We start from the raw sequence: 288,358 nt of genomic DNA on the forward strand, positions 1-288,358 counted from the left end.
TGTAACATTTCATAAAATAAAGTTTGTCAACACAAGGTTGGTGAGCAATTCATAAGTTTGAGCAACAATAGTATATAGTATGAAAAGCCACAAAACTAGTATACAAAACAATAAATAAGAGCTATAAACCTGGATAAAATAGTTATCGCTAAACAAGTTAGCGACACCTAGCTATTGGCAATTAGTCTAGGATTTTATTGACAATTGCTAATAAGCTTACATTAGCACCACCTAACTACAAGGGGTTGCCAGGTAGTCTAGGATTTTATAGTTATCGTTAATTGCATTACGTTAACGACACCTTGCCATTGCCAAATGGTATAGGATTTATAGTTCCACCATCCAAAAGCTGTAAACACATAGGCAAATAAGCATAGAAAACCAAATCGAGCAATTATTCAAGTCAAGTATACAATCACGTTTGTGGGTTTAAGACTCAAGTAAATAAAGCATTTAGTTTGATAAGTATGAAATGTCATCCCAAAACGAAAGATGGAAAAAGGGGTATGAAAGTACTCACCTTGAAATAATAAAGTTAACGAGAAATTTAAGGATGCGGTTAAGCGAGCTGACTGGTCAGAAAATAAAAAAAAATGAAACTTTGAGGGAATAATATACAAATAAAAACGAGAACGTAGCCGCTGGAAACAGGTCTAACGGATGTCTAGAACTTAAGTTATGAAATAAACAATATTTAAGCGAGCTGGTACTGTTCAGAATCCGAACTACGAGTCTGGAGTCGGGTTCTGACCACTACACTCAAGATATTATGACGAACATAAAAGTCTTCTGGTCCGAAAGCTAGTTCTGACCAGAAGATAGAGTATTCGAATTATTCCAAAATTGACTAAAATGCCCCTTAATGGGCCGGGATCGATTTGACCACCGAAAGCTCCAACTTAACAGATTTTGATTTAAGGCTTACGTTTATCATGTGAAAAATGTACATCTTTTATGTAAACAACTTTACCCAAAAGATGGTGTCGGGTGTTTAAATAAGTTATGTTCGTTATTTATATATTTACGATACATACATACATACATACATATATATATATATAGATTAAATTAGTTTATCGAGTCGAGCCGAGAAAACAGGTTATAACGGTGTTCGGTTTTAATACGAAAAAGTTTAATTTATATTTAATATTAATTTTTATAAGTTTTATAACCTTTAAAATACTTACAAAAAGAAATAGTCGAATAGCTCGAAACCATAACAAACGAACTCTGATTTAGGCAAATAAGATATCCACGCGACCGTCTCATTGAAACCACTATTTGTACATGTTTTCGTCACTGGAAAACACCTTCACCGTCGCCGGAAAACCAAACAGTCAGCAGGAAAACTGACCCGACAGCCGGAATACGAACCCTTTCTTGTTTTGCTCATAACTTGGTCATACGAACTCGAAATCAAGCAAATAATATATCCACGCGACCGCGTCGCTGAGAGTTACCGCCCTGAACCAGCGCTGTAGCCTGCAGCCACCGAAACTGTTGCCGGAAAAACGAGGGAAAGGGAATGAGAGGATGCCGGAGGTGATGGGGTTACCGGAGAAGGAGGGTGGTGGTGTCGGAGGTCGGTGGTGGTGCTTTGGGACTCGCCGGAGCCAATTCCGGTCGCCGGAAAACGGCACCGGAAAATAAGAGAAAGAGATGGGGGCTAGGGTTTGGTTTAGGTTTATATATATATTAGCGAATTTACCTAAAGGACCCTAGACATTTATTAATAGTTTAAAACTTGAATGGAATATATGAACTCTTAACAAAAATGACCATTCCAATCCTTACGGTTTATTAACGATCCTCTAGAAGACAAACTAACGAACTTCACGCTTATCGATCAATACGATATAACTATTTATTAACCAAATGAAATGCTAAAATCGCTTAGTCGGGTTTATAAATACGGATATGGATTCGAATGCAAATACAATTTATTAAAATAAAATGCGAAAAATCGAAATGTTACAGTATCCCCAACTTTTTAGAAATTTCGTCCCGAAATTTAAATAAACTTAAGGAAAAAGTCATTATTGACGAATATTGTCTTTAGCAAGATAATTTCATGAACAAATTTTAAGCAAAAGAATAACGTCAAATCCTAGCATGACTCGAAAAACGCTACAAATGAGAAACACGATAAAAGGCACTTATATATAGGATGTACCAGCGGCGTATCCACCATGCCCTTATCATAACTTGCATTTCTACCATTTTTTTTCGCTATCATCCTCGGACCTGAGTTATCGCACACAAGTGTACTTACTATGGCTTCCATACGGGGATTTCGATAATTACGTGTGCACCCATAATTATTTAGATCGTCGTATGGTCCACAGGGTTCGTCCATTGTGTGGCTTAAGAGGCATATTTATATGAAATATTTAAAATGGCTATGTAAATAAATTTGTTGAATTTTACTAATATTGACAAAACAGTATTAACGGTTGAAAATTTCGGGATTGACTTTTTAATAAGTAGGAAAAAGGGAATACTTAAATGAAACATTTAAAATCTTAAAGTATAACCAAGGTGAAAATAACTATTTTGGTTTAAATAAGTGAAGATGTTCGCATAAATAAAAATTCCGGGTAGACAATTACGAGACGAGAATTGAAGTTAGATGTCCTCAGTGTGAAGGAATAAGTGAATCATTAAAATCCATGGTTTAAAGTCGGGCCACTAAATTAGTATAAGATCTGATGAGTGAAATTTTACTAATAAGAACTCTGATAGATGTAAGTGTGAAATCCAATAAGTGAAATAAGGATCCAAAGAGTGAAAAATGAGAAGACTGAAAGGTGAGTACATGAGGTCGAGGGAAACAATGTTACAATTAGTAATAGCGTACAATGAGTTTCATATGTGGGCAAACTTATAAGTATTTAGGATAGGATTACTTGAAATGTAACAATATGAGAAATGAGGTGAGTTTCTTTGGGGTGACGCATACGTGTAACCATATAAATAAAATAGTATTTAGTTAACAACCAAAACAATCGATGAAATGTGATAAAACGTGAATATGGCCACTATTGTGAAACCATTTATATAATCGTCATTATAATATCGGTTTCTAATAGCGCCAAAACTTGTAGACAGCCACACATAGGCTGTTAATAGATTAGATGAAATGTTATAGATTAGTGTATAGAATCATGTTTACATAAATGCTCAAACATGAACAAGATAGTTATGAAAGTATCATTCAAAAGATAAACGGAAGTATCACACAAATGGGTATTGAATAGTTGAATTTGGTCATGAATAATCAAGACACAAAAATGAAATCTCATGTGCATAATATTGTCATCGAAACATCTCATCAAATGAAAGTAAAATCGCAAAAATTGTGGAACTCGAATTTAATGTCGAAATATGTAAATCGCGTAGAGTATAATAGACTAAAATTGAAAACGAGGTCTTAAGTAAGGCCGTTTTATTGTTTCTAAGAAATGTACAAAATAACAAGGCATCGCAGTAGCGCGTAGCTAGAGAAACATTTAAATCATTACCAAATATGAATCTTGTAAGCCAATTTGTTAAGGGAATGTGCATACATAAAGCGGTTGTGATGAAAAGTATTTATAAAATAATGCTTGCGATAATAAGATGTAATAGTTTGTGTAAATCGTTATTGAACAAAAACTTGTGTAACAATATAAAATATTTATAAGCCCGTCCCAAAAGATTTGCAAAGTCATGGTCATTGAGTTTATGCAAGATGGTGAAAAGTTGTAATTTACTATTGAATAAATCTCGAATTCGACATTCAAAATGAAACCTCATATTTATAAAGTTATTAAGAGATTTATCACTTTAGGTGACAATATTTAAAACCTTGAAAACACGCAATTAGCCGTTTAATATTTTATTTGAAGACAAATCCTCATAATAGAATTTTTGTTGCCATGACAATCTTAGATTTTTGGAAAGATGTTTTATAAGCTTTGGAAAATTTGTAAAATCGTTAGTCTTGAAAGAGCTTATAATCTATATGTGATTATTTGAACACATGAGGTTGTTATAAATACACTAGTTGTTTATACATTAATAATTTTATTTTATTTTATTTTGGAAAATGAAGCCTGCGTGTGTATGGAGAGGTTTCAGGCTTCGAATGATGAATGGTTTGGAAATTTGGTGTAGAGTGAATGTGTTTTCGGTTGGCTTGCGTAGTTGGGTTTTCTTGAGTTGAATCGATGGGGTTTGTTGATTTTAGGTCTTTTGAGTGGGTTAGGTTTAGATGACTCGTGTGGGTAGCGGTTGGGCTATTTAGGTGCGGTTTTGCTGATTTGAGCTCGAGTTAAGTTGATGGGTTTGATAATTTGATCTTGGCTTAGTTTGGGTTGCTATTTTGATATCAAACTCTATGGTTGGATGAAAGCGGTGTGGCGATATGGTTTTGGTGAATTGACATAGCATGGGTCGAAGAATTTGAGTCATAGTGGGGTAAGCTTTGTTGTATAATTCGTGGGTGTGTTTGTCGGTGTCTGCAAAGTATTTGGATAGTGAATGAGATAGGTTCTTATGGCGAAAGAGTGTCGGTATTTAGGGCTTGTTATTGGGTTGATTTTGTACATCTTGGATTTACATGGGGTTTGGGTAGGCGAGGATATAACGTCGAGGTGTTAGGTTTCATTCATATTGAGGAAAGATTTGAGTGATCGGGAAACTTTGAAGTGGAAGGATAGTTTGATTGAAGGCAGTAGTTTGGGGTGGAATACGGGTGTTTGTGAACTTGTGGTTGTGTTTAGGGAGTTTTGACTAATGATAGGTATTAAATTGGAAATATCATAATCTATAACTAAGGTTTAAATATCCATGAAAATTATGTAAATTAAGATTACAAGTTATTATGTATAAGATATAATATTGAGATTTAAGCTCGTGAAACACAACAAGTTTTATTGCTAAAAGTTTTCCACCAAAATGAGGGTTGTTACAATACTTCGGGTCAGCTTAAGTTGTAAAGTAATTTATGAGAAAATTTTGGAAGTAAACCAACCGTGTAACGTAAGTCGTTCTTGAAATGCTTAAAATTTAAGTAGTGGGAGATATCATGGAAAAACTAAGGTGATATGATTTGCATTTTAAGGTTTATTGTAAAAATAAACCGATTGTTATGGGGAGTAAAAATTTTTATAACGATTAAAATACAACTTTTTTTTTTTTGCTTATGAGGAAATTAAAATAGGTAGATTAAATGTCATAATTGACTAGGAGGTACCCGTATGAATGATGAATGGAAATTTTCTTGCTAAGTTCGTTATCAAATACTGTGTAATGAAAATATAATGGTAAGTTAAAATGACCGGCGTTGTAACTCGAGAAAATCCCAAGTAAACGATTTGCAAACTTGAATAACAATTTATTTCAGAAGGTAAAGTTATCAGATACTTATTTTGAAAATGTTTTCATGGCTGTAACCACTTATGCACCCGAACTCGTTTAAAAGATTACTAAAATGCCCCTAAGTGAAAGCCCGTACTTTCAGCCAATTTGCAGCAGCCATAAAATTTTTATAAAAGATCCAAATAATTTAAACCTTACGTCCATGACGAAGTTTGTCGAAAGACGAATTTGTTGATATATAGAACGTCTAAAAACTCATTCGTTTGGACCTCCAAACAGCCATTTTCGTAACAATGCGCAGACCTGCGCAGCTGTAAATATTTACGTTTTTCCCATATTTCGGAGGTCCAAATCAAAAACTTTTCTACACAAAAGTTGATCACAACACACTAATTTAATAAACTGGAGATTTTCGGAATTTTTCAGCAACAAATGATATTTTTAACGATCGCGAACCTATTGGGGCAGATTTGAAAGTTTAACCATATCGAGCCTCAAAGTTTATACAATAGGGGATTTACTTGAAAATTTGAGGTAAAATTTATCGTAAGACCTTTTTAATATGAAATAAGAATTTAGTTTATAAATAATCTAAATAAGATAGATGGCATATTAAAAAATCATTATGAGTAGAGCAAAACATATATATACATGTGTTTTTTTAACTTATATCGAAGAGATCATAATGAACGAAATTTGTAATAAAAATCATTGTGAAATCAAAATGAGAAAATTGGTGTAAAACTTTACCATACAAAATCAAGATATAAAAGAATTGTTCACGATAAAAATAACATATATAAATGAGGTTATGATAAGAACTTATAACAAAATACGGAAAATAGTTTAAATTCTTGAAATGTAATAATAACGTTTTAAGATTTAAAGACGGAAAAATCATGCATGAACCACCATGACTTGATATTCCGACACTAAAAAAAAATCCCTTTTTCAAAAAAAAAAAAAACTATGTTGGAGTCTAAACATGTGTCCGAATCACCGTGACTTTTGCATGTTTTCGACTCAAATAACAATGATAACACAATAAATCGAGATACAACGTCATGTCAAAACGCTAGAACACGAAATCACCGTAATTCTATTGTCTTGACACCGAAAAATTTGGATGGCGATCGGAACGCTCGCATTCGACAACTTAAAGTGGTCATCTCATATGAGACAATCTTTAAGGAGATTTGAAACAACGGGATCCAAGTTAAGCTCGTGATCCATAAAACACAATAAAAACTAATTTTTTCGCGGTAAGATAAGGATATCTTACGTTGTTATGAAAATGCATGTATGTGTAAATGTAAAATCTAAACAAAAACAAGGTAAGGATACCTTAGATTATTATGAAAATACAAGTATATATATATAAAAATTTTATCAAAGGAAGGTAAGGATACCTTAGTATGTTTCGAGTATTTGTGTATATATACAATTTGATGAAATAAATAAGTATATAAATAAACAAGTGCATTGAACAATTAAGTAGGGTAAACATGTATAGGCAAACACATATAAGGACCCTAAAGTAAAGACTATACTAGGTCGTTACGTCTAACCACCTATCTTATAGTCTTGTGGCTCTGATACCAATCTGTCACACCCCGACCAAAGGCGGCGGAACATGCCGGGGTGCAACGTGATTGGACAAATACACAAGACACTATTTAAAGTGACAATATTTATTCAACTCATTTTAGTTCAACAAATTAATAAACAACACATCTCATTCACACAACATATTGTTCGTTTTACTAATATTCTAATGGTCTTGGTAACGTTTTCGTCAAGTCCTCGAGTCAACAATAGTCAAACCTGTACATTTCATAAAATAAAGTTTGTCAACACAAAGGTTGGTGAGCAATTCATAAGTTTGAGCAACAATAGTATATAGTATGAAAAGCCACAAAACTAGTATACAAAACAATAAATAAGAGCTATAAACCTGGATAAAATAGTTATCGCTATACAAGTTAGCGACACCTAGCTATTGGCAATTAGTCTAGGATTTTATTGACAATTGCTAATAAGCTTACATTAGCACCACCTAACTACAAGGGGTTGCCAGGTAGTCTAGGATTTTATAGTTATTGTTAATTGCATTACGTTAACGACACATTGCCATTGCCAAATGGTATAGGATTTATAGTTCCACCATCCAAAAGCTGTAAACACATAGGCATATAAGCATAGAACACCAAATCGAGCAATTATTCAAGTCAAGTATACAATCACGTTTGTGGGTTTAAGACTCAAGTAAATAAAGCATTTAGTTTGATAAGTATGAAATGTCACCCCAAAACGAAAGATGGAAAAAGGGGTATGAAAGTACTCACCTTGAAATAATAAAGTTAACGAGAAATTTAAGGGTCTTGGGTCTCATCAAAACCATATAGCTTTTAAACCGGGTTATAACATCTCATTTGTTCGTGAAACAATTTATCATTAAACCATAAGTATATTATTAACTTTCATACAAAAAAAAAAATTAATTTTATAAATAAAGAAATATTAGAACAAACAATATAAAACACCCCGTAATAAATGAGACAAAAACTAGTTATTGATATTAGTATTTACTTTTATTTGTTTACAATAAAGACCGAACATGTTCTTGTTTTCAAACAAACTAAAATATCATAAACCCCCATCAGTTGACTCCATGTTTATACATACAAATGGAAGAAACTTCAATGAAAACTAACCCCAACTCACCTACTTTCTTGCTATAATATTAATATTAATACCACATTTCATCACTACCCTTGATCAGTTATCACCCATTTGACCCACCCCAAGATTCATCAACATTTCAGGTGTTAATATCACTATGGAACTGTTAACAAAAAGCCTTGAATTCACTCCAAGAAAGAAGAAATTAGTGATTTTACTAACTATTTGTGGGTTATCTAGCTATGGCTTTTATAAGGTTTATAACTTGCCATCTGTTTCAAGAGAAAGAAAGAGATTAATCAAACTGTTAGCAAGCCTAGTCGCGATTACGGAAGCGTTATCCGATTCTTCCAAGATTCTGGGTACAGTTTCTAAAGACTTGAAAGCATTCTTAGCATCAGATCATGACCAAATTCCCAATAGTCTGAAACAGTTGTCCAAATTCACTAGCTCGGATGAGTTTTCCGACTCGTTAACATGTGTTTTCGAGGCTGCGACACTTGGAGTTGTTCATGGTTATCAAGAAGAACATGAGAAAGTTGTGAATTCGAGCTTTTCGGGTTTTAAATATAAAGTGATGGATAAACTGATGACTAAGTCTGGGACCGGATTCGTGTCGGTTGTTGTTGGAAGCTTTGCAAGGAATCTAGTGTTGGGGTTTGTCTCAAATGGAAGTTATGAGTTGGTTGATGTTTTGAGTAATAATAAGGTGAAAGTGGTTATGGGTGATTTGATCAAGTCGTTTGTGAGCTCCGCGGTTGCTGTGTATCTTGATAGACAGACGGGTACGAATGTTTACGATGGCGTGGTTTCTGGGATGATTGATCCTAAACATGAAAAACATGTTAAGGATATTGTGGTGTATGTTTGTAGTGGAGCTGTTGAAACTTTGGTTAAAACTTCACATCAGGTTTTAACATCATGATTATTATATTGTTATTTGTTAGATGTTAGATTTTGAATGTTGATTCATGTGTTCATATTGTGATCCAATTAGTTATGGTTCGTGTTAGTTAGATTTTGATCCATAGTTCATACTAGGAATAAACATAGGATAGATCTAGACAGCTATTGGAAGTTGGAACCAAGTCAAAGTCTACACATAGACAAGTTTTATAATAGGTTCATAATAGAATAATTCAAGTGGGGGTGGATCAACGTTTAACAATTATACTACTTGTTTTGTTCTTGGGGTTTCGGGTGTATTTTATTTATTTCTTTGCGAGACTGTTGCGTTAATGATTTGGATTCCGTTGTTTATTCGTTCTAGTTTTGTATTCCTTCATTCTTGTAATGTGCTTGAGTAAAACAATTGTGGTTTGGGATTATGGATTCTATGTTATTGATGATGTCTATCGTTTTCGGATGGTTTGGTTCAGTTTTAGCAGGTTTTAGCGGAGAGATTTACCACCTACGATTTGACTTGGCACCAGTTTCGGTTATTGTCAAACCGGTTTCTAATCGATTCCGGCTCGGATTTAGAAACCTATTCCGGTTCCAAATCGGTTCTAGTTATGGACTCCGGTTCCCAAACCGGTTCTTTTTACACGTGTAGTCATGACTCTAAGAAAGGTCAAAGTAAATAAACTACGAAATATTAATTTTGGGTTTGGTGGGGCTGAAAGCCCAAAATATAGAGATGGTGAATAAGGATTTGATTTGAGCATAGTATGTAGAGGTGTATAAAACCAGTTTTTTTTCCTAAACCGAACCGGTTTATAAACCGACCAGTTTGGTCAAAGCCTGACAAAACCAGTTTGACCCAAACCGAATCGGTTTAGAATTAGGTTTAGGAGCAAGAGATGTCGACCTGGTCCAGCTTGGTTCAGATCGGTTTAGAACCGGTGTTAACCGGGTTTTTTCTCAAACCGGTTTGGTAGATCATAATGGGAACCGGTCTCAGAACAGGCGGTTTAGTCGGTTTAAGAACCGGTTTGTGTGAAACTGGTTTTATTGTCAAAATGGTTCGGTTCGCTTTGCATAGAACTGGTCCCAAACCGGTTTTTTGTACACCTCTAATAGTATTTATTTAAATTAATATGTTCCAAGGAGTCTAATCTTGTTGATAACGTAACAAATTTCAAATTAAAATGACAATAGTTATAGGCGCCGTTAAGAATAAATTTGTATTAACTTAATAGGATGGTTAGATCATGGTCAGATCGTTTATGTTTTATATATCGTTATAGTATTTTTAGATAACATCCTAGCCTTGCAAAATGTCAACTCGTCACTTTGAAAGTGGCTCTCATTGAGTCATTGTAAAATAGTATAATCCAAAAGGGGGTCTATTTGATTTTTACTAAACTGCTAATTATAATTCCGTCAAATGTATATAAACTACGAAATATAAATTTGGTTTGGGCCAACAGCCCAACATGAAAAGCTAGTGATAATTCCAAACGCAGACCAATTTCATTTTCGTTTTTGCAGAATAATCCTGGATCTCCTATTGTGCAAATCAACTAATCAAGTTTTTACGCCAAAAATACTTTCTAGTTTCAAACAATTTAACAATGATACCGTTAAACGCACACGATGAGTTTGGATTGAATAACTCTCGACATATAACGAGAACAATATAGCTCTAAACTTATTACAAACTCATAATCCATAATCACAATTTTGTTTAGGTTACGTAGACAATGATTGGTACAACTAGAGATAGACTCGAACTCGTATATAGACAATAAATAAATCATGTTTGTTTATCTACTAATCTAATTAGCTATCATCCATTGAATACAACTTTTTTAATTTATCCATAATTACGTAACTCGTAGCCGACCCACTCGACCAAACCCAATGCCGTCTTGTGTTCAAAAGGGATTTACCTCCAACAAAAGGTATCCTCGTATTGGGTTAACTCAATGAAACATGTTCAACCCAACTTGGCCTAATTTCAACAATACCAAGGTGGAATCTTTAGGGTTAAGACCTAACACCTTACTAAATTTTAAACCAAAAGTATAGGACTTTGGGTGGATTATATGAAACTGTAACTATTTTAAAACAAATTAAAAAACATGTGAGTTAATTTTGATGTTGTAATAACCTATTTAATATTGTTTAAACTTGTACTATGCGTTTCTTTACTTGTAAATCTCTTAATCCAAAGGTCTTAATTTACCTTCAAGTGTTGTATTATATTATCTATATATAGTATAGATATATATCAAATTATTTTACATAATCATATGTATTGTTTAAATCCCATTGGCATTTAGGGAACTTTAATCACATTTAGATTTGCAGAGGGGGATAGCCAGGGCACCACTATAACACTCACATGGATGCCCTATTCTAGTACAACAAGACCAACCTTTTTTACCACAAGCAGTGCCTTCATAACATGGCCATTGTTCATCTGGTTTTGTTATCTCATTAACTTCATTTGTGAAACCTGCATATCATATTAAAATAAAATTTACTGTCAATTACATATATTCCTATATATAGTTTTGGTTTAAAAGTGTAAAATCACTATTCGTTATCCATCTATAAAAACTTAATGTTGCGTTATGGACATCTATAACTATAAAATATGCAAAATGTGATAATAGCGGTTAAAAAGCTAAAAAATGATCAAGGTGTTAGATAATATTTGGCTAGTATATAACCTTAAATCTACCATTACTACGTACGCATGTAGATTCTACATTGTGTGTCAAAACCTTGGTTATAAAATGTACCACTCGTGCCTTAGAGAGCCTAAACCTCAGACCATCGCTTCTAACTACGAGGTGCGCTTTCTATAACCAAGGTCAAAGAACACATGCATTTACACGTGTGCATCGATAATAATTTCTCTCACAATGACCCCAGCATCGCACACAAAGAATGAAAGAAAGGACAAAGAAATATATAACTAAAAACCTGTAGCCACAAGGATCAAAGTAGTAACAAGAAAAAGAGTATGCATAATTAGCTTGTTCTTCATGATAATTTCTTTGAAGCATGAATTTAATGCTCAATTATACAAAGAAACTACTACAATTCATAACAGATTTCGAAGACCAAAAGTGAAATTATAAGCTACATTGCGTGCAAAAAATTAATACATGCAGGTTGTGTGATCAAATAAAAACATTATTATTATTATTATTATTATTATTATTATTATTATTATCATTATTATTATTATTCTGATAATTATAAAGAATTATGTAGCAGCGCATTTTCATCCAAACTTCGCCACTAAACAATGACACATAGGGACCGTAGTTCCTGACACAGATAGTTAATATTTTGATTTTAGAGATAAAGAAGTGTTAAATTTTAAAGTTTAATATTTAAATTTTTAATTTTTCATAAATCTATTAAGTTTTAAAAGTAAAACTAATTTCTTTTTAAACTACATTTACCAATTATTCATTTTCAACTGTAAGAATAAATATATAATAAAGACCGGATTCGTGTCGGTTGTTGTTGGAAGCTTTGCAAGGAATCTAGTGTTGGGGTTCGGCACAAATGGAAGTTATGAGTTGGTTGATGTTTTAAGTAATAATAAGGTGAAAGTGGTTATGGGTGATTTGATCAATTCGTTTGTGAGCACCTTGGTTTTCTGTGTATCTTAATAGACAGACAGGTATGAATGTTTATGATGGCGCGTTCTCTGGGATGATTGATCCTAAATTTGAATAACATGATAAAGGATATTGTGGTGTACGTTTGTAGTGGAGCTGTTGAAACTTTGGTTAAAACTTCTCATCAAGTTTTAACATCATAATTGTTGTATCGTTATGTGTATTAGATGTTGATTCATGTATTCATATTGTGATTCAAGTAGTTATGGTACATGTTAGTCAGATTTTGATCCGTAGTTCATACTAGCAATAAACATAGGATAAATCTAAACAGCTTATGTAACCAAGTCAAAGTCTACACATAAACAAGTTTTATAATCTGGTCATTATAAAATAATCCATGCGTGTATAGATCAATGTTGAACAGTTATACACGAAGACATACCTAGATATTATATGCATTAAAGATTAAATTAGTCAGTTTTTTGGTGGTAATAAAGTCATATCTATATAAAAAATACAAGTTCGCTTTCATCTTCACTCTCAACCATTATAACCCATTTTGAATCTTATAGGTACCGTTTGTTAAAAATGTGCGGGTTATACACGAGTTGTTTTGTTATTTGGATCCCGTTATCCCTTCATTTGTAATTTCTATCTTTTAGCAATTTGAGCATGTACGTGTTTTAACGATTTTAGTTTGAGTTGTATATATGTTTTGATTATGTTTCCAACATTGCGATTATAGTGATATAGGGTTTTCCGTTCTATTTATTTATAGATGTACGTATGTTTTACACTCAATATACAGAGTTTGTTTATTTGTGTGCCGAATTGATTAGCTTCAATCCTGCTCAAAACACTACTGATTTTGAATACTGTTTTGGTCATACTTTTGCAAACAAATGGCCCTTAAATTTTATCTACGATTGATGCACGGTGACAACTATCAATTGGCAAGTACTTATTTTCAATTATCATCATATTTTATTGTTACTAAACAATACATTATTTTTCGATTTTAGAAAAGCCGAGATTTGTTTCAAAAGAATTCACAAGTTAACTGGCTTTGATACCTATGATACGGTTAGAAAGATTGAAGAAGAAGAAACCAAAATAGAGGAGGAAATATTATCTCAAAACATTCTAAACTTAATTCCAAATCAAACGCAACTAAATAGTAAATAGACTTTCAATTACAAAAGACACGCCCAACTAAACAAAAATAACATACCAATCCTTAACTTGAAAATGATAATAAAACATAAATATAAATATATAAATTACAAAACATTGACAGCTTATGATAAAGTATGAGGATGAGTAATACTTTGGTCTAGGATGGTTGATCTAGCCAGCCAAGAATCTTCGACTTAGTTGTTAGTCGGTCTGTCCTTGTGTTTGAAGAAGTTGCTAATCTACGTTGAATATAAAATGTTATGATCACGATGAAAGCCTTTACATAATACGAGCGGTCTGGTGAAGCTAGAGCAACTTTCCTGCTCTTCGGTCGGGTGGAGCTAGAGCAATTCAAAAGTGTGAAAACAAAAAAATATTCAAGGCTCGACTAAACGAGCTCTATTTGTAACTCGGGCTAAACTTTGATGCTTTCGAGCCTTTTGTTAATCCGATCTAAAATAGCTCGCAAGTGGCTTGCTGGTCCCTCGAATCAATTTTTGCGTTTGCTTTGATATTCTCGATACTCAACATATAAACTATAATTACCCAATATACACCCGACGGGTATTTGACTGATTATGAGATAAGTTTTACAACCAAGTTGTCTAATAGTACATGACGGCCACCGTTAACCCAACACCCTATGGGTAACTAAATGATATATACCCGATGCGTATCTAAGCTGGTATGGGGCAAACTAATTTTTTCTTTTTGAACAGCCAACAAAAACTTTATTTTATAAACAAAACCAACACATAGCAAGAAGCTAGCTAGCAACACCTAAAACAAACATATAAAACAATATAAAAAATACAACTAGCTGAAGCTACCAACCACCCAATTACATTATAAAACTAAAAGAACACCAACTCTCCCACGAATAAGTCCATATTGTTTGACATATTCTTTACCTATAAGAAGCTCAACGCTTTTATCTCGCTTATGATATAACCGGGATCTTTACCATCAAACACCAAAGAACACCATATGAAAAACCTTAGCCAAGAGAATTTGTACACTTACAACAAGTCACGAGTAGAGAACGCATAAATATCTGGTCATGCTCTCTATGCTTCTTACCAAATCAATCAAACAAACAAATTAACCAGTGATTGTTATTAGCTAGGTTGAAGATATATATACATACACACTCTTACTTACTGTTGGATGATGATGATGAAGAATAGCTTCACAAAGTCTTCTGCTGCTCTCAGAGGTAACATTATCATTATATCCAAAGCCTCCTTTCACTCAAATCGATTTATAATTGATAAAGTTAGGAACTTGAATGATGCACTGAACCTGTTCGATGAAATGTCTCAAAGACGTCCGCTGCCCTCGGTTGTTAGCTTTACTCAGTTGTTGAATGCTGTTACCAAAATGAAACATTTTGCTACTTGTCTTGATCTTTTTAACCAAATGTGTTCCATTGGTGTCCCTGTTAATCAATACACCATCAGCATTGCAATTAAGTGTTGCTGTCAGTTGCATCGCACCAAAGACGGTTTTGCAATCCTAGGATCTTGCTTTAGGCGATCTATTGCTCCGGATGTGGTCATATTCAACGCACTCTTAGACGGACTCGTCGTTGAAGATAAGATTCTTCAAGCAGAAATGTTTTTTAAGAAGCTCATTAAACAAAAGCTTTGTGAACCTGATGTTGTTACTTACAACACAATCATTAAAGGGCGGGCTTGGAAGAATCAGCGGGGAAAGAAGACCCTGTTGAGCTTGACTCTAGTCCGACTTTGTGAAATGACTTGAGAGGTGTAGTATAAGTGGGAGCCCTCGGGCGAAAGTGAAATACCACTACTTTGCAAGTTCGGTAATAACGTTACCGCACTTGCTCTGCTCAGGCTAATGGAACAGGAAAACTGCAAGCCTGATATCGTTACATATAGCACCATAATTGATAGTCTTTGCAAGGATAAAATGATATATGATGCTTTTAAGCTCTTTAAAGCAATGGTTTTTGAAAAACGAATTATGCCAAATGTCATCACATATAATTGTATGATAAATGGGCTTTGTAAGTTAGGTCGTTGGGATGAGGCCTCAAAGATGCTAAAAGAAATGGAGGACGAAAAGATTTCTCCAAATGTGCTAACCTTTACTGCATTAGTTGATGCGTATTGCAAGGAAGGTAAAGTAGATGAAGCCGAGGCTGTTATAAACATCATGATCGAGAGGGGTACGGTTCCAAACATTGTGACATACAGTTCACTTATAGATGGTTACTGTTTGCGAGGTGAAATGACCAAAGCAAGGCAAATATTTGATTCAATGACGCTTAGAGGTCTCGTTCCTAACGTTTTCACTTACAATAGCTTATTAAACGGGTATTGCAAGAATCGGAATATAGAAAAAGCCATGCAAATGTTTAGAGAGATGGCCGGAAAAGGTTTAAAACCCAATGTGATCACTTACAGCACCATGTTAAAAGGATTGTTTCAGGTTGGGCGTTGTGTAGAGGCACGCAAACTCTTTGATGAGATGCATGCGCAAGGCCAAATTCAAAACGAGTGCACTTATGGAATAGTTTTAGAGGGTCTTTGCAACAACAATCTAGTAGAAGATGCGCTCTCTTTGTTCCGGTTGATGGGTGATAGCAAGCCAAATTCTAATATTGTTGTTTACACTATCCTCATTGACGGGGCAGGAAAAGGTGGGAAATTTCGCATTGCAAGGAATCTTTTCTGTGACCTAATTGATAAAGGTTTGCAACCTGATGTTAGGACATATAATGTGATGATTAGTGGCTTTTGTCGGGAAGGTCTATTGCAAGATGCAAAAGACTTGTTTCTTAGAATGGAAGAGAGTGGGTGCCCGCCAAATAATGTTACTTATTGTGTTCTTCTCCAAGGATACATAAGGAACAAACATTATGATGTGGAGATGCTTTTACAAGAGATGGATGGAAGAGGCTACTCTCTTGATGCTACCACTTTGTCGTTGTTAATTGATGGAATTGCAGCTGGTTCATTAAGTAGAAACATGCTTAAGTTATTAGGTAAGCTTGTGCCAAAAGAATTATTGGATGACCCTAGCTTGTGCACCAGAGAAGAAAACTGAAATAGTAATTGTGGGATGTGAAATGAAGATTTTAAGTTACATATTGTAGTGTTTGGTTTCATTAGACATTTTCCGTAATAGTAATTGTAGTTCAATGATGTTTGCTAGTCTCATAAATGTTAGTTGTAACATCTTCTATGTGTTTTACATTTTTGCTTCTTAAGACTATGATGTTTCACATTTTATTGGCTTCATATGGTAGTTCCATTTTAATATTAACAATATGTATATCATAGCTTGAGCATATATAGTAGCTTGCAAATATTAAGTTATCAGGTTAGGTTCACTGTAAGTTATCTGGTAAGGTTGACTATAAGATATCATACCAGATTTCTGCATTGTGAATTTTATGAGCAATCTGGTTCTTTATGTAGCTTGCAAATATCAAGTTATCAGGTAAGGTTGACTTTTGACCTGTTTTTGGGTTATTATATATTTTAATCTTAAAGTCTTAAACAGTTAAATTAACTTCTTGATTTTCAAGACCATTGGATTTATTTGGTACAATAGCTTAAACAGGAATTTGTTACGGCGTGCGGAGTTGGTTACGGGGTGGATATAGAGCGTCGAGTCAGTAGAATTTATAAAAGAGATGACAAAATTATAGCATCTTTTCAATTATTAATTTAAGAATTAAATTACACAGATGGTCCTTGCGGTATGTCCGTTTTATGGTCCTGGTCTAGTCTAACTGATTGCTCGCATGTAACACATTTGGTTGTTGACACGACCGGTGTTGTTTTTTTCACTTAATATTATTGTAAAATTACTATTATACCCTTTTCTTCTTCATGCCCCATGAAAGTTTTCCGTCTTCAACGAACAACTTTCTGAGATGTCCGATGTACATCCGATGAAGCTGCCTGCGATCGCTTTCCGCAGCTCGTTACGATACCGACAAGGTCAACATTCACATATTCATTGATCACTTCAAGGGTTTGGACCAAAAGGATCAAAAGGAGCAAGATAATGAGTATTTGAATAGGAACCTGAACGGGTCGCGTCGGATTCTTGATTTTGTTGATGGGTTTGAGTGGAGGTTTGGGGAGAAGGTCGTGCACTGCCGGACTGGGAATGTGGGTCTGCAGGCGCAGTGGTTGGAAGCGTGGTAGCCCGGGTCGGATAATGAGTTTGTGTTTGTGGTGGAAGATGATTTTGAAGTGTCGCCATTGTTTTATAGGTATATTAAGGGGTTGCGTCGAATTGTAGTCCGTCGGTATATGGTGCGTCGTTGCAGCAACCGAGGTTTGTACCAGGTATAATCTTTTTTCCATGTTATGTATTTGACTGAGTTTAGGGCGAGCTCGGGCTCGGATTTGAAACCGGGCTAAAATTTGATCTTGAGCTCAACTCGGTTTTAAAAAGAAGTTTAATAAACACCTTTCGAGTTCAGTAGTTTAAGTTATCGTTCAGTAGTTCAAAAAACATATGCAAAATAAGTTCAACTGAGCCAGCTAATGAGCGAGCCAAACCGAGCTGAGTTTAGGGCGAGGTCAGGCTTGGATTTGATACCGGGCTGAAAGTTTGATCTTGAGCTCAGCTCGGTTTTAAAAAAGAAAATAATAAACACCATTTTCAATAGTTTAAGTTATCGTTCGATAGTTCAAAAAACATATGCAATAGTATTGTGATATATTTACAAGCAGCTGAGCTAATGAGCATTCCACCCTTAGCTCATGCTCGGCTCGGTTTCAAACTGAGCCAATTCGAGTGAGCTTTTTCCGAGCCTGAAAAAGGTTAGAACTAATAAACTTAAATGTATATGCTTGATTTAGAACTTGAAGAAAACATATGAACTAATACAGCAATTTTGCTAAAAATTTGATCTTGGGCTCAGCTTGGGTTTAAAAAGGATATTTAATAAACAGTTTTGAAGTTTAATAATTTAAGTTACTGTTCAATAGTTCAAAGAACATATGCAAAAAAGTTCAATGTAATGCATAAACAAGTCCAAAGTAAGTTCAACCGAACAGCTAACGAGCGAGCCACCCTTGGCTGAGGCTCGGCTTGGTTTCAAACCGAGCCAATTCAAGTGAGCTTTTTCCGAGCCCGAAAAAAGTTAAAAAACTAATATACTTAAATGTGTATGTTTGATACAGAACTTGAAGAAAACGTATGAATTCTTTATTGTTGTAGCTTATCAGTTTAATCAGCTTATGATTAAACTGGGGTCAGCTTTTGTTTCCAAAACCGTGGAAGGAGTTTCGTATATGGTACGACACGCGTAAAACAAAAGGCATGAAACCGATTCTTGATGGCATGGTAAGTTGTAACCTAGTTTGCATACACACTCGTTTATTTATAAAGTTTGTCACTTTTTAAAATATTTGTTTTAATAAATTGATGCATAGGTGACAACGGATTGGTATAAAAAGATGGGAGATAGGATATGGACGCCTTGGTTTATTAAGTTTATTCACGAGCGTGGCTATTTTAACATTTACACGAATTTCTTAAACGAGTCAGCGCTTAGTGTGTCGCATAGAGACACGGGGGTTAACTATGGGAAAACCGCGGGGCCCAATTCAAATCTGATTCAGGAGAGTTCTCGTGAGAACGGCCTTTTCAAATTAGAGCCGTTGAGGAATCTTAAATGGTATGATTTCTGTTTTAGAGAAGTTGTTCCTGATAGGATTGTGACAAGTGTCGTTGAACTCGGGCCTGTTTTGAAATCGGTCCAGAAAAGGAATGGGTTAGTGGTTGTGAGCGTAGATCAAAAGTCAAAGGTGTTGACCCGAAACTTGTTGTGTCATTTTGAGAGGCTTGGTGTTTGGAACTATGTATTTGTGGGTCCGGTTTCTGATTTCGTGCTTGATCTTGCAAGGCGTGGGCATGCGGTGGTTAATGCGGATGCGTTTTTTGACACGTTGAAGGAATACAAATCGAGTGAATTAAGAAAGGAGGTTATCGTGAAGGCGTTGGTGGTTAAAACAGCGTTGGAAATGAAGTATGATACATGGGTGATGGATCACAACATGGTTCCGGTCAAAGCTGAGTTTTTTGTTGACTTGGTCAAACTCGATTCCACCGTTGACTTTTATGTCGGGAAGAGACTTGGACTCTTGTTTTCCAGGAGTTCGGGATCCAGGATCTGGAACGATCGATTTGTGAACGAGATTGCACAGAAGGGGGCGGTTTTGGGTTTATGGCGGGAAAGTTGTTGGAGAGGAAAGGTGTTAAGTTACAAAGATTTGACGAGGGTTTAGGGTTTAGTGTTAAAATTGATGTGGGTAACGGATAATGATAATGGGGTCTTTTTAAAGAATGACACAAAGGTCGTGTTTTGGTCTTTTGATACGAGTTCGGGTTTAGTACAAAATAAGCTTGAAAGATTAGGTCTCCAAACATATTATTTTTTGAGTTGTCATTTGTAAAATGTGAAATGGATACTAATTTAAGCAATTTTGTTGGGGTTTATTGGGTATAGTCGTTGATACAGTGTCGTTTAATACAAAACCAATTTTAAATAGGAACTGTTAGAACCACATCAACACCTATAACTATTGGTTTAAGTGTAATACATTATGCCACCATTAATCCCCATTCTCTTATATTATATCTAAACAACACTATAATATACAACTATAATATACAAGTTTATTATACGGTTTTCTTATTGAATAATAACAAATTTTCAGATAGTAACATCAAAATCAATATATATGTTTGTCAGCTTGCTGAACACAACTAAAACCAGGATTCTTTTGAACTCCATTCAACTTCATTAACTCTCTAATCTTATCAGCTTCATACCACTTTCCGGCTTCGGCATACATATTCAAAAGCAACATGTAGTAACCCGAATGACCCGGTTTCAACTTAAATATATGATCCGCAGCCCACTGACCCAACTCAATATTCCCATGAATTCTACAAGCTCCAAGTAAAGACCCCCAAACATTCGCTTCGGCCTCCATTCCTAACCCGTTAATCATCTCTACAGCCTCATTTATTAGCCCGACCCGACCCAAAAGATCCACCATACACGCGTAATGCATTTGTGTCGGTTCAATCTCATGTTCCTTCATCTGCTCAAAATACTTCCTTCCAAAATCAACTAACCCTCCATGACTACAGACAGATAAACCGCTATATAAGCAATCGAATCACATCTCACTTTATCACGATTATCGCCTTTCATGGCTTCAAACAGACTAATTGCAGGATCGATCTCACCACGTATTCCATACCCCATAATAAGCGTGTTCCACGAAGCCACGTCTCGTTTAGGCATCTAATCAAACACAATCTGAGCAAGATCAATGCGTCCGCATTTGGTGTAAAGATCCAAGACCGAGTTGATGATCATAAAAACGGGTTCTCAGACAAACCGCTTGTATCTCCTTACCGGTCTTGACCTCTGGCATATTCGCACAAGCCGAAAGTGCACGAGAAAACGAAATAGCATCGGGCTCTAGTCCTTTTAAAAACAATTCACGAAATAAACTTAATGATTCGAAGGACGTGTTTGTATGAGAATAGGCTGATATGAGTGTGTTATACGAAACCCGATCTTTACACGATACGTTAAAAACTTTTCGTGCAAGATTCAAATCACCACAGTTTGCATACATGTCTATAAGTGCATTGGAAACAAATAACTGAATATCAGAACCACCACGAATCGACCTCACGTGCACCTGTTTTCCATGTGAAATAGCCCCGATTCGTGCACAGGCGGGAAGCACGTTTGTTAATGTTACAACATTTGGGACTTGATCATGCGTTTGCATTAAGGGTGGCAAACCCAACCCAAATGGGTTGTTTTGGGTCAAGATGGATAAACTTTAAAAGGAAAATGGGTTAGGATGGATCATAAAAATTCTACAAGTGGGTCAGGATGGGTTGGAAATATACAAGTGAGTTTCATTTATAGGTTAAAATGGGTTAAAACAAAATATCCAAGTTATCCAAAATTTATCTATTTCAAAATACCCAAACTATCATGTGCGAAACAAAACTCATCCGAAACCCAAAAAACGATCAAAACGAAACAAAAACCCGGACTGACTAAAACGAAACAAAACCGAAACTGAACCGAAATAGAAAAACGACCAAAACGGAAAAAAAAAACGAAACGAAACCGAAAAGCTGAACAAATCGAAACAAAAAAAGCGAAATGCAACCGAAAATCTAACCAAAACTAAACAAAAACACCGAATCGACCAAACCGAAACAAAACTGAATCGAAATAGAAAACCGACCAAAACGAAACAAAAAAACCGATATGAAACCGAAAATTTGACCAAAACGAAACAAAAAAAAAAGCGAAATGCAACTGAAAAGCGGACCAAAACAAAACAAAAACACTGAATCGACCGAAACAAAACAAAAAAAACCAAAACAAAACTGAACCGAAATAGAAAAATGACCAAAACGAAACAAAAAAAAAAAACGAAATGCAACTGAAACCTGACCAAAACAAAACAAAAACACTGAACCGACCAAAGCGAAACAAACAAACCGAAACGAAACTGAACCGAAATAGAAAAACGACCGAAACGAAACAAAAAAACCGAATTGAAACTGAAAAACTGACCAAAAGGAAACATAAAAAAACTAAATGCAATTTAAAAACCGGACCAAAACGAATCAAAAACACCGAACCGACAAACGAAACATTAAAACTGAAAAGAAACTAAACCGAAATAGAAAAACGACCAAAACGATACAAAAAACCCGATATGAAACCGAAAAACTGACCAAAACGAAACAAAAAAAAGCGAAATGCAATCAAAAAGCCTATCAAAACGAAACAAAAAAACTGAAATGTAGCCGACCAAAATAAAACAAATGAATCGAAACGAAACAAAAAAAACGAAATGAAACCTAAAAAACTGACTAAAACAAAACAACACTGAAACCGATAAAACCGAGAAATCGAAACCGAAATCATTGAACCGAGCAGATACCGAAACCGACTGAAATGAAAAAAAAAAACAAAACCGAACCGAAAAGAAACCCCGAAAAACTCGAAATTGAACTGGAACAAAAAGTGTGTGTGTTTTTTTTTTTGAACGAGAAGGATGGGGGAAACATTTTAGTTATTTTACATTTTGCGTTTTTTATTTATATTTTGAGTTATTATTTTTTTAATAGTTTTTTTGAATATTTTTTGAGGGGTTTTTAAAACCCTTTGTATGTCAACCTTCACTTGGGTTAAGATGGGTTAGTTTTATCCATTTTGACCCATATCCATCCTAATCCTCTATTTTAATAATCCATCCTGACCCCATATTCATCCTGACCCATACCCATCCTGACCCATCACCCAAATCCAACCCAACCCACTCCTATTGCCACCTCTAGTTTGCATCCTTGTTACTGCATCTAAAGCTAACGATTCAAACCCGTTTTGAGCATAGTTAGCCACCATGGCGTTCCATGTAACAATATTTTTCGGATCAATATCATTAAACACATTGGATGCTTTGACTGGACACTTGAACTTAGCATACATATCAAGTAAAGAATTAGCTACAAATATATCAGATTTCATACCCCTTCGAATACTAAACCCGTGAAGCTCGATTCCCCATCAAACGTATTCAAGTTCAACCAAAACAGGAAGAAATACTAGAAACCGCAACAGGGTTTGGCACAACACCTTCTTCGATCATCGATTTAAAAAAATCTATCGCATCTTGTTGACGACCCACGCAAGCCAAACTCGTGATGACAGCATTCCACGAAACCTCATTCCTCTCAGGCATTTCATCAAACACCTGGCGACAAGCTCTCAAATCGCCACACTTCCCATACGCGTCAATGAAAGCATTGTTCACCGTAACATAACACCCGAACCCTGCCTTCACAACATAACAATGTACCTCACTTGTCATCAAGCGGTCTTTAATCGCAGCACACACAGGCAAAACACTCACAACACTAACCAAATTCGGCCTAACCGAACCCATCATGTCCCTAAACACATTACCACCCGCGTTACCATAACCCACCGCAATAATAAGCGTGTTCCACGACACGAGGTCTCGTTGAGGCATTTCATCGAACACCTTCAACGCGTTACTTAAACTCGGGCAACACGCTCCGTAAAACCACAAGAGCGTGTTGCGAGCCGAAGCCGAGCTAAAGAACCATCCCGCGCACCTCTTGGCCTTTGGTTGCCTCATAATAATCCGAGCACATTTTTAAACCGGTTTAAAACTCAAAATTGGTTTTGGTAGAAATCGGTTCGGTTTGGTCAACAAGACTCAAAACCAGTTTATGATCGTTTTCGGTTTGAGTTGAAACCGGTTTCCTGACCAGATTATGATCAGTTTTGAGCGGTTTTTGCCCGATTTTGGTGGAGAAAATTACAAACCGGTTTCGAACTTGTAGTTTCAATCGGTTTCAAACTGGATTCTACATAATCGGTTTCAAACCGGTTCGGTTTCAGTTTGATTTTCAAGTCGGTTCAGTTAACCGGTTTATTTGCCCATTGAAACATAACTTAAAACCGAAGCGTTAATCAAAATTAGCAATAACTAACAAAATTGACGATAATGGTTAAGTGAATAAGCTTAACCAATTATAACTGAAATCAAATCGAATTGAACTTTGTGTAATTATGTTTCTTCAAACTTTTATACCTCAATTATTATCTTATATGTGTTTCTTTAAAGGTTTGAAACATGTTGCAACTGTCTATAACATAGCTTAGAACCAAAGCGACTTCGCACACCGCTATTTTAAAGTAAGGGGTGTAAACGATTCGAGCCGATCCTAACCTTGACTAGGTTCGAGCTCGATTGGTTTTTTTTCAAGCTCAAGTTTGGCTCGTTTTTTATTTACTAATTTATATGTATTTTCTTTTATTAAATTTTATATAGTTTGTGAAAAATCTTCAATGAGCTTACTCGTCTCGAGTTCATGTTGGAGTGATATTGTGGAGAAAGAGTGGGTGGTTTGTGATGGTTTTGGGTTGCTGGAAAGCATGGAGGTTCGCCGGAGAATGGTAGTGTTGTAAGGACGGTAGGCCATAGAGAGAGTTCTTAAAGTTGCTAAGATGTGCGAGAGTACAAGTGTGTCCTATATCTGATCAATAATCTTGTTTATAAACAAATTAACAACTAACAACTATTCCTATAATCACGCCACTCTTCCCACTAGCCGTTCCATCTCTTTGACCACGTGCAGGAGTAGTCCAGTAGCAATTAAATAGGATGACCCAGTCCTGGATCTGTTATATCTATCAAACACAACACCACATAGATACAATTATTAGTAAACAGATAATACCGAGGATCCCTGATCCTTCATAACCTGTAACATATCTCAAGGATAATTGATCCAGTTAAGAATAATGGATCCTCAACATAATATCCATGCCCTAACAATGTTCACTTAGAAATGAGAGACTATTCTATCATATATTATTAGGGCAAATTTATCACATGTTCACTTAATAATCATCACAAGAAGAATGGAGTGGACTCTTGATCTTAGATGGTAATCTTCATATAATTGATTTACTCATTTAGAATTTCTCTTCTTGTCACATACGTATATAAGTATTTCTATTTAAAAAAAAATTTTAAAATCAACCTCAAAATGATTAAAACTCTCCGATTGAACTAAAACAAAGATTCATTATTAGAAACATTTGTGTCCACGGATCGATACTTTGTTCTTACCAATACTCTTCTGCATATACAATAGGTACACTTGCTTATTTTGTGTATATTTAGTCTTAGTAGAAATCACTTTTATAAATTTGAAACAAGATCTTGTGCGAAAGCTAAATCTCCAATCTCTTATATTTTAAGCACACGCGCGCAAACATCACCCCTTTTTCTCGCCCATTATACACGGCCTAATGGAATGAACCTTCCATATAAAATGAAATTCCTTCCAAATATAGGATTCTAACTTTTTGTTTAATAGGTGTTAAGGAATCAACAACAACAACAATAATAATAATAATTTTATTAGGAATATTGAATTTTAATAATCACAACTAAATGTGATTGACCGATAATAATCTCAACTGAGTTTATTGTCACTAGTAGTCCCAAATTTAAAAAAGTTTGCACTCAGTGGTCTCCCGTTAAAAAAGACTTAAAGACGTTATATTTGTTTTCCAAATTTTAAATTAACGTTTTAGGGCTTTTGATCGAAAGGGAGATACAGGTCAATTAATGTAAAACTTAGTTTGAAACGGTGATCCAAACGGCTTAATTTTTGTTAATTGGAAAATCATGTCACAACACTCGACTTTTAGGAACATAAACTTGGTTCTAACATTATAACCTAAGTTGTTAGCCAATGAACCGAAAAAGGATAAATAGCAGCATTTAATCAAAGTTTGTGACAATATGAAGGGAAGAACGACCATAAACCCATAAACATCTTAACCCCTTGTAAAGTAAACAACCTCAATGATCTTGAGGGATTGTATTGATAAAAATATATACTGAAGTTTACACAAATCACTCCTAAGATCAAGGAGGATCAATCAAATACAAGGAAATACAATCCTACCATAACTAACAGAATATTAACTAATTATACGTTTATACCCCCTTCAATCGAAAAGGTGGTGGACCAAGACGTAGCTTAGCACGGAATGCTTCGAACGGAGCACGCGGAAGACTTTTCGTAAAAATGTCAGTCACCTGGAGATTGGTAGGAACAAAATGCGTATATAGCTTTCCTGAAGCAACTAGCTCCCGAACAAAGTGATAGTCCAGATCAATATTTTTAGCCCGCTTATGAGAGACTGGATTCTGTGACATAAATAGAGCACTTCGGTTATCACATAAAAGAGTCGGCCGATCGGATGGAAGAGCATTTAGTTCCTTTAAAAGGTGAGTGATCCAAACTATTTCGGCAACAGTGTTAGCCATGGCCCGATATTCCGATTCACAACTCGACCTAGAAACAGTTGGTTGTTTCTTTGCAATCTAGGATACAAGATTTCCCCCCAAAAAAATAGAATAACCATAAGTCGACCAACGCGTTTCAATACATCGGGCCCAGTCAGCATCAGAATAGCCAACTAAAGAGGATTTTAACGGTTTGCTAAAGATCAGACCAAAGGAGAGAGTTCCCTTGACATACCGAAGAATCCTTTTGACAGCTTGAAAGTGGTCAACGGTTGGTGCATGCAAAAACTGAGAAATCTGATTAACCGCATAAGAAATGTCCGGTCTCGTGATTGTCAAATATTGTAAGGCACCAACAAGAGACCGGAAGTAAGTGGGATCCGGGAATGGATCACCATCAGAATGAAAACTCTCATGTTGGGCAAGAGGAGTGGCTAATGGTTTCGAATGTAGAAGCTCGGCTCGTTTCAAGATATCAGTAGCATATTTAGACTGAGTGAGAAATAGCCCCAAATCAGTGTAGGCCACCTCAAGACCAAGAAAATAACCAAGATCACGCAAGTCTTTTGTTGCAAACTCATCATTGAGTCGAGAAGCAAAGGACACAATATAAGATTCATTGTTTCTAGTGAGAATGAGATCATCGACGTACACCAGAAGATACATGATGCAACCATTATATTGATAAATAAACAGGGAGGTATCGGCACGACTACAAGTAAACCCGTAGGAAACCAGAAACAAACTTAACCTTTGAAACCATGCTCGGGGAGCCTGCTTGAGGCCATAAAGAGCTTTAGATAGTTTGCAAACATGATTCGGGAATTTAGAATCAATGAATTCCGGCGGTTGCTCCATGAAGACAACTTCGTTTAAGCTTCCATTTAAGAAAGCGTTTTTGACATCAAGTTGGTGTAACTTCCAACCATTTAAAACAGCAAGAGACAAGATAATACGAACAGTGGAGGCTTTGACAACAAGGGTAAAGGTGTGAGAGAAATCGAGCCCCGGTACCTGAGTGAAACCCTGAGCGACAAGGCGCGCTTTGTAACGTTCAACGGAGCCATCTGCACGATATTTAACACGATACACCCATTTTGAACGAACCATATTAATGGATTTTGGTCGCGGAACAAGTGTACAGGTTTGATTACGATGCAATGTAAGAAGTTCCTCATTCATGGCGTGTAGCAATTGCGGGTCTTTGGCCACTGTTTTGACACCACGAGGTTCGGATATGGCAGCCAAAGTAATGTGTAGTGGGTGATTGAAGAGTGATACAAAATCCGCAAAATGTTTTGGTTTAAAAATTCTTGATTTGGAGCGAGTATTCATAGGGTAGTTAAGGGCACGAGTTTGGAGCTGATCAGATGGTGCCGAGGGATTGGGGTCTGTGGGTTCATGAGTGGAAGTAGGATTGGGCTGAGGTGAGGCAACAGGGTTTGGTTGGGCTGGGGTTATAGTAGGAGGTGGTATTGGGCTTGGAGTAGACATTGGGCTTGGAGTAATGGGCTGAGGGGATTGAGGGTGGACTTGTGGGTCATTTTGGTTGCAATTTGAGGGAGGATGTTCACATAGGCTACATGGCCCAGTATGGGTGATAGCTTCTGGCCCAATAGAGTTAGTAGGTGTGTTGGAGTTGGCAGGGGAGTTTGGTGAAGCGTTGGCTTCAGTTGAGGGAGTTGTATGTGAGACAATAATTGGGAAGTCGTCGAGGAACGTGGTAATGTCATTTTTGGATATGGCGTTTGCATCAATCACACCCGTAAATGGAAAAACGGTTTCATTGAAACGTGCGTGCCTTGTAATAGAAATACGAGATGATGAAGGGTCGAGACACCGATAACCTTTATACTGCGAGCTATAACCAATGAAAATACACAGTAAACTTCTCGGAGCAAACTTGTGTTTTGAGTAGTCTCGTAAGTATGGAAACACTTGACACCCAAAAACCCGAAAATTTGCATATTGCGGCGTATGATCAAATAAAATCTGAAACGGCGATTTGCTTTCCAATAAGGGGGTGGGAAGCCGATTTATAATGTAAGTGGCCGATTGAAAAGCTTCCACCCAAAATTGAGCTGGAACATGAGCATTGAAAAGCATAACAAGCGTAACACCGCATCTTCTACCCTCTTTAATATAAGCCTAAATGTACTAAATTAGAAAGTTCAGGGACTAAAAATGAAAATTCTGGAAAACTCCTCCCGTCGCGGTACACGACGGCATAACAATCAAACCCATCGCGTAGCGCTATGGGGTTGCTGAGTCATCGGACACGTGTCCAACACCGTGTCAACACGTGGCGCAATGTGACAGGCCACGTGTCACCACCGCATAAGGCGGCGCAATATTGCGGCGTCGCGGTATGCGACCAGTCCCAAAGGACCGGGAGCGGTACGCGACTGGGCACAAAAATGGCTATAAAAGGGGGGTGACGGGTATGAGCCTCATTCATTCCAAACACACATCTCTTTACACACACATAGCATTGGAAAGCGTGCCCCGTTGCCGTAACGAGCCGACGTGCCGTTTTCTCGTAATTCGTGCAAGAAACGAAGTTATAATCAAGTAGCAATCACTTAAGCAAGTATATCAAGATCCTACCTTTTTCTTATTATCAATCTAAGCATCCGAATTAAGGTAGGAGTTATGTTTAAGTTATTTGAATTATAGCTTAGACTATCAATCGAGGCTATGTCCTTTAACCTTGATCGTATTTTACAAACATTCATTCACAATCAAGTTTTTATAAAATATTACTTTATGATTAAGTAATGTTAAACAAAAGATATATTTTGACGGGCATGTAGTAACTGGAAGGGGGATATCACTAGTAGTAAGTTTCTTGCCTAAGGAAAAGTAATTCGCATAAATCCCAATCAACCGAGGGGCCTGTTTACTTACCTGGAGAAATTTACCAACGTGATAGAACCTATTAGGCCAAAGCATGCTATATCAAACGTCACATAAAACAAGTATTTTTCATTCACAATCAAAGATAAACGATTTCAAGGTTAAGCTTACAATCATAGCTTAACATCATTCAAAACATTCATACAAACCTATTTATGTATAGGTTAAGTATCATTCACAATCAATCAATCAGTCAAGGTTTCCAACACCGACGATACAGGTGAATACGTTCAAACCTTTTATAACGTGCATACGTTAACCTTTTCAATCAATATTTATACTCAATAAGACGAACGGGTGTTTGTCTTAACGAGTCAATCAATGTCTACATGAGATAATGAAATCTCTAAAACGTTATAATACAAAGTAGAGAATAATATCAACTCAGACCGAATACGTATGTGTCTGGATCCAAACATAACTGTTAAAGCTCAATCAATCAATCAAAGGCAATGAAGCCGTGAGCTTAAACGGTCATGACCAGTTCTCAGTTTAGGGTCGTTTGGCTCGGGGAATACCGTTGTGTGTGTAGGGCAGTGGTACATATACCGGAAGTAGAAATGCTTCCGCTGAGATCGTCAAGAAAACTACATTTGTATTGTAATCGTCATTCAAAATGTTTTATTGAGTCATACGTGTTCACCAGCATATAGTTGATGTATTTTTCCAACCCATTACAGGTAATTAATCATAAGTAGCATTAACAAGGGTCGGAGTCTTATTGAAGATAGAAGCGCGTACAAGATGACTCCGTTTTTGATATAAATCCTTGTAATATGAAAACATATCTTTTGTAAACTAATACTCGGGTATTTAATTCCCGAGTAAATTTTCAATGTAAATTAATATTATATTCAACCTAAAGTCTTCCGCTAAATTAAACCCATAAACTCTGATATATTTACAAAACAGGTACCTACTTGTGGTCACACGCCTAGGCCCTAAGTTGGGGTGTGACAGGTTGGTATCAAAGCCATCGGTTTCAGCGAATTAGGTATTAAACATTAGTACCAAGGCTTTAACCATTATTATTACTATTCGCAGGGATAAGATAAGATTGGTAAACCTCATATCCCTAACCTAACTAAAGTGCAGATGTCTTATATTAACTACTTTGGCCGTAGACACCGAGTAGCCATACGATCAGTACCAACAATCATTCATGAACCATCCGATATGGAAAGTAGCAATAGTTACTACACTAGCTTTTTCAATCGTGATCAGCCAATCAATCCGGTGTTACCTTACGGGAGCCAACCTGTGTATCTCCCCGGCAGTCAACAATGTCCAATCGAAATCTCTGATAATATCGAGGACAACGTTCCCCAGTGTTACCCCTCCGACATTCCAACATACCATCCTTCCGAGGAACAGGAGGTGTAGAGTAAAATCAAACAAGAAACTGTATCGGAGTCATTAAGCTGGATGAATTGTCACTCGGATCAAAGAAGATGGCAATTCGGATCACCACCATTGGGTTATCAATACCAGATCCCACCGACCACTGCTGAACCAAGTCGGAAACCAAAAATGAGGGTTACAATGCCCCATGAAAATATAACATTTTCAAGCACCAATCAAGAATCCTTATGAATTCGAGGAAGATCCCGAGGAAGAGGAGGATTCCAAGGAAGAAGATGAGGAGAATCAATATCCTTATTTTCCATCTTATAAGGGATCAATACCATCGATCTCCCAGCAAGCCAAAGAGATTCGGGATGAGGCAAATCTCATCGAGGAGTTTTACACCAACAACATCCCTGATGAAGAAATGCATGCATACGTTGCTAACCCGCATCTATATCCACAAGAGAACGCTTATCTCTTTCCTGTCGCATCCGCACCAACGGGATATCCGAACCCGCCAAATTCGATGATGGAGGAGCTGAGAAACGAGAAAGTGGATAAAAAGAGAATAGGGAGAAAGATTGCCAAGAAATGTGACAAGATGAAAAATCTTGTTACAAAATGGATTAAGGATTAGAAATCATAGCTATATACTGTTGTAGTTGTTGTGATCTTTTTCTTGTAAGATAAATAAATGTAATATAAAGTGTGTCTTTTCTGAAATTTTGTTTTATTTATGTAACAACATGTCTAAAGCAAATAGTAATCAAGAAACTCAAGTAAACAATAAAGGAAAGGCAATCGAAGAAATCATGCAAGAAAAAGCAATTGCGGAAAATATACAAGCCATGCCACAAAATTATGTGCTTGGTGTCCATGATCTGATAAAAGAGGCCGTGAATCCAATCTATGAAATATTGAAACATGACCAAAGTTGTACTGCCTCGCATTCTAACAAAAGAACAAGTCGAAGTAAGAGCGAATCTGCTACTTCGAAAAGAGAATCAAAGAAAGAATCTAAAAAGGAATCGAAAAAGAAGGAAAGTAAGAAAGAGAAAGAACCGAAAAAGAAAGAAGCGAGTGATGAAAGCTCGACTGCTGAAAACGATCTCCGTGAAAAGACGAAAAAATTAAAAATACATGAAGGTTGTGATTTCAAGGTGTTCAAAGTTTATAATCCCAAAGAGTTCCATGGGGATAAAGGAGTGATACATACCCTCCGATGGTTGGAGGAAATGGAATCGATTGTACTAATAAGCAAGTGTACGGAAAGCGAGAAGGTGCAATATACCTCCCAGATGTTCAAGGGGGAGGCATTAGAGTGGTGGAATACCCTGATTGGAATCAAGGGTAGAGAAAACTTATACAATCTAGACTGGGCAACATTAAAAGCTATGGTAATGAAGAAGTTCTGTCCAATTAACGAAATGGATCAGATTCAAACCAAGCTGTGGAACCACAAGGTTGTGGGAACCAATCTCAAGGAATATAACACCAAGTTCCTTGAGTATTGTAGAATCGTACCTCACTTGGTCACTCCTGAAATCAATAAAGTGACGTGCTATATTTACGGATTGCCAATTGAGATCCGTGACTTAGTTCGATCACATATGCCGACCATGACGGAATCTGCCATGGAATTGGCCAGATATTTGATGGACGGGATGTTGAGGAACCGAGATGAGAGGAAGAAGGATGATGGAAAAACAAGTGTGGGTGAAAAGGTGAAAAAGACGGAGAAGAAAAGAGATGGAGGATTTGTGTATAGTCGCCCCATTTGCAAGTCGTGCGGAAGGATACATTACGGTAGATGTCTTCGACCAACTAACACAGTGGTATGTGGATTCTGCAAGAAACCGGGACACTCGGAAGCAGATTGCCGGAAAAAGACAGAAGTATGCTTTGAGTGTGGTGAGAATGGACACTATAGTACTGAGTGTCCAAAGAAGAAGACAACGGTAGTGACAGTTGGTGCAAGTGGCAGCGGTACGAAGACCGATGCCAAGAAAGAAAACGCTCGTGTCTTTATGTTAGACACTCAAAAAGCAGCCGACATACCGGACGTGATCACCGGTACGTTTCCTATAAATAATGTTTATGCTAGAGTTCTATTTGACTCGGGTGCAAACCAAAGCTTTATAGATTATAAATTTTGTAGTCTATTAAATGAGCCCTTAGTTAAATTAGATAAACATTATGAAGTCGAGACTGCTGATGGTAACATAAGTAGAATAACCGAGGCTTTAGATAATGCCACAATTTCTTTAGCCAATCACGTCATACCTGTCCGATTGTTACCCATGACATTAGCAGGTTTTGATGTAGTTTTAGGTATGGACTGGTTATCGTTTAATCAAGCCCGTATCCTATGTAACGATAAATCCATCGCCATTCGAACACCCAATAATAAAACCATTCGTATAACCGGAGATAAAGAAGGAGGAAAGGTAGGAATCATTTCTAAGATCAAAGCAAATCATTGCATAGGTAAAGGATGCCTCGCATTCATAGCCTATGTAATCAAAGAATCCGAACCAAAGAAGATGGAGGAAGTGCCAATTGTGTCCGAATTTCAAGATGTATTTCCTAATGAGCTACCAGGAGCCCCGCCTGATCGAGAAGTAGAATTTAAGATAGACCTCGTGCCAGGAACATCACCAATTGCCAAATCACCTTATCGTCTAGCACCAACGGAAATGAAGGAGCTGAAGAAACAATTAGATGAATTATTAGAGAAAGGATTTATACGACCGAGTTCGTCACCGTGGGGAGCCCCGATTTTGTTCGTAAAGAAGAAAGACGGATCGATGAGGATGTGTATAGATTACCGAGAACTGAACAAGGTTACGATCAAGAACAAGTATCCATTACCAAGAATTGATGACATGTTCGATCAGCTTCAAGGAGCAAGTTGTTTTTCCAAGATTGACCTGAGATCGGGTTACCATCAATTGAAGGTGCAAGAAGAAGATATACCAAAGACAGCCTTTAGAACTCGATATGGACATTATGAGTTCACTGTGATGTCTTTCGGACTCACTAATGCTCCAGCAGCTTTTATGAACATGATGAATCGGATTTGTAAGCCATATTTGGACAAGTTTGTTATTGTTTTCATCGATGACATCCTTGTTTATTCAAAATCCAAAGACGATCATCAAGTTCATCTTAGAATCATACTTGAAACCCTAAGGAACGAGAAATTATACACCAAATTCTCGAAATGTGAATTTTGGTTGTCCGAAGTACAATTTCTTGGTCATGTTATAAACGAGAAGGGTATTCAAGTAGACCCAGCAAATATTGAGGCTATAACCAAATGGGAGAAACCCAAGACACCGACTCAAGTCCGAAGTTTCTAGGTTTAGCCGGATACTATAGAAGATTCATTCAAGACTTCTCTCGAATAGCTGTTCCATTAACTTTACTCACAAGGAAAGCAATTAAGTTTGAATGGGGACCGAAGCAAGAGGAAGCATTCGAAACACTAAAACAAAAGTTAACTAATGCACCGATTCTGGCTTTGCCGGAAGGGCTAGAAAACTTTATCATCTACTGTGATGCTTCGCACACGGGAATGGGAAGTGTTTTGATCCAAGGAAAGAAAGTGATTGCTTATGCTTCGAGACAATTGAAAGCTCATGAAAAGAATTACACCACACATGATCTTGAATTGGGTGCTATAATCTTCGCGTTGAAATTATGGCGACATTACTTGTATGGTGTAAGATTCACAGTATACACTGATCACAAAAGTTTGAAGCATATATTTGATCAAAAAGAGTTGAACATGAGACAAAGGCGTTTGATGGAAACGCTTAATGATTATGACTGTGAGATCATATATCATGAAGGAAAGGCGAATATTGTGGCTGACGCTTTAAGTAGAAAAGAACATGAAAAGCCCAAGAGAGTTCGAGCTCTTAGACTAGAACTTAAAGTTGATTTAGCTAGTCAGATCAAAGAAGCTCAGAAGTTGGCACTAGAAGAAGGAAATATTAAAGCCGAAAAAGAGAATGGTACAATCGATCAACTAGTCAAAGGAAGTGATGAAATATTTAGACTCGGTACAAGGATTTGGGTACCGATGATCGGAAGTCTATGAGATAAGATTTTAGAAGAAGCACACAAGTCAAAGTATATGATGTATCCGGGAAGTGACAAGATGTATCACAATTTAAAAGATGATTATTGGTGGATCGGGATGAAGAAAGACATTGCTTTGTATGTAGCTAAGTGCTTGACATGTTCTAAAGTGAAAGCTGAACATCAAAAGCCGTTAGGATTACTACAACAACCGAAAATCTCGATATGGAAATGGGATATGATAACTATGGATTTCATCATGAAGTTACCTAAGACTTCTCGTCAAAATGATGCGATCTGGGTTATTGTTGATAGACTTACCAAGTATGCCCATTTTATTCCAATTCAAGAGACGTTTAGTATGGATAAGCTAGCACATTTATATGTCGAAAACATAGTATCCTTACATGGTGTGCCGCTATCCATCATTTCTGATAGAGATAGTCGTTTCACTTCAAATTTTTGGTCCAGCTTTCAAAAAGCTATGGGGACTCGATTAAACTTAAGTACCACATATCATCCCCAAACTGATGGCCAAAGTGAACGTATAATTCAAACCTTGGAAGATATGCTTCGTGCATGTGTTATCGACTTAGGAGGAAGTTGGGACACTCATCTTGCACTGATGGAATTCTCGTACAATAATAGTTATCATACGAGTATCTAAGCAGCACCATTCGAAGCATTATATGGGCGTAAGTGTATAACACCTGTATGTTGGTCAGAAACAGGTGATAGTCAGTTGTCAGGACCTGAAATTGTTCAAAGAACCACTGATCAAGTTATACAAATCCGAGAATGATTAAAGGCAGCAAGAGATAGACAAAAGAGCTATGCGGATGTTCGTCGCAAGCCTTTAGAGTTTAAAGAAGGCGATAGAGTTTTATTGAAAGTGTCGCCTTGGAAAGGTGTCGTCCGATTCGGGAAGAAAGGAAAACTAAGTCCAAGATTCGTTGGACCATTCAAGATACTTGAAAGAATTGGACTAGTTGCTTATCGTTTAGAGTTACCGAAGAAATGAAGGGAATTCACGACGTATTTCACGTATCCAATCTACGCAAGTGTTTAGCCGACGAAACCCTTGTTATGCCATTGAAATATGTCAAGATCAACGAGAAGCTTAAATTTGTAGAACGACCGATTCAAATAGAAGATAGTATGATTAAGTTTCTTAAACACAAACGACTCAAGCTTGTGAAAGTCAAATGGGATTCAAGACGAGGACCCGAGTATACGTGGGAGCTCGAGTCAGAAATGAAGAAGAAATATCCCAATTTATTCCAATAAATCTCGAGGACGAGATTATTCAAAAGGTGGGGAGGATGTAACACCGCGTCTTCTACCCTCTTTAATATAAGCCTAAATGTACTAACTTAGAAAGTTCACGGACTAAAAATGAAAATTCTGGAAATCTCCTTCCGTCGCGGTACGTGACGGGATAACAATCAAACCCATCGCGTAGCACTATGGGGTTGCTGAGTCATCGGACGCGTGTCCAACACCGTGTCAACACGTGGCGCAATGTGACAGGCCACGTGTCACCACCGCATAAGGCGGCGCAATATTGCGGCGTCACGGTACGCGACCAGTCCCAAAGGACCGGGCGCGGTACGCGACAGGGCCCAAAAATGGCTATAAAAGGGGGGTGACGGGTATGAGCCTCATTCATCCCAAACACACCTCTCTTTACACACACATAGAATTGGAAAGCTTGCCTCGTTGCCGTAACGAGCCGACGTGCTGTTTTCTCGTAATTCGTGCAAGAAACAAAGTTATAATCAAGTAGCAATCACTTAAGCAAGTAGATCAAGATCCTACCTTTTTCTTATTATCAATTTAAGCATCCGAATTAAGGTAGGAGTTATGTTTAAGTTATTTGAATTATAGCTTAGACTATCAATCGAGGTTATGTCCTTTAACCTTGATCGTATTTTACAAACATTCATTCACAATCAAGTTTTCATAAAATATTACTTTATGATTAAGTAATGTTAAACAAAAGATATATTTTGACGGGCATGTAGTAACTGGAAGGGGGATATCACTAGTAGTAAGTTTCTTGCCTAAGGAAAAGTAATTCGCATAAATCCCAATCAACTGAGGGACCCGTTTACTTACCTGGAGAAATTTACCAACGTGATAGAACCTATTAGGCCAAAGCATGCTATATCAAACGTCACATAAAACAAGTATTTTTCATTCACAATCAAAGATAAACGAGTTCAAGGTTAAGCTTACAATCATAGCTTAACATCATTCAAAACATTCATACAAACCTATTTATGTATAGGTTAAGTATCATTCACAATCAATCAATCAGTCAAGGTTTCCAACACCGACGATACAGGTGAATACGTTCAAACCTTTTATAACGTGAATACGTTCAAACCTTTTATAACGTGAATACGTTAACCTTTTCAATCAGTCAAATCATATTTATACTCAATAAGACGAACGGGTGTTTGTCTTAACGAGTCAATCAATGTCTACATGAGATAATGAAATCTCTAAAACGTTATAATACAAAGTAGATAATAATATCAACTCAGACCGAATACGCATGTGTCTGGATCCAAACATAACTGTTAAAGCTCAATCAATCAATCAAAGGCAATGAAACCGCGAGCTTAAACGGTCATGACCAGTTCTCAGTTTAGGGCCATTTGGCTCGGGGAATACCGTTGTGTGTGTAGGGCAGTGGTACATATACCGGAAGTAGAAATGCTTCCGCTGAGATTGTCAAGAAAACTACATTTGTATTGTAATCGTCATTCAAAATGTTTTATTGAGTCATACGTGTTCACCAGCATATAGTTGATGTATTTTTCCAACCCATTGCAGGTAATTAAGCATAAGTAGCATTAACAAGGATTGGAGTCTTATTGAAGATAGAAGCGCGTACAAGATGGCTCCGTTTTTTATATAAATCCTTGTAATATGAAAACATATCTTTTGTAAACTAATACTCGGGTAATTAATTCCCGAGTGAATTTTCAATGTAAATTAATATTATATTCAACCTAAAGTCTTCCGCTAAAATAAACCCATAAACTCTTATATATTTACAAAACAGGTACCTACTTGTGGTCACACGCCTAGGCCCTAAGTTGGGGTGTGACAGCAAGGCCCGTTTCCACAATATGCCGATGTTTCCTTTCCGCACGCCCATTTTCTTGAGGCGTGTAAGGACACGAAAACCGGTGAAGAGTGCCATTATCTTCAAAGATTTGACGAACCGTGTGATTAGTAAATTCGGTGCCACCATCACTTTGGAAAACTTTTATTTTTCGCCCGCATTGTGTTTGAACAAGATTGATGAAGGTTGTGAGAACTGCATAAAAACCCGTTTTTGCCTTTAGCGGATAGAACCATGTGAACCTGGAAAAATCGTCAATGAAGACAACATAATATAAATAGCCATCTCTTGACCCAACAGGAGACGGACCCCACAAATCACAATGAATAAGATCCAACGGATGCAATGATCGTTTTAAATTAACGTCAAATGAAAGTCTTTGGCTTTTAGCCAATTGACAAGAAACACAAATATTAGGTTTGGGCAAAACAGAAGTAACAGATAACACCCCCAATTTATGCAAAATTGAAATAGAATCAAAACAAACGTGACCCAAGCGGGCATGCCAAAGTTCAAAAGAAGCACGATTTGCAATTGTAGTGACCAAGGCTTGAGGCGTCTCTTTCAACACATACAAGCCATTCTCACACACCCCTTTAGCCAGAATTCTTTTTGTCACCCGATCCTAAATATGAAAGAAAGGTTGAGACAACAGTACATCAACCGGATAATCGGAAGTTAATTTGCTGAACGATAATAATTTCTTTGTCAAATTTGGAATGACCAAAACATCCTGTAGTTTAATATTATTTAAAAGAATTGAAGTACCCATGTGGGTAATAAGAAGAGACATACCATTCTCGAATGTAACTCCGTGATTACCATGGTAGGGGGCGGAATGGTGTAGAGAGTCAAAATCTGGAGACATATGGGTTGTTCCTCCAGAATCGACATCAGTCCGGGGAGTTATTGGTTACGTGACACTGGGCATGAAAAGCCTTTGCCAAATCTTCATCAGGAGGCGAGTGACGTTTAGCATATTTGTATAAATCGGGGCAGGCGGTGGCATAGTGACCCTGGGTCAACAAATTTGGCATTTAGGGGGGCTCTTGTCAAACGAGCGACCATGGTTATTTGAGGAGTTTCCCCTGGGTCATTAGTAGAGCTCTGAGTCTGATTGTTACGATTATATCGACCCCGAGAGCTTCCACCTCGGAACTGTTGTGCAGCAAAGGCCACTGGGGCACTGTTGTTGCTGCTGCCGTGAATGGTTTGCCAAAAAAGTTCATGACTTTCCGCTTGGGTAACTAGATCTCGGAACATAGGTGCAGGTTTTATTGCTAGGATAAAAACTGAGAAGTTTTCAAAAGAGGGACCGAGCCCACAAAGATACCAGTGCAGTTTGTCCCTCTCTAGCACCGGTTCACCGATAGCCGCAAGCTGATCACAAGTACCTTTAAATTTGTGACTGTATTCAGAAACAGAGGAAGTACCTTTGGTTAGTTGTCGAAGGGTATCCCTGAGAGAGTACATGCGCTCAACCGATAAATTGCAAAAAGTAGATTCTAATGCGATTGCGGGCACCCGAAATACCAAGCACTTCATATGCGACTTCTTCACTCAACGAAGCATTAAGAATAATAACCGCCTTTCAATCCTGAGTCATCCAGGTAGCTACCTCTGGATTTGGAACAATTTTATTTTCAACAGTGATTGTTGATGTGGGCTGAGGAACGGACCCGTCAATGTGATGAAGAAGGTTTTGAAAGGCGAAAATAGGAAGCATGTGATTCTTCCAAACTAGGTAATTGCTTGGAGTGAGTTTTAGAGTAACAAGATGGAGAAGAGTACTCATGGAGAGTGACTCTGAGCTGGCAGAGGAGGAAGATTGATCGGTCATGGATAGAAGGTGAAGGGAGGACGGTAGAGAAGGGTAGCGAGAGAGGGCCGATGTTAGGCTGATACCATATAAAGTAAACAACCTTAATGATCTTGAGGGATTGTATTGATAAAAATATATACTGAAGTTTACACAAATCACTCCTAAGATCAAGGAGGATCAATCAAATACAAGGAAATACAATCCTACCATAACTAACAGAATATTAACTAATTATACGTTTATACCCCTAATCACACGCTATCATCCTCTATGCATCTATCTGAACATATTATAACCAAAGAATTAACTGTATTTGAAAGTAATAAAGTTCTTGTATTTCCTATAATGTAAATGAGAACAAACAGTTTATTAGTACCAAAGACCTGCCAAGGGGCGCCCCTTGGAACCCAATGATATTGAAATCATAATATATAGAGGTTTATTAGTATCAAAGTCACAACATGATTGGACATATGTTTATTCCACACCTCCTAATGTATACCAATGTAAATCGTGAATTCTCATTTGGTAAAAATCTGGTTACCCAAATTGTATGATGACACTAAAATCACTAATTAACAATGGTTACGGACTATTGTAACTTTTCGTGGAGTTGTAGCTAGTGTATTTCTATTTACTTTGTTATTAGAAATAATTTTGTGGTTTCAAATATCTTAAAATTTAGAGGAAAAGTAGCAATTGGTTTAGTGGGCCCAATAGATTTTTCTTACGCAAGGTCGTAAATTGGAGTCTCGTCTAGAGGATTTTGTTTCGGGTTGAGTCAAGGGATTTTTCTATTTGTGCTTTTCTCCTAGGTGAACGGGCCAAACCACCACAGTTTGTTCTTCAAATGAAAAGGTGATCAATTCGTTAGGATGATTCCGGATGTCCAGATCTTTCCATCCTTCTAACAAAACAAGTAGCAATAAGTACCGCCCATTATTAATAGTAAAACGAGAATAAAAATATGGTTGAATAATGAAATATGGGATTGGTGTTTATTGATTAGTTGATCCCACTTATTTATTACTAAATCAGTTACATTCTTGTAAATATATGTGGTTTTAAATTAATTAAAAACATATATCCATATTATTTCAAGACAAAATCGTCACTAATTACTTGTTTCCAAATTTACCTCCTCTACTGTAAGTTTTCTCTTGCCAGCTGCATCAGCTTACATAATTACCTAATTGACAAATTAATTAAGCTTTATATATAATCTTCATCATTATCACTAATTAAAGTTTATTATTTTAAAAAACCATTTGATCACCAAACCACTTATTAAAACATGTCAAGCTTTTAGTTCTTTATATCCTCTCACTCTTTGAAATACAATTCTCTCTCTTTCTTAGTGTTTTACAAACATGGCAGCTACAACCACAACCACCTTCTTCCACACGGGACCTAACCATGTAGAGCCTAGTGTTCGACCTCCATCGAGCCACGGGTGTGCAAAGCTAGATGGAGTGGCTATGTGGCTAGTAAATGGTGTTGCTAATGCATTTTTTGCATCACTTCAAAGATGTTCATGTATTCGTATCGCCACGGTTGATGATCATGAAGAAAACGACTTGCCGTTGATCTCTAACGATGGGAATATGCGGCATGATGGCGGTGATACGGTGGCTACAGGTTGTGGTGGCACCCGGAGGAAAAGAAACAAAGGAAAGAAAATGGGATGATGAGTTTTAGCTTTAATTCAAGTGTAATAATAATATTATTATTATTGTTCTTGGTGAGTTGGATCATAGGGATATTATGATGTTTTTATTTTCTTAATTTCTATCTTTTTGGAAATACCGATGAACATATATTGGCAAAAGGTCAAAATAAATGTGAGTTGTGTTTTAACTTTTAACAGGTTTATGATCAGCATGTTCATCTATATGTAATATATTTAAATATTCATTTTTTTTTCTCATTTCAACTATATATTTTGATTCTATGATGAAAGATTGAAAGTTACATCTTACTTTGATGTTTCTTATGTTGTCACAAACGTTAAGGATCAGAATATTTAAAACTATCGTATCGCGATCATCGATGATTTCCTTCCTTCTGTCTAACAAAATAAGTGTTTGTTATGTCGACGATAATCGATTAAGTGTGTCAAATTAAACACTCGAACGGGACTTGAAACGTATTATTGGACTAAATATGTTGGCGTGTCGTGTTTATATGAAGATATATGTATGTTTTAACGGTTGTTTTATGTAGATTTTTGTTGATCATATAACATGAACAACGTTCACTTTGTAAAAGTGAAGAGTATAAAGGAGATAGTAGGGTAGGAGGGATTAAACGGGCATGTACTGTTTTCTTTATGAAATTAAAGTAAGCAACTTCTTGCATGATTGTGTATGATGTTGTCTTGAGGGCTATCATGTTGTCTTTTTTAATTTTATTCCTTCCTTTTATTCCCCCTTTAAATATCATTAATAATTATGATAAGATCTAAAGAAAGATTTACAAAAAAGATGCTTCTAATTTCACACATATTATTAACTATATATATTACACGGGAAGGTTCCGGTACAAAACGGATTTCGTATAAAATTTTAGGAAACAATGAAATATTTTTGTTTAAAAAGTGTAGAAAACAATAAGGAGACTACACTTGTACGTGGGTGGATTTTGCGGGCATGTGTCTTTGCATCCGTTAAGGCGTTTAGGTTTCTAGCATACATAACCACATCATGTAAAATGAGATAACCACAGTATGATATGTCAGACTTTACACACATCCGTAATACTTCGTATATACATTAATAGACACGTATCAGCACCGTATAAAATAAGATAACAACACCATGTAAATAATAGTAGTATCACATAGTATGTCACACCTTTTATAGATGTCCTTTTCTTTATTAAAAAAAGATATAAAAATATTATACCATATTTAACAGAATAAAGTTAATATTCAATTTGTGGTATAATTTAAATTAATATATATACATATATATATATACATGCAAAAAAGTGGTGTCGTAATTATTAACTACAAAATTTTAACTACGAATTTTCACAGTCTAAATTTTAACTATAAAAGTGATATGATAAGGTCCTAGATAGCTTCTCACGACTCACGTTACAAACACTGTGTATTTCGCTATATACGCGTGTAACGTATGTATAATCATATATGTTGAATTGGTTTGATGTGAGCCCAATATGTTGCAACGCTACATGATTGGCAAATAGGAAATCAAGGATATCCTAATGGCAATCAAAATATCTAGCTATTGGTATATATTGTATAATATGAACTTCTTTTGGACCAACATAATAATAGTGATAGCATATTTGCAATTTAGCATGCATGTGTGTTCATAATAATTTCTTTAAAGGACAGAATTATGTTACTCAAGATTAAACATACAACTATACAACCTTCACATACCTTAAAAAAAAGGGTGAAAATTTGTACATACCCAATCATATATGCACAAGAAACAAGTACCCACAAATACATATATAGAAGTACACTGTACATAACAGTATACACAGCTTATCTTGTCCCTCTTTCCTTCCAGCCAAGTCAAGCTGCCACATGAATTCCAGCACATATTATTGCTAAAAGACAAAAATCATTGGCCACTCTATCTAATCATAGGTAACATATAGGTTAACATAAAGTATATCTAAAACTTGGAGCAATACTAACGAAGGACTTAATGGTTAATACGAAAATTATAAGGGTGGTATGGAAGATCTCAATGAACGGCCTAGTGGGGTTCCAAAGTTCAGGGACCAAATTGAATAATTTGGTGTCAAAGTTATCTCTCATTTATTATTAAATAAATTAGAAGTCTAGTTTGATTATGTTTCCTAGTTTGAGTATGATTAGAGTTGTGGGTGTTATATAAACACATCAAAAGGTTTTGTTTTTAGAGTAGAAAGATTTTTTTTCTTGTTTTTTATTAATAAAAAGAGCCGCATAAACGTTTTATGGAATATCATGTTTGATGTTCTTGATTCACTTGTCTAAAGTTTAACAGTATACAGTTTTTGTGTATTATTATACCTTCGTAACTGAGATGGTAGGAAGTTAATTAAATATTGATGATCACTACAATAGTCTATAAGCAGGGGCAGATCCAATGTGGGTTCACCAGAACCCACCGAGTTTTGGATTTTTAGTAGAACGTTCATGTAAAAAGACTGGGTGAACCCATATATATAATACAGAGTGAACTCATACACAAATTAAACAAATGCTCTAGTTATATATTATATGGCCAAAGAAGAGGGAACTGCAATTCTAGCCGTAGAAAACCATGAAATTAAATCTGTACCGTCTAACATCCCTCAATCGGCAGTTTCCATGGAGGTTAACAGTAGTTACCATCTCTTCTCACCCTATGTTACATTTGTATTAGTTTCATACTAGAATTACCAATAGTCAAATAGATCAGGGACTAGTTTGTATTAGTTGTTAAAAGACAGGGACTAGTTTGTAAACTGTTAGTTAGTTGTAAACTGTTAGTTAGAGAGATCTATTCGTTAACCGACTATATTACCAGCTCTAACTAATAAGATCGGTAGCTTGTTTGACGAATATTCCTTTCTCTCCCCAAAGATTCTTTGTTCTAATCTCAAGCTATCATTGGTATCAAAGCTTTTCCGATCCTCATCGGAGCTTTTGAAGAAGACGGCGGAAACAGTCAGTTCACGGCGGCAACAATCAGTTCACGGCTGCGACGATCAGTTCCACGGCGGTGTCGATCAATTTCACGACAGCAACAAATCAAGTAATTGAAGATAATTCAATGGTGAACACTCGTACTCAAGAATTAGAGCGAGCAATTAAGGAACACGAAGCTTCCCTCAGTCGATTAGAGACATCAACAGATCAAAACCTAACAGAATTGATCGGAATCAAGGCATCGACGGAAAAACAAACTTCTGAAATGGAAACGATGAAATCTCAAATGGAGTCAATCTTGAAGAAACTGGATCAATTGGGTAACCCTAACAACACAGTTAGACATAACGAAACGATTAACAACAATCAGCGGGAAGAATTTGATGAAACTAGATGCAGCCGAAGTAATAACCGATTTTCAAAGGTCGAATTCCCCAAATTCGATGGATCGGATGTTGAAGGGTGGCTATATCGATGTGAACATTTTTTCTCAATTGATGAAACACCTGAAAGATTTAAAGTTCGTTATGCGGCGGCTCATGTGGAAGGGCGTGCATTGCAATGGCATCAGTCACATATTAATTCCCAAGGTGGAAGACTATTATCACAGATACCCTGGGCTGATTATGCAGGATCCATCACTGCTAGATTTGCTACAACCATAATTGATGATGCTATGGGAGCTATCAAAGCTTTAACACAGACAGGGGAATTGGAGGACTAATGTGATCAATTTGATTTCCTTCTAAACAAGGTAACCCTACCAGAAGAGTATACTCGCAGTTTATTCATTGAGGGCCTAAAACCTGAAATCAAATGTCATATTAGACTTCTTGATCCTAAATCTCTTAAAGAAACCTATAAACTAGCTAGATTACAAAATCAAGCTAATCTCACAATGTCTCAAACCAAGAACACTTTCAATACCTATTCTGCCAAAACAACCACCAATTCCTTTCAATCCAAACCTACCTATGGCTCCAATGCTACGAAAATGCCTTTATTACCTACACCAATTAATGCAGCTCCTGTTACTTCTTATAAACCAAATCACAATCGCAGACTTACTAGCAAAGAATTGGAAGACAAAAGGGCAAAGGTGGAATGTTTTTTCTGTAATGACCGTTATACCCATGGCCACAATTGTAGAGGCAAGAAACAACTGTTTTTGTTTGAAATAATGGAAGAAGATGAGCCTCAACAGGAAAATACAGAACCACAATTTTTTAATGAAGTTACTCAAGATCCACATATCTCATTTCATGCATTAACTGGTATATCTTCTTTTTCCACTATGAAAATTATAGGATCTATTGGTACAAGGCATCTGCAAATTCTTATCGACAGTGGTTCAACTCATAACTTTGTTAATGAACAATTAGTAGATAAACTACATTGTCCCATAGAATCTGTCGGGAACATGCCAGTCACTATAGCAGATGGTACCAAACTACCCTGCATGAAAATCTGTAAGGATTTTCAATGGGTTATGCAAGGGAGTTGGTTTAAGGCTGACATGATGGTCATTCCACTCAGTAACTATGACATTGTACTGGGTATTCAGTGGTTACAAACCTTGAATGATATTATATGGAATTTCAAATCATTGATTATGAAATTCATCATTAATGGTCATACCTTTGAACTAAAAGGATCCACTTCTAATGGGGTCAGTTTATGTTCTATGGAGAGGCTAAATGTTTGGTTTCAAGATCCAAACAAAATTGTTAGTGGCCAATTGTTCAGTTTAAAAACAGAAGGCACTGAACAACTCCAACATTAGCCTCACATATCTGATGTTGGAACTCATAAAACCATTGATGACCTTCTAAATCAGTACCAAGATATCTTTGAAGTGCCTACAGGATTACCTCCTTCTAGAAGCTGTGATCATATAATCAAACTTAAGGATGAAAATGTCACATTAAACCTTAAGCCATATAGGTATCCTAGCACTCAAAAGACTGTCATTGAACAAACGACACAGGAATTATTGGATACTGGAGTTATCCACAACAGTACCAGTTCTTTTGCAGCCCCGGTAGTTTTGGTTAAAAAAAAGGACAGGTCTTGGAGAATGTGCATAGACTATAGAAGATTAAATGATGCAACCGTTAAGGATGGATTTCCCATTCCTTTAATTGAAGAACTCTTAGATGAATTAGGAGGTTCAACAATTTTCTCCAAACTAGATCTAAGATCGGGATATCACCAAATAAGAATGTATGAAGATGATATCTACAAGACTGCCTTTAAGACACATCAAGGCCACTATGAATTTCTAGTTTTACCATTTGGGCTGACAAATGCCCCTGCAACATTTCAGTCGTTGATGAATGAAACTTTTAAACCTGTTTTGAGGAAATGTACTTTAGTCTTTTTTGATGATATCTTGGTCTATAGCCAAACAATGGACCAGCATGTTATAGACTTGGAAAGGGTACTACAACTTATGAGACAAAATTCCTTAAAAGCCAAAAGATCCAAATGTTTTTTTGGAGGATCTAAGGTGGAATACTTAGGACATATAATCACAGGAGATGGTGTTGCTACTGATCCTACCAAAATTAAAGCAATTCAGGATTGGCCACCACCTGCTACCCTTAAACAACTAAGGGGTTTCCTGGGTTTAACAGGGTATTATAGAAGATTTATTAGGGGCTTTGGGACTATTGCCAAACCCTTAACCGAACTTCTGAAAAAAGACGCCTTCCATTGGAACCCTGTAGCTCAAAGTGCTTTCGATGAACTAAAAAAGGCTCTAAGTACTCCGCCTATGCTTGTCTTACCTGACATGTCTAAAATGTTTGTCATAGAGACAGATGCTTCTGCAAAAGGGTTGGGAGCAGTCCTTATGCAGGATAAACATCCTATTGCTTTCATTAGTAAGGCTCTCTCTGCTAGACAACAGGCTCTATCTGTTTATGAAAAAGAGCTCTTAGCTATTCTGTTGGCAGTAAAAAGTTGGCATCATAACCTGATCTCGAAACACTTCATTATTAGGACTGATCAACAAAGTCTCAAACATCTACTCGACCAGAAAATTATTACTCCACTACAACAGACTTGGCTATCCAAACTTATGGGGTATGATTATGAAATAGTGTACAAAAAGGGTTCTGATAACAGTGTGGCTGATGCCCTTTCTAGAGTTCAAGGTATGGGATTGTTATCTCTTACATTGAGTACTATTCAACCACTTTTATTAGATAAACTGAAACAAGGGTGGGAATCTAATAAGAGTTTACAACATATTATAAATCAAATTCTGCAAGGAAAACCTATAAAGAATTTGACTTGGGATGGTGCTATTTTAAGAAGAAAAAACAAGATATTGGTACCCAATAATTCTATACTCAGAAATTACATTATCAAGTGGTGTCATGATTCACCATCTGGAGGCCATTCCGAGTTCATTCCTACCCTATCCAAGGTTTAAAGAAATGTTCTTTTGGAAGGGATGCAGTAAAGAAGTTCATAGATTTGTCAAAGAATGTACCATTTGTCAAAGGGCTAAATATGAGACATTGGCATCTCCAGGGTTACTCCAGCCACTACCTTTACCATTGACCATTTTCAGTGATGTGTCAATGGACTTCATTTCTGGTCTTCCTAAAGTGCAGGGTAAAGACACAATTTTGGTAGTGGTAGACCGGCTAACTAAATATGGACACTTCATTCCTTTATCTCATCCTTATACTGTAGCTATGGTAGCTCAGGTATTTTTGGATAACATTTTCAAACTTCATGGGTGTCCTAATTTGATTGTATCTGATAGAGATCCTGTCTTTATCAGTCAGTTTTGGAGAGATTTTATGAAATTGCAGGCTATTACTTTAGCTTACTCAAGTGCCTATCATCCCAAATCTGATGGGCAAACAGAAGTGTTGAATAGGTGTCTAGAATCTTACCTAAGATGTATGTGCATGGACACTCCATTGCAATGGTTGAAGTGGTTGCCATTAGCTCAATGGTGGTATAATACATCATGGCATTCTGCCATATGCATGTCTCCGTATCAAGCTTTATATGGGTTCAAACCCTCAATCCATATTCCTTATATACCAGGGGACACACAAATTGCAGCTGTGGAAGAACTCCACAGAGACAGAGAACACATGATTACTCAATTAAAGCAGAATTTAGAACGGGCCCGCAATCGTATGAAACAGTTATGTGATAAGAAAAGAACTGATCGGGAGTTTAATGTTGGGGACTTGGTTTACCTCGAATTGCGACCTTATGTTCAATCTTCACTTAAACTGCATCATAATAAGAAGTTGAGTCCTCGTTACTATGGACCCTTCTTAGTATTGGAACGTATTGGTGCAGTGGCTTATCGTCTGGATCTACCAAGATATTCTCTTATACACCCCACATTTCATGTCTCACTTCTTAAGTCAGCTCATGGAAGTCATCAACCAAGTTATCCTCTACCTTCAGGACCTCGGTTCCACTTTCAACCACGAGCGATTTTAGATAATAAAGTGGTGCGTCGAGGAAATAAAGCTGTTGCAAAAGTTTTAGTCCACTGGATGAATTTACCAATCTCTGAAGCCGCATGGGAATTTGCGGATGAACTTAGAATTCGTTTTCCCTCTTTTGTTTTTTTGAGGTCAATGGGAAGGGGGTATTGTTACATTTGTATTAGTTTCATACTAGAATTACCAATAGTCAAATAGATCAGGGACTAGTAACTAATAAGATCGAATATTTCTTTCTCTCCCTAAAGATTCTTTGTTCTAATCTCAAGCTATAATAATACGTTCTATTTCCCCTCCTTAATCGGAGGAGTTAACAATATATATTGCGTTGTCTCAATTGACCCAATCGCCTGAAATTAACCACAAATTTATTATTGCAAAGGTAAATCAACGGCAGCAATTAAAAGGTTGAGAGTGCCGATGACATCGATTTGTGAGGTATTAAGCTGTAGTAATCTGATGTGGTTTGTTGTTTAAAGTTTTAACCTAATTTTGAGTTGAATCGTGCAGTTTTTATGGTATCTGTTTAGAGGCTCACTTGCCTTTGATTCGATGTGTTGTGGCTAATGACAAGGATTTGGCGAAATTAAAGGAGATACACCACCACCACCACCACCACCACCGTCTTTTGGTATATTATTCCCAATTTCCCATACTTGCTTACTCTTACTTTTCCATGTGTCATAATTCACACGTAGATGATATAATAAACCATAAGAACTAAAAATTTAAGTATTTGTAAACTTTATTAAAGTTAGCAAGGTTCATTTGACTAATATATTTTGACTTTTGCAGGTGCTGAGAATTTTCAGCTCTAAATTTTTTGAAGTGATAGTGATTTTATGAAAAGCTTTGTTCGTGATGCTCATGGTGGAAATGAGGTATAAAACTGAAGTTTTTTAGTTTTAAATGGTCCAACTGAATGGGTCAATTTGTATGAGTAAATGGTTTGGTCAATGTTCGTTATTTAATGTATTTTAGGGTTTTTTTTTTTGGCTTAGGAGGTGGCAATGGTAGCACTTTTGGATGTAGAGGTGTGCCATGAGGAGGCAAACAGAGATCCCGGTTCGACTCTCGCTACTCTTCTTCGGCTGGGTTTCTGGTTTTCCTTTAGTTTTTTTTCTCCTTTTTATATGTAGTTTCATTGCTTTTTTAATCTTCAAGAGTGTTTGAAAATAACCCTGTGATAAAAAAAATTGAATATCACAAACTGATGTGATGCTTCTATTATTCAAATATGATATATATATATATATATAAATAAAATAAACATAAATTTTATTACAGATTTTTAAAATATAGCAGACTTCATATATAACTTATAATCGTGTTCAGTACTTTTTGAATCTAACATCTGAAATCACCACCAGGATTATTCTTTGGATAAATAACCACTAGAGCATCTTCAATCTGGGTCTAATGTTTAATCATTAAATGAAAGTAAATTGCTTATGTTCAATTTGGAGTTAATTGACTTTTCTTCGTATTTTAACAAGAATGATACCAAGCACAAGAGTTGAAAAGTTGATCACTTAGTTTCAACAATTTATGAGGGTGTGCTTTGTGTGAAACAAACCCAAAACCTATAAATTGGTGAATTATTATTTTGAGTTTTTTTGCATGCATGAAGCCGCGCTTGCTGCACCTATGAGCTAGCTAGCCTCTTCCCGATGATGCTTTTGAATAGGTAAAGGCCACCTTTTTTAGTATACGGGTCAACGTTACCATTTTTTGTTGACGGTAAAATTTATTACATTGTAAACGGGTCAAGATTACCATTTATTGTTTCGTATCAAATTATCATTTTTTGTAACCGGGTCCAATACCATTTTTAGTAAAAAAAAAGGAAAACAAAAAGAAAGACACGTTCAATGTAACCATTATTAGTTTGTATGATTTTGGTTGTGTTTGATGAATACAAATTATGCTGTTTAAACAAACATGTGAGCTTATGAGGGGTGAAATAGGAAAATACTTGACACTACATTATCCATTTTTGCAGCCTGCTTTTATTTTGTTTAGCATGTCATGTTTTGGAGGACGAAGTCAACGGTGTGTGTGCATGGTTGCTTGACAAGCTTATGAGGAGATTAGTGCTCAAGTTGTACAAGAAGGATGGCCTATGAAATAACGGTACAAATTTCTACCCATTGTTTTCGTGTTACACTTTTATTTTATCTTGAAAAGGCATGGAACTCGCTGATTGTTAAACAAGTTGTGTTCACGGTTTGGCGGCTGGCGGGTCCAGCTTGACATGAACCCGAAAATTTGACATGAGTCCGAATATGAATGAAACCGTAAATAGCATCGTACGTGCGAACCCGAACACGACATTCATATTAGTGGATTGAGTACCCGAACACGATTTGTTTACACCATAATTTTTTTTTTATCATATAATGCAAACTGAATATGTGCTAAGAAAAAGTGTTGGCTCATCTAATTATCAAATGAGTGAAAATGGTACTGAGTGAGTTTATTTTGTCTAAGTTTAGGTTACCTGTCAACTATTATCTTATTTAATAGGGGATCTTTCCGTTATAGAAGAAGCAGACACAAAAGAATGGGAACACACTTCTATTGAATATCGATAAATATACATTTTCTGTGGTTGTCGACTTATATTTGAAGCATACCTTGAGATGTGTTTGTTAATTTGGTTAGGTTTTAATTTTATTAATTTGGAAACCCGGGTTGAGTCGGGTAACGGGTTTAAAAAAATCGGTTCAGGTAATGATTTAAACAGGTACGGTTAGGTGATAGGTTAAACGACTAGGTAATGGTAAAAATGGGTCGGGTTGGACCAGCTTACATCATGGCCACTGCATATCTATTAAATCATGAAAGTTCTTTAATATCTAGTAGATATTATCTACATAACATTACTTGGTTTACTCGATGCAGCATTTTTTAAATAAAATGTTAACCTACCTTCTTGCAGGTTTGGTTAATGTACATGAAGATCCAATCCACTATTGTCATATGATTAGTAGGTGATTTTTATAATGTTTGTTCTCATACAAATTTATAACCTTCTTTCAATTATATAATTTGATGAATAATATGATGAATATGCAGATTTTCACAAATACAGGACAGGACAAAGGTGGAAATGTCACACCATCTGCCTCACTTAAATAAAATGTAACACCATCTGCCTCACTTAAATATTCTTTCTATGAGCTGAGCTGCGCAACATTGACCAAACTCAAACTGAAATGCTTGTGACTTAATATAAATGTTTGACAAATCTGAATTTGTTTTAGCTTGAGATGCAACTAGCATTGCATAGACATTACATAGGCACTTAATATTTGGTTGTAATTTGTGTTGTTTAGATCAAGTATGTTTATTGTTATTAGCCTATGACTCTATGTAACCATTTTAAGTTTGGTATAACAAGTTTTTTATAAATATCTATGATAGTTGTTTTCATATCTGTATTATATATTATGGTTTGAACATGATACGAGTGATGCGTTATACGGGTCTTTTTATCGACTTATATTGGTCTAGATATGGATTTTCGGGTTATTTCGAGTCAAATTTGTGACCCCGTTTAAACAAATGTTTTTTTTCCTTTAAAGTGCAAGGAAAGTTTGCTATAACATGTTTTACTCCCAAACACATGTTGACAAATGTCAACAAGTTGGTGCGCATGTTGCAACACATAAATATATAAATATGATATGAAGCAATGCAGTTCTATTTGTTATTCCCGTGAACCCGTGCGTACCTCCCAGCATGTATTAGAATGTAACCAAACCGTCGCATTTGTTACTAAATTAATGTAGTCATCACATTCCAAAGTTGATATTCCCGTCCACCGGACGGGTCAACTGCTAGTGGTTAAGGCTTAACTTTATAACTAAAGTTACCTGGTTCAATTATCTCTTTATACATGTTTTCTAATATTTTTTATTCAAAGTAATTGTGCTAATGCCTTGTTTTTTAAATAATTTTAGGACTAATTGGTTTAATAATTTATTTGCTTATGTATATGTTTCATATATATCAAGATATGGGAAAAAAGATGAATATGTGGCCGAATTAAACAAATAAGACTATAGCATTTCTAGTTATGTTTATGAAACTTTATCATTGACTTGTGAAATTAAGATGAAATTTAAGCGTAGTTTTAACTCTAGGAAAAAGGCATGCATATTATCCGTTATTTTTAATGGAGACGTTTTTTTATAAATTACGTATCGTATTTTGTTATGCGATTAACCTTAACCCACCCAAACTGTTGAATCGACTACTTTTTATGCCCAATCCTATGAATTCAGAGCACCTAAAAATAGTAAATCCACTGGGAAAAAATCCTAGATCCGCCATTGTCTATAAGAATTCAACTTCAGCACTTGAGTAGTCCGAGATAATAGTCAGGCACTTCAAATATATATCAAGATAATTGTCCTCATTACAATGCAATTATTCCAAAAGTTAATTTGCCACATCTCCTAAATGCACCCATTGGAGATGTGGTCTTACTATTGAGTACTAGAATTCCCTTTTCTACTTTCTTGATGGATGATGGTCGGTTAATTTGTATGTGTTTTAGTTCGTTTATTATTTAGTTTTAATTGTTTATTCTAGGACTTTCGATACTTCATACGTGTGTTATTGGATTTCAGGTCACAGGTGTTAAAGTACTCAATATGGACCTGTTGTGACACGGAATGAAGACCCGGGATGTCCAGCACGCGAAACGATGATTATTATTGAAGATTGCTGGTAACAAGACCGCGATGGGCTTGCTGAGGACCCATCGCGTACCGCGATGGGTGATTAAGTGATGTTGACTTTCTGGTTAATCGCGGTACGCGATTGACCATTGATCGCATATCGCGATGGGGGTGCAGACGGGAAAATTAGGCTATATCATATTATTCACCAACAAAGAACCCTAACTCCGTTTTGACGACCAAGAGGCGATTTCAGCATTCCAATAAGGCGATTTTCACCACCATAGCTTGTGTCAAGATTCTATACATGATACACATCATCCGTATCGAAGATTCAATGATGTCAATGCTCGGCTAATCTCCTAGAATCGCACCCGGGATGTATAGTTTGTAATCTTTATAGTTTTTCTCATGTGACTAAGAATATAATTGTATTATTATTGATGATTGATATATGATTATTGATGTTTGGTATTTCTGGGTGTTCGGTCAGTTTAGGTTTACGTTAGTCTGAATGATCTGTTACCAATTGCTAGATAATTGATCATATGACTGTTTGGTTAGATTGAATACAATAAAACATACAATTACCCTTAACTGAGTCACATTGGCAAGGACTGTTTGATAACCAGTGCCGTGTGTAAAGTGGTTATTGATGTCTAAGGTTTTGTCTGATTAATCAGTCTTTAGTTAATTGTTTATAATTAATCTGATAGGTTGCATGAGATAACTATTGGTTGCCTACTTGAATTCCCGGGTGTGATTTGCTTTGTTAACTGCTAAAAACTCGTTTACTTGCTTGTTGCTTAGTTCTCTAAATTCATTTCAATTGCTTGTGTGATCAGCACTAAACACAAGTTACTTCATAATATTAAATGTGTACACGACTTACATTGACCACATACTCCTTGTGATACGATACCCTACTTGCTCTAACTATTTAGTTTAAATTGGGTTTTTGATTGACTTGAACGACGGTCATCAATGGACCATAACCATTTCATGCCAACAGCAAAAGCATAGGCGTCAGTCAGCCTTAGTGACAAGAGATCATGCAAGGCCGAGGACGAAGTGAATTGGATGATATACGTGGGGGGGACATACTAGGAACAATATAGGAGTCACACATGGGAATAATGCAAATCTTGAGGGTCATTACTGCACGGAAGGAATCTCGCAAGGTAGAAGCTAAAAGCAAGATGGTTGCAGGATTTTGGAAGGTACACAACTACACACTAAGGGACTTCAATTTATGGGCATGTAGGTAAACGGAATACCCACAAGAGTTATAGTCCAATGATGAGAGCAAACGTTGACTTCATCTCTGGGAATAAAGCTAAGAAATTGGGACTTGCTATGGGGAATGAGAATGTAGATGGATCAAAGCCACATGTGGCGATCAGATGCCACGAGACATGAAGGCTGCGGCCGAAAAACAAGAATGCAAGTTAGACTTATGAGCAGTGCACACTTCTCTTTCATACATGGGATGGATTTCTTCTATAAGTTGCAACTTATACGCACTTTTGATAATTTTAACCAATATTTTATACATCTTAGATGAGTCGAGACAAAGACGGCAGAGCAAACTTGAGGCCGATTTAAAAAAGTGAACCAGACTCGAACAAATGATCACGCCCATGCTAAGATGTCTTGTTAGACCAAAGTGAACCACACAAAACCAAACGACTCAACTAAGTTTCTGTAGAATATAACAATCTAGAGAAACAAGCTTCTGTAGGTTCTGAAATATATTCCTTTGATAAGAAAAGTAATAAACACAAGTTCATGACAACTAGCTACATAAAGGATCACTGCCTTTATTTACTTCAATTTCAATCATGTCAAAACTGATGTGAAATCCCATTGAAAAAAAATAGAATCATTGCAAAGGGGTGCCATTTATCTTCATGACTTGCTGATTGTACAAACACTCCAATTAAACATACACTACATGTCTATAATTTCATGAAAAATACAAGTCTATGTCTTACCAGCAAAATGATATCCTATTGAATCTCACCATCTTCACCAACCTCCCCATCTTCAAGCTCCTCGTGAGCGCCATTTTTACTACGCGAATCCCTCTTATGTTTCTTATGTTTGCTATCAGTATCAGATTCAGGTGAATATGCATGCTACACATTAAAATGCAAAACAATAAAAAAGTTATTATAAAGGCTTTATTCATGTCAACCAATAATTTAGATGTTACTTAAAGCACCTTTCTTGACTTTTTGCGGTCGCTGCCATGGCGGCGAGACCGCTTCGATTCATCTCTTTCATCCTTGTCAGACCCCGCGTCATCTTGATAGCGCTTACGATGTTTTCTGTCTCGTTTTTTGTCCTCTTTGTGTTCTGTAATAGTATCTAGATTCTCACTATCTGAGTCGTCTTTCTTGGATCGGTCTTTACCTTTGTCTTTTTCTCTCTCTCTCTCCTCTCGGTCTTTCTCTTTCTCTTTTCGTTCTTTCTCCTTTCTCCTCTCTTTTTCCTCCTTTCTAGCCTGTAATTTACCCATGAACCATAAAACATTGTATAAATATATATAGGGAAAAGTTCATTACAAAACACTAAATTATTGCCATAACAAACCTAAAACCTTTTTATTATGTTTAACAATGATTCATATTTAAAAAAAAAACTGACATACAAATCTCTATGTTATGTACACAAAAAACCATTATATTAATTTGTTCATATGTTTTATTTTTAATTTTAATCGTTTACCTACACATGTATAGGTTGTGTAGGTTCTATAAATAAACAGAATTGCTTAGAACACTAATAATTAGTTACCTTCTCTTCTTCCCGTTTGCGTTCTTTCTCTTTTGCCTTCTCCACTAAACGAGCAATATATTCATCAAAGGCTTCACGAGCAACGGTCTCGTCACCAATAGCTCTATTCACAAAATTATATTCACTTAAAATACAATTTGTAAACATATAAATAACAAATAATTTTGGACATATAATGGTACGGGTCAGCCCAACCCATTTGACCTGTTATCCAACCACCCTGACTCGCCCGCCACCTGTCAAATACCATACCTGAACTCAGAGCTTTCCTCAAAGAGTTGCAGGGAGTCATCCCATGAAGAAGACACAGTTATTTCCTGAGTACAAATTCAAGCAACCTGAGAATCTCTCTTGGACAATAATTGTTATATCATTAACAAACTTTGCATACCTTGATCTCATACAGTAAATCGGTGAAATCTTTCACAAGAGACTGGCGTTTTTTAGCTTCCTTTTCCTCTTTCTCCTTTGCCCTCTCAACTAAGTCTTCAAACACAAGCTGTATAAATAAAACATTTAGACCACTCGCAACCTGGTTTGACCAACGCCACTTAGGATGAGATGAGGTCAACCTCGATAGCGTTTAAAAGAGAATTATACCTGCAGATTAATATCTGATAAAGATGAGATGATGTCATCATCGATAACAGCCTTGAAATCTTCAAATGTCCATGTTGATAAAACAGCAACCTATAAGAACAAATAAAGGGAATCAGACAAAAGCATTATATTACGTTTAAGATAAAGTACATAACTACATATAAACAGATTATACCTTCTTCAATTTCAGTGAATCTTTCACCCTAGTTTTATCGTCATGGTACTGTCAAGAGACCAAATATGAAACAGTTAGCCATAAAGTCATAAAGCAAAACCTTTGCAAGAAACTGTTAATGAACACCTTTTTCTCCAACTCCTCAACTGCATCCTCAAACAAATCTCTTGGAGTTGAGCCAGAGGTATTTGAAGCAACTGCCTGATAAGCTACTGACTCCTTCACCTGTGAAGTATATATAAAATCAGAACTAGTAAAAACTCTATATTTAAGATATATACATATATGTAAGGTGAGGTCCATTACAACACGCTAAATTATTGTGAAAACAAAAGAAACGAACCTAAACCATTTAAGTTGTTATCAATGATTCTGTTTTTAAAATTAGGTATATTATGTACATAAAAAACCATCAGACTAATTTTTTAATATGTTTTTTTTTAAGTTTTAATCGTTCACCTACACGTGTAGGTGATATAACCTACACATGACTTACAGATGTGTAGGTCCTAGTTGTAAACGAAATTTGTCATATCTTATTTTAACTTTAGGAGAGATGAATAAACATTGCAGTTTAGCCATTTATATTTTGAATTTTTTTTAAAAACATATATATACGTATATACCGGGGAGTGTTCAAATCAGAACCACAAAATATGTTGAGAACAGCGAGAACCACATAATACACTCACTTGTATGTGCTTTCTCTCTCCCACCACCTTGATTATCTCAAATGTACAACTGCATTATGCGGTTCTCGCAGTTTTGAAGCAGGGAACTGCATAAACACATGCACCTATTGTTTTACCAGTGACATGTAACTACGTAAGGTGGTTCTCGCAGTTCTCTAAAGTCTGGTTATTTATTGAACGCACCACTGTATATATACACACACAAGTGAGTATGCACTCAATACTACCTTTTGACAATAGTCACGCCATTGAGTTTTAGCTGTAATTGTACCGGAAAGAACATCTTCATCTAGCACCTTACGAAACTCGTCACGGTTTTTACGCTCCACCCTTTTAATATGATCCTTAGAAATAAAACCAAATTTAATAGAGAGTTATAGCAAAAATGCACCTTCAACTATAAGATGTTATAAAAGATCACCTTTTTAATTTTCCTTTGTTCGTCTTCTTCCTTCTCCAAATCACGTATATACTCCTGGAAAATCTCCAAGCGGTCGATTTTTTCAAGACGTGAACATCTTTCATCATCTTCCAAACGATCCTGAACTTTCCGCCACTGTGTATCCACCTGAACACACATAAAAAAATTATTAATATATAAAATTTAACTACAATAATTAAAACATAAATCGTTATGTTGCATCACCTTAATCAAGCCACAAGTTTCCAAAAACTGTCTGTACTCTGATCTGTATTGTCTTTGCTCTTCTTGAGCCTTTGCTCTCTCCTGAATTAAAAATTAAATATGAGCATTAAAAGCCATACAACAACTACTACCCTACAGTGGGTCAAGCTAACCTTCTTTTGTAGGTCAACGAGATAGTTTTGAAAAAGATCTTCACGGTCAGAAGGTCGGTCAACAGCCTTATAACGTTCATCATCTTCAAATAGAACCATTGCTTTGCTGGATTACAAACATACATATGATCTTAACATGTGTAAATCAAAAGCATGTACCTTAATATTATCAACATCATACATGGTTCAGTTCATTGGTTCTATAGACTTACCTCCACCTCATGGATGATGTCAGTTCCTTGGACTCCTGAAAGCAATTTAGAATGGTTATTAAATTATTTATTTAATCATTGTAACATAAAAGATAACTAGAACTTACTTCCAGCATCTTTGTGAACTCTTCTTTTGCTTTTCTCTGCTTCAAACGCCTTTCCTCAGCCTCTAACTTCTTTCTTTGCATCAAATACTATGATAAAACAAAGGCGAAAACGAATGTAAATAACTAAGACATCTTTTACATACATTATATACACAACTGCTATTAATCAAAGAGTTAACCTCATTGAACGCCTGTTTCCGTTCGCCGTGTGCTTTTAATGCACCGTATCTTTTGTCATTTATGATCACTCTCATTGCCTGACATGTCATATCGGTCATCAATAAGCAATCAAAAAGTGGAAGTCAGAGTCAAAAAGTGAAGACCTTAAAAAAATACCTGCTCCCAGTTCCAATCAGCCTTTACATTTGCCTCCTCAAGTAAAGCTTTAAATGCCATTTTTGCCTCCTAAAACACAAATAAATATATAATAGCATGAACAGGATTGCAAAAAACTAAATATATAATAGCAATTTACCTGCTTACTAGCATATAAAAATTGTTCATCATCCACAGTTTTCTCTTCTACCGGTGTTGTGTTGACTTTTCCAGCAACTGCCATGCCCTTCTTCGCTTCCTGCTACATCATCAGATCAAATTTTTGTAAAATTAAAATTTGAAGTCAAAAGGTCAAAGCTGAGATTCAGCTAATAAGCATACCTCTGTGTCCTGTACTGAAACACCATCTGAAGCCTTTGGAACTCCATGAGAAGATGAATTCTCTACCTTACCCCTAAATATAAAAATTTAAAGATTATAAAACTACATAACCTTAACTGTTACTTTATGAGGGATAAAAAAGAATTACATTGGAGACGAAGCCGTAGAAGCACCAGCTGCTGGAATAAGAGGGACTGTAATAGATGTTGACTCAGAGCCCAAATTAGAGGGAGCATGGCCAGCAGGGACGACAGATGTAACTGCTAGAGGACTTGATGACACCTCATTAACTGAGCTGGCTGAAGCTGAAGCCTGATCAAGTGCAGAAGGTGTTAAAGTGGCTGGAGACTGAATCCCTCTAGAAGCTTCTTTCTCAGCCAGTTCACGTGCCAGCTAAGCATACAGAAACAAAAGTTTAGACCTGGTAACACTAATAATAGCAGGGTAATAAGTTTTGGTTTAAACCTTTAATTCCTCTGGTATTGTCCATTTAGATTGTTTCGTATCCTTGTTGTAATAATATCTGCATCAAGTATCAAATGAAAAAACAGTTGTAATTATATTAATGTTAAGACCATGGTTAGTCATACTTTTTGCCCTCTGCAGTTGTGAACTCTTTCCAAACAGTAGATGCATCAGCTCTCTGTCACATCAAAAATATAAGCATTCATAAAAATATCAAATCATTGCTAATGTTCACATATATCAATAAGATGATGACTAAAACTTGATTGGTTCATTGGCATGTTTTGCAAGTAAACAGTAAGCTAAGCTTTTAATAAACTACCAAACAGCAAAATTGTTGATGACATGGCATACCTCCAAAGGTGTCATCAACTCTAAAGGTTTTTCCCATGAAGACTGTTTGGTCCTCTTGTTGTAATAATATCTGCAAACATATGCAAAACAAAGAATTATATCTGAAAGAACAATAATAGTTGCACATACTATAAATACATTGATAAAAGATTTACCTTCTTCCATCAGCAGCAGGATATTCTTGCCAATCAGATGATGACTCTTGACTTGCATCAACAACACTTGACGCCTGTACAAGAACAAACAAAAGTATTTTATCTTCAGCTTTATCTAATGAGTAAGTAACACTTAGCAAACAAATTATAACTTATCATAATATACATTAAAATATGTTAACTTCAGTTCTATCTAATGCCTAGTTTAATGAAAAATGTTAAAAATTAACTTACAACAATAAAATACTAAACAAACTTGTTCAAGAAACTATAAGATTACAATTTTTTTTTAAAGGTGACTTTATACAATAGAACCAAGTGTTTCACTAAAATCACTCAAAAGTTTATGTCCGTATAAACCACTCAACTTTCATTAGGCGTTTTAATCGTATATGACTTTTTATAAATGTTTAATTTTCTAAACTAAATGAGGGATATAATCTTGGTTACTATTAAGTGATTAATTTTCTCAAAATTGGCTTAAATTTAACAATTATGAAACTTGGTTATTATTTAGTGAACTTTCTTTATTCACTATTACCTCCTACTTCAAGTTATAGTTTATTAGCAACCAAGATTCGTATATTAGTCATTTGCCTCACTTAATTTTGAAAAAGACTAAACATTTATATAAAATTATACGGGATTGGAACACCTAATGAAAGTTGAGTGACTTTAAAGGAACGGACATATAAACTTTGAGCAGAACACTTGGGAAACTTCGTTACTATTGGGTGAAGTTTTCCCTAGAAAAATACATTTTTTTAGTTTTTAGATTAAAAATAATACCTAAAAATTAAGTGCTATATTAAAGTTTCATGTAATTTCACAGTATCCACAGATAATCACATTACATAAGCAGCCAAAAATGCATACCTGATTTGTGGGAGTGACTGTTAAAGGCTGCTGTCCAGTTTGTGGCACAGTTACCGGACCTTGATTTCCAGAAGCCATCCAAGGTTGCCCGCCACTAGAGACAACAGGTGTGTGCATCTGTGAGACAGCATGAAACTGAGAAGACACATTTGTTGGTTGCCCGAATGACGGTGCATTGAACTGAGATAATTAAACAATTACATACATCCCAAAGGAAAACTACTTAAAACACATTTTCACAATCAAAACATAGGGCCTTACAGTATACGGAGAAGAATGAGGTACACCAGCATTCTGGCTCGGGAACTGTGGCGGCTGCTGCTGCATATACGGCATCGGCATCGGTTGTGATGATGGAGACGGGAGGCCAGGCTGACCCGGCCTCGCCTGCAACAGTTGAGAGAACCCTGGCAGCTGAGTTTGACCAACGGCACGATATTGCCGAGCGGCTGAACCTGGCTGCATGAATGGTTGACCTTGTTGTGGTGTAACCGCCGCCTGGAACTACAACAACATATAACAAATTTACGATTCAACACTATACCTAATTACCTATCAAAATATATATAGATAATAATGACTAAAACAAGAAGATGAAACATACTTGCATTGAATAGTTTGTTCCAAAACTTTGAGAGCCAATGGATCCAATCGCTGGTGGCCGAAGAGACTAAGAGTAAAAAAGTTGTTTTAGACTTTAGTACACAACAATATTCTTCCACTGACACTTCACCGTTACATACACGCGTACGCATTAAATACATGAATTAAAGACCTATTTATTCATTCTTAACGAAATCAACTACCTTCTACCTTGATGAACCTAATTATAATCAAACCTAATAATAATCAAATCATGAACAGTTAATCACTGCAGCCAGTGTAGCTTATTACCTAACCGAATTCAACTACCTTGAGAGTACTCATAACTTTCAAAGTTGAATAAATGATTATAAATTTTGTATTAATAAAACCCTAAAAGAGGTGTTATGCGTGTGATTGCGTTACATTACACCTCCAACGATTAATATAATAACAATCCAAAGCTAAACAGAACAGAAATATACGTATGAAGAATACGAAATGAGGAATTAGGGTTTAATGAAATAAGAAGATAGAAATTTAATTACCTGTGAAGCGGGATTCTGAGGATTATTACTAATATTATTATTATTATCCATTGAGGCACATAAGGAAGAAGTGGATCTAATAAACCCTAGCTGAAGGTACAATTAGCCGTTGGTTGATGGGTGCAGGTCAGCGGTGGTGCGACGGATATTGGGTTGTGGTATACGAGCGCCTCTTTGCTACGTTTTGGTGTCGATTTTGTTTCGTTTGTTTGGTGATGTAATTTGATACGAAATTTTCTCTAGGATGATAACTAGAATCCTGTTTTGATGGGACGCATTAATAATTTGATAGGTATTGATTAAGTTTGTTATTAAACTAGGGATTTGTTGAATTTGTTATTGAATCGGTATCAAGTTTTTAGTTTTTAGTATTGGTATGCTGCCAGTGTCAAATACTTTAAATTTTTTTAATCGAAATTTTTTATGATCGGTACCAGTAATTCCATATATCAAATAAAGTTTGTAATATGATAAAAAGAATATGTACACATGTTCGCTTGGTTGCGACTGCAACTCGGCTCTTTACATCAAAACGTAGGAATTAAAAAGTTGTGTAGGCATTTAAAAGAATCGTGATGTAAAATTGTGCAATATGTTTATAGTTACAATTTATGTTACTTTTGTAATAAAATAGAAATTATCTTCATATAAAAAATATATAGAAAAATCAAGAAATAAAAGCAAAAAATAATGAAAACACAGGCGTGAAAGGGAATGGAATCGGAGTGATGGGGGGAGGGTCGCGGTCAAGGAGAATCGAACTCATGTATCACATTCAAAGACTGTGCAACTTATGAAGACCATTAAAATAGTTAAATGGTTATTTGTGTATCTTATAAAAGATGATAAATATTGTAAACACATAAGTTAATCAAGTTTTTATAATACATGTCTTATTTCAAAAGATAGATAAGTTGTACTCGTTAAGATCACCGACTTTAAAAAAAGGCCTTTTTTTACAAAATGGAGTCAACCTTGAAACAGAAAAATGTGTTTTAAGGGAAACAAAATAAGATGGATGGTAGTAATAGTAATGGTAGTGCTTAATATAAGTAAGTAGTGAAAAGGCTATAAGATTGACAAACGGAATAGTCGGTAGAAAAAAAAACAAAAATAATAGTATGTACATTCTTAAAAGTTTTTGCAAGCACCGTTAAAAATATGTACGTCAAGGCAAACGTAAGCATATGGCAAAGGGAAGTAAAATAAAAAAAGGTTCAGTATACAAAATAAGAAGTACAGTTTTGGATAAATCTACAAAAAAGTCTACATGTCTCTCTAAAATTTCAGAATCTTTATCCTACGTCTCTAATAACTCTCAAGTCCCTGGAGAGATGGAGTTCTAACAAATCATGCATGATCTGATCATCAAATGTCGATTTAGGTATTCATTTACCCCTCTTCCCCTCCACCGTAAAGGCCTCCACAATTAATGAAATTGTCATATGCCTCCTTAGCATATGTTTAAACCATCTAAACATCCCTTCCTTATCGTATCCGAGATACATGTCACCCCAACATCTACCAGGAGACTCCATATCTTATATGGTTTTACCTTGTGTGTCCACGCATCAATATCATCATCATCCTCATTTTTGCTACCTTCATCTTTCGTGTTTGTGTATTCTTGATGGCACACCAACCGGTTCCGTATAACATAGGCAATCGAAGTATAACCCTATATAATGTCCTTATTTGTATTGTTAGGACCTTCTGTCGCACAATACATACATATGCTTAAATTTGGTAGACATATTTGGTTCTTGCCTGAATGATGATGAAAATTTGAAAATAGTGGTTTGTAAAGTAGAAGTTAGGAAACAAGCATACATACAGTTAGGCGAAAATACTGGTTAATAAAAATAAATCGCAAAAGATTGTCTATTTACTGAACACTTCTGGTTTGTTTTGATTTAGCCTTAAGCCTAATCGAGACGTGGACGTTAGAGAATGAATTAAAATTAAGGGTAAGATTAAGATAGTATCAAATTATATTACTCAATTTTGATTTTGATTGTAAGGTTGAAAAGTTTATTGCCACAATCTGATTTGCATACTTTTTCTTTCCTCTTGTTATATTTTTATTTCCCATTTTTTCCAGTAATTATATAAGTTCTGAAATTTAAACTGCTCCCACTTTAAAAACGCAAGTCATACATTCATTATGACTAAAATCAACCAAACGATTTGACACTACTAAAACGAGTTGACATCTAGGACTTTGTTTTCGGTTGCAAATGACTTTTTGCAATAAACTTACGGTCGGAAAAACGTTGTGTACATCCATATTTACATAAATAATCTTTACTTTTTAGGGGACTCGGGACACTTACAGTAGTTACATGTAGGGGGCTTTGGGTTGGGCAGGAACAACGTCGTCGTTGGTGGTGAGTTGTTGGCTGATGACTGGATTTCTGGTGGGTGCCGGTCTGACCACCCTTATAAAGCCTTAAATGATATCCTTTACACCCTTATTTTGATAAACTTTACCTCATGTATTATTACGTAACCAACCAACTTTTTAAATAGATATTGTCGTATTATCTTATTACTCACATCTTTTTTTAAACGGTTATTCTTTTAAACAAAACTTATCATAGTTAGTAACGATTGACTCAGTTACGTGACGTATATAATTCTATTAATAATTATCTAATACTTTTATGCAATGTTATAACAACAGTTGAAATATTCTATATTTAAATACAAGTAATTAGACTTGTTGTGTCTTACACGAATGAAGAAACTAGTTGATATAGCATGGCATTATATTATAATACATACAAAGAATAGACTCAAATGATCTTGGTCACACCTACTTTTAAGCATAGAGAGCGGTTAAGACTGGGAATCAAACCCAACCTAAAGCCGGTTAACTTGGTATTGAACCCACTACGTATCGTTAAGACCAACATGATCTTAATCGTCGCTAAACAGTTGCCCCTCATCTTCTTTTAATTTAACACAATAATTGTAGTTTAGCAAGAACATCAAATTTCTACGCCTTTTATGGTAACCATGAGAAACGTTACCAGAAAACTCACGAGACCCATCAATATTCAGCTAACCAACGAGATCAGGTAAATTATAAGTTGTGCTCAGCATGTGGTTTTTGAGAGGTTTGATGATCAATCCAACGGATTCTTTTTTCGGTCGTGGTTTGACACAGGAGTCTGAGACACCCTCACGATATTATCATCCCTCACACTACAAGAATACTTACAAGATCCAAAAATAGAGGTTTTTTTCATCAAGCTACCTTTTTTATTGCTTTTGGTACACTCTTTATAAGCCATGAGAAAAGGGTCATAATCTTTGTTGCTTCTTCTTGAACTACTTCTCAAGTGAGGTTGAAAAACACATGGAGGAAGAGGGAGTGCTAGATCATGACATGTAGCTTTGTTTAGGTTCTCACAAGGTGGCGGTGGCAGCCGCCCTTCTTTGGTGGAGGAGTTGTTGCGAACCACCACCTTTGTCTCTTTCTCGGTGGAGGAGTTGTCATGAACCGCCTCCATCCACCCGTCTTCAACTAGGTTATCATGACGATTGTCTTTTCGAACCCTGGGCCGGTTTTCCCATGAGAAGGGAATATTTCCATGTGTGTTCATGTTTGGAAACTAATGTGTAGAGTTTGTTTTTGATGATGAATATATAGAAAATTGGAAAAGGGGTTAGTTGGGAATGAAGGGAATAAAGTTGAAGATATATATAGAATATTGAAGTGAAAGTTGAGTTAACGTTAGAAAAGTATGCAGAGAAGTTAAAGAACTAACAAACAAGCTTGACTTGGTACACGGGTTTTGTTTCTCTTGTGAAATATTGTTTTCAGTTTTATAGAAAAACATTAATATATGTTTTTCCCACACATTTTTATTTTTTAATACCTTGCGAAGCTTTCATAAATAGCTAAAACTAAGTTTTCTAAAATGGTCACGAATTGTGATTAATCATGTTTAATAAAGAATCAATTTGGTTCGATTACAAAAGATTCGGTTTGGATAAGTTGGCTTTAGAGACGAAAAAAGTAATCAAATGACTTCATCAGCTACAACAAGGACCCGCTCTGAACGGCTGACGTGCCAACCGGCTATGAAAACGGTAGCAACAGTAGTAGTGGCAACGAAAATCTTTTTAATTTAAATGATTTTAAACTTTAAGACTTCCATTAATAAAACAATACTTAAACTTAATAGTTAATGTTTCTTTAATTTCGTCATATACTTGGCTCTTTCATTTTCCTTTTTAAATATGGATTTAGTTTCATAATAATTATTAACCATTTGTTTGCTTTATGATGTTAGGTGCGAACTAGACACGTATCAAAATAAAATACTGTTGGTCCCGTGTAAAGCTGAAAATAAAGTGTGATAGAATTGCATTTTTTAAAAAAATCACATGTGGTATAAAAAACAAAAGGGGCATGTATATTAGCATCCATAATACAATTACAATTATTATTTGTTGTAACCACCGAGAAATATAGTAAGATAAGCAGATAATAGTATATTAATAGACATGATAAACCTATTTTATATGTTGAGTGTGGGACGAGGTTCACGTGTGATGCTAAAGGGACCCAAAACAAACAAACGGATTCTACTTGCAACATGTTCGTTTGAATTCTGACCTGTTAAAGGGAGATATGTAATCTCTCTCTTACACACACATGTATATATGTAGAAATAATTTGAAACTAAATTAACGTCATTATTATTGAGCACACCAAAGGATTTCATCATTCATTCATTCATTGAATGGATAAATACATGATAAAAAGCATCTTAATCATTCATTCAAATATGATCTAAAGAAAGGGTTCATTTCTTTTCTTAATATTTATGGTATTCATTTGAGCATGTGTGTGTATATAAGTATACATGTGGTCAACTAAAAACACTTAATGTTTTATTTCTACTACTAATAAATGCACATATACATAAAGTCATAAACACATGAGGTGTGTAGTTTGATTTCACCAAAGAGTGTTTGATTTATATCGCTTTAAAGAGGGTGTTTGGTTTGAAGAAATCCTAAAGCATAAACATGACGGGGTTGTTGGAGTTGCGGTTTCGTAAGGTTGGGTGATGGATATGATTTTTGTTTTTTTCTTATTTTTTTTTAACGGCACAACAAATTTATTTAAGAAATAACACAACGCTAGCAAGATGGTAGACTTTATATGGGAGCAAAACTATAAGCAATATTGAAAGTACACCGATCATTCCAATCTAGATAGCTAAATCTCGTCCTCTTTTTAATACAAATAAAAGAATCAGCTTTGATTTCCTCAAAAGTCTTTTTTGCATTCTTCTTGAAATTGTTAGAAAATCGTTTTGTGCTCTCCATATGAATCAAAAGATAACCAAAATGATATTTGCCTCAGATTATTTATTTGCCTTCGTTATATGGGTGCCTTCTTTGCATTCTAATATGCTCTAGAATCAATCTCAGATTTCTACATCCATATTGTACCATGCTTTCACATTTTATCTTGTCTTCTTATCATGTGATGATTGAGAGAGCAGTTGGATCAAATTCGTAACTTTTCATTCTTTAGGAACAAAACTGAAATTTTAATATACCGTAGGAAAACTAGCATACTTTACTCTAAGGTAGTTTTGGTATTCATTACTAGTGAAAGAAAAAAGAATGTTTGGTTGGTTAATTGAATTGAATCATTTATTACACAAACGATCTTATTATATCAAAACCATTCCATCCTCACCATGTGCTTTTTTTTTCATTCCATCACACCTTCATCCTACTTTCCCGACACCATAACCTAATCACCACCACCGCATGGCCATCGCCGCCATCTGACCACCGCTATCACTGCCACCACCACGACCATCATTGTTGACACCACTTTCGCCACCACCACCACCCCCGCTGTTACCATTTTATTATTATTTTTTTGGTAAATTTTCTTTCTTAACTACCATTCAATAAAATATATTGATTTATTTCATTATCATATCTATAATATATATAAACGAAAACCTAAAAATCATATGTGTCGCGATGTGGTCGCTCCCCCTTTTTTTGGAGTCACCAGATTTGCTTGATTTTTAAATAGAGGCTTCTCATGCATTTGACCCGAATTCACGGGTATGGGTCTTACCAAACCCAAATATTCCTTAAATGGGTTATAACATCTCATTAAATTAAAAATTATTCTCACCAAGTTATTTATGTAAAAATCCTATAAAATAGGATATAATAAAAAATAATATCTTATTTATTTTAAAAAAGATATATATATTATTTAAATTAAAAATCCAATTTGATAGTAAAATAAATAAACGGGTCTTGGGTTATCAAACCATAAGTATATTATTAACTTTCATAAATATTATTTATAGTTAAAAAACCAATTTCATAGTAAAAAAAATAAACGGGTTTTGGGTCTCATCAAAACCATATAGCTTTTAAACCGGGTTATAACATCTCATTTATTTGTAAAACAATTTATCATTAAATCATAAGTATATTATTAACTTTCATACAATAAAAAAATATAAATTAAAAAAATAAATAAATATTAGAATAAACAATATAAAACAACCCCCGTAAACAAAACAAAATAGTAATTATATATTTTATTCCCTTGCTAATTATATTTCCTTTTCATTTCATTCTATCTTCATTCAGTTACCCTATACCAAGGGGGTGTTTGGGATTCCATATTTTACTTCTTAAGTTAATAAAGTTAATAAGTTACAAAAGTGTAACTTATAAAATTTTTCCTCTTACAATATAAGCAATCTCGAACACCTTATTACTTCTTAAAAAATTTATAAATTATAAGTTGGTGAAAATAAGCAAATCCCAAACACCCCATAAACATGCCTTAAGTGGGATAAGAGAAACAACGTGAAAGAAAATGATCAAATTTTAAAAAGATAACCGGTTTGAGGTTTCAATCTATTTATGCATGTCTAAACGCGATAAACAAAATCAAAGGTTCTATTATTTATGTTTTGACAATTACAATAAACTATGTGAGTGTTTATATGTTAACTTTTGACTCACGTTTTTTTTTATTCAATCGTATTAAATATATGGTTCATACAAAAGTTTTCGATTAAAATGTATCACATCAAAAGTTATTTATTAAGTTTTGTAAAAACATTTTACATGATAAACATATTGAAAAAGGCAAGAACGACATCTTTAAAGAACAGTAGTACAATACAATATATTTTAGTCTACGGCTAGACTTTATAGGATTCATGTATCGTGTGAAATATGAGAAATTAATTAAATCAGGCCACCTGGTAATATAGGACACGGCCGCTAAAGTTGGACTAGTTTTAATTTTGTCTGCAGAAGTGTTTATGTCAAATTGGAAAAAAAATATAATAGATAATAATCAAGTTTTATATAGGGATGTGATCCTTATACATCACCCTCACATGTCTATACGGCTCGTATAGACCTATACGGTCGTATAGGGTACGCAGGCTTGACAAGGGGAAAAAAACAGTTTTTTCCAGCCTATACGACCGTATAGGCCTATACGAGTCATATAGGCATTAAATGACTCGTATTGCCTTCTGACAAAACCATAAAACCTATACCGTCGTATAGGGCTATACGACCGTATAGAAAACATTTGCAAAAACATTCAGACTGCCTTAATCGCTCCCGGAAAACGACTATACGGGCCTATACGAGCCGTATAGTGCTATACGACCCGTATAGACAGATTTTCAGTTTTCTAAGCTTAAAACATGAAAGATTTTTATGATGGTTGATTAGACTAGGCTTAAAGTAATTTGACTAAATGCAATATCAGGATCAAAGCTTAAAAAGTGAAAGATTTGTTTGATGTTTTATAAGATTCTTCCAAAAGTTGTTTAACTTCATGCAGTATTAGGATTTATGAATCTAACCAAAATAATATAAGTATATTTGCTCTTGTTAGTTAATTTTTATCATTCTTGTTCTCTCTTTTTTTGGTTCTCTTATTACATAGAACCGGAGGAGTTGGATGACCAACTCGATACACATACTTTTCTCCAGTTTGCTCCCCAAACAGAAGCTCATGACCGACTTGCTAAGTTTCTCGACATGCCTTTTATTGAGCCGCGCACTATTGATTGTTCTTTCTTGGAGAAAACGGGTCAGAAAGACCGTGTCGAGGATATCATCGAGGTAGACACTCCTTGGAGGCGCATGGTTGATGCCGGTAACAAAGTGGGGTATCGAGAGATTACACTTGAGTTGTTATCCACTTTTAATTTCAATCAAGTGCCGATCGAGTCTATTCAAACCGTTCCTGATGTGTCATTTCGATTGTGTGGTAGGGCGTACAACCTTACTCTACCACGATTTTCAATTGCACTTGGATTATACACCCACGAGGAGACGTTGACTGATCTTTTCTTGGACACTCACACAAACATGGGTCTACATGAGTTGTCAGTGTGGTGGTCGCAGATTGGCATCGGTAGTTATGGAACAAAGGCGAAGGCTACTTCTTTGAGAGATCTGGTTCACCGATACCTACACAATATTATCGGGTATACGATTGCCAGGAAGGGGTGGCCAATAGTGGGTCACACAAACCGACCTTTTCTTTATGTATTCCCTACTTGCACCTATTAGGTGCAACTTGGCACATTGTATGGCCGCTTACTTTGCTAGCAGATACCAGTTGAAGGAGGGGTCATCTATTGCCTGTGGTTCCTACGTTACCACTCTTGATTTGGGGCTTGATTGTTTTCAGGATCGCATTCGGCGATCCATGACGGTAAAATACAAACCGAATCTGATCGGCCAAGAGACATGTTTGCTCATGAAGATAGTTAAGAAGGTTGGGAAGCAGTGTCATTTTGTTGCGGTGCGCGAGCCAGAGCCACAACAGGAGCTAGAGCCAGAGCCAGGGCCAGAGCCACATCATGATCACCCAGCAGCGCACCGCCATGTTATTAGACCAGGTCGGGATCCCAACACATGTGGACGACATGTTAAATGAGCTTGTTGATACCAGTCGTCGTACTGAGGCTAGGACTCGCCGTACACATGGGCGGATCTACGGTTGAAACGGGTGGTTCTGAGTTTCGAAATAATAGTGTAATTATATATAGAAAATAATATAGGAACCACCCTATAAATTAAAAAGGAACCACCTTATAAATATATAGAGTCCTTGTCCAGCTGCTAAGTAGTTCGTTTTGTAACCCGGAGGTCGCGAGTTCGATTCTCGTTTTTCTATTTTTTTTTACTAATTTACCCTAACTGATGTTAGGGTTTTTTTTACAAACACAAGCACACCAACACAGGCACACAACGCCTTGACTCTCTTCACCCTTACCACTAGTTCAGCCCCTCACCAACATCCACCACCAGCGCCGGACAGCCGCTGCCCCGCACAGCCGCACTCCGTCAGCCACTCCGTCTCCGTTAGCCACTCAACCCCTGACCAACGTTCACCACCAACGCCATCCCCGTCCTCTATCAGCCACTCAGCAGCCCGTCTTTGATCTCCCATCCCCGTCCTCTGGCCACTGCCTACTCTTACTCGAAGTCTAGAATCCTCCCACTTTGAAGGTAATAATTGATTGTTAAATGTTAATTGTTCTTAATTGCTAAGTGTTAACTACTTAATTGTTAAGTTATTTGTTAAATTCAGTATTAGTTTGTTAGATTATTGGTTTTAATTTGTAAGTTTGTTAGTTTCTTAGTTTTAAATTTGTTAGTCTGTAATTGTTGATTTGTAGGTATTTTGAATATGAAGAGATATTATCAAAGTGAACCATCAAACCTTGGATCATCATCTTCAAGTAGTAAACCGTCAAAAATAAATTTGGATGATCTACCATGGGATCCTTTCGAAAGGCAACCAATTTCATCTTATCACCCAAGTCAAAAAGATGAAATTTGACGGGCATATATACTTAGAGATCCATGCCAACCAACCGAGCATGATTGTCCTCTAACAAATTTTAGTGGTAAATTAAGACACTTTAATGAGGAATGGTACACTAGTGAATTTGGAAATTGGTTGGAATATAGTGTCAAAGCGGATAAAGTGTATTGTTTGCATTGTTACTTGTTTAAGGAAAGTGGACAAAATGATGCATATCTAAGTGAAGGATTGCGATGTTAGAATAGGTGTCGGGAGAAATTTAGCAATCATGTTGGTAAATGCAATAGTTTTCACAACAAAGCACGTCAAAAGGGGAAAGACTTACTTAACCAAGCTCAGTCTGTACATGTGGCCATTGATAAAGGAACAGATTTACATAAACAACAATATAGAGTCCGATGACATGCTTCGGCTAGACTTACCAAAGCATTGTTGAATGGTTCGTTAGCTTTTTGTGGTCATGATGAGTCTGAATAATCTCTTTACATGGGAAATTTTATTGAGTTCTTAAAAGTGTTTGGAGAACTAAGTGAAGAAATTGGTAAGGCCATATTAGGTAATGCTCCCAAGAATAATCAAATGACGTCTCCATCAATCCAGAAAGAACTTTGTAATTGTTTTGCAGAAGAAGTAATAAAGAAGATATTTGAAGAACTTGATGGTGATGTCTTTTCCATATTAGTTGATGAATCGAGAGATATTTCTAAAAAGAACAAATAGCCGTGGTTTTAAGATTTGTTAATAAATTAGGATTTGTGAAAGAGCGATTTATTGGCCTTGTTCATGTTATGGAAACAACCGCGTTATCTCTTAAAGCTGCAATTGATGAATTATTTGCTCGCCACAATTTGAGTATTGGTAGGGTAAGAGGCCAAGGATATGACGGTGCAAGCAACATGTCCGGTGAGTTTAATGGTTTGAAAGCTTTAATTTTGAAAGAAAATTCTTTAGCATATTATGTTCATTGTTTTGGTCACCACCTTCAACTTGTTGTTGTGGGCCTTGCAACCAAACATTATGAGATTTACAGACTTTATAAAGAATTATCAAATTTAGTAAATGTTGTTGGTGGATCTTGTAAAAGAATAGATTTGTTAAGAGAAAGTCAAAGAGAAAGTTTGGGATTGAATTCGGAAGTTCAAACCGGAAGTGGAAAGAATCAAGAATTGTCACTTGCAAGAGCTGGGGATACACGTTGGAGTTCTCACGAAAAAACAATTCTCCGTTTACTTACTTTATATCCTAGTGTTATTGACGTGCTTGAATATATAGAAAAATCGGGAGAGTTTTCAAATCACCAAAATGAATCACGTGGGCTTCAAGAATTCATGAAAACTTTTAATTTTGTATTTTATTTACATTTGATGAAATACATCTTGGGTGTTACTAACACATTATGTCAAGCACTTCAAAGAAAGGATCAAGATATGTTGAATGCAGTTACGCTAGTTAAGTTAACTGATGAAGGCCTAAAAAGATATCGACTTGAAGGTTTTGACTCACTTTTGGAAGATGTCACATCCTTTTGTGAAAAATATGAAATTGAAGTGGTTGATATGGAAGCCGAGTATGTTGACCCGAGATTTAAAAGAAAGAAGACCGGTATCACCAATCGTCATCATTATGTGGTTAATAATTTCAACACGGTTCTCGATATGCAAATTCAAGAGCTTGGAAGCTGCTTTAATGAGGTAACCACTAACTTGCTTACTAATATGAGTTCTTTGAGCCCGTCTTGTAATTTTAGTGCCTTTAGTAAAGTAAACTTGTTAAACTTGGCCGAGATGTATCCATGTGATTTTGATTTTGATGAAAAGGAGAAGCTTGTATATGAACTTGGCCACTACATTACTAACGTGAAAGAAGATAAGCGGTTTGCCAACTTGAGTGGCTTAGGTGATCTTGCTAAAATGATGGTGAAAACAAGATTACACATCGATTATCCGTTAGTGTATCGTTTAATAAAGTTATCATTAGTTTTTCCGGTTGCAACGGCAAGTGTTGAAAGATGTTTTTCTTCAATGAAGAATGTGAAAACGGATTTGCGTAATAGGATGGTGATGAATACATGAACGATTCTTGCATTTGTTACATTGAAAGGGAATTCCTCCAACAAGTTTCGGTTGAAGAAGTAATGCAACGATTTCAAAAGATGAAGACTCGTAGGGAACAACTATAAGCATTTTTTTTAATTCGTAAAGACTATTGTATTGATATTATGTGTTTTTTAATTTCTAATGACAGTGTCTCTTTTATTATTTTATTGTATTTTATTATGTAATGAACTTTTCCCGAACCATCGAACTGACCCGAACCTCAAACCGACCCGGAATTTTATATACCTGACTCGGTGAAATTGAAACATATAAAAGTTGTGCACCACCCAAAAAAGATTTCTGGATCCGCCACTGGCCGTACATAGGCTAGGGTCACGTGGATGATGGATTGGATGATTCGCAAGGCGACAGAGGAGTGCATTCCAGTTCCCAATGTGCCGGATATACCTGGTTCACCACCGGCATCGGAGCCACAGGCACAGGGGCCACCACCACAGTAGTTCTTATTTTATTTTCATTATGTGTTGATGTGCACTTTTATGAACTTTATGTATGTGGACCACGTTTAAAAGTAAATGTATTTTGGGTGAACTGGTTACTTTTATGTATGTGGACTATGTGTTCGAAACATGATGTATTTTGGGGTGCACTTTTATTTTAATGTATGTGAACTAGATGTTAAAAAAAACCTCAAATTTTTATTATATGTAAGCAACAAGTATGTCTATAATATTAAAAGACCTCAATTTTTTTAGAAAGTTTAATAATAAACAAGCTGGGTCAATCAGCCCCAAACAGTCTTGAGCTTTTGACGAGCTAAGCTTGAGCTCAACATGTAAGCCCGTTAAGATAAACGAGCCAAATACGACCATTATAAATCACATATATTGTGTATATGGTCATCATAGTTTTTTTAAAAAAATGTCTATACGGCCGTATAGGTCTATACGACCCGTAGAGGCCTATATGAGGCACTATAAACGATGGCCGACAACCTCAGACACAATCTTACACGATTCAGGTCCTATACGACCGTATAGCCCTATACGACCGTATAGGATAAAAAATGGTGTATGAGGATCCAGGGTGGTGTGGGAGGATCCCTTGCCTTTATATATCTTCCATTTACATCACTTAATTTTATAATTCTTTAACGTTTATAAGGAAATTTCAAAATATCGAAACTTAAACGATATTTGTTATATAAAAAAAATACAAATGACTGTAACTATATTGAAACTTGATTAACATTTTATAATTCTATTTCAAGTTTGAATTAACATGTTCCTAAAAGCTCATCTACGAGTTGGTCACTTTGTCAATATGCCCCTCTTTAACGACCAAAAGAAGAAAATTAGGCTTAATATTTATTTGAAACACCCCTACTTAGGGCCTAGGCGTGTGACCACAAGTTGGTACCTGTTTTGTAAATATATCAGAGTTTATGGGTTAATTTTAGCGGAAGACTTTAGGTTGAATATAATATTAATTTACATTGAAAATTTACTCGGGAATTAAATATCCGAGTATTGGTTTACAAAAGATATGTTTTCATATTACAAGGATTTTTATATAAAAAACGGAGCCATCATGTACGCGCTTCTATCTTCAATAAGACTCCAATCCTTGTTAACGCTACTTATGCTTAATTACCTGCAATGGGTTGGAAAAATACGTCAGCTATATGCTGGTGAACACGTATGACTCAATAAAACATTTGAATGACAATATAATACAAATATAGTTTTCTCTACAAACTCAGCAGAAGCATTTCTACTTCTGGTCTATGTACCACTGCGCTACACACACAATTGTTCCCGAGCCACGTAGCCCTTTCCGGGAGACTAGTTATGACCATTAGCCTGCGGCCACGTAGCCTTAGAATGATTAGGCTGAACGGTTATGTTTGGATCCAGACACATGTGTATTCGGTCTGAGTTGACTTTATTTTCTACTTTGTATTATAAAGTTTTAGAGATTGCATGATCTCATGTAGACATTGATTGACTCCCTAAGACAAACACCCGTTCGTCTCATTGAGTATAATATGTTTTGACTGATTAAAAAGGTTAACGTATTCACCTGTATCGTCGGTGTTGGAAACCTTGACTGATTGATTGATTGTGAATGATACTTCACCTATACATAAATAGGTTCGTATGAATGTTTTGAATGATGTTAAGCTATGATTGTAAGCTTAACCTTGAAATCTTTTATCCTTGATTGTGAATGAAAACACTTAGTTTTATGTGACGTTTGATATAGCATGCTTTGGCCTAATAGGTTCTATCACGTTTATAAGTTTCTCCAGGTAAGTAAACGGGTCCCTCGGTTGATTGGGATTTATGCGAATTATTTTTCCTTAGGCAAGAAACTTACTGCTAGTGATATCTCCCTTCCAGTTACTACATGCCCGTCAAAAAAATATATCTTTCGTTTAACATTACTTCGTCATGAAGTAACATTTATGAAAACTTGATTGTGAATGAATGTTTGTAAAATACGATCAAGGTTATAGGCCATAGCCTCGATTGATAGTCTAAGCTATAATGTAAATAACTTAAACATAACTCCTACCTTAAACGAGAACTTAGATTGATAACAAGAAAAAGGCAGGATCTTGATCTACTTGATTATATGCTGATTACTTGATTATGACTTCGTTCCTTGCACGAATCACGAAAAAATGACACGTCAGCTTGTCACGGCTATCGGGCACGCCTTTCGATGCTAACTATGTGAATATGGATGTGTGATAGGATGAGAAGAGCTCAATACCCGTCACCCCTTTTTATAGGCTGATTCGGTACCCTATCGCGATACGCGATGGGTTCCTTGTGACCTATCGCGTATCGCGATGCCGCAAAAAGACGCCGCCTTATATGCGGGTGACACGTGGCCTGTCATAGCGTGCCACGTGTTGACACGTGGTTGGACACGTGTCCAGGTTGCTTAACTTGGTCATCGCGCTACGTGATGCTCTCCTAGATTGAGCTATCGCGTATCACCAGACCGCCAATTTCTGGGTTTATGTGCAAGGTCATCGCGCTACGCGATGGGTAAATCCTTACCCCGTCGCGTATCGCGATAAGTCCAAAATTTCAAAACGTTTATTTTTTGTCCTTATACTTTCTAAGTTAGTATTTTAGGCCTAAATTAAAGAGGGTAGAGACGTGGTGTTACATTATTATTATTCATAAAATAATGAATTTATTTTAATCAGCCGGTGTCCCGATGATTGAGTGTTATGTGTCTTATGTCCAAGGCTTGATTCAAAACTACTATCGAGCCGGGGGTCTCACCGGAAGCAGCTATGGGATAGAGGTAAGGCTGTCTACATCTTACCCTCCTCAGACCCTACCATAGCATTGCTATTAGTGGGATATACTGAGTACGATAAAATAATGAATTTCGTTTGATCCATATACATACAATGACCACCAACTTAAATACTACAAAAAGGATTGTGAAGTTAACCTTAGACGGCTTTGTTGACAGACGACAGTGACTGTTTGATAAATTATTTTATTTTTTCATTTCCATTTAATAAATTATGTTTTAATCAAGAGCCGTATCAATAAGAGAATGCGGAAGTTGTCATTTGTCACACTATTCTTTCCATAAGAAAGACTTGATCAAATCAAATACTAAAGACAAACATTATAACTTGGCATTAAGTTGACCATGGCCCATGGGTGTAAATGAATAGAATTTAAGGCCCCGTTTGTTTTTGCCTCTTTTCTTTGAATAGAGAAAAACGTCTGATTCGGTCAGATGTAATCAGACGTGGGGCTGTTTGTTTTTTTTCTGGCATTAAGAGGTTCAGCGTCTTAATAGCATCTGAACCAGTAAGAGCTTTTAGTGGGTCTGAAAACCTCTGAACCCAAAAAAAACATACGTTTGTCTCCGGCCTCCATTAACTTCTAACCCGGAGACTAGGCTCCATCTCCGACGACTAGAGGTTCGTCTCTAGCCTCCACCTCTTAATGATTCAGATTTCAGACATTTGAACCACCTCTTAATATTCAGATGTGGTATTCAGATTCAGACTTAAATCTCTAAAAAAACAAACAGGGCCTAAATCACCTGATCTTTTTTACGAACAAAAAAAATGTGTACCGTTCATTTGTACAAACATGGAAGATCATAGTGATAAATAGATCGCCTAGCTAGTCGTTACAAGAATAAAACATTTATTGGTGGACATACTACTAGTGCAAAAACTGAATTGGGCCTCGAACCATTTACTGGTGGACTTTGAAAGACTTTTTCTTATAAAATAGGCTTTTAAATTAGTTTTTAACAGGAAAGAATAAAGGACTTTTGTAGCCAATGAATAAAACTCAAGAGGGATCTTTAATATTAGATTTATTTTTGCAAGAACTATACTTAGAAACTTAGAGGTTAAGTGGGGGCTAGCACCCCCTGACAATAAGTCAATCTTACTAATCTATTAAATCAATACAATTCCTCCACATGTCCTTCTACTAGGTTGTCCATCTAGGCCTCTAACTCACCATGTTTCCATTCTCATAGTGTCTATTATGCTGCCACATGTCATTCACCACACACCAAAAAAACTTATTTAAACCTTAAGATTTTTTCACCATAATCATTTAATCTCTCTCTCTCTCTCTCTCTCTGCTTACTAACTCCACCATTTTCTATATTCCGGTAATGTAGATCGAGATTAATCGTTTTTCGGTAAGGTTATATATTATACTCTACTGGCCAACAATGTTATATGATTTTCCGGCAAGGTTATATCTTTTTCCGGCTACATCATATTTTCTTCCGGTTATTGTAGATCTAACCTTTTTATCTTTATTTTCATTGTTAACTGGTTTTTTAAATCAGTTTAGGTTCTAAATCAAAAACGACGATAAAGCTAATATTTCTACTTATTTACGTTTTTCCGGTAAGCATTGCCGGTAAGTTTTTCCAGTTATGCGTTATACCTATAACAATGATTGTTTTATATTTGTTTGAAGTTTTATATTTTCGTGTTTTAATTTGTTTTACATGTTATTCTAGGTTCTAGATGAAAATTCGGTTCATCCATCGACGATATCATTATTTCGTTTTTCCGGTAAGCTACATTTAAATTATGCGGTTATAAATTATAATTATAATCTTCCATAATATCAATGTTCTAACAAAACTTTCTTATTTCAGGTTATTTACCCGATTGATTTACTGAAGATTTCATTTTACTTTGATAATCAAAATCGGAGATACCATGGTTATTATCATTATTTGTTATTTTCCGGTAAGACATTCAAATTTTCTGGTTAGAAATTAAATATCAAATGCTCAATAATATCAACATTAATATTTTACTTTATAATTTCAGGTCAACGTCCAGACTGATACAAGATCATTTCTCTTTAAATTCTACAAAAAAATCCAATATACCATGGTCATTCTCACAATTTCGTTTTTCCGGTAACACCTTTAAAATTTTCCGGTTATTATTTATAATTCAAAAATCCATAATATCAATATTAATTTTTGATTTTATTATTTCAGGTTATTGTCCGACTCATATAATATAATTTCACGGATCGAGCATGACTTTATAAGATGTATTATATATATATTGATGTATATTTACTTTTTTGAATATTCATGTATATTCAATTTCATAAATTTTAGTTAATTGTAAATATTCATGTATATCGGAGATACCTTAATGTATATTTTTTTTCCGGCGCGTTAATAAATGACTCAATTAAGTATCCCATTAATACAATTTAGTTAGTTTGACTTTCCTAATTTGTTTAAATAACCTAATTAACATGAATATTGTCACTTATTTGATTGATTGATTTGTTAGATGAGATTGAGATTTATAGGTGGTCAAATTCAAATTCAAATAAGTTATGATGGTCAAACTCATATTTATATTACTTTGTTACTGCCATTTATAATACAATTATTGTATTTCAAGTCAAATTTCACCAAAGTCAAATTTAATATGAGTTTACCGTAATTATATATGGTTTTTTATATCATAACAACTTAATTTGAAATAATTAGTCATAATTTACATAATAATAAGTTTTCTAAAATTAATGGTTCATAATCGATACATAATAATAAGTTGACTAATTTATATTTTACATAAATAAGTAAACGAAGATCTCGAATTTGTCTATGGTATTTCTCTACATTTTTGGTATATTATTTAAATTTGAATTTCTTATTAATGTCTATAATAATTGTTTGACTAACATTTATATGGAATATATATCAACAGGTTTCCTATTTAAACCGTATTTTTATTTGATGAAGTTGTCCTGTTTATACATAAATCGTATTTTTATTTGGAATATATATGTTTGACTAACATATTAATGTCCTGTTTATACTTTCCGACATTTTTGTATATCCAACTGTTTTTCCAATATTATATTTATGTGAACAAAAAATTCTAATTCAGATTATGTTAAATTTACAAATTATTAAAATTATAGTTTACAAGTATGCTATTATTTATATTTTTGTTATAAAATTACAACTTAGCGTTCATACTATTACAAATTCAAATTTCGTTCTAAATATTTTAAAAGTACTACTTCCTAAAATAAATTCACGAAACAGAATAAGATTTCAACATCTATTATGTAATGTAAATCAAATTTTGCATATAATTTAACCTTTAATTTATAAGTAATGATTCATAATAATGATTTGACTAACATTTAAATAGAATATATATTCTCTTTACAATAATAACTTATATACATTTAAATTTTGATTATAGTGTTAAGGATGGTATTTGACTAACTTTATTAATGTTCAAATGTTACTCATTATTAAATATGTTATTATGGTATATTTAATTTGTATACTATTGTTTTATTATATTTTCAGGTGGTGAAGTAAAATGAGTTTCTTTTGATAGAATGTTTGAATAAGTTGATGGTGGTTTAATATGAAAGAACATGTTTATGTCTTTTGTTGATGTTTTTTGGTTGTTCGATGTACATTAACTTATTGTAACTTTTAACTTTTAATATCTAGACAATGTAAATGGTTAACGTTTTGGTCCGAATGTTTAAAGAATTTTTGTGTCGCTTGAATTTGTTGTTTAAATTTATTATGTTTATTGATATGTTTTTTCACCCGTGTGTAACACGGGCTATACCCTAGTCCGCCACTGAAGCAATAGCGTGTTAAAATCTGGTTTTTAATAATTTAATTAAGTTTGTTTATTCTTTTTCATTAACAACAAATATTGATTTGTTTGTGTGAAGAACAATAAACAGGAAAGAGCAACTAAACATACAAGATTAACCTATAAATTGACGATGAAATGAAGGAAGAGTGTTTGAATTCGTTGTTCGCCAAGGACACCAAGGTAAATCCCCCCTTTAACCTCTTATTCTTGAAGTCGGCTTTCATAACTTAGCTTTGAGTTTTTGTTCGTATGAATTAGTAAACAAGTTGACTTAATTTTGGTATTAACTAATTGTGTATTTGCTGGGGGCAGATTTAGGAAAAGGAAAGCATACGTTTAGACTTCGTAAAAATTTTGCAAAAGCTATACGATTTGTAAAGAATCAACCAAAACTCAAACTGAGACGGACTTTTATTAAAACAATAAAAGTGCATACTTAATTCATGATATCAAATTCAAATATAAAAGAACCGATCAAAACAAGGGTTTAAGGTTAAATGAATCTTAATAAAAAAAAAGACAGTAGAATAATTGAATGAAATTGATATTGGAAGAATTTTATAGGCAAATTGGTGTTTGAGATGTTAACAATATATAATCACAGCATTAGTGCTTTAGATGATTAATTCAAATACTTATCATGAAATTTGTTTTTAACGATAAACGACTAATGTCTGGTCATCCAGTGTAACCCAATGACAAAATGCAAATTCATACGTCCACGATCACAGACAGCGCCTGGTAGCCCAAACCTTCTAGAAAAACCCACCACCTAAAGGCTAATGCGATAAATTCCAGTTAGGATCAGATTCAAAATTAAGCCATTGTAATAAATCTTCACTTCCTCTTAAAAGTTAAAACTCATTGGTTGTTAAGAAATAACATGGCCAATGGAGCTGAAAACCCTTTGCAAATATATTTTACAATAAAGCCCCTCAACAAAAACCATTATTCATTTATACCCCCAAATATACTTCTTCATCACATCGTATCAAATTAGGGTTTCGGAACGGCGCCTCTTATCATCCACCTTATACATACATACATACATACTCATTCATCACCACCACCAAAACACACCAACAGCCGTCTTTTCTTTTTTCTTCAATTCAAGTATTCATACCTTCAATTTCTGTTCATAAATCCGATCCGTTTTACAGTTTTTCAATTATAATTTTGATGGCGGTTTGCAGTGATTATAAAATGAAAGATTTGTATCAGAAAGTCATGATCGACTTTTCTACACCCATAGAATATGAGCAACTTACTTCAAATGCTAATTGATTTTATTTTTAATAGAATTGATAGTTATTTTGTTAAAAAGGAGTTTGCCTAAATATTAATATGCAGTGATTTGTATTGCTGTATAAATTGCATCTCCCAATATTTAATTTCTAATTGGTGGTGTTTAAAGCCCTAATTTGATTATAGATTAGGGTTACGCACGCCTCCATATTTGATTATTTCTAGCCTATACAAACTTCAGTTTTTATATGGCATGTATTTTTATACATACGTCTTTTTAAATGTGTAACCCTAAAATATTTATAGTCTACTGTAGCAATATAGAACTTGTTCAACCAAACCAGTAACTGAGAATTCATCATAGCAAAATATGCAATGACGATTCGTAGTGACGGCAATGTGGTCAAGTAGAAACTGTGGACTATTGTTCAGATGTAGCTGTTTTGGGCTTCCGTTTGTTAGATGGGCTAATAGATATGCTAAAGGATAATAGAGGTGCGCAATTTGGGTTTTTTAATGCCTGGTTTCGGGTATGTAATCGGGTTTGGTTTTTTTTGGGAATGACTAGGTATTGGAAATATTTCGGTTTTGGGCATTGTCACTAAAAACCATACTCTATGTATCAGGTTTGTTTCGGGTATTATAGTACAGGGTATATGAATACCCTATCTCTATCTTTGAGTATTGAACAAACCCTATTTTTAGGTTTTTTTCCAGGAATTTTTTGTGAAGGATTGGACATGCTATAGGGTATCATTTTTAGAGGTATTTTCAGCTATTTTTGGGTATTTATCTGGTATTTTAAAAACCTGGTTTATGGTATCTGAAAAACTGATTCTAGCTATGGAATCAGTTTCGGTTTAGGGTATTTCTGTGTACAGATCGGGTCGCGTTTGGGTATGGGTTTTGATACCGAATTCCATTCTCTATCAATACTCCACTCGTAAGGACGGATATGAGTTACGGTGTTAAATAGTCGGGTAAAAAGACCGGTTCCAGGTTTTTTTAATGTATGCTTCCGGGTTTGTGTTTTACGTTGGTTTTTAATACCCGAACTTGTTCATGACTTTACTTGTGGAGTAGAGAGAGTGTATGCATTTTGGTACTAAAACTTGAACCTGAATTGTACCTGATTTGTATCCGGTAATATTTGAAAACCCAAACCGGTTTCATACCCGGAACCAGGTATATCAAATACCTGATAAGTATTTTAAATATGGTTGAAATTACCTCTACAAATTGCTATCTCTTAAAAATTTTAAATCTATATTCGAAAAATTTTAAATCTATATTCATATCCGGAACCATGTCCGTGTATTCTTTTCCACCTCTTAATTGTCACATGTTTCCCCTTTTATATACCTAAACAATCTTAATCTTCTTAACCTTATCTTATTCGTGTCAACAACGAATCTTAAACTTTTCCACAAAACTTCATTTCTTATGCGGTTCATCTGTGTTTATTCACACGTTCACCTTAGCATCCTTATATTACTACCTCTAGCTTTCACACTCGTGTCTTGTTGATTGCGCAACAATCATTTGTGTGATATAATCGGTTGAATTCCCACTACCGCTGCTTGAACAAAGTGTGTTACATCAGTATCTAAATCCACGTCACTCAAAACAAACGTTCTTAAATACTCGAACTCATTTGTCTGAGCTCTGAGGTACTACCAAACGTTATATGTCGAAACAACTAACAATATTCTTATAAAACAGAAGTCGCTGGGTGTGTATGTGGAGATATGTATAATTCCCTTTTGAATTCAGTCCTATTAGTACAAGGGTTCAGAAACAGCTTAGTAAGATTATTTAGTGAAGGCAGATCCCATTTTAATTTGTATAGAGTGGTGGTTTGCTGTTCAGGTATCAATTTATATAGAGGTTGACCATTTCTATTTTGGTACGTAGGTTTGAGCTATAACTCCAAGTAGCACCAACAATATCAAAATATTTTATTTTCATTTTCTTATGATTAAAATATTATATGATCTGTATATCTATTATATAAAAAACATGAAAGAATTTAAAAAAATACAAAACTTGTTGCTTTAGATTCAATTATGAGATTTTAGGGGCAACATAGTCTTTTAAGTTACCGCGTGTAAAAATGGCACAACTTTTAGTTCGTCCACTCATCTCACTTTGGTCTGTCCACTTATCTCACTTTTTGTTAACTTAAATCCTTAACTCAAAAACAACTACCTCATGACCTTTTAATGGTTATAACATTTACATTGTGGGAACGAGTTTTGAGCCAGAACGAGTTGATTTAAATAATTTATTTGAAATTATTGATTTATTTGTATCGGGACCTAAGAAAACCTTAAATTAAGATTCCTCTCGTCAAGAAACCCAAAATTCATATATTATATTGGTCCTGTAACTCATTTTTAGCACATGATATGCCCGTTTTACTTTTTGGTCGCGTTTTGAAAACCCATCTTGTTCTGTTTTAACATTGGCTTATGACATTCATACTCTTTCCAAATCCTTGTAACACTTCCCAGGACTTCAAATCATGCTCTGGTCTTCCTGAGATATCATTTCATGCCCGTACAAATCTTCAATTTAGCAACTTTAACGATCAATTACCTTAAATACACAAAGCACATATGAAATATCAAAGTTATAACAAAATACTCAAGCTGAAGTTTTCTAGAAAGTGTAGGAAGCCACCACAAATTGACATGTGGCATAGAACAAATAACACACCTATGAGCATTTTGGTCTATTAAATTTTAACTAACTATGATAATTTTTAGTGATAACTGATTTCCTATTTTTATGGATCTATATTTAATGAATTCTTCCATATTGTAAATCTAAAAAACTACACCAATTTTCCTATTAATTTAATTTTATAATCAAGATTATCGTTATACCACTCCTTGATATATTATTTTCATTTTTAGTTTTAGTAATTATTTTCAATTTATCAATCCAACATTTGCCACCATCTCCACCACAATTCACGAGCCTTCATCCCTCCTCTTTCATTCAATCCAACATTCCTCCACTTCTTCGGAAACCCCGCCTCCGTGCCTCCATGGAACGATCAACATCAGTCGAGTTTGGCCGGATTTATGTCGGTGCTGAACATGTTGACGGAGCTGGTATGGTATACGATGAAGCGAGATATGTCACGAGTTGTTAGTAATTTGAAGTTACTTGTGTTTCCGAATATGTATCGTGAGGATCCAGTGAAACGTTGTTAGATCGGGATCTTTGAGGCTGTTATTGTTTGTTGTGTTTATGGGACTTGAATAACTGATAGAAATGGTGACATATTATTTTAAAGTTTACGAAGGTGGTTTTCAGATATGCATATAGTTCTATGACATCGTCGCCGCCACCGGTTACATCCATAAGTTGAATACAACAAAAGTTGTATACTATAGTATTTTGATTATTAAGTGACGTTATAGTGTTTTATGTTATAAAGTTTTAATCAATTCAATAATGTTATGGTGGTGGTGTTCATAAACGATGTGTTATTGTTCTTCGATTGTGTTATTTTTTGTTTGATGATGTATGTTTTATTGTGCTTCATCTTCATACATGGCGTGTTATTGTTTTAGTGTGTTTTAGTTTCTCATATTCAACCAATTGTGTTTTGGTGCATGATGTTGTTCATGGAAGTTGTTGGTGTTGTGGATTTTGGTTATTTGTAAACGTGTAAATGTGTTTTTGTTTAAAAATATTGGTTACTTGTAACTGGTTTGAATCAAGTACAAATTGTTTTTGTGCATTAATGTTGGTTATGATGTTCAAGTCAGTGTGTTTTAGTTCTTGCTGTAGTGTTTTAAATATGGATAAAAATTTGGTGTTCTTTTTAAATTTTAATTTGAAACACACTGTTAGTGATGTTCTTGGTGTTGTGTTTAAACTTTGGATTAAAAAATGATAATAATAGATAAATAATGCTTCCATATATAATATAACACACCACACGATTATGTCCCTGGAGTGGTATAAAACAAGTATAAATATAAAACACAGTGAGTTTGGATGAACGATCGAGAAAAATGATGAAATTTTGAACGAACCTACATTAAAAATAGAATAATAGTGTGGTTTCGGGTAATTAAGCTGGTGTGTTTATGTTAATGAAAGTGTGTTTTTGTTCTTGGTGTTCTTGGTATTATGTTTTAAATTTGGATTAAAATTTGATGTTGTTTTAATTTTGATTATTATTTTATTTAAAACACATTGTAATATATTTTGTGAGTTGTGATGTTCTTGATATTATTTTTTAAATTCGGATTAAAAAATGATAATTACATTGTGTTTCCATATAAAGCAGGAGCTTCCTAGTTTAAGTTGACATTCTAAATGTTACCAAAACTTATATGAAAAAAGCGCCCTTTAACACACCAATCTAAGCCTTAAAAATAAAACACTCCTCTAATTACTCAATCTTTCTATCCTAGCCATTGATAACCAAGATCCAACCATCCAGATTTCTTCCTACACTTTTTAGAAACACTCATCTTTTTACGATATCCCATATATATATATATTCAAAATACCCAAAGAAATTATTGACTAAGGTGAATGAAATCTAGTTTTACAAATAAACAAATTAAATACAAACAAACTGCTATTTACAAACTGAACATAAATTGATAACTTATTTTTGTTTTTTTTTGTTTTTTTCTTTTTTTTTCTTTTTCTTTTTTTTTGATAAACGATACAATGAAACAAATATATTCAAGTTTGACATTACATATTTACAACTCTACCAAGACATACATACACTGTGTACAATGCTTTACAACTATATACAACTCGATAACGAACTGAATTTCATCACACATGGTTAAACTAAAATAAAAGCCAAAGTCAAAATGGTGTGTAATGTGGGTTTAGCAAATTAAAAATGAATAAGGTCCAAATGGGCTCCTAGGGGAATAATGTCGAGTAATGAATTTTCTTTAAGGGAAAAATGATGTACGTGGTTTTCTAAAGTCCTAATCTCCATATATGTGGTTGTATTAAGATCTCGATAAGCACATGACAAGCAATATTTAATTCTGTGAAACATACCGGTTACCCTTAATAAATGATAAGACATGATTTATATTTATTATAAAATATGTGTATTAAGTATAAGGCTGTCTCACAATATGTCTGGAAATATAGGTTGCCGATATGAAACATGTATACCAGTTCCCTTGACTCGTTATCCCCGCCTAAACGACCCCATTTTCAACTTCTCTTTTTGAAATCTATTGTGAGGAAAACTAGCGAGAAGCTGAAAAACCAACCAAGACCAGAAACCTATAACTTTGCATTAATGACACAATTAACAACTTTGGTTTCCTAACACTTTTCGAGTTACTATCGAGCTAAAAATTTCAATTTCCCCCCATCCCTGCACTTGAGGTTGACATTGTCCTCAATGTTAAAAATATGAAACATTTAAAGAACATTTGGAGGACGAGGTTGAAATTGATTGTTTAACAATTTTAAAACTCGGGGCTATAATTTGATATACAATTATACTTCTGTAACATCGTGAAAATATCGGATCAAAAATAAAAAATTCCAAAAGTCCAAGGATCAAAAGTGAAAAAAATTCTGGTTTCCTTTCTGGTCGCGATACGCGACGTCACAGAAGGCAAACCCAAGAAATGGGCCTTGAGCGATACGCGATAGCTCAAACTCCAACGTCATCGTGTTACACGATGACTTGGTCTGACAAGCCGGACACGTGTCCCGCCACGTGTCCACACGTGGCACAACGTTCGCCACGTGGCACCACGTCTGCCACGTGGCTAAGCTATGTATGACTCACCAGACCTACGTCGCGATATGCAACGGGTCAATCAAGGGACCATCGCGTATCGCGATGGGTCCCCTGAAATGCCTATATATAGCAAGCTCGACCATCTCATTCTTCACACCAAAATTTCACACATTACTCTCTCTCTCTAAACATCTCTTTTAGCCTCGTAAAGCGTGCCCTCGACCACCTCGATTTTCGTACCTGATTCCTCGTATTTCGTGCCACTAAACCATCAATACCTAAGTACCGACGACGTCATCTCAAAGTTTGAGCCATCACAAGACGACCCGACGATCCTCTCGAAGTACGTGCCATGAAGATTGGAGTGACTCGATAAACGTGTCAAAAAAGGGTAGATTAAAGAAGTTCAAGAAAACAAAGCGGCGTCGAAAGTGCTGCTCGATTGTGTGCTTAGGTAGGCATAATGCCCAAATAAAATAATAATAAATTAATAAAGGCTTAAAACCCTAAGTTGAGGATATACTCGATACCTCGATAAATAACAAAAGAAAACATAAACAAAGAATATAAAAGAAAAGAAATGTGAATATGATGTTATTCTTTGTTTTAAAGTTATTTAAGTTTAATAACACTATTCTTAAATAATAAGTAAAAAAAGTATACGTTTCTTAAAGAAGAAGAAACGTAGTGTTTTAAGAAAAATAAAACAAGTAAAACTAAAGGTTTATCTTGTAAAAGAAAAGTAAAGTAAATAAGTTAAAAGAAAGAGTTTTAACTTATAAAAGAAAAGAAAGAAAATATACTTTTAAACTAAAGGTTTAAGATAAAGAAAAGATGTTTTGAACAAAAGTTTCATAAAGAAAATATAATCGAGGTAAAGATTATAAAAAGAGACTAAAGGTCTTAAGCCGGATTTAAGATCCGACTAACAAAATGTTACACTCGTACTATAGGTGCGAGATAGCAAACAAAGGGAAAGACCCGAACCGGTCAGTGCATTGAAGTTGATCCTTTGAAAAGGTGAATACGCCCAACTTTATAAACTTGTTTAATCGAGTCAAATAAAGGAAATGAATTGCATGAGATTTCGTATCTCTAAAACATTATAAACAAAAGTAATCGCTAGCCCTCATGATATCGTGTACGTTTGTTTGGATCCTTACATATGTGGTAAAAAGTCGGTGGACACACCGCACCGCACCACACCTGGTCATGACTCCGCCACGATGGGTCGGGCGTAAGTTACGTCTGAGTGAGATTGACCATGTGTATACGTATGGTACCTAAGTAATGTCAAACGCTGCGGTGTTTGCTGGGGTGTCTTGTGTGTGACTTAAGTTTATAATTGTGTTTTGTTTTAAAGCTTGATTATTCCTATGCCACGATGGGCTGGACCTAAGTTATGTATCGAGGGGTAATCAAGTAAAAGAAAATATTTTATGCGTTAGCTTATTCACCAGCATGTGTTGCTGACGTATTTTCTATAAATTTTGCAGGTAATCAAGAATAGGAGCTTGGAACGCTCAAAGTGCTTAGATATCCGATGGCTCGGATTCTTTTGTTAAACATTAAACATGAAATGGTGGTTTTATAAGAACAAGTAATATTTTGTAAACAATAAACGGGTATTTTATAATCCCGTCTTTTATAATATAATATTTTAATCCACGTAAATATAACCTCTGATTTAATCACGTAACTCTGATGTATTTACAAATGTGGTACCAACATTCGTGTCGCACGCCTAGGCCGTGGTTTGGGGTGTGATAAATTCTAACACTTAAAACAAAAATAACAAAATAGATTATGAAACCGAAAACACCTGATATGAATAATAATGCAATGCGAAAATGTGGCTCGTAACTCTCGTAAAAAATCGTCTCAACCAAGTACCGACCGAACAACAAAATCTGCAAAGTCTCGAGACGTGTAGAAGCAAGCTTCTCACAGAGTAAGACATAGGTCTTTTAGGAGTAATGTAAAACTGATTTTTCTATTAATATTATCAAAACAATTACCGAGCCGAATTAATTAATTTCATAATAAATTTTGTTAAACTAATTAAAAATGTTAAAAGACCTAACTCACATTCGTAGGAATCACGATTGCATTAGCGTATGCAACAAGCCCTTAAAACCCCCGGTAGCCCAGGTGGACGAGTGAGGTCTCGTGAGTATTATAGTGAACTACACCCACAAAGTTCCAAATACAACAAAATATACACGTACCTGGATTAAACACAACAAAAAGAACACGAAAGCACTCTGGGTAGACTAATGGAAACCTCATAGTCAATAACTTTACCGAACATATCAAAATCCCAAGTTTTCCAGTGCAGTATCCCCACACTTAGCTTTGCTATGATGGTACATTTGAAATATGATTAGTACAATACATACTAAAACAAAATGCAAACTAAAAATACACAAAATGTATAATTACCACCCTTTTGAAACTTTTATGGCATTCAAGTGGGTGTCTGGCCCTCTCCCGTGCAACCTTCTCATTATAAGCAAGCTTTTCTTCAGTCGATTGCTGCAAGTCTTCCGATAGATCAGGATCTGACCCGAACATCCTCAATCTCCACTCTTGATCATTTTGGTTGGGTGGATATCTCACCTTATTCTTCCTTGGTCAGCTACCTTTCTGTGCCACCTTCTCACTCTGTTGTTTCTCAAATCCCTTCTTCTAAACTGACCTACCAATCACAAAACATTCCAGTTTTGTGTGATCCATGTCCAAGGATACACACTTGTCAGCAAGAGGGTTAGTAGCATTTGCAAACAATGATAACTGTTTGTCACGGTCTCCACACTTGATTCCCAAAACCCCCTTAGCACAATCAATTACTGCATGTGCTGTGGCAATGAATGGCGTACCCAATATGACTTGTGGTTGTGTATTATTCACACGTTTAGCATAGTCAAGTACAAGAAAGTCAACTACGTAGAAAAAGTCCTCCACCTGAACCATTACATTACTCACCATGCCATAAGGGAGTGTATGAGTTTGATCCGCCAACACCACGGTGGTGCCTTTCTATTGGGCCAAATTCATACTGATCATATAAACTACCGGGCATGATACTAACACGTGCTTCAAGATCTAGAAGTGCCCGATCAGTTTTTAATTCCCTGATATACATTTATTTATACATCTCTAATCCCTTGTAAAGTTATGTTTATTTAATGTTTTGAGTTCGGCTTAGTTCGTGTTTCGTTTATCTTTTATTAATTTAGGTCTTGAGTCAAGTTTATTTATGTTTATCATGTTTTTAATCTTTTGGTATCTTGCATGTTAAGCTTTAATTCTTTCTGTCATTTCATTTGAAGTTTAAGTTCGTTTTTGCTCATCATTGGTTACATGATTGGTACACTTAGAGTTTTGATTTGTTTTCATGTAGATGGTGGCTTGAGAGTCAAGGAAAAGAAGGCCTAAAAGGTTCCTATTCGTTACTTGGAGTTCAAGGAAGAGATTTGATATGATTTAATAATAAATAAAAAGTAAAAAAAATGAACTCCCTCCTGATGTGTGCCGCGCCGCGCGACCGGGGAGGCCAAGCCCGTCGCGCGGCGCCTAGGGCTTCTGGGCAGTTATCTTTTGCAAATTAAAGGCCGAGCTTGTTATATATATATATGGTTATTAACCTAGACGAATGGAGAGGGGTTGGCAGCCGATTTTCCAAGGGTTTGAAGGTTTTTTGGAGGCTAGGAAGAGAGAAGATCATAGAGCTTTCATACAAGTGTTCAAGGGTCAATTACGATGGGTTATCTCGTTCTTTTTCACTGTTCTTGTTCATTATGTTTCATGATTTGTCTCTTTGTTCCTTGTTTTAGTCATTTGTCTTTAATTATGACTATGCTAGGCTAGACTTCATGTCTACCTAGGTTTAATGAACATGTTTGATGCTTAATTCTTGCTTTGGATAATGATTTGATTATGGTTTTGTTGATTTAATAGTAAAGACTTGATTTTGCTTTCATGATGCATATGAATGTTTGTTATCTTGATTGATTGTTAACTGTTGCTTCACATAGATCTTAAATCTTTTGATTGTGTTCTTTAGAATTAGGGTTTATGTTTAATCATTACTCGGTGTTTTGATTATTGTGATTGAATAGACCTATTAGATCATAGAAGCTTGTTGATAGTTGGTTAGGGTTTTAAATGCTCTGCTAAATTCCAATAGATGTAAGGTGAGGAGTTGTTCATGTATCTTGGTCAATTGCATTCTAGGTTAGATTGGTGACAGTATTCTTGCTTGGTTATTATGTTGATCCTTGTTCATGATGTCATGATAAGTTTATCAAGTTATCTAGAGTTTAGTGTTTCGTGAGTTGCTTGCTTTAGATACTATTAATCAACCCTATTTGATAACTGTGAGAAAATCAATATAACTGATTGCTTAATAATCTAATATTCATTCTTTAGGATTTTACTTGATGCGATTGAGGGTCCTCTAGGGTTTGTTAGATGAATATATGTAGAAAATCAGTTTCATATCATGCTATTTGTCCATTGTTTGTTGATTGTTGATACATGGGATTCTTACCTAGGTAGATTCCTTCTCTTATTGGTTTCGATCTTGTGATTTATTTATTGTTTCTAGTTTACTTGTTTATTTATTTTTTAATTAACATTAATAATAAATAGTCGTGTCGTAAGTTGAGTTTAATTAGTTAATTAACGTAATTTATAGAGTCTTGTGGGTTCCCTATTCCGGACTTACTTGCCGGTGTTTTGTGTAGTTGAGTCTAAAGGCTAGTTTTTATTACTTGTTTAATTTAGTTAATATTTAATTGACTGTTTTCACCACATCATTTCCCAATTGAATTGATAAAAGTGGCACTCCCGGGTCTTGGAGCTTATTTGAGGTGGTGTTATTCTCCACCTTATCAACTCTTATGTGGCCAATTTACCCATTAAACATTTATCACATGAACAATTTTCACAAAAAGATGTTTCATTTGATTTTAATTCTGAATTATTTTGAAAAATTGTTTCATTTTGACCAACACAAATACTCATCACTAACATCTTCCACCACTCCCTCAACAACTTGTGGTGGTGAATCAACTTCAACACTAGAAATTTCAAAATTAGGTAAAAGACTTACCGCATTGATGTGCACATTGTTTCTGTCACACCCCCATCTCGGGCCTAGGCGTGTGACTATCAGTTGGTACCGTTTTTGTAAATTAATCAGAGTTACGAATTTAAAGCGGAAAATATATTTGTTTGAATTATATTATTATTTACATTAACAAAACACGGGATATAAAAGTTCCAGGTTAATGTATACAAAAGATTACTTGTCTTTGTACAAACCACCATTTAAACATAACATTTAACAAAAATTATCTGAGTCATCAGATCGCCTAGATGTCAACTTCGATTCTTCAAGCGGCTAATCTTCATTACCTGAAAAACAGTTTGAAAATACATCAGCAACACATGCTGGTGAATAAGCTGACGCCTAAAAATATTTTATTTACTTAAATACCCCTCAAGACATAAATTATGTTTTGGCCCATCGTGGCTTAGGAATAATCAAGTTAAAACTTAAAACACAATTACAAACTTAAGCTCTATTCGAAACCGCTCAGCAAACTCCGCAGCGTTCAAGATTACTTAGCCGCCATCAATATACACATGATTACCCTCTCTCGGACGTAACTTAGGCCCGACCCATCGTGATGGAGGAATATAACCAGGTGTGGCGCGGTGTGCGCACCGTCTAACCACATATGTAAGGATCCAAACAAACGTACACGACAGCCTGAGGCCAGCGATTATTTTTGGTTATAATGTTTTAGAGATACGTAATCTCATGTAATTCATTTATTTGACTCGATAATACAATTTATAAAAGTTGGACGTATTCACCTTTAAAGGATCAGCTTCACTTCACTGATCGGTCTTTCTTGAGCTATCTCATACATATAGTACGAATATAACCTTTTGTTATTACCAGATCTTTAATCTGGCTTAAGACCTTTAGTCTCTTTTGTATAATCTTTACCTCAATTATATTTTCTTTATGAACCTTTAGTTCAAAATTCATTTCTTTTTTAACTAGTTTAAACTATTAGTTTTACTTGTTTATTTTTCTTAAACACTACGTTTCTTCTTCAAGAAGAAACGTATAATTTATTTCTTAACTTATTATTTAAGAAGCTCAAATAATGATCATATCAATAACAAAGATATATTTTACATCACATATTTCTTATTTATACTTTTCTTTGTTATACTTTCTTTTTGTTTATTTTCGAGATATCGAGTATACCCTCGACTAGGGTTTAAGCCTTTTAATAGTATATTAATATTTTATTCGGGCATTATCCCTACCTTGTTTTTCTTATATTATTCTAGACTCTCGGGCAGCACCTCAACGCTTGCACACTTCGAGAATCTTGATCAACACTTTCTTTCACGCAAAACGAGGTTCACCGGTCTTCAAAACTCATCGGCACGTATTTCGAGGAGGGACGTTGGGTCTTCTCGGGATGGCACGCACTTCAATGCAACATCATCGGTTTATGGCACATGATTCGAGTAAATATCGGTTTTGGGCACGGATTACTAGGTATTACCGTGGCAGGCTTATTGAGGTAGAGAGAGAAAGATATAAAAACTGAGTTGTGGGTTGAAGGAATGGGTTGATGGTACATATTTATAGCCTGACTCGGGAAGCCATCGCGATACGCGATGGTCCAGGAGAAAAGCCGTCGCGTATCGTGACTAGCCTTGATGAGTCACCACGTAGCTTTGCCACGTGGGGACACGTGGCGGGGCACGTGTCTTGTTGTCAGACCACGTCATCGCGATACGCGATGACGTTGGTCTTAGGGGATCGCGTATCGCGATCGGACTGAATAACAGATTCTTATTTTTAGTCCTTAGACTTAGAAAACTTGGCATTTTTTATCCGAAAATTTCACGATGTTATAGTTTCTCTTCTTAGAGCTTGAACAAAAGTGTTGTGGGTTTAATTCAAATCGAATGAGAGTGACCTTAAATTGCATTTATTATCTTATATAGTTGCTTTGACATTAGCTCTTCACATGTTAAAACTTAAAACTAAGTTCATGAGTAATCTTTTATGCATATTTTGTAACTAATGTGTACTACCTAATTGTTTATATTGTTCATTGTTATGATTTTAGTAAAATTCTTAACAATGGTCAACAAAAATTTAGTACGTGCTAAATGTTTTTGTGTAGCGGTTAATTCTCAGTTAATTAACCGAACCACATTAACCGCTAATAACCGATTAACCGAAACTGAATTAACCGAAACCGAACGGTTATTGTTTTTAATAACCGAAGTGTTCAGTTACGGCTTCGGTAATTGCCATTAATCGAACCAAACCGTGCACAACACACCCCTACTTAGTTTAGCCATAATAGCCTACTCGTTTAGTAACATTTTGAGAAGGAAAAACACTATGTTCTTAACAAACCAAACATAGATCGGATCTTTCCATGATTCTAAAATCAAGATGATGGTCGTTTTTACATCATGGTCACAGTCAAAAGACTAATGGTACCTCTTGATCTTAAGAAATCTAGAAACAACAATTTTTCAACTTGATTGAACCTCTCTTTGTATAGCTATATATCTATAATGAGATAAAGAACTTAGTATGATTTCAGATAAAACTCTGTAATATCAAGAACATACTATGATTTCGTGAGCAAATATGAACCTGAAGTAAACAAGCAAAGAAACACACATGCAATGTTTATCTCATCAACAGCCAAGGGTTGCCGCCTCTTGGACCCTAATAGGTACTAACCGGAGGCACTACCCCGGGACCCCTGTTTGAAAGGAGCTTCGCCCCTAACATAGTAGCAAACCATAATAAGTGTGCACTCCGCCCATCCCTAACTTGCTTAATGTTTATTATGATTGCATTAGTCGACCAATTAATCCAATTACACTAAAATATCTAACTGTTGTTGCTAGATCTTAATAAATCATATTATGTTTATAGTATTACTACTATATTAACAAGATGTAATTTCATTGACCTCATTTCTATCTTCAGAGTTCCAATTTCTTTTACCATACCTTAAGAAACAAGTAATCAAACATTAAAGTAATGTGATAGTTGCCTCTACTTACATTAATATATTTAGTTTTAGACTTAACTTGCTCTAGTTTGCCTTAATGATTACTGATTAGTAAGCCACTAATTAAATGGCATATTTAGGACACAAAGTTCTAATATTGTAATATAGAAACCGGAAAACAATGTAAGTTGTTTCATATATTACATTGTACAGTCAGAAGAAGAAGATGACAACGGTGGTCGGTAAAGAAGACAACACTAATCTCCTCATTTTCATTACCATATTACATATCAACAATCAACAGTGGTAAATTGTCGATCGAGAGGTATCGATGAGACTCCAAACAAACTTGATGTGTCGAGAAAAGCCCATCGCTTCATAAACAAATGCCAACAACCAGGGATGATGAATCGACAAACCCTAATTTCTAAATTTCTTTGAAGCGTCTCTTGGGGTGGGACCTTCAAGCGACTATTTAATCCTTAACAAGATAAAGTTTTTTTAGGCCTCCGGACCATCAAACTAACTAACTAAAGCAAGCCGTGGTCCTTCAAAACAACAATCATACTTCACAACTTAACAATTTAATGCGCGTGTTGACGAATGTGATAACGAAATCGCAATTCAACATTCATAACCATTAAACTGATCATCAAAGAAAGTATCATGGCACCTTAATGACATATATTTTGAGTAGGGCTTTTTAGAAAGAGTGTTTTGCAGATAAAAGAAGTGGACATGGGCCTCACTCATATATCCCCACACAATTACACCCACCCAACAACAAACCTGCTTCCCACCAACCAAATATTGCATTCATAATTCCAACTCCCCTTTTATTCTCACACCCCACTTGATGATACCACCTTAAATTTGGTACCAACAACATTTGAATTTCATTAAATTTGGTCACAAGTATTGTATTACCCCAAACATAAAAATACAAACAAAACATAAACAAATCAACTTAACATACATATAATAAATTAAATTTTCAAACACATGTCATGACGGTTAAACGTTTACAACAAAGGTAACGAAGAAGCGACTAGCGTCGATGCAGGCAGACTATTATCTGTTCTCGGGCTGCTCCCCGCACTGCTACTTGAAAAACAACCAAAACCGGTCTTTTGCAACACGCCCGTAGGAGACAGTGCCATATGCTGGCGACTGTCCCAACCATCCGTCATCAGATTTAAAGCCGACGGACCGTTGTTTGTACTATGATTCAAAACCTCACCTAACGGCCCACCCGATGAGTTTTCCCACGACACCGGGATCAGTTTCCTGGTTTAGACATTTCATCAAACACGTGGTGGGCAGTGGCGTTTTCCGACTCCTAAGCTCATTCTTAGAGGCGATAAATTGTGTCTTTCGTTAACCAGGGATGAGTTCGATGATATGAAGTGGGGTTTGTCTGAATTCGGCCAATCGTCCATGAATTGGTGAAGAGAATTTGGGGTTTTTTGACCTAAATTGTCGGTTTTGTGTAATGGGTTGAGTAAGGAGTCTGAGCATACGAATCCGAACTCTGAAGGTACTGAAATTGCTTCTTGTTTTAGACCAATTGATGATGGTGATAACATGGAATGGACTGTTGAATCTTGTATTTTGTCAGACGTCATATTTTCATTTTTTATAAAACTTCTGCACAAGAGTTCATAGATTTCACAATTAGATTAGTAAAAAAGGAGTAAAAGAATAATAATTTATAATGGTCAATTTAACTTTATAAATGAAATTTTCTTTTTGAACGACAAATAAAATTTGGTTATTGAGGTAACCTAATGTCAAAATGTGACTTCATACGCTCCGATGGTAGACAACACTAGTTAACTTAAGCCAAATGTCTATCATCTCCTGTTTCAAAAAAAATATGTTGGATTTAAACTTAAAATTATGCCCTTGCGGTCTCCGGCCTAAATGTTAAATTCCCCTTTAATACAAGTTCAAATTAAAGACCGTCAAATCCAAATGTATTATTACGTAGGATCGTTTGTATTGGTGTAACACAGGCACGTGACGGTTTTTAAGTGGTTTTTAATATTGTTGGAGCGTACGTATATACCGTTAAATTTACTCGTATTATATGAGAAGACATTTTTGGAAAAATATTAGTAGATTAAACTTTATATTTTATATTTTTTATATAATAGATATTTTTGGTTATTTTCCTTTAAAAAAACCCAAAAACAAATATTAGCAAAATTAAAATATGATAAATTTTACCTATTATTCTGGTGTGGAGTTTGCTGGTTTAACCGGCTAATAACAGTGGAGGCGGCTGTGGTCACCGGAGTAGATACCACGGCGGCGGCGGCGGTGGTGGTGGTGTTAATGGTTCGTCCGTTGTTGACGGAATGGCCAGTGTGGCCTTCCACAGGCTTTCTTGAACGATGTCTACCTCTGTTCATATGCCGTTCACAATACTTCTGGTCTGCCACGGTGTCCCGTGAGCACCGCCACTTCTTCCCGTCGGTTCTCCGGCACCGACCCGGCTCCGGATCCGAATTGTTTGAAAAACCCATGTGGAAACCACCCCATCCATCTGAATTCAAACACAAACATATTATTAAAATTTAATTTACTTCTTTAAAATTTATTTAAAAAAAACAATTACAGGCGGCGTGCCGGAGATTGGTTCCCGGAAAAGAGCAAAACGCCGCCGTTTCAAGGGCTTTTCTTATCGGAATAAGTAGATTAGATGGAATCGGTGCGTTGACGGTAATGTATTTGTAGATCAACGCTTGGTGTTCTAGTTCCATCCATTGTGTTGGCGTAAACGGCCCTCGCAACCCGTAACCTGAAAACAATCAGATAAAAAATAAGTTTTCGCTATTTTATAATATAGTTGTCGTTCTAAAAAAAAAAAAGTTAAGAGTTGATTTAGGATACTTTTCATTAATAAACAACCAAACGATTTACAATGCAGGTAAACGGGCAATCAGGCTGCAACCTCTTTTTGTATTATAAGTTTATAACCAAAAATAGTATACAAAAATAGAGGGAAAAAACAAAAGAACATACCCGAAATGTTTCGGGTGTAACAATGTAATGCTGGAGACCACGGGGTGTTTGGTGTGGAAAAGCTAAGCATGTTTTGTGAATCAGAAAGACCAGTGTTGTTGTTGTTGTTGTTGTTGGATCTTAACAACATTGTTTTTAACAAATCATCAGGGTGTGCAGAGGTGGAAAGAGACAACTGTTGATGTTTGAGTTTGAAATCAAAGGCAGAGTTATTATTGTTGTTATTATTATTATGGTTGTCTGAAGAGAGCAGAGGCAGAGCATCTAAACCACCGGCAAAATCCATAGAAGGGGTTGGAGTCTTTTTTTATGTAAGAAATGAGATAGTCATCAGAAAAAGATGGAGGAGCATTGGAGTTATTTGAGCAAGCATATGATATTATGATGATATGGGAAGTGTATGTGAACAAAGCAGGAACATTTTAATGGTGTTGTTTGTGCGTGCGTGTTTTTGTTAAGGATTTTTCTTTTTTTTTTTGTTTTTTTTGTTTTTTGTTGCATATGGAAGGATCACATTTATGGAAGGAGGTGAGAGAAAGACAAGTTATAAAAAAATCATGAAAATTTCGACCATTAAGATTTATTTATTTTTCAAAAATCTAATTTTTTTATTTTTGTATGTTAGGCCGTATTTTCCACTACTGTCATTTATTTATTCAGGTTAATTAAATCGAAACTGATAAGCTTGTTAATGTAAAATATATATTTTTTATTTTGTAGGAATAAATTTTTACACACTACAAGATTAAAATCATAACTATCTATTTCACATCCTAGTCACCTTAAAAATCAAACCTTGTCACCTTAAAATATAAGTAATTTTACATTAAGTTTGTAAGTTTAGTTAAATAGTGTTAAAACATATTGTACAATATTCTAGATCATATAATAATTATCTTTTGTTTAAGGTTTAAAAATTATTTACTGCTTCTTTGTCTCATAACAACGATGAAATTAATAAAGTGAAGGGATCACCTTATATTCTATAAAAGGGAAAGGGAAAGCTTAAGCAATTATTAATTAATTGTTTAACTTACATTGTTGGTCGTTAGGATAAGTGAGTTTTATATTTAGCTCTTTGGCAAGAATAAGTTATGCAATTTGTCATGTGATTATAATAGGTTTAAACTCGAACCTAACTGAATCGAGCAAGCCAATTTTATTTTTAGTCGGGCGTGCCTCGAGTTTAAGATTTAAACTCGATTTTAGTTTTGTGCCGACCGGAATAAGCACAGTATGAAGTATGAGACAAGCTTGACCTAGCCTTGGCTGGGCTAAGCTCAACTAACCTCGTTTACAACTTTTAGGGTTGTTTCCTGTCGCTGCACGCAGGCACCCCACTAGCTTGTTAAAAGCAAGTTTGAAATCAACAACTTTTTTTTTATATTCTAAGACTATATTAAATGTTGTTTTTATAGCTTATGTGGATGAGCGAGGGATGAGGTGTCGTTAATGTGAAATAAGAGTAGGATACACGATTTTGTTCACGAACGGCTTAGTGATAATATGAGGAGATAGACGGTTTTTGAAGCGATTGCATATTAGTGAGGAAAACCCAAACAAGGGTATAGCAAGGGTGGCATGGATATGTGTTCAATACGCAATCAATTGAGAAGCTATAATAATTGTTTTCTTAATTAGGTGACTGTTGAAGCGATTGTTTTATCGATTCATTGATCCAGCTGATTTCTAATATCGTAAACACATTTTAAAGTTTTATCGATTTGTAAGGTTAACAAGACATGAATTTGTAATAAACAAAAAATATGTTGGTTCAACTTGTTGAAGTCATAACCAACCAATTCAAATGATGACGGTTTAAGGGTACATTATTGTACCCAGTCATGTAGGCGCTTTATGATCATACCAGTCTGGTTATAAAAAAACGATTGTAACAAAAAAATATTTCGCTATAATTGGTTTCATAATTAATCATAAGAACAATAAAACTCTTTATTTAGCTAAACCGTCACACTTTTGGTATTAAACTACCAAAAATCACCTGCACTTTATTAAGTTTCTTATATTTTTCAATTTTAATGTTTTATCTCATCATCCCATATAGAAACATTTGATGATATGCAAATAGTTAGAAATATTTGCTGCTTAATAAAATAATTTATAGAATTGATATAATTTAATAATTTTGATGAACAACCTAAAAAGGCGTATCTAGAATTAAGGTTAGGTTATTACTTTCCAAGATTCATATTATATTATTAATTTTGTATGATATAACCTTGACAAAATTTATTATTGTTTCTGTTAAAAGATATTTTTATAGTTAGATCTATATGTAGCAAAGAAAATGCGATGTATGATAAATCTTTATTAAAAAAAATGAATGCAACATTTTGAATTTAACAGAAAAGAAAAAGAAAAGGTATTGATATTTACTATAAAAATATGGTCATTAATTTACCTCATCATTTAAAACGCATGCATGTTAGTTAATTGAGATGTGACACATCAGAAGAACCATTATTGCTCTAGAACTTTCCCATTCACCACTTCATCTTTATCATGTTCTACAGTTATAGTCCTTCTTCTCTTCAAACCTCCTAATACAACCATATTAGTCTTGATGTAGATATTTTCAACTTCTCAACTTCTTTTTTTTTTTTTTTGTGTATTATACATTTTAATTTTAGACCAATGCTACCGTCCACCAATAATCGTTAAGAGTTTTTTTTTTTTTTTTTTAATACCATTAGTGATTTACGAGATTCCATTTTATCTTGAGTAAAAAATTTTAAGATTCTTAATTTTGATTAGGATATTCAAAAGCTTCAAAACCCTAAAACAAATATGTGATATATATCAAAACTTACAAAACCTATTTTTTTTTCATGTTGATCGGTAATCTAGAAGTATATACGTATTAGCATTAGGGCTAAAAACGAACAAAACATTTGCCGAATTGTTTGTAAAGTGTTCGACGGGAACTTTGTTTATGTCCGTTCTTTAATAAATTAACCAAAATGAACAAGACTTCCATTCTATTAGCTAAATGAACGTTCGATAAGATGTTCATTAACATCCGTTTACGTTCGAATTGTTTGTTTGTTTATGTTTATTCATTAAAGTTTTTTTTAATGATTTTTTCAATCTTATCACATAGATCTAAGCAAGTTATCAACTACAAAAACAAAATTATATATGTGTATTATGTGATTAATGTATATGTAAATTAACATATGACGAACTTGGTAAACAAAAACGCCATCACGAACTTGGTAAGCAAGTAAATTAACATATGTTAGAATAAAAACACCATCACGGACTTGGTAAACAAAACAAACCTTGATCATTATCGGTTAGAAAAATTAAATAAAAATAGTCTATGTTTATTTGTTTGTGTTTGTTTGTTTTGTGAACCGTTCACGAACACGTACATTTTCTTAATAAATGAACATGAACAAGAAATTCCATCCGATTAGGTATTCCTGAACCGTTTGATTGTCCAATAAAAGCTTAATAATCAAACATGAACAAGGATTTATGTACTTTGGTTCGATTCGTTTACAACCCTAATTAACGTTGATACTAGCAATTGCAGCAATATGAGTTTGGGAGGGGTATTAGTACTCTTGATTCCATACATAGCTGTAGAAAATCATCTATCATACTAAACTAGAGGTGTTCATCGAATAACGGGTTATTCGATTTGAATGATTAGTGATTCAAATTTTTAAGGCATTGTCTACTACCTGATCCGATCCGAATTAGAGATGTTCTTATCCAATCCGAATCCATCTGAATAAATTCTATCGAATTCGGATAAAATCTAGATAACAAAATTTCCTAATTTTTTATTCCTTGACATCCAAAAGGTTAGAATGGTATACGAACAAAAGTCTAATGAAATTAATCACTAAAATTATTATTATATTTATATATAAAAAAAGAATTTTTTTTGCCGCAAGTGTTTGATTGGGTGACTTGGCGGCACCTTAGTAGTCGACACTTTGTTTTTTTGTTGTTTTAGTTCCAGTACCGTAACGAATGTGATAGAAACCGACTGAATTCACGTAGATTCACCTTATTTTGTTTTAGTTCGGGTACCTTAACGAACGTAACAAAAACCAATTAAATGCCAATTTTTTTTGTTTAGTTCTGATACCGACCGAATCTACGTATACTCACCGCCTCAATAGCCGGGATTGACAACGTTCAGGTTTTACCGATGTCCGAGTTTTACTCTCGATACCATAACGCACGTAACCGAGATCAACTGAATTCGTGTCAGCTTACCGCCTCAATATCCGGGGACCGACAACTCTTGGGCTTTACTACTAACTACCACCCGATATTACCGAAATGTCCGGCACAACGCCCCAGGTTTAACATTAGTTAATATATAAAAGATATTGTGATATGGAGTAAGTGTAAACGCAATCAAAAAAGAAAAAAAAAACATCAATATATCATTATACTCTAGTACATGAGTATCAAATTAATAACCAAGCACAAATGGAATATACTCAAAATCTCTAACAACACGCCGAGTTTGAAACACAAATGGAGCAGCGACGACGGATGTCGGACAACAATCGACGGAACAATGATAGTGGCTAATCTTGGGTATGTTAGAGAGTATAACAACGAAGTGTTATGTCATTTTTGCATTTGGAGTCAAAGATGAAAGTTAGGGTTATTGTAAATGTTAATGGGCTGGGCTATATAAAACTATTAGAAACACATTAATTATTCGGATTAAATGGATATCCAAATAATCTGAACTATCCAAGAATTTTAAAATCCATATTCGAATCTGTCCGGAATCAAAATTTGTTATTCGAATATTCGGATTGGTTTATTCGGGTTTTGATTTCGGTTTAGATTTTTTTGAATTTATGTTTTACAAAACACCCCTATACACATAAGTAACTTAACCATATTGTTATATATTTATTGGGTAATTACCCATATAGTATCAAGTATACATGTCAATTTGTTAAAAATTACTTTCAAATACATTTCTTAACATTTTTTCTAATTTATTATCCAATAAAACTATAATTATTAAAATTTAAAATTAGTTAACTAGTAGAATACTCTACTACGTTTGGATAAAAAAATAATAAAATGTAATAACCTGTTTTCGAGTACGGTTTGGGTATACAAATATGCATGTTTTACGTAATGAAGTCAAGTATCATTCAATATCATACCCGTCTTATAAATTTTTAAAATTTAATCTTTATACCTATTTTACCATACGTCCCAAGTGTTTTAGGTTTGGGTTTGTTTTTTGGGTTCAAGTATGTTTGTAATATCTAGCTCAATACATGTTCTCCTATTTCCTATTTGAATTGACTGATGTGCCAACTCTTGATCATCATCTAGAAAGAAGCTTGGAGCACCAAGTTTTAGAGTCAACTACATTAAAGTGTAATCAAAAGATTCTTAGGACCTTTTCTTTTAAACCATCTTTTTAGTGAGTGGCATTGAAGCCCCTTCACAGTGACACATCAGCGTCACGTAAATATCGGGAAACATCGAAGCCTCAACCAATAATGCTCCGCCGCGGTTTAAAGCTCATTGGCGCATATCTATATCTATATATATATATATATATGCGCCAATGAGCTTTATATATATAGTAAGGATCATAAGAGAACTCTTTGAAAATTGAAAACTTTGAGAAACATTTTGAGCCACATAAAAAACCTTTGAAAAAAATATTTGAAAAATTTTAAAAGAAAAAGAAACAAAAATTTTTAAAAATTAAAAAACCAAAATTCTTATATTTCATTCCGGTTTCCTAAAAACATAAACAAATAAAAAACTTAGTATTATACACATGTGTATAATTTCATTTAATCTCTAGTTACGTAATATACACATATGTACACTATCATTTACCTTAAATTGTACATATGTGTATAAAAACACGTATGTACATATGTACATACTATACATATTTGTATAATTTAACTAAACCGAGACGCTATTTTTTATGAAATTGGGATTATAAATAAGAATGTTGATTTTTTTTACTTTTTTCATTTTTGCGTTTTTTATGTTCTATGATTTTTTTTTTGAGTTTTTTATGGTCTAAAATGGTTCTTAAAGTTCTCAATTTCACAATAGTTCTCGCATGATCATATATATTCACACACACACACAAATATATGTATGTGTGTGTGAAGATCCTCACATGATCCCACTGCGCCCCACCTTCCGCTCCCCACTCCCGGCAGTGTTTCGCGCTCTCCGCCCCCAAGGTCGCCCATCACTGCGCCCATAGCGGATGGTCTTAAAACGGTTAATCTCTAGTATGTGTAAAGAAATAGCCAAACCTATTGTCATTCGTCATATTCGGGTCTCGATTGTATTTGTTTTTGTATTCTTTTGTCGTGTAAACCGACCCGTTTTGTAAACCGAAACTTATGATATAATCAAAATTATGGTTTTTATGTTACAATATTGTTTTACACTTGTTGGGGCTTGAAAACATCCTTTTCGGGCCTTAAAACGCGTTAAAATCACTTAAAACGAACTTCGGGGGCCATTCGGTTATTTTTGAAAGTTATAAAAATAATTCTAGCTCAACTTGTCTCCTTGTTTGGTTTATCATCAATTAAACCCAAGTTCTAACCACCAAATCACTTGTCTAACCAAATTAAACTCTTCCTATAAATACCCAACCCTTTCCCACATAAATCCTTGCTCATAAACTCTTTCCTCATTCAAATTCAAGAATCATTCAAGTTTGTTTTTCATGTTTATGTCAAGTTTGACTTCCAAAGTCAAACTAAGTTAGTTCTTCATTTTTTTATTAGTTTAATAACTCTTAATTTATACTTGAAGCATATGGCACAACATATATATAATACAACCCTTGTTACCTTTGGTAGTTACTTATCCGGCCTCGGTTGGTTAAGTTTCAGGCCTCGAAAGGCAAGGCTACATGGAGGACTTTCGTGTCTTTATTATATATTTTCCGCACCTAACAATCTAACTTTATTATTGCTTACTAACCATGCTAACTTATACTTATCTTTCTTATTTATCAATTTCCATGGTTATGGGTTTGAAGAGTCTATGCCTCGGTTTAACCGTAAATAGCTCCAAACCGTAAACCGAACTTTGTTACTAATTTAGTTAAATAATTGTTTAAACATGCTTTATGTTGGATTTAAGTTTCTAAAATCATTATTATAAGTTTTATGGTTATGGGTTTGAAGATTCTAACCTCGGTCTTAACCCGAAACTAGATCCGAATCGAAAACCGAACTTTCGTTTAAAGACCTTATTATTAACTTTTTGGTTGTAAAACTTAAGTTTCATCATTTATAAGTTATTATACAAGTTCTTTGATATTTGGGCATGTGGAAACCATCTATGAACTTATTGTGAGATGGAAACCGAACCAAACCAAACTAAACCGATTTTCACTCGCTTAAGACACACAAGTGAGTTTTTAGCTATCAAGACTTGTATATTTATTTAAAAATACTTTACAAACTGATTTTAAATATTTTATTAAAGTACTTGGAATGTTGAATCCAACTTGATCTTATAACAAGTTTGGACCGACAAAACCGAACACTCGATTAACGTGCGTTTTTAGTTCTAAAACAATAGAACTACATACTTGGTTAAGTGTTAATATATTTTTATGAATTATCTCATAACATTTAATATTCCGAAAAGTTAACTTTGGGTTTGACCAATTATCAAGTCCCGAACCAACAACCCGAACACTCGTTAAAACCCGTTTTAGTATCTATATTCCAAAGGGACTTGCATTCTTGCTTTTTTACCCACCTTATTACTTAACATAGGTTGAGTAAATATCAAGGTTAGATACTTCAACCCGATTCGAGCAAACTTACATTTTTAAAGGGTTATTATTACAATTTCTTAAATAGTTACTTTTAAACCTTAAACTTTAAATGCTTACATTTTTTATCTTTTATTTTAAAGTATTCCTAAAACAACATTTCTAATTCAAGGCTTTTATTTTTATTTTAAGCCTTGCTCGCTAGACCAGTCTTTCCATTTTCCTAACTTTTTCCGAACCAAGTTTAATACTTAAATGTGAGTATTTCATACCCCGTTTTCCACCTTTCGTTTTGGGGGTGACATTTCATACTTATTCAAATTAAATGCTTTATACTTGAATCTTAAAACCACAACCGTTATTGCATACTTTACTTAAATAAATGATCGATTTGATGTTTTATTCTTATATGTTTATATGCTTATGTGTTTTATCGCTTTTGGAGGGTTGATTCATAAATCCGTGAACTATTTGGTATTCTCTTATAGCACGGTGCCGTTAATGTATTCTTATTAACGACCTCATGAAATCCGAATCTATTTGGTATTCTCTTATAGACGGTGCTGCTAATGTATTCTTATTAGCGACCTCATGTTATCCAAATTATTGTTATTTATTTGTTGTTTCGTATACAAGATTGTGGCTTTTCTTATTATATACATATATGCTCAAAACAATGAATTGCTCACCAACCTTTGTGTTGATAAACATTATTTTATGAAATGTTACAGGTTTGCATTTAGGTTGATATTGGGAGCTTGAAGAAAACATCACAAATACCTTTAGGTTATTAGCAAAATGAACAATATATTTATTTGCTATATTTTGTGATGATCATTGTATGAACAAGTATGTTATGTGACGATTATGATTTTGTGAAATTAAATGAGTTGTTAAATATTGGCGCTTTAAATAGTGTCATGCGCTTATGGGCAATCCGTCGCATCCCGGCATGTTCCGCCGTCTTTGGTCGGGGTGTGACAGATTGGTATCAGAGCCATGACAATAGGATAGGTGGTTAGACGTAACGACCTAGTATTGTTATGCTTTGGGGTCCTATACGTGCACTTATACATGTTTACTCTATTTTGATTGTTCATTTCGCATGTTTATTTATAAACTTGTTTAAAATTCACCAATATCATAAATATTCACATACACACACTTTCATATATTTCCAAGGTACCCTTACCTTAAAACGCAAAAAGTATATTTTCATTGTATTTTATGGATTACAAGCTTAACTTGGATCCCGTTGTTTCAAATCCCTTAATATGTTGCATTTATATCGGGTTTGTAGCCATCATAGTAAACGAGACATTATAAAACGACCATTTGACAAAAAGATTCCAAGAATCAAAGGTGATTTACTTACCTGGGATGGTTGAATTATAGTGCTCGTTTTCTAGGCCAACGAACCGTGTTATATTTGTTAATACTTTAAGTAGTCGAATGCGAGCGTTCCGGTCGCTATCCAATTTTTTGTGTTGAAACATAAAAGCCACGGTGGTTCGTGGACTAGTGTTTTAACATCTTGTTGTATCTCCATTTTAATGTGTTATTATCGTTATTTGAGTCGAAAACAAGAAAAAGACGCGGTGGTTCGTGCACATGTTTAGACTCCAACGTGGTGTTTTATAAAAATATTTTTAGTGTCGGAATATCAAATCATGGTGGTTCATGTACGATTTTCCGACATTATAAATCTCGAAATCTCAAATTTTCAAACTCTAACCTCTCAAAATCATTTACGTTTTGTTTATGAATTGTTATTTATATACAAAGTTTTATATTTTTTTAACACTAACATCTTCTCCTCACTAACTCTAGGATTCACAAATCAAACTTAGCCTTTTATTTTATTTTTATACACCCTCCTATTCATTTCTTGTTACCTCAAACTTATTCCATTTCTTTATAATTTTTAGCATGCCTCCGGTAAGCCGCAATCCGCGCAAGAACTCCAACCGACGTATGGCTACTTTCATCGTCAAGCAAATGGCTGCTGTGATCCCGAACTTGTAACCCAAATCCAAGCTACCCAACCTCCACCCGTTGTTGCACCCGTTGAACCCAAACCCGCATCTTACTTGTTTAAGCAATTTACAAGTGCTAACCCTACTGTGTTCTTTGGAATCAACTGTGCAACCACTTTGTTGCAATGGTTCGAATCGATCGAGAGTGTGGTCCGACACAGCGAGTGCCCCGAAGAGAAAAGGACAAATTTCGCTTCGAGCATGTTTAGAAAAACGGCTCTTACATGGTGGGGTAGTGTTATGCACCTCCAAGGATCGGAAACGGCTATGGCTCTTCCTTGGTCCAATCTAAAGGCACTCATGATTAAGAAATTATGACCTAAACATTAGCTCCAAAAGCTCGAGGAATAATTTTGGAACTTAAAGCAAGAAAGTGGTGACAATGCCGCCTACTAGCTCCGTTTCCACGAACTAAGCATCCTCGTCCCTCACTTGTTACCCCTACCGAACGTGAACTTGAAAAATACATTGGGGGCCTACCATTGCAAATCCGGGACTCAATAATGAGTAGCATACCCGTGAACCTTGAGGACGCTATCACTCTAGCTGGTGCGCTATCGGAAAACCATGTGAAAGCGGGTACACTAACCCTCAAGAAGTCAAGTGAGAAAGCTAAGCCTGAACCCGCACCACAAGCCAAAGTTGGCCCACCACCTCAAGCCATTAACTACTCAAACTCTTCCAGCCAAAACAACAACCACAACAAAAAGAAACCTAAAACCAATCACCAAAACTTTGTCGTTACCCAACCACAACCTCAACAACAAACCCAAGCTCCGCCACAAATCCGAAGACCCTATACCAGTACCTTTCCATTGTGCAACAATTGCCAACGTCATCACCCATCACACTTGCCATGTCGCCAATGCACCATTTGTAACCGTTTCGGTCATCTCAACACCACATTCCGATCCGCACAACAAACCCAATCTAACCAACCAAGAACCACTCCCCCAAATTCCCAAAACCGATATGCTCCATACCCATAAAACCAACCCCAACAACCCCGAGCTTGCTTCAATTGTGGCGATCCTAACCACTTCCACAAAAATTGCCCTCGCTTAGCCTTCACTAACCAAGCCCAAACCATGACCGTGCCCTATTACCAAACCCAAGCCTACCAAGTCTAAACCTACCAACCTCAACTTCTTAAACTTAATGCACCACTCATCCAATCTATGCAAGCCATTCAAGCACCACATCCCCCCCCCCCCCACCTCAAGTAACCCAAGGAAACCATGACAATCAAGGGCGAGCTTTCATGATGAATGCTAATCAAGCTCAAGTGACGAACGATGTTGTGAACGGTTTGTTTTTGGTGAACCATCATTTGGCTTCTATTTTATTTGATATTGGTGCCGATAGAAGTTTTATTTCTTTGAAATTTGAGTCTAAACTTGCTATGCCTCGAACCAAGCTTTCCCGACCGTTTTCTGTTGAAGTCACCAATGACAATTGTATCACCATCAATTCCGTCGTCCGCGATTGTACTCTCATCCTTGCTAATCATAAATTCTCCATCGATCCCATCCCGATGCAAATGGGAAGTTTCGATATCATAGTAGGCATGGATTAGTTATCTTTGCACCGTGCCGAAGTCGTTTGCTTCGATAAATTTATTCGCATTACGCTCGTCAACGGTAAAATTCTTAAAGTCTTCGGCAAAGCAACTTCTAGAAGGCTTAACCTCGTGTCGTGCTCTCAATCTCAAAAATACTTACGCCAAAAGTATGTTCCGTTCCTAACTCTCGCGGTGGTAAAAGACAAAAAGGAAAAGAAAATCCAAGATATTTCTATTGTTCGTGATTTTCTCGCCGTCTTTCCCGATGATGTCTCCGGTCTTCCACCCGTTCGTCCGATTGAATTTCGAATCGATCTTGTGCCCGGCGCAATGCCCGTGGCCAAGGCTCCTTACCGTTTAGCCCCGTCGGAAATGCAAGAATTATCAAACCAGGTCGAAGAACTTTCTGATAAAGGTTTCATTCGTTCTATCTCTTCTCCTTGGGGCGCTCCCATTCTCTTCATGAAAAAGAAGGATGGTTTGTTTCGTATGTGCATCTATTATCGAGAGCTTAACAAACTCACAATTAAAACTCGATATCCCTTTCCACGAATCAATGATCTTTTCGACCAACTTCAAGGTGCAACTTGATTCTCAAAAATCGATCTTCGATCGGGTTATCATCAATTGCATGTTTGCAAAGAAAACGTTCTGAAAACCGCTTTCCGTACTCGATATGGAAATTTTGAATTTTTGGTTATGCCTTTTGGGTTAACTAACGCACCCGCGGTATTTATGGATCTCATGAACCGCGTTTTCAAACCATTCCTTAATAAATTCGTTATTGTCTTTATTGATGACATCCTTATCTTCTACAAGACCAAAGCCGAACATGTGCATCATTTGCGTTTCATTCTCGATCTCCTTAAAAACGAACGACTCTATGCCAAATTCTCCAAATGTGAATTTTGGCTAGAGGAAGTTCAATTTTTGGGACATATCGTAAACGACAAAGGTATTCATGTTGATTCCGCTAAAATTGAGGCCGTTAAGGATTGGAAAACTCCAACGACACCCACGGAAATTCAATCATTACTCGGTTTGGCCAGGTATTATCGGTGTTTCATTCGAAACTTTTCCAAAATCTCTTTGCCCATCACCCCCCTCACTCATAAAGGAAAACCATTCGATTGGGGTTCCAAGAAAGAGGAAGCCTTTCATACTCTCAAGGAAATGCTTTGCAATGCTTCCATTCTAACCCTTCCCGATGGAAACGACGATTTTGTTGTATTTTGTGACGCTTCTCATCAAGGCCTTGGTTGTGTTCTCATGCAACGAGGTCAAGTCATCGCTTATGCGTCAAGGCAATTTAAGGTCAACGAGAAGAACTATACGACTCATGATCTCGAACTTGGTGCCGTCATTTTCGCTCTCAAAATCTGGAGACATTACCTTTATAGTACAAAATGTATGGTTTTTACCGATCATAAAAGCCTTCAACATATTTTTGACTAAAAAGATTTCAACATGGGACAACGACGATGGGCCGAATTACGTAGTGATTATGATTGCGAGATTCACTACCATCTCGGTAAAGCGAATGTTGTCTCCGAACCCCTAATTCGAAATGTTAATGTTAAATATGTTATGCTTTTAAGCGTTGTTGTTCAAACCGATCTTCAAATTCGTATCTTTCAAGCTCAGCGTACCTCCGTTGAAGAAGGTGACATGTACGACGAAATGTCATGTGGAGCCGAACTTCAATTCGAAACCAAACCCGATGGTCTTTTGTACTTTCTTAATCGTTTGTGGGTTCCCGATCGCGGTGACCTTCGTACTTGTATACTCGACGAAGCTCACAATTCGCCGTATTCTGTTCATCCCGGTGCGGATAAGATGTCTTTCGATCTTCGTGCTACCTTTTGGTGGTCGGGTATGAAAAAGGACGTAGCATTGTATGTATCTAAAGACCTTTTGGTCTACTCGATCAACCACCGATTCCCGTTTGGAAATGGGAAGAAATTGCTATGGACTTTATCGCTAAACTACCCAACACCCAAAAAAGCAACGATAGTATTTGGGTGATTATTGATCGTTTAACCAAGTCTGCTCATTTCATTCCGATTCGTGAGAAGTATTATGTGGAGCAGCTTGCTCAAGTCTATGTTCGGGAAATTGCGTGTCGACACGGTTTGCCATTGTCTATCATCTCTGATCGCGATGCTCGTTTTACTTATCATTTTTGGCGTTCGCTTCAAGAAACTTTGGGAACACGTCTCGACCTTAGCACCGCTTATCATCCCCAAACGGACGGTCAATCCGAACGTACGATTCAAACACTCGAGGATATGCTACGAGCGTGTGTTCTTGATTTCGGTGGGAATTAGGATTCTCACATTCCTTTCATCGAGTTCTCGTATAACAACAGTTATCATTCTAGCATCGAGATGGCTCCTTTTGAAGCTCTTTACGATCGTAAATGTCGTTCCCCGATTAATTGGTACGAAATCAGTGAAGCTCAAATAACGGGACCTGAAATGGTTCAAGAAGCCACCGACGTCATTGATCAAATCCGTAAGAACCTCCTAGCAGCTAGAAGTCGTCAAAAGAATTACGCCGACAAACGGCGAAAACCGATCGAATTTAATGTTGACGATCTTGTCCTTCTAAAAGTATCTCCTTGGAAGGGAGTAGTCCGTTTTGGAAAGAAGTGTAAGCTAGCTCCTCGTTTCGTTGGTCCTTTTAAAATTCTTGAACGTGTTGGGAATGTGGCTTATCGACTTGAACTACCGCAAGAACTTGGGGTGTTCATCCGACTTTTCATGTTTCAAATCATAAAAAGTGCTTAGCCAAGGGTAATCTCCATATACCTCTTGACGAAGTACATGTCGATGAGTCGATGATTATGGTTGAACGACTCGTTGAGATCATGGATCGTAGTCAGAAGAAAACCAAGCGTAGTCGTATTCGGTTAGTCGAAGTTCGTTGGGAATCACGGCGTGACGCAGAATTTTCTTGGGAACGAGAAGACAAAATTAAAGAGAAGTATCCACACTTGTTTGCATCATCATCTTCATCTTAATTTCGGGATGAAATTTTCTTAAAATAGGGGATACTGTGACATTCGTCAGATTCAGGTCTCGATTGTATTTGTTTTTGTATTCGTTTGTCGTGTAAACCGACCCGTTTTGTAAACCGAAACTTATGATATAATCAAAATGATTTTTTTATGTTACAATACTGTTTTACACTTGTTGGGGCTTGAAAACATCATTTTCGGGCCTTGAAACGCGTTAAAATCACTTAAAACGAACTTCGGGGGTCATTCGGTTATTTTTGAAAGTTATAAAAATAATTCTAGACCAACTTGTCTCCTTGTTTGGTTTATCATCCATTAAACCCCAAGTTCTTATCACCAAATCACTTGTTTAACCAAATTAAACTCTTTCTATAAATACCCAACCCTTTCCCACATAAATCTTTGCTCATAAACTCTTTCCTCACTCAAATTTAAGAATCATTCAAGGTTGTTTTTCATGTTTATGTCAAGTTTTCAAACTAAGTTAGTTCTTCATCTTTTTATTAGTTTACTAACTCTTAATTTATACTTGAAGCATATGGAACAACATATATATAATACAACCCTTGTTACCTTTGGTAGTTACTTATCCGGCCTTGGTTGGTTAAGTTTCAGACCTCGTAAGGCAAGGCTACATGGAGGACTTTCGTGGTCTTTGTTGAAAATTGTAAGAAAAAAACTCTAATATGTTTTCATTTTATGAAACAATTTTTTTAATCATTTAACCTTAAATATATATAAACGAAACTTTTACAAACTTTCTGGTTGCTCTTTACATTTTCTCAAGCCATCAGATTCCTTTATTTGTAAGTTGAGGTTTCTCATGTATTTGACCCGAATTCACGGGTATAGGTCTCACCAACCCCAAATATCCTTTAAACGGGTAATAACATTTAATTTAATTAAAAATTAGCATCACCAAATATTTGGTGAAATCCTATAAAATAATGATATATTAAAAATTAATATCTGATTTTTTAAAAGGAGATATTAACTATAATTAAGAAACGACTTTATAGTAAAAAAACGAAGCGGTTCATAGGTCTCACCAAACCATATATCTTTTAACCCGAGCTATAACATCTCGTTTATTTATGAACCTTTTAACAATCAAATATTAAGCATATTATTAACTTTTCCTTACAATAAACAAAATTAGAATCCAAAAGAATATATAAATATTAAAAACAAATAATATAATTCCGTAATACGGGAGATAAAAACTAATATATATATATATATATATATATATTAATTTTTAATGTAATTATATAAACATGGTGAAGAGACACAGATCTACTCCCCTTAATAGGTCTTAGATCCAATGTGTCAACAGGGTAGGATACGGTTAACTGCTAATACGATATGAACACAATCCCTAAAGTCTAATGACGTGAACCTGCAAAACAGACACCATGAGCTCGCTACGGGAAGGACAAGAGGGGGGGTCTTCCCGTAACCACCCTCCGGCGTGAGAATAAGTACAATTCCGACGAAGATAAAGTACTTAAGTAAATTGAGAGAGTACAGTTCGAGTGAATAATATGAATACCTCATGATGGTTGGGGAAGTATTTATAGCCGGAGGGTGTGGGAAGATGATTGGGCTAGCTGTCCCTTTGGAAGATGCTCTTGTAACCGCCTGGACACGTGTCCTCATATCATAGGTTTAGTTTATGCGTTGCATGTGCATGTATAACAACCTGGACACGTGTCTTCATATGATAGGATCATAAACAACCCTGGCCATGTGCATGGTTATAACGACCTGGCCAGGTGTTCTCCATTAATTGGCTGATACATCACGTATTGCTCAAGGAGGCGTCTTGGTAGATCTTCTAGAATGTTATTAATTAATGACAGCAGTCCCGGGGCATTACCTCATAATTATTTACGCGGACTAATATTCCGTCTCGCGGATAACTTTTGAGGGTGCCAGGATGCTTCCGCATGTCTTGTGAGGGTGCTTCTTCCTTAGGTGATTATGCGGGTGACCTATATGCCCCGCGGGTGCCTTATGAGGGACTTCTGATTGACCCGCGGGTACTATTTAAGGGTATTTGGGTCTTTTCAGTACCCTACCTCTATAAGTCCCCCAGTCCAGTGTTTCTTCCGCGTGAAGTACTTCATGCGGGTGAAATTTTGGACTTAATGCGTATTTGGGGATTTTTATTCTGCAAGCTGGTGAGAAATATCTTTTGTTGCTATGGATAATCATGAAAAAAGGACAAATTGAACACTCGCGGGCGAGTGTGTCAAAAGATGTGACGTTTATGCCGGCTATCACTGTACCCGACTGTTCGCCTTTTTCTCTTTTTCGAATTTCCCGCGTGACGTGACGTTTGCCTATTGGGTGATCTTTCTTCTCTCCACTGTTCATATCCCATCACATTAATTGCTATGGGTATAAATAGTGGAGTTTAACTTCTCGTTAAAGTTTTATCACTTCTGAATTCTGAATATTTTCTTACTTTCTTTATTTGAAACCTTCAATTTTCTTGAAACTACTTCGATTATCATTATAATGGCAAGTGCACAATCTGAAATTGACGAAACAGAGGTTCAATGGGACCTGTCTGAATACCAAAAACTCCTTGAGACCTACGATATTCCACCAGAACGGGGACCGGAATTCCCTGCTGTCGGTTCTATAGCTAGCTTTCCACCCCCAGGGAAAATGGAAATCTATTCAGACTTCTTTGTCTATGGGAACTTCGGTTTTCCTGTGACAAAGTTTTTGATGAGGTTACTGGGTGCTTTTAGGATACATTTATCACAGTTGCATCCTCGTGCTGTCAGGGGAATTCGTCACTATGAATTCGTGTGTATGGCTCATGAGATGGTGCCTCGTATTGACTGGTTCGTTGGTTTTTACCGAATGATCAACCGAAATGGGTGGTTTACCTGTCAAGCGATAACTGACAGGAGGATCGGTCGAGAAGTTGAGGTAGGTTCAAAATATTGAAAGAACAAATTTTTCTGGATTTCTGAGGGTGTGGTACCGGAGACTATTGTATGCTGTCCGGTTAATGAGGCACTTCCAAACATCACCCCTGCTGCCCATGAGGGGCAAGAATGGTTCCGTTTTTTGGTTTCCAATCCAACTCCGATGCGGGCGTTACCGAAGGAAGCCCTCGTATGGGCAGGAATGAGCCGTATATGGACTTCTCGGTTTTTGGAGCCCGCGTTTTGTGGCTTAGACGAGCGTAAGTTATTTTCCTTTTATTACTATATGAAGATTGTATGACTGATCTTGGTGTTTCTCTTTCCAGGTTCGGGACCTATGATAAACGCTCTATTTGATGACAGAGGTCACGTAATGAAGAGTATTCGCGACGCGAAGGATATGCCTATCCTCGAGAAGACCGCGAAATACTTCCTCTTTCCGGTGAAGGAGGAAGTATCCGAGAGACTGCCCACTCCGCCCCCAATCATTGAGAAACAACCTTTTCCTCCTCCGGAGTAGGAGGTGGGGGACAAGCCTGCTACCCCTCTTACGGACTCAAATGTCCAGCCTGGTAATAACGATTCTTTTGACTATCTTTTCCAGGCTGGGGGACCCACTGGTTACGCAGGTAATGACCCAGCTGTTGATGAAGCTGGGTTCAGGATTTATAAATCTCCCTCCCGACCTGCTCCTCCATTTTTCTCTGCCTCTTCACCGTTAGCTACTGGTGCAGGAGGAGATTTTCAATTTGGACCATCTGTCCATGAAGTTGGAGGGGGTTCAACACAAAGTGCCCCTCAACATTCCTCCTTAATCCCCATTCGTCTTGATACTTCGAGCTCCCAATATTTCGGGGATGCAATTTTGGGAGGGGACTACGACTTGTTCGTCCCTCCTTGGGATATTGTTAATGGGTCCCGGTTTTCTGACCCCGGGACCTGTGTTAGTTTCGTCAAGCATTGGGTGCCTCCTGCAGAGATGGAGCATCTTCGTGGCAGTTCTCGCGAAGATCTTCATGTTGATCTTTCTGTTTCCTTGGCTAACAGTATAGCTTGTAGCCAGGAAATCTTACGCGAGTGGCGTACGATGGGGGGAAAGAGGTGAGGCCTCTCGGGCCATAAATGCTGCGAAGCAGGATGCCGAGGAGCATCGTAAAGGAGCGAGTGCAGCCAGGTGGAAACAAACTGATGCCGAGGCTGCCCTTAAACAAGAAAATGATCGAAGCGCTGCTGCTGCCCAACGCTGGAAAGAAGCTTGCGAGAAGCAAAACTCTCTTCTAGAGTCTTCCCTTGCTGAAACCCAGAATAAGAAGGATGAACTGGCTCGCGCTCAAGAATCAAATTCAGTTCTAGAAAGCCCGGTGACCATTCAGAGTAATCGGATTCAAGAACTTGAGGCCGAATTGAAGATGCACAACGAGAAAGCTGAACTTAAAGACAAGACTGCCACTGAAATGCAGTCTACTTACGATTCCTTGCTGCAATCTCGTTCTGAAGCAGAGGCCCGTGCCTCTGAAGCAAATAATGAACTACAGGCGCTTCGGATTAGGGCGGAGCGTGCTGAGCAAGATCGACATTGGTTCCTTAACCAAGGACTTGACTCTGTAAGTTTCCCTCATTAATTATTTATTCTTATATTTTGTATAGATGCTAACATGTTTCGTTGTCAGGTCATCTGGCACATTAAGGGAAGCACCGAGTTGACTGATTGTTTTGTAAAACCTGATGACTGCTTCCGAGGGAGTTGGCCGGATGAAAGGTTTCAATGAAGGGATGGCGTTTTCTTAATCCGGCCAGTCTGTTGAAAGTCATCCGTTACATGGCCTCGACACGAAACAGGAATATGATATGCGGGTTAAGGAGTATGATACTCTAGTATTCCCGCTGCAGAACATGCTTCCGGAATTTGCGTCCGCTGAAGATGGCGTGAAGCAGCTGCGGGTGTACACAGATGATGAATTTAAGGACGAAAAGTCTGAGGATACTCCTCCCAATGCCCTAGAAGACACATCAGCCCCTAACCCGTAGACTTAGTTTGTATGGCTTGTAGCTGTTCTTTGTATTTTTGTAATCACCATTTTGACTATTAATGAAAAGAACTTTTACGCCTTGATAACTGTGTTCTTGTTTACAAGATAATTTCTTTGCAAGATATTTTGGATTTTTGAATTTTGCAAATTGGATGATATTAACGACGTGGCGGGGAAAGAAATTTTAAGCGACGGCTGATGGGACGCCTCTTTACAGCCTGTACACTCTTTTTCGAATTTCCCGCCTGACGTGTCAGTCATCCAACGGCCCGTACTTTCTCTCTCTTCTATTAATCCATCAGACGCATTTATTGCGATGAGTATAAATAAACCGCTTATGATCTCGAATTCATTTTTATCACTTTCAAACTTTCTCTTTCAATAGCCAACAGATTTGAAATCTTCTCAACTTTAGCTTTCTATTCCGTCATTCATATTACAATGGCGGTTGACAAGAAGAATCCTCCTGCCATCCACGAGGTTGGATGTAATATCAAAGAAAAAGACTTTGATGACGTGAAAAACGTATATGGACTAGCACCGGAATGGGAAGCCGAACGTCCGGCAGAAGGTGCAATTGCCACGGCGCCGCCGGCGAAGAAGATGGCCGTATACCTGGACCATTTTACCACGGGTAACTTCCGGCTACCCGTGATGATCGTTCGATCCGTTCTGAAAGCCTATGGGCTCCATTTATCCCAAATTCACCCATTTGGATTGTTGAGAATTCGACACTTCGAATTCTGTTGCCAATCTCACAACTACGATCCATCCGTCAACATGTTTGCCATTTTTTACAAGATGACGTATCATGACAGATGGTATGGTTTTGCTACTACCGGAAAGGGTCCAATCGGCTTTGAATGGATCCAGAGTTTTCATGGATGGAAATCCAAGTTCTTTTGGATCCGGGAAGATGTTATTCCATTCACAATGGCCCGACGTAAACCGGAAGACGCAGCTCCCGAGATCCCCGCCATTGAATACGAGGGTTATAAATGGTTCAACACTTTGACCCAAACGCCAACACCCATGCACCCTATTCACGAAGGGGCGATGGTTCATGCGAAGATGAGCCGCTTATGGCCGTTCCCTCAACTAGAACCGTATTACGAGGACTCAGATAAACGTAAGTATGTTGCTAACTTGAATCTTTCCTTGTTCTTAACTTCATTATTTTCTTGCATAGACGAGGGTTTCGTGTTCATCACTCTTCTAGATCGCGAGGGAGGTATGATGGTACGTCGCACCATCGATCGGAGGGACGTACCTTTCTTGGAGCGTACCCGTAACAATTTTTTATTTTCCACTACTCTTAGCCCGGAGCCTGTGGTTTCCGAGGCGATGTTCGCTCAAGGTGAGGAGTTTGTCTTGAAAGGTGAGAGGATTCCACAACCTCGACCCGTTACTGCTGCTACTTCCAGCGGAGTGGTAGTACTTCTTTCGTCCAGTGAGGAGTTATCACTCTACGAGGAAGGATTTACAGTTGATGCTAATAACCCATCGCGTTCAACTGTAGGTCTAACCCGCAAGTTGGATTCAAAAGCCGCCACTAACCCGTCGACGGGTGGCGAGGGTGTTCGTCAAGCGACTGATGACACTAACGCTCGAGATGAGGTGCAAGTTGCTGGTGCAGATGGATCGAAGGCAGCCGGCAAGTGCAAAGCTCAACCTAACAAGGCTACTCCATCCAAGAAAAAGAAAAAGAAGGTGCAAGATATCAGCTTGGAGTCACGCCTTTATCACCGTGACACCGTGGATACCTCTTTAGGTAATTTTATTGTATCTTATATTTGCCATCTTTTTAAATAGTAATGTATATGATGTATGATTATCATTATGTCAGTAGGTTTGAAAGATTTTTCGGAAGACGTCTCTGGTTTAAAGAGCTCAAGTGCTCCCAAGCTTCCAACTCCACCATCTTCACCACCAAACACTCTTCAGGATCCGATCATTTTGACGGATACTTATCCTTTGAAGGAGAAGGAGATTGGTGAGCCTGACGCCCTTCATATGTCTCCAAAATTTAATGTTCATCAATTTAGAGACCAAGGGGGTGTCAGTGCATTCTGTCATGGGGGTCAGACCTCCCCGCCTCCCGCGGAAGAGGACACTGCCCCTCATAATCCACACTGGTCGCTACGTAGAAATTCGACATTGAATGACGTGGACACGTGTTTTGAATATCTGCGGGAAAGTCTTCCTCCCACAGAAAGGGAGCGACAACGTCGCCGTATTCGCCAGGAATTGCTGAACTAAAATTCCTATCATCTAGAGAATACTATTTCTACCAATCAAGAGATCACCCGGGATTGGTTGGTGATGAATGAAGAGTGGGACGAGTTAGAGCTTAAACTGCTTGAGTCCAAGAAAGAAGCTCCCAGTGCTCTAACTGAGGCTTAAGAGAATTTTAAAGCCTGCGAAGCCGAGAGAGCCAATCGCCTTGTTGCTGAGGAGACCAAGGTTGCTCTTCAGAAGCAATTGGAGGAGCAAGCTGAGCTGATAAAAACTCTTTGAGTTGACTCAGCAGCCAAGGAAAAACGGTTGTCCGACCTTAACGCCAAAAGCCGGGAACAATCATTGGAATGTGCCGGACACAAAATGAGTTTATTACAGGCGCAGGCGGACAAAAAGTGGGTTTTGGCCAAAGGCATTCCGGAGGTATATACAATTTTGTTTCGCCGTAAGCAGTTATCTCTGTTGCAATTGCTCGGGTCCATAAAAGCGACGACCTTGGTGACTGCGTTGCCGTGCTTTTGAGTGCCTCTAAGTAGGCTAGTCGTCAAATGGGATTCCAAGAAGGTTATAGTTTTGCCTCAGAAGGCCGGGTTCCGGAAGAATTCATTCTACATGGCAAAGATACTGCTTCGATTCTTATTGATAAGACGAAAACTTATGACAATCTGAAGTTTTCAAATTCAGAAGATATATCCGAACTTGCTAACAAGGAAGATGCCATTGATCAGCTAAAAGATCTTCTTAGTGTAGATGAAGAAGATTAAGATGATGCTGAAGCTGAAAATAAAGAGGATGAAGGTGTAAGAGTCGACGACGTGACTTCTTAGATATAAATTTATTTTCTGTCTACATGTATTTCTTTTTTGTAATCTCTTTTGATAATAAATAAGAAGTTCTGCTCTCTCCGATACACTTTGTCTTATACGTTATAATATAAGTGTTTTGCCGGATCTTCGATTTTGTCAATACAAGATTACAACACATCGTAAGACTTAACATAAATTTTCCATATAACGGGCGTAAGCCAAAATACAAATTGAAAATAAAAAACCTTAGCTAGTCTATTCGGGGGCGCATGCCAAAGTAAAAACAAACAAAACTGCTAAATGTAACACTTTTTTAGTTGTGTCCCATTCCAAGTTTGTGGGACCTCTGTCCCATCTAACATTTCTAACTTGTAAGCGCCCTTAGACAAAACTTGTTTAATCTTGTAAGGGCCTTCCCAAGTTGGGCCAATTTTCCCGGGGGTTCCTGGCCGGAAGCCTCATTATTACGGAAGACAAAGTCTGCCGCATCAAATTCACATTTTTGGACCAGCGAGTTATAATACTTCTGAAGCTGTCGCTTATAATTGTGCTCGCAGATCAATGTCAGTTCTCTTCTTTCTTCTAGTAGATCAAGATTCATCCGGAGTTCGTAATCATTATCATCAATTAACAAAACCCTTGCGGATGGAATCCCGATTTCGGCTGGGATCATGGCCTTAGTGCCATAGGTTAAACTAAACGGCGTCTCGGAGTTGTTGGAATTCCTTTGGGTGCGAAAGGCCCAAAGTACATGGGGCAATTCATCCACCCAGCCTGACCGTTTAGTTCCTAACCTTGCCTTAATCCCTTCTTTGATAGTTCGGTTGGTTCTTTCGACCTGACCATTTGCTTGCGGGTGAGCTACAGACGTAAAATTTTGAACAACTTGAAGTTCTTTCAGCCATTCCTATAGTCCGCTATCAGCAAATTGGGTCCCATTGTCACTTACCAATTCCCGCGAAAGACCAAACCGGCAAATGATAAATTCCCAAAGGAATTTTTTAACGCTTGATGCCGTTATTGATGCTACCGGTTTAGCTTTCACCAATTTCTCGTATTAGATAATTCGCATCTTCCGTGTCTACACAATGCAACAGTGGTCCTAGAAATGATCACCGATATAACACGCCATCATTTAATTGGTAATTCAAAGCCTTGTGCTTAATCTTCCAGCTTCAGCTTTTTCTGCTGGGAGAACTCCGGATGATAAGTAAGCCTTAATCGGTGTCATCCACGATTCGACGCTCGTTGAATTACTAGAACTTGATTTTGAGGAATGGACAGGTGGTCCAAGACTTCGAAACGGATATCTTTAGCAAAGTGTTCGAAATTTGTCGAAGCTAACTTCCTAAGAGCATCCACAGATTTATTCTCGCTCCTCCTGATATGGGAATTATTTAAGGAGGAGAATTGTCGGATTAAGTCTTTTGCTTGCGAGAGATAAGAAGCCATAATGTCGTTTTTTGCTTCGTATGTTCCGTTTATCTGTCCCGCAATTAGCATGGAATCCACTCGTGCTTCCAAACACTTCACCCCAAGCTTTTTTGCTATCCGCAGTCCCGCTAGGAAGGCTTCATATTCTGCCTAATTATTGGTGCTTTTGAAGTCTAATTTTATGGCATATATGAATTAATGGCCTTCAGGGTTAACTAGCCTGAGGCCTGCACCAGATCCTTCACTGCTAGAAGCTCCGTCCATGAACAATGACCAAACTTTTCCTTGTTCCGGGGGTGCTTGGGGTTGCTGTTCAATCAAGCATTCTACCTCTTTGTGCTGCGGGACTTCGGTAATGAAGTCCGCGAGTACCTGTCCCTTGATCGCTGATCTAGGCTTATATTCGATTGCATGTTCACCCAACTCAATGCCCCATTTTGCCAACCGTCCAGACAATTCCGGTTTACTCAATACGTTCTTGAGTTTGTAACCAGTCAGAACGTTTATGGGATGTCCCTGAAAATATCTGCGGAGCCGTCGGGCTGCATAGACCAGTGCTAAGACAAGTTTTTCTAACATCGAATATCTGGTCTCCGGATCTGACAATGTTCTACTGATATAGTAAATTGGTGTTTGGACATTTTCCCTATCCATCAGCAATACGGCCCTTATGGCAATATCCAAGGCAGATAAATACAGTGTTAGAGGTTCACCCGCATATGGTGTTGTTAAAGTAGGCAACTCCATTAAGCATTTCTTAACCTCTAAGAATGCTTTTTCAGCTTCCGCGGTCCACTTGAAATATGCCTTCTTGAGGCAATTTGTAAGTGTTGACACGAATGGATAAGACTTGGCCGCATGATTTGCTAAGAATCAGTTTAGCGCTACAAGTCTTCCATTGAGTGTTTGAACCTCTTTGAGGGAAGAGGGAGAGGGCATGCGGGCTATAGCCTAAACTTTATCGGGATTAGCTTTGAAGCTCGCACCTGTTACTATGACTCCAAGGAATTTTCCCTCTTCCATCCCAAATGAACACTTAGCCAGGTTCAACTTCATGTTGATGCTTCGTAATGTTTCAAAGGTCTCTTCAATATCTCTTAACATCTGATCCTCTTCAATGCTTTTGATTACTAAATCATCCATGTAAACCTCCAGGTTTCGGCTTATCTGACCTTGGAAAGCTTGATCCATCAATCGCTGATATGTGGCGCCCGCGTCCTTTAATCCGAAAGGCATCATTTTATAGCAAAAAGTGTCTTGATCGGTTCGGAATGCTGTTTTATCCTCATCATTCGCCGCCATACGAATTTGGTGGTAGCCTTTGTAGGCATCAAAGAAGCATTTGAAATTGAACGGGGCTACAGCGTCTACCTTGAGGTCAATCTCAGGTAATGGATAACAATTTTTGGGGCAAGCTTTGTTTAAGTCTTTAAAATCAATAGCATCCGCCATGTCCCGTTGCTTTTTGGGACAATGACTGGATTAGCTACCCATGTCTGATATTTTCTTTCCCGGATGATTCTGGCGTGAAGAAGATCTTGTACTTGCTCATTCATGGCTTTCATTTGTTCCGGACCCATCTTCCATTTTTTCTGGACAATTGGGTAAACATAGGGTTTACCCTTAATTTATGCTCAGCGATGCTCCGCGGGACACCAGTCATGTCCGCGGGCTGCCAGGCGAAGATGTCAATGTTTTTGGTTAATAGTTGTTTCAGAAAGGTCCTCACTATTTCTGAAATAGCACGTCCAATAGTAATTGTTTGGTCGGGAAATTTCTTGTTCAAAACCCATTTCTCTGGTTCGGTCCTTTGAGCTTGTCTTGGGACCTTGCTAGGTCTCGAACTTTCAGTTGCAAAACAATGTTGGTTGACATAAATTATTGCCACACCGGTGCTAGTTGGGACTCCTACTGCACTGTGGGCCGTGGATGGGTGGGCGTTAAAATCGCCAATCGCCTCTCGTCCCAGAATAATGTCATGTTTAGAAGTTGCTGGTAGAACCAAAAATTCAACTTCTTCTGTCCTTGAAAGAACTCCGTCGCTGAGTGTTACAGGAAATGATATCACCCCTCGCGGATGCATTATCTCGCCTTCAAAACCCGAAACGGGAGCATGAATTGGTTTCAATCTTTATTTGTCTTCCTCATCTAATTGTTCGAAACATTGTTCGTACATGATGTCAGACGTACTGCCGGTGTTAAAGAACACATATTGTGATCGGTAGTGACCGAATTGAGCAGTAATTATCAACGGGTTTTTGTTACACAGGCCTCCTCTGATCCGAGGAAAGATCACGGGCTTGTTTTTCCACTCCTCTTCTAAATACTCCCTCCTTTTTCCTTTACCCAAATGTCCACCCTGAATCATGTGGACGTTCAAGTCTTTAATTTGCCTTTTGGCTGGGCCCTGGCTGTCCCTTGCGGGAAGCTTACCAGTCCCTGTTCATGTGCCTTTGACCAAATGTTCGAGTCTGCCATTTTTGACGGCTGCTTCAATTTCATTTATGAGGGCCACACACTCGTTCGTGCTGTGTCCAATATCATTGTGATATGAGCAGTGCTTCTTGTTATTGAGGAATGACTTTCTCGGTAACGGTTGAGGTTTTCTGAAAGTCAGATTCTCAGTGGTGAGGATTTCTGAGGGATTTTTCGATAACGGGGTCCAACTGTTGGGGGACCGGGCTGAAAAATTATGCTTGCCCTTATTTCCGATCAAGGACCTTGCATCAAATTTCTTTGGTTGTTCCGAAGTTGGCTGTAGTCTTGACCAGATTGTCCCCTTGGCCTGTCTATTTGGCCTCGGAGTTTGGAACTCGACCCTTGGTAATTGCTTTTGACTACTAGACCCTAGAGTTTTCTCAGTTCTCGCGAACAACTTTGCTGCCTTCATGATTTCGTCCCATGATTCGGGCATTCCGTTTCTTCCTGTGAGAGTGCGAATCAAAGCATCACTATGAACATTCTTTCGAAATGCTCCCCTCAGCATATCTTCACTGACCCCTCCAATGTTAAGGCTCTCGTTATTAAAACGAGTAATGAAGTCTTCGCTAGACTCATTATTTCGCCTTGTAACATCCAGTATTTCAGAAAGATCACGGGTATGTTTCTTTTGTTGTCTAAAATGTTGGGAAAATTTTGCTACAAAATCGTTCCAACTTTTGATTTATCCGCCGGTAACTTTTCAAACCATTCCCGATCAGCTCCCGTGAATGTCAGTGCAAACATGTTACACCAATACGGAAGAGTCCACCCACTGACTCCTCCGACTGCAACAAATCTCAGCAAATGATCGTTGGGGTCTGTCATTCCGTTATACGTTCCAACAGATGTTGGAATCTTTGCATTTATTGGGAATGGAGATGTCGCGATGCTTGAAATGAATTTTGACTTTTCCACAAAAGATTTCGGGCGATAGGGCTTAGAAAAATCATGTTCAGCATTACTGTAGTATTCCGCCTGACGAATGGCTGGTTGCGGGTAACTAGCCCCTCCATATGAAGGGAGACGGCTATCCCCGCTGTAATAACTGCCTTCCGGACGATAGGTTGAATCATATCCATCCAGTTCGTCCTCATAAGATGGTACCCGCATATCTATGCGAGGACGAGGACGTAACCTCCGGATCTCACCTTTATTCTGCTCTGGCGGTTGACTGTACTGAATGTGACTTCCTTTTATCGGATGAGAGATAGATCTCCTGGGATGTTCGTCATACGTCAGGGTACGGCCGTGAAAACGCTCATTCTGCACCATACGTTCATATTCTACTTTCAGACTGTCTTGTTGTATACGAAGCCACTCGTCTGGAGATAAACGTCCTTTCGATTTGGAACTATGACGGTGAGCTCGTCTTGGGTTAGAGTCGCCGGAATCTTCTTCCAAACCTAACTCCGAGTGAGTTCTGTGGGCTTCTCTCATAATTCGCTCTAGATCTCCCAGATTAGAACCTCCTAGGGATGTAACATGCCCTAGGTCAGTAGTTGGTGTAACGACATTTCCAGTGTCTACCGGAGTATTATCTGCTAATGGAGTGAAATGTCCCCGAGCCGTTGAACCGCCTAAGGTAAAACCTCCAGGGTTCACGGCATCAGTTCGTGGAACAGGATTCGTGATTCTAGCAAAAATGGACGTTGCTCCTTCACGTGTTTCAATATTGAGATCACGTGGAGACTACAGTTGATTCTCCATCGGCCCTTTAGGTAACTGATTCATATCGTAAAGAGAACAGAAAAAAAATTCTTGTTGTTCTAACAAAAGCACGGATGGCGCAAATGAAGAGACACAGATCTACTCCCCTTAATGGGTCTTAGATCTAATGTGTCCACAGGGTAGGATACGGTTAACTGCCAATACGATATGAATACAATCCCTAAAGTCCAATGACGTGAACCTGCAAAATAGACACCGTGAGCTCGCTACGGAAGGACAAGAAGGGGGGGTCTTCCCGTAACCACCCTCCGGCGTGAGAATAAGTACAATTCCGACGAAGATAAAGTACTTAAGTAAATTGAGAGAGTACAGTTCGAGTGAATAATATGGATACCTCATGATGGTTGGGGAAGTATTTATAGCCGGAGGGTGTGGGAAGATGATTGGGTCAGCTGTCCCTTTGGAAGATGCTCTTGTAACTGCTTGGACACGTGTCCTCATATTACAGGTTTAGTTTATACGTTGCATGTGCATGTATAACAACCTGGACACGTGTCTTCATATGATAGGATCATAAACAACCCTGGCCATGTGCATGGTTATAACGACCTGGCAAGGTGTTCTCCATTAATTGGCTGATACATCACGTATTGCTCAAGGAGGCGTGTTGGTAGATCTTCTAGAATGTTATTAGTTAATGACAACTGTCTCGGGGCATTACCTCATAATTATTTACGCCGACTAATATTCCGTCTCGCATATAACTTTTGAGGGTGCCAGGATGCTTCCGCATGTCCTGTAAGGATGTTTCTTCCTTAGGTGATTATGCGGGTGACCTATATGCCCCGCGGGTGCCTTATGAGGGACTTCTGATTGACCCGCGGGTACTATTTAAGGATATTTAAGTATTTTCAGTACCTTACCTCTATACATGGTCATTTGGATATGGAATTATTTGTGAATTCTCTTCTAACCATATTGAATAATTATAAAAAAAGATTTTAAAGTAACAAAGTTGGCTAAACTTCACACTTTCTCCATATATTAAAAATTCTTATAAATTTATTGAAAAATTTAATACACACACTAAAATGTTAACAAAGTCAAAACATTAAGGGTGCAAGGTGGCATACAACCATAGATTAAGGTTCGTGAGTGAAACTCTTATTAAGTCAAAATGTTTGCAAGGCGCGTGAGACAGAAGAGATCACGCAAACCGAAAGCAAACCCAATATCTCTTACCAAAATAAGAGTCTATACATTCAGTTCAAATTTTAATAATAATAATAATAATAATAATAATAATAATAAGAATTTATATAATTTTTACAGTGTTTGTCCCTTAAAAAATGAAATGAAATGACAAGTTTAAACTTTTGCAAATACTACTTTATATAAAAAAAATTGGTAAAAACACTATATGTAATTTTCTACATTTTAACCGTCAAAAAGAGATTTTTTAGGGGACTCCAAGAGCTGCTACATGGGCAGTTAACACTTTTACAGGGTTCACTCCGATGTACCAATCAAACATTTTTTTTATTTTTTCTTTTAGTTATTTATTTTATTTAATTTCTATTTGCTCCACAACGCATTACTTAAATAGTTGGTTAGTTAATGACCTCATGCATACGTGACATTGACATAACACTCTAAGTGAAGATCTCTAGTTAATACACGTAACACAACTTATTTTCCTATCCTTTTTGAATGCTAAGTAACCATAAGAAATTACAACTTTTCATATCTCATTGGTATAAACTAAAAAACATTTTATTGCATAAAATAATTGTATAGGGCACAAATTAATACCTCCTTGGATAGTTGGATTTAAAATTGTAGCCAATTAAGTGTAAGATAAAAGGTCAGGATTAAAATCATTAAAAGTGCATTTAGTTGTTAGAAAAATTTATAGCTAGATGTTTTTAAAGAAAAGAAAACCAAAACCTTTTCTTTTCTGAAAAAGACAAAATTATATGTGTTGGGTTTGTGGAAACATATACGTACATTGAGATACGTGTACGTCCATAACAAGTCTTCTTCTCTATTAAAGGACTCCACACACAAACTCAACAACTTAACGTACAAATAATACACAGAGTAATTAAAATAGCTTTCGTCATTTTCAGGATATGAATATGTATGTAGTTGTAGTTATGTAAGAAAACAATATGCCATAAAATCATCATTCATCACACAACAACTTCCTTATCCTTAGAGCATCCATAACAACAAACATCAAAAAACCGCCACATTAACGTCACATCAGATTTCAAACTTTTCTCAAAAACTCACACTTACTTCCACAACAACAAACCTTCACAAATCAGCACATCATCACTTACCAATTTATATTTAATCAAATAAAAATACTTTTACAATATATTATCTTTTTATATTAAATCAAATAAAAATACTTTTACATTATACTATCTTTTTATATTAAATCAAAATAACTTTAATACATTAACTTTAGATTGAATCACATACAAAACAAGCCAACCGTCACCACTTCTTTCCCTTCTTTATCTTTTTATTTTCATGTTAGATCTGAAAACCCCTATCGGCGTCTCGTCGGATATTTCGAATCCAAATTTATTGATTCAAACCTATATTCTAAATAGATTGATTCAAACCGTTGCCAGCAAACATAAATCGATCCACCCATATATTAAATCACAGTGAAGAAGATGAAATGGCTTTGATTGTATTTCTTCAAAGGAATGGAAATCGGAGAGGATGAAGATGTTATGGCCCACCAAGCGCCTGCATGAGAGAGAAGGAGGGACCCATGCTTCAAGTCCGTTGCAGGTTTGCGGCACCGGACCTGCAACAATCTTCAATGCTCCACAACGGTAGAGTCTGACTCCCTCCACGTCCGTCAGTTGCCAGATAGGATCGGACCTCGGGGTATGCATCCCGTTGTAGATGCTCTTAGACCATTCCTAGCGGCTATCCCTGTTTATATTTCTCCAATTATTACACTATAATTTTGCTTTAATTGTCAATTAAATAATATTTTTCCTATATTTTTATGATTACTTTTCTCTCTTCTCGACTCACAAACACTTTGAAAAAATATTAAAAAATTATTAAGGATAAACAATAAGTTTCAATTTCCTCCACTCATAACTACTCTATATAATATAAAGACTTCACTCATAATAATATTGAGGACGGTTGGAAATGCTCTAAGGGGGTGTTTGGTAGAGGGATTTGATTGGGGAGAAATGAAATTAGAAATATTTCTTTTGTTTGTTTTCCACTTTTTATTTCTATTTCTCTTTCTATTTCTCTAAAACTAGAGAATTCCATTTCTCTTTAAAACAAAGAGAAATCCATTTCTCAGCAGCCTCCTCATAGCATGTCACCACCTCGTCTCCGGCCACCACCCCGTCTCCGGCCGCCACCTCGTCTCCAAGTCTGCAACCGCCACCTCGTCTCCAAGTCTGCAACCACCACCCCGTCTCCGCCGTTCGTAGTGGTGAACACAGAGATGGTAACCGGTTGTAGGTTGCAGGTGGTACGGGTGAACGGAGATTAGGGTTTCAAGTGGTGGTTCGTGGTAGGTTAGGGTTTTCAGATGGTCGGGTGATTGTGGTCGCAGGTGGGTGACAGTGGTGGTGGAAATCGGCGGTGGTCGCAGGTGGCTTCTGATTATTATCATCATCATCGCCACCACAACCACCACCACAAAATCTCCAAAGAGGCAGTGATGACAGATCTGAGCCTCCTTTTTCTATATCTTATGTTCCAAAAATTTGAATCTTTTTAATTTCTTGTGTACTGTACTTGAAGAAGGGGATTTGGTGGCGGCAGCCGGTGGTGGTGGGCTGTGGTTGAAGAAAGGGCTGTGGTGGTGGTGCTGGTGGTGTGGGGCTGTGGTGGTGGTGCTGTGGTGGTGGTGCTGGTGGTGGTGGGGCTGTGGTGGTGGGGCTGCGGTGGTGAGTGGTGTCAGGTTGGGTGGAGGTGGGGTTGGGTATGGTAGAGTTCTCTGTTTATTTTCTCGTGTACCAAACAAGAGAAATGATTCTCATTCTCCAAACCAATTCTCTTTCTCTACAATTCCATTTCCATTTCTATTTTCTCTCCTTTTCCATTCTCTGTACCAAACACCCCCTAAGAGCATTCACATTCAATTCACTATCATCAAAAATAAAAATTATATTAAAACACATTACATTTTCTCTTTCATTCTTTTTTTAATACTCTCTTCGTCTCATTATAAGTGTCCATGTTTGAAAAACACAAAGTTTAAGGTGGATTGAATGATTACATTTTTTATTACCAAATGACAATAATGTCCTTGAAAAGTGGATCCATCAATATTGTTTATTAATGTTAGATGTGTGTGTTTAAGGGTAAACTTGGAAATTGGTTAATAAATTCTGAAAGTTGACACTTGTAATGAGACAAATAAAAAAGGAAATGTGGACACTTATAACGGGACAGGGGGAGTAATACTTTTATAATTACATTTTATCTCTCATTCACTCACAACCACTTTCAAAATATATTAAAAAATTTATAGGGTGCTATAAGAACTTTTAAAATATACAGAAAAATCACAACATTATCTCTCTCATTCACTCACAACATCCTAAACTACTCCATAAATTATAAAAATTCTTCTCACATAATTTGATAGATTGATTGAGAGTGCTCTAAGAGAATTCCCAGTTCATCCACATATTATGTGCGTGAGGTTTTTATAATACAAATGGTGGTTAAGGATGTTGTGAGAAAATGAGAGGGAAATTATTGTGATTTTTCTGTATATCTAGTATATCTGAAAAGTTCATGTAACACCCTATAGTTTTTTTAATATTTTCTGAAAATGATTGTAAGTAGAGGATATAGAAAAGATAATGATAAAAGTATAAAATGTATTATTTAATTGAACATTAAAAAGAAAATATACAATGATTTTTAATGTATCGAACTTATTGGTATTCTTTACGGTGCTTTATGGTATCAGTACTATACATATACCAATACAGAAGATACCAATGCCAAATATATGGAAAAGTGAGGACTGAATATCGTACCAAATTTACCGGTACGGTATCGATACTCGTTAACAAATACGCGTCCCTTATTCATTCCCATATCCGTCCGTATTTCAATTAAATATAATTTTTATTCTTTTTCAGGTTTTCATTATTTTTTCTCTTTTTTCACACACAACCATCTAAAAGATTTGGGTTTAATGAATGGTTAAACATGTTTTACCATTGCTCATAATTTTTAGGTACGGAGATTAGAGATGGGGAATGTTATATAGAAGACGATTAGTATGAAATTTGTGTTATCCCTTAAATTATAAGTACGTGGATAGTAATGGAACCTATTATGAATGGTCTAATGTTGGTTATCACTCTAGCTAATATGTCATACGTTATTTTGATCAATTCAGCCAAAAACTCATGTCTTGTGTGAGACATCACATAGTCACATTTCACTTGTGTGTCATCATTAAACGTATGGTTACCTCGCAAAACTCAACAGGATCATGACACGGACTCTACTTAATATCCATTTTCATCGTGTACTTGATGTGGAAACGGCAAAACTTTGAGTTTGTATTTAATGCATAAATCTTATATAACCATCATCGCTATCAACTCATATGTATCTATGTATGTATAGAGATGGATCATGTAACATCCCCAAAATTTTGGTCCAAATTTAACGACTTAGTAAAGTTAAAGGATCAAAATTATACTTTAAAATAAATAATGAAGAAAATTTTAAATAAAGAAAATAAGATCATTCTATAAGGAAATAAAATTATCTCATATTAAGGATATGAAATAAGGAAATTTCATACCACACTGAAAGATATAAGAAAGTGGAAGCATTCCACATGGGTATAAATAAAGAAGTTAAAATTCATCCCACATGGAAAGTGGTAAAAATTTGGAAACTCTTTATAAAGAGATAAAATTCCATAGTAATATTCTTTTATGCCTAGCATGCACCCAGTGCTCCTAGCGGAGGGTGTGAAGCACCCGACGCGCACGCGCATGGTCTCGGGCCAAGGGCGTTGGGCGCAATGTGACGCTTTGTGTAACATCAAAAAAATATCAGGTTAAAAATAACAAGTTCCAATAGTGCAAGGACGTAAAATAAAATATAAAAAAAATTTGGTTTCCTGTCTGGTCGCGATACGCGACGTCACAAAAGGCAAGCCCATCGCGTATCGCGATGAGTATGTTTTCAAAACCCAAGAAATGGGAAGACGGCGATACGCGATGAACCAAAAACCCGTCATCACGATACGCAATGACGGGGTTTGACAACGTGACACGTGTCCCCCCATGTGTCACATGGTGGCACCATGTTCCTACCACGTGTCACCACGTAGCATAAAGGCATAACACGGTGACACGTGTCCTGCCACGTGTCACCACGTGGCATAAAGCCATGATAAGGTGACACGTGTCACGTGGTGGCATTATGTGTGCGCCACGTGTCACCACGTGACATTGTGTCCGCCACGTGGAAGCCCTAGTGGGTGACTCATCATGCATGCATCGCGATACGCGATGACATGATCAAGGGTCCATCGCGTATCACGATGGGTCCCGAGAAAAGTCTATAAATAGCCACTTTGGTCATTCATTTTTCACACACTCTTTCTCTCTCTAACATCTCTCTAAAAATACCTCGATAAACGTGTACCGACCACCTCGTTTTCCGTGACCATAAAACCCTGACATCTTATCTCGTAATTCGTTCCATTAAACCGACAATACCCCGAAATACCGACGACAATATCTCGAAGTACGTGCCGACCCGAGATGATCCGGCCTTCCGCCTCGAAGTACGTGCCGACCCGAGACGACCCGACATTTCACCTCGAAGTACGCGCCGACCCAAGACGGCCCGACGACCCGCCTCGAAGTGTGTGCCGACGAGACTTGAAGACCGACGTGCCACGATTTGCGTGCCAAGGAGGTGTTGATCAAGATTATCGATATACGTGCCAACGTCGAAGTGCTGCCAGTGAGTTTAGAAAATAATAAGCAAAACAAGGTAGGCATAATGCCCAAATAAAATATTAATAAAATAATAAAGGCTTAGACCATAATCAAGGATATGATCAATACCTATAAAATAAACAAAAGAAATGTAAAGAAATTATATAAAGAGAAAAATATAAATATAACTATTGGTTATAGATAAAGCGAAATTATTATTTAAATGATTTTAAATAATAATAAAAGAAAAGAAAAATAAATAAAATAATCTTTATTAATAAATAAAGATAGAAACATTATTTAAAAGTATTTTAAATAATAAGTAAAAGAATATATATATTGTTTATATGAATTAATATATATATATACAAACGATATGGAAACGTAGATTTTAGAAAGAAAAACATATCGAATTAAAAGTTCGAATATAAAAAATAAAAGGCGCATGATTTGGACTATAGGTTTAAACATGAATAAAAAAAGAAATATAAAATAAATATAGATGTGTTATGATAATATTATTTAAGTTTTATTATTCTTAAGTAATAGAAAAGAAAATGATACGTATTTAATGAAGAAAAAACGTAGAGTTAAAGAAAAAGAAAAACAGGTTAAACTAGATGTTTATCTTGTAAAAGAAAAGAAAAGTAAAGAAATTAAAAGAAAGAGTCTTAACTTGAAAAAGAAAAGAAATAAATATTATTTTAAACTAAAGTTTAAAATAAAGAAAAGATGTTTTGAACTAAAAGTTTATAAAAAAAATAAAAATCGAGGTAAAAATTTTACAAATGAAACTAGAGGTCTTGAGCCGGATTGTATATCCGACTAACAAAAAGTTACACTCGTACTATATGTGCGAGATAACAAAGAAGAGGGAAAGACCATCGGACAGTGTATTGAAGCTGATCAAAAAGAAAAAGGTTATACTCGTACTATAGATGCGAGATAGCAACGTGAAAGACCCTCGGACGATGTATTGAAGCCGATCCAAATAAAAAAGGTGAATATGCCCCAACTTTACAAACTTGTTTTCAAACGAGTCAAACGTGTTAAATGAAAAACTTTACATGAGACTAAGCTTCTCTAAAACATTTATAAGCAAGGGTATAAACACTGGCCTCAGGCTATCGTGTACGTTTGTCTGGATCCTTACATATGTGATGGGTACATTACACCTGGTCACAATTACGCTATCCTACGGGGAGTATGACCTTGTGCATTCGTATAGACACTCAACTAGTCGAACGCTGCGGTGTTTGCTGGGGGAACTGAGTGTAGAGGCTTGAGTTTATAAATTGTGTTGTTTTAACTTGATTATTCCTAAGCCACGATGGGCCGACACCTACGTAGTCTCGAGGGGTGATCAAGTAAAAGAAAATATTTTCGCGTCAGCGTATTCACCAGCATATCGCTAACGTTTTTTTTTTACATTTCATGAAATTAAAGTATCAAGAATTGGAGTCATTCATGAAGTGAATGTTTGCAAGGTAGAGATGACTCATTGTTTTAAATTATTGAAAGAATGTAAACAATATGCTTTGTAAAAATCAAACGAGGTTTATAAATAAAACACTCGGGAATTATTATCCAATACGCTTTCTAAATAAACTAAATAATCTTATTTTTAAATAAAGGTTTACAATTAAATTGTCATTTTAAAAATATATTAATATTTATTATAAATTAAAAAGACTTCCCCGAGAAGCTTTTTCAAACAAAAGAAATTATTTTTTTATTAAATAATGGTTTTCAAAAGTATTACAAGTCTTCCGCTAAAACAAAAAAAAAAAAAAGAACTCTGATATATTTACAAAACCGGTACCAACTATTGGTCACAGGCCGTAAGTCGGGGTGTGACACTTTGATGACGCACTTTGCACTTCGGACGCTCGCATCTCCGCGAGCCGCTTGAGAGCTGCCTTAGTATTTTTAGACAATGGGTGTTAGACCCAGAAGTGACAAGCTACCAAAAGTAAAAAAATTGAATCCAAGAAGCCATCGCGATACGCGATGAGCACAACACAAAGGTCATCGCGTATCGCGATGGACCTTGATGAGTCAGCAGACACGTGTCAGCATGTAGGATGGCGGCGGAGAAAATGCGGCGTCGCGATACGCAACGGGATTATAAAGACCCATAGCGTATCGCGATGGGTTGCGAAATCAACCTAAAAATAGGAGGCTCACGGCTCATTCAAATCTCACACCAAACTTTCTCTCTCTAGATTTCACTCTCTCTACCTCGTTTTGCTCGTCGAGCATCGTTTAATGCGCCAAACCTCGTAATCCGTGCCACCAAAAATAACCCAGCATTCTATCTCGAAGTACGTGCACGTCACGACGGCTACCATATGTCGCCTCATTTTGCGTGCCAACCTCGAAGTTCGTGCTAAGACCTGAAGTTCTGACAATTTAAGCAACAGTGCGCGACATAGAGTAGAAGTGCTGCTCGATCAATCTTAGTTTGCAAACTCCAAATATCCGTGTAAGGTATGGGTTCTGCCTAAGTCATTATTTTATTATTATATTACATGGCTTAGACCATAGTCAGGGATATAGCCAAACTTGATCATAATTATGTTTACATAAGCTTTAAACATATAAAAGAGTATAGTTATGTTTCTTTACAATTAAGAAACGCATAATTTAACATTCATATGGATATATAGTTTCTTTGCGTACATTTTATATACAAGGAATATAGTTAATATATTGTTTCTTCATGATTAAGAAACATGATATTTTACATACAAAGGTAGCAATCAATGGATGTTTCTTCTTGAAGAAGAAACAGGTTATAGATGTTCATTCATGAAAAAGAAACTCAGTATATGATTAGTCAATAAACAGAAAGACTACAGGTCTAAATATTTTATTCAAACAATGATCAGTTAAGGTTTAAAGCTATCAAAACCAGATAAAGGTCTAAAGCTGGATCAAGAGACGATCCAAATATTTATATACCTATTTTATTATAGATTAGTCAATCAATCAATCAGTCAGTCAATCAATCAATCAATCACAGTTAAGGTTTCAAACGCACACCGACGGTACAGGTGAATACGTTAACCTTTTCAATCACTCAAAACATATTTATACTCGATAAGACGAACGGGTGTTTGTCTTAAAGAGTCAGTCAAGGTTTACATGAGATTATGTGATCTCTAAAAACATTATAATACAAGATAGAAAATAAAAGCAACTCAGACCGAGTACACATGTGTCTGGATCCAAACATAACTGTTCAGCCTAATCAGTCAAAGGCCAGGTGGTCGCGGGCTAACGGTCATAACTAGTTCTCCTTGCAGGGGCTACCATGGCTCGGGGGAACACTTGTGTGTGTGTAAGGTAGTGATACAAAGCTCAAAAGTAGAAATACTTATGTTGAGTGTACAGAAAACTACAATTATATTGTAATGTCATTCAAATGTTTATAGAGTCATACGTGTTCACCATCATATAGCTGACGTATTTTTCCCCACATTTCAGGGAAACAGGTTAACACTAGTAGCAAGACATTATAGGCATTCATGGAGTTAGATACTCGCAAGGTAATGATGGCTCACTTTTAAGTTATTAAAATACTGCAAACAGTATTTAAACAAGATTTATAAATCAAACACCGGGTATTTATTATCCGAGAAGTTTTTCAAATAAATTAATATTTTATTCAACCAAAGTCTTCCGCTAAAATAAACCGCAACTCTAATGTATTTACAAAACAGGTACCAACTTGTGGTCACACGCCTAAGCCCTAAACCGGAGTGTGACAGATCATTATGTAATAATGGTTATTTTATAAACGACGATGATCCAACATATTATAGATATTTAGTTTATCATAATTGGCTATATCTGTGTTTGGTTTATTGTTTGTTGCTTTGTTTGGTCCAAATTAACTACTGAAGAAGTGTGACTATTTGTATCGGATCACATCTTAGTCGTCTAATCAGTCGAATATGTAAAGAAAACTCCCAAATTAAACATTTTATCCATTTTTATCTATCAACAGATGATATAATGGTCAGAAAATAACATAACGGGTCACAAAAGATATTTTAATAACTTTCATGATAACACTAAAATAGTATAAAATAAAAATAAAAACAAAAAATGTACATACCATATCAATGTTAAAAATGTAATAGATGTTAGACCTGTGAAATATATATATATATATATATATATATATATATATATATATATGCTACGGTTTTGTATATACACCCTTATCATAAAATAGATGGTGTGTTTTTTTAAAGGCTCAATATTATAAATAAAAAAGGGGAACAACTTGCAAGTTGCAAGAGGTCTAAAACATATAATGAAATGAAAATGGCAAAAAAATTTTACAGTCGCTTTAGAAAAATTAATGAAATTAAATAGTCTTTCTTTATTCCTACTTCTCACACTCACACTTTGGGAGTGTGAGAAGACATAGCAACTGAATCATGAACAAATGCATTTCTAGCAAGCCAAATCTCCTAGCAACCAGAGAAGATAAAACTACCCCCATTTTAGATTTGATAGAACTGCCTTGCAAACAGGTCTTAGTGAAAGCAGACAGACTATCTTGAACAAAACTAGCATGTTGAACACCTTTCAAATAAGACCAAACCTGAGAGGCAGTTTCACCTTCACAAAACAAATGAAGTAAAGAATCCTGTTGACTTCTAATGCAGAAATGAAATTGATAAGGCATTTGAAAGCCCATGTATCTGAGCCTGTAATCCATAGGAAGAGCATTCCTGAGGAATCTCCAGAAGAAGAGAATCAACCGAGGAAGCCACTGGTTCCATAATAGAGACCACCAAGGACTTTTCTGGCCATGAATTCTGGGAAAATGCCAATAGGAAGCAGAGGAGAAAAGACCTGAAGGGGAATGATGTCAAACTAGTCTATCTGGGATGTCAGAATCTAGAGAGATATCTTACAAAATAGATTGAGCCTCTGTGGATAAGCTAGTCAGAACTAAGGTAGAAAAATCAGCAGATTGAATAACTTCTCTAAAAGGAGGATTAAGATCCACATTCTGCACAGAAAAAGCACCAGCACCCCGGTTAGCCATGCTCAAGCTGATGTTACCAGCACCTACCACCCAATGAGAGTTGCCCAGAATGGTACTAACATGAGGGAAAACATTCTTCCAAACATGAGAGCTTAAATCAGAAAGAAATAGGCTTAAACACCACATCCAATGGATGACCCTATTTAGATCTCATAAACTTTCCCCAGATAAACTGACCAACAACATAAGCCCCCGCAAGTTTGGCATGCAAATTTCCTGTCTAATTACCAACCCACCCTCCTTCATGGATTGATAAATGTTGTCCCAAGCAATCCAGTGGTGCCTGTGCTCACCATTGGAATCCCATAATCAATTAGCCATAACACTTTTCATCTTAGAAATCCCGGTCTTAGGGGGAGACCACACTGCCAAGGTATGTATAGGAATATGGGAAATGACTGATTTTAAGAGAGTGAGCTTAACACCAAAAGAGAGAAACCATGCCTTCCATCCGTCATTTTTCGGATATCCATTTCTAAATCATTCAAATATGATGTTTTTCTTCTGCCTTTGAAGATAGGGGCATCAACACAATAGGGGACTCTTGAACTGAAAACCAGTCCAATGATGAATTGAAGCGATATTTGTGTTTTTTGAAGAGCAGAGAAAGCGAACTTCTTTTGAATCAAATCAAAGCATATAAGAAGTTGGAGAACACCTTTTTTGATTTTTTAGAATTTGAAAGGCAACTAGTGCTCTTTGAGGAGAAGGGCTAGGGCTTGTTGTCGGGGTTTTCCTTCTTAGTAACGGTCTTACTCTATAAAACTTTTTGAATAAGCTATTAAGGTTAGGAATCGACGAAGAGATTCTGAAAGTGAATCAAATCTGGGCTGTTCGGGGGAGTTGTGCAAGAGGGAGCTGCTGCCCAAGTCGAAAGTTGAAGCAGTTAGCAAGGAGTTCTTTCCCAAAGAAGCATTTAACCATTCTCCGATCTATGTCATATTAACCAATTCACCGACATTAGCCTCCGAAGACATGATCCGTAGTAAAGAAGTAGACATGGTACGAATGGGATTGAGAAGGAGTTCTTCCCTTTTTGGGGTGCATTATACCACAGTCCGTGACTACGTTTTTGCGTTGGTTGATGCTGCTGCACACTTGTTATATTTGTTTATATAGTGTTAGTTCTATAACGAATGAATTTCAAGCGGCTATGAATTAGTTCCAAGAAAGCGGCCGTTCACGTCAGGAATCAAGGTTGTTGATGTAGTTGCTATTCTTTCTTTTTTCGTCTCGATTGGAAAGAGTTTGGTGTTCAGTGTACCGCTCCGTGGGTACAAGATCGAAAAGAATGCATTGGATGGATGCCCGAGCAAAATTGATAGAACCTAAAATGGATGATAGAGTCTTACAGGACTGGTATTAGCGTTGATACCCGTGCCTACTTCACCGTGGGAATAAAGAAAGCCCTTTCTCCAGAAGAGAAGCTCCGCCCCCCTTACTCAACGTTTATATCCGAACAACCGCAGGGGCTTCCAGCAGTGATAGCTGAACTAACCAGATGGGCCGCCCAAAACTTGGAGCTGACAATGAAATCGGAAAAAAACGTCGGACCCCGTCTATCTGAAGAAGGCAGACTGAAGCGGAGGAGCAGAAAATGCAACACAACAAGGGGCGAACCAAAGGCTTGCGCGAAGGAAGAAACGAATCAATCAGAATGGAGACAAGGAGGAGAGGTAAAAGATAGATTTTTGAGCCTAAACATATAAGCAGCCTTCTATCTGGCCTCGGTACCAGTAGTGGAGTGGCTTGCTATTTTCAATCAGAAAAGGAAGATTGAGCAATGCAAAGGAGAAAGAAGTTGTCCCCTCTTCTCTGGTAACCCGCCGCCGCATATGTCGAAAAAGAGGGAGCGGGGAAGGAAGAACAACCGTTTTACTTTGGCACATGAGGTGGCGGGTTTGGATAGGTAACATAATGGAAATGTATCGGACTGCAAATCCTGGAATGACGGTTCGACCCCGTCCTTGGCCTCGAGGAGTGGTGAGCAGCGCGGAACTTGAATCAATCTTTTGGCATATAATATAGGGGGCTGGAAATCCACAGACAACATTCTGGAACTTCCAAACCAAAGAAATGCAACAGGAAATGAAATGTTACGCTTCAATAGAATGAATTCGGTAGTATTCTACCCTGTGGTAGATCGAAGGTCCTGTGCCACTTGAACTCAAATCTATCTTACCTTCAATCCATCGTTGTCCAGTCAAGCCAGCCCATAAAAAAATGTTAGACCGGCTGACACAACCAAATTGGTTGAGGAAAAGGAAAGCCCAGCGATCAAGCACTCCCGCCCCCAAAAGCGGAGACCGAAGAATCGCCAGGTTGTCGAGACACATCTGAAGAGGAGCGCCGCAACGACTAGGACTCGTGTCGGAGGACTTTTGAGCGTGAGCTACCACTCATGCAGCGGCAAGGACCCGCAACTCTCGAAAGGGCCACCAACCACCCGAATCACTGTAGCAAACCCTCCCTTTACTTTACTCAATGGATGGAGGTAGAGCCCTCCAACTCAAGCACGAAATCAATGTTGAGTCAACAATAATCCAGAGGGGCACCGCCAAGCGGGATCAAGACCAGCCAATTGTATATAGGGTTCCAAACCTGCGCTTCTTCAAATATCCTCCCAGTAGGGGCTTCAAAGCTTGACTAAGAGAAAGTGCAAAGAAAATGGGCGCGCTAGCTGATATATATATATATATATATATATATATATATATATATATATATATATATATATATATATATATATATATATATATATATATATATATATATATATATATATATATATATAGGGGAGGGATATTTTGAGAAGAGAAAATTATCAAAACAGCCATTTTAATGAGAGAGAAAACACCAAATAGCCCATGAGATTTGAATTTCCCAAAATAGCCCTTCAAATCTCACGTCCACATTAGTTTGTGATATTCCCCGTGAGTTTTCGTGGTCGAATCAAATTCTGCCATGTGTTTTCCATTCCCACCTACCACGCTATTTTCATTCCAAATCTGTAGGAAACGTAACTTTTGACATCAAATATAACCTGAAAAAAACCAACTGTAACGTGATGTTTCAAGTTGTTTTATCGGCAACGTAAGTTTTCAAATTTATGGTTTTTAAAGGTATTTTGAAATTCATCTCCTTAGATGAATTTCAAATGAATTTTAACTTCAGAGACGATTTTCAATTAATGTTTATTATCTTCTTCTATTGTAAACCTCTTTGAAACCTTTTGTATGTTTTTCATATCCTCATAACCATGTTCTTCTTCTCCCACTCCCGTATGAAGCTGTTCGGGTTGGGTTGTTCACTTACGTCTAGGTCGTGAATTCGGTGGCCTTCTCAACCTTGCTAAATCTGAATCTGATTTGATAATTAAAAATTAGTTTGTTATTATTTTCAATTAGTTGTGAATGAGTTACATACTTTCAATGTTGTGTTTATTTCTTGATATTTGTTTTTAGATGGTTGGGTTAGTATCTCATGCATAATCGATTGGAAGGTTTTAATAGTTTTACATTGGTCTATCCTTTTTCCATGATTTACAGAAGCACGTGACCCCATAGATCCAAATCTTGTTAACGGCGAGGATCTGCGATTTCCTACGTTGTGGATGGTAGATGTGGTAAGTTTAATTATTTTTTTTATTTTTGCGGTTTACAATAATTTTGTTAGTACTTAGTTGTTTTTTAATAAATTTCAGGTTTATCTTCCAATAAGTGTTGAACTAAAGTCTATTAACTTCCGACGTCATACGGCGAATGAAATTTATTTTTGGGAAACTTTAACATACAACATATAATCCGGATACATTTTAACGTTTAACATATTTATGGGTCATCTTTTAACGTATAACATTAATTTGGTTCTTATTTTATCGGGCCCACCAATAATTGACATGGAACATATTTTTGGGAAACTTTAACGTACAACATATAATCCGGATACATTTTAACGTTGAACATATTTATGGGCCATCTTTTAACGTATAACATTAATTTGGTTCTTATTTTATTGGGCCCACCAATAATTGACATGGAACATATTTTTGGGAAACTTTAACGTACAACATATAATCCGAATACATTTTAACGTTGAACATATTTATGGGCCATCTTTAACATATAACATTAATTTGGTTATTATTTTATCGGGCCCACCAATAATTGATATGGAACATATTTTTGGGAAACTAAAATCGTCTCCGAGGTTGAAATTCATATGAAATTCATCTAAGGAGATGATTCAAAATAACTCAAAATCTATCTTATTTGAAAACTCACGTAGCCGATAAAAATAGCTTGAAACATCACGTTACAGTTGGTTTTTTTCAGGTTATATTTGATGTCAAAAGTTACGCTTTCGACAGATTTGGGATGAAAAATAGGGTGGTAGGTGGGAATGGAAAACACATGGCGGAATTTGATTCGACCACGAAAACTCACGGGGAATATCACAAACTAACGTGGACGTGAGATTTGAAGGGCTATTTTGGGAAATTCAAATCTCACGGGCTATTTGGTGTTTTTTCTCTCTCATTAAAAGGGCTGTTTTGGTAATTTTCTCTTTTGAGAACCTTGTTGAGTTTTAAAAACTTTAAGAACTCAATATGGATCACACATTTAATTAAATGGGTATGGAATATGTGGTTGAGAATAAATTTGATTAAAAAATTAATCAGGAGAGTGAATAAGTATTTTTGATGATTACACAAGTTTAAATGTTAGTTACACATGTGTAATAAGTCGATTCGGTGTGTAAAAAATTACGGTAATTGTTTTTACATTACTTACACTTACGTATTACACATGTGTAAAAAAAATTCAAAAAAAAAGTTGTTACGTTGAGTTCTTTCGAGTTCTAAAACTAAAAAACGGTTCTCAAAAGAAATCAATCCTGTGTGTGTGTGTGTGTATATATATAGGTTTTTGTGTGAGTGAGATGAGTGAATTTGGGGTATATATATATATATATAGAGAGAGAGAGAGAGAAAGTGAGTTCCATCACTCAAACCCACTAAACGCGTGATGACCATCACGCAACCATACCTCATCACGCTTGACAAAGAACCGGCGGCGGTGTTGGGAGGCATATCACGCGTGATGAGAGACATATCACGCAATGCCCCGCCCCCTCTCAGGTCCTTGGCCATAAACTCCTCAACCGAACCATCTAAATCTTTCCATATCCATTTATAGGGGTCGAAAGTCACTACTGCTGACGAAATCAAGTCCAAACAGTTTTGACTAATTATTTATTGTTTTCACACCATGGTAAAAAACTCAAAAATTCACAATACCTCATATTGTTGTTAGATACGGAGTAATAAATTATAAAATCAACATCAACTTTAAGAAAGAGTCTATTTAACAAATCGAATTCAAATCCTTTGGATCTTGATATATCATTTTCAACTTTGATGGATTAAATCTTTTCCATTTATTTATTATAATTTATTGGGCCACATATTTATATTGACGTGAGGACAAATAAATATGTTAGACAAAATAGAAACCAGAAAATTAAAGTTGCGTTGAACAAAGCATATAAGTAAATAACGCATATTATTATTATTATTATTATTATTATTATTATTATTATTATTATTATTGTAAACTTTGCTGATCTTGTCCTTGTAAATGTTTTGGGTAATGAAATTTTGTTTGGCTAGTAAAAGAAATAACACTCTTTTTTATTCATCAAATTTAGTAATTTACAATGTTGTTAATTTACTTACATATTAACTTTTATTTATTACATGTATATATTATTTATTTTACTTTGTATTAATTCACATTTCAGCTCTCATTTCTAACACTATAATTTTAACTATAATAATAATTATTATAATAACAATGAATTATTGTTGTAATGAGAATATAACAACAGCTGTCTTGTGGGGGATGTTTGACTGTTTTAAGACCCCCACAACAAAGCCCTTCTTTCCATTTGGTAGACTTCTACTACTTTCTCAAAACAAGCAACAACTACCCTACCAAACTTATACCAGTCTGAGGCACACATTAAAAGAATATACAAAACTTGTGCCATAATTTTAGGGTCATGCTATGCATACACCAGCCCCTGGTGTGGGAATAAGGCTATACGGCTCGTATAGGGCCTATACGAGTCGTATAGCCCTAAGTTATTGACCTGCGTATGAACGTGTCAGTGTGTCAGCTTTTTGCAATCTATACGAGCCATATAGACCCTATACGAGCCGTATAGATTATCCAGCTCGTATAGCCTACGTAACTCGTCTAACCTATACGACCCTGATAGGGTCTATACGACTCGTATAGACAGCATGTACTTTGACCAGAGATTTTTAATTACTTTTCTGGTCTATACGACTCATATAGGTGGTATACGACCCGTATAGACCAGGTATCAGATTTTCTTTCTCAGACCATGTAAGATTTGTGTGTTGCTTTGTAAGATAATACCAAAAGTTGTATGTCTTATTGTAGCATTTGGGTATAAGCCTAAAATATGATAGATTTGTCTGATGATTTTTTATTTTCTATAGAAAGTTGTTTGACTAATTGTAATATTGGGATTTAATAATCTAGTGAATATAATATAAAGAGGTGTTTTAAGTTTTTCAATTTTTATCATTCTTGTTCTTTCTTAGTCTCTTTTCTCATATTATCTATATCATGTTTTAGTTTTTGTAAGTTTTAAACGAATGGAGTTTTTCACATCGATGTTTGACAATAATTATGAAGAAAGTAATTTTAGTGGAAATTATGGAGTTGCCGGTGATGAAAATTGTGAAGCTACCGGTGGTGGAAATTATGGAGTTGCCGGTGATGAAAATTGTGAAGCTACCGATGGTGAAAATTATGAAGTTACCGGTGGTGAAAATTCGAGCAACATGTCCATTTTTTTCAACCGATAAGGTAAAATCATAAAGTGATATGTTTCACTTTAATTATTAATTGCATTATATGCCTAAAATTATAATGTTTCGTTTATTTGCAGAATATGCCACCCCGAAGAGAGCGTTCACCCACTCCAGACCCGGAGGATCAACCTGAGTTTCTGGATAGTTATGTATTTCTCCAGTTTCCCAATGACACCGAAGAACGTGATAAACTTTTTAGGTTTCTTCGTATGTCTTTTGTTGATCCCCGCACTATTGAGTGGCCTTTCTTGGAGGAAGTGGCTCAAAAAAGCCATGTTGAGGATATTATCGGGGTAAACACTCCTTGGAGGCGCATGTTTGATGCCGGTAACGCAATCGGGTATCGAGAAATAACACTAGAGTTCTTATCCACTTTCAATTTTAATCCAGTGCCAATCGAGTCGATTCATACCGATGTTGTTGTATCCTTTCGGTTATGCGGTAGGGTGTTTGACCTTACTCTACCGCGGTTTGCGGTTGCACTTGGGTTCTACACTGAAGAGGAGACAATGACTGATTTATTCTTGGATGCTCGTACAGAGGCTACCCTAGATGAGTTGTCTGGTTGGTGGCCTCAGATTGGCGATATGGAATATGGTTCAAAGGCTAGGGCTAGTGCTTTGAGAGACCCGGTGCACCGATATCTCCATAAGGTTATTTCGTATATGATTGCCGGGCCGGGGGGGGGGGGGGGGTGGCCAAGAGTGGGTCACGCAGACTTATCTGTTCTTCTTGCATTCTCTTTTTGCACCTGCTAGGTGCAACCTAGCGCATTGCATTGCCTCATACTTTGCTACTAGATACCAGTTTATGGAGGAGTCCTCGATTGCGTGCAGCGCCTATGTCACGACCCTTGCTATGGGGCTCAATTGTTTTCAGAATCGAATCAAGCGTTCTATGACAGAAAAATACGAGCAGAATCCAATCGGTAAACAGACATGTGGGCTGATGAAGACCACTAAAAAGGTTGGGAGGCAGACTCGTGTCATTGCGGTGCAAGAGCCACAGTCAGAGCCAGAGCCAGATGTAGATGCAGATGCAGAGGCAGAGCCAGAGCTAGAGCCAGAGCTCGAGCACCCGGCGCTACGCCATCATGTGATTAGACCAGTGCCGCCGATCCCAGTACATGTGGATGATACGTTACGTGAGCTTGTTGCTACCACTCGCCGTATAGACGCTAGGGGTCGCATGGATGATGGATTGGATGATTACGCAGGCGAGGGAGGAGGGTTGTACGGTTCCAGCACAGTCGGGCATACTTGGTTCACCGCCGCCAGAGGCACATGAGGCCCCGCCACAGTAGTCGTTATTTTATCATCAGGTGTTTAGATGTTGATGTATTTTGAACTTGTAGTCGTTATTTTATCATCGGGTGTTTAGATGTTGATGTATTTTGAACTTTATGTTTTGGACCTTATGTTTGGGACCTTTTGTTTTGGATCCTTATGATTACATGTTTGTTTGGTTGCTTAGTTAATTATCGCGTATGGATTATTATAATTTTACTTATTTATGTTTAAAAAGTTTTTTTTTACAAGCGCAATCAATTAGAGTAAAAAAATGATGATAAAGTATTTAAATACGTTAAATAATGCGTCACCCGACAACTTCTATTTCATTTGTCATGTGTCTATAAGGCATTAAAGTATAATATTATAAATTATAAAGACTATATTTCAAAGCTGAGTTAACACGAGCCAAAACATCTACACTAACAAATAAAACTAAATAGTCGTTACCCTGAAACGCTCATATTGTACGTAGGTTGTTATATATATTTTTATTTTGTAACCAACTCGGGTGTATTGTTAATATTTTGTAATTTTAAAATTGAATAAAAAAAAAAGTTATACGAGTCAAATAGACCCTATACGAATCATATAGCCCTATACGAGCCGTATAGGGCCTATACGATACAAAAGAATAAAACCTGACATTTCTGCTTGAAAAGGACTTGACTATGCACCTATACGAGCCGTATAGAGCCTACCCTGGTGTATGAATAACCAACATGGTGTATGAATAACCCAAGCCTAATTTTATAAGTTATATGTATTATGTTTTCACTTTTCATAAATGTTGCTGAAGTAACTTTAGAGATGACAAATGTCTAGCGTTTGCGACCGGTTTCTATTTCATTTTCCTACACTTATAAAATTGTATTATGTAACAGGTCTTACGCCCGCTAAACATCTAATTACTAATTGCTCATTGGATATGCGCCTATGCGGGTTTTCACATATGTATCAAAGGTCGCCATTACCTTAGGTGGCTAAGCAATCCGTTGAGATCGACGTCTTAAAGCAATAGCCACCTCAAGGTGATGAGATACCTCTAAGGAGAGAGGTGAAGGCATGCACGTCGCACATACATATACACTAGAACCAACCAACTAAGACATAACACGATAATATAAGTAATGCCTACAATTTAACGATAAAAACATTAACTTTAGAAGTGCATGTAACACTATAAAAACCATGACCTACCTCTCGTAAGCTTTATAGTTTGTACACAAGCATAAAGACCAAACCTACTTTTCTTGTCCATATAAGTTTAAACCCCTTTTCAAACCAAGTATTTTTTTTTGTTTTTGTTTTTGTTTTCATAGCCTGATCATATACGTACCTTTTTTCATTATTCTTTATGTGATCAAGGTGAAAGATTTTTTTAATATTGAACTCACCACCTCATATTTGAAGGGCAACTCAGACCGGCAACCGGTAAATCTTAAGTGCATTAAATAATAATAAGAGCAAAGCTAGTTACGCAACTACACGCATTCTCTCATTTTTTAACTTGTACTCGTCAACCCCAATGCGATGGTCCCCTGTCTCCTTCCATTCCCCATAGCTTTTGTAACTCTCCATGCAACTTACAAACAAACAAACCAAATTATTTCTTCTACGTATTTAATATTTTTGGTGAACTTATAGTAATATAGTTAATAAACTATTATTATGTTCACATTCTATATCATGTAATATGTTTTTATTAGTATAATCAATTATTAACATTAGTAAAAATATTAATACATCAAAAGTAATAAGAAGGAATGTCAAGCAGTGCAAGTGATAACTGCCGTAACATATTGGATGATTTAGAAATCAGGAAACGTGAAGATTTTCAACAATAAACCCCTTTCGGTGACGGATGTTATAAACGAAATTCAAATTACATCTTTCTTATGGGTGTCGTCGACTCGGAGTAAAAGATCGACGTTGAAGTGAGAGAAATTGTGTGAATTTAATTATTTTACTTCCCGTTGTAAGTTGAATACATGCTTTGTTTTTTCTTTCTTTCTTTGTATGTTCGGATTACTTGCTAATTGTGAGTTTGCCCATTTTCTTAGTTTTTAATAAATCAGTCATTCAAGAAAAGTAAAACGGTATTGTTATATTTAACATTTTTATAGAGTTTCCATTTTGTTTATTGCTTAAATAAATAAGTTACAAAGATTTGAAGTAAGAAACTAAGAACTACTAGTATTTATATAACAAAGCTTTAATTAAATAGAATTTGGAATAAAAAATATAAGAGGGGATGGCATGCCACATGGCACGTGACGACCACGTAGGAGGTGAAGTTCCCAAAGGAGCCTGGACCAAATGTCATCAGAATCCAAATTCCTAGAAAAAGTAATGTTTAACGTTAGTTTAATTAGTTGTAAAACATTTATTTATTTATTTAATTGATTTAAAATGAGCATTATTTTTTTATTGTTTGATATTGAAAGGGTATGACCAAGAAAAAAGTTGATAAAAACTTAATTAAAAAAAGTTATTAAAAACTTTTTAGCACGCATCATTAATAAACTTAAAACTCGTACTTTAAAAGACAATAAAACACCCACATAATTACTTTACTAGTTTTTTATTTATTTGCGTTGGGTGAAAACATAATAAAATATGATACGGACATAAGTCTACCCCTAGTCCCCTACTCATCAAGTAGTGTTATTGTAAATTATAATACTATTATTTATTAATATAAATATTAATATTATGTTCTTTGGTTTTAAAGAATATATCACGTACGTTAAAAAAAGAAAATTGAATGAAGAAGTTTTATAAACAATTCAAATAAAGGAGGATAAATTATTTAAGGTTTTACAGAAAAAAAAAATATATCTATACAGTATGCCATTTTTTTAATCTTCTTCACATATATATTCATTCTAATTCAACTTATAAAAATGTAATATATCATATTTCTTTCACCAGCATAAGTCCATTATTCATGATCATTGTCTCTTAAAAAAAATCAGATATGGTTTCTAAAAAATTAAATGGTGGTTTTCATTAACGTTAGTTAAAATAACAAATTTAATCAATAATTTAAAAATGGCTATTTCGGTCATTGATTTTTCGTTTTTGTAGCAATCAATTTAAAGCGTTTAACCTTGTTAAATAACAGGACATTTATTTTTAATTTTTTTGTCCTCTATTTCATTAGTGCTCTCAATTCCCATGCTAGGTTCAAATTTCGCGATGAAGGATGGGTCAATGAATATAATGTGGGTTTCAAAACCATGAGATTTTATCATATTTTTACATCAAATCGTGAATAAGCAGTGCCGGCTCTACCATATAATCAGGTGAAGCTAGGGCTTGAGGACTCCAATTTGTGAAGGCCTCCATATTTTAAAAGCTTGTATAACCTGGGTTTGTTGTTGAGAGGTTGAGAGATTGATCGGAGTAGAAGAAGGTCGGAGAGCTGGTTAACAAGCATCCTCAAGGTTTAGGTGAAGTGTACAAATAGTGAAAACAGAAGAACATATTGTTAAATGGGAAAGGTGTATGTGAGTCACTAGTTTTCTTTCTTTATAGTTAATTTATTTGTTTGATATACATATCCATTTAATTATGTTCTTTCTAGTTATATATTAATCTAGTTTCTTTTTTCTTTTTTTTTCTTTTTTTTGAATGTAACTTTCTATAAACGAGCCGGAAAACCAAACCGGGCAAAAACACAACACCCCTCCCCACAAGCCGAGGAGGAGACACACCACACAAACTTACAAAAAGTTGAAATTACACCACTTAGTCCAAACAATGGACTTAAATTTGGATCTATACTTAAACCACAAAAACCCAAAAGATTTAATATCACCAATAATGTCTTCGATCTCGACCTCTTCTCCTTGAATCTAGTTGTGTCTGTTGTACATATTCATTAACTATGTTGTTTATAATTAGATATGTTTATCAATGTTTAACCTTTCATATTATTATGAATATTTACTTCAGATTTGTATAGTAGGTGTGTAATAATTAGGGTTGAATATTACGACTTTTACACTCGTATTACACATAAATCATACTATTAAAGTTTATTATTATCGATATCTAATAGAATAAAAAAGCATGTTGATAACAATAAAACTTGAAAAAAGGCCTCAGTTTTTCAAGTTGCTTTAGGCCTCTAAAAAGGTTTGGTCGGCCCTGTGAATAAGAATTGGGTTTTAATGTTAAACTAGACTTTTGACAGGGTTCGAGTAATTTATATGAGAGATATGAGGGATGACCCTGGCTTGCCATGGTTCGAGTCTTGATCTCACCCAGTTTTACCGGCTCCTCGTTGTAGTGCCGTTTGACGGGCGCGGGGGTCAGGTTTTATCCGGGGAATCCCTCAATAGTGGACCGCTAGGGGCTCCGTCCGTCCGGACTCGTGGCCGACTCGGGCTACCTTTAGCCAATGGGGGCCACGTACGGAGTACCCGGTGTTACTTAGTTGGTCGTTCAAAAAAAACTAGACTTTTGACGAAGATACTGCAGGCCCTTTTGAGTGATTTGAAAAAAATGATGAAATCGGCTATAGTACTTGTACTGAAATTATCATTACTGAAGCACATGGAAGAAGCTTAGATAACAAAATACGTATCGCCTTTTTTAATTCACCCCCCCCCCCCCCTTGTTGAAAGCTCAACCAACAATAAAAAAGTTTTTGGCTGAAGACAAAAGTTGACCCACTTTATTCGTTGGTCGAATCATTCTCGCTTCACGGGAACAACGAAAAAGCAGGTTATGAAGCTCTTTCTTTCAAATACCCAATTATCTTGGTACCAATAGCAAATTAACTGAATCGATATGGGTAGTCGGGTACTGGTACGAGACAAGTACCAACTTGGCTAAATTGGTAAGGATATTGGTACGTTATCGGCATTCAATAAACTATAATACCAAAACGGTAATACCACGACCAAATCATAATACAAAAACCAAAATTAAATCAATTAACCATAGGACAGGTCGCTATGGGTGCCATTGGGGATTCGATGCCCCTGCACACCGTAGAGGGGCGCCTTTGATTGGGATGGGGGGGGGGGGCTCACAACAATGGGCGCGCTTGGGTAATTTTGGCGGGCCCCCTCTTTCTCTCTCCATCTCTCTCTCACTCTCTCTCTCTCTCACACAAACACATATATAGTGGGACGCCTAATGAATTTATACCATAGCGGGACATCATAGGTTGGAGCTTCGATCCCCCCGGTGCTCACGTGACGTTGACGTGACACTATGGAGGGGCTTCGATGCCCCCCCCCCCCCACCCCTACCATGGAGAACAATATAATTACAAAGTATATCGTTATATCAAATCCATTTGTAATCATATTAAATACTTCCACATTCAAAATGTCTCAATTCCCAATAAAACCTCCACATAATCCAACGGGTACAAGATACCGAAATACGTAACTGATACCCATACGAGTGCCCGTTAGTACCAAATAGGCAAATACCGAAAACATAAAATACCGGTACCATAGCCGGATTTGAAAAGGGGGGGGTGTCGACCATCCCCGCCCTAATCACCCTGTTAGGCCCATTTTTTAAATTTTGATATATATGTCATGTTCAAACATAATTACTCAATTTATTTAAGTCCAATTTTACAAAAGAAATTTGCACAACCGAAGGTCCCAAGTCAAACCAATAAGCTCACTTAAACATTTAATTGTTTAAGCCCAAGTTTTGTCTCATTTTCGGCCTAAAAACTTTTAAAATTCTTTGGAACGGCCCTGATTGGTACGGATACCACCGCACCAAATAACATACTTAATTTTTTAAACAACGTTTAACATATTGTAGGAAAAAAAAAACAATATGATAGACTGATAGTTGCTCTTCTTCATATGTTTACATGTCTAAAATTATCTCCGCATATGCATAACGGATACCTCTAGTCTTTAACCCAAATGGAGGGTGCCCACATGTCACATTGTCACCCTACATCCGTATCTAAAATTTCTTAGTAAGACACATTTGACTATTTTAAGTAATAAAATTTGCTTTGCTTAAAGCAATTAACGCATGTTAGTAATATTTGAAGAAAGATATAATTCACGGGATTGTTATTATTGTTTGTTGGAGGAATTGGAAAGCAATGAATGAAAAAGTCTTCTCCAATAAAGTGGTTAGGAACTTAGGATTGAAGAAATAATAGAAGACATTAAATCTTTTAGCTTTCTTTGGTATTGTAATAGGCCGAGATTTAAACCGATCCTTCGGGAGGACTGGTGCTCGTTTAAGTTGATGTAATCCTGCTTGTTTCTTGCCCCGTCGGGCTGTTTATATAAAATAAAGTTAACTTAAAAAAAAGTAATATTTGAAGAATAAACATTCCTTACGGCGAAACATATCTATGACTCTGTTATTTGCCTAAGCATAAAGTGTCAACACTAATAGCAAACTATTAGTGTTGGGTTTTTATGACTTAGAATTGTTATACGTACAAGTTCTTAGCATTCTCAATGAATGCCATTATATATAAATATAATTGGTTAAAGTAGTCTATAAACCAGTTACAAAATTTATCCTATCCACAAAAGAAGACTACTTATGATACGTATGTATATATGTATTTATTCATGTATGTAAGCATGCAAGTAGGTATGAATAGTAAATAGGTTTTGGAGTTGGGTTGAGTGTTAGAAAGCATATGTCACATGAAAATGAAGTAAAATTAATATATTCAATCCCATTGGGACAATATACAATTGTGGAATATTCGCACACATTGTATTAAGGTTAGACCGGTCTGGTCTTGATTTGTATTCGCACACATTGTATTAAGGTTAGACCGGTCTGGTCTTGATTTGCTTTATTACGGAGATACTAAACCATGTGATAGTATCTTGGGATTGACACTTTTTGCACACACCATACTTCCCTTTGTTTTCCTTCTAAGATCCCATCTATTCATTACAATATTTATTAACATGTTGTTAAATAATATACTAATTGCTTCAACATGGAATGTAAGCTGGTTTCTCTTCTTAACCTTAGTTATAATATCTTATACGGAGTATTATTTTTATTTGACTTGTAATTCCAATAGATTTTGATAAATACTCAATATTTTAAAAACTAGAAGTGATAATATTTTTTCAAACTTGTATATAAGTAATTTTCCTGTTTTATATATGTGTGTGTATGTAGTTGATCGATAGTTTACAAGGTGTTTAACTCCTGGATTATTTTGTATAGTGTAGTAGTATATGAAATGAATTATCACGAAATATCAGTTTGATTGATACATTTGAGAAGTTTTGATTGTCTTATGACATTTTATCGATTTTAGATTTCGAAATCCAAACAAGGATCTTGGCTTTTTATAATTACCACCCTAATGGTCATTGTCTTCATCGGATTCATGATAATAATTAACAAGCCTAAGTCGTCATCTCTCAAAGAAGCTCTCCGTTGTCGTACGTTCAAGCAAAAGCCTAAACATCACTGTTATCCATTTTGTTCCTCTATCTTCCTTCAATACACGATTTTCTTCTGCTTGTGTAACATCTCCGATTTACTTTGTATGCATACGGTTATAATTAACCGATTCGTAGGTTAAGGTTTTATCTCTACCATGTGAACTCGTATTTCCCAGTCATAGATCACTTGCCTTAACATTATATATTTAAGTCTTCATTAGTTTTTTGCACATCGTTATACTATCTATCCGAGTAGAAAATTCTTCGGTACTGTTCATATTGTAACTAAACACATAAGATGATGATCTTAAAGCATTGAATCCTAGGACTACAAATCTACGAATCAAATAGCTAAGTTTTTTTTTTTCATTTATTTGTTTGTTATTACCAAAATATAACTGTGTATCGATATCAAATATAGTGTTACTTCTGTATAGTCCAATAGACCACGCAGACTTCTTCAAAACAAATGGGCCTTCTTTCAAAATATTTGTCAGGCCTTTGGGCATATGGTAATGACCTATTTAACATTTTAACCTAGGAACAATACAGCGCAACTCCTCAAATCTCAATCCACATAACTGATAACATTTCAATGAATGGGCTGGGTTGTCTTTTGTGGGTGGCCCGCTTATCAGTGTAGCTGACTAGTTATCATGGGCCCATGGTACGTATCAGTTATTTGCAATTGCATGCTATCAGTCTATCAGCTAGGGCTGTTCATGAGCCGAGCGAAGGGTTGCTCGTTGCTTGGCTCGTTTACAACTGAACCGAACCGAGCGAAAACCGAAATGAGCCAAAATCGAATCGAGCATTTTTCAATCGAACATCGAGCGATTTCGAGCATTATTTATTTACTTTTCACTTTAAAAAAATTCAATAAGAAACAAATTTAAATGTTGTAAATAATATATTTTACTAGTATAAAACCCGCGCGATGCTGCGATGGTGACAATTTACAATGTCGTATTCATTTATGTTAGTTTAGCCTTAAAGTCAAATCATGTGAAATTAACATCCTATTTGGAATAAAGATTCTACAAAGCTTGGGTCAATTAACGATTAGAAGTCCTATGTTTGAGGTGCATTACTAAGCATTGGCCAGCCTGAAAATGAATGGTTAATCTAATAACTTTCGATAAAATGAGTCATCTAACTAACTAAACATGTTTAAAGAAAAATATATTAAGATATTCATTAATGCGGCTTGTAATTCACTGCGATCAGTTTCCATGAAATAAAATACACTTTATTCCATAACTATAAACTTTACCGGAGTTTTGTCAATAAAAATGTAAGTTACAGCTTCATAAAGTTTGCAGACAATACAACCTTCTTCTCCAGTTGGATGATGTATGAGGGGAGTATTCTCCTCGAAACCGAGGGCTCAAAGGACCCTTCTCAAACGGATAATTAATCTGCATCACAACAATCAATTCATATGATATTAGATTACAACATAATTACCAAAAGATAAGAGTAAAAAAGGGATAATGTATGTTAAGCCATTTAAGTATTTAACTTTTTCGTGAAAACTATTGTACAGACCACCTAAATATGTGTATGGTTTGGTTTATACAAATTCCAGAAAAAAAATGTTGGTTGACAAAATGCCCTTGGTTCTTTGTCAAATCAACAAAGTTTGGGCGTTCCACACACAAAAAGACTGAGTTTTTAGTTCGGTTTTGGTTTTGCATGTACCAAGAAAACCATACAAAACCCATAAAAACGAAAAATCAACTTTTGTTATTGAATTTATGGATTTTAATGTTTATTTTTTAATATTAAATGATTCAATAAAAAGTTAACAAATGGCCAAACCTAAAAATTTACTATTTTGGGTGTTTTTCATGGCTAAAAATTTTCAAGCTTAAACAGCAAAACCAGAAAACAAAAACTGAGACTACACACATTTCAACAAAGCCAAGAGCTTTAACCATCTAAACATAATTGTTAGTGCCCAAATTTTATAGTCGGATCTATGCTCAGGATCCCGAATATGATTAGGATCCCGAAAATGTTCAGGATTCTCGAATAAGTTTAGTATCCTGAGTATTAATGCTAATAAATAGATATTTCTCTCTTTGTGTTGATTTATAATTGCAGATATTAATTGTTGATTTACTCCATGCGAATTACACGGTTGGTGGTTACATAAAACGTGTGGAATGAGTTATAACCGCTAGGATTAAGGGCCAAGTAAAAGTTAATGGTCAAATATTGACTATTATGCTGAAATCTCGCACTTATAATTAATATTAGCACGTGGGAGAACTCTATTATTGTCAAGAATCATTTCTATGTATAAGGATCCCGGATTTACTAACAGATGGGATTATGTTTGACAAGTGACTCCTTAAAGAATCAGTCAAAGACGTGAGGAGTAACGGCTAAGAGACATAACTTCGCATTTAAAGCCATTAAACCACGTAATCAAAGCATTGAAGACAAGGGTGGATTTCCCGGGATAACAGTTGTAATCTTTTATTATATATATATGAGCTGATAATATCATTAGAACGCACACTTTCACGATCTAGCTTACTAGCAATCACTGTAACACTTAGCTTTCGATATTCTATCAGCTCCAAGCTCTGTAATCACCCGTTTTTGATATTAATAAACTTGACGGTGATAGTTTTCACCGTCCGGGGTTTTTTTTTGCCGGAGATTATAATAATCATACATAATTCGACCAAAAGTTAAGCTCATAATCTTTAACCGAAGGTATTCGACTAAAGATTAGTAAACTCTTGACCGAAACGAAGACTATTATATTCAAGGGTTTTTTCTCTCGTAATCATATCCTCGTGTTCAATCTTTTTACCATTTAGCACCTAGCCTCACACACTAATTTGATCAAAAGTTAGTTTGCTAATTTTTGACTGAAACAATTTGGCGCCCACCGTGGGGCAAACGGTGCTTTGATTATTATTCACTCTTAAACGAAACCCTACGCTCAATATCCATAACATGTCTTCACAACCCAAGATTGTTTCATCTTCTGCCGCAGCCTCAGAATCCTCAGCGCGGCCACCTGTGCCTCTCCCTCCAGCTGGTGGTATCCCGAAGAAGCCTGATAATGCTCAGAAGAAACCTGCTACTCCCGTCTTCTCAGGTTCGAGCCCGTCTCCCCAGGATCCCTCGTGGTGTCCAACAACGACCTTCTGTCTCTTTACAGACGGCTACAAGAACAGATGGATCGCCAGAACAAGACCAACCAGATGCTCGTGAGGGAATTGGAAGATTTCAAGAAAGCCAAGAAGACGACGGAGGAATTCACACCACTAATCCCGAGATCTCTGGATTTCAGTCTTCCAGGATCCTCAGGATTGGTGCATCCAGAGCCAACCACGGCGTACAACTCTGGACCCCCATTTTTCCAGCATTTGGGGTCTGCAGGGTTGCACTTACCTGGATCCCAAGGATACCCCGTCATCTGCTGGGTCTTTCCAACAGTTTGGATCCTCAGGATTGTTCCAACAGTCTGGATCCTCAGGATTTTTCCAACCGTCTGGATCCTCAGGATTGTTTCAACAGTCTGGATCCTCAGGACTGTTCCAACAGTCTGGATCCTCAGGATTGTTCCATCAGGCTGGTCCTTATCAACAGACGGTATCTTCAGGATTAGCTCAAGCTCAGCAGCCCTCAGGATCTTCCGATGTGCACCAGGGAGACTTTATCCCGATGCAGGCTAACACTCCAACTGCTCTGTTTACCAACCCAGGAAATACTATGTTTGGGAATACGAGCTACATCGCCCAGACCGCTCCTCAGAATGTTAATCAGGGTAACTCTTTCAATACGATTCCATTTAATGCTAATCAAGGATTTTTGCAGGATGCAGGCGTAAGTCTGGGCTTAGCCCGAGAATTGCAGAAGCTAAAGGGCATGATATCGAATGTCCCTGGCATAATCCGTCCCATAGCTGAAGTCCCCACCGATAGTCATAGAATATCCCAGTTTGTGCCATCAATTAGCAACGTACAGATCCCAAAACGGTTTCAAACTCCAAATATGAAACTATATGATGGCTCAACGGATCCTGAGGAACATGTCGCACAATACAGAGAATGTATGGAGATCAATCCAATCCCTATGGAAATCAAGGAAGCATGTCTTTGCAAAGGGTTTGGGTCTACCTTAACCGGAGCAACCATGAAATGGCTACTAAGTATTCTTCCTAATACTATCAATTCTTTTTCTCATTTAGTTAACATGTTTAATAACCAGTTTTCTTGCAGTAGAACTTTTGAGAAAATAATAGGTGATCTTTATAGGGTTACCCAGAATCCTGGGGAATCCTTGAGAGATTTTATTACTGTTGGTGCATAATGTCAGTAGTTCATAGTCTAGTGTCTGTAATCGAGTCTGTAATGTTAATTATGTTTTATATATGTCTTAAGCAAAGTTGTTAACAAGTTCGCCTAGGCGAACTTGTTAGTCAAGCGAAGTTATGGACAACTTCGCCTGAACATGCCAGGCGAAGTTGTCGTGTATAAATAGTCCTAGGTTACGGCTAATTGTTGAAGAATTAATTGTTTTAGTGTTCGTTGTTCATCAAGTTCATTGTAACGTGAGGACGAGAGTCTGTAACAGTGATATTACATCACGTGTTTGAGTTATAATACATAACGTGTGTTCGTTTATTCGTGTGTTTGTTTGATTCGTTTTCTACGCTCGTAACGATCTACGCAGGGATTCCGCACCTGAGTAGATCGAGATATCTCGTGCGATCCATCCGGGGAACCTACAATTGGTATCAGAGCATTTGCTCGATTGTGTGGTTCGGGATATTCACGCGGGTGTAGAAATCGTCCCGTTTCGACTATTCGCGGGACGTGTTTTCTGTGTTTTTGAGTCAATCTTACCTCCTACCATCGTATTCTAGCCTTTGCGCCGTCAAAAACCTCGTAAAATCCAGATTTCAGATCTGCAAAAACGTCCGTGTTCATCAGGCGAAGTTGCCGTCAGGATACGTAGGGTTTCGGCGAAGATATAAGGTTAAGCGAAGTTATCCACAACTTCGCCTACCTTCTCAAGTTCGCCTAACTCAGCGAAGTTCTCTACAACTCCGCCTACCTCCTAAGTTCGCTTACCTTAAGCGAAGTTAATCATTTGCGAAGTTCTTCAGCGAAGTTAATCAGCGGCGAAGTTAAGGCTTAAGCGAAGTTATCCGTAACTTCGCCTACAGTACTTTTCAGAAAATTTTTTGATTTTTTGATTTTTTTCGGGTTTCTTTGTTTTCGAGAAAGATGTCGTCAATTAACATCTCTGAGTTAGTAAAGATGGAAGTAGAAGCAGGGTCAGCTACTAAGGCCCCAAGGTTGCTGAAGGGAACCGATTTCGTTGCATGGAAGGATCGGTTCATACAATATGTCAAATACCAGGATGCGAAGATGTGGGTATGCATCCAGGATGGTTATATTCCACCAGTTATGGAGTATGAAGGTCGTGATCAAATCAAAAAGTATAGCAAAATGGAAGAAGAAGAGAAAAAGATGTATGAGGCCGAGAGCAAGGCTCATGCTGCTATTACTATGGCTCTTCCACAAGAGATCCTTCATACGTTTAGAAAGTATACGTCAGCAAGAGAGCTTTGGGAAGCTCTTGAGAACAGATTTGAAGGGAATGTAGGAATCCGTGCTTCAAAGATAAAATTGCTCAAAACCCAGTTCTCAGTCTTCAAGTATTTGAAGAATGAATCTTTAGATGATATTATCACTCGATATTACCATCTGATGACTGAATTGAGCAACTATTCAATTTCCTACCGAGAAGAAGAAATAGTTGAGAAGCTTCTAGATGCTCTCCCACCAAAATGGGAGATGTACACTGTGCTGATGAGGGAAGACAAAGACTTTCCCACATATGATCTAGAAACGGCAGTCAACAAGCTCAGAACCTTTGAGCTTAACATGGTCAGAAAAGAGACACCTATGGATCAGGTTCAAGATCCAGGTATGTATGGAGCTAAAGTCAACACTAGCTCAGGATCGAAGACTGAATCTGCTGCCTACTACTCGAAGGGAGAGTCGGGCGCAAATTCATCACATGAGGGGCATGTGTCAGTCAACACAAATGGTGATGTTTGCTATGTAGCAGGTGGATCGAGTGGTTCTCAACCCCAGGTAAGCAAGAGTAGTTGCTCTCCAAGTATTCCCAGCAACAACAACTCCAAGATGCCTATGAGTGTCAAGTCTGCTGAAGAGCAGTTTGGTCTCTATGCTTCTTTTATTGCTTCCTATGAGAACTACATTCAGGGGAAGATTGTTGATCCAGCTATGTTGGATGAAGATTATGACCAGATTGATGCTGATGATCTGGAAGAAATGGATCTACAATGGCAGATGGCCATGATCGTGAGAAGAGTGAAGCGGTTTATGAGAAAGACCGGAAGGAAGTTTGTCGGTGGAAGGCCAGGGTTTGACAAGACGAAGGTAAGATGCTACAATTGTCAGCAAAACGGTCACTTTGCAAAGGAATGCAGGAATGAGCGTGTGGAACGAAGTCAGGGCAGGTCTACACAGCAAAGTGGGGGTTCTAAAGATTATAGTGCAATGATTTTCAGAGGAGATGGTGAATACAACTGGAACTTGCATTCTGAAGAAACTTTCGAACATGCCAATTTGGCGAAGGTTGAAACTGAAGGAAATGAGAAGGTTACCGGAGAAGAAAAAGCTTTTATGGCAGATGTTAAAGACCAGCTCTCCGAGGTATGTTCTAAACCTACTTGTTCTAAATGCGAAAACTTGTCTGAGCAATTAGCTACTATAACTGATCAGTATGTTAGTTTGGATGCTGAGTTTAAAACTTTAAAAGAAGATCATCACTATACTAAAACAAGAGAAAATAGTTATAAAGTAAAGATAAAAGCTTGTGAAAAAGATATTAAAAGTCTAAAAGCAAAACTTGCTGAAAAAATTGAAGTGATTGATCTAAGCTATGAAGTTTTGGAAGAAAAAACCAAACTAATCGCTGATAGAGAAAAACAGATTGCTGATCACCAGGTGAAAGTGGTGGAATTGAATAGAAAACTTGAGCAGTTCAGAAATTCCTCTACTATTCTTGATCACCTTGTTAGTGATCAAGGTTCTTCTGCTAAGAGAGGAGGAATCGGTTATCATGAGGTTCCACCACCTTATAATCACAATTACACTTTTAACCCTAGTGTTCAGAAATCTGTTGACTTTGAGGTTGCTCAGACAGTACCAGTTAAAGTAACTTGTAAAGAACCAAAAGTTAGTGGAGGCGAAACAAGTTCGCCTGTTTCAAGTGTTCAAATTTCTGATCCAAGTCCAGTCTCATCGGATTCGGATAAGTCATCCGAGTCTGGTAAGGCAAAAGAGGAGGTGGTATTACCCAATGGTGGAGAGAAAGATAAGACGAATAAAAAGAGTACTCCACTAAACCCGTACGTCCCACCTTATGTGAGACGAACGGGCGGTAATAAAGCCTCGACATCTAAAACACCGGTTGATAAAAAAGTTGAGCATAGGTGTTGTTTTAGGTGTAATCAATTAGGACATCTTGTTGCACATTGCCCTCTGAAGCAGCGATTCAGAGGTGTGAGGCCTACTAAAACTGAGAATAAGCCTAATAGTAATACTGCTAAAAATGAAAACCATTCAAAATTCAAAAATGTGACTAATTCAGGTTTTCATAGAAACAAATCTCAGTTTTACACTGCTAATAACCAAACCACAAGCTATAATTCTTTCAATTCACAAAGGTTTGGAAGGCCTCACAATCAATCTACAAGGAGGTATCCTAATAGGACTTACAGGAATTATCCAGATACTAACTTTGGAAAGCCAAAGTTTGGGATGTATAGATCCAAGACCAATTGGTCTTGGGTCCCTAGATTCTAATCTTTTGCTTTATCGTGCAGGAACAGTTGAATAGGGCTGCCAATGATCTTTGGGTTGTGGATAGCGGCTGTTCCCGGCACATGACGGGTAACAAAAACTTGTTACACGATTTGAAACCTGTTCAAGGAGGGAGAGTGAGTTTTGCTGGTGAGAGTGGAGGAAAAATTACAGGAATGGGAACGGTGTCTAACGGGAAGATGACATTAGAAAAAGTAAACTTTGTCGAAGAATTGAAGCACAATCTGCTGAGTGTGTCGCAGATTTGTGATAAGGAGTACACCGTACACTTCACAAAGAATGAAGCAATTGTGTTACATCCTGGTTTTCAGTTACCAGAAGAGTGGATTGTGATGAAGGCTCCACGTGAGAGGAATACGTACATTATGGATATGAGGTCGACTGAAATGGCCACGGAAGAATCATGCCTTATGACAAAAGCGAGCGAATCGGAGTCCGAATTGTGGCATAGGAGAATGGGGCACATTCATCTTCGGAAGATGAACCACATTGTCAAGAATGGACTTGTGCTGGGCGTTCCCTTGAAAAGTTTCAATTTTGAAGACAAATGTCTACCGTGCAAGAAGGGAAAGCAGCACAAGAAATCCCATCTCACCAAGAAAGTCAATTCAATTGCCAGTACCCTAGAATTGCTTCACATGGATCTCTTCGGTCCCGTGAATGCAAAAAGTCTGGGAGGTACTTCTTATTGCTTGGTGATCACTGATGATTACTCACGATACTCGTGGGTATATTTCCTGAAATCAAAAGATGAAACGGCTCAGATGGTGAAGAATTTGATTACCAAAGTTGAGAACGTTATGGATAAAAGGGTTAAGTTCATCAGGAGTGACAATGGAACGGAGTTCAAGAATTTTGAGATGGAGATCTTCTGCCTTCAGAAAGGGATCGAACACCAATACAGCGCTCCGTATACACCGCAACAGAATGGAGTGGCTGAAAGGAAGAATAGAACATTAATTGAAGGAGCCAGAACTATGCTGGCTGATTCAAAGCTTCCTGTGGTGTTCTGGGCTGAAGCTGTTGCTACAGCCTGCTATATCCTCAATAGAGTCTTGACGGTTAAACGACTTAATAAAACGTGTTATGAGCTTATGCATGGGAGGAAGCCCAACTTGAGTGGTCTTGAACCATTCGGGTCCCCTTGTTCGATTTTAAAGACAAATTCTAAATTTGGTGAAGTAGCCGATGAAGGAATCTTAGTCGGTTATGTTGTTGGGACACCCAACAGACGTGTCTTTAATACATCGACCAGCAAGGTTGAGGTGGTGTGTAACACCGATATCACAAGTTACCAACCGCCAAAACAAGCTACGGACCTGCTGAGTTTTTCGACTATGTTAAACTTTTTAAGTCTTTTAACATACCGTATTTGGATATTGCTGAAGAAGAAGAGAGAGTTGCTACGAAGATGGTCCTTGATGAGGAAGAAAATCTATTGCAAAGACAGCTGATCGATAAATGTCAACCTTCCTCATCAAATGCTATCGATACCCCTGCTGCCTCGACTGAAGAAGAATTTTTCAATCCGTTTCACTCTCAGCAAGAAACAATCATTGACGAGCTCTCTTCTAACTTGGAAGACAATCTGCATGTCGGTTCTGTTCCGACCACGAGAATTCATAAAGATCACCCTTTGGAGAATGTGATTGGTGATGTGTCCTCCGGTGTACAAACAAGACGTAGCTTGAATGAGCACACCTGTGTTTACACAAGCATTAAGGAGACAGGCATAATCAACGAATGCTTGTACACCTGCTTTATCAGCCAGATTGAACCGAAGAATTATCAAATGGCTCTCAAGGACAGCTCGTGGGTCGAAGCCATGCAAGAAGAGTTGGCTCAGTTCAAGAAAATGGAAGTTTGGACTTTGGTTGAAAAACCAAAGAATGTGCATGCGATAGGCACAAAATGGGTGTTTAAGTGCAAGAGAGATGAGAAAGGGATTATTATAAGAAACAAGGCGAGGCTAGTCGTTAAAGGTTTTAATCAACAAGAGGGGATTGATTATAATGAAGTGTTCACTCCTGTGGCAAGATTGGAAGCCATTAGATTGTTTTTGGCATTTGCTGCTTATAAAAAGATGAAGGTTTTTCAGTTGGACGTAAAGAGTGCATTCCTAAATGGGAAAGTTGATGAGGTTGTGTATGTTGAGCAACCTCCGGGTTTTCCTGACCCAGACTTTCCAGACCATGTGTACAAATTAAGCAAGGCGTTGTATGGACTACATCAGGCACCTCGTGCCTGGTACTCAACTTTATCAGATTACTTGCTTGAAAATGGGTTTGAAAGAGGTCAGATTGATAGCACACTGTTTATGAAGAGACAAGGAAGCGACTTCCTGCTAGTGCAAGTCTACGTGGATGGCATTATTTTTGCTGCATCAAAAGTCTCCATGTGTCAAGATTTTGAGGTCGTCATGAAGAAAAGGTTTGAAATGAGTGCTATGGGTGAACTAACTTTCTTTTTAGGATTGCAGGTTGATCAGAAGAAGGATGGGATGTTCATTCATCAGACCAAGTATGTCCATGATGTGCTCAAACGCTTCAAGATGGAGGACAGCACTCCATTTGATACTCCAATCTGCGTCAACCATAAATTGGGTGCTGATTCTGACAATGACGCAGATGTGGACCCAACTCGGTATCGGGCTATTATAGGTTCTTTAATGTACTTAACTGCTTCTAGGCCTGATATTATGTTTGCAGTTTGTCTTTGTGCTCGTTTTCAGGCAAACCCAAAGGAATCTCACATGAAGGGTGTGAAGAGGATCTTGCGGTATCTCAAAGGCAAACCGAAGCTGGGGTTGTGGTACGCAAAAGGAGGAGACTTGGAGTTGGTCGCTTACACAGATTCTGATTATGGAGGGTGCAATCAGAGTCGGAAGTCAACAACTGGTGGATGTCAGTTTCTTGGTGGCAGATTGGTGTCGTGGCAATGCAAGAAGCAGACTTCAGTCGCAATTTCAACCTGTGAAGCAGAATACATGGCAGCATCCAACTGCTGCTCCCAGGTTCTTTGGATTCAACAACAGTTGCGCGACTATGGTCTGAATTTCTTACTTACTCCTATTTGCATTGATAACACATCTGCTATCTCAGTAACTAACAATCCCGTGAAGCACAGTAAAACTAAACATATTGACATACGTCATCATTTTATACGGAATTGTGCTGAGAAGAAACTGATTGTGCTTGAAAAGGTGGATACGCTTGATAATTTCGCTGATTTATATACTAAAGCGTTTGACAAATCAAGATTTCAAAACCTTATTGAGTTGAATGGGATGATCAATCCCGAGTAACCATGCTTTTTATGTTTATTAAAAAAAAAAAACGTCACTATCGCTTAGAATTATGTCGGTTGCCTCAGTTTGAAGGACATGTCTTAGGACATGTTTGGTCCTCATTTCTACTTGTAGAATATGAGGATAGCCATTAACCAGATGACTGAAAGTGACCGGGGCGGTTTATGATGAGTGTTCATTCTTTCGCTTAAAAATAGTCGATCATACTTTGTTAGAAGGACACATACTACTATGTGGTCGGTCCAGCTGATCCATTGGATCTTCGGGATAGCCATTTACCTGAAGACTTTGTTTTGGTCGGGGCGATTGATGTTAAAATTTTTCTTTTAGGGAAATGAAATTATTTTTCAAGTCTACTACTTCGTAAGAAGTTACTTTACTATGTTTAATAGAAAATTGATCCAACCTTGGAAAATGATAGATATACTGCTTTTGTGTGCTTAACTAGTGAAGTTATTAGGCTTAAAAGGCTTTAGAACAGTCATTGTATGTCATGGTAACTTTTTTGGTGCGTAAAAGTAGATGTGATACAAACTAAATCTACTCGATTTTACGTGGAAACTCCTTAAGAGTTTTGCATGTCTTCATATATATCTTTCCGAATGATAGGCAGAAAAGCGATTACCCAGTCATACACGAGCCCGTAAGTGTTCTGATTCCCGCAAAGATAGTGTGTGAAGAAACTGCAGTGATACAGATTCGGGACTTGCAGTTATTTACTACTCTGAAGTCTATGTAAATGTTTTTCATAAAAAAAAAAAATTAATTAGGAGTTATTGAAACATTCTATAGCTGAAAATGTCAAGACTTCTCAATCATGGAGTAAGAAAGAGAACGGGAAGCAGATGAAGAGTACTTACAAACTTAATCAGACACTATCGGTCGAGGTCAATTCGGGGTGACTTGGGGAAAGCCAAATACGCTTTGAGAATAGATAGGAGGCATCATAATCTCTGAGTTGTTGCCCACTTAAATTTTGAGGCATAATTGAACCTAACTCGTATCACAGAAACGATGAAAACCATCTTAAGTTATTTACCTGCTTACAACCTGTTTCTTTATGTCATAATACAGCTAAACACGGATCTATGTGACAGTCACGTAATTAGTATGATTCCTGTTCGGATCTTTTCTAAAACGTAGTAGTCCCTATCGAGACTGAAATTTGATCCCTTGTACTTTAATTTTTAAAAGTTTTTTTGTACTTAGGTAGTTTTATGATTTTGTATCTGGTTACTTGGACTTGATCGTGTCATTTAATTCTTAAAGGGAAGTTTTAAAACTTAAATGCAAAATGTTCGAATTATAAGGTTTGATTTTGTAAATATAGACGAAGTTGTTAAACAGGCGAACTTGTGAATAACTTCGCCTAGGCGAAGTTAACCGTAACTTCGCCTGTATAACATCGTCCCTATATAAGGATTTTCAAAGGTCAAACTGTTCATATTTTTCAAAATCAGCGAACTTGTCTCCTAAAACCCTAAGCGAACTTCTCGATAACTTTCGCGAAGTTATCTGTCGATTCATCTTTGTTATCTTTCTTCGATTTCAATCAGTATTCAAGGTGTGTTTGGGTTCTTATATCTGATAATCGATGTTCATGTTGTTAATCCTAGGTTGTTTCGACAACCGGTTAATGACCTCGGACGATCGATCCTTAAACCCGATTTCAAAACTTGTCTTCACGTGGTCATGTACAACCTGGTCGTCTAGTTATCCTTAAAATCTTGTGTTTAAGAGTCCTAAATCTTCACATTAACCAGAAACATCAAGTTTTCGGAAGTTTGAAACGACCTTACTGTCGCCGATTCAGATTCAGGCGAACTTAGGGTTTGGGCGAAGTTATTCGTAACTTCGCCTGAGGCTTAACTTCGCCTGAGGCGATGTTGTGGTGAGGCGAAATTATCATTAACTTCGCCTGGACCTTTTTACTTATTAGTTATTAGACGAACTTAAAGATGAAGCGAAGTTGTTCCCAACTTCGCCCCACCTTTAACTTCGCCTATACAGATTTTATCACAACTTCGCTCATGGTAACAAGCGAACTTGTGTTATGCCTTAACGTTTATCTAACTTGGTTCGTTTGTTGCAGATATGGCTGCTGTTGCTGGTGCTGGAGGTGCTGGTGGCGATGACGGGGGAGATAACCAGAGACAATTCTTCCCTGGACACAACATGTATATTACCTTAGACCCAGATGCGAGTGGTGTGGAGGATTACCGCGAGATTATTACATTCCTCCTTCGCTCGCGGATATTCCACGCGATCACAACTACTCTGCCGATATCCTTACCCAATATTGAGGATTTTTGGCAGACGGTGGAATACGATTGCCGCGTTGAGCCCCCGGTTATGCGAGCAACCGTCAACAATCAAGAAGTTCAGTTCTCGTCTGAACAAATTCGGGTGGCTTTACGTTTTGGAGAGGAGACTAGGGATGACCCTACAGAGTTTGTTGCTCCGTTCCGCGATGGAGCATTTCTACGAATGGGCTATTCTGGTCCATTGGGCGATACACAACGGAGGAAGGGTTTCCTACTTGATCAGTGGCGCTTCCTCATGCACGTAATGATTGTCTGCATGTCTGGGAGGAAGGCGGGCACTGATGGAATGGGTGCGACCATGCAGTCAGCAATGACTGCTCTGACTTATAACAAACGTTATAGCTTTAGTCAGATGGTCTTTTATGAGATCGATAGACAGAGGAGAGCGATGGCTCGTGAAAGGTTCATCATGTATCCAAGATTCATTCAGATGATCTTGAATCATGTTGCTCCCACGTTGCCTCAACGACGTCCAATAAGATACGTGGAGAGTGTGAGCAAACGTATCTTCGCTCAATGCCGAACATCCAGCGCGAGGAGCAAGCCTGAACTGCGTCCAAGGCATACTCCACTCTTTGGGTACTTAATAAACCCGGGGTATGTGCCAGCTCGTGGGGATGAGTTCAGAGACTCGGCACCACAACAGGCAGGAGCATCTCAAGCTATACGTGCTGCTCCTGTTGTGTCACCGGAGGAGGAAGTGGACCTTGATGCAGAATTCGGAGGTCAAGGATTCTTCGATATGGATCGGGTGGATCCAGAGGAGAACGTTCAGATCCCAGTTGACCGTGTCTCGACTGTGCGTGTTACTAGAGCAGCTACGACGGTGGCTGACTCAGATCTTGATGATGTTATGGATGAGGCGAGAAGGATGTTGGTGACTCAAGAGAGGACGTTTGGGAAGAGAAAGAGGACAGATGATGATAGTGAGTCAGAAGAAGAAGAGGATATTCACAAGTTGATTAGACGTTCAAGACGGGAAAGGACAGGTGCAGGTATGGGAGCTGGAGAGACTTCAAGAGTTGTACGTTTCGCTCCGCCCGCACTGTCAGGTATGTCGATTGTTCCTACATCACTACAGGTCACAAGTTTAAGCGCCACCGATGTACCCGTGGTGGCTACAACATCATCTGTTGGCCTCCCGTCTATCACACTCTAGCTGACGACTCCAGATATCGTATCGTTGCCGCCTCCAACGCTTACTCCGTCGGAGGTTGTTGCACAATTTGTTGAGTCGACAGTCGTTGCAACTGCAGGGTTGTCGGTCACGATACCACCTGCGGTTACGTCCACAGCTGCTTCTGATGTCCGGTTTCATTCGAAATCCCTGCTGAGTATACTCAAGACACATCTCACATGAGGTTTGATTTCGATGCAACCCTCTCAGACTCGGAGAGAATACTGCACTAGAGCGGGTCGTGGCAGAGCAAACAAAGATAAATCTTGTCCAGACCCAGGCTATTCAGCGCCTTGTAGCAGAGAATCAACTACAGTCGTCCCTCCTGGTTGAACATGGGAGAATTATAGATGCTATGAAGGAGTTCTTGGCATCTCAGGGGGAGACAAGCTGTAAAGGCGACGAGTTAAGGACAAAGAAGAGAAATGATAGAGACGATGATCCCAATGCATCGAAAGGTGCAGGTGGTGAGTTGCCAAGAACTACTCAAGCTCTTGGGACTTCCACAGCTCAGGGGAAGTCTGCAGGTGCGGCTGGCAGTTCTGGTGGTGATGAGGTGGTGATGGTTGATGATGAAGAAATGGGAGATGATGTGATTGATGCTTTGAAAGAATTAGATGATGATATGTTTAGTGATGATGTGTTGTTTGATGATGATGTGCTGCCAATTGAGGAGATTGAGAAAATTGGCGCACAGATTGTGATTGAAGAAGATGTTGAAGAAGGTGAAATAGTAGAAGAGAATGTGGAGCATGACATTCCAGGTGTGGAGAAAGCAGATATGGGTAATGAGACAGTAATCGATGAGACTGAATGGGAAGAGCAGCCTAGGTGGAAGGAAGGCTATGCTCAGTGGTTCGTCAAAACGAAGAAACCGGCGGTCCCTACAATGTTTAAGAAGAGTTACAATATTAAAGGCTATGCTGAAGCGAAGAAAGGGATTATTTGCTGGATCTATGATGAGCAGTTGAAGCTCTTTGTGATTAAACGGTATGACGGCGTTCAGTATTTTAAAAGAATGTTAAGGTCGTTGAATACACTGCCGGAATGTGAAGTGAAAGACTTAACCAGATTGGTGTTAATCAATCGAAATGACGATAATATGGCTAGAGTCATTGGGAAGATTGTATGGAAAGAGAGTATAAAAGAGAAGAAGTTTGAGCTGTTGAAACCGCAGAAGGGAAAACTTGTTGAAGATAAAGAAAGGGGAATGAGAGCAGATGGCAAGCCATGGATGGTGATGAAATACAAACCGATCCGATGCATTAAGGAGGTTCCAATGAAAATTATACCTCAAGATGTGTTGAAGAATCTTAAATGGTGGTATGTTGATTGCCAGACTGCTGAAGCCGTGATGGAAGACGAAGACGAACAAGAAGTGCTAAGAGTGTATGATCCGATGCATCTTGTTAATTTATCGAAAGCTGATCTGCATGTGTTAAATGAAAAGAAGATATTTTATATTCCTGCTTGGAAAGACGAAGCGAGGAAATATCAGCGAGTAGTCACGGTATGTGTGAGAGAAGGAGTACATGCATGAAGACAAAGAGATTGAAGGTTACAAGACACGTGCTTGAAGATCAAGACATGAAGCTACTGCCAAGGGGGAGTCTGTTGGTGCATAATGTCAGTAGTTCATAGTCTAGTGTCTGTAATCGAGTCTGTAATGTTAATTATGTTTTATATATGTCTTAAGCGAAGTTGTTAACAAGTTCGCCTAGGCGAACTTGTTAGTTAAGCGAAGTTATGGACAACTTCGCCTGAACATGCCAGGCGAAGTTGTCGTGTATAAATAGTCCTAGGTTACGGCTAATTGTTGAAGAATTAATTGTTTTAGTGTTCGTTGTTCATCAAGTTCATTGTAACGTGAGGACGAGAGTCTGTAACAGTGATATTACATCACGTGTTTGAGTTATAATACATAACGTGTGTTCGTTTATTCGTGTGTTTGTTTGATTCGTTTTCTACGCTCGTAACGATCTACGCAGGGATTCCGCACCTGAGTAGATCGAGATATCTCGTGCGATCCATCCGGGGAACCTACAATTACCAGGTTTAGTAATGAGTCGCTGGAAATTCCGAATCTGAACCCAGCTTCAGCAGTGGAAGCTCTCAAGTTGGGGTTCGAAAAAGACTCATCTTTCTATGATGATCTTGTTATGACTCCATGCAGGTCATTAGACGAAGCAAAAAGCAGAGCTCTGAGGTTTATCAGGCTAGAGGATGCCAAGAAAAACTCTAAAGTTGATATCCCGAAGTATGACCAGACGAACAGGAAATTCGAATCCCCAGGAAAATCATATCGAGCAAAGCCTTACCATAAGCCTGATAACCCCAGGATTAATGTAGTAGATGAGGAAAATGATGAAGAATATCCTAAGATCTCTGAATATTGTTTTCCTGTTGATATCGATGGATTAATGTGTGCTATGCATGATTTAGGTGAGAAAGCCATGTGGCCAAGAAAAAAGGAGAGACCAGGAGCCTGGAAGGACAAATCAAAATGGTGTGCCTTCCACGAAGACTTTGGGCACTTGACTGATGATTGCATTGCACTCAGAAGGGAGATCAGCTATCTTCTCAGTAAGGGCCACCTGAAAGAGCTACTTGTCAAGAAGAAGGGAAGAGAGCAGGATCTCGAGAAAATTCCTGAAAAGCCGAATCCTCCACCAACAGATGCAAGAACAATCATGTTCATATCCGGAGGATCCGACATCTGTGGAACCTCTTATTCTGCTGCAAAGAGAAATGCTGACCAAAGAAAGTTAGAAGTGGCTGACAGGCCAACAAAGACATCTATTCTCACTAAAGAGAGGATTATATCCTTCGATGAAAGTGATAGAGTCGATATTCAGGATCCTCATCATGATAGTTTGGTAATAACTTTATATGTGGCTAACCATTATGTTCGCAGGATCCTCATAGATGGCGGAAGCTCTGTCAACATTATTCAATTAGACGTGCTGAAAAGATGAATATTCCTGAGGATGAGATCGTCTCCAGTTCCTCAGTATTGGTTGGATTCAGTGGAGAAACTAAGAACACTATTGGGGAGATTAAGCTCCCAATATATGTCGAAGGGGTAAATAAAATGCAAAAATTTTGTGTTATTGACTGTTTATCTTGTTGCAATATTATATTAGGCAGGCCTTGGATACACGAGATGAAAGCAGTCCCATCTAGCTATCATCAATGTGTGAAACTCCTAAGTCCGTAGGGAGTTATCAAGATCATCAGTGACCAACAAGACGCCAAAAATTGCTACACCTCTTCCATGAAGTGTACTGCCAAACCCCCAACAGGCGTAGCAATTACAGAAGCCAACACGAGGCTTAATGGAGGCCAGGGAAAAAGAAATTAAAGAAGTACCTCTTTATCCCGAGGATCCTGAAGCCAAAGTGCTGATAGGAACTAGCATTCCTGAGGATATTGAGTCAAAATTGCTCGATTTCCTCAAGTCAAGGCTGTCAACATTTGCATGGAAACATGAAGATATGACAGGTATTTCCAATGAAATTATAACACATAAACTTGGAATTGATAACTCTTTCAGGCCAATCCATCAAAAGAGAAGAAAATTTAAACCTGAAAGAAACATAATCATTCAAGAGGAAGTAGAAAGACTCTTGAAGGCAAATATGGTTAGGGAAGTTCAATATCCCCGATGGTTAGCAAATATGGTGGTTGTACAGAAAAAGAATGGCAAATGGAGGGTTTGTGTAGATTTCACAGACTTGAATAAAGCTTGTCCTAAAGATCCATTCCCTCTACCACACATCGATTCAATGGTGGATGCTACAGCTGGTCACGAGATGCTGACATTTATGGACGCATCCTCAGGATTTCAGCAAATCCAAATGGAGCCCTCAGATCAAGAAGATACGGCCTTCATGACTCCCACAGGTATTTATTGTTATATTGCTATGCCCTTTGGACTTAGAAATGCAGGTGAAACCTATCAGAGGTTAGTTAACACGATGTTCAAAGAGCAACTGGGGGACACAATGGAGGTCTATATTGATGATATGGTGGTGAAGTCCAAGAAAGCTGAAGATCATTTTCAAGATCTCAAGACAGCATTTGATATCCTCGACAAATACAACATGAAGCTGAATCCTTCAAAATGCCATTTCGGAGTAAAGGCTGGCAAATTCTTGGGATACATGGTCAGCAAAAGGGGGATAGAGGCGAGTCCAGAACAGATACAAGCTATCCTAAATATGAAATTCCCAGAATCAGTCAAGGATGTTCAAAGGCTAACCGGCAGGATAGCAGCACTCAACAGATTCATATCCAAATCCTCATAAAAATGTAAAGAATTTTATGATATCCTGAGGAAAAAAAAGGTTCGAATGGACCAGTAAGCATGAGGAGGCTTTAGCATCCTTAAAGGCTTATCTTTCTTCTGCTCCTCTGCTGGTAAAACCCGAAGAAGGTGAGTCCCTATCTCTATATCTTCCTGTATCAAATAATGCTATTAGTGCAGTCTTGGCGAAGGATCTCGAAGGTCAACAACATCCAATATATTATGTAAGTAAAAGTCTCTTGGACGCTGAAACCAGGTATTCTTATCTTGAGAAATTAATTTTAGCACTTATCATGGCATCTACTAAACTAAGACATTATTTTGAAACTCACCCTATATGTGTTAAAACTAACTATCCTATTAAGTCTGTTTTGAGAAAACCAGAAATGTCAGGTAGAATGGCAAAATGGGCAGTAAAGCTAAGTGCATATGATATAACATATGAACCTAGGACTGCTATCAAATCCCAGGCATTAGCAGATTTTGTGGCTGATTTCACCAGTGAACTTAAAGAAAAGGCAGACTTGGAAATCCAACAACTTGAAGAAACAAAAGATAAGTGGACTCTATACACTGATGGTGCTTTAAATGTTAGAGGAACAGGTCTCGGGATTCTGCTGAAATCGCCACAGGGGGACATTATACCTCAATCCATATCCTGCGGATTTCAAGCCACAAATAATGAGGCAGAATTTGAAGCTTTGATAGCAGGATTACAACTAGCAATCGACATGAAAATCAGGTTTATTCAAGTACATGTTGATTCATTATTATTAACTAATCATTTTAATGTTTCATATACTGTTAGAGGAGAAAGACTAATGAAATATCTAGAGCTAGTAAAAAAACTAGCAAAGTGTTTCGAAATGTTTGATATTTCGCAGGTACCTAGCGAAGAGAATGTTGAAGCAGACGCCCTAGCATATTTAGCTTCATCCTTCAGGATACCAGAAGGTGTCAAGATACCTATCGTACATATCCTGTGCCCAGCAATAGAAGAGCAAGGTGTCAATGAAATATCAAAAGATGATGAAGATGTGGGAGCCAAGAATCCCTCACTTAGAGTTGACTGTTTTGTAGATATGAGAGAATGAAGTTAACTTGTGCCTTCGTCGCCAGTATCTAAAGGCCTCGTCGCCAGCTTATCCCTAAGGTATAAGGGGTTTTCACCTCTTCTAAGGTTTGAGGGATTTTCATCTCTTCTTAAGTCGCCTGTAGAGCACGTTTATTCAGCCTTAGTTTGAGAGGCGGGCCCAATACATGAAATATAGTGACTTGTTACCTCGTTATCCTCGGCTATTGGTTTGGATCTTGAGGTTTAAAGGATCTTCATCTCTTCTTAAGACGCCTGTAGCGCATGATTTATTCGGCCTTAGTTTGAGAGGCGGGGCCAGCACATGAAATATAGTGACTTGTTACCTCGTTATCCTCGGCTATTGGTTTGAATCACAAGTTTATGGTAGACGTACCATAATCTAAGGTTAAAGAGATTGACATCTCTTCTAAAGGGCCTCGTCGCCAGTTCATACTTAAGGTTAAGAGATTTTTCATCTCTTCTAAAGGGCCTTGTCGCCAGTTTATTTAGGCCTTGTCGCCAGAATTTCTAAAAACATTTTCAGGATAATGCTAATATTACAATTATATTGCTATATCCCCAGGATTAGAAGAATGATCTTATTGCAAGGATAAGACGGTCTGGACAATTTCCAGGTTAATTGATATACGGTTCTGGTATGGTTTACTATTTGTGAATATTCTATATTTCGTATTACTTATCCTATTTACAAGGTGAAGTTTATGATTTGGTATTGGTTTATTGACTAAAACTTAAGCTATTGCTAAGAAATTTTTCTTTTTAACAAACTTAAATTTTTTTTTTCAATAATAAACAAGGATTTCGAAGGACTGATCTATTCTCGTAATAATGTCAACTTTAGTCGGTGCTAAAACATAAAATTTTGGTGCTACATGGATAGCAGTTTATGATTAGAAAATTTCACAGCTGAAATTGGTAAAAACAGCTGTCAAATTTTGGGGACAATTGTTAGTGCCCAAATTTTATAGTCGGATCTATGCTCAGGATCCCGAATATGCTCAGGATTCTCGAATAAGTTTAGTATCCTGAGTATTAATGCTAATAAATAGATATTTCTCTCTTTATGTTGATTTATAATTGCAGATATTAATTGTTGATTTACTCCATGCGAATTACACGGTTGGTGGTTACATAAAACCTGTGGAATGAGTTATAACCGCTAGGATTAAGGGCCAAGTAATGGTTAATGGTCAAATATTAACTATTATGCTGAAATCTCGCACTTATAATTAATATTAGCACGTGGGAGAACTCTATTATTGTCAAGAATCATTTCTATGTATAAGGATCCCGGATTAACTAACAGATGGGATTATGTTTGACAAGTGGCTCCTTAAAGAATCAGTCAAAGACGTGAGGAGTAACGGCTAAGAGACGTAACTACGCATTTAAAGCCATTAAACCACGTAATCAAAGCATTGAAGACAAGGGCGGATTTCCCGGGATAACAGTTGTAATCTTTTATTATATATATGAGCTGATAATATCATTAGAATGCACACTTTCACGATCTAGCTTACTAGCAATCACTGTAACACTTAGCTTTCGATATTCTATCAGCTCCAAGCTCTGTAATCACCCGTTTTTATATTAATAAACTTGACGGTGATAGTTTTCACCGTCCGGGGGTTTTTTGTGCCGGAGATTATAATAATCATACGTAATTCGACCAAAAGTTAAGCTCATAATCTTTAACCGAAGGTATTCGACTAAAGATTAGGTTGTAAACTCTTGTCCGAAACGAGGATATGATTACGAGAGAAAAAACCCTTGAATATAATAGTCTTCATTTCGGTCAAGAGTTTACTAACCTTTAGTCGAATACCTTCGGTTAAAGATTATGAGCTTAACTTTTGGTCGAATTATGTATGATTATTATAATCTCCGGCACAAAAAACCCCCGGACGGTGAAAACTATCACCGTCAAGTTTATTAATATAAAAACGGGTGATTACAGAGCTTGGAGCTGATAGAATATCGAAAGCTAAGTGTTACAGTGATTGCTAGTAAGCTAGATCGTGAAAGTGTGCATTCTAATGATATTATCAGCTCATATATATATAATAAAAGATTACAACTGTTATCCCGGGAAATCCGCCCTTGTCTTCAATGCTTTGATTACGTGGTTTAATGGCTTTAAATGCGTAGTTACGTCTCTTAGCCGTTACTCCTCACGTCTTTGACTGATTCTTTAAGGAGCCACTTGTCAAACATAATCCCATCTGTTAGTTAATCCGGGATCCTTATACATAGAAATGATTCTTGACAATAATAGAGTTCTCCCACGTGCTAATATTAATTATAAGTGCGAGATTTCAGCATAATAGTTAATATTTGACCATTAACCATTACTTGGCCCTTAATCCTAGCGGTTATAACTCATTCCACAGGTTTTATGTAACCACCAACCGTGTAATTCGCATGGAGTAAATCAACAATTAATATCTGCAATTATAAATCAACATAAAGAGAGAAATATCTATTTATTAGCATTAATACTCAGGATACTAAACTTATTCGAGAATCCTGAGCATATTCGGGATCCTGAGCATAGATCCGACTATAAAATTTGGGCACTAACAATTGTCCCCAAAATTTGACAGCTGTTTTTACCAATTTCAGCTGTGAAATTTTCTAATCATAAACTGCTATCCATGTAGCACCAAAATTTTATGTTTTAGCACCGACTAAAGTTGACATTATTACGAGAATAGATCAGTCCTTCGAAATCCTTGTTTATTATTGAAAAAAAAAATTTAAGTTTGTTAAAAAGAAAAATTTCTTAGCAATAGCTTAAGTTTTAGTCAATAAACCAATACCAAATCATAAACTTCACCTTGTAAATAGGATAAGTAATACGAAATATAGAATATTCACAAATAGTAAACCATACCAGAACCGTATATCAATTAACCTTGAAATTGTCCAGACCGTCTTATCCTTGCAATAAGATCATTCTTCTAACCCTGGGGATTTAGCAATAGAATTGTAATATTAGCATTATCCTGAAAATGTTTTTAGAAATTCTGGCGACAAGGCCTAAATAAACTGGCGACAAGGCCCTTTAGAAGAGATGAAAAATCTCTTAAACCTTAAGTATGAACTGGCGACGAGGCCCTTTAGAAGAGATGTCAATCTCTTTAACCTTAGATTATGGTACGTCTACCATAAACGTGTGATTCAAACCAATAGCCGAGGATAACGAGGTAACAAGTCACTATATTTCATGTGCTGGCCCCGCCTCTCAAACTAAGGCCGAATAAATCATGCGCTATAGGCGTCTTAAGAAGAGATGAAGATCCCTTAAACCTCAAGATTCAAACCAATAGCCGAGGATAACGAGGTAACAAGTCACTATATTTCATGTGCTGGCCCCGTCTCTCAAACTATGGCCGAATAAACGTGCGCTACAGGCGATTGTAAGAAGAGATGAAAATCCCTTTAACCTTAGAAGAGGTGAAAACCTCTCATACCTTAGGAATAAGCTGGCGACAGGGCCCTTAGAAACTGGCGACGAAGGCCTTGTTAACTTTATTCCATATGAGAATCCCTCATATCTACAAAACAGTCAACTCTAAGTGAGGGGTGGGTGTTAGCCTTGCTAACACCCCTCCGATGCTTAAGTCAGTACTTTGTTTGAAGAATAATAATATTAAAAAACGAATAAAAGTATAGGTTGGAGTACATACCTTGACTGTTTAGTATAAAAGTTATCCTCGGGATAGAAATCTTACATGAAATATTTTTTGAGATGTATAGCATTCCAAGCCCTTGGTAGTAAGTCACCATCCAAAGTAGATAACTTGTATGCCCCCTTTCCTGCTTCCGAATCGATCAGGTAAGGACCTTCCCACTTTGGTGCGAGCTTCCCATCCGTAGGATTGGTAGTATTTTGAAAAGCTTTTCGGAGAACCAAATCCCCTTCTTGAAACCTTCGAACTCTGATATTTTTGTTGTAGGATTTTGCTATCTTCTGTTGATAAGAATCCATTCTGATCTTTGCCAAATCCCGGAGTTCTTCTACCGCCTCTAAATCTTCAAGTAGGCTACGAGTGCTATCTTCAGGATTTTGATGAGTGACTCTGGCCGTCGGGATAACCATCTCTGTAGGGATAACTGCTTCAGCTCCAAACACTAATGAGAAAGGAGTTTGATCAGTAGCATTCTTAGAAGTGGTTTTATCTGCCCAAAGAACAAAAGGTAGTTCCTCGGCCCACTTTCCTTTCTTAGACCCCAACTTTTTCTTCAGGTTATTGATAATGATTTTGTTGCTTGATTCGGCCTGTCCATTAGCCTGAGGGTGGACAGGTGTTGATGTGATCATCTTGATTCCCCAACTGGCACAGAAGTTAGTTGTTCTCTTACCGATGAATTGCGAACCATTGTCACATACTATCTCTATCGGGATCCCAAATCTGGTCAGGATATTGCGCTTGATGAATGAGATAACTTCTTTTTCTCTGACTTGAACAAAGGCTTCTGCCTCGATCCACTTCGAGAAATAATCTGTCATAGCCAACATAAAAACTTTTCCTCCTGGAGCTCTTGGTAATTTCCCCACGATATCCATTCCACACTTCATAAAAGGCCAAGGGGATATAATAGGATATAATGGTTCTGCTGGCTGGTGCAAAATGTTGCTATGTCTCTGGCATGCATCACATTTCTGAGATTATTTCATAGCGTCCCTCTTCATCGTTAGCCAGAAATACCCCGTCCTCAGGATTTTGGAGAATAGTGCTCTGCCCCCAGTGTGATTCCCACAATCTCCATCATGGATATCTTGAAGAACATCTTGAGCTTCTGCCTTCTCCAAGCACCTAAGATATGGTCCTGCAAGAGATTTTCTGTATAATATATCATTCATTATAGTATATGGGATTACCTTTGTGCGAAAAGCTCTTGGGTTTTCACCCTTGGGGATAACCCCATCCTGAATATATTCTTTGATTGGGATAATCCAAGAATTTTCACTATTCTCAGGATTCTTGGCTCCCATATCTTCGCCATCTTTTGATATTTCATTGACACCTTGCTCTTCTATTGCTGGGCTCAGGATATGTACGATAAGGATCTTGACACCTTCTGGTATCCTGAAGGATGAAGCTAAATATGCTAGGGCGTCTGCTTCAACATTCTCTTCCCTAGGTACCTGCGAAATATCAAACATTTCGAAACACTTTGCTAGGTTTTTGACTAGCTCTAGATATTTCATTAGTATTTCTCCTCTAACAGTATATGAACCATTAAAATGATTAGTTAATAATAATGAATCAACATATACTTGAATAAACCTGATTTTCATGTCGATTGCTAGTTGTAATCCTGCTATCAAAGCTTTATATTCTGCCTCATTATTTGTGGCTTGAAATCCGCAGGATATGGATTGAGGTATAATATCCCCCTGTGGCGATTTCAGCAGAATCTAGAGACCTATTCCTCTAACATTTGAAGCACCGTCAGTGTATAGAGTTCACTTATCTTTTGTTTCTTCAAGTTGTTGGACTTCCAAGTCTGCCTTTTCTTTAAGCTCACTGGTGAAATCAGCCACAAAATCTGCTAATGCCTGGGATTTGATAGCAGTCCTAGGTTCATATGTTATATCATATGCACTTAGCTTTACTGCCCATTTTGCCATTCTACCTGACATTTCTGGTTTTCACAAAACAGACTCAATTGGATAGTTAGTTTTAACACATATAGGGTGAGTTTCAAAATAATGTCTAAGTTTAGTAGATGCCATAATAAGAGCTAAAATTAATTTCTCAAGATAAGAATACCTGGTTTCAGCATCCAAAAGACTTTTACTTACATAATATATGGGATGTTGCTGACCTTCGAGATCCTTAGCCAAAACTGCACTTATAGCATTATTTGATTCAGCTTCATGTTTTATTTGTCGAGGATATCAAATGCTGTCTTGAGATCTTGAAGGTGATCTTCAGCTTTCTTGGACTTCACCACCATGTCATCAATATAGACCTCCATTGTGTCCCCCAGTTGCTCTTTGAACTTCATGTTAACTAACCTCAGATAGGTTGCACCTGCATTTCTAAGTCCAAAGGGCATAACAATATAACAATAAATACCTGAGGGAGTCATGAAGGTCGTATCCTCTTGATCTGAGGGCTCCATCTGGATTTGCTGAAATCCTGAGGATGCGTCCATAAATGTCAGCATCTCATGACCAGCTGTAGCACCCACCATTGAATCAATGTGTGGTAGAGGGAGTGGATCTTTAGGACAAGCCTTATTAAAGTCTGTGAAATCTACGCAAACTCTCCATTTGCCATTCTTTTTCTGTACAACCACCACCTTTGCTAACCATCGGGGATATTGAACTTCCCTAATCATTTTTGCCTTCAAGAGTCTTTCTACTTCCTCTTGAATGATTATGTTTCTTTCAGGTGCAAACTTTCTTCTCTTTTGATGGATTGGCCTGAAAGAATTATCAATTCAAAGTTTATGTGTTATAATATCTTTGGAAATACTTGTCATATCTTCATGTTTCCATGCTAATGTTGATCGCCTTGACTTGAGGAAATCGAGCAATTTTGACTCAATATCCTCGGGAATGCTAGTTCCTATCAGCACTTTGGCTTCTGGATCCTCGAGATAAAGTGGTACTTCTTTAATTTCTTTTTCCCTGGCCTCCATTATGCCTCGTGCTGGCTTCTGTAATTGCTACGCCTGCTGGGGTTTGGCAGTACACTTCATTGAAGAGGTGTAGCAATTCTTGGCGTCTTGTTGGTCACTCACGATTTTGATAACTCCCCACGGACTTGGGAGTTTTACACATTGGTGATAAGTGGAGGAAACTGCTTTCATATCATGTATCCAGGGCCTGCCTAATATAATATTGCAACAAGATAAACAGTCAATAACACAAAATTTTTGCATTTTATTTACCCCTTCGACATATATTGGGAGCTTAATCTCCCCAATAGTGTTTTTAGTTTCTCCACTGAAACCAACCAATACTGAGGAACCAGGGACGATCTCATCCTCAGGAATATTCATCTTTTTCAGCACATCTAATTGAATAATGTTGACAGAGCTTCCGCCATCTATGAGGATCCTGCGTACATAATGGTTAGCCACATATAAAGTTATTACCAAACTATCATGATGAGGATCCTGAACATCGGCTCTATCACTTTCATCGAAGGACACAATCCTCTCTTGAGTGAGAATAGATGTCTTTGTTGGCCTGTCAGCCACTTCTAACTTTCTTTGGTCAGCATTTCTCTTTGCAGCAGAATAAGAGGTTCCACAGATGTCGGATCCTCCGGATATAAACATGATTGTTCTTGCATCCATTGGTGGAGGAGTTGGCTTTTCAGGAATTTTCTCGGGATCTTTCTCTCTTCCCTTCTTCTTGCCAAGTAGTTCTTTCAGGTGGCCCTTGATGAGAAGATAGCTGATCTCCCTTCTGAGTGCAATGCAATCATCAGCCAAGTGCCCAAAGTCTTCGTGGAAGGCACACCATTTTGATTTATCTTTCCATGCTCCTGGTTTCTCCATCTTCCTTGGCCACCTGGCTTTTTCACCTAAATCCTGCATGGCACACATTAATCCACCAATATCAACAGAAAAACAATATTAAGAGATTTTAGGATATTCTTCGTCATCTTCTTCATCTACTGCATTAATCATGGGGTTATCAGGCTTGTGGTAAGGCTTTGCTCGAAAAGACTTTCCTGGGGATTCGAATTTCCTGTTCGTCTGATCATACTTCGGGATATCGACCTTAGAATTTTTCTTGTCGTCTTCTAGCCTGATAAACCTCAGAGCTCTGCTTCTTGCTTCATATAATGACCTGCATGGAGTCATAACGAGATCATCATAGAAAGAGGAGCCCTTCTCTAACCCCAACTTGAGAGCTTCCACTGCTGAAGCTGGGTTTAGATTCGGGATTTCCAGCGACTTCTTACTAAACCTGGTATTAAAATCTCTCAAGGATTCCCCAGGATTCTGGGTAACCCTATAAAGATCACCTGTCATTTTCTCAAAAGTTCTACTGCAAGAAAACTGGTTATTAAACATGTTAACTAAATGAGAAAAAGAATTGATAGTGTTAGGGGGAATACTCAGTAGCCATTTCATGGCTGCTCCGGTTAAGGTAGACCCAAACCCTTTGCAAAGACATGCTTCCTTGATTTCCATAGGGATTGGATTGATCTCCATACGTTCTCTGTATTGTGCGACGTGTTCCTCAGGATCCGTCGAGCCATCATACAGTTTCATATTTGGGGTTTGAAACCGTTTTGGGATCTGCACGTCGCTAATCGATGGCTCGAACCGGGATATCTTGTGGCTATCAGTAGGAACTTCAGCTATGGGACGGATTACACCAGGAACATTTGATATCATGTCCTTGAGCTTCTGTAGCTCTCGGGCTAAACTTGAACTTATGCTTGTATCCTGCAAAAATCCCTGATTAGCATTAAAAGGAATTGTATTGAAAGTGTTACCCTGATTGATATTCTGAGGAACGGTTTGAGTGTTGTAGCTGGAATTCCCGAACATAGTATTTCCTGGAGTGACAAATGGAGTGTTCGAGGTGTTAGCCTGCATCAGGATGAAGTCTCCCTGGTGCACCTCGGAGGACCCTGCAAATTGCTGAGTCTGAGTATATGGCTGCTGAGGATTGAAGAATCCTGATGGAGGTACTCCTAAGAATCCTGCCCGCTGTGGAAATCCTGAGGATACCACCTGTTGATAAGGACCTGAGGATCCTCCCTGCTGCGCCAATCCTGAGGATAACGCCTGTTGATAAGGACCTGAGGATCCTCCTGCTGCGCCAATCCTGAGGATAACGCCTGTTGATAAGGACCTGAGGATCCTCCCTGCTGCGCCAATTCTGAGGATCCTGCATGTTGAAACGACCCAGCAATGGATGCATGCAAGTATCCTTGGGATCCAGATGAGTACAATCCCGTGGACCCTGAGTGATGGAAAAGCGAGGATTCAGGGTTGTACGCCGTGGTTGACTCCGGACGCACCAATCCTGAGGATCCTGGAGGAGTGAAATCCAGAGATCTCGGGATTAATGGTGTGAATTCTTCTGCCGGCTTCTTGGCTTTCTTGATATCTTCTATTTCCTTCACCAGCATCTGGTTGGTCTTGTTTTGGCGATCCATCTGTTCCTGTAATCGCTTATAAATAAACAAAAGTTCATTATTAGATACCATAACGGGATCCTGGGGGATGATCTCGATCCCGAAAATACTGGAGTATCAGCTTTCTTCTGAATAGTGTCAGGTTTCTTTGGGATAACAGCAACAGAAGGAGGAGGAGGCATGGAAGGTTTCGCTGAGGATTCTGAGGCTGCGGAAGAAGATGAAACAATCTTGGGTTGTGAAGACATGTTGTGTATATTGAGAGTAGGGTTTCGTTTGAGAATGAATAATGATCAAAGCACCATTTGCCCCACGGTGGACGCCAAATTGTTTCGGTCAAAAATTAGCAAACTAACTTTTGATCAAATTAGTGCATGAGACTAGGTGCTAAATAGTAAAAAGATTGAACACGAGAATATGATCACGAGGGAAAAAATCCTTGAATATAATAGTCTTCGTTTCGGTCAAGAGTTTACAACCTAATCTTTAGTCCAATACCTTCGGTTAAAGATTACGAGCTTAACTTTTGGTCGAATTACGCGTGAATATTATAATCTCCCGGACGGTGAAAACTATCACCGTCAAGTTTATTAATATAAAAAACGGGTGATTACAGAGGTTGGAGCTGATAAGTGATCGAATGCTAAGTGTTACAGAGATTGCTAGTAAGCTAGATCGTGAAAAAAGTGTGTGTGACCTATGATATTATCAGCTCAATATATAATAAGAGATTACAACTGTTATCCCGAAAAATCCGGAAACCCTAGACTATTTCTTCAACAAGCCGTTAGCTTCCACATTTGTCGGTTGACGAAGTTCAAGTTATATTCCGTTGCAATCCACGTTCTCATAAACATATTTAACACGTGCTCTTATCTGCAAAACAGTTAGATAATATAGGACAATTGAATTAGTCAACGTACCTTCCTCAGAATAACCGCTTGAGTCAATATCCTTAAGTTAAGCTCAATTCCGAGGAAAAAAATCCACACCCAACACAAATCATTTCAACTTCCGTGTGACAGTAATTCTCCACCTTGAGTTCTTTCCTCTTTTAACCTTTTTTACAACTACTAATATTTCTTCTACCAAACGCCCTTTATTAACTTACCGAACTCACCTCGCTAGAGAAAGTATCATTACCGAAATTATTGGTTGCAACTTGTAGTTCATGGAGCGAAAACCTCGTAAGTTACCCTAAATGAACTTCAAGATCTTCTTTGTCTGCAAATACATAATAATTAGTAAAAAATCATGGACAGGTCGTCGGTCAAGTTCATAAGTCATAAAAGGCCATTTTAAAAAAAATATCAATTTGGTTTGGATCAAAACGGGTCACCATCAACTAAATTGATACTTTTCTTTAAAAAAATCCTACTTTGACCTGTTTAAATATTGCAGGTGAGATGTTAGGAGATAACAAAAAGTGTAACCTCTGTTGTGTAGGAATTAAGGGTTTTGATTGCACATGATCATTCGGTAATAACATTAACTGTTTGGATCATTAGATATGTTTTTGCTTTTTACAAAATATTTAAGAGCTTTTTGTCAACCAACATGTTTTTTTTGGCAAGGATTGGTATAAATAAAACTGGATAGGAACTTTAGTAGCCTATAAAGTAGTTTTGATGATAACAGTTTAAACTTAGTATGATGAAAAAAACCAACACTAATTAGGTGGCTTCCACATACATTATCCCTAAAAAGTGAGTTAAAAAGCTTACAGTAACTTTTGGGTCAAAGAAGGTGTTGAGTGTTAGTGACATGCTTTGAACCAGTTCAGTTAGAATAATGTATTAATGCTCCGCTCAAAGACTGCACATAGTTAATGAGCATAATCAAGAATTGCATGATCATTAAAAGATACAAATATATCAAACCAATCCCATGTGAAAAGTACCAGAACCAAAGTATTTTGAGATCTCTTTTGCAAGCCTTTCTCTTTTCTCATCATCTGCACTATAGAGTTTAGTTATGTACATATTATCATAAAGATACATAACAAGATGGAAGCTAACCTAGTTATTCAAACTATAAGTAGTAAACGATCAGAATTGCAACCATTAAATATTATCGATGCAAAACAATGACAAGCTCCTTACTCTACCATTTACATTATTACACATTCAATACATTGCTGTAGAAGATAACCTCGTTACCAATTATTAACACATTCCGTGTCATAGTATTTGTGTTCGCAATGTCACAACATAAATATTTTCATATACATCGCCTATTGATATCATTAAACTTGTAGAGCAACAATATGACCGACGACAACAGATTCTACCACTTTTATCAGTTAAAAAAGAGTGTCTGGTTGCAAACGAGTGTGCACCAGAAATTGTCTCGTTGTTATGGCCCTGCAACACTTGTACCGCCAAAACCTTGTATCAAATGAAGATATAACATATCATCCAAAACCACTTATAGTATTTTTTTTAATGAACAGAGAAGATCATACATTTAGATTTAAAACAATAAAAAACGGTAAATGTGCTCACACACTTTGAGTTAGGAAATTTAACCAAGAATTATGAAAAGCTCACAATGCAATTATCTAACATTCTAAAGTATTTGATTTCAATTCAACTGGAAGATCGATTGCAATGAAAGGAACATAAGTTTATGATTAAAAAACACAAGCACGATAACATAGAAGAACATATACAAAACAAACAACCTTAATACAAAAAAGTTGACTGCTGAATCTCTCCGTCTTCGCCATCAACCACCCTAGCTTCCTGTCAGCGACGAACATACGTGAGACAACCACTACAGAGTACAAATCTTGTCTTTTCTTCACATCTGTCGATGGTGATGGTGTGGATCTTGGCGCTGTGACATTAAGAAAAACCGAAATCAAGGTGACAGAATCATTGAACCATGACGAATAATCATGAATTTTGGTTATGCACATTGAGTTTAGACAAGTTTCTGTCTAAGAGAATCATTGAACCATCACCATGTGTGCTATAGCAATTCAATTGGTCAAATATAATGTTGTAAATGTACCTGAAGGTGAGCATGAGATTTAAGCTCCTTAGATGCCATCATATCAACCGCCTATTGGAAGAAAAAAATTTAAAACGAAAGCAACATACTATTATAAAACCCTAAAACTGGGAAGACAAATTATGAAAGAAAGCATATCTAATATCTTCATATTAGCCTGTCGACTTTGATTTATCACGAGAGGGAGTAGAGTTAGGTCTAATATTTGAAAACTGGCTTTTTTTTTCATAAGAAAACTGTGCCATTTGAACATGTTAAAGCTAATCCTCTTGCAGCATGTTAGTTAGACTTGTACATTGATGCATCAATGAGTTGTACATTACAATCCGCATTCATTAAAAGTTATATCAAAACGTCGAAAAAATAAACACAACGCAACGGTACATTCGGAATATGTGAAAACATGAAATTTTAAAAGATACGAGAAGATAATAAAAAATAAATAAAGTGTTATGAGTGTAGGTTAAAGATAAGGGGTTAAAGTTGTTAATATATACAAAATTTTCAACATTTGAGTAAAGGTTAGGTACCAAAATTGTAATTGTATCCTTTTCAACCGTATATGGATTTGTCTAAAAGACTTATATGCCCCTTAAAAGTGTTAACCTTATGCAATGCAACTTGTACAATGAGCAACACAATTTGTATTACTTAAAATTTAAGATGCCCACAACTCCTACATTATATATAATAGAGATAAATAAATTAATAGTTTTTAGACAAACATGTAATATATCGTAATTTTTTATTATAAATAAGTTTAGAATGAGATATAATGATCATGTAAACAAACATTTAGTTTTCTAAAAACTTGAATTGAACAAACAAAACTATAAAATTAACGGAATATGAAAAATTTTAAGGGATAAAAATAATTGTAAGCTTATATTTATGTTTTTTGTCTATATATTTATATATTTGTTCATATATAATTATATATAAAATAAATTAAAAATATTCGATTCAAGCCGAACCAAGCATACCCTTGCTCGTTGCTTGGCTCGTTTACAAACCGAACCGAGCAAAGCGGCTCGTTTTCAATCGAGCGAGCGTTTTCCGAGCAATTTTCGAGCGAGCAGCGAGCAAGTTCGAGCGTCGAGTGATTTGTACGGCCCTACTATCAGCCTTCAACCAATGTCGCATAGCATATCATTCAATAAACAAACAGTAAAGCTCATTAACACTATTCCGATTAGTGGCGAATGAGTGTGCAATATGGGTCGGGTTAAAACGGATCGGTAAAAAGCAACAAATGATGATAAAATAAATTAGATCGTTAATATAATTATTAAAAAAAACGTATTTTATCAACTATGATAGAAGAAATAAAATAAACAAACGAAACAAGACAAACTATTAGATCGGTGAGTTAAATTAAAAGTCATGTAAACACTAAATAAACTTGCACCTTTCAGCTGTACGTGAAAAGGTCAAATAAAACGAACGAGCAAGCGATGGCTACTAGCCGAGTGGTAAAAATGGAATATAAGTTTAAAAAAAGAGAAAAAATTTTAGGTAACAAAAGGTAACTTTTATTTATTGAAGAAGTGAGGTGGGCCGCTAGCCCTTTAGCCGCAGCTTACATAAGCAGATTAGATCAACCATGGGCCTAGCCATATTTATGCAGTTTGAATATGAAGTTTTGAGTATGGATTAGCATTTGGTAGCAAATAGCGATACCCCAGATACCCCAGTAATAGATTCAGTGCGGTATTTGGTATCCACATTTTCAGACATTCGATATCGGTATTTTTGGTACAAGTACCAATACCATACATAGACAAGCATTTTGTAGAATTGTAGGCTTGTAGCTAGTACAATACTTTACAGATAAATTTGGTATGGTATTTGATACACACTTTTCCATAAATTTGGTATTATTATTTTCGGTACCGGTCCTAATATTGTAAATTTGATGAACATTTTGTAATGAGTAACATAACCTTGCTGACGATAGATTCTGTACGGCATTTGGTACCACATTTCCAGAAATTCAGTATCGGTCTTTTCGGTACCAGTACCAATACCGATAACGTAAACACATACCCACTTTTGGTCTTTTCTAGAAGTTTGGTACCCGCACTTTCGGTACCAGTACCGCTCATCCGTAGGTTGGAGTACCATATGGTATTTCTTCTATACTTTCTTCAACTTGTTATTCATTATTGTTAAATATAATGGCTTCACTCCGTGATCAAATTACCAGACATGTGATGATACGGACCATCTATCGCAAACCAGATACACGATTGGGAATAAATGTAACGAAAAAGATAAAAAAAAACATAAGTGTAATATGATTTGTTCACTTGTGGTTTACAAAGGCTTATCATTTGCAACCATCGTTTAAATATTTTGGTTTGTTTTCTATAATTAGTAAGTTTTATCACCCACAATAATATATAGAAATATTGGTAAACGAGGAAGCTGGCGTGCGTGGGGCACGGTCGCGTGGGTCCTTTGTATGATTGATAGTTAATACATGTAGTCATGCAATACCAGATCTAACATCATATGATATACTTCAATCTTTATTTTAATATATTTTTACGCCCTTAATCATAAGCCTTTGCTTTTAAGGTTTGTATGTTCAATAACCCATAAACGGAACATAAAAGATTAACGGATTTTGTAACATGTGCCCTAAGGCTATGTGTAGTGGAGGAGCTATAATTAGGGGCGAATTGTGACACGCGGCGCCCAGTCAGCATGAAGTAGAAATTTGTTTTTGGGGTGTAATGGTGTAGGGGCTACAAGTTGGGCCCACAGTGTGTTTTTTTATTATTTTCTTTTTATAATTAAACTAATTAAATAAAAACCAATTTATTTAAATAATTAAATAAAAATGCATTAAAATTAAAAAAAAATACAAAAAAAAAACATAAATAAAAAAAATACATAACTAAAAATATTAAAAAACATAACTAAAGAAAAAAATTTTAAAAAAACATAACTAAAAAAGAAATTAATATCCGTAATATTCGCGCATTTTTTCACATCGGCGTTACATCAATAATGCGGCATCCTCGTGAAACCCCTCCGCTTTGAGGGATTCGTAGTCGTCTTTTATTTATTTTAATTCGAACGTCTGGTTCAGCTTTTCTTGTTGTTTGTTGGATGCTCGAAGGTCGGCAACAATTACGGTGGCATTTGTTTCCAAACGACCGACCAACTCGTTTATTTCAACGGGCTCCGTATTGAATCGTGTTGACGACGAACATTCCCCCTTATTTTTCCTCGATCTCCCGCGTGGTCGAGGCAACTCTTCTACCTCTTCGTCGTCGGGGGTATCAACATCGTCGGCTAAATTGACCGTGTCGTCGAGGAAGAAGCTACGAGCATCGGAGGGTGTGTTTGGTGTGCTAGGATTTGTCGACGACGATGTCTTCGACCTTTTTGAAGGCCGGGATAAGCCGGCTCGTCGGGCGGCCGGAACAGTTGGTACCACATTCCATTTCGAGCAACGACGTAGCTTTTCCCAACAACTCAAATACTTGAACGGTTTCCCGGGCCGCCTAACAATGTGACCCTGAGCTCGAAAGTCGTTCAAGGCTTGACTTATAATGTCGACGTCGTTACGCCAGCCGGACCCCTGCAACCGGTTAATTATCCCGGCAAATTATTGACAATCGGCGTTAAGCCCATTCCAGTGGGCTTGAACCGCTTCTTTTCCCCGGTAGTCTTCGGGTTTTTTGGTTATATCGAGCCAAGCTTCAAATACTTTATTTCAAAACACCCCGGTGGCTTGAAAGTTAGCTACAAATTAAAATTATTTTTCACAATTAGTATACATTTTAATAAACACTAAATACATTTTTAATAAATACTTAATATTAAAAAACTTACCGACGTCGGGATCCTCCGAAATGACGATCCAAGCCCTTGCAAGGGTCACCTCCTCCTCCTCGCTCCAATGCTTGTATGGATCACGTTGCGCCATCGACTCCCCTGGTTGATTTTTTTGTGTTTACGGGTCGGCTTTTTGCTTGAACCGGAGGCCCATGACGTTTGCGTATCCGGTACCGTCACCGGCTCCGACTCCGGTGGTGTAGAACCGAACGCCGGCATTGTGTTTTGGGGGCTGAGAAAGTTGGCGTAAATGTTTAGGTTCGAGTCGGAAAGTTGATACGGATAGCCCTCGGGTTCCATTGTAAGTTCGGTTGGTTCGGTTGGCTCGATTGTGAACCATACGTTTGACCAAAACCAGGGAATTGGTAGTTCGGTTGGTTCGGTTGGATCGATTGCGAACCATACGCTTGATCGAAAGCAGGGAGTTGGTAGTTCGGTTGGTTCAGGTTGTTTCTAGGATTCATTTTGTTTATTTTTTGTAAGAAATTGGGTATGATTTGTGTATAAAATGGATATAAAATGGAGAAGAAGGGTGTATGTTTATATATATATATATATATATTGTTTAAATTTATTTTTTTTTAAATTTGACCGTTTCACAACGGTCATTTAAATATAATATTATTATTCTTCTTCTCCATCGGCGAAAAGTTAATCCCACCCCCGCCCCTTTTTGCCCAATTATCGCTGGGGAGGGGGGGGGGGGGGTGTTCTTCCCAATTGTCGCCCCAATTCGCCCCAAATTAGTGCCCATTACACACAGCCTAAGGGCACATGTAAAAAACATTAATTAAGGAAATATTTTATTGAAACTATAATTTTATATTAATTATATTCATCTTTTAATAACTACTATATTTAACATTATATTTTTTCTTTCTAAATTTTCCCACCATTGATGACTACTAAATAAAAATTTATAATTCCCTCTAAAATTACTATTTCATTTCCCACAATTTTTACATTTATATATATATATATATATATATATATATATGTAAATAATATTCAAATATGAAAGTGACTTTTTTATACACTCAAACTAACATTGAATTTTAATATTAAAATATAAATGAATAAAAACCTAAGGAAGAAGTAATTTCATTATCATATGTTAACAGAAGAAGATGCATTTTTAACATTTATAATGAAAACTTGATATGCACGGGGTTGCAATCTACTTTATCGTGCATATCAAGTTTTCATTATAAATGTTAAAAATGCATCTTATTTTGTTATCATATAATAATGAAATTACTTCTTATTTTGTTTTTTAAACTTTTATATATTAATATTAAAAAGTCAATGTTAGTTTGAGTGTACAAAAAAATCACTTTCATATTTAAATATTCTTTACATATAAATGAATATAAAAATGATGGAAGATGAAATAATAATTTTAAAGAGAATTTGAAATATTTTATTTAGTGATCATCAACGGAGTTAATCAATGGAGTTAAGATTTAAAAGAAAAAATACAATTTTAAATATGGTAGTTATTAAAAGATAAACATAGTTAATATAAAATATTTCCTTAATTAATGTTTAGGGGCACATGTTAGAAAATCCCAAAGATAAAACCTAACATAATTTGGTAGTTAAAGTTTAGTTAGCCATTAATATCCATATGCAAAACACACTGGTTTTGTATATGTTTTGATTTGATATATTAAGGATTATAGTAGTTTTCACTTATCAACTCTCAATTAAATCTAGAGAAAATTACCAAAATATCCTTTTTGAAGAGAAAGAAATTACCAAATAGTCCGTGAGATTCATTTCCCAAAATAGCCCTCCAAAATCAACTTCCACGTTACATTGGGAATTTCCCTGTGATATTTCATGGACCAATCAAAAACTGTCATTTGTCAAGCCTTCCCACCTACCACGCGAGTTTTCATCTCACATCTGTATTAAATTTTACTTTTCAAATCAAATCTAACCTAATAAAAACCAACTTTAACGTGATGTTTTAACTTGTTTACGTCTCCAACGTGAGTTTTCAAAATTATGGGTTTTTAAGTTTTTTTGAAATTCATCTCCAAAGATGAATTTCAAATGAATTTCTTCTTTTTAAAATAATCATATTCATCATCATCTTCATCGGTAGGACGACCACCACCACCACCATAAGTGCCTTGATTCTGTTGACCGCCACCATAACCGCCTTGGTTCTGTTGACCACCACCGTATCCACCAGTTGACCCACCATGATCACCGACATAACCACCAGCACCTCCTCCATAGGAAGGTGGATATTAAGTCGGTCTACCATTGTAGCTTGCAGGAGGTGGAACAACATCAGTTCCATAACGAGTATTACCCACATAAGAGCTCGGTGGTTGAGGGTAACTGCTATCGGGTCCGCCATATCCAGCTGCAGCACCCTGACCACAACCGTCGTTGTTGTCTCTACCCTGGTTGCCGCCATAAGAACCGCCACCACTTCCTCTGTCACACCCCGGCTTAGGGCCTAGGAGTATGACCAATAGTTGGTACATGTTTTGTAATACATCAGAGTTGCGTTTGATTTTAGCGGAAGACTTTGGTTATAATAAAATATTAATTTATTTGAAAACTTCCGGATAATAAATACCCGAGTGTTTGATTTATGAATCATGTTTAAATCTTGTTTATAATATTTTAATAATTTAAAACTGAGCCATCATTACCTTGCGAGCGTTTAACTCCATGAATGTCTACAATTCCTTACTACCTGCACTAATCTGTTTTCCTGAAATGTGGGGAAAATACGTCAGTTATATGCTGGTGAACACGTATGACTCTATAAAACATTTGAATGACATTACAATACAATTATAGTTTTCTGTACACTCAGCAGAAGTATTACTACTTCTGGGCTTTGTACCACTACCCTACACAAACACAAGTGTTCCCCCGAGCCATGGTGGCCCCTGAAAGGAGAACTAGTTGTGACCGTTAACCCACGTCACCTGGCCTTTGATTGATTAGGCTGAACAATTATGTTTGGATCCATACACTTGTGTACTCGGTCTGAGTTGCTTTTATTTTCTATATTGTATTATAACATTTTTAGAGATCACATAATCTCATGTAAACGTTGACTGACTCGCTAAGACAAACACCCGTTCATCTTATCGAGTATAAATATGTTTTGATTGATTGAAAAGGTTAACGTATTCACCTGTACCGTCGGTGTGCGTTTGAAACCTTGACTGTGAATGATTGATTGATTGACTGATTGATTGACCTATAATAAAATAGGTATATATAAATATCCGGATCGTCTCTTGATCCGGCTATAGACCTTTAGTCTGGTTTTGATAGCTTTAAACCTTGATTGATCATTTGTTCGAATGAAATATTTAGACCTATAGTCTATCTGTTTATTTACAAATCATATGCTGATTTTCTTCTTCATGAAGAAACATCTATAATCTGTTTCTTTTTCAAGAAGAAACATTCATTGACTGCTAGCTTTGAATGTAAAATCTTATGTTTCTTAATTATGAAGAAACAATGTTTTAGCTATATTCCTTGTATATGAAATGCTACGTTTCTTAATCGTGAAGAAACTATATTCTGACTATATTCTTATGAATGAAAAATTATGTGTTTTTTAATTGTAAAGAAACATTACTAAAATCCTTTGTATGTTTAAAGCTATGTAAACATAATTATGATCAAGGTTTGGGTTATATCCCTGACTATGGTCTAAGCCATATAATAAATAATAATAACTTAGGCAGAACTCCTACCTTACGCGGGTATCCGAAATTTATATGTATAATCTTGTACAAGCAGCACTTTCACTCTATGTCGCGTATTAGAGCTTAAATTGACGAAACTTTGGAGCTTGACACGCATTACGAGGTTCGGCATGCATTACGAGGCAACGTTGATCGTCACATCATGCACGTACTTCGAGGCAGAATGTCGGGTGGCACGAACTTTGAGGTTGGCATGCAAAACGAGGTAGAAAGAGAAAGTATTCTAGAGAAAGAAGAATTTTTTTTTGGTGTTCGGGATGCTAAAAAATGAAGAACCATGCTCACTATTTATAGCCATCCCCGGTCGGACCGTCACTCACCACATTGTGACATGTGTCATTTTTTTATGATGAGTCATGCAATAAGGTGTTGACATGTGGCATTCATATTGATTAGTCACTAGCCACATGTCACTTTGTGAGGGTAAGAATTGTTATGTGATGACATGTGTCCTTTTGTGTTGCCACCATTTGACATGTGTATTCTTATAATGATGAGTCAAAGGACAAGTGTCACTTCCATATATCTTTAGCCAAATGACTAACTAGTCCCTCAACTTCCTAAATTGAAAAAATTGATATGGATTTTTTCAGGATGTTACATCCTCCCCACCTTGGAATGAATCTCGTCCTCGAGATTCGTCATCTTGGTTGTGAATATTTCACGTGTATAATTTTAAAGTTCTAGTTCTTAACCCTACATCTTTGAATGATGTTGTTAGTCAATAGTTTAGAATATCATAAGTAATTGTAAATTGCTAAGCACAGTTGCCAGTTGTGTTTAACTATTTACATTATCTTTTGTCTTCTAAACATTTACTGGTGTTAACTAGATTGCTTCTTGGATTCACTCTATCGAATCCTTTTAATTTACTCATACTGAAAATTTTCAAGATATCTATACTTGAGTCTTGTAATCCTTTGCTTCATGATCTTGAAAAATTCTTTTCCGTTTGTTTCCATCAGTTATACCTTTGAACTTTCAAAGTTCGGATAATTGATCTTCTTTAAGAATATATGTTCTGATGTCTAGTTTAATTCATCATTCTCTTTAATTCATCTTTCTATAGATGATGAAGTATATTTAATAATATAGTTTCTTGTATTTCAAAAATTTGCAAAATTAACTATCTCTTTTCTTTTTATAAGCATTCTTGTGTAAAGACACGATCTGTATGTTAATATCTTTCTTTATATACGTTAGGGATTTAACTACCCTTTTCTTGTTACAGAACTTCCTGTTTAAAACGAGTTTACAAGCAGTTAACAAGAGTTAACTAAACTAATAGTTATTTCTAATGCCTTTGGATCTTGAACATTCATTTGGCATACTCTTGTATACTTCTATTCTTGATTGTCGGATGCATCTTGGATGTTTAACATATTTATCTTAGCATTTCCTTTCTTAGCACCGCTTCCACTTGTGTTGCTTTTTTTCCGGAAATTTTGAACTGAAGTGTCTGCTTTCTCCACAACTAAAGCATACAACTGTTTTCCACCTGCAATCATCTTCTGAATGACCGAGCTTCTTGCAGAAGGTGCATGTTACCTATGGAATATTTTTTAGTGGTCTTAAACTATGCCACAGCTTTGGCGTATTAGTCTTGTAATATAAAAGACCCTTCCTCCTTTTCTTTGCTTTTCTTTGTTTTCTTTTCCTTGGTTTCTTCTTTCTTTCCTTTTCCATTCTTATCTTCTTCTTGGTTTCTGAGAAGACCATTCATAAGACAACCGGCTAATTACATGGCTGAATCAGCGGTTTGAGGCAAATGAGATCTTACCATTTCTCTAATTTCCTGAGGTAAACCTCCAATGTAGCGAGTTACTTTGTTGAATTCCGGTGTTACTAAGTGTGGTACCAATATACAATAATCATGAAACTTAGTATTGTATTTCTTGAGATTAGTGCCTTCCACCTTGTGGTTCAAAAACCTTGTTTGAATAAGATGAGTTTCATGCATGGGACAGAACTTTTGTTGCTCAAGTTCTTTGAATGCTTCCCACTTCAACTGATACATACTTTCTCTACCCTTTAACATGATTAGGGTATTCCACCATTCCAAAGCTTCGCTTTTAAAGTGTTGAGAGGAATGCTGAATCTTTTGAATCTCAGTACATTGGCTGATGATAACAGTTGACTCGATTTCTTCAAGCCATCGTAAAGCTGATATGGAGCCTTTATTTCCATAAAATTCCTTTGGTCCATAGGCTTTAAAGTTCTTGAAACTACAGCCTTGGATTACTAATTATTTCTTGAAATCACGATTGAATTTGTTATCAGCATTGGAGCTATGAACACTCTTACTATGATGAGAGGGATTTCGGTATTGGTGGGTTCTAACGGTTTTGTTTAAATGTTGAGATTTACTTTTATGTGTTTCTCCTTTCATTGAATTGATGAGAAGAGTCATTTCGTTATGAATCATCTCTTGCATTTTAACCAGATACTGCTCCGGAATCTCCTGTGCAGGTTCTGATATATTCACGTTGCTTTTCTGAATTGAACCTTTGTCATTATTTTCTTGATTGTGTGGGTTCGACATTCTGTAAACAGAATATGATTTAGTATGAAACGAATTTCGACTAATGTAATAACAATGATAGTATATTCGTAACAAGTGCGTGATACTAAAATAAACGATATTAATACAAGGGATATAATTGTCTATAAGACGTTTAATAAGTCAGTCATATTTCAAGAAGAACTTCTTTTTGTCTTGGCTTCTTCCTTTTTACTCAACCTCAACTAACTTTTTCTTGAGGTTATTTGTCTCGTACAGGGCACAATTCAGTTGTTTATTCCTTTTTTGAGAAATAATGTCGGGATAATTGAAAGAAACGATAACTTCACTATATCATTTTCCAAATATCTTAATGATGATAGTTGATGAGGTTCTTAAGAGGCATCAATACTTTCTTGTTGCATATTCTTGAAATGGCTAGTACATACCTTGTGTACAGGTAGACCATGAGAATTCCTCTGATTCTCTCTCTCTCTCTCTCTCGGTCTATTTCTATTATGAATATGTTGAAAAATCATCTTTTAGATTTTTATCCACCTAGACTTATCCTAATCTCATTACTGATTTTCTCTCATTTCCAGATTTACTAGAAGAATTACTCTGAGAGTTTGTGCTATCCTCTCTTGACATACACCTTAAAGATAAGTTTGATATTTCAAGGAAAATCAAACATATATTTTATTTATGCCGTATTTGCAAAAGCACATAACATTACTACAGCTATACTATTTAAAACTGTTTACTGTCTACTTTTTCTGACAAATAATCAATTTCTTGATCTTGTTGTCCTTCTTGGTGTTTTCGCCTGTCTCTTTTTATTTTTTTTCTCTTCGGTTTCCAATTTTTTTTAAGCATTACATCTTCTATCATGGTAACATTAATTCCATAATAAGTTGAATCATCTTCAATGTTGTACATTCTTCTGAGGAATTATAGGCCATGCTCAAGCGTTTACTTTAAGTGTGAGCAAAGTAAGGATCTTGGATTGGTGGAAAATATTCTTGTCCCTGAGGATATTCTTCTGGATTTATTGGTTTCTTGGATCTACTTAATCATATTCCATGTATATTCTGGTTTGTACTTATCGGAACCAATGGGGTGTTAGTATCGAATGAAACTGAATTGCCTTCCATTGTTTTTTGGTATGAGTCTTCATCACTGGACATAGAAATTGGAAGTAGAGATGTTCCAATGCATCCCTTTTCCTTTACCGGATCGAGGTAGACTGGTATAACTATTGTGATCGGACATCTGCGTGAGGTTTGTTAAAAAATAGGAATGTGTTCCTATCTTATCCATACAGTTTACCTTATTCATAATATTTGAATATTCTATGATTAAAGTTTAGATATTTTTCGATCAAATATCTAACTTATTATAACTCATGGTTTACGTAATAAGATTGCTCTTCTTATCGGTATTTAAGGTTTGCCATGAAGATACTTTAGTTGACCTCCATATGGCAAATTAGGAACTATCGATTGTTCTTTACTGATAAAGCTTGTATAATAGATGTTATTACTAGCCATGTCTGGTGGATCAGATTTAAGTGCAGTGATTGAATGTCTAGCAACTTGGCGTATATGCTTAAAGTAGTCTGTATAAGACATTGGTACAGATTATGTTTAGTGATATGTAAACTTTCAATCTTTGCTTATCCCTACTTATTCAACAAGTAGTTAAATCTTAGGTACTAATACATTAATACGTAATTAGTTATAACCGATGGCTCTTATTTATAAGATTGATATCTATCTCTGATCAAAGCCTAGGTATAATTAAATACCTAATTCGCTAAGATCGATGACTCTGATACCAACCTGTCACACCCCGGCTTAGGGCCTAGGCGTATGGCCAATGGTACCTGTTTTGTAAATATATCAGAGTTGCGGTTGATTTTAGCGGAAGACTTTGGTTATAATAAAATATTAATTTATTCGAAAACTTCCGGATAATAAATACCTTAGTGTTTGGTTTATGAATCATGTTTAAATCTTGTTTATAATATTTTAATAATTTAAAACTGAGCCATCATTACCTTGCGAGCGTTTAATTCCATGAATGTCATTCCTTGCTACCTGTACTAATCTGTTTTCCTGAAATGTGGGGAAAATACGTCAGCTATATGCTGGTGAACACGTATGACTCTATAAACATTTGAATGACATTACAATACAATTATAGTTTTCTGTACACTCAGCAGAAGTATTACTACTTCTGGGCTTTGTACCACTACCCTACACACACACAAATGTTCCCCCGAGCCATGGTGGCCCCTAAAAGGAGAACTAGTTATGACTGTTAGCCCGCGGCCACCTGGCCTTTGATTGATTAGGCTGAACAGTTATGTTTGGATCCAGACACATGCGTACTCGGGCTGAGTTGCTTTTATTTTCTATATTGTATTGTAACATTTTTAGAGATCACATAATCTCATGTAAACGTTGACTGACTCGTTAAGACAAACACCTGTTCATCTTATCAAGTATAAATATGTTTTGATTGATTGAAAAGGTTAACGTATTCACCTGTACCGTCGGTGTGCGTTTAAAACCTTGACTGTGAATGATTGATTGATTGACTGACTAATTGATTGATTGACCTATAATAAAATAGGTATATATAAATATCCGGATCGTCTCTTGATCCGGCTATAGACCTTTAGTCTGGTTTTGATAGCTTTAAACCTTGATTGATCATTTGTTCGAATGAAATATTTAGACCTATAGTCTATCTGTTTATTTACAAATCATATGCTGATTTTCTTCTTCATGAAGAAACATCTATAATCTGTTTCTTTTTCAAGAAGAAACATTCATTGACTGCTAGCTTTGAATGTAAAATCTTATGTTTCTTAATTATGAAGAAACAATGTTTTAGCTATATTTCTTGTATATGAAATGCTACGTTTCTTAATCGTGAAGAAACTATATTCTGACTATATTCTTATGAATGAAAAATTATGTGTTTCTTAATTGTAAAGAAACATTACTAAAATCCTTTGTATGTTTAAAGCTATGTAAACATAATTATGATCAAGGTTTGGGTTATATCCCTGACTATGGTCTAAGCCATATAATAAATAATAATAACTTAGGCAGAACTCCTACCTTACGCGGGTATCCGAAATTTATATGTATAATCTTGTACAAGCAGCACTTTCACTCTATGTCGCGTATTAGAGCATAAATGACGAAACTTTGGAGCTTGACACGCATTACGATGTTCGACATGCATTACGAGGAAACGTTGATCGTCACATCATGCACGTACTTCGAGGCAGAATTTCAGGTGGCACGAACTTTGAGGTTGGCATGCAAAACGAGGTAGAAAGAGAAAGTATTCTATAGAAAGAAGAATTTTTTTTTGGTGTTCGGGATGCCAAAAAATGAAGAACCATGCTCACTATTTATAGCCATCCCCGGTCGGACCGTCACTCACCACATTGTGACATGTGTCATTTTTTTATGATGAGTCATGCAATAAGGTGTTGACATGTGGCATTCATATTGATTAGTCACTAGCCACATGTCACTTTGTGAGGTTATGAATTGTTATGTGATGACATGTGTCCTTTTGTGTTGCCACCATGTGACATGTGTCTTCTTATAATGATGAGTCATAGGACATGTGTCACTTCCATATATCTTTAGCCAGATGACTAACTAGTCCCTCAACTTCCTAAATTGAAAAAATTGGTATGGATATTTTCAGGATGTTACATCATCTGCTTCCTCCGCCACTTCCACCATCATAGTTACCCCTTGATCCTCTATCACCACCATATCCCCCTCCACCACCACCTCCCCCTCCACTACCGCCCTATTATAACCACCTTCGTCACTGCGTCCACCACCACCTCTACGATCACCACCAGCACCGCTCGTGCAAATACAATATAAAGAGAAATTTTAAAAGTTATAATAATTGATAAAGTAAGTTTTTTTTTGACACCTAGATTTGTAATGAGCATAAAAGTATAAAACTTGAAATAAAACAAGGAGATGAAGAAGATGAGGGTTTGGTTTGAAAGTGTAGATATGGTGGTGGTGGGTGGTTGTGGTGGTGGTGTCCGGCAGCATTAGGTGGCGGAGGAAATGGTGGGAATTTGATGAAGAAGATGATTAATATGATTTTTTTTTTAAAAAGACGAAATTCATTTGAAATTCATCTTTGGAGATGAATTTCAAAAAAACACTCAAAAATCAACTTTTTTGAAAACTCACGTTGGGGACGTAAATAGGTTGAAACATCACATTAAAGTTGGTTTTTATCAGGTTAGATTTGATGTGAAAAGTAACGTGTAAGACAGATTTGAGATCAAAACTCGCGCGGTAGGTGGGAAGGCTTGACAAATGGCAGCTTTTGATTGGTCCACAAAATATCACGGGGAAATTCATAATGTAACGTGGAAGTTGGATTTGAAGGGCTATTTTGGGAAAATGAAATCTCACGGGCTATTTGATAGTTTCTCTCTTTTCAAAATGGCTATTTAGGTAATTTTCTCTTAAATCTATGTTATACAGAAAATTATCTTTTTTATAAAGATAAATAGTCATGAAGGTCACATACTACTAGAAGTTTTTTTTATATCTGAGAATATATAATATTCAAATAGAGTAATATGTTAATCATATAAAAATAAGGCTTGTAAATTTCGGTTTGAGTCCCCAGATTTTACTAGGTTTACTAGTTAAATATCAAACCCAAAATCAAGACATTCTTAGGTTTAGGGTTTCCAAGTTTCTTCAATCTGAGTCTTTTTTGCCTATAACTCCGTCAATACGTGTAAGTGTAGTAGGGGCGACAAGATTAAGGATTTGGGCAAGGGGCTACAACACCGTCTACAAAAGGGCGATAAGTTTGTGTGTGTGTGTGTTGGGGGGTGTATTTGTTGCCGGATGTGTTTTGGGTTTAATAACTCCTCCATCACGTGATGTTACTTGGACCGAAAACGTTTCTCTCCCTTCCTCTATACCCTTTTCTTCCCCAACACCTCTATGCAGTGTTTTGCGCTATGTGATGTCACGTCACGATAAGGGTTTTTTTTTTTTTTTTTTTTTTTTTTGCTAAAAAAGGTGTAATTGATGAAGCTAGTTCCAATCTTTACCTAATTATTTTTATTTTTTTTAATAAAAATAAAACAAATTTAATTCCATTGAATAAAATAAACTATATGACTAGTATTAAGGTTAAGTGTTCTTTAATAATATTATCACGTTTTATTTCGTCTAGCATTCGGACATGTCTGGTAGGGTGGTCGATCGGTTTCTGCAGAAAATCGAGATGTATGTTCATTTGCCTTTCATTCAATATCTCGGAGAACACCTTGTTGGATTTTGATTTTTGTTGCATCATCCGAAAACGTTGATTCCCAAGGTGGTGTGAATCAGCGAGTCGGCGGTTCATTTCATCGAATTCTTCTCTCATTTCCATACTCGCACCAGCCGCAGACGACCCCACCGGTTTCCCCTTTCCAAGACTTCTTCTACCGCCCGGTAGAGGCAACTCCGCAAACTCATCCTTGTTATCACCGACTTCGTCATCGTTCAAGTCGATGTTTCGAGCATCAGATTCATCGTTTCTGGATCAACCGATGACGGGGTTTTAGACCTTTTTCGCCGTCGCCTACTTCCGGACCTGACGGGAAACACGACATCCCATTTAGGGTGATTACGAAGATGATTCCAACAATTCATGTAGATAAAGGTCACCCGAGTACTTTGGTACTCAGCTAGCGCCGCCACAATGATCTCTGCATCACCAGCACCACTACCCGCGAATTAGAAAGCCAACCTTGAAAGAGTTGGCATTTTGCGTTTATATCGGAACACTTTTCCGATATAGAATCGGACTTTCGGTATTTTTCCCCTTTGGCGATTATCATGAAAAAAAGTTCCCGAACTTTGTACCAAAATATGTCTAATATTTGAGTATTGGCAATAAAAAAAATTAGAAAACATATTAGTAACCATTAGTATTTTGTTTAAGGAAAAATTTGTACATAAATAAAAAAAATATTAAACACTTACAACATTCGGGATCTTCCGAGACCGCGGTCCATGACCGTGCTCTGTTCAGATACTTCTCAGTGGTCCATGGCATAGATGTTTTTTTAGTTTGAGGCTCGCTCATGCCTTTCTTTTTGTGTGATCGCACTCGCCCGACTTTGCTTGAACCAACTTTATAAGATTTGCTCGAACCGAGTTTGTTTTCTCCATCACGTCTTGAAACACCAGAACGGGTTGCGTCTTCGGTATCGTCTCGTCTTGTGTCATTAGGAAGTTTGGTTGAGTTGGTGGGTTAAATACACTGGTTTGTAAATTGGTGGGCATCCCAAAATATTGCATGTACGACAACATGCGAGGGTCGAAATTAAAATCGGCTGGAAAGTTGGGGGTTGATGGGCTATAGCTTGGGAGGTGTTCATGCGTTGGTTGGTTGCAAATTGTCGAAAACCAAACATGGAATGGTTGAATGAATTCATTGTGGGTAGAGAATGAAAGATTTTTGTTGTGTTTTTAGTAGAACATGAAACAATGAGTTGTGTTATTAAAAATTGATAGGTTTGGTTTTATAGAGTATGGAGTTTAATAAATAAAATGTTTTTTTTTAAACTAGCCATTGTAGCGTCTGATCTGACAAAACTCGACCTTCACCCGACGCTATGTGGGAAGTACTCCCCATCCAAAAAAACAACCCAAAGCGCCCATGGGCGGTGCTTTTAGGCGTTTTGGGGATTTTTGGGTGAGCAACCCAAAAAACAACCCAAACCCGACCTTCACCCGACGCTATGTGGGAAGTACTACACACGGGCTTAAAACTATCATTTATTAACCAATCAATCAAATTGTCATTGTGATAGTTTCAATGATGGCTCTAAGCCTCTAACAATGACAAATACGGTTTTATTGAAACATGCCAAGGTGAAGGATGAAAACTAATTATTTTGTTAATGAATACTAAAGTAATTTAGATTGCTCGGTATGGGCATTAATTTATTGCACACCAGTGATGATGTGGTTGTCTCGAGGGCCAAGTTATAGTGAAGAAGACTATGATTTTTGATAGGGATAACAATGGGTTGGGTTTTGGCCAGGTTTAGGTATTCCCAAATCCATACCGATTATTAAATCACACCCTAACACTGTCTAGTATTAACCATGTAATCAATCGCCGGGTGTCGGGTTTTCCCACTTGGTTTTCAGAAATCTAAAATCTTTAACACACCATTCAAAGATTATGGACACATAAATATGTACCATAAGAAATCTAACATCACATCTTAACTAAACCATGAGTAGTATGAGCCATCAAACAAAAAAGCTTAAATCGAAAGATATACACACTAATCCATCAAACAAATATTTAGGGTGGCAATTAAGCCGAGATGAATCAAAAATGAGAATATGTTATCGGCTTCAACAAATGATGATATATTAATGATGTGTTAAAAGTAGTTGAATAATTATTAACTAAATTAATCTAAACTAGATACTAAGTAATACTCTAGACTCTTTAAAACTCGACTAAACTACTGACCGACAAGTGAACCGATCGACTCTAGTAAAGCTAAGTAAGTCCGGATATCGAACCCACGAGATTTTTTGAATTACGTAAATTAACTAATTAGACTCGACAAACTGACACGACTATTTATTTCATAATTAATACAGAGGGTTTTAAATCACTAAACATTAAACTTATAAAATAACTAATTTAGAAAATATAAGTAATAAAACACAAGACAATTTAATTCAACTGATTCGGATGCTGATAAAAAACCACCTAGGCTGGAATCCCCAAAGTTTCAGTTATCAGATAATTGGAAAACACTTGTTATGGAACTGGGATCATAAAATAGACACTTAAAAAAACCCGAACATGACCCCTGAACTTTCTCAAGAAGACACATATGGGTTTCTACTAAGTTTTAAGACACGCCAGTTTTATAGATTAAACTCCCTTACGGTTACAGCGCGAAAATCAAACTTAGTTTAATAACTCATGACTCGATAGACAATGTTAACCAATCAAACCTAGACAACTCCTTACGAAGAACTAAATCTAGAAATTTTAATCAACAAAGATATAACAAATAACCTATCACCTTAAAGTTTTTTAGGTTAGTAGCACACTTTTATTCGTTTGACTAATAATATTATTCATATGATCTTGTTGCAAAATCAATCATAAACTAGTCAAACACACTCAGTAGATGAGCTAACAAAATCCTATTGTATGAAACAATCATCAAGGAAATTGTGGAATAATAAAACTCATCAATCAAAACCAAGCACACATATGAATCAATTAAATAATCAAACAATTTACTGATTCATACAACCATATTGAAAAGCATAATCCAAATAAACCATAACGATAAAAACCCGTAGTCTTCGATCTTGATCAAGTAGCACTTCACCGGATGATTCTTTTCCTTCAAAACCGCCAAACAACTCAATTCTAAGCTCCAAGAAACTCCAAATTTGGCTAGCATTCGTAGGGTATTTTTCAGTTTAAGGTTAAGGGTGTTTCCATAATGAAATCGGGCCTTAAACCTGACAAAACAATGAACTTTCTGGAATCTAATGCTCTCGGCGCTACACGGTCAAGTAACGGAAAGCTGGCTGGGCAGCGTGGCTTGCTCCAAAAGGGCCGGCCCGACATGATGGTTCTTTCGGTTTAGTTCTGATTCGTCCCGGTTTCTCGTTGTAGCTCATTTTAACTTGTTTTTCGCCCTTTTCAACCACGCTCAACTCCCGAAACCTACAAAATACAAATATGTTAGTAGTATACAGATCTTAACTAAAAATGAACCAAAAAAAGTAATAAAATAATACAGTAAATATACAAGGGTAATATATAGTTAAATATTAGTATATCAGTTAACTAAATATTTAATTTATACATCGAATATACTTAGAATTGATTGATAACCTTTTAATGTACTAATTTTTCAATGTATAATATATATATATATATATATATATATATATATATATTAAAAATATATGTCGGGTATATATTCGGATAAATGGGTCAATGTTATCGGGTAATCGGGTCGGGGAGTCGGGTATATTAGAAATCACAAACTCGTCCCAAACATGCAATAAGTTTCAACACTAATCCCAAACCTTAATGGGACGTGTATTACCCGTCCCAATTGTGTCAGGTTTTAGGTAAACCAATCGGGTTTAGGTTTCATTGTCATCCCTAATTTGTGTGAAGATGTCCAAGCAACGGCAAGGCGACTGAGAGGAGGACGAGAGCATGTGGTTAAGTGTGTGGAAAAAAGAGACAACAATGATGAGCGACAATCATACTGTGCTATGGTGAGGGTCTCGTCACAATGCCGGTGAGTGTTGCCTATACCGCATAGACTTAAAGCCTATACTTATCTTTTAACATTTTCTTATTTCTTTCACAAATTTACCAACCAAACAACTAACAGATTTTCATTAAATCCAGTTCCAATTCTTTAAATTCTAATCCAACATTCAAATTCCTCTCAAACATTACCACAACTAAAGGGATAGGCCCCAAAGACACCCTTAAATCTAAGTAGACAACAGAATAATAGCGAGTCACATTACCAGACTTAGCCATGTCAACTTACTAACAACCCTAAATCCGTTTGTGGGACCAAATAAATTGATAAAGATCTTAAGTATCATCCGCGGATCAACCCACATTAGCACGTAATCAATACGCAGGCTAGCGGAAGGACGGTTTCTTCCGCGGGACAAAGATCGTTTGGCTGATGCATACATATCAACTTATAGAAGCCCCGTGGGTAAAGGACTTGCCACTTACTTTTTTTTAGAACTGCAAATTTCAATAAAAAAACTAGCAAGAAGCTAGAAACCGAACAAAAGAAAACAATGTCACAATATAAAATTACACCAATCTTTCCATATCAAGTTTTTGAAATGTAAGGCCCCGTTACCGGTAGCCCTACTTTTGTGTTAGATTTACTCATAAACGCAATTCTAAATATCAGAGTTAATTAAAACATTCGTGGAACATTAAAAACTTTCATAAAACATTTCGTAACAATCCAAAACTTGTCTTAAACAAACAACTTGTCTTTCAAAAACAAAGTAATTAAAACATATCACGTCTTGAGCCTTCTGATGCCAGCCTCTTAGTCAATGCCACGTGTCTCCTCAAGCGAGCTGCCTCATCCTACTCACTTGCGTGCATACTAAAAGTCAGCTACGCTGAGTGAGTTCTAGTTAATCATACATTATACAATACACATAAACTTATATTCTTTCAATCATACTTTCTTTTGTACTAACTTGCTTTCATATCTTACGTTATAAAGAGCATTACGCCCTACATTCCTCGAGTATTATTAGGGCTTGGTACCCTCTTTCCACGAGTATTATTAGGGCTCGGTACCCTCTTTCCTCGAATATTAGTAGGGTTTGGTTCCCTAGTTCTCGAATATTAGTAGGGTTCGATTCCCTCTTCGTTACCATACAACCATACATCATACCTCGAGTATTATTAGGGCTCGGTACCCTTTTCGTAACCATACAACCATACAACCATCCTTTCCTTCTTTTATTAATTTTATCACGTTGATACACATAAGCATACATATCATACTTACCTTATATATAGCGTTACAACCTGACAGTACGTGCAATATCCGAAGATCGTTCACGTACCATCAAGCAATCATTCATACATTTTACATTATTCACATAAGGCATACACTTATCTCTTAGGATAAGCGTATTAACAAACATATTGAGTATGCACACGGCCCCGAAAACATAACACATAAATGGGGCTAGAAACTCACCTGGATCTTGTTACACTCTCCGTTAATCGTTATTCCCTTCTTGAGCTGTGCATGGCTAACTGTATAATATTTACATGTATCAATTAACTATCACTACTCATATCATCTTTCTAGTCTTAGCTACTACCCACAACGAACGGGGGTCCGGGGGCAGCGCCCCTGGCAGCGGGGTCTAGGGGCGGCAACCCCTAGCAGGGTCCAAGGGGCAGAGCCCCTGGCTGGGGTCGATTAACTGTCTTAACACATTTTCCATTAGCATTTTGAATCATTGAATAATATGTTACTTAAAAGTTCAAGGGCTTATTTGTAATTAAATCATTCTTTTCTAAGTCCAGGGACCATTCTGTCATTATGTTAAACTTCTAATTCGTCCCGGTCCTTTAACGAATGGGGTTCATAATGAATGAACCCATTCGTTACCTTATAACGAATCAGACCTTATTCGTTTGATCTGGTTAGCGAATTGAACCCTATGACGAATTGAACTCTTAGCGAATCAGTCCACATAACGAATTAGTCCATATAACGAATTAGTCCATCTAATTCGTTCTCTCTTCAAACGAACTGGCTATAACAAATCAAGGGTGATTCGTCATCCCTTTCCCTTAACGAAATAAACACGAACTGTAATCGGTTCGCTATGTTCCCATGGACGAACTAGCTAGCGAATCACCTTTAATTCGCTATATTCCTGTAGCGAACTAGGGTTAGGTCAGGAATGTCAGAACATTCCCTGACATTCCCCCCCTTAACCTCGTACCACTTTCCGGCGCCGTCATTGCCGGAAAGCCGCCGGAAAAACGCGATTTCGCCGGAAAAACGGGTTTTAGCTCGTTTTTCACTGTTTTTCGTCCCGTTCGATCCAGATCTGAGCTAGGGTGACCCCTAAGCTCATCATAGGTTCGGTTTATACCCAATTCCATCCGGATCTCGTGACTTAAACGGTTTAACGGTGTCGGCTCGTCGTTTCGTGACTATATCTAACGGGTTTAAGCTTATAAAACATCATACTAGTATTACCTCGGGTCGGTGCTCGGTTTCCTTCTTGGTTTCCATTAACTGTCTTAACACATTTTCCATTAGCATTTTGAATCATTGAATAATATGTTACTTAAAAGTTCAAGGGCTTATTTGTAATTAAATAATTCTTTTCTAAGTCCAGGGACCATTCTGTCATTATGTTATACTTCTAATTCGTCCCAGTCCTTTAACGAATGGGGTTCATAACGAATGAACCCATTCGTTACCTTATAACGAATCAGACCTTATTCGTTTGATCTGGTTAGCGAATTGAACCCTATGACGAATTGAACTCTTAGCGAATCAGTCCACATAACGAATTAGTCCATCTAATTCGTTCTCTCTTCTAACGAACTGGCTATAACGAATCAAGGGTGATTCGTCATCCCTTTCACTTAACGAAATGAACACGAACTGTAATCGGTTCGCTATGTTCCCATGGACGAACTAGCTAGCGAATCACCTTTAATTCGCTATATTCCTGTAGCGAACTAGGGTTAGGTCAGGAATGTCAGAACATTCCCTGACATTCCCCCCCTTAACCTCGTACCACTTTCCGGCGCCGTCATTGCCGGAAAGCCGCCGGAAAAACGCGATTTCGCCGGAAAAAACGGGTTTTAGCTCGTTTTTCACCGTTTTTTGTCCCGTTCGATCCAGATCTGAGCTAGGGTGACCCCTAAGCTCATCATAGGTTCGGTTTATACCCGATTCCATCCGGATCTCGTGACTTAAACGGTTTGACGGTGTCGGCTCGTCGTTTTGTGACTATATCTAACGGGTTTAAGCTAATAAAACATCATACTAGTATTACCTCGGGTCGGTGCTCGGTTTCCTTCTTGGTTTCGGTGTAGATAGGGAAGAACTAGAGAGAAATCTTAAGTGTGTGTTTTGGGTGGTGTATGGAATGTGTGAGAATGAATTAAATGAGGGATTAATGGTTTATATAATTATGGATCATGGGCTTAAGCCCATGGTCCATTCCTCTTTCTTTCATAATCCAAGTCCATAATCCATATCCATTTAACCCAACACTAGCCCAACTCGTATTCTATTTCTCTAAACCGATAACGACCCACTATAAAATAGACGATATTTATTCTATTAATAAAACCGAAATTAGGATGTTACATGAAAGATGAACGATTTTTTATCCAAAGAAATCTCAACGATTTAATATCTTTCACCGTTTTGGTGAAGCAAGCCGTCTTGTTTGAGAAGATGACTTCATTTATGGTCTTCTAAATGCACCAACAAGCTGTGAGAATGATTCCCTATAAAACCTTGTTTTTTTGAGTCCCCAAATTGCTAGTTTCATAATAGTGGAGTAAGTCACGCATCGAAAAAGCATAGATGGGACGGATGCGACACCAGTTGCTAACAAATTGCCAAACTAATGTGGCAAAATAACAAGAAGTGAGGAGATGATCATGCGTTTCTTCATATTTTCCACATAATCTGCAAGTCACCGAACCCACCTCAATGTTTCTTTTGGAAAAAGCAACGAGGGTCGATAGTCTATCCATTTCCGCCTTCCAAGCATGAATGTTTACTTTTTTAGGCACCCAGTTATTCCACTTAAAAATAAACGCAACGACCAAATTTGAGTTAGTGGACAATATCTTTTTCATTGAGGATACCGAGAAAATTCCGGAAGGTTCGCTATGCCAAAACCAACGGTCCGGGTTTTTGCTTAATGAGATTTGTTGCATCAAATTTAAACAGCTCTAGAGTTCACTCGATTCACATTGGTTCAAATTCTTTCTTTTCCACCGCCATTTCCAAACCGTGTTGTTGACGGTTCTCTCATAACACGAGATCACCAAACACGCCTTAACTTTTTCATTCAAAAAAAGATTAGGAAAAATAACTCTTAATGGATGTTGAGTTATCCAAGGATCAATCCAGAACCTAGTTTTATCTCCAACACCCATATGCCCTTTGATAAGACACCCCAAATTAAGATTGGAAAAGGCAAGTTGGTTTTCCAATTTGGCTATGGAATTCCACGTACCGGGCTGATTTTTTGAGTGAGGGAGAATAGGCCACGACCTGTTAGAAGAATGTAAAGCTAAAATGACCTTTCGCCAAAGAGCATTCGGTTCGTTCTTGAATCTCCACCACCACTTAGTGAGGAGGGCTATGTTAGCATCCCTAAAAAGGGTGAGACCCAAACCACCCGCCTCTTTGGGAGTCGTAACTCGGCTCCAACACACCCAACATATTTTCTTTTTATCATCATTACCCCCCTCCCTCCAAAAAAAAGTTTCTCCTTTTCGTCTCTAATTGATCAATAATGTTACTCGGCTCTTTGAAGAGGGAGAAAAATATGTGGAGAGAGTTTCCATAACCGACTTGATCAAAGTTAATCTACCTCCAACCGATAACGTGGACGCCTTCCAAAGAGAAAGTCTCTTATCAAAGGTTTCCAGCACTGAATTCCAATTGCAAATCCGATTCATATTAGCCCCTATAAGAATGCCCAAATACGAGGTAAAACGCCCGGATTACATCCCATCAGAGACAAACAACATAGGACGGTTAACCCTTAGGCCAATCACAATACAAGATTCTTTAAAAGACCATGACTGCACAATCGGTCAATCACAAAGCGCCAACACTGTACCTTTAGGTGACAACCATCATTATTCACTACCAGTCACGTCTAATCAGAAACCTTATACGTGCTCACCCACAAGAATAAAATGTTCCATTGATAGTGACAACTCGACTAATCATTCTCTACCTCTCCAGCTATAAATACTACACTTGGACCAACGGACTAAGAAACTTAGACTCTCTCACTCTTACAATTAGTCTCTCTATACTTATACTGACTGACACGCCAAATGATGGTTACAAAAAGACCCCCTATTCCATTTCACGTAACGAGCTCACGATGCTCTATTTTATAGGTTCGATCGATACAAGATCAGATTACACTTGACCCCCAACTAAGATATTGGGTCAACCCTCCTAGGGTCAAACTAGTGTATCTTTAACAACCAAACAAGTAAACAACCTAAAACTTAATACAGGGAGATGTAATTACATAAAACTATATCATTTGTAACGTTGTTATTCTATGAAGTTTTCCCTTAAAACAACATTAAGGTTTAACCATCAATTTTATAACAATAATAATGAAGATAATAATTTCCCTTAACAAACACACTTCTCTCTCTAGCTCTCTAGCTTGCTTATTAGCTTACCCTATCTTTTGTCTTTAATCTGGAAAAGTTGGAATTGGATGCTTCTTTAACTCTTTTATTATTTCTGCATATCCCCCATTCTTTTCTTTCTTTCTACCTTGTCATTGCTTGCACCAACCTAGCATTTGATGCTGTTTTTCTCTTACCCATTTCTTCCAACACCCATTATTATTCATCTTTTACCCATTATAGTTTCAATCCGAATTTGATACCCTTTGTACCTAAATTCTTGTCTTTGATTATGGGCATTTAGTCTTTAAGGCTGTTCTGCATAACATGAACTCAAACATTCAAGAAGCCCATTAATCTTGATTGTTTGTTTGTTTTTAGGGCAGTGAGGGAATCTTGATTATTATTATATTAATATTAGATAAAAAAATAAAAGAAAGGAATCTACTTTCTTTTTAGGTAATCACAGCAGCAAGCAGCTGTAGCTTAGCAACAACTACTGTCTATTCACTCTACTTTACTTTACTACTTTATGCTCTGAAAGGTTTACACTTTCTTGTCTTACAATTTCACTTTTCATCTTTGATCATCATGGCATTTTGAAGGGTGGGTGGATTGGTGGTGTATGTCAAGATTTTATGCCCTGCTACACTGGATTTCATTTCCTCTCTTTCTTTTGCATCCATGGCCTGTAAAGCTGCCATTTTGTTCCTTGGTTAGTCTTGCAAGATATCATGACTAACCCTAAGAACCTATTTTTGGTCAAACCCTTAAAATCTTTTTTCAACTTTACTTACCCCTATATTGTTTGTTTAGCTAGTTAGTTCTTGATTGGGGGGTTTCCTTAGCTTGATAGGTATTACTTAGATCCTCATATATTACTTACTTTTTTCCCCTTTTACTTTTCTTGTTCTTGTTCTTCATAACAACACATGGCTTCTTCGGAGGATGAGAACAATAATAATAATAATAATAATGATAGTGAAATGGGCTTTCAATATAGAGGTGAAATGAGCTCAGGATCCATGTTTAACAACAAGTCTTCAAGTGGGTCTGGTAATCTATTTGGATCAGGTTGGGATCCACTTGAGAGTTTTGGTGGGTCATCAGCTTACCCATCTGGGATTGAGACTCATCAGGGTCTTCTTCACCATTATCAATCTGGTACTGGTTCTGGCTCTGGTTCTGGTTCAGCCATTGGTGATTTGGTCCCAAAGCTTGGGTCTTTTGGAAGTGGGAGTTTCTCTGAAATGGTCAATCCTTTTGCTAATCTTAATCCTGAATGTGGGCCCTCTTCTTCACCTAATAACAGAGACAAGAGAAGATTTAACCCCATTTTGGTACCAGTTTCTTGCATTCTTTTTTTATAAAAATTGAATCTTGATCTTGTTAAATGTGTTTTCTTGTTTTCTTGATCTTGTTAACCCTTTTTGGTACCATTTTACTTAAATTTTTTTATAAAAGTTGAATCTTGATCTTACTATGTGTTTTCTTTCAGTTTACCACATTCTGGTACCATTTTAGTTGAAGTTTTATTAAAAAAATTGATCCTGTTATTGTGTGTAGAATGGTGAAAGAGAGCAAAGAAATGATCTGTCTGGTGATACTACTTCAGAGAAAGATGAAAAGAAACAGAGAGTTGATTCAAGAGGCAAACAAATGGGATCACAAGTTAAAGATAATTCTGATAGTGGAGGTGCACCTAAAGACAACTACATTCATGTGAGGGCTAAAAGGGGACAAGCTACAAACAGCCACAGTCTTGCAGAAAGGGTAAAGATTGTGTCTTTCTTATCTTGAAACTTTTGTGTCTTTTTATCAAAGATTATTGATGATAGCAGTTGGGTCATTCAGGTTAGGAGAGAAAGGATTAGTGAGAGGATGAAATTGCTTCAAGAACTTGTTCCTGGCTGCAACAAGGTAATTTAAACTCACTAGGTTTCATATTGTGTTGTTTATTTGTGGTTTTTAAGGTTTTGATGTGTTAAATGTTTGTTAATTTGGGTGAAGATTACTGGAAAAGCTGTAATGCTTGATGAGATTATCAACTATGTTCAATCACTCCAGCAACAGGTGGAGGTATGTGATCTTTTTCTACTCATAAATGGCATAAATCAAATGAATAGTACATGTTTTCATGTTTATATCAGATCCAAATTAGGTACAATTGTATTGAAGTCTATATATATTTAATGCCCCTTTTGTTGTAGGGTACCCTTTCATTTTTATTATTTTTCTCAACATTGTACTCTGTATATTGTGGTACTATTTGGTTGAATCTTTGTGTCATATAGCTCTGCAAAACAACTAACAGATTCTGGTGAAATATTGAATTTCTACAATCTTTATCTTTTACATTATCCAAATTACAGTTATTTTTATGGGAATTTAGTTTGGTCATCAAATCTTTATTGTTTTATAACTATTAAAGTCAACTACTTTGTTTTGAATTTGATCAATCTCTCCACTTGTGATTTTCTTGATCAAAGACATGATCTTGCAAGTCATTGTCCTTTTAAAATATCAATAAAAAGAGGTAAATGTTTGGATTTTAACGTTGGGTTTGTATAATAACTTCTCTTTTTCTGCAGTTCTTATCAATGAAACTAGCCACGGTGAACCCTGAAGTCAACGTTGATATTGACCGCCTTGTGTTTAAAGATGTAAGTTCATTAATATCACAAAATGTAACAAATGAGTAGTACCATAATGGATTTTTGGTTAAAACTTTATTTCATGTGTGTAGATGCTTCATTCACGGGCCGGCACTTCAAATCCGGCTTATGGATTTGGGCCTACATTAAGCCCATCTCATTCTTACCCACATGGGAGCTTGCCTGGTATTCCAACTACAACTGCAACAATGCATCCTATCCATCCTCAGGTACTAACATTAACCGACACTATTTATATCGTTGATTTTAAGAAAAGGAATATTTGGTTACCTTTACAAAAATACAATTTTCTGATGACTTTTTTGTAATGTTACAGCCTGTATGGGATAATGATCTTCACAACCTTCTACAAATGGGATTTGATGCTAACCAGGGCATTAATAACCTTGGACCGAATGGTAATTGCTTTATAAATCTTTCTAATGGCACTAGCAAAGTATATATAATCATTGATCATTAATATTGTATTATTCTTGAACCACGGGTTGTGTTTCGTGTTTTGCAGGACGAACAAAGATGGATCTTTAGAAACTTGGATAATGATGAAGTGATTTAACTTTTCTTCTAACAAAAACTTTTGATGAAGTTGAAGATGGAAATGAATTAAAAAGAAAGAAAAAAAGAAATCAAGTTTTCAGAAGACGAGTTGTATAGGCTATCCCAACTCCTAACTGTTTGTTCTTCAAGTTTTAAAAGAAGATGACTCGTTAAATTTTACAAACTATGTACATTTAAACGGATATAAGAAGGAAAAAAATGGGACTTGGTTTGAGTAAGGAGTTTCGCGTGATGTTTGATGGGGTTTTTATCGCGTTAAACAGTTCAAAACGAAAAAATAGCCTAAAAGAGTGTTGATTGTTAGGAAAAAACAAGAAAAATGGTGTGCTTTATTAGAAAATATATTGGTGTATTGGTTTGGGAATTAAGGATTTGAGGTTTTTGTTAAACTTTTGTTTCTTCATGCACATTGATTTGTTAATGATGATTCTTGCTCACTGTTTGTTTAGTAAGAGCTGTTGTGAATGGTTTGGTGTCTTGTATAAGTATTTGCAGGTTATATTTCCTATTTGAGAACTAGCTATCATCCTAATGATGTGATTATGACTGAATCCTCTAATGTAGTTAAGTGATTAAGATTATGTCAAATGCTATAATCATAGCACTAAGAATATATAATTAGGCATACCAAGGCCATGTGTAATGGGGCGAGATTGAGGGCGATTTTGGGGCGAAATGGGGCGGGAGGTTTTTGTCGCCGGAAGGGGGGAAAGAATTATTATTATTATATTACTTGTGTGTGTTATATACATACACACACACACACACACACACATATATATATATATATATATATATATATATATATATATATATATATATATATATATATATATATATATATATATATATATATATATATAGGGGAGGGTTATTTTGAGAACCATGGTGAGTTTTAAGAACTTTAAGAACTCAATTTTGAATCACACATTTAATTAAATGATATAAAATATGTGGCTGAGATTAAATTTAATTAAAAAATGAAGCAGGAGAGAGAATAAATATTTTTTATAATTACACAAGTTTAAACGTTAGTTACACATGTGTAAAAAGTCGATTCGGTGTGTAAAAAAATACCGTAAATTTTTGTACATCACTTACACTTACGTATTACACATGTGTAAAAAAATTTCGAAAAAAAAATTGTTACGTTGAGTTCTTTCGAGTTCTTAAAACTCAAAGTGGTTCTCAAAAGAAATCAATCATATATATATATATATATATATATATATATATATATATATTACTATTTGTAGCTCCTACACCATTACATTCAAAAAACAAATTCCTATCATTTGCTGACTGGACGCCACGTGTCACAATTCGTCCCAATTTATAGCCCATCTACTACTCATAGCCTAATGAAAAGAATTTAGTATTTCTCTGGTCTCTCTTAAATCCTTAATCTCTCATGTGGTTTTCTTTTGTATATTTATCATTTATGGGTTGGCTTTTTGTATATTTATCATTTATGGGTTGGCTTGTTGTAAACCTTTTTCTTTCTATTTCTGTTGACACAGTCGCAGCAGCTCTTGTCAACGTGGTCATGTTCTTGTGCTTCATGCGGACGAATCTATGTCCTTGTCATCATAGTCATGTTATTGTGAACGTAGTTTTCTTCACGTTTTTAGTTTTTTGGGTCTTTTTTTCAGTTTTGTCGAGATTGTTCATCTTATGCTAACACGCTCATTTTTACTCATCTAATTTTGCATCGCTCACACTGCATGTCTACATGAGCTAGAAAATGTATGAAATAACTAAATAAATTATTAAACGAAAATAAATAAATAAATAAATAAACTTGGATTACATTATTAAAAAGACATAATTACAGATTTTGTCCTTTAAAAAAAGCCAAATTACGGTTCGTGTCCTTTTTTTAGTTTTCTTGCAGGCGGTGTACTTTTAACTTTTTTTTCTACACGTTATGTCCTTTACGCTAACTGGGTTAGAAAAACTCAGTTAAGTATTACATGTGCCAGACATGTGATGGGCATAATTGTAATTTTAATGTATCCTTAAATTTCAAAAAAAAAAGAAAATATATATAATACATTCCCCTTCTCTCTCTCTAAGCCACCACCATCACCATAAATTCCGGCCACCTCGTTACAGATTTCATTCAACCCACCACCACCACAAACAAGCACAAAATTAACACAAAATAAATCTCAAAACAACAGTAAAAACTCAAAACAATCAAATACCCATTTCATAAAATAAAAAACCCAGAAACGATTAGTCCAAACAATTGTTCTTCTACAAACAAACAAGCACAAAATTAATCTCAAAACACAACAAAACTCAAAACCAATTGATACCCAGTTCATAAAATCCAACAACTCCATCTTCGCCGCCAGCTTCTTACCGTCACCAAATTCCGGCAACCACTTCATCTTCTCCGTCTACTACTTCAACCTCATTATACCCACCAAACCCACAACTACTTTGAGGCAAGTGGATCTGTGGGTGGGAATGTTCATACGATGGATATGGCGGCCTGGATCTAGTGTTTGTCGATTGAAACACCAGATCTAGGTTTCGCCTCGGAACACCGCAACACCACACCGCCGACACCTTCTTTCTTAACAGATTTGTTGGCCAGAGAGAGAGAGAGAGAGAGAGCATATACAGATGGGGTCTGATATGGTATTTAACCCGGCGGTGGTCGTCACAAGCGGCGGAAACGGTACCAAGGCCTTGGTGGTGCTTTCTTGTAGAGAGATGAAGATGCTGCCGAATTTGTTGGCTATCGGGTAGTTGTCAGGTGGTGGCGGTGGTGGTGTGTTAGAGAGAGAGAGAGAGAGATTGTTTAATGTTCAAATTAAACAAATAAGGGGTTTTGTTTTGCAGGTATAGACGAAAAGGCAAAAATGCCCTCACATGCGCCTCACGTGAGGGTATTTAACTGAGTTTTTCTAACCCAGTTAGCGTAAAGGACATAACGTGTAGAAAAAAAAAGGTTTAAAGTACACCGTCTGCAAGGAAACTAAAAAAAGGACACGAACCGTAATTTGGCTTTTTTAATCAATCAATCAATCAATCATACCCAGTGAAGTCCCACCAACAGCAAAGATATTGTTTGATCCCGAACTAGAACAATAACCAACAGTCAATACCGATTAACACAGATCTCAGATCTGTCAGTTATAATATTATAGATCTATCTCATGATCAACCTTGATTCGGTGTTCTACGTATGTGTATATATATTATCAATAAAGTTAACATGAAGCTTGAGGGAGAGTCAATACTTTAAACCTTTCTTAATAATATTATATCTCTCAAAACTTCGACACATTACAAGTGAACAGTTGTTCACTATATATAGAAGACGATCTGATTCGCTAACATCCCCTAGCAAACCAGCATCCCCTTCGTTAAATAAGTTATCTTAACGAACCACCCCCTGATTCGTTAACATCCCCTAACGAATCAGGAGGGAATACATTATAATGTCTTAGTTCGCTAACATCCCTAGCGAACTAGACTCAATCTTAACGAACTAGTCTTAGTTCGCTAACATTCCTAGCGAACTAGACATAACTTTAACGAATTAGATAAATATAAACATTAAATATTACATTTAAATATCAAATAAACATTAATGATAAATACAAAGACTCTAGACGCAAAACCGTGCACTAACAGACACCCCTTCGTCTTGAGCTCTTTGTCTTTAACTTATTTGAAACGCTTTGTCTGCCAATCTCTGCAACTATGAATCCCATGTTCATGGCATACACGAACGACACGTTGGAATTGCATAGCCAGGTCGTAATCTTCTTGGCGTTCAAACAAAATCTGCTTCCTGTGTAGCACGTCATTGTCTGTCTCTGATAAATTAACCAACCACATCGGATCGATTATCTTGATGAGCTCAGTCTGTTGTCCTCGACCACGAACAATAACGGCCTCGCCAGTACGATTGTCATAGTACCAACGGTTGAAAGACAGATAAATATCTTGAGGCATTGTCTTCACAGGAACCCTTTTCATTGTCTTTGGTGGCTTTACTTTCAAGACAAGTTTCTTCCAACCGGTCCTTGGATCAATCTCATCAGTACGTTTACGTCTTGGGACCTGGGGCTTGAAGAATTTGAAGCCATGATTGACCTCGAACAGTAAGTGTTGATGAAACCACTCAGCAGTTCGGTTACCCCCACGATTGATAAATGGACGTCTCGCGAGGGTGCGTACATCCCAACGCGGTAGTGTTAAAACATCCATTATCCTCTCGTAATATTGGACACCTTTTTCCCATTTAACAATACATACCTTAAGGTCTGAATCATAGAGCCAGGAGACAATATCACCATGTACCTTAGAAACAGTCTTGAAGGTAGTCATCTGATTTGCCTCAATCCAAGCAGCAGCGGTATCCTTTCTTTCTTTATCTACATACCGATAAGCACTGATGATCTTACCCACTTTCTGGCGTTTGAACCATCTTTCAATGTCATCATCAGTCACTTCTTTGAGTGAAGGAACAGTCCGTTGCACAATCTTCTCCAGTTCATTCTCAGTCTCCTTAATTACGTCTTCATGAAATACCGGAGCACCTTGATCAACATTTACGTGTTGATACAAGTCCGGGTACTCATCAGCTGTAACATCCTCCATCTCAATCTCCTCGTTCTCATAAATAAAATTTGTATTCATAAATAATGGATCAACATCCATTTCTTCCTCATTGATCACTTCGACATCGGGCTCAGTCTCTAAATCAGTCAACTGATCGTCATTCAGCCCAAGCAGAATCGAAATCTGCTCCCGGGTCAAAGATCTAACTACAAACTCACCGATCTGTATCTCATCTTTGTTCACCATACTTCTAACCATCCCCAATTCATCAATAAATATCACCGTGTTAGCCTCAATCATTTCTATTGGCTTGGCAGCTGTTGGATCTTGATATGAAATTATCTGCTTGTTCGAATCATCAGCGCCACTAACACCAGCACCAGAGGATGAACCGTGCGATTGTTTAGGCTCACCTCCTGCATCAGACTCGTCAGGATCATCATCATCATTTTTGAGTTTTTTGAGGGCATCTTCTTTACAAGTTAATTGTAAAATTAACTCATCTTGTTCTTTTAATTTCACCCCCTGAGACTCAACAATCGTACGCAACGACTTGGTCTCCTTCTGACAGAACGAAATATAACTCATCATTTTTCGTTGATTCTCCATGAGTCGTTCTTGATTTAGTCGGTCAACTGCCATTTGATTTTCATATAAATGTAGCAGATTAAGCAACATTTCCGTTTGACGTCCAGGTGACAAATTGTATACAGATGGATGTACTGGTTGAATAGGTCCTTGAGGCCGAGTGATTCTCATGAAAGAGACTTCACTAGGCGGAGGCGGAGGAAGAGTAGTTGTTGGCAGTAGAGGAGATCTCATTGAAGTGGTGGAAGAAACAGTTGACAACACAGCAGGAGGCCTCGGTATCTCGGTCAACGCCATTTGAGGAATTAAACCGAGCCTCTCATGTGACACCATCGTCGTGGTCAAGGTAAGCATCAGAGTGCAAGTAGTCAGCGGCACCGCCGAGCTTTGAGTAGTTGATTGACGAGGTGGTGGTGTTCCAATAATTACACCAGCCCCAGAAGACACACGGGGCTTCTTTGGTGGCTCACCAGTAGCTACAGCCTTACCCTTTCGTTTTCTTTCTTGCTGAGCTTTCAAGGTAGCAGCTAGAGCAGACTCAACTGCATCTTGTTGTTCTTTCAGAGCTCGATCACCAGCTCCAACATCACCATCAGCATTATCACCATCATCATCTCCACCATCATTGTCTCCACCATCATTGTTCCCACCTTCTCCCCCTTCACGCTCGGAATCCGAATCATCATGGATCCAGCGCTCATTAGGAGGACATACATAATCCGGATTGATTATATGACCAATCATCCGTTTGTGCAGTGGCTTATCCTTTCGATAAATCAACATCCGATGCACCGTTTCCGCTTTCATATGTTCCGTATCAAGAACATCGTTCACCAATGATCGATCAATCACCAAATTCGGTATCAAATCCTGAATGATTAGTTGTAGAAAGCGAGGATACATTAAGAACTTCTTTGACGGTAAAGTTTGCTGAACTTGCTCTTTCAGATGATCAAAGATGAGTTCTGAATAGTTGAATGGCTTGTTCAGGATTAAAGCAACAAATGCTGATTGTAAGCTTAGTCTGCATTCATCGAAACCACCGCGACGTCCACTCATACAGTGAAGCAAGACATGCAGTAAATACTTGTAAGGTGGACACAAACCATTCTTGTTCAACATAGACCGACGAATATCACCCCCATAATTTAATCGTGTAAATAAACCCCTAACCAACGACCTGTCAAATTCACTCGGGTAATCATCAGTATCGTCAAATTGAAGTACCCGACGAATGACCTCAACATCAATCGTAATAGGAATCTGATTAATTGAAGCTCGAACCCACTTATCTTCCTCAAAATATTCCGCCGTGTTCCAAAATTGTCTGATTATACTGAGATACACCTTAGGTTTAGCTGTGATTGCAAAGTGTATCTTTGAACAGCGTAAGAAGTTCAACATAGCTCCAAACGTTCTTAAATCAGCCACATCTTGATCGACATAAGCACAGATGTTGTGCTTCTTATCGAACGGTAATAGAATCATTTCGACTTGTTGAGCTTGTTGTCGTGGTTGTCCTTGTGGAGGTTGGTCCTGTGACGGTTGTTCCTGTGGTGGTTGATTTTGGTGTTCTTGATCAGCCATGTTTTACTGTATAAAATAAAACCGAATCTAAGAATAGATAACACACAATATAACCAAAAAATATGTGTAATTAGATGATTTAAATCCTTTAATTAAATTAATAGAATATTAAAATTATTAATTTAAAATTTAATAATTTAAATTTTTTTTTAATGTCATCCGTTAAGAATCACACTGATTCGTTATACAAAGACAACGAATCAGGCGATTCGCTATCAAGTAAATATCTTAACGAACTGGACCTAGCGAATCACTAATTAATTTTAACGAACTAAACTCTAGTTCGTCATATTTTAAACTAATCAAACTCTGATTCGTGTGACATCTTATTCGCTAAGCTAGTTCGTGTAAAATCTTAACGAATTGGACACGAAACAGTTCCAATTCGCTAAGACTAACGAATGGTCATAATTAAGACTTTTTCTTTGACTTCACAAAGTCAAGGTCAAAATTAACAAGAACAATAATAGTCAACATCTTAAACCCAGATTCAATTAGGCCATAACTATCGTTGAACCATCAAGATAATCAGCTCGTTGAGCTCGGAAACACACTAGTGAATGTAGGTGAATGAGATTGAGACTCAATACCCAAATGTGCTAATAATCAAACGAACCAACAGTGAACATCAAGAACACACAACAATAATTAACCCAGCAAACAATAATCAAATATTGATTAGAGTCCACCAAGGGTATCGGAAAGTGATTCCGATCATAATGATATCAAAATCATACAATTAATAACATAAATTATACACAAAAGAGTTTCAAAGGTTCGAAACCCTTAAACCCCTAAAATTTCATAATTTAGTAGTCAATACATGACCATTTTTGACGAAATTGATATCGCCAAGATCAGTTATACCTTAGAAACTCAAATTGATCTTTGAATTATCCAAACTAAAAGATCGAAAATTTCAGAGAGAATTTGAATAGTTTCTTAAAGATGAAGAAAGAAGGCGAACAGTGGAATACTATTCGTTTTCTTGTTTTATATATCGGTGCACGAAGCCCTAGGCACAACTTGCACGAATCAGACGATTCGTTAAACTTAAAGTTAGCGAATTAGCCCATTCGCTAACTCAATTCGTTACCTTATGTTAGCGAATCACAAAGTGATTCGTTAAATTAAAGGTAGCGAATCAAGACATGATTTGTGTCATGATTCGTTAAATATGTATAACGAAGGGATGATTCGTTACAGAGTGCGGAAGCGAATTAGGTTAGCGAACTAGAAGCTAGTTCGCTAAAGAATCACCTAGTTCGTTATCCATAAATAACGAATGGGAGTTTAGCGAATTAAACTCTTTTATTTAGTATTAAACTCTTTTATTTAATTTTTAAATTAAATTATTAAATGAATAAATTAAGGAATTAAATAATAAAAATTAAATAAATGAATTATCGAGAAACCCTTATATTCCGACAACCAAATACATTAAACTTGTTTCAGATTTCCGAAACTTAACTTAAAAATTTATTTAAATATTTTGTATAAAGAAGACGAAAATATTTTTGGTATTTTGTAAAAATTTAGAGAATTAAAGAATGTATTTACAGAAGAATATCCGAACTATTAAAAAATAGACAATCTTTTTGAAGTTTTCAATGATTTTATCAAAAGCAGTACATATTTTTGTAATTTTGTTGAGTTTGAGCAGAGAATCATATTGACCAAATTGCCCTTCCATCATAGTTTTATATTTCAGCGATATTATGACTGGCGATAAGTCGGTCATTGGTATTGTTGTCCACATAAATCTAATAACACACATTCAAGTATTTTTGTGATATGATTAAATAGTTCAATTAGAGCACAGAATATCAGAAATTATCAGCCTCTAATCTCGGTTCAAGCGTAATTTGATTTTTGCCAAATCACCCCAACTTGACTTAAACCATTATATTGTTGACCAAAAATTTTGATACCAATTTAGAAATTTTGAGCAATGCATCAAGTTTCCTTTACTGTGAGTGAGTATGCACGATCCATCTGTCGGCTTACATACATTGTATCCCCTGGGGTCCGTTTCTTAATGGTATTAAGACGCACGCAAGGGAGGAACAATTGTATGACTAACAGCGGATTTTGATCAAGTCAGTAATTTAAATTGTACGAAGTACAGCGGTGATCAAGTTTAATGACTTTGGGTTTGCTCTAGAAAGCGAGTGAAATATTCATGCATATGAATACCCAGATGGTTAAGCCGCATAAAGACTCACAGTGTCCGGAATATTAACGCTTGTTATTTGCTTTATTTGATTTTTGGGTGATCAACAAATATAAGGCTTGAGTATGACTGGTTATTACATTTCTGCCATCCTCACCAAGACTTTTGCTAGAGACTAACACCCCTTTCAATTTGGCATTTCTTTATGTTTATATCACATACTTTACTCTACTGGGTTGTTTTAAGACCTACCAATGCACCAATGCAATTAAGCACGCAGTCTTTTAAGCTTACTTTTTACTGAATTTGGGGTCAAGATAATCAATGTACTATCATGTTCTCTTTTTGCTTCAAAAACTCAAAATTTTGAGGAGCATAAAAAAAATTTAATCGCCTCAGTTAACTTAAGAGAATAAATAAATGGCTAACCAACAATTCACGAGTGAATCATAGGACCAAGACATGCAAGCATGCTTCATAAACTTAAATAACCGACGTAATTTTCAGCGAGAAAATAATCTAAAATCTTTTTGGTTTTTCGTATTTTTCTGTACAAAATATAAATCACATTTTTTTTGGTTTTTCAAAATTTTAAAATGTTTTTGATTTTTCTAAATTTCAAAGAAAAAACATTAAAGAACAGATAGGAAAAAATTAAAGAACAGAAATCACAATATTTTTGAATTTTGAAATTTTTTAATGTTTTTGGATTTTATCTATACAAGCTAAAAACACATTCTTTTTGTATTTTCTAGAATTTTCACCCCCTAAAACCTAAAAACATAAAAAAAAATAAGACTAAATCTATAAAGCAATTAAAAGATAATTATCCTAATTTTAGGATCTCAGCAAGGGTCTTCAATCCATTTAAACCAAGCAAAAAAGTAAAACGTGTTTTATCAAATGCTTTGGTAAATAGATCGGCTTTTTGAAAATCTGTGTGTACTTTCTCAAGATCAATTAATTTCTTTTCATAACAATCCCGTATAAAATGATATCGAATCTCGATATGTTTCGTTTTAGAATGTTGTACGGGATTTTTGGTGATACTAATAGCAGCAGAATTATCAATCAAGATGGGAGTAGTAAGAAACTTCAAACCGTAGTCGCGAAGATGTTGTTGTATCCACAGAACCTGGGAACATCAACTCGAGGCTGCAACATATTCAGCTTTGGCGGTTGAAGTAGAGACCGTTGTCTACTTCTTACACTGCCAGGAAACAAGCCGGTTTCCTAAGAATTGACATTCTGCAGTCGTTGATTTGAAGTTGATCTTGCATCCTCCATAATCTGAGTCTAAGTAGGCGGTAAAATCGAAAGTATTATTTTTGGGGTACCATAACCCGATGTCAGGATTTCCCCGTAGATATTGCAAAATACGCTTGACCGCTGCCAGATGAGTCACTTGGGAACTAGCTTGGTACCTAGCACACACACAAACAACAAACATTATGTCGGGTCGAGAAGCAGTTAAATACATTAGAGAACCAATCATAGCACGATAAAGGGTCGGATCAACGGTATCCTCCAATTCATCCGGTGATAAATTGTGACCCACTGGAAGAGGAGTTGAAGGGATTTTTCCGGCAGTTATCTTGAATCGGCTCAAGACGTCGTTCACATATTTAGTCTGATGAATGAATATTCCCTTATCAGACTGATGAACATTCAGCCCTAAAAAGAAATTCATCTCTCCCATCGAGCTCATTTCGAACTTGGTTTGCATGGACTTCTCGAACTCCTTACATAAAGTGTCGTTTGTAGACCCAAATATAATATCATCAACATAAATCTGGACTAGAAGAAGATCATCACCAACAGTTTTATGAAATAAAGTGCAGTCAACAGTTCCTCGTTTGAATCCATTATCAGTCAGATGGTTGGCGAGTGTGCCATACCAAGCTCTCGGGGCTTGATGTAGACCATACAGGGCCTTGTTTAAACGATAAACACGGTCTGGATAATCAGGATCTTCAAAACCAGGTGGTTGTTGAACAAACACTTCCTCATGTAGTTCACCATTGAGAAAAGCACTTTTAACATCCATTTGATAGACCTTGATATTCTTGTAAGCAGCATAAGCCAGGAAGATTCGAATCGACTCTAATCTTGCAACTGGAGCATATACCTCAATATAATCAATACCCTCTTGCTGATGAAAACCTTGCACTACTAGACGTGCTTTGTTTCTGACAATCACCCCTCGATCGTCCTTTTTGCATTTAAATACCCACTTAGTCGGAATAGCTTTCTTGACTCTAGCAGGCTTGTCTATTAAATCCCAAACACCCAATCGTGCAAATTGTTGTAATTCCTCTTGCATAGCTTCTACCCAAGAAGGATCATCAAGTGCCTTACGAGCTGTCGTTGGCTCAACTTGAGATAGAAAGCAATTGAATTTAGCAATATTCACAATTCCCGAAGAGTGTAAATTAGTGTAAGCACACAATACGTTATTGTCGCTTAACGAAGCAACTTGATGACGTGTACGAACGCCCACATCAAGTTCTCCAATGATATTGTCCTGTGGATGATATCCATGAATCCGAAGAGTAGGATTTTCAGGAACAACAACATTATCAAATAAATTAGTGTAATGTTCACCCAATTCGGGAGATGAAGCATTATCACTATCAAGATCAATAACTTGAATCTCAGATTGATCATCATCGGAAGAAGTAGAGGCACTGTCAATAACAACTGGAGGAACAACTTGAGAGTCTTCAGTTAGAGCATCTGGTTGAACTTCAACTGCATTTGAAATTGAAGAGCTTGGAATGTTCAAATGTTCTTCAAAGTATGCTCTAACCAGATCTTCATCGATGTGTTCAGCCGAAGGAGTAAAAGAATTAAATAAACTATCGTAGTCAAACATCCAGTCTAGACCTTTCCCTTGAGGAGGAGTTGTGTACTTTTGACAGTCCACATGGTACCATTCTTCAACACAGCCAGATGTAAAATTAAATACTCTTTTCTTTGGAGACGCATATCCCAAGAAATATCCTTCGATAGTCTTTTCATCAAATTTACCCGATTCCTTCTTCAACATTGGACACCCAAATGGTTCCAGGTACTTTAAATTAGGTTTTCTGTTATTTAATATTTCATAGCTTGTCTTCTTGAGTCGTTTTACTGTTAGAACCCGATTAAGTGTATAACAAGCTGTGTTCACCGCTTCATTCCAAAATTGAATAGGAAGCTTTGAATCAGCAAGCATTGTACGTGCAGCTTCAATCAGAGTTCTATTTTTTCCTTTCAGCAACACCGTTTTTTTGTGGTACATAAAGTGCACTATATTCTCGGTGAATTCCCTTTTGAATACAAAAGAAATCCAAAATAGTGTTTTTGAATTCAGTACCATTATCACTTCGGATTCTCCTCACCTTTTGTTTGTACAATGATTCTATCTTAATAATAAGGTTTTGTACCAAAACAGGTGTTTGATCTTTTGAACTCATAAATAACACCCATGAATATCTTGAATAATCATCTGTCACTACCAGACAATACCAGTCTCCAGATATACTCGCACGATTCACTGGACCAAACAAATCCATATGAAGTCGTTCAAGAGGAGTATTAATGGAATTCAATAACTTAGAAGGATGTGTCTTCTTCTTCTGCTTGCCCTTTTTGCATGCAACACAGTGATCAGATAACTTAAAGTTCTTTAACGAAACACCCTCAACTAAATTATTTGCCATTAAATAATTCATCTTTCTAACATGAATGTGACCCATTCTTCGATGCCATAGAATCGAGTCTTTCTCAGTTGCTTTCGAGACAAAACATGTTTTGATCGATGTTGATATCTTAGAGCTCATGTTTAAGACATAAATATCATTTGATCGTGGTGATCGTATGACAACCATGTCCTTGGGATTAATAAAACCCGGTTTCAAGATAAGACACTCTTTGTCAGTAAATATTGTAGTGTACTTTTTATCACAAATCTGCGATACACTCAATAAGTTATGATCAACCTTGTCACAATAATTTACTTTTTCAAATGTAATATGACCATTTGAAACTTCACCCTCTTGTGTGATCAGGCCCCCAGAATTCCCAGCAAACGCTACATAACCCCCTTGAATATTTCTTACGTTGGTTAATAGGTCGAGATTTCCGGTGATATGACGAGAACATCCGCTATCCATGATCCAGTTTTCACCGGAAATGGTCTTGGATGGACCCTACACATAAACAAAAGTGATTAGTTCAAATAGGCAGCCCAAGCCTCAATCTTGGGCACCTTTTGGTTTTCTCTTTGATCATTAACTTTAACAGTTTTCAATTGTTGTTCAGCCACTTGTGAATAAGTTACTGGCTTCTTAGACTTTCGTCTTAAGTATGCTTCCTGAACAATGTTTGAATTCCTGTTTTGACATATAGGTTCAGTTGGAATGAATTTTGGTTTTACTTGACCGTGTGTCTCATTGATATGAAACACCTTCCGAGGATTCACATCAGAGAATAAAATATGAGTATCATCAGCATATGACACAGGTCGTTTCAGAATCTCCTTAACCACTGGAATTGGCTTAGATTTGTCCTTGATAAAAGGATGAAGACTTTGAAAGTTTTGCTGATTACAATTTCTCACAACATGACCTTGTTGACCGCATAAAAAACACGTTCGCATGTCCACATGATGATGTTTAGAAGAAATTGGAATAGATGATTGATTATGACTCACATTTTTAGTCATGCAGCTAGCAAACTCATCAGTCAATTCAGCTTTCTTCTTTAAATAAAAATCTAAATTAGAACTGTTTGAAAAACTTTTTAGTGTATCTGTTCCAGTTGACTTAACAAAGTTAATCTTCTTAGCTTGTTTTAAAAATTGTTTTGCCTTAGTCAATGGATCAGAATGAACTGATGTTTTCGCTTGAGCATACACACGTTCAATTTCACGAACCTTGGAAGTTTCATTGTAAAACACACTCTCAATTAGCTCAGGCTTAATGATACTAATTGGAATATCTTTTTCAGTGAACATTGTGTCCATTCCCTTTAACTTAAAAACTCTAGCAGCAGATGGCTTAGAACTAGAAGGATTAATGAAACGCATTAAATCCTCATCATAAATTTTCGGTTTAACTGACTTCTTCACTTTCTTTGAATTTTCCTTTTTCTCTTGAGGTTTGTGTGAACCATACACAGCTTCCTCAAATTCGTGAGGTTCGCACAGAATATGATTAGAACTAGGAATGTTATTATTCTTGTGTATAATCTCTGGTTCAAACACATCCTCGATAATGACCTCGTCATTGTGTTCAACAAACACCTTTTTGCTTTGGACATGAGATTTTTGAGGAACAGATTGGGTTTTAACATCTTTAGATTTAACATATTCAACATTTTTTGAAATTACAGATTCTTTCAAAATTACCTCTTCTTCCTTTCTAGCAAAAGGATTCATTTTATAGTCGTTGTGAAATGGTGGAGAAATTTCTACAAAACCTATACCCTTTTTAGAGTCCTTTTGTTTCCCAGAAACTTCAATAATTTCATTTAACAAAAATGAAGAATTTCAAAATTTACCCAACTTGTTCTTCAACTCAAGAACCTCATTCTCAAGTTCAGTTATCTTAGAGCGATGTTTCAAGATTTCTTGAAACTTTTGATCATTAATGGTCATTTTCACAGATAACTCGGCTTTGAGATCGTGGTTACTTATCGACAATGCTTCAATCTTTTCTCGAGATTTCATTTGAGACTCCAGAGATTGTCGATAAGTGTCCTTAAGAGAAGCAATTTCTCTTATAAGATTATCATTTTGATTTTTCAAAGCTTCTAACTTAGAGTTGTTAGATTCACAGTCAACACATGATGCTTTACCAAATGAAGTAGAAGAAATAGAATTACTAGCCTCATTGATCTTAGCCATGCAAGCAAACATTGATTCAGAAGGCTTGTCGAAAGAGTCGTCAGAATCAGATCCAGAATCATTATCTGAAGACATCACACTACCAGTAGCATCTTGACAATCTTCATGTAACCCAAACATAGCTAAATTTGCTTGAACATCATTGCATCGTAGCCGTTGTGACCAATCAGTTCCTTCTGCTAACATTGCTTGTGTTGTAGAAGAAGATGGTTTCTTTTCAGCATCACTTCCTCGTGGTGAAGAAGCATTTTGACTTTGACCACGAGGTTCAGTGTATTCTTTTCTTGGTTTGTCACATTCCTTCGCGAAATGCCCAAATTCTTGACAATTATAACACTTCACCTTTAATTTGTCAAAACCCAACTTCTTGTTTAACACTGGAAGATCTTTTCCAGTTCTCTGCATGAATCTTTTAACTTTACGAATGATCATGGCCATATTCCATTTCAAATCCATGATCTCTAGATCATCCGGATCTATCTGATCATAATCCTCATCAGTTAACTCACTTGTGGCAATTTTACTACTCACCAAGTTTTCATATAAAGACATAAATGTCGTCAGAAAAGCAAAGTTTTGCTCAGCTTCCTTCATATTCACACCAGGTGGTGTAGCAAATGGATTGGTACTAGTAGAACTTCCAGAACCACCTGAATTACCAGCAGAGTAGAAACAAACTTTTGGATCATTAAATATAGCAGATTCTTTTTCACTTGCGGCATGAGTAAGAAAAGCAGTGATTGGTGAGATTGTTGAACTGAGAGGCATACTTCCACCATAGAAAGCTGGATCTTGATTTTCTTTGGAAGATTTTTGACACTTAAGATCATATTCTCTAGCTTCGATCTTTTGTAGAAATTCAAGTGCTGTCAAATCTTCATTTAGAAAATAATCATTCTCTTTCAAAACCATGAGAAATGTTGAGTAGGAACTTGGAAGCACACTCTTGATAGTGTCAATTTTATCTCTTTCATAAATTTCCATTTTCATCTTGTCCATTTCAGCAATTAAATGACTAAATCTTGTAGTCATCTCTTCAACTGTTTCTCCTTTCAATAAATTAAAGTTTCGAAATTGAAACTTGAGCATCACTTTCTTACTCTCAGCTGTATTTCCCATGCTTCTCATACGCAGATGTTGAAACAAAGATGCACATCTCTTGATACTTCCAACTTGATGAAAGATATTCTCTGGTAAAGCCATAGTCAAAGTAGAATATGCTTTTATCTCGATTTCTAAAGTTTTCTTCTCTTCTTGTGAGTATTGAGAGACAGCTTTAGGAGTATACCCAATAGTATCATCACCAATCATTGGTGCAACATAAACCTCATCAAGACAATATGAACAGTCAGGATGAACCGATCCCAAATGTGCACAAAACCGAGGTTCCCATTTGGCGAAATCACTGAACTTCATCAATCTTGGACATTTAGAATGTGAACCTATCTCGGTATCAAGTTGCAACGTCTGTTGCATCAACATATTTTGAGACGCTAATGCATACATACCAGCCATGTAAGAAAATTGAATCAAATAAGAAATATCTTAACGAATTGGTGAACCGCTATAGCGAACTGTGAACAGTTGTAGCGAACTATGAACAGTTATAGCGAACTGTGAACAGTTGTAGCGAACTGTGAACAGTTATAGCGAATTAATCCTTAACGAAGTTAAGACTGATCAATAATGGAGTATCTTAACGAATCAAAAGTCAACTTAACGAGTCAACTTAACGAATCACAAATAAGGTTAACGAATCACCCAAATGGTGAAACAGATAACGAATGTGATGAAGGTTTAACGAATCACAAGTCAACTTAACGAATTGACCAAACGAATTGACCAAGTCAACTTAACGAATTGACCAAGTCAACTCAACGAATTGATCAAACAAATTACAACGAATCAGTTCAACGAATCAGATGATAATCAGTAACGAATCACCAAAATAAACTTAGCGAATCACTTAGCGAATCACTAAAGAATTATTAGCGAATCAGCTACAGTGTATTAGCGAATCACACTATAACGAATCAGGTTGTTACAACCGTTTGTAACAAACTCTGACACCTTATGCCACGTGGCAAAGGTTGTTATGACACAAATTCCAAGACAAACACGTGTCACACGAATCGGTTAATCTAGTTTAACGAACTAGATAGCACGAATTGATTAACTCACACGAATCAGTTAGCGAACTAATTAGCGAATGGCAAGAACTGATAGCGAATCAAATTAAATGTCATAGCGAATCGCCTGAAACCTTATAACGTATCGCATTCATCTTCAAATCTTCAAACATTCAAAAACAATTTTCCAGATATATGAAGATCAAGCCAAATCAAACTCAGAAACTTACCAATTCCAGATTCGTAATACTCACTCAATTCTTAACCAAACTTAACAAGTAATATACCAAAATGCTCGTAATCGCAAAGCGAATTTAGCCGAACATACCTCGTAATCAATTACCCTAATACGCTAATCAATTTCAACCAAAACCAATCCCCTGTTTACGGACTCAAACCGAAAACACAATAACCTTACCAAATCCAATCCTCAATCCAATTCCACTTAATTGAACATTATCAATACCTTAACTATCACAAACTCAATCTAATTCATTCATAATTCAATCAAATCAACAATGTATTGATTCAAATTCAAACAAAAACAAAAACTCAATAATAATAACAATTCGTACACCAAATCAAGCATAAAGAGCACCGAAAGCTCTGATACCACTTGTTTGATCCCGAACTAGAACAATAACCAACAGTCAATACCGATTAACACAGATCTCAGATCTGTCAGTTATAATATTATAGATCTATCTCATGATCAACCTTGATTCGATGTTCTACGTATGTGTATATATATTATCAATAAAGTTAACATGAAGCTTGAGGGAGAGTCAATACTTTAAACCTTTCTTAATAATATTATATCTCTCAAAACTTCGACACATTACAAGTGAACAGTTGTTCACTATATATAGAAGACGATCTGATTCGCTAACATCCCCTAGCAAACCAGCATCCCCTTCGTTAAATAAGTTATCTTAACGAACCACCCCCTGATTCGTTAACATCCCCTAACGAATCAGGAGGGAATACATTATAATGTCTTAGTTCGCTAACATCCCTAGCGAACTAGACTCAATCTTAACGAACTAGTCTTAGTTCGCTAACATTCCTAGCGAACTAGACATAACTTTAACGAATTAGATAAATATAAACATTAAATATTACATTTAAATATCAAATAAACATTAATGATAAATACAAAGACTCTAGGCGCAAAACCGTGCACTAACAGCTATAGGTAGGGTCTGGGGAGGGAGGGATGTAGGCACACCGTACCTCTATCCAAAGGGATAAAAAGGTGGCTTCCAGAGAGACCCTCAGCTCTAAAGTCCATATGTATGAAGCAATACAAAGGAAATCAAAGTTTAACAGTAATAATAATAATAATAGTAATAATAATAATAATAATACTAATAAAAATATATATGAAAAGAATATACTAATACTATGTATATGGGAAGAATAATACTAATAGTAATACTAATACTAATACTATAAATGTGACCAAAATAGGTAAATAGAAGCCCTAAGGAATTCCTTTCTCACTAAAAATCCTTAACTTTAATTCTACTTCTCCATGAATTCCTATCCTCAACCTTGTCCTCAGAAAGGTTTAAGTCTATCAAATCATGCTTAATCCTCTCATCCCACGTCAGTTTAGGTCGTCCTCTACCCCTCCTCCCTTCTATAGTAATGTTTTCTATGGTTCTAACAGGATTCGTCGGCTGTCTTCACTTCACATGTCCAAACCATCTCAATCTCCCCTCTCTTATCTTTTATGCTATGTTCGCCACCCCTAATCTCTCTCGAAACACAACGTTTCTTATTCGGTCTAACCTTGTGTGCCCACACATCCAACGTAGCATTCTCATTTCTGCTACCTCCATCTTCCGCATTTGTGCCTTCTTTATAGCTCAACAATCCGATCCATATAACATTGCAGGTCTAACCGTAACCCTATAAAATTTTCCCTTTAGTTTAGATGGGAAACTCTTGTCGCACAGTATACCTGTGGCTGCTTTCCATTTACACCATCCTACCTGAACTCGATGGGTCACATCACTGTCTAATTCCCCATCGCTCTGAACAAATGATCCTAGATACTTGAACTTTGTTACCTGCAGAACCACCTGCCCTTCAATGGTGATCTGTACATCCTCGTTGTCAATTCCCCCCCGCCGAGATCACAGTGGAGGTACTCCGTCTTAGAGCGACTAATCCTTAAACCTTTTGTCTCTAAGGTTGTTCGCCACTCCTCAAGCCTCATGTTTAGATCTTGTTTTCTCTCAGCAAGTAACACAATATCGTCTGCGAACATCATGCACCACGGAAGCGTCCCCTGAATCAACTTTGACAACTCATCCAAGACTACTGCAAAAAGAAACGGACTCAGCGCTGACCCCTGGTGAAGACCTACCTCTACTGGGAAGAAATCAGTATCCCCTACTGGCGCACGGACACTTGTTAAACTCCTTGTATACATGTCCATAATTATCTCTATGTATTTCCTTGGTACTCCTCTACCCTCCAAGCACTCCCAAAGCACCTGTCGTGGCACACTGTCATAGGCCTTTTCTAGGTCAATAAACACCATATGCAGGTCACGCTTCTTCTCCCTAAACTTTTCCATTGATCTTCTTAAAAGGTGTATTGCCTCTGTGGTGGAACGCCCCGGCATGAAGCCAAATTGGTTCACCGTAACCTGAGTTTCCCGTCTAAGTCTAACCTCAATCACTCTTTCCCATAGCTTCATAGTATGGCTTAGAAGTTTGATTCCTCGGTAGTTACCACAACATTGGGCGTCTCCTGTGCACGTGGTATGACAGGAGTTGGTGAGTAGGCAGCGACTAATAGTGACATACAGTACAAGAGCATGCTGCTCGCCATACTGTTGTCAATGAGCTGTCGTATCTCTGGTCAGATCTTTTGCCCATACCTCGTCAGGTACAGTACAAAAGATCTTCCCGTATCGTACGGACTGGCTTATTTGGGCGGGAGTATTCCCCCTCCCGCCTTTGTGCGGGATTGTTCCCGGCTTTGCTCATTCCTTCAGGTGACAACTGAATTATTGAGAGCTAAGTGCCTTGTGCGTGTAGCCTTGCTGCGCCGGTGGCCTTCCCTGATGGCTTGTATCCGCAGCTGCGGGAAAAGGCGGAGTACACCATTGGGAGGCATTTCCTGCGGGAATAGCTTGCGTACTGCGCGTAAGGACGTCACGTCTCTGAGCATGGTGGGTCCTGCGGATCCAGTTGGTTTCCGCGCAGACGTCTCTCTTCAAGGTGAGTCCTGCGGGTCCAACTGGGCTCTGCTGGGACCTACCTCTTCAAGTCCCCCCAGTCCAATGTTCTTCTCATGAATGTTTAATAAAGTGAGGTGAACTTTTGGATTTAAGCAAAGGGTTTTGAAAAGGTTTAGTTTTAAGGTTTTCCATGGGGATTCTTCCCGCGGAAGTCCTTATGTCACTTGCAGAAATTCCCGACTTTCCTGCTTGATCTTTGGGTATGATGCGGGTAGGTCTGTAACCTCCTCGCAAGTCAGGAGCGTTGAGTCTCACTTGTGTGGATTCTCCATGAGGTTTTGGTAGTTTTGAACATAGTGATCAATTATGTTAAAACCACCAATTCCATCTTGGAGCTTCAAACAATGTAGTTCTCGACGTTCCCGCTATGCGGGGATGTTATTCCCGTTTCCGCAAGCATTGCCCAGAAGATCCTTCTTGGTTTCAATTCCCTGCGGAGCGCTAGGTATGTGAAGGGTTTTGCCTTGACACTGTACTCGCACTCGTCTTACGGTTACTTTACTTCCAATGTATTCTTGGCGTCAATTCCCTGCGGGTGCTAAGTATGTGAAGGGTTTTGCCTTGACACTGTACCCGCACCCGTCTTATAGTTACTTGGTCGCCAAGGTATTCCTGGCGTCAATTCCCTGCGGGTGCTAAGTATGTGAAGGGTTTTGCCTTGACACTGTACCCGCACCCGTCTTATAGTTACTTGGTCGCCGAGGTATTCTTGGCTTCAATTCCCTGCATGTGCTAAGTATGTGAAGGGTTTTGCCTTGACACTGTACTCGCACATGTCTTACAGTTACTTGGTTGCCAAGGTAAGGGGTATTTTCCCGCTTACTTTTGAATCTTTTTGAATTTTTGAAATTCGAAGAGTTGGTGAAAGGATAAGAATAGTCCAAACTGTTGAAACGTCGTGCGACGGTTTCTTCTGACTGTGTCAGGACGTGCAGGAAGTTATGGTGACGTGACAGTACCTGGTCATTCCAGACGCTTTTTCAGGCACGTGGGCGCGATTTTTCGGGCGCGTAGCCGCGAAATTAATGGCACGCGTCCTTTCAACAGCTGTTGCCAGCTTGCTTTTGTCCACGTGTCATAGTTTCATTGCACCTGCGATTTCTCTCTCTTCCGCATTAAATTCATCGCATTAATTGCGATTAGTATATAAAGGGGGAGAGGGTTCTTTGTAATCCACGCTTTCACTTTTCTCTTCATCTTCAAAACGATTTCCGGCGAATACTCACCTTTTCAGTCGAGCATTCTCTTGAAATCGTTCTCTTTCATACCTGCAAGATGTCTTCTCACGATCTTGAGGCTACAGCCCAGGAGGCTGGGGTGTACGCCGATGACAAGAGTACTGCTGGCGAGTGCCAGTGTGCTCTGCCTGTCGATCTATATCAGTACATCGTCAGGAAGTTCATGCTCGAGTCTTTCGAGCCTGAGTTTCCTGAACCTCATCAGACGGTGTATGATGCCCCCAGAGGCAAGATCGGGGTATATGCCGCATTCTTTGTCTATGGGAATCTTAGGTTCCCTTTGACAAAGTTTGTGTACCGTGTCCTAGAGAGGCACGGTGTACACCTGACCGAGGTACACCCTATGGCGATCGCGAAGATTCGCCACTTCGAGTGGGTGTGCCGGATTCTGGGCGTTGAGCCCTTCGTCGACCGCCTGATGACCTTCTACTCTTGGAGGTGCATCCAGGGGTGGTATACTCTGATAACCCGGATCAAGGGTTTGAAGATTTGCGCAACCGAGCGCAGTCTTCGTTCCTGGAAGCGGGAGTTCTTTTATATCTCCGCTCGCGCCATCCCCCTTGCCATGAAATTTAAGAATGGGCAAGCTCTCCCCAGCCTTCACGCCTCCAACTACCAGGAGGCAGAATGGTTCTCAAAGATATCCTGAGTCCAATCTCCGGTTTACCGGTTTGCGGAGTCCGGGATGGTGATGCTCGGGATGAGCCGGGTGTGGAAGGATGCGGAGGCGCAAAAGATCCCGATCTTCCTTGAATACGGTTTGAACTCTGTTCCTTACGGTATGCTCTGTCTTCTTTGTTTGTATAGGTTTGTCTTCTAACTGTTTTTCTTTTATTTCAGAGGGGAACGACTTGCAGTCGCTCTTGTATCCGCGGGGGGCTGATAGTCCCGCTCGGATGGGTACTCGTGCTCTAGATGAGAACGAGTTGCCCATCCTTGAACAGACGGCGGATCGGTTCGTAGAGGTCTACCCGCCAGGCCACGAGATCCTGAGCGCCAAGCGGCCAGGTAACGCGTTATTCAACCCTCGACCCCTCAATGCTGAAACCTCTGCTGGAATTCCTCTAATCTTGTGTTCTGATGAGGAATCCGCAGATGGTCCTCCGTTGGTGCGGAAGAAGAAGGCTGCCGGCGGGAAGGGAAAGGCGAAGGTGGCCTCCACTGCCGATCCGGTGCCTCGGTCTGATTCAGAGACCGAGAGCGAGGAGGTGGCGGGGAACCCGGGTGGTGATAGGACCACTGCTCCGGAGGCTGCGACTGTCACCTCCGGAGAGCCTAGGATGACGACGGTGAGCGGCGTAAAGAGGCCGGCTCCATCGGGTTCGTCCCCGCCTGTCCACACTTTTAGGCTCAAGAAAACCCGTAAGTACAAACTTCCTTTATTTTTAACTTCGTAGCTTTCCATCATTAATACTTATCTTCTTTGTGCAGGCGTGGATGCTACCGCATTCCAGGGTGGAGCGGGGAGGAGTACCTCCGGACCCATGACGGTAGGCTTGGTCAGCCTACCTGAGGCGACGACCCAGGCGGCTGCGCCTGCTTCAGTTGGTTAAGTTGCTCATCCCGTTGAGCCAACTGTTCCAACTGTTCCAACTGTGATGACATCACCGCCGGCTGTCAGTGCCATATTTACTGAATCTTTCACTGAGCCGGCGGTGGCTATTTCTGCGGGTACTTCCGCAGCGGCGACCACGGTTGTGAGTTCACCTCCGGTGAGTTCACCTCCATTGGTTTCTACCGCGGCGGCCTCTATGCCTCCGACGTCGGCAGCTACGGCCGACCCTTCAGGTATGCTCGGGGCTTCTCGCCAACCTCTGCCTCCTTCCCGTCTGCCTGACCTCTTGGATGGATTTCCCTTGGGTTCAGGTGATGGGTTTGGCGGCTATCGGCCTATTGTCGACCCTACAGGTGCATAGGGTTCTTTTGGCCTTTTTTTTTTTATATATCATCTTTTCCTAACTGCTTTTTGTTTTTTGCAGTGTCGGATTCCAATGAAGTGTATGTTCCACGATGGAACATCCGCCGAGGAACAACCCTTCGCACGCCTGTGGAGTGCGTGGATTGGGCTCGTCACGCAGCTCACAGTGGTGCGTTGGGGGAAGCCATGGCTAGCTACCAGGAGGGTAGGCTAGCCAATGAGCTTCGGGTTCTCCTGGCCCGGATGCAGCCGCGCGTCGAGCTGCTTTGTCGTGAAAACGACAAGTTAAAAGCAGCTCGCATCCAAGAAGTAGCTCAGGCGCGGGCTGTCCGGGAGAAGAATAGTAGGCTTACCGCAGTGGCTGCGGAAAAGGAGAAGGCCTTCAAGGCCCTCGAGGTTGAAGTTCAGGCCCGGCTCGAGGCCCGTTCCAAGGCTGCCCAAGCTGTTAACTAACAGCTTCGGCTGGCTAAGGAAACTGCGCGGAACGCAACCGAGAGGGCCACCAAGGCTGAAGCTGTTGCTGAGCCTTTACGCCTCGAGAATGAGGAACTTAAAGCCAAATTAGAGGCGCTCCAACAGGCTCATGATGCCTTGGCGATGGAAGACGCCAAGAAGCTCCAAGAGATCTTGGACCAGAGGGGGGTGCTTGACCATACTGAGCGGAAGCTAAAGGGCGTTGAAGAGGCTGCGGCTAAAGAAGTGTTGCTTGCCAACCTAAACAAAAGTGAAGCCTAACGCGCCCGTAACCAAGCTCAAGCTGCCCTCCAGGAGGCTCTGGTTGCCAAGGAATGGCTTCTTCGAGAAGCGTTGTCTCAGGTAAGCTTCGGTTCATAATGTCTTCGCGCTTTTCTTTGTAAATAGAAAAGGTTTTGATACTTGTACATTTTTTTTTGTAGGTTGTGCATCGGGTCTTCACGGATACGTCTTATGATGATGCTATGAGCGCAGCCCTCAACGCTTCTCATGAGGATGGGGAAAAGGCCGGCTTCCTGCTTGGTCTAGGGTTCGTTGAGAAAGGCATCCCGCCTTCCAACTTCCCTTTATTTGATGTGGATACTGAAGCTGTATACGACCAAGCAGTGAATCAGTATGCCGCCTTCCCGCATCCGGTGGTGGAGAAGGTAAACGAAGTTGCCGCTGCTGATGATGGGCTAGCTATCCTTAAAGCTTTCCTTGAACCGCCACGTTCTACTGATGGTGCTGGTCCAAGTGGAAGTGGCCCTGAAGCTTGATCCTGAAGATCCCTTCCCACTGTTAGGATAGGTTTAGCTTGTATAGATTTATATTCTTATAGGCGGGTAGTTACCCGGCCATTCTTGTAATGAATATTATGAAATATAAATCTTTGTGCGGGTAAGACCGCTGCTTTCACTGGATTACTTGCTTTATAAACGTTATGACTTGCTCATGCATACTTTAGTTTAAATTAGCAATTTTCCAAGTGTTTAGAATAAGTTAACCTTTGAACGTGGTAGATAATAGGTTGAAGTTTTGCTTCCTCTTTCGTGATTGTGCGGGTAGGACCGTCACTTGCACTTAGTAGGATGGCTAAACTTTACCTACATCTGACCTGCGTGGAGGTTTTCCTCATCTTTTTAGAAATTTCTAAGTGTTTAGGATAAGTTAACCTTTGAACATGGTAGATAATAGGTTGAAGTTTTGCTTCCTCTTTCATGATTGTGCGGGTAGGACCGTCACTTGCACTTAGTAGGATGGCTAAACTTTACCTACATCTAACCTGCGTGGAGGTTTTCCTCATCCTTCTGTTAGAAATTTTCTAAAGTATTTTGAATAAGTTAACCGTTCGACGCGCGGTTATCAATAGGTTCGGTTTCCTCTCATGATTTGTGCGGTTAGGACCGGCACTTTCATTTAGTTGGATGACCAAAGATTACCTATGACTGACCTGCGTGAAGGTTTGCCGTTTTTTGGGTTTATGCGGGTTTTGCCGCCTTCCCCACGCAACGACTTCCCACGTAATTATGCGGTGAAAACCGGCATCAGTGTTGAATAAATTAACCGTTCGACGCGCGGTTGTTAATAGGTTAGTGTTCAGTTTCCTCTATCATGATTCGTACGGATAGACCGGCACTTTCATTTAGTGGGATGACTGAACTTTACCCTTAACTGACCTGCGTGAAGGTTTGCCGTTTTTTGGGTTTATGCGGGTTTTGCCGCCTTCCCCACGCATCGACTTTCCACGTAATTATGCGGTGAAAACCGGCATATCCGTGTTAAATAAATTAACCATTCGATGCGCGGTTGTTAATAGGTTAGTGTTCAGTTTCCTCTATCATGATTCATGCGGATAGACCGGCACTTTCATTTAGTGGGATGACTGAACTTTACCCTTAACTGACCTGCGTGAAGGTTTGCCGTTTTTTGGGTTTATGCGGGTTTTGCCGCCTTCCCCACGCAACGACTTTCCACGTAATTATGCGGTGAAAACCGGCATATCCGTGTTAAATAAATTAACCATTCGACGCGCGGTTGTTAATAGGTTAGTGTTCAGTTTCCTCATCATGATTCATGCGGATAGACCGGCACTTTCATTTAGTGGGATGACTGAACTTTACCTTTAACTGACCTGCGTGAAGGTTTGCCGTTTTTTGGGTTTATGCGGGTTTTGCCGCCTTCCCCACGCAACGACTTTCACACTTATGTATGCAGTGAAAACCGGCATCAGTGTTGAAAGTTCTAAGTATAAATGTAAAATTATCAGCGTCAATGTGATAAGGAGAATCATTTCCATTAGAAGTGGCTCTGGGCCTTTTCTTTTACAAGTTTGGAATTGATCTACATGCAAACTGTGTAATTGAGCTCCCTTCCATGTTGTTGGGATGGGAGTGCCATCGAGCCGATATGCACCTGGTTCGGGATCTTGTTGTTTACGCAGTATGTAGTCTCCAACATTGAAGCTGCAATTTTATTCGTGTTTTCCCCAACTGGGGTTCTACACGCATCAGCCTGCTCAGCGTTCATTGCGCCACGAGGTGCGCGAGCGTCCCATCTCTGACAAATACTTCGACCATGTCCTTTACGTCTGTGCATTCTTCAGTGTTGTGGCCTTTTGTCCTTTGAAAGTCACAGTATTTGCTCCGATCAGCATTGTGACGATGTCGGATTATTGGAGCCTTTGGCCATGGGAGCTCCTCAGTGGCGAATATCTCGGTGACGCTTTTGGTGAGTGGCGTCCATCTGGAGTTCTGGTTCGACTGTACGTTATCCCTTCCGCCTAACCGATGTTGCAAGCCGGATGAGGTGTCAAAGTTTACCCTTGACTGCCAAATGCCTAGCTTCCACTTTTTGTTTAGTCGGGCGGTAAGGACGTTGTCTTCTCTTGTTTTCTGGGTGTAGAGGTTTGTGCTCTGGGGGAGATCTCTACCCAGTTGCTTCTCCGTTTCCGCAAAGCGTTTTGCTGCTGTCATGATGGCATCCCATGTGGATGGCATGCCATCTTTACCCGTTAAGGTGCGGACGAGCTCTGGGTCGTTCGCGCCCTGGATGAAAGCAGCGCGAACAAGATCTTCGCTGATATTACCCAGACTTAGCTTTTTTGAGTTGAAGCGAGTGATGAAGTCTGGCAAAGATTCATCTTCCTCTCGAATGCATTTGAGGATTGTCCATTGCTCTTCGGTATACTTTCTTTGTTGGCTGAAGTGTTGGCTAAACTTCTGTTGGAAGTCTGCCCAGTCGTAGATGTGGTTGACCGGTAGACGATCGAACCACGCTCTAGCTGGCCCAACAAGCGTCATTTGGAACATGTAACACCACGTAGGTTCCGTCCAATTACTGACGGTTGCCCCCGCTATGAATCTGTTTAAATGATCGTCTGGATCAGATATACCATCGTAAGTGCCGATGTTGGACATCTGTTTGGCACTTTTCGGGGCGATTGCTTCCGCAATGTCCCTTGCAAATTTGGACGTTCCCACATTTGCCACAGTTGGTCTGAATGTTTTGGAGAAGTCACGTGGGTTTCCACCAGCGTTTTTTGGTTTGAAGGTTTCTCCAAAATGCCTTCTCGGTTGGGAGTCCGTTTCCTTACGCTTCCCTTTCGCCCTATGACGAGGGTTTGCGTCGCTATCGGATTCCTTCGAATCATCGTCAAAGTATTCTTCGAATTCCTCAGGCTGTTGGAGTGAATGTAAGCGTTCATCCAACTCGGCTTGGAATTCTTTTTGACGTGCTTCCGCCCACGCTTTAACTTCATCGAGTGTTTGGCGGGGGAGCCTCGTTCGTTCTCTTCCTAACCGGGTATCAGTGAATCCCAGTGAGCGATTATTTACTGCACTTGCCCCAGCTTGGGTAACTGGGGTAGTGTTCGTAAAATTTACTGCACTTGCCCCGGCTTGGGTAACTGTGGTAGTGTTCGTAAAAACTGTGTAGTCGCCGGTATTCCCCCCAGTAGCTGGGGTTGTGGTTACCGGAGTTTCTTTAACCATCTTTCCAGAAGTTTGAAAAAACTGAAAAGAAATGAAGTTCTAGCTTTTATGCACGGATGGCGCCAATGAAGAAACACTAATGGGACCCCGGGCAGATTACGGATAATCTGGGGGTTAAATAGATGTTTCCCACGAGGGGTTAGACCCGGCAAAGATGGTTCTTCTGATAACCTGCAAAACAGACACCGTGAGCTCGTCACTGAGAAGGGGGGGGTTCCTCCTTGTGACCACCCTCCGGCGTGAGAATCAGACTAGATTGCTCTTGAATATAAGTGTATATTAAGAGATTGCTAGAGCAGATATCAGGTATAATATGTAAGATACAAGATAGTATATGATAAGATGATAAGATGAGATGATCATACCATTTGGGGTATTTATAGCCGAAAGTAGGTTTCCAAGAAGGTATAGCCGGCTGAATAGTATTCCTGTTCTACCAACTGTGGCCTACGCACGTGCCATGCTGGTAGTTGGTGGGTAGGCAGCGGCTGACAGTGACCAGGCCTGCTGTGTACTATTCCTTTTCCACCAACTGCCGGCTGTGCACGTGGTATGATAGGAGTTGGTGAGTAGGCATCGGCTAATAGTGACATACAGTACAAGAGCATGCTGCTCGCCATACTGTTGTCAATGAGCTGTCGTATCTCTGGTCAGATCTTTTGCCCATACCTCGTCAGGTACAGTACAAAAGATCTTCCCGTATCGCACAGACTGGCTTATTTGGGCGGGAGTATTCCCCCTCCCGCCTTTGTGCGGGATTGTTCCCGGCTTTGCTCATTCCTTCAGGTGACAACTGAATTATTGAGAGCTAAGTGCCTTGTGCGTGTAGCCTTGCTGCGCGGGTAGCCTTCCCTGATGGCTTGTATCCGCAGCTGTGGGAACAGGCGGAGTACACCATTGGGAGGCATTTCCTGCGGGAACAGCTTGCGTACTGCGCGTAAGGACGTCACGTCTCTGAGCATGGTGGGTCCTGCGGATCCAGTTGGTTTCTGCGCAGACGTCTCTCTTCAAGGTGAGTCCTGCGGGTCCAACTGGGCTCTGCTGGGACCTACCTCTTCAGTGAATCCCATTGGCCCAGTGGTAAGAGGCACTATGGGGGTGTTTGTTTCAGACATCCATATCTGATTCGGTCAGATTATGCATGTTTGGCTTCTCTAACAACTACCTCTGAATGAAATTTCTAACAACTTATTCAGTCAGATATAAAACAAGTCTGAATGAGAAAGAGACTAAAATACCCTAACCGTCCCATCCTACCCCCTCTGCAACCAAGTCCCTTTCTTCACCACCTGCTCTTCACCTCCACACTGTCTACCACCATAGTACATCCACCACCGTCTCACACCTTACCGAAATCAACCACCACTTTCCGTTAGCGACACCACCTGTAGAGCTATTCATCGTCTTCCTTCGATTACAGTTCGTCCTTCTCTTGTCGATTTACATGTATCTATCTCATTAGGGGCCAATTGAAATTTGATTATTATTTTTTTTTGGCCCTAAATCAATAATAGGAAATGTACCCTGAAATTCTTTTATGGCTGTATAATAAAGTTGTTGTGTTGGTTTTATTGCATTTATAATGTTTACTGATTTGTGCAAAAATTTGCATTTGTATAATGCCTATTACGTTGTTGGATGCCATTTGATGGGAAGACCAAATAATTTTTTAGCATAAAAGTTTTTGATTAATGTATAAAGCCAAATAAGTATTTGGATCTCCAATTCATGAATCTCTATGGAACCTTTATGAGATTTAGGGCATCTGAGATTTGGTCGAACATATAATCAAACTTTTAAGAAACCCGCTTGATTGCTTTAGTGATTGCACATTTGGTGCTTTTTACTCCTTTCTATCGCTTCTCTTAGATCACTTTGTTAATGTTGGTAGGATATCGAATGTTGTAATAAAATTAGGTTGAAACACAGATTGTTGAAACTTGAAACACAATTGCCATGTTTTTATACGAGCCAAGTCGTTTTGTATAACATAAAAATATCTTTATTTTTCTATAACAACTTAAAAAAACAGTCATGTCATGTCCTTCAGATTACATATTGTTTTTTAATTGGAATCCAATTCACAAATGATTTTTAGTCGTTAACAAACTTGTAAGTAAACTCAAGCAAAAATATCCGGAGAGTTGAGTATCTAAATTACTTTGTGACCGTATTCAAAGCAAAGTTTATGCATTAGATCATTTATGCTAGTTAATGTCATCGTGTCTTGCTATTTGATTAACTTTTAGACTCTTGTGTTTGCATCTTATCCTCATATAATGCGTATTGTATCAAAATTAATAACTTTTATATCATTTTCAGCTCTGTATAAACTCCGTTTTGAAAGGTTAACCGGTAAGAGAAAGCTAGATGCATAGTCCGAGTTTTTCATCCACATCATTCCCGATAAGACTAACATTCGGCTACAAACAACTCCGAAGTCGATGATGGTGTATGATTATTTGCAACCTTCAAGGAGTTGAGACAAAGAATGGAAGACCCAAAAATGCTAAGAGGTAAAACAACAACAAACCATACAGCAAGAATACTAAAAAACAAGATTTGTGGTTCAAAATTAGCAAAGGATACACTCTCTAATGTGCAGAGAACACGGAACCAACTCGGCCCGCCGCATCGTGCTGGTGATAACTTGTTATAGCTTCTATTATATTTATTCTTAGTGATAGTTTCTATTATTTTTTATTTGAATAGTATGTTTCCATGAATAAAATTCAGCGTGTATGCAAACTATAAATTTATGTTTACACTTTAGTATGATTTCATGGATTTTGAAGCAATAATGTGTATTTTGGATGTTCTCTCATGCTTTGTTGTTTGTTTTTATAATTATTTATCATTCGGGATTCTAAATAAACAAATACATTTCATTCAGCACGAAATAGTTCAGAGGGGTAAGATAGTCATTTTGCATAGTTATTCAGAGGTTCAACCAAACAGACTTTAGTGGTTCAGTACTTACTGATTCAGAGTCTCTTAACCATTCAGACCTCTTATTCATTCAGCACTTAATGATTCAGCACTTACCAAACAGCCCTATCTCTTTTGTGTAAAACCTAGGTTCGATACGGATGAAGTGTAGTTTAGAAGTAGTGTGCTCAGCAATATGGGATAGAAAATGAAATAAACTTAAACTATGGGGGTTATTTGGAAATTTGAACTCATTGTTATGAAGAGATGGTCCTTGTGTTGTAGGGTGGTTGAGACTGAAATGTACTTGGACCGGCCGGCCGGTAGGGTTTTAATTATGTCACGTGAATATCAACGGCAAATGCATATATATATATATATATATATATATAGGGTAAGGTTAATGTAAAAAACAATATTTTTGTGAGAAAAATAAGAATAGATTTAGGCCTTTGGATATATGATCTAGTGGTTGAGATTGGTAATTTCTAAATAATTGTATTATTTCAAATTTACATTGTATAGTGTTATATTTAGGTGGTTTGTTTTATTTTAAAGCTCTTCTCACAAAACACTTGTTTTTTATTTGAACTCTTTTATATATATATATATATATAAATGATTAATTATAAAAAATGTAAATAGTTGAAAGAGTTTTTGGCTATTAAATTAATCAAATTAATGGCCGTTAAGCTTATGACAATTTCAAATATTTATTACAGAGTTATTAGTATGACTTGAAGAAGTAAAACAGAAGGCCATGTGTAGCGGAGGGGCTATAATTGCGGGCGAATTGTGACACGTGGCGCCCAGTTAGTATGGAGTGGAAATTTGTTTTTGGAGTGTAATGGTGTAGGGGCTACAAGTTGGGCTCACGGTGTGTTTTTTTATTATTTTCATTTTATAACTAAACTAATTAAATAAAAACCAATTTATTTAAATAATTAAATAAAAATGCATTAAAATTAAAAAGAAATACAAAAAAAATAAATAACATAACTAATAATGCATTAAAATTAAAAAAAAAATACATAACTAAAAATATTAAAAAACATAACTAAATAACATACTAATATCCATAATATTTGCGCATTTTTTCAATTCGTTGTCGTTGCAATAATGTGGCCTATTCGTGTGACCCGGCCTGTCACACCCTCAAAATCCACTAACGGAGTTTTACCGTCAGAGGGTGTGAACTGGCAGGATCGGAATCATTAGTTATAACCAAACCAAAGAAAAACGTTTAAATGAAAGTAAGTGCGGAAGCGTAAAACCTTAATTCAAAAGTTGCGTCACGCAGGACGACTTAAAACCAAATGTAACTGTTAAAATTAAGTTTGCAGAATAAAAGTGTTTTCATTAATGCATGCTCCTAAACCGCGCGCCCGCCTCGGCTACCTGAGAATAACATACTAAAAGTGTCAACACAAGGTTGGTGAGTTCACAAGTTAAATAAGATAAATCGTTTAGCGTTTTGCGTAACCTCGTTACGGCGTTTCAGTGTTGCGTAACCCCGTTACGACGTTTGAGTGTGTAACCACGTTACAGCGTTTGAGTGTGTAACCACGTTACAGCGTTTAAGTGTGTAACCGCGTTACAGCGTTTAAGTGTTTTGCATTACCAGATAGTGTTATGTCAAATTATATATCGATAGGTAGCTAATCTATACAACAAGTATCGCTAAGTGGTTCGCGACCGAAGCTGACTGTTTATCAAGTGCCCGTCACCAGGTCCTCCAGACCATGGTAAGTGTTAGCCAAAATTTACACCCACTCAACCTCCAGTTGAGCTTAGCGTCGGGTGGGGTTTGTCAAACCCAGTAGTACTACCCAAAAGTGACTCGCTATTCCAAATATTAACCGGTCCGATGTGTGGGACTTCAAATGTTACGTATGCCGCTTTGCCTTTACAAGTGATATATAATTTATAACAAAATCTTTCATATGCGTTTATCTCAGAAAATATGTTTATCGGAGTATGTTATCTCCCCCAAGTGAAAAACGTTTGAAAACAGTTTAAGAGTGGGGTAAGTGAACTCACTGTTTGCGAAGAATATCCGATCTAGATCACCGAGTGATGCGCGTCGTAGAAAACTCTCTAGCGTTCTAAAATAACAAAGAGATTTTCTAAGTATCGGAATGTTTAACGAGTCTCTAGACTCGGCACATAATACCTATGCACGTAACATGTTTCGTGTTTCGTTTGTGAATCGTGTGTGACTTAAACAAGTAAAATTGTGATACGATACATGAGTGAGCAATTACTTTCGTGTCACGTATTAATAACATACTTATTAGCAATTATTCCCGTAAGGGCATTTTGGTCAACAAACAAAGACTAACTAACCATTATTCCCCATAAGGGCAATTTGGTCAATTCATGGCAATCAACTAGCAACTATTCCCCGCAAGGGTATTTTGGTCAAAATACAACAATTATATAAAAACTATCATATTTCATGCATTCCTATACAACTCAGCAGCTAGTTTCGTTATGACAGAATTTCTACTTGAAAGATTGCACTAGTTCACCGATTATAACGTCTCAATTAATTCACCAAAAATTACCACAGAAGCATACATATCTTAGGTTTCCAGAACATGTTTTATCTTATTTTTATTCCATATAGATTGCTCATAATGATCAAAACACTACAGTAAACTCATATCAGTCAGATTCATGCGCAACAGAATGTTATTTGAAATTCCCGTTAAACGAAAAATCCAATAAATGCAAGACCACTTGGGTTTGGTTCCTAACTCAGTGAGTCAACTTCCAGAAGTGGAACCAACCCAATTGGTCTCGTGGTTCATGAGATATAACATTTACAACATAACCTAACAGCAGGTCTAACAGCTCAGCTTTGCATCACATTTTTGTAAAATCATAAAAGTATACTTCCACTTATCCAAAAATTACGAATTTATACTTCATAGAAACTAGACTCAACCTAGTTTACTGAAGTACTCACAATCTCAATCAATTTTCACGTTTACACTTCGTTACAGTCAGTTAAACATCGTATATACATTCTGTCCAGAATCTGTTCACATCAAAACTCAACATAATCACAACCTATGAACTATCATGCATCCATATAACCCTCTAGACACTATAACTACTATCCATGCATATCAATCACACCATACATACAAGATTAGGGTTTGTGATCTAATCCAAATCAAAGACAACAATGAATCATGCAACAACATCAATCTAGTTATCAATCTATTATGCAACTAACAAGAATCATATTGATCACATACATACATATAATCGGCCTACTTAGGGTTTACATACAACCCATTAAACATCAAAATTACACAACAAGGAGGTAAGGGATGATCAAGTATACCTTCCTAGCACCTAGTTCTTGGATTAATCTCTTGATTGATGTGTGTGTGTGTGATCTTTGTGGACGGCAGCCGTGGAGAGGGAACAAGAGACTTCCGATCGGAAGTTGTAGGGTTAGGGAAAATAGTTAGGGTTTAGTGTTTAAGTTATATTTATAAATAATCAAGTTACATTCTAGTCCCTCTTCTTTCCAAGTGTTGTTTTTCTAGAACATTCCATCATACTTGGACAATAAGTTAACATGACCATAGTATTATCACATAGCACATAATCCTAACACATAATAATCATATAATTATTGTTTTTACGTTTGTCGTTTATTTATCAATCGTTTGCGTCAACTCGTTTGCGTTTCGGTGCAAATCCCGAAAGACTACCCATGTAGTGAGTGTTAAGCGTCATTTAAACCCTAGTTTAAATGTAATGAAGTGTGCGTTATAGATTCAACGATCTTAAAGTTTGAATTGACGGAGTTGAGTTAACGGAGTTAACCTGGAATTGACGATTGTCACATCATTCCCTTGTTAAAGAATTTTCGTCCCGAAAATTTGAGTCAAGTCGTGATGAGAGTCTGAAAGAGTAAGAAGAAAAATTTCAGTTTGTCATATCATCCCCTAGTAAAAAGAAATTTCGTCCCGAAATTTAATTCATACCTCCGGTGATGTTTGACGGTTTGCCGGGTTTCGCGGTTTTCGGTGTTTGGTTAGCCCTTCAAAAAGGTGGGGATACTTTTTCATCATTTGATCCTCGCGTTCCCACGTGAACTCCGGTCCACGTCTCGAGTTCCAACGAACTTTAACGATTGGAATTTTGCTGTGTTTGAGCGTTTTGGTTTCCCAATCCAAAACCTCGACTGGTTCCTCAATGAACCGTAACTGTTCATCGACTTGTAGTTCCTCCAAAGGGAATACTTGGGTTTCATCAGATAGGCATTTCTTCAAATTTGATACGTGGAATACATCGTGTACGCCACTGAGTTCTGTTGGTAGATCCAGTCGGTACGCCACCGGACCAATGCGCTCAGTTATCCGGTACGGACCAACATACCGTGGGTTGAGTTTGTTTCGCTTACCAAAGCGAACCACACCTTTCCAAGGTGAGACTTTGAGTAACACCCGATCGTTCACTTGAAATTCGAGAGGTTTTCGGCGCTTGTCGGCGTAACTCTTTTGGCGATCTCGTGCTGCTGCCATGCGATTTCGGATTTGAACAATCTTTTCCGAGGTTTCGAGTACCAGTTCCGGACCAGTGATTTGGCTATCACCCACCTCTGCCCAGCAGAGTGGTGATCGACACTTCCGTCCGTACAGCGCTTCAAACGGCGCTGCCTTAATACTTGCGTGGTAGCTGTTATTATACGAAAACTCTACCAAGGGTAAGTGGGGTTCCCAACTTTTTCCGAAATCTAAGACGCATGCACGCAACATATCCTCCAGGGTCTGGATAGTCCGTTCACTTTGCCCATCCGTCTGAGGATGGTATGCGGTACTCATATCAAGACGTGTGCCCAGTGCGCTTTGCAGCGACTTCCAAAAGTGTGAGGTAAAACGAGAATCTCGATCGGAAATGATCGAGACAGGCACTCCGTGTCTCGACACTACTTCCTTCATGTAGACACGAGTCAGTCTTTCCATTTTGTCTGTTTCTTTAATTGCTAAGAAGTGTGCCGATTTAGTCAATCGGTCAACGATCACCCAGATGGTATCGCATCCCGTCGGTGTCTTAGGCAAACCCGTAATAAAGTCCATTGAGATTTGTTCCCATTTCCACATTGGGAGTTCCGGTTGTTGCAGTAGACCAGATGGTTTCTGGTATTCTATCTTGACTCTGGCACAAGTCAAGCATTTGCTCACGTAGGTGGCAATGTCGGCTTTCATGTTCGGCCACCAGTAAAGTTCCTTTAAATCATGATACATTTTATCTGAGCCAGGGTGGATTGAATATCGGGACTTGTGAGCTTCGTCCATCACTAGAGTTCTCAACTCTCCGTATCGTGGAACCCAAATCCGGTTCTCAAAATATCGGACCCCGTCCGATCTGGTTTCAAGTTGCTTGCTCATGCCCCGCATGAGTTCCGATGGAAGATTATCATCTTTCAAAGCTTCCAGTTGCACATCGCGAATCTGATCGGGTAAGCTGGCATGAATCGTGAGTTGCAATGCTCTCACTCGTCTGGGTTTATCTGTTTCTTTCCTGCTGAGGGCGTCGGCCACCACATTGGCCTTGCCAGGGTGGTACTTGATGGCACAATCATAATCTTTAAGCAGCTCGACCCAACGACGCTGTCGCATGTTCAGCTCTTTCTGATATATGTTGGAGACTCTTGTGGTCGGTGTAAATGGTAAACTTGGTACCGTACAAGTAATGCCTCCATATCTTTAGAGCAAACACTACAGCTCCGAGTTCCAAATCGTGGGTCGTGTAGTTCTTCTCGTGAACCCATAGTTGTCTAGAGGCGTAGGCTATAACCTTCTCGAGTTGCATCAGCACACAACCGAGACCTTGTATAGATGCGTCACAGTGTACCTCAAAGTTTTCCGTTCCCTCGGGGAGAGCTAAAATAGGGGCGCTACAAAGCTTGGTTTTCAACAGTTGAAAAGCGGTTTCTTGCGCGTCACCCCAGTTGTACTTAGTGCCCTTGTGAGTCAAAGCGGTGAGGGGTTGAGCAATCTTTGAAAATCCCTCGATGAAACGCCGATAGTAGCCGGCCAATCCTAGGAATTGTCGCACCTCAGTCGGAGTCTTAGGTGCTTCCCAGTTTTTGATGGCCTCTACCTTACCGGGATCGACATGGATACCATTCTCGTTGATCACATGTCCTAAGAAGTGAACCTCGCGAAGCCAAAATTCACATTTCGAGAGTTTAGCATACAGTTGTTCCTTCTTCAGTAGTTCCAGGATTATCCTTAAATGCTCTTCGTGGTCAGTCTCGTTCTTGGAGTAGACGAGAATATCATCAATGAAAACAATCACAAACTTGTCGAGGTACGCCTTGCATACTCGATTCATGAGATCCATAAATACGGCTGGTGCGTTGGTTAGGCCAAAAGGCATAACCGAAAACTCGTAGTGACCATACCGTGTTCTGAAAGCCGTTTTTGAAATATCTTCTTCGCGCACTCTCAGCTGGTGATAACCGGATCGTAGATCGATCTTCGAGTAGTAACTCGATCCCTGAAGCTGGTCAAACAAATCATCAATTCGGGGTAAAGGATAACGGTTCTTGACCGTCACTTTGTTCAACTCCCGGTAGTCGATGCACATTCGGAAAGTCCCGTCTTTCTTTCGGACAAACAAGACAGGGGCTCCCCATGGCGATGAGCTAGGTCGGATAAAACCTTTATCCAACAAATCTTGCAACTGGGTGGACAACTCCTGAAGTTCCGCCGGTGCGAGCCGATACGGGGCTCGTGCTATGGGTGCTGCACCGGGTGTCAACTCGATCTGAAATTCGACTTGACGAATAGGAGGGAGTCCAGGTAAATCCTCCGGGAAAACTTCCGGAAAGTCTCGCACAACCGGTATGTCTTCAATTAGTTTCTCCTCCGCGGGTTTCTCAACAATCTGCGCCAAAACTGCCGGATGACCCTTTCGTAAATACTTCTGTGCCTTCATAAGGGTAATGACGCCGGTGGTCATGCCGCTTCTCTCGCCTCGGACCGAAATGATCTCGCCGGAAGGGGTGGTAATATGGACTATCTTATCATGGCATATAATCTCCGCTCGGTTCTCGGATAACCAGTCCATGCCGACAACGACATCGAAACTACTAAGCGTAAAAGGAATAAGGTCGATGTCAAGGACATGACCTGACAGTTTCAACTTACATCCCGCAAGTATATGAGTTGTTATTACAGTTTTACCGTTAGCTAATTCGACAGGAAACTCAGCGTCTAACGGGGTTGGAGTAAGGTTTAAAAGTTGGCTAAAGGCCTTTGACACAAAACTCCTATCAGCTCCAGTGTCAAACAAAACAGAAGCAAAACAATCGTTTATAGGGAACTTACCAGACACCACATGCGGATCTCTGCGGGCTTGACCCGATCCAATCACAAACGCTCTTCCTTTGCCATTTCCTCCACCGTTACTGCCACTTCCATTGCCCCCATTGTTGTCATTATGTTTCAGCTTGGGGCAATCCTTCCGGAAATGACCTTCCTGTCCACATTCAAAACATCCCTTAGTCGTCATCGGTTGTTTAGGAGCACCCTTTGCCGCAAGGTCTCCTCTACAGTCCTTCGCTAGGTGACCTATCTTTCCACATCTTTGACACTTGACACGGTCACACTGACCAACATGATGAAAGTTGCACTTGTTGCACTTTGGATATTTCCCAACATATCCGCTCGAAACCTGCCCGCTACCGTTGTTGTTGTTGTTGTGATTCTGAGTGTTGAAACTCCGAGTAAATTCGGGCTTACGGTAGTGGTGTTGCGGTGGGAGGTTTGAGGATGAAGATCTGGTGTTGTCAAACTTTCTCTTCCCGCTGTTCGGGTTGCTGTTGTTGTTACTGTTGCTGACGTGGTCATTACTCGGGTTGTCACGGGCTTTAACAGTCGAACCCCTCGGTGGTAACGCACCCTGGGTCACAGCCTGATCCGTCAGTTTGTGAGCCAAACGGATCGCTTGTTGGATCGTGGCTGGTCTGGAAAACGTCACCATACCCTGAATCTGTGGTGCTAACCCATCAATGTACATCTCTATTCTCTTGCTCGGCGGATCCACCATCCGCGGACACATCACTGCCAACTCGTGCGAACGAGTAGTGTAGCTTTCAATCTCTGAACCCACCATTTTCAACGACCAAAACTCCGACTCTAACTTCGAAATTTCTTCCCTCGGACAGTACTCCTCTCGCATCATGTTTTTGAACTCCTCCCAGTTCATCGCGTTAGCCAGTTCCAATCCAAGGATCTGGACGTTCGAATTCCACCAAGTGAGGGCGGAATCCTCAAGTGTCCCAGCAGCGAATTTGACCCTACTGGCAGGGGGACAGTTACACATCTCAAAGGCCGACTCGGCCTTCTCAGCCCAACGCAGGAAGCCTATAGCTCCCTCAGTGCCCTTAAACGTACTGGGCTTGCAGTCAAGGTAGTTCTTGAAGGTACATGTTCCATTCGGACCTCCTGTTTGATTTTGAACTTGTGCAGCTAAAGCGGCAGCAACATGGTCATTCAGCAGGGTTTGGAGTTCAGCTGCAGTCATGCTGATGTTACCACGTCCTCGTCCAGCGTTTCTTCCGGCCATTTCCTAGAATCATAGTATAAAATGTTAAACATGAATTTTTCTTTCATATACAACACACCATACATGTAATAAAAGATAGGTAAGAAAGAAAAATAAGAAACAACATCACACCACAACCACATATTAGTCTAAATAAAAATTCATGATTAAAACCATTGTATTCGCTACAAAGTATTTCCAATCAATCCTTAAAATCATAGAAAAATAATAGTTAGGATGGAGACAACCCCTCCATCTAAGTGTCATCATCACTAAATGTCGTCATCTGAGGACACCTCTGAATGTGCCTCCTCCTCAGCCGGTTCCTCCTCCGGTTCTTCTTCGGGTTCCTCCTCGGGATCTTCCTCGGGATCCTCCTCGGGATCTTCCTCGGGATCTTCCTCGGGCTCTGCCTCAGGTTCTGCTACGTTCTGAGCAAGTTGCATTTGTAGGATATCGCAACGTTCTAACGCTATTTCGGTTCGGGTCCTTGCTTCTTGAAGTTGCTCTCGCAAGTCTATCATCTCGGCTTGCATCTTCATCATAACCTTCATCTGTTGATCACTAGCCCCTTGCATATCTTTCATTGCCGCCGCCATGCAGGCAATCTCCTCCTTATTCTCGGTTTCGTCTTTTAACAATCTGGAAACGTTCTCTCTCGTGTAGCGCATGTAACCCACATCACGCTCCAAACAAGAAACGACAGCTGCGAGAACTCGCTCCACAGGTTCGGTTATGGGTGGTAGAGTGTTAGGGTAAGCAGGGTGGTTCGGGTGAGGCAATGGGGGAACTTGTTCACGGTAGACCATACGTCTGATCATGTTGGGGTACCATTCCCAGCTAACGTTGTAGTCATACAAGCCTCCGGATAGGCGGTACCTCTTTGGTGCAGGAGCTTCGAGTTCCGGGACTACGCGGGGTGGCGAGGCAGTAGGTAACTGCGGTTCCTTCCCGTGAGCATGCGTCATCGAATCGGATGATGATGAGGGTGGCGTCGACATTTCTACAGGTAGGCCGGGTATATGCGCGCGTATGAGTAAAGGAGGTAAAGAAATAAGATTTCAAGACTACACAAACCTATGCAGTGCGTATCATTATAACTAATGGGTCGTCGCGGTTATAGTCTAGTATGCATGCAGTTTCTAGTTCGCTATAACCAATGGCTCTGATACCAATCTGTCACACCCTCAAAATCCACTAACGGAGTTTTACCGTCAGAGGGTGTGAACTGGCAGGATCGGAATCATTAGTTATAACCAAACCAAAGAAAAACGTTTAAATGAAAGTAAGTGCGGAAGCGTAAAACCTTAATTCAAAAGTTGCGTCACGCAGGACGACTTAAAACCAAATGTAACTGTTAAAATTAAGTTTGCAGAATAAAAGTGTTTTCATTAATGCATGCTCCTAAACCGCGCGCCCGCCTCGGCTACCTGAGAATAACATACTAAAAGTGTCAACACAAGGTTGGTGAGTTCACAAGTTAAATAAGATAAATCGTTTAGCGTTTTGCGTAACCTCGTTACGGCGTTTCAGTGTTGCGTAACCCCGTTACGACGTTTGAGTGTGTAACCACGTTACAGCGTTTGAGTGTGTAACCACGTTACAGCGTTTAAGTGTGTAACCACGTTACAGCGTTTAAGTGTTTTGCATTACCAGATAGTGTTATGTCAAATTATATATCGATAGGTAGCTAATCTATACAACAAGTATCGCTAAGTGGTTCGCGACCGAAGCTGACTGTTTATCAAGTGCCCGTCACCAGGTCCTCCAGACCATGGTAAGTGTTAGCCAAAATTTACACCCACTCAACCTCCAGTTGAGCTTAGCGTCGGGTGGGGTTTGTCAAACCCAGTAGTACTACCCAAAAGTGACTCGCTATTCCAAATATTAACCGGTCCGATGTGTGGGACTTCAAATGTTACGTATGCCGCTTAACCTTTACAAGTGATATATAATTTATAACAAAATCTTTCATATGCGTTTATCTCAGAAAATATGTTTATCGGAGTATGTTATCTCCCCCAAGTGAAAAACGTTTGAAAACAGTTTAAGAGTGGGGTAAGTGAACTCACTGTTTGCGAAGAATATCCGATCTAGATCACCGAGTGATGCGCGTCGTAGAAAACTCTCTAGCGTTCTAAAATAACAAAGAGATTTTCTAAGTATCGGAATGTTTAACGAGTCTCTAGACTCGGCACATAATACCTATGCACGTAACATGTTTCGTGTTTCGTTTGTGAATCGTGTGTGACTTAAACAAGTAAAATTGTGATACGATACATGAGTGAGCAATTACTTTCGTGTCACGTATTAATAACATACTTATTAGCAATTATTCCCGTAAGGGCATTTTGGTCAACAAACAAAGACTAACTAACCATTATTCCCCATAAGGGCAATTTGGTCAATTCATGGCAATCAACTAGCAACTATTCCCCGCAAGGGTATTTTGGTCAAAATACAACAATTATATAAAAACTATCATATTTCATGCATTCCTATACAACTCAGCAGCTAGTTTCGTTATGACAGAATTTCTACTTGAAAGATTGCACTAGTTCACCGATTATAACGTCTCAATTAATTCACCAAAAATTACCACAGAAGCATACATATCTTAGGTTTCCAGAACATGTTTTATCTTATTTTTATTCCATATAGATTGCTCATAATGATCAAAACACTACAGTAAACTCATATCAGTCAGATTCATGCGCAACAGAATGTTATTTGAAATTCCCGTTAAACGAAAAATCCAATAAATGCAAGACCACTTGGGTTTGGTTCCTAACTCAGTGAGTCAACTTCCAGAAGTGGAACCAACCCAATTGGTCTCGTGGTTCATGAGATATAACATTTACAACATAACCTAACAGCAGGTCTAACAGCTCAGCTTTGCATCACATTTTTGTAAAATCATAAAAGTATACTTCCACTTATCCAAAAATTACGAATTTATACTTCATAGAAACTAGACTCAACCTAGTTTACTGCAGTACTCACAATCTCAATCAATTTTCACGTTTACACTTCGTTACAGTCAGTTAAACATCGTATATACATTCTGTCCAGAATCTGTTCACATCAAAACTCAACATAATCACAACCTATGAACTATCATGCATCCATATAACCCTCTAGACACTATAACTACTATCCATGCATATCAATCACACCATACATACAAGATTAGGGTTTGTGATCTAATCCAAATCAAAGACAACAATGAATCATGCAACAACATCAATCTAGTTATCAATCTATTATGCAACTAACAAGAATCATATTGATCACATACATACATATAATCGGCCTACTTAGGGTTTACATACAACCCATTAAACATCAAAATTACACAACAAGGAGGTAAGGGATGATCAAGTATACCTTCCTAGCACCTAGTTCTTGGATTAATCTCTTGATTGATGTGTGTGTGTGTGATCTTTGTGGACGGCAGCCGTGGAGAGGGAACAAGAGACTTCCGATCGGAAGTTGTAGGGTTAGGGAAAATAGTTAGGGTTTAGTGTTTAAGTTATATTTATAAATAATCAAGTTACATTCTAGTCCCTCTTCTTTCCAAGTGTTGTTTTTCTAGAACATTCCATCATACTTGGACAATAAGTTAACATGACCATAGTATTATCACATAGCACATAATCCTAACACATAATAATCATATAATTATTGTTTTTACGTTTGTCGTTTATTTATCAATCGTTTGCGTCAACTCGTTTGCGTTTCGGTGCAAATCCCGAAAGACTACCCATGTAGTGAGTGTTAAGCGTCATTTAAACCCTAGTTTAAATGTAATGAAGTGTGCGTTATAGATTCAACGATCTTAAAGTTTGAATTGACGGAGTTGAGTTAACGGAGTTAACCTGGAATTGACGATTGTCACACGGCCGCTTTGAGGGATTCGTATTTTTCACTCAATTACCGCAATTCCAACATTTGGTCAATCTTTTCGTGTTGTTTTTTGGTTTCGTTCATGACATCGTTGAGTTCCTCGACACATTTTTTTTGTTTTTTGATGATTTCTCTCATGGTAGCGGCGACTTCCACGAGTGTTGGTTGGTTCGGGTTGTTTGTAGGATTTATTTTGCTAAATTTTTTGAAGAAGATTTATGTTTATATAGATGTGAAATGAAGTAGAAGGATATGAAATGGAGAAGAAGGTATATGTTTATATAGATATATAATATATTGTTTTAATTAAAAAAATTTTTATTTTGTACCATTTGACAATGGTCAAAATAATAAAATATTATTATTTTCTCAAAGTTTAGGCGATAAAAAGAATCCGTCCCCGCCCCAAATCGCCGGGGGGGGGGGGGTGTTCTAGCCCTTTGTCGCACCCAACTCCCGCCCACTACACTCAGCCTAACATCATATAGTTTCTATTAATTTTTTTGTCAGATAACTTTTACTGTAATTTATTTTTCTTTTCCAAAAGAAATTACATTTTTTTAAAAGTATTCACTCCCACACTAATTATAACATTGCAATTTGTGTCTAGTCTTGTTGTAACGTCATGTCTAAAAGCTTGAGCATTGTTGATTATAAGAGTGTGTTTAATCTCGTATATATTAGTGCAAAGTGAGAGTTCAGATTTTGCGGTTTTGGTTTTTGGACTTGTAACTCATTATTGAATACAATATTGTGTCTAATTAACTTCAAGAACTAATTCAGAGTTGTAGCGAATTTTGATTATAAAGTATATCTTCATCATTAGAACTGTGTATCTAACTTATTAGAACAATTCATTAAACTGTATAAAATAACTTTATTAAATAACATATTATTAAAATGTATATGTTGATTAGTTCTTCATGTAAGCAATAGAAAACATGATAAATATTAAACCTATGAGTCTGTTACAGCAAGGAGAGTAGTAACCGCAGCAGGGTATGATGTAGTCGACATGTTTGTCATCTTGATCGAGTTCCCTTTTAGGATGTATAGTTAAGGATGGTTAGGGTTCTTGAGAGGAACCCGGTTTAGAAGAGAGAGGAGACACATGATTTCTTATTTGTGTGAGGTTAGGTTATGATGTTAATTTATTCTCTCTATATATACACCCAAGGGGAAACCCTTTATTAGCTATTAAGAGTAATATGGCCCATTAACAATTACTAAGCTAATATATAATAAGGTATATTAAATTATTTTGATCTATTGTTATATAAATGATAATGATGGCCATATAAATAAATATATAAAATATATTTATTCTTACATTCTCCCACTTGGCCGAGTAATCATTTATTATGAGTATTAGATAAGCCTGATCAGGAGTTAACACTCATTTTAGCTTTAAACTTAAACTGAAGCAGAAAAATACAGTCATTGAATTGAACATCAGTTCAAGACCCCCATTAATCATACTGCAGTCCTTATTTAAAACCTAAGTAGTTATGATCAAAATTTTCAAGTAAGCCCTTCAGAACGTTTGATTGTATATTAATTCGTCTATATGTCATTATGCATGCAGAACATATTAAGAGACGTACAAAATCAAATTGATGAGGAAATATAACAGTTAATCATTCATAGTACGATATGCAGTTGTACGTGGTCATTAATAAACCCCTCATGATTATAAGCGCTTTCATAATACTTATGGGTAATAGACCTTTAGTTATAGGATCCTTAAGCATATCATGAATGTATTCGATATGAAAATTTAGATTCCTTAATTCGTTCATAAACGAATAATTAATTTCATATCAAAATTTAATGCAGCACATATCAAACTGTTACTGTTTGAGAAAACATGGTAGCTGACGTTATCACAATTAGTCTTCAATATATAAGTTATTTGGAGTTTAATAAAACTTATGAGTCCACTAATAAATATTCAACAACATTTATTGACAACAACGTTGTAATTAATCAACATATTATGTTGTTATGACTTAGGTTGTTGTTATCAGTTCATTATGACTCCTCCATGAGATAGATTTATCTGCTGACATGAGAATATATCCCGAAATTTACATTAGGTTATCTTTGAATATAACAAAGTTTAGAGTAATCTACCGGTTTGAATTCTCACTTCTTTTAAATTATAGTCTTTCGTTTCTTTTAAAGATATTTTAGTACTCTTTTAAATGCTTCACATTCATCTAGACATATCTAGTGTGTTGCAATTTTAAGTAATATCTGAACGAGTATAGACTTGAACCTACATAAGGCTTCTACTTAATGAAGCATAAGGTAATAATCTCAATGATCCTATTATCCTCTAAATAGAGCAGTATTGTTTGTTACATGTGTAAGGAATATCTCTGAGATCTATAATATCAAAGTATGTGTGAACAATGCTTTGACTTATGTAACATATACTTGTCAGAAGAATATTATCTATATAAGGACAAGTTTGTTTTTAGTTGCTCCCACTCATCTTGAGGTAGGTACATTAATCCACTTGGTTTTTGATAAAAAATAATTGTATAAAGATTCCATCACATTTTGATGTTTGCATTAACCCATATATGAATTTTATTGACTTATAGACTAAATGTTCTTTGACCTTCAGTTTATAACTTTTAGGTTGCTTTATGAACAAATAAGTATGTAAGCCGATTGTTAGGGAAACTTGTTTTAATGTTCATATAATGTAGCTCTTAACTATTATTATAAGCTACTAGAACAATAATGATACTTAAAGAAATCTTTTGTAATATAGGTAAGAAGATTCTTTGATAATTTATTCCCTCTTGAATATAACATTTAACAATCATTCATGCTTCTTAGTGTCTTAATGTTTGTGTTAGGATTTAGTTTAGTTATGAACACCTTTAGGTGATTCAACCAAATCTCAAAACGTTAGCCTGACTTATGGAGTCAATTATGATTCATGCTAATGGTTTAATTATAAGGGGTAGGATCATTAAACTTTCCAACATCCATTTCAACTTAGTTAGGGAGGTTACATAATCACAAAGTTAGTAGGTTTTAAAACCTTGATGACCTCCTGAGTTGATTATTGGGTTTATTTGAAGTTTCAGTTTCATAAATTAGCTCTTGGTTAGGTTGCTATCATTTCCAGGATTCTAAGTGTGTAAGAGTTGGTACAGTATGGTGTACAAGAGGTGTAATCGGAGTTAAATTCAGAGTAAAATTAATGACTCTCTTCCCCCGTCTCTTGTACTTTTGTCAAGTCATTATAAAGACTTTTACTGCTCCCACTGACCTTAGAAACCTTTAGGAAATTAGCATGCTTAGGGTCAATATTTAAAGACCAATAGATTCTAACAGAGAAACAAGTTAATAATATAAGTTATTGCAGTTTCTTTTGGTGAGGATTAGTTTAGTAAGAAATCTGAATTTGCCCACGTTTAAGCAACAATGAAACTTTTGTAAGATTAGTAGTAGTAGTAGTAGTAGTAAATTATAAAGAGATAAGTTTTTATGAAATAGTGTTGTGAGCAGTGTCTTGTACAAGAGGTGTAATTGAGATAATATCAAGTTTTCACTCCCCCACCTCTTGCAAGTCTTGTAAGATATGATTGAGACACTTAAGGCTCCCACTGATCTTTAATATCTCTAGAAAAACTACATAAGGAGTTTCAATGATGTACGTGATGTGGGAATTTCTCATATATATGTTAGACTTGATTTGATTTCATTAACGTCCAGATGTCATAATAAACTTAGGGACATGTTTAGAATAAATCGTATTAGTTATATATAAATGGATCTCTTTAAAACCATGGATCATAGAAGTCATATTAGATACAAGTAAATAGCTTTTTAAATGATAAAAGAATTATGTCTGAATATTTTGTTTGATAAGTTCCATGAATGTCAGTGAAATATAACTTATGGTGGACCCATACTTATTCCTTAAGCCAAGTAATGTTTTATGGCATTTAACACATGATTAAAATCACTAAGAATGAGATTAGATGAAAAAATCACCCTCATCAACCATGTCATGATTTCTCGTGAAATTTGGTTTTAATGGATGAATTTTATAAGTCTCATTTGTCTTTTGTTAAATTTTTATTTGCATTATAACAAAAGTTGTGAAAGTACACATTATCATCTAGTTCTATTTTATAAATGTTTCAATCCAGATATTGATAACAAATAATATAAGAGTTTAAGGTAAGAGTGACTTTATGTTGGCTATGCAAACCTTATAACTGTCATAATGTAACTTAAGTATTGATACTAAATTCTGATTAATCTTCAGAATATTTAAGGTATCATAAAGTGTAATTAAAAGACAGTTTATCATGGTTCTAATAACCTTAACATTTAGATTTGTCACTAACACTCATGTTAGTTATTTGTTGATTTCGGGTAAACATATAGAACTAGACTCAACAAATCATGTGTTAATGGGAATATTATGATTAGCAGACTTATATATCATTATTATACAACTATCAATTTTAGCCAGTTGTTCTTTTGAATTATGGATAGTCTTTTAATGTCTATGCCTAATCTAATGACATATTTTTGCAATGGGACTTCTCCTTAAGAAACCTAAAGCTGGAAGTAATACTTGTATTTTGTCTATGAACCTTAGAATTATCCTCTTATAGGTTTAGTGGTAGTGAGTTGAATAACATCTTATTTCTAGCACCGGACATTTATTTTCATGTACATATGTTGTTGATCAACACACTCATTTTCCTTTGGTACTTCTGAGTGTGATAGTTGATACTTAAGGCAACAAATTGTAATAATAGAAACTTTTAGTATGTAATGCATTAGAAAAGTGTACTTATTTCCATGTGTGAGCCCTTAACTTTATGGGTCATGGTATTGTACATTATGATGTATTCAATAACGTCATTTAACCTTATAGTTAGAACTTTTAAGGAGTGCATGAATCTTAGGAGTTATTTTGATTAGTCTTAGGAAAAACTAAATCTAGAATAACTTTAGTGATAGTATTTATTTATATAAGTTCTTGATTATCATTATCGTAAGAGACATTATGATTGACTCATTCTATTTGTTATTCTCCGGTTTTTCAATGGAATGATTGTTATTATAAAGAGCAGTAAGATAGTCCTATCATGTCTTAAGGGATAACTAAAACTAAGAAGAGCTAAATATTATTAAAACTCTTTATGATGTAAAACTTATATTATGTTTTAATATTAGAGTGAACTATTTAGATGAGATAATTATTTATAGAAAATTATAGTGAGTAATGTTACGGGATATTAATGAAGGATCATTAATGTGAGGATCATTATATTTTATTGAAGATGTGATATGTCTATTATTAACATCAAACTAATAGACTATAATTAAAAGTTCTACTTAAACAAAAAATAAATCACCTTTGGGCAGAAGTAAAATTATTTAAGTATGTGTGCAAAACAATTGTATCCCATCACCTGTGGGCAGAAGTGATACAATTATTTTAATTATGCACGGGTTAGTTTTGCTAGATATAAATGTAACGTGTCACCTTTGGGCAAAAGTGAGACATTTGTATCATGTTATGCAAAAACTAACAAAAGCTTTCAATTAGACTTGAATGAAAACCTTTGGGCAGAAGTGATACAACAAAAGTTCATTCAAGTTAAGCCTTTATGTTTTGTAAAATTTTATAATATGTAAGTATTTACAAAACATTTTAATGAGTTAATAGCAAAAATTTTCTGGGTAAAATTAAGGATTTCGTGAAATAACGTTTTCGGGTAAATTATAATTTTCGGATGATATGTGTTTTTGGTTAATATGTTTTCGAGTATTATGGGTTTTCGGGTAAAGTAATGAGTTTTCGGAAAATTAGTGTGCTTGCGGGAAAAAGATTGGAAAACTATTCAAAAAAAAAATCCCGTATAAGGCCATAAAGTTTAAAATCCGAGAACTCTAAAATTCAAAAATTAATATTATCCTAATTAAACCGAAAACACAAAAAACATTAATAAAACCCATAAAATTATTTCCGTAAACTAGTTGCCCTAAACTGATTTCGAAATCTAAAAGGATAATAATAAGTTTTGGTTCAAATCTTTTAAGGATTAAGAATTATATCTATTTCCTATTTTAATGGAATTCAAATGTTTTTAGAAAATACCAAAACTTTTAATTAATTCAAGATTTGAAAAATTATATCCCTAAATTAACTTTAACAGATTTTTAATCCAGATTTGAACCAAAATATATTATAATTTTCAAAAAATTATGATGAACACGAAGAACATCGTTGAAAATTTTAATTATTAAACATATACAAAAACTGGAATCGAAATCTTTAAACATAATTTTAACAGATTTCGAAAATATTAGGGTTTATTAAATATGAATTTTAGCGATTTAAACAGTATCATATATTGTTTTCGTAATAGAACATGAAAAAGAAACCGAAAAAATTAGGGTTTATCAAGTTTTAGTCCATGTCTTCTGATTCAATTCCAGGTTTAGGGAAAACATGAAGAACTGATTAATCAACATCACTCTGATGCTACATGTTGATTAGTTCTTTATGTAAGCAATAGAAAACATGATAAATATTAAACCTATGAACCTGTTACAGCAAGGAGAGTAGTAACCGCAGCAGGGTATGATGTAGTCGACATGTTTGTCATCTTGATCGAGTTCCCCTTTAGGATGTATAGTTAAGGATGGTTAGGGTTCTTGAGAGGAACCCGGTTTAGAAGAGAGAGGAGACACATGATTTCTTATTTGTGTGAGATTAGGTTATAATGTTAATTTATTCTCTCTATATATACACCCAAGGGGAAACCCTTTATTAGCTATTAAGAGTAATATGGTCCATCAACAATTACTAAGCTAATATATAATAAGGTATAATAAATTATTTTGATCTATTATTATATAAATGATAATGATGATCATATAAATAAATATATAAAATATATTTACTCTTACAGTATAAAAAGTAACTATATATGTGCTATCAAACCGTCTATATAAAATGCACCAAGATATTGATCATCATAAAACTCGTAGTCATGTGTAGGACTTAAAAGAATGCTTTATTATTAAGTGAAAATGTGAAAACAGAAGGTATAATGAAGAGTAGATTAGATGAGGATGAAAGGGCAGCCGCTTAAGGAGTAAATGTTTTGACATGTGTGGCATGAGTTGGCAATAAGTCAGTCACAAAGGATAAGAGGGTCAATGCATCAATTACACTCACACTTGGATCCCTTGCATATATGACACCCTACACCAACCACTCTTTATTATTATTATTATTATTATTATTATTATTATTATTATTAGACGGCCGATTTATGTACTCGTCTTTTATACTAGTCTCATTCTTAATAACATATTGCAATACATTCGGTACAAAACCTAAACTCCAATGACAACATTTTAATGTCACATTTGAGTTTATTTGTATATATGAAATACCTTGTTTAATTATTCTTGTTTATTAATAAACATTCAAACGATAAGTTATTTCATTTGTTCATTTGATTTGAAAAGTTAAAGCCGAAGTAATCTCTCATGGGAGAGAAGTGGGGGTATGGCTCTACATTAACAACTTAGATAAGTAGTAACAAACCGGTGGCAACTTGTTGTCACTATGTTACTGATGGGTAATAATTTAAACTGGTGATAACTTGATCATTGTTTAGCAACCGAGTTGCTGTTGATATAGTTTCTACTGATAGAATTTTCACTGATGCAACCTTCTAACTATCGACATGTATAGTCACCAATTGTCTGTTAGAATAAATATATTTTATATATATTTATATATGGCCCTTATAATTATTTATCTTATTATTGATCATTGACCTAAATAACCTTATGTTTATAACTGGTAAATCCTTGATGGACGGAATTACCCTTACTAACATTAATAGGGTTTCCCCTTGGGTGTATATATAGAGAGCTTATTAGAGAGGTTAATAACTAATGATGAATAATAACACCATAAGAATCATCCCCTACCTCTCTCTCTCAAATCGTGTTCATCAAGAACACCTAATCTCCATCCTAACCATACACCCTAAAGGGGAACTCGATCAGATTAAGAAGATGTCAATCTCAAACATCACTGGATTATCAGGTATTACATATTTCCTTGTTTCCATTATATCATCGATTATAGAAACTGATCAACATGTGGTATCAGAGCATGATGTTGATTAATCAGTTTCTTCGATGTCCATAAAAACTGGAATTAAAATAGGAAACGAGTTTTTGATTAAAACCCTTATGTTTACGGTTTTGATCATCATCATAAAACTGATTGGATCTGATGTTCGTATTACTTCTAACGAATTGTTAGGTCTGATTAAAACCTGTTCATTATAAAAACCTGATTATTTTCGAAATCTGTTTTACAAAACTTTCAGATTTCGATTCCAGTATTAAATCTGATAATATAATCGAAAACAGTTTCGTAAAATTCTTGAAACTGTTCTTGTTTTTTTCGAAGATGTTCTTGAAGAACATCATAATTTTCGAAAACTAACCTTAATTAGGATTAACTTGGGAAAATGAAATCTGTTAAAGAGATAATATTATCTCTAAGTTTAATTTCAAAATCTTTTAAATAAAATAAAAGATATAATTTTGAAATCTTATTAAAATTAGAGATAATCTAAAACTTTAAAGAAATAATATTATCTCTAAGTTTAATTTCAAAATCTTTAATATAAAATAAAAGATTTAATTTTGAAATCTTATTAAAATTAGAGATAATCTAAAACTTTAAAGAGATAATATTATCTCTAAGTTTAATTTCAAAATCTTTTAAATAAGATAAAAGATATAATTTTGAAATCTTATTAAATTTTGAGATAATCTAAAACTTTATAACAGAATCTCCCAAATCCCTTAAAATTAGGAAAAGGTTATCAGGTTGATTATTCTTTTCGAATTCTGCTAATGTTGCGAATCAAGGCATCTATTCACAACAACTGGACTCTAATCGCAACAAATGAAATGTTGCGAAATCGCATGATGTTGCGAGAATTACATATTATCTTGCGAGTAACATGTTGCGAATGTCCACTAATTATGTTGCGATCAGAACCTAGCATCACAGAATGTTGCGAAGGGACATATGTTGCGAAAAGTCACTAATGTTGCGAACCTTAAGATGTTGCGAGTATTACTTAAGATGTTGCGACGAGCTAATTTTGCAAGATGTTGCGAGTATTACCTATTGATGTTGCGATCAGCCCATAAAATCACAGGATGTTGCGAGTACTCTTAATCGCAACAATTATGTTGCGAGTGCTTTAAATCGCAACAATGCTGATTACATCACAACAACTCCATTCGCAACATCTCTCATAACAACATCATTCGCAACATCTCTTATAAAACATCAATCGCAACATTACTTATGACTGCACTGTTCGCAACATCTAAAATCCCCTAACCAAATTCGCAACATCACTTCGAAGAAATCGCAACTTTACTTATATCTTACATGTTGCGAAATGATCAGAAACCCTTATATATAACCTAACTGATTAAGGGGCCCTGCTCCGTTAAATTACTTAACTTAAATAACACTTATAGTTCACTTCTGCCCAAAGGTGATGTGTAACCTAATATTGTTATTTAAGTCTAATTAAGTATGTCACTTAAAAGTGTATGTCCTAACATTATCAGACATTCGCATGACTTTAGTTTTGCTTAACTTAAACAACACTTCATGAGTTCACTTCTGCCCAATGGTGATGTGGTAGCTTAACAAAGTTGTTTTAGTCTAACTAAGCATAGTCATCTAAAAGATGAGTATCCTAAAATTGCTAGATACTCAAATGACATTAACTTTGCCTTAAATACCTTAAATGTCTCAATTCTACCCAACGGTGATTTGTTACATTTATGTATTGCAAACTTACCTTATGCATAACAACTTGATTGTTCCAATTCTGCCCAACGGTGATTTGTTACAATTATTTTCGCACAAGAATTTTATACTTAAATGTTACATTTTCTGCCCAACGGTGATCTATTTTATTTAAGTATAATAAAATTAATTTTGGTGTTATACTTAAAATTATCACATCTTCATAATGATCCTTACATTAATGATCCTTCATTAATGATCCTAATTTCAGTCTGCCTTATTAGATTACCCATAACATAAATCACTCTAAAATTCTTCTATAAAGTTTGAATCTCAAACCTAAATCATCCACTCTTATTACAAAACCTAAGAAGAGTTTTGCTTCTAAAAGGGTCTTATAAAATTTGCCCTTTTAAGTCTTGATTATCCTTAAAGACTTGAAATTCTTACTGCTCATTCTGATAAAAGTATTACAGAAAAACACTTGAGCATAATCAGTGGGATAAATAAATATGTCTTTTATGATAATCAAGAACTCCTTACATGATTCCTATCAGGTGAGCAATTACGGATTCTAAAATTCCTAAGACTAACGTTTTTTTTTCTTCTATGGAAATAATAGAATCAAAACAATTCCTAAGATGCATGCAAAACACTCTAATTCTAAATAAAAAGGTTAATTGGCATTTGTGAATACATCCTAATATTTAATTCCATGACCCATAAACTGAGAGCTTATACATGGAACTTAATGAAGTCTTTTCAGTGTATTACTTTTCCACCAGTACAATTAGATGCCTTAAGAATCAACTATAACACTCAGAAGTACTAAAGGAAACTGAGTGTGTTGCTAGCAATATATGTACAGGAAAAGGAATGCCTAAAATTGAAAATCAAATGTTATTCACCTTATTACCACTAAACCTTAAAAGAGGATAGTTCTAAAGTCTTGAAACAAAATACAAGTACTGCTTCCAGCTCTAAGTTCTCAAAGGGAAAGTCTCACTGCAAAATCATGCCATTAGACTAGGCACGAGCAAAGAGACTATCCATACCTCAAGGGAACAGTTGGCTAAGAAAGGTAGTTACCAATTAATGATATTTAACTCCACTAATATTAATATCCCTATTAACACATGTTAGTTGAGTTTAGTTTTATACGTTTCCTTATCAGAAATCGATAATAATTAAGATGAGAGTCAGTGACTCATTTAATGTTAAGGTTGTAAGAACCATAAAAGCTGTTTTGTATTAAGCTTTATGATACCTTAAACATTCTAGAGTTTACTCAGAATTTAGTATCAATACTAAAGCTACATTTTGACAGTTATAAGGTTTTAAATGACCAAAACAAAGTCACTACTAACTAAAACTATCATATTATCGGTCGTTATTATCTGAATATAAACCTTATAAGATAAAACTAAGCGATGCTACAAATTTCACAACCTTTTGTTATCATAGAAATGAGAATTTAACAAAAGATAAATGAGACTTACGTACTTCATCCATTAAGACCAAAATTTTCATGAGAAATCATGACTCGGTTGACAAAGGATGAATTGCCATTAAATCTCATTCTTAGTGATTTGAAAGTATGTGTTAAATGCCCTAAATATAAACTGGATAAAGGGAGTAAGTGAGGTCCACCATAAGTTATAATTCACTGCTATTAGTGGAGCTTAGAAGAATATCAACTTGTATCTAATCTGTTTCCTACTGAACAAGTTCTTTAAAGAAATCAATTCATATATACTTATCAGTATTCCTTCTAAATATGTCCTTAAAATTTCTTATGAAATATGGACAATAAGGAAATCAAGTCTAAAATGTATGAAAGTTTCCTATGACATGAATCGCCAAAACTTGTATGGAGTTTTAGAGGCCTAAAAGATCAGTGGGAGCACTGAGTGTCCTTATATGCAAGAGATGGGGGAGAAACAACTTAATCTACCTCATAAAACATCCCTTGTATAAGACACTGCTCCATTATATCTTGTCTCCTTAACATTTAATGCTACTCCTAACAAATTTTGTTGGATACCTAAATATGGGAAAACTTAGATTTCTTACCAAGACTAATTAATATAATCCTCAATTAGAATTTATTGGTCTTCTGATGTTGACCCTAAGCATGCTGAATTCTTACATATTTCTAAGGTCAGTAGGAGCAGTAAAAGTCCTTATCATAACTTGGCTAAGTACAAGACGCGGGGGGAGAGATTGTCGCTTACTTTAACTCCGATTACACCTCTTGTACACCATACTGCACCAACTCTTACATACTTAGAAACTAATATTGCTCCTAATATACCTGAAAATATGAAACTCCTTATAAACCCAATAATCAACTCAGGAGGTCATCTAGGTCTAAAAGGCCTACTAACTTTGATGATTATGTACCCTACCTGACTAAAGATTAAATGGATTTTGGAAGGTTTAATGATCCTACCTCTTCTAATTAAACCATTAGTATCAATCAATCTTCTAAAATAGTATAACGTTTGGGATTTGGTTGAATTACCTAAAAGGTAGTCATTACTAAACTAAATCTGAATGAATAACGTTAATACACTAAAGGTATGATTGATTGATAAAGGTATACTCAAGAGGGAATAAATTATCAAAGAACCTAGTTCCTTGTCTTACAAAAGGTTACTTTGAGGATCATCACTGTTCTAGTAGCTTATAATAATTTAGAGCTACATTACATGAACATTAAAACAACTTTCCCTAACACTGGCCTACATGTTCGTAAAATAACCTGTAAGTTCTAAACTGAAGGTTAAGAACACTTAGTTTGTAAGTCAATAAAATCCATGTATGGGTTGATGCAAGAATCAATAATGAAATCATAATGCAACTCTCTTCATCAAGAACTAAGTGGATTGATTTACCTACCTCAAGATGAGTGGGAGCAACTAATGTAAACTTGTCCTTATATAGATGACATTCTTTTGACAAGTATATGTTACATGAGTCAAAGTATTGTTAACGCATATCTTGACCTAATCAATCTCGGAGATACCTCTTATTTAATAGTTATCAAAATACACCGAGATAGACTCATTAGTTTTATATGTTTTACATGAAACGGGTCCTTACACTTGTAACATACAATATTGCTCTCCTTTAGAGGCTAATAAGATAAATGAGATTATTTCCTTATGCATCATTAATTAGATGCCTTAAGAAGGTTCAAATCTATACTCGTTTAGATATTGGTCACATTGCTAAACACTAGACTAATTATTTCTATTGTGAAGCATCTGATAAAATATCACAATATCTCTAAGAAACGAGACACAATAATTTAAAGAAGAAGAAGTGAGAACTAAAAAACGGTTGACTACTAATATTCTAACTTTGTCAACTTCTGGGTATATCCTTATGTCAGCAGACATTACTATCTCATGAAGGAGTCCTAACTAACTGATAACAACGACCTAAGTTATAATGACATAATATGTTGCTGATCATAACGCAACGTGTCACTAAATGTTGTTGGAAAACTTTATCAGTTGACTCATAATTTATTAACTTCATATAAATCCAATATTGAAGACTTATTGTGATAAAGTCAGCTACCCTTATTTCTTGAACAATAACAGTTCAAGCGGAGCTGCATTAGAATTCGATACAAGTCTAAATTATTGTTCGCTTATGACTTAAGAACAAATAGAGGAAACTAAACTTTTGTATCTAATGCATTCATGATATGCTTATGGATCCACTAATTAAAGGTCTGTCACCCATAAGTCTCCTAAATGGCCAATAATAGAGACGGGTTTTACCAATGACCAAGCGCAACTGCGTATCGTACTATGAATGATTAATTATTAATTTTTCCTCATACGTTGAAAATTTGTTTTGTCTCTAAATACGTTCATGCATGCCTAAAGACGTATAGACACTAATTATACAAATCAACGGTAAGGGCTTATTTGTCAATTTGATCCTAAAGTTAGGTTTTAAATTTGAGTTGTAGTATGATTAATGGGGGTCCTGAGTCGAATATTGATTCAACGACTGTATTTCTCTGCTGCAATTTGGGTTTAGAACTAAAATGAGTATTAACCTCTGATCAGACTAATCTAATGCTCATAATAAATAATTACTAGGCCAAGTGGGAGAATGTTAGAATAAATATATTTTATATATATTTATATATGGCCCTTATAATTATTTATCTTATTATTGATCATTGACCTAAATAACCTTATGTTTATAACTGGTAAATCCTTGATGGACGGAATTACCCTTACTAACATTAATATGGTTTCCCCTTGGGTGTATATATAGAGAGCTTATTAGAGAGGTTAATAACTAATGATGAATAATAACACCATAAGAATCATCCCCTACCTCTCTCTCTCAAATCGTGTTCATCAAGAACACCTAATCTCCATCCTAACCATACACCCTAAAGGGGAACTCGATCAGATTAAGAAGATGTCAATCTCAAACATCACTGGATTATCAGGTATTACATATTTCCTTGTTTCCATTATATCATCGATTATAGAAACTGATCAACATTGTCAACTTTTAGGCATCAACTAAAAGGTTATGATTGTTCGTCCTCTATATAAAGGACTCAAGTCTAGCTCTGTTAAAACTTTTCATAATAGATTGTGTATATTCGTTCTGGTGTTACTGCTAGAATTAACAAACTGAACTTTTGAAGTACCCTTGAAAAATTAACCTAAAAGTGTTCAATACGATCCAAAGAGCCATCCAACCCTACCAACTATAAAACCTACAATAATTTCTTCGGTCGAGATGTTTTAAAGCTTAGTGAAATGCATGGTATACAGTTTAGATTGAAAATTGAACTAACAACCGGAATGAACAAGAATTAGAACGGATTTTTTTATGTATATGTAGTTATGTAACGCAGGACAAAAAAATCCGTATACACGCATGTTTGAATAAGCATTAAGCAATTCTTAGTTGTAACTAATAATCGGCATATCAAGTGTTTGAATTATTTGTGATTGTAATAAAGAATTGTTCCTAACCCATAACAGTGTCCGAAAATAACTAACTTTTAAATACACTCAATCAATCAAACCCAGTAAAAATTTCACCGAGACAAAACAATTAGTAGCATTTGGGAAGTGTGTGATGTGGGCAACTTCTAAACGCAAAACAAATGTTAATTTAAATCATTAAATAAACTGATATGGTTTAAAGGTTTAAAATCTTGCAATGTGCAAATAATGTGATTTATAAGAGTATTTTGAAGTAAGATAATTTATCGTAAAAAAATAATTATCCTACATTTTGAAAATGCATATATAAAGCATAATGAATACATTTTGAAATTCTTGGACTAGACTTTTACTTGTAACATGAGTTTACATAGAAAATAAAACGTGCAACAAGATGACTAACGGCAACGATTAGCTTTATAAACTTTAGAAACTACAAAATGAAAATCACAATACGGTCTTAATGTAAATACTATTGAAAAAATGATTAAAAAAACAAGTTTTGTCATCGGGTGTAAAACATTTCACTAACTTTGAACATAAATATTTATTACTAACACTTGTTAATATAAGAATTGGGTTGTGTTCTACTATTTGAGACCTAAGGAACCAACCAAATCATGTTATAAATAAGCTAAAGTGAATGAGATTTAGAAGCTTAAAGTTGGGTATTAAAACTGCCATAAATATAAAAATTGGAATGAAAAAATAGTGAATACCTGTCTCACATAAGAGGAAAGACAAACCTTAGAGTAGTGTATAAAGAGAAGTGCTCCTTAGAAATTGTTTCGTTAGACAAAATATATAGTGGGGACCCTAAGGGTCACTCGCATATGCGTGCATACATGACATGGGGCGATAGACTATGGTGTTTTAATGTTACTTTGCACCTTGCAGTCTCACGTGGCATTTGAGGTATAAAGACCAGCTATGATTTGAGTGTGTATTGAGAGTTGAGACTTATGAATTGCAGTTAAGAAGTATAAATGTATAATCCATGTGGTCTCATAAATCACTCTTATATGAGGCTAGTCTAGAGATGATCAAAATCCACTTGCATGTATTTAAAACTGCATTCGCAACTTTTTGTAAAGTGTAAGAACATGTCGTCGGGACAATTGTTTTAGATCGATTAATAACTTATTAAGGAGGTTAAACGATTTGACAGTTTGTCTTCTCAAATGACTATAAACCTAAGGTGCTATAGCTCAGGTGGAAATACACCTATTACCTAAACATAAAAACACATAAAAGCAACTTTCAACTTTTAATCATTGTTGCTACTTCGTTGAGACAAAATTTAGGCGCTAGTGTATTCTCTAGCTACTTCAACTATTCAACTATTGTACAGTAAGAAATAGTCATATATTTTTGATACACATGTAATATATTTTAAGGAAGCTTGTTGAATATAAATCCTTCGACCACTAGTATGCTTCATCTTTCTTGCAATTTTATTTATTTTTAGTTGTAATCAAATTGTATTGTGTTGCTTTTCAAAGTGTTTCTACATTCTAATTTACCGCTTTATTTTAATTTACCGTTTTATAGTAAAATATATCATTTTAAAAAAAAAATACTATTCAAGTCTTCTGATTTCAATTTATGTATTTTAATAACTAAAGTGTTTGTAGTAGTATTAGTTTAGTCTGTCTATAGCGTTATAACTCATTCTTCTTATATGCAGACATAATCCACGTACCGCATTAGCTTTTTACCTATTCGTTCAAACACATGTTTACCTATGACACTTCCATAACCATTATCCTATCCCCCAAGCTACTTTTTAATAGGTAATTTTTTGTTGTCCGTGAGAAAAATGAACACTCAATAGTTACATGTGGAGTCCCAAGGATGGTGTCACCTCAACGCCCCCCCCCCCCCCCCCCCTCCACATGCACTTGCCACATCAACCACGGATAGAGGGATCAACTAGCTTTGTAGGCCGTCTTATAAAATGTTTTATACATCCACACTATCCGTGTAAACATTACATTTTTTTGTTATAAAACAATTATTATATATATGCGTCAATGTATGAGAGAGAGGGATGGAGAGATAAATGGTCGTGGGCTATGCCGCAAGGACCTTATTAATTTACGAGGCGGCTCCATGGCCTGCAACGTCATTTATTATTCTTTTTATGTTTGCTTTAGTTCGTTCCCTCAACGCTTGGGGGAGGTTTGTTTTTTGGGTTCACCGGGATTTTGTTTTTTGTGTTTTTTTTTCTTTTTTTTTTGTTTATATGTTAGTTTTTTATCTTTAAAAATACGTTAACTTGTTTTATTTAGGCGTTTGATAAATTTATATTTTGGTTTAGCTTTTCATTGTATGTTGTAACCCAATACCTATCGGTTTAGTGTTGGTTAACCACCGTACGTTAATTTGTTTTTTTGGGTCTTAACTAACTTATTTATTGTCGTTACCGTCATGAACTTCATCTATACATACCGAATTCAAATAGTTCAAGTAAATACTAGAAGAATTTGATGAGCATAGCACCATCTTTCGGGTGGTGGGGCACCGGGAAACACGTCATGAAAGACTTTCTATACCGGAAATTCAGGAGACTATTTTTGTATACACGTGGGCGGGTCGATGACCCACTAACACTATATTATTTTAATAAAAGTGAATCCCTCTAGTTATTATAACTATCTATGTAAGCTTTTAAGTTTTAACACAAACAATTTAATAAGAATAATTAATGGATCATATGATGATTGGTGACTGTGCATCTTTAAATTTATTTGTAGAGATGTATAAATTTAAAAGTCATTATTCTATTTATCATTATACCGAGGGCTGTTTGGTAGTCTCTTAACAATTATTAAAAGACTATCTCATAATTGTTACTTAATCATTCATATTTAACACTACATTTTAACCATTTAGATGTTATGAGTCATTTAGAGGCGGCTTGTTAATGACGGTTAAGGGGTTGTTTGGTAATTTCTTAACAGTCATTAAGAGGCTACCTTTTAATAATTCATAATCTCTTAATGGTTAAGAGATGCTAAGAGATAACCACTAAGAGGTAGGGTCTTAGTCATTTAGAGTTTGGTAGCCTCTTAATGACTATTAAGAGACTATCTCTTAATAGTTCATACTCACTTAATTGTTAAAAGGTAACCTTAAGTTTAAATTATAGGTGGCAAATGGGTTGGGTTGGGTTGGGTCGAACGAGTCATGGGTTGAAATGAGTCATGGGTCAAAACGAGTATAAGTCAAAATGAGTTTGGGTCAAAACATGTCAATTAAAAAAAGGGTTGTTTTGGTTTGGGTCGAAATAGGTTAGGGTCGAACCGGATTTTGAGGTTTTTTTTTTGGGAACGAGAATAACAGTAAAAACATTTTAGTTTTTTCGTTTTTTATTTATATTTTAAGTTATGATTTTTTTATTATTTTTTTGAATTTTTTAGGGGTTTTTTATTAAGATAAAAAACCTTTAAAAAAATATTCAAAAATATTAATAAAAAAATTATAACTCAAAATATAAATCATAAAAAAAAAATAAAAACACAAAAATGTTTCATACGTTGTCCTCGTTCCATAAAAAAACCCACCTAGAATCGAACCGAAACCGAAAGAATCGACGAAAATGAAACAAAGAAACAAAAAACCAAAAGCGGACCACATCAATCGAAATCGAAAAAATCAATCAAAACGAAACTAAAAGAATTAAAACCGAACAAAAACAAAACTGAAAAAAACGAACAAAAACGAGCCCGGAATCGACCAGAAAGAAACAAAAGAAACCCAAACCAACACGTCATGGGTGAAAACTCGTGTTGGCTTGAAACCTGAACCGAACCCGTTCCAATCTGAAACCCGTTTCGTGCTGAAACCTGTCTTGTATGAAAACCCGTTTCAATCCGAAACCTGTCACATTCCCTTAGGACACTAATCCACATCGACTCATTTCTTTGAACTTGTCGACCCATTTTGACCCGAAAATAAAAGGATAAAATTTCAAATGACTCATTTTGACTAATTTAGTTAAAACCTTTTACCCAAACTAACTCATTTAACTTTTAAAACAACTCAAATTGACTCATTTGAAAGGATTTGGGTCAAGATTGTCACCCCTAGTCTAAATGGTTAAGAGATAACCTCTTAACCATTCAGACTTAAGACTACCTTTTAAACATTAAGAAATTATAAATCGTAAAGAGGTAGCCTCTTAATAATCATTGAGAGGCTACCATTTGTAATTTGTTAATTTACTTCCCCAAGAGCTGTGTAAATCAATTTCTTAGTTATTGACTTAATGTAATGGACAAAGTCTTTGAGAGACACTGGTCAAGATTTTATTTTCTAGTACTTTGTTACATTTCTATATAAGCAACAATCATTGCAATACTTTGACCAACATCTCACAAAAGTCAAGTTTCTTTATAACATTTTTTGTATAAAAAATGTTGGATGATGATTGATGAACTTAACCACACAATGTTTAAAAACAAATAAGATATCATTAGTTACACTTTATATTACCATAGATTAAAAAAATGTCGAACAAGGAAAAAGGAAAAGGAAATTTTCATCGTTCATGTTTTCTGAAACGGCATATATGCTTTAGTGGTTACTGGTTACATGTACGGTCATTGTTTTTTGTTGTGTATTTTTCCTTTTTAAACAATATTAATTTTTTTAATACACGTATAGTTTTTATTTGATAAACAAAAGTATTCATCAGTGGTCAACAAATGATGGAACAAAAATATGTCAATGGATAACAGCTCTTAATGGACTTTTCAAGTGGTAGTTGTATACATGCGTCCTCATTTCCATTAAATTATATTAAGTTTTACATAAATAATAGCCATTTTCGTCCCTGTGATTTGCTACTTTCGCCACTTCAGTCCAAAGTTTGAAATTTTGTCAATTTAGTCCTTATAGTTTTAAACATTAGCCAATTACGTCCCCTCGTCTAACGGCATCCAACTATGCCGTTAGATTTAGGGGTATTATTGTCTTTCTCCTATTTATATTTAGTTAATGGTCAGTTTCGTCCCTGTAGTTTGATACTTTTGCTACTTCAGTCCAAAGTTTGAAATTTGTCAATTTTATGTTTAATTTATTCAGTTTTTTTTGTTTTTTTTTTTGTTTTTGCTACTTCAGTCCATGATGGAATTCATTGGTAATTTGGTAAAGTGGTCAGGATAATTCCCTAAAACCGAACTATATCGAAAAAACCAAAATCGTTTCTCTGATTAATGCATAATAGTTAGGGTTTAGAGATTAACATATCGTAGCAAACATTTGGGTCGAAATCAACATCAGGAGGTCGAATATCCCGTATTTTCATGTTTGCTCAAGAAATTAATGCACTAAATCGCATGTGTGTTCTTCAAATCGTGGTATTGTTCTTGAATTCGTCGGATTCAACCCTAGAATTGTAGTCGATATGAAGAATTCAAGAACAACACCACGATTTGAAGAACACACATGCGATCTAGTGTATCGATTTCTTGAGCAAACATGGAAATGCGGGATATTTGACCTCCTGATGTGATTTCGACCAAGATGTTTGCTACAATATGTTAATCTCTAAACCGTAACTATTATGCATTAACCAAAGAAATGATTTTAGTTTTATCGGTATAGTACGGTTTTAGGGAATTACCTTGACCACTTTACCAATGAATTCCACTATGAGGGAGAGTTTAGAAAATGTCTAGAAACTAAATACGAGGGGGGTATGATTATTGTTATCGACAGAGTAAACGTAAACCTGTTTTGGTCGATGCTTGATGGTTTTGGGCTTGGCTTATGCTCTTAAAGGCTATAGACAAAAAAAAAAGAAAAAAAAGCTGAATAAATTAAACATAAAATTGAAAATTTTTCAAATTTTGGACTGAAGTAGCAAAAGTATCAAACCACAGGGACGAAACTGGCCATTAACTAAACATAAATAGAAGAAAGACAAAAATACCCCTTAAACTAACGGCATAGTTGGATGCCGTTAGACTAGAGGACGTAATTGGCTAATGTTTAAAACTATAAGGACTAAATTGACAAAATTTCAAACTTTGGACTGAAGTGGCGAAAGTAGCAAACCACAGGGACGAAAATGGACATTAACTCTAAATAAATAAATAAATTTATTTCAAACAACTAAAAGATAAAATATCAACGGTTGGTATCTTGATCCAATGATACAGAGATGATTGTAAAGACTTAAGATCTTAAGGTCGTAAGTTCGAGTGTTCGACAGTCGACACCTAACTCAAGTCGGTTTTCTCTTAGTGGCAGGTTTCCTTTTTTATGATCTTCATGAATGAGTCAGGTATAAGAATGATTGATATTCCGTCCTAGAAACCTATGTATTTGGTGTGAATTCCGAACTTTATTCAAGAAAAAAAAAAGAATAGAAGAAAGATAAAGGAGTATCTAATAATACGTGTCGTAATCTAGTAAAGCAATAACCACAATCATCAATAATCTTTTAAAGTGGGTTGTTACTAATGCTACATTATTGTATCCTAATCACAGTATAATTAAACACTTCCATCATTTGAAATATACAAATGGTAGTTATTAAGTCATAGTCATAGCATAGTTTATATTAGATTGAATATTATAAAATTCACATATACATATTCTACACCTTAATGGCTTAATTAATAAGTTATATCTTTTCTAATTTGTCGTTATGTCAAAAAGAAATAATAGCCGTTGTTCTAAACGTTCACTTTATTTAATAAATGTTAGATTTGCACTAAATGACTCGTATTGCTTCCTGACAAACCATAAAACCTATATGGTTGTATAGGGCTATACGACTGTATAGAATACATTTACAGAAAAATTCAGATTGTCTTTTGACCACTATTAATCGCTGCCGGAAAACGACTATACGAGCCGTATTGTGCTATACGACCCGTATAGATAAATTTTCAGTGATACTATACAACACATGAAAGGGTCGAAAAGAAGAACGTTTAAAATTGCTAAAAAAATGATGCAAGTCAGATAATATATCAAAAAAAAATTCAAAAAAATGTCTATACGACCCGTAGAGGGCTATACGAGGCACTATAAACGATGGCCGACAACATCAGACAAACACAACACGATTAAGTGTTATACGGCCGTATAGCCCTATACAAGCCGTATAGGAAAAAAATGGTGTGTGTGAATCATATGTGGTGTGGGAGGATCCTAAACATATGGTGCTAGAGTTGATATGTTAGGATTTGGAATTATTAGAAGTAGTACTTGAATTTGGTCTCCTTTCATGATTAGGAATATGTGTGTTTTGATTATATGAATTTGGTATTTGAATGTGAATTTGAGGTACTCATATTTCCCTTTGCATATTGTCCTTTTAACATATTCATCTTTCCCCTCTCATCTTGTCTTTATCTGTTTAAAAACTTGTTTTTATTTATATATAATAATGGTAAGTTGAATGATTGAATTGATGTTTTAATTGAATGATTGAATATGAAGTTTTTATTGTTTGACCTGACCTAAGCCGGATTGCCGATCTGAACTTAAAAGTAGGAAACAAAAATTTAAGTCTCGTAACTTTCGACCCATTCATCCTAGATGTTAAATGTCCGTAAATGGCCTCACCTCTATAAACAACGACAAACCTTTCACCAAGTTATTCAACGTACCACCACCTTACTCCCAACTTCGCATCTTAGGATGATTTGGATATCTATACTTGTTTCCATTTGAATATTTGCTCATTTGGTCACACAATTTCTCAACATTTCCCTCACATCCCTATAAACAATGATACCCTTTTCCAAATTATACACACTACTTTCTTACTCTTAAAATAATATTTTTGGGTGTCACGCATACATGTTTCCTCTAAATAAACTAGCCCCTACAACATCTTCTTGTGTCTTCTTTGGGTATTCATCTCATTATCATGGTTAATCTACCACATGATGCCATAAACTCATTCATCTAACTCACCCAACCCTCTATTTAGCTAACCATCCTACTATAATGTAACATATACACCTCTCATCACCACGTCCGTCCATGACAACCCCTCACATTCATCACATGGTCACGGGAGCCTAAACGGGGATTGCCAAACCAATCAACAAGCTTAACCTTCATGCCCCCACGTCTCCTACTCCTCGCTCCTTACCCAAGCTTTACATCATCCTCACTAGAATACAATTATGCCAAAAGCCGAATTAATACATTGCCTTAACTGAAAATGGATGTTGATTATTGTCCTAAGACCACCCAAGTGTTAATGTGGTCAGATCAACGTGGTCTTGTAAACATAAGCCTCAAGCTGACGGGTCTTTAGCTCGGTTAGTTTTTAATGAAAAACACCACCAATTAACTCGATATTGATGCATTTAGTCGGGTTTTCAACATTGGGCATTATCCGTGTGGTTATTATCTTGGTAGTATCTCACTCCTAGCCTATTCATCAATTAAACGTCAGGAATGCTTTCATTTATGGTTCGCTTAGCTAGACAATTTATATGCACCAACCTCTAGCGTTTGTGGAGGATATCATCCAGATTGTATACGCCTCATTCAAAAGTATTTATACGGCCTTACACATGCTTTGTGCTTATTGGCTTTCAGAATAACAATTGTGACTCTCCATGGTTTATTTATTGATATGGCTAGCTTGTATCAAACTTATTTTCTTACTTGACGTGAACGATATTATTATTGAATCCTATGATGAGTTAACGTGCCACATTATTGCTTCCCCAAGTACATGAGTGACTTGGGTCCTCCACACCACCGTTTTTGGATTGTTGCTACTCGCAACAAAGATATAATGTTTTTTTCTCTTAAAGTAGCACACTCAAGACAATTTAGATCGTGCAAAGATGTATAACTGTAAGCCGAGTTCTATGCATGTTGACAATAATGCTAAAGTCCGTCATATGGGGGCCCTAGTTGAAGACCCCACGCTTTATCGAAGATTTTCCAGTGCGGTACATTTCATATAGTCCCTTATTTCAAAATAAGAAAAAATGATTTAGACACAATAACTGCCTCAAGTACTATTTTTACCCAAGGCTTTGCTACTTCGGGTAACATTCACTGGCCCAAATATTTCACAATATTCCAAAATTTGCATGTATATGCACAATCCAATATATCGTACTATTAAAGTTCCATATATATCATCCCAAATCTGCACACTAGTTGAAACTTTAGCACACCATTGTTTCTATCATTAAGAGTTTTTTTAACTTTACGAAACACAAATGAACTGTGATCCCTTTTTTCATTCTAGGATGATTACTTAAAATTGATAGATTCATCTTAAAATCGACGCATATATACAAAAATTGCTTTGTTTAAACTAGCTTAGATTCGGTTCGGGTTCAGTTCATTTAGACAGTAGAGAAAAAGACTAATATACTTACATTTTTATCATTAATAAAATAAAATCGCTTACCTAGAAAATAATAAACAGAGTATTATTTACCAATACTATGTTTGAATGATGACACATGCACATATAAATAATATAATGACATTAAAGTATAAAACTAAAAAAATGTATTTTTGTCGGTGACATTTGGATTTTGTTTGAGCCTATGAATCTTTGAATAACGACGTGTGAATGTGAGCGTAATCCCTTGTCTCATCAATGGTCGCTAATGAAAAAAGAAATACAAATAAAAATAAAATATTTGGGACAAAAAATATATTGTATTATTGACTTCTTCCCGTTCCATTCTACACTTTACACCTAATCCCCACGATTTGTTAATTTAATATTATTATTTTTTCCCCTTTTTCCTTTTTCTCCCGCTATTTCTTTTGTCCAATATCATCTTTTCAAGATTGCAACACCGTTGGTAATGGATGAGTCTTTTTTTAATTTTTACCTATGTTATTCTAAAAATGATATTCGGTTAATAAGTTTCACTTTATAAGGTATTCACAACACCATGTTAACTTATTCCTTAGTAGTGGTGTAAATGAACGAAGACGACTAGCCAAGCGTGAGCTCACCTAAGTTTGAGCTTTATACTCAGAGTTTAAGCTCGGCTTGTGTCAATTTCTATATACAAAGCTCACGCTTGTCTAAATTCAAGCTCGGTCCCTATCGAGATATTTATCCGAAGCTCGAGTTTAACTTATGAAACTATTTTAAGCTCAAAATCCTTTTGTTATTTTTTGTTTATTAACTAGTGGGGAGTTGCTCATGCTCCGAGGCGGCTTCGAAATGTAGATATCGTGGGGGTCGGTTTAGACGAGTTTTACATCAACATTAATATAAAATTTCACGTCGAAACATAATTAAAATGTTAATAAAATTAAACACTTAACTAGGGGTCAATTTTTAACAAAGTTTATATGAGAAGATATAGTTTAAAAACTCTCTTTAGTAAACTTTAAAATTTAAAAAACACCTAAAAAGAACATCACCAAAAAAAAACTTAAAAAAGTTTTGATGGCCTACTTTATGCTTCAATCACTTGTAATTATCATACACAACTTCGTTTTTAATGAAACTTACATCAAAACTTATATAAGTATGAGCCCGTTGTAAATGTATATTCAGAATTCTATTAATCATCATATTCTAAAAGTTAAGTGAACAAAATAAATAAATAAATAAATAAATAATGAGTGGAGCACTATGTGGTTGGGTAGTCCCTGTTGTGTACCTTAGTTGGTTAACGAAATTTTTTTTTTTTTGCGTCGGTAAAAAAACCATACCTTTTTGGGGGAAATATACTATTTCAACAATCGAATCATAGGTATCTGAGATATTCATACCTAAGAATATTCTGCAAAGTGGGCATAGACATGGAGCTAATAACCTAGAGTTTGTTGGTTCGAAACCGATCCTAAGCGCCGATCCCTTTGTTATTAAGTAAGACTGATTTACCCCTCACGTGATGAGTCTGGGACGGTTTGACATGGGCATATTTGTATGTCCGGAATAGCACTATGTGGTTGGGTAAGAAATGATTATTGAACGTAATAAAAAGCATAGGGTTTAAGTGGTAATTCTAATTAAATAGTGTAACTTAAAAACTCATGCTAAATGGCTTGTACATTAATCCTTAGTTAATTCACTTGTTAACTACTATTCATAAAAACACACGCTTAAATGGCTTATACGTTGATGCTTGCTCGCTACTATCCATAAAACCACTCTTTTTACTATTAACTAGCAAAATGTAGTTCGCGCGTTGTGACGAGTTATTAAAATTCGAAACGTAGAAAATAGAAAACACTTCGACATGATATATTCGATAAACATGAAAAAGTGACGCAAAAGTGTACATTTCTTATCTTGAATACAACTTTGTTATGAACAAAATCATAGTAGATTGTCGAGAAAAAAAATAAACACAGCTGCGGAAATCGGTACTAGTTTCCGATAAAACTGATATATTGGTACCGACACTTGGTTTAAATTGGTTTGAGGCATCACGCTACCTGTACGACATAGACACCCGTATAACTTCATATATATAAAATTTTCTTTTTTAAATACAAGTTTCAACAAAAATTCTAAATACTATATTTTGAATATAATCTGTTTAAACAAAATTTATACAGGAAGATCAAGAAAAAAAATTAAGTACAACGGCAAAACCATAAAAACGAATTCGTGTATTCCAATAGTACCAATGTTGGCACCAATGTTCGATCAGAGCCGACTCGGCCCGTCACAGACTCACAGTACCAAATATATATATTCTATTTTGAATGTGACTATGTTTTCAACATAATTTATATCGGAGTGTCGACAAAGAAAAAAAATGTTAACAATCACATATTTAGCTTTTTTTTCTTTTTGAAATCTTTTTGATGAGCATTGCTTGCTAAATATACTTTGATATTGGCCTAAAAAATTAGAGGATAATTGTAAACGGGTGCAAATGTTTAGAGAAAAATCAAATTGCGAAGTAAGAAATAATGGGTTAACATACACTTATTATTTATAGTAGGTAAAAATGATTAAAAAGCGAAAAAAAATCACTTCTCTCACTATACATTACATATAATTAGTTTTATTATATAAATTAAAAATAAGTATTTTATTACATATTAATAATTACAAATATAATTTATTATATATGTGTGTGAGACTCATGAGGTTGAAGTCATGCATGTACTTCAATCTGTGATGATAAAAGTATCACACTTGTAGCAAATTAGCTACTTCACGTGTAATGTTACCTTGGAAGGTTTGTGTACTGTTTACCTTTATTATCAAACATGTGTGAACTTGCAGAATTGGACCCAATGATGATGGGCTTGGCTAACTAGCTAAGTGGACCCAATAAACCTAATGAAGAAATACTTATGACTAATTATATTGTATAAAACAATAAAAATAAAAAATGGGTAACCGATTATTCAGTTTTAAACGAGATAACCGCATAAACGAAATTAAATAAATTGTAAAACCAAAAACAACCCGAATAACTAGGGGTTTTCTTCGGGTTCGTTTTTCGGGTTTTAGGTTTTTCGGGTTGGGTTCTTCGGGTTTCAAAGTTTTAAATCTTGATCCGAAACCCAAACCGAATCTCTCACGGGTTTTTCGGGTTCGGGTTTTTTCGGATTGGGTTAATCGGGTTTCGAGTATTCTAGAAAACAAACAAATAACATACAAATTTAAAAAACAACAATGCTAAAACTAATATAACATATTATTCTTTGGTCGTAAGCAAATAATCAAATAATAAACCAACATAACTTGATAAAACAATCCAAAAGAAGAGTACTAACTCAAACTATAATCGTCTTCAATCGGGTGTTATTTGGTAGTTCAATTACGGTTGCTATTAGTAATAAACGGAAAATATAAATAACAATAAACAATCGATCTATAATAGTTGTAATGACAACAAACGATTAGGACCAGATTCTGATAATGTTAGTGACTAAGACTTGGCCTATTATACCTAAAAATATATTTAATTTCAAAACCAAAAGTTTATTCAGGCTATTCGGGTTGACCCGAAACTTATAAATCAAACCCGAGAATCAACCCGCATTACTTCGGTTCGGGTTCGGGTTAGTCTTTTCGCGGGTTCGGGTTTATTAGGCCGGGTTAGTTCGGGTACGTGTTTTCTCGGGACGGGTTTCGGGTAAAAGTGACAGCCCTACGAATAACCAACTAAAATTTCGTTTGGTTTTTTCATTTTCGATTTTGGTTCCGTTTATGGTTTAATCGGTTTCTAACCAAATAATAAACGCCCCTAAAGCGAACAATAAACACCCCTAAAGCGGATACACATTTTTTTTAAATAACTAATTTTGTTTACTCAATTATGAAGTTAGAGTTCGGCCCATTTGTTAAACGAACTATAATTAGCCTTGTTTACATCTGAATAGAACCATTCAGATGTAAACATCTGATTCATTCAGACTGCAGAAAAACATCTGAATGGTTAAAATTAGGTCTGAATCATTCAGACTTACTGTTGTTGCTGAATGGGACAGATGTTCATTCAGATCTGACTCATTCAGATCTGAATGAACCAAACAGCCCCTAAGTCCGTTCTCAAATTGCTCACGAACAGATCAGCTAGATTCTACGCCGTCAATGCATGCATTAAAACTTGACAAATATTTTCTTTCAAAATTCAATATACCCACAGGCCACAGCACAATGAAATGTAGTTTAATAGAAGAAAAGAAAGAATTAAAACTACCCAGATGGCATTTTGATATCTGAGGTTGAAGTCATATTTGTAAGTATATCTATCTGTGATCTGTAATGTAATAAACTGGATGGTGTTAGGTCTCATTGAGTTTGTTAGTGCAGCAGAAAGTATAAATGTCACTGAAAATTGCCATGACGCTTGACGATACCGCTAGTGTTATCATCACCCATGACACTCTCCGGTCCTTTTTGGTTGCGATTCCATGGGTGTCCCTGCAACATCGACAATATTCACTTCAGTTTCCATCCAACAAAAACTTAAAACACCTTTTATTCTAACAAATTCTGCATTTCTTGAGTTTAAGCGAGTTTACGAACCCAAGTAGTGAACTTTTTAAATCGAGTATAAA

The 288,358-nt window shown here is 36.7% G+C and overlaps 4 protein-coding genes, 1 long non-coding RNA gene, 1 other non-coding gene and 4 pseudogenes across 9 annotated transcripts in view; 6 read left to right on the top strand and 4 right to left on the bottom strand.

The window, feature by feature from the left end:
- The first annotated feature begins 8,048 nt into the window (after positions 1-8,048).
- On the top strand, positions 8,049-8,997 carry LOC143636162 (protein PHLOEM PROTEIN 2-LIKE A10 pseudogene; annotated as a pseudogene).
- Positions 8,998-15,004: 6,007 nt separating this feature from the next.
- LOC143636163 (uncharacterized) lies at positions 15,005-17,228 on the top strand (annotated as a pseudogene).
- Positions 17,229-18,900: 1,672 nt separating this feature from the next.
- Positions 18,901-20,046, top strand: LOC143636179 (uncharacterized). The gene is made up of 3 exons (XM_077103836.1): positions 18,901-18,933; positions 18,996-19,082; positions 19,172-20,046. The coding sequence occupies exons 1-3, from the start codon at positions 18,901-18,903 to the stop codon at positions 20,024-20,026; spliced, it is 975 nt and encodes a 324-aa protein (XP_076959951.1). The 3' UTR covers positions 20,027-20,046.
- A 413-nt stretch (positions 20,047-20,459) lies between these two features.
- On the bottom strand, positions 20,460-23,969 carry LOC143636164 (pentatricopeptide repeat-containing protein At1g15510, chloroplastic-like; annotated as a pseudogene).
- Positions 23,970-29,645: 5,676 nt separating this feature from the next.
- On the top strand, positions 29,646-138,377 carry LOC143636166 (uncharacterized). The gene is made up of 3 exons (XR_013154194.1): positions 29,646-29,809; positions 37,344-37,523; positions 138,198-138,377. It is a non-coding gene; the product is annotated as an uncharacterized LOC143636166 (long non-coding RNA).
- Positions 55,694-63,059, bottom strand: LOC143636211 (pre-mRNA-processing protein 40A-like). Of its 2 annotated transcripts, none has more exons than XM_077103865.1 (27): positions 62,801-63,059; positions 62,275-62,340; positions 61,932-62,174; positions 61,671-61,850; positions 60,795-60,868; positions 60,640-60,709; positions 60,411-60,463; positions 60,286-60,343; positions 59,969-60,213; positions 59,821-59,893; positions 59,639-59,737; positions 59,500-59,568; positions 59,343-59,420; positions 59,164-59,250; positions 59,057-59,091; positions 58,845-58,950; positions 58,693-58,773; positions 58,468-58,614; positions 58,274-58,390; positions 57,481-57,579; positions 57,355-57,402; positions 57,180-57,269; positions 56,971-57,078; positions 56,832-56,896; positions 56,580-56,682; positions 56,005-56,286; positions 55,694-55,918 (listed from the first exon to the last, which is right to left on the bottom strand). In XM_077103865.1, the coding sequence occupies exons 1-27, from the start codon at positions 62,849-62,851 to the stop codon at positions 55,790-55,792; spliced, it is 2,856 nt and encodes a 951-aa protein (XP_076959980.1). In that variant the 5' UTR covers positions 62,852-63,059; the 3' UTR covers positions 55,694-55,789. The 2 variants fall into 2 exon arrangements, with proteins under 2 accessions (XP_076959980.1, XP_076959981.1); XM_077103866.1 differs by having other exon boundaries at positions 61,671-61,787; positions 62,801-63,056.
- LOC143636214 (small nucleolar RNA snoR8a) lies at positions 83,098-83,178 on the top strand. The gene has a single exon (XR_013154199.1). It is a non-coding gene; the product is annotated as a small nucleolar RNA snoR8a (small nucleolar RNA).
- LOC143636165 (growth-regulating factor 1-like) lies at positions 97,761-100,174 on the bottom strand (annotated as a pseudogene). Its single transcript, XR_013154193.1, has 4 exons — positions 100,020-100,174; positions 99,613-99,795; positions 99,222-99,540; positions 97,761-98,639 (listed from the first exon to the last, which is right to left on the bottom strand). The product of XR_013154193.1 is annotated as a growth-regulating factor 1-like (transcript).
- A 75,535-nt stretch (positions 138,378-213,912) lies between the features above and the next one.
- Positions 213,913-216,650, top strand: LOC143636167 (uncharacterized). Its single transcript, XM_077103825.1, has 8 exons — positions 213,913-214,392; positions 214,619-214,825; positions 214,907-214,972; positions 215,063-215,131; positions 215,644-215,715; positions 215,799-215,936; positions 216,044-216,125; positions 216,233-216,650. The coding sequence occupies exons 1-8, from the start codon at positions 213,985-213,987 to the stop codon at positions 216,253-216,255; spliced, it is 1,065 nt and encodes a 354-aa protein (XP_076959940.1). The 5' UTR covers positions 213,913-213,984; the 3' UTR covers positions 216,256-216,650.
- A 71,199-nt stretch (positions 216,651-287,849) lies between these two features.
- Positions 287,850-288,358, bottom strand: part of LOC143636168 (amino acid transporter AVT6A-like) — a 4,816-nt gene continuing 4,307 nt past the window's right edge. For both annotated transcript variants that reach the window (XM_077103827.1, XM_077103826.1), the window contains exon 5: positions 287,850-288,221. In XM_077103827.1, the coding sequence (XP_076959942.1) occupies positions 288,083-288,221 (139 nt within the window). In that variant the 3' untranslated portion in view covers positions 287,850-288,082. The remainder of the gene's footprint in view (positions 288,222-288,358) is intronic.

This window comes from Bidens hawaiensis, unplaced genomic scaffold (genome assembly GCF_021521415.1).
Source record: "Bidens hawaiensis isolate Kalapana, Puna unplaced genomic scaffold, B.hawaiensis_p1.1 tig00007801_1, whole genome shotgun sequence".
Lineage (NCBI taxonomy): Eukaryota > Viridiplantae > Streptophyta > Magnoliopsida > Asterales > Asteraceae > Bidens > Bidens hawaiensis.

What these genes read in the sequence shown, in the direction of transcription:
- LOC143636179 (XM_077103836.1), top strand. Translation starts at nt 18,901, where the DNA reads ATGTGTATGTTTGATACAGAACTTGAAGAAAAC. An exon ending in ATACAGAACTTGAAGAAAAC is followed by an intron (nt 18,934 to 18,995) that starts GTATGAATTCTT and finishes AACTGGGGTCAG; the next exon opens with CTTTTGTTTCCAAAACCGTG. An exon ending in AACCGATTCTTGATGGCATG is followed by an intron (nt 19,083 to 19,171) that starts GTAAGTTGTAAC and finishes ATTGATGCATAG; the next exon opens with GTGACAACGGATTGGTATAA.
- LOC143636211 (XM_077103865.1), bottom strand. Translation starts at nt 62,851, where the DNA reads ATGGATAATAATAATAATATTAGTAATAATCCTCAGAATCCCGCTTCA. An exon ending in GGCGTGACTATTGTCAAAAG is followed by an intron (nt 57,580 to 58,273) that starts GTAGTATTGAGT and finishes TATACTTCACAG; the next exon opens with GTGAAGGAGTCAGTAGCTTA. An exon ending in ATTTACTGTATGAGATCAAG is followed by an intron (nt 56,897 to 56,970) that starts GTATGCAAAGTT and finishes ATTTGTACTCAG; the next exon opens with GAAATAACTGTGTCTTCTTC.
- LOC143636167 (XM_077103825.1), top strand. Translation starts at nt 213,985, where the DNA reads ATGGCTTCTTCGGAGGATGAGAACAATAATAATAATAATAATAATGAT. An exon ending in GCCACAGTCTTGCAGAAAGG is followed by an intron (nt 214,826 to 214,906) that starts GTAAAGATTGTG and finishes TGGGTCATTCAG; the next exon opens with GTTAGGAGAGAAAGGATTAG. An exon ending in TGCATCCTATCCATCCTCAG is followed by an intron (nt 215,937 to 216,043) that starts GTACTAACATTA and finishes GTAATGTTACAG; the next exon opens with CCTGTATGGGATAATGATCT.